The sequence below is a fragment of the Lutra lutra genome, chromosome 15 (assembly GCF_902655055.1).
Source record: "Lutra lutra chromosome 15, mLutLut1.2, whole genome shotgun sequence".
In the NCBI taxonomy this organism is placed as follows: Eukaryota; Metazoa; Chordata; class Mammalia; order Carnivora; family Mustelidae; genus Lutra; species Lutra lutra.
In genome coordinates, this window is record NC_062292.1 from 57,636,619 (window position 1) to 57,871,380 (window position 234,762).

Genomic DNA, 234,762 nt, shown 5'->3' on the forward strand with positions numbered 1-234,762 from the left:
GGTCTCACTGCCTTCCCAGCCTACAAGAGAGGGCTCCTATCCCATGAGGAAATGCAAACCAGTTGGAAGGTCTCAAGACAGGTTTCTGCCTCGTGTCCCATTTGCCCTCATGGGCCCCAGTCACCTTCTCCTGGGCTGTCGTGTCCATGGGCAGAAGGGAGAGGAAATCCAGGGAGGCTGGAGTCATTGGCCAGCTCTTGTTAACGGTCTGCTCAAGCTGATATGTGCAGTTTGTCATTTAGGCAAGACCCTCACGGAGTCTATCAGTTTGCTCAACAACCCATACATGCAGCAGGAGATGAGCCTGGGCACAGATTAGAAATGCCAACCTGTTACCCAGATTCGGGAGCTCCCCCACCCTGATCTGGGGGACAGGAAGTGGGCAATGGAAAGAAAAACCTTTATAACGTAATCTTGCACCCAAGAAGCTCATTACTCAGGGCAGGTGGGGATGAATCTTTGTTTCTCCCTCATCTCTCTCTCTCTTTTTAATTTATTAAACCATCTAGAAATTACTATAAGGTAGGGCCTCTCAAAAGTTGTATCACCAAATCCCACCAGCCTGAGATGTTGTACCTAATGTTGATGAGGGTCATGGACCTCAGGCAAGGGTTAAGGACACATCTCAACTTCCATCAGCCTGACCAGACCAGGGGCTCTTCCCAAGACACATGTTCCCATAAAGATCCCACCACTTAGTTTTGAAATCAAAACCACCACCTGAAGCTTCTCATGCAGGTGGATTATCCTGAGTTGTGGTTGCTTTGTTTTCCCATAGGTTTCATTATCTTGGATTATGCCAGCTCTACAAAAAATGAGAAACTTCTTCTCTTAAGAAATAAGAAGTTAGAGAAATTCAGCTGACATTGAAGTCACAGGTAGGAACAAAAACACTGCTTCCCGGGTCCTTCCTGCCTATAGTAATAAACACATCTCACACCTACCAGATGGTATGTGCCGCCCGAGTGGAAGCCCAGGAAGGACAGGACAGTTGTGAGCCTCAAAAATGGGCCCATTTTCAACTGTTCTGGGGCAATCAACCCTGTCGTCCAGCAGACCCTAAATCCAGGAGGCCCCCCAGACACCAGAGTGACTCACAGTTATGGGCAATGGGGAGGGCTTGCCCAAGACACTCAGTTGAAAGGCAACAATGTTGACTCATGATCCAGCTCCTACACAGATCCCTCCTCTCCTTTCCCATCTCCTCTGACATAAAATCTCCAGGTCAAGGCTGGAAGCCCTAATCCCACACTGCCCTCGAAGTCACCCGGGAAAGAGGATCTCATAACCCTAAATGAAGAGGAGTTACTTTTTATTTTTTTAATCTCCTTATAGCCTTTAAACAATTTCATTCACTTGTCTTGCCCTAATCTAACTTCCTCTCCTGGGATGTGTCTGCAAGTCTCATTACTGAGAACTGCTGGCATCGGCCACACCATAGGCTTAGTCTCCAGCACCTCTGCTTCCATGAGCAAACCTCAGCTCTTGCAGTATGAAGCCATATTTCACCTCCCCTGAGAGGCCAGATCTCAGCCCTAGCACAAACTCCAGAAGGATGGGCAGATGTGGGGCGTCTACGCCCCTAGTGAGGGTGTCTCCCTTCTTCACCTGCGGTTGCTAGGTCCCCTGACACCCCCAGGAGAGCCCGGCTAGCTTTGTTCTGCCATCCCAGCCTGGAGGAGCAGCGTGGTTCCTGTGTGCACCAAGTTCAGTGTGTGCTTTGGGTCAAGGACAGGAGTGGTGTGCTCACAGGAGCAGCCACTGAAGCCTGGGACCAGACTGAGCTCAGTGAGGCGAGGAGAGGGAGTTGAAGTTGAGCAGGACCCATTAATTCATCAGAGCATTGTCTTAGCTAGCTGGACTGGAAATGAATTTACAGCAGGGGGGGTCCCATGGCCTTGCTGCTATGATCTGGGGGGGGGGGGGCACAACGAGTTTTAATTGCTGGTACTACCAATGGAACAAAACTTTAAAATGCAATTTACTCCTGGTTATTTTCTCCCACCCTGTGTCATCTTTAATCGCACTCAGAAAGATATGAAGATCTTGGGTGTACCAAGAGTACAGAAGAGAAGGAAAATCCCGTGATAGGAAATATTCTTCAGCAAGAAAATCAATTGGAGAAGTGACTGTAAATCCACTTCAGCTGTTTGTTCTCTTCTCCTCTCTCTCTCTCTCTCTCTCTCCCCGATTCCCCCCAGTAAATAGTAAAAAAGATGATGGCTTTGGCATGCATGTTTTTACTGGAATTGGAAGGTGTTTTATCAAAAGAAGTCCAGAACACTCCCTTTTCACCTGGAGTAGGACAAGCCTCCCCCTCCCCCACCCATACGCCTATGGCAGCACTAGGTTGGAGGGGGAGGGGCAGCACTGCTGATAAGCTCTTAGCAATTCCCCTATTTGCAGACACTGGGGTTTTTTCCTTGAAAACTGATGAATAAGTTTTCTTTTGTGGCATAAGAATAGGTGACCTTTTCCCCCTGAATTCCCATCCTGGGGGCCGGGGAAGAGAACCCAGGATCCCTTCTCTCGGCCTTCACACCGTGGGAAAGAGTATCTAGAGTTTAAAAGCCTGATAAATGCCCTCGAACAGCTTTGAAAATCACTCAGTGTGAGCACTTGCCCCCTGAACAAACATCCACGTTGTATCACGACAGGCATGCCTTGGGTCTTTGACCCAGTCACAGACACCGAGCAGATTCCCTTTGTCCATAGATTCATGCCACTTGTCTGGCTCCTGAAAACAGTTTCTAAAGAAATCTCCGGTGAAGTCAGTTTCCTAGGAGAATCCATCACATCTGCCTAGCAAATATTTCCACCCTTGCAAACCATTAGATAAACTTAAAGAACAAATTAGTCCTCACCACTTAAAGTCCCCAGCCCTCCCCAGTTCACCACTTAAATCACTCTACATTCTCAGTGGATTTGAAGTAAGCTTTCAGATCAGAGCCCTCCAACCAAGAGCCTGAGTACATAACTCAGAAGAACAATCGCCCAACAACTGTTTCCGTAATTTCTCCCATCTGGTATCTGCTCCCTTATGAATGGGACAGCCACCAGTAGGAAGGGTTAGGGTGGGGATGAGTTAAGTCTCGAAAAGAAAGAGGTGATGGAAAAGCAGTGAGATCAGAACTATCCCAGGAGGCAAGTGTCCATTAGGGCTCTGAAACCCTTCACTTAGCTCTTTCTACTCTGCCTTGATTTTGTCCAAGTCTCCAATTTTATGTACTGACCACCCTAGAAACTATGAGCTCTGCCTAGCCAGTTACAAGCAACTGCCAGTTACTTGAGAGAAGAGTCTGTTCCTTGGCAGAATCAGAACAAACCTACATTGATTCAGTTGCTATCTCTAAACTAAATTAAGCATTGTAACAGTACAGTATGATTTAAAAAAAAAAAAAAGGCACAGACTTCGACGTTAGGGAAGCCAGAGTTGCGTATTTTGCCTCGGTGGCTTGTCAGGCAGTGTGGTTACTCAATGAGTCTCTGCTTTCTGCTCTGTAAAACTGAAATGATGACAACTCTTAATTTGCATGAGTCAAATAGGAATAAAATGGAAAAAAAATGAAATGACAGTAGGTTTTTAACACACTTGATACAGTATCATAATAAATAGTGTCTAGTTCCCTCTACCTTTAATGTACATACAATTATAACCAGGACCCCATCATTAAACTGGTTCTGACATTTTGATTTGTCTTGGTTTCCTTTATAAGAGTTAATGAACAATGCCAACAGCCAGCCTTGTTACCCATAATCATTGTAATATTGATGCACCAAAATAATAACATGGTAAATCATAAAGGCAAGTCATTTCACACAAAAGGGGGAAAGAAAAGGCTAGGAGGAGATAAGAAGTAAATTCACAACTTTAGCTGCACATTGTCTTAAAGAAAGAGGTTTTCCTATATTTTAATATGTCACTTTAACATAGAGTATAATATTATAGAAGAATATTTTATTAAATTATAGAATTTCAGGATTATTAAAGCCCAAATCCTTCACTGATACCTGAATACCATGTGAGATACTTTTTCCTTTTAATTTACTCTTTAGACTACTTGATTTAAAGGCTATTTGAGGATTCCCTGAGGTAAGCAAGATGGTCACAATCCAGGATAAGAGCCTTGAAGTCATGAAGGCAGGTAACTTGAGAAAATCCCCTCGGTTCCTATGTACTGAGCTGTAACTGGATATATGCCCTATAATTTCTCTTTGGAAGAGACAGAATGGAAGAAACTTACAAATCTAAACATGCTCCCTCTTGGGCACAAAAATTGCAGACTGTGGACTGACCATGCAGTGAAGGATGAAGTTCAGGGGTGCCTGGGTGGCTCAGTGGCTTAAGCCTCTGCCTTCAGCTCAGATCATGATCTCAGGGTCCTGGGATCAAGCCCCACATCAGGCTTTCTGCTCAGCGATGAGACTGCTTCCCCCTCTCTCTCTGCCTGCCTCTCTGCCTACTTGTGATCTCTCTTTCTATCAAATAAATAAATAAAATCTTTTTTTAAAAAGGGGGGGATGAAGTTCAGCTAGATTGTGTGACCCAGAGTCCCTGACATCTAAGTCCCCTGGGAAAGATGGGTTGGCAATGACAGATATTGAAAATGGGGCCCCAGCCTGAACTCCTGAATAGAATCTTTGAAGACAGTTCTGAAATTAGCATTTTGCACGAAAATTTGCATCTTTCATAAATTCTAAATGTGAAATTCTATTTGTAATGTTTAAAAAAAAGTGATAAGACAAAGCATTATACTCATCACTGAAAAGAGGCAAAGGAGCTTACGTATTAATGGAGAGAGAGGAAAAACAGAAAACCAGTCATCTTCTTAATGTGCAGATGTGTCATAATGTGTCATTTAAAAAGCACCCATGTAACTCATTCCCGACTCAACTGCCTTTGGGAGAATCCAATTAGAAATATTACCCTATGCTTCTAAAATGAGTCTCAAAGTTTAGTCACATTTAAAATAAAAGGGTAGAAGCAGAAAATATTCATTTGCTTCAATATATTACTCAAACACTCAATACTACCTATTTTTTCTTTTTTAAGGGTCTAAACATGAAGTTCTTTAGCAAAAGGAAAGCTTAAAGCTTACTGGGGAAATAATATTGTTCGGTTGGGTCTGAATGCATATTTCTAGAAAGCCAACTATGCTGCACTCAGCCACAGAAGGATAAATTCTTCAGAAAGATGGTCAGGAGATAATAGTAGCGAGTTGTTTAACTTAAAATTGCAAGCAGAAAAGTTTTTTAATTCCCAGGAAAAAGAATCAGCACCCTCTTCCAGTTCATTGAGAGATGTGGGAAGTGTGTGCCATATTTACTAAAGGGTAAGCACTTCCCATTCATTCTAACGAGAGTTCCTGAGAACTTAGTTTTCAACTTTATCACAAGCTACAATAAAAAGAGTAAAAACATACAGAAATCCAAATCCCATGAAATGAAGTTTGTAATTCCACCTTGCCACAAAACCCTTTCCTTATCAACAGTCTCTTCCATCTTCCTCATTCCTATGTCTTCATCACACCCTTAACAACGTGCCATCCACCTAAAACCAGAGTGAGGAGATTATTGTCCTAAGATACAGAGAAAGTGAAGATAGAAAGAGTACTACAGAATCCTTAGAAATTAGAGGTAATATCTACCTGGGGTGATCAAAAAAGAGTTCATAAAAACAATATTTTTAAAGAGTCCTGATAAGAAGCATGAAACTGAACATAGATGGCCAAGAAAGGACATTACAAAAAGAGAGACTGTAAGTCAAAACATGAAGGTCAAAGATGAGGGACAAGATTAAGGGAGGTCGTGGCACTCTTGCCACTTTCCCTCCACATATTTTATCAACCCTCTTATCTTCTAGTAGAGTCTTCAATATCTCTCCAATCTTTGCTTGACATTTAATTCTCTTTATCATTGTTTTAATTTATACCCTCAGTACTTTTCTCCACCTAGACTATTGGGACAACCTTTCAACCATTTCTTCATCTTTGGGTTAATCTATTTACTCCTTAGTTGAATACAGATTAAAAACAGGATTGGGTCCCCCAGTGCCTATAGTATAAACCCCTATGTCCTTATCCTAGCATTTAACGTCCCACTCTGTCATTCCCATTTTTGGTCTCAAAGTTTCCCTTAATACAGATATACAGAGGTCAGGGAACAAGTGAAGAAGTCAGGTAACAAGAGGACTGAATCTCAATTAAACAGCAACGGATGATGTTTGACAGGCCAGCCTCAAAAGAGTGGTGAGAGTGAGCCACAATGGATGTGGGGAAAAAAAAATGAGGCATAAAGATGAGCAAAAGAGGTGAAAATAGCTAGTACAGATAATTCTTTGGGGAAGTTGGACAATAAAAGTAATATGAATACTTGAATACTAGGATGCTAGGCTAGGGGAATTAGGAATGCCAAGGAATGACTCCTTGGTGGTGGTGGTAGTTGCAGGTGGCATTGGAAATAGTGGACGGAGGTGGGGGTGCTACTATTTGTGGTGGCTGGGATCAGGAGAGAAGAGACTGAGTCGCCAGATTTCCTATCCAAAATCTCAACAAAAACAAGAGGTGTTCACCCACAACCAGAGAAAAGTGAAGGACAAGTCAAAAGCCCTTACCAAGTCAACAATCTACAGAGAAATCTTAAAAACATTTACAAGAACCACAGCTGTGAGTAGAAAAATTATTTTCGGATATTTTGGGAGAGGAGGAGGCAATATCAATTAAATATAATCCTATTTATGTATTTGTTTATTCCCCAAACTTGTTCCAGAAAGAATCTAAGACAGCCACAAAGTGCTAGGTGCTGGATAAAAGCCACCACATCCTGGAATATGAGCTAAACTCCCTTGGCCACCAGTGCTATAAGACCCAAGCAAATAGATCGTAAACAAAGAGCTCAAAGCACCAAGCTCTTAAACAGAAGGAATAAAACTGAAGGACCATGATGAGAAGGGGCAGGTCCCCCAGGTGTACCTGAGTGCTGAACTCGTTCCCACCACATCAAAAGTCATGGCACAGCCCCTAATTCCAATTGCTGAAACATTTTAACAGCTGGGAATTAAAATAAGCTGTCAGCCAGCTCAAAAAGATTTTTTAATTCAAAATAAATCAGACTAACAACCTGCAGATGTTTGGAAAGAAAATGTTTGGGTGACTCATTTTCAAAACCCAATTCCCTAACTTTGCCATTTCAGGGTTTCTGAATGACTGCTACCTGCCCTTCGTGTCTAATCATGAGATGCACGGTTATGCTGCCATTGTCAGGCTTAACATTGGTCTGGTGTGTTGACGGTCATGGATCCCATTTGGTAAACTAGGCTGAAATCGGAACTCAAGGGCATGGAGTTGGTCAGATTACTGGACGTGTTACTAAGTCTCTGGATCTCCAGAAAACCTTCCATCTCTAACAGTAGATGGAGATACTCAAAAGTTCTGCCCGAAAGTCTTTGTGCTTAGGTTTGAGTTAACCTTTGTGCCACATTTCTTAGAAGAAAAACTGGATCATCGCAGTATGGGACTAACAACAGAATAGAAACCAGGAGAGAATAAAGAGAAGAAGAGGCTGCAGAAGCAGTGGAGATCACAGACTCTAGTTAAATGGCCAGAGAGAAATCAGCCCCTCAGAGCCCCATCTGAGGAGAACACAGAAGGTGCCCACGTCAGTGGGAGAAGAAGAGGAAAGCTTCAGCTTCAACTTCTCCACCTGAGAACCATCTGGGTCAATTCCATTCAGCCTTTTTCAGCTGGTAAATATGAAACAAACCATAATAATACAGTATTACATCTGGTTCTAAAATCTGGGAACTGCTGGTCATCAAAGCGATGAGGTAGAGATATGAGATTGCTGCCAGTCCTCACCCCTTCATATTCCGCCTGTGATTTTTGCCCCTTCCAGAAGGTCTTCCCTCTCCTTTACCTTCCCGGCAGTTCAGGCTGCTATAAGGCAGTCCCATTGGGTGGCTTATAAACAACAGAAATTTATTTCTCAAAGTTCTGGAAGTGGGGAAATCCAAAATCAGCGTGCTAGCATGGTCAAGTTCTGGTGAGGGCCCTTCTCTGGGTTGTAGACTGCTGGCTTCCTGTGTAATTCTCATGTGGGGGAAGGAGGAAAAGAGCCCTGTGGGGTGTCTTTTAGAAGGGCATTAATCCTGTTCATGAGGGCTCTGCCCTTATCAGAACCTACCCTCCTTACCAAAGTTCCCACTTCCTAATTCCATTACATTAGACGTTAGGACTTCAAAATACAAACTCTGGGGACAAATTCAGTCTGTAGCAGTCTCCTGGCCTCAAGTCGCCAATGATGGGAAGCTCTCTAGGGCCTCTTTTTCCAACTTTTCTGTATATCCATAGGCATTTGCGTGCTCCCCCACCAAGGGTCTCACACCCAGCAAGTGCAACAACGATCTGCCTCCAAGTCCATCTCCCACTTCATCCTGGAAAGCAAGAGTTGTGTCTTATCATCTTTGTATTCCCAGCACCTAACACAGGACCTATCATTTAGTAAACACTCAATAACTATTTGCTGAATTATTCAGTCCAGTTCATTAAGGAGAAAATTATTATTTTTAAAGAAAGTGAGCTGAAAAGTCTCAAAAAATATCCTTTAGATCTGCACATTTTCCCAAATTTTGGACAACCTGCCTCCATTAAAATGACTTCCAAGACCAGAAGCTGAAGAAATAATAGAATGTCTTTAACTAGAGGTTGTTTGATTAAAAATGAGAAGATTTCTTAGAAACACAATATGCTTATTTCTACTTTTGGAGCCTCCTACTCAGCCATCATAACTTAACATCTTAACTCAAGACCATCTAACCGAGGAGTCAACATCCTTGAGGAATGGAAACCAAATGACTATTGAGAGTGTATTCCTTTCCAGCAAGGGTCTGTGGCCAAAAAGACATATACGGAGCTGGATTTGCTTCCCACGTTGCAGAAAATAGACCTTCTCTAGCCATGATTATTTCCTATCTAAATTGTCAAAACCCGGTACTTCTATATTTGACTCCACTACTTACTAGTTTTACCACCCTGGACAAGTCATTTCATTTAGTTACTTAGCAAATACCACTTAAATTCCTGCTATGTGCCAGGCACCAGGCCAGAGGCTAAGGCTATAATGGACAGATGGATAGAAAGGTTCTTTGACCTCACAGAGCTTAAATCAGATTCTCCCTCATCTTAGCACCCCCTAGTGGTAAACTTGGGTTCCTGATACAAAAGGTTCTAACTGGGAATAAAGGAGGTAATAATGTCAGGGGCCAAATGCAGTACCTGGTAAATAATTTGGGCTCATTAAATGCAAGAAACTGTTCTTATGATTCACCAATACGTTGATGTCAAAGCTTTATAAACTGAAATATATAATACAATTATTGCCATTATCATTTCTATGAGAGGAAATTTTTAGAACAAATTGTTAAAATAAAGCCGGTATTATATTTCCAACGATTAAAGATGCAGCATTTTACTCACATTTAAGCTTCACACGTGGCTGTTCCAATAGCCTAGGCACACTGCAGACCTAGGAAATGTTTTCAGGTAGCCCCGTCTCCTACCACTCTCCAAAAGCCCTCCATGCACCAGCTACACCAAACTGCTTGCGAGTCCCAGCTGTAACGGGCAGGTCCACCCTCTTCTCCAAGGGGACCCCATGCACACTGCAGTTTTGTGGTTCGGTGCTTCTGTAAGAGTCTGCCTCCTCACTCAGAGCTCAGGTCTCTGAGGACAGGACTTGTGTTCTATCCTAGCTTTCTATCCCTCATAGCTTCTCGCTCAGTTCCTGTATGTAGTAAGGATTTGGTTCATAAATGTGCATTATTTTAAAAGTAATGATTAAATGAGGGGTGCCCCGGTGGCTCAGCTAAGATTCTGCCTTTGGCTCAGGTCGTGATTCCAGGGTCCTGGATCGAGTCCCACATCAGGCTCCTTGTTCAGTGGGAACCTTGTTTCTCCCTCTCCCTCTGCTGCCCCCAGCCCCCACTTGTGCACACTCTCTCTCTCTCTCTCTGTCCCTCAGATAACTAGATAAATAAAATCTTTAAAAGGAAAGATTAAATGATTCAACAAGAGGGAAAAAATAGAATGTATTATTTATGCCTTAATCATCTACTTATCTATAAAATAAATCACATTAAAAGAGTATACTTTCTATTCAGTTATAATTCAAAAAGCATTTAATAAACACACAATTAACTATTGTGTGCACAACCATAAAGACATTAGGAATGGCAGAAACGTTGCACACACAGTACACAAAGTCTCCGACTTCAGAGGCTACAAAAAACTTTGGAAGTCATAATATTCAAAGCTATCATTTTGTGGGTCATTAAACTGAAGTTCACAGTCTTTGACTTGTCCAAGATGAAAAAAAAAAAAAAATGACAGCTAACATATCTTGCATGCTTCCCAGATGCCAAACACTTCCCTGGTATTATTTCCCTTTAATTCTCAAAACCACATGATGAAACAAGGACTATTATTATCCCCATTTCACTGATGAGGAAACTTAGCGTTAAGGAGATTAAGTGACTTGCCCAAGACCAAGCCAAGTCTAAGAAGGAGGCTCTAGGACCCTCTGACCATTTCTCAAGCTGCCTCCCCACATTGACTGAAGAAACTGAAATTATCTAAAGGCCATACTTGAGCAGAATTCCCAGCAGGAGTGCAGATGACCCGGCACCTCTCAGCGTGGTGGAGAGGGACATCAGCAGTGACAGAGACCACGGGCTTATGCAGTTCTTCACACGCAGGCTGGGGACTTCTCATACGTCTTGTTATTTGTTAAATGAGATTCTCGTTACTTTCATAAAAGGAAAAAGGAAGGTGGCCTTCCTCTCTCCCTGCTCCCACTTCCCTCCTTCCTTCTCTCTCTCTCTCTTCTTCCCTCCCTCTTTCTCTCTCTCTCTCTCTGTCTCCCTTTCTCTCCAACCCTCCACCCCATCTCTTTCTCTGTCTCTCTCTGGCACAAAAATAGGAACAGAAAGCACATGTGTGGGGCCACAGGCTTAGAATAAGACCATCCCCTCCAAGCCACACACTCCCTCACTTCACCTGGCAGAGTCCACTGTAAAACCTGCCTCCCTGCCCCCCTCCCCCTTCCCCAGAGGCCATCAGAGTCCTTGCCTAGGGCATTAAGCTCCTTTATGAGCCACTTCTGCCACCTAGTGTGAAGAGAGCTAGAAAAAATAATTTGGGTGGCTAGCCGAAGAAACCCAATGTAATCTCCAGATTGCAAGACATTTTCACATTTTCAAGTAAATACCATCTACTTCCCCCAGACTCTTTCAGAAACTATACAAGTGAGCATGTATTGGTCAGATGCAGAAGGCTGAGGCCATGATTTGAAACCAGCCGAAAGGTTTTTGACAATGTATTGTGAAACCATGTGCCACGAGCCTAAGTTCCAGGATACGCCACAGTCACTTTGAGATCAAAGTCACGTGCATGAACTACTAAATAATTTCAACTCAGCAGGGACCAATCCAATGAGATTGTGTTTATATCTACCAAGAAATTGTTTCTGCTGAGGAACCACCGCTCAGGAGAAGCACGTTTTCCCTAATGCTGACACAGGAGAGAAGCTCTATACGCGTGTTTGTACTGTTGTCATTATCCTGATAAAACAGGCACTGTGTGGTGTAAGATAATGTTTCCAAAAAGTTCCTTACAATAAATATAATATGTTACACAGCTGTCCCTGTATCACCTGTCCACAGAGTCTGGAGACAACCTCGGGGTGAAATTCAGTGCAAGTTTCTATTGCAAGGGACCAAAACATATCCCAAGCCCATGGCCTTCTGGTAACATGGTTTTACTCAGAGGTAAGGTGAGGTGTGGAAAGCCTAATTCTCTCTTTCCAAAAATCTTCAATAAATACCTTCCCGGGGTGCCCAGGCGATTCAGGAGGTGAAGCGTCCCACTCAGGTCATCCTCTCTGGGTCATGACACCAGCCCCGCAGCCAGCTGTGCACCGAGCGTGATGGAACGAACATGCTGGGGATTCTCTCCCTACCCACCCCCGTCCTTCCCCCACCACTCTTGCTCTCTGTAAAAAAAAAAAAAAAAAAAATTAAAGAAACAAAAAACTGGTTCTCACAGCTGGCCATGGAAAAAGATTGGACAGAGTGAGTTCAGGTTTTAGAACTTCTGGAAAACCCTTGGAGTGCAGACAGTCTGTGATTCTGATTAATGCAATACTGATTTCCTTCAATAATCAACCAGGAAAAGAGTGTAGGGCTACTGTTCTCAACTGAAACTAAAGAGCCAAATAAGCCCCAAATAGGTCGTTGTGGAGAAACAATCCCCTCCAAACAAAAAGGAAGGGGTCAGTGCAGTCACTGTGAAATCAGAGTGAACCTGGCCAGCTGGAATTCACAGCACTTGAAGCCGCCTCAGCACCTGCCCCTTCAAATGCACAGGAACCCTCCCCATTCGGGTGGAATGCACTGCGATCTCCACCCCGCAGAGTCTCCAGTGCAGGAAATCTGGACCTCGGGGAGAATTGCTGGAAACCAGAGGGGCCGTCGGGTCGGGTTCACGGGCTGGCAAAGCACCAGTGACTAGTGCAGGCACAAGGGACTGTGAGAAACTGCCTCTTTGGGCCCAGCACCGGGGATCCCGTTACATCACAGAGGTCGAAACCACTTCAAAGCCCAGATATTGGCAGCCTGAAGCCCACGAAGGGTTGAAATGAAATCCTACCTATTTCACCAGACCCGGAGCGACGAATCAAACAACTTAATTCCTCCGCGGAGCCTCAGTTAATGATCAAGAGGCTTGTCTCCCCGCTGGCACACTTGGCATACAGGGTGTAGTTTGTCTTTATGTATGTGTTTCATTTTTTGGAAAGCTATCCAAGATGATGGGAAGACATAAATTAAAGAGGTATTTTATGGGTTGGGGCGGGAGGCATTTATTTTTTTATTTTTATTTTTATTTTTTTTAAGATTTTATTTATTTATTTGACAGAGAGAGATCACAAGCAGGCAGAGAGGCAGGTAGAGAGAGAGGAGGAAGCAGGCTCCCTGCTGAGCAGAGAGCCCGATGCGGGGCTCGATCCCAGGACCCCGAGAGCATGACCTGAGCCGAAGGCAGCGGCTTAACCCACTGAGCCACCCAGGCGCCCCTTATTTTTATTTTTATTTTATTTTTTGGGTCCTGCCACCTGCAAAGTCCTTTCAGGGTCACAACGGACAGAAGCTGAAATGCTAGAAAGGAAAGAAGCAAGATGAGAGAGTCTGCACCATTACAATAGGAAAGGCTGTAGGAATGTGGCCCTAGCCCCAGGAATCCAAACTGGTTATCTCAGACCATAATTCTTTAAAAATATTTTCCAAGAACAGAGACTCATATCCCAAAGACTGAGATTGTGCTGGGGAGCTCTTACACTCCAGTCCAGCATCTTGCCTTGGAAGGGTCTAGAAGTATCGAGGAAAGAGGAGTTTGAAAACATACAGAGGTCCTACAGGCCAGCTGCCCAGCAATCCTGCGACTTTTTCTTTACTTCACTCGCTGTAGTCTCCTGAGGCTGTTTTCACCACCACTCCCTCCCCGCAGCCCCCATGCCCAGCACTCCCATGCCCAGACTGCTAGTCCTATTTTCTGGCAAATGCTAGAAGTCCAATTTCGCACTCAACACCCACAAGAAAATTTCTCTGCAAATCACATAGATTTGTAAAGCTCTTTCCTGAGCCCTGCCAGGATTATAAGCCACCTATCACAGACCTTAGTTTCCTCATTGTTCAAGTGTTTGTTCTAGTTCCAAAATATGATTCATTATTGAAAAGTATTATGGCTGGTTATACTTCGGGATTCCCTAAGCACCGTTTTAGCCCAACAGCGCAGTAGCTACCCAACATGAGGGCTGACATCAAGCTCTAGGTGAACTATAAGATTGAGCGTGAATTGGACCTCAAAGCTCTAAGGTCTTGGGATGCAATGAGGGTGAGATGTGCATGGGCAAATGATTGTTTCCTCTGACACAGAATTGAGGGTGCGTGGTTGTTGCCATTTACTATGGCCTAATCTTCTTGTCTGGTGCTCAAAGACTACAAATGACATCTTACACCTTTAGAAGGCAAAGAACAGCTGCTTCAGGAAAGGGCACCAGAAATTTTAACAAAGAACTTCCCACCCCATTTTCATCAAGCCCTCAAAATTACAGGCACCAGCCAAGCTCGGTACAAAGAGCATGTATGTGAGAAGACCTGGCAGGATTGAGATGGTTTTAAGAAATCAGTGCCTAAGGAAAGAGAGAAGGCTCTTCAAGGCATGAGTCTGTGTCCCAGAGAGCCTTGGGATCTAAGACGACACTGCCTCTTGCTATGCGACAAAGAACCTTGCCGCAGAGGAGAATTTGCTCAGCAGAAAAACTGACATGACTGAGAAACCAGACTCAAATTGAGTCAGAGCCAGCGTGAGGTACGATTTGCAAGCAGGTGAAGTTGGGCAGAGGCACTCTTGTGATCCCCCTTTTTGCCCCTGTCTTTTCTCTTCCATCAACCATCCTCCAAGCCGGTCCTCAGGCAACCTGCTGGATTCCAGGAGTCTCAGCTCTGGGACCTCAGCCACCACTGCTTTTCATAACTATCACTCACACTCTGGGAGTCTCAGGAACCTGATTTGGAAGGTAATCTGATCAACTCCTAGAACTGCAAGATTTCTAAGCAAAAAACTTACTCAGGGATTATTTTGTCTGACCCCCTGACATCAATGTCAGGATGTCACAGATCTGAAGGGATTAACCCTGTCCCCCCACAGCTAACTGGTAGCAGAACAGCGACCACCCCAAAGCTTCCTGATTGGCAGTCCTTTGTCCCTCCTACCATACCAGTCAGTAACTCGTCCAATAAATACTCACTGAACACCGACCTTGTTCCAAACCCTGTGTTAAACTGCCACGCTGAGATCACCAAGTTACAGGCTAAAGCTCAGTATTATTCTTAAATCATTTATCCATTCAATAATAATTCACTGAAACTTCTAGAAGAAAACACAGATAGGAAGCTCCTTTACATCGGTCTTGGTGATGGTTTTTTGGATTTGACACAAAAAGTAAAGCCCACAAAAGAAAAAATAAGCAAGTGGGACCACAGCAAACTGAAAAGCTTCTACAGAGCAAAGGAAACCAAAAACAACATCAAAAGGCATCCTATGAAATGAATGAAAGGCAATGGGAGGAAATACTGGCAAGTCACATATTCGATGAGGGGCTAATATCCAACATATATAAAGACTCTATAAAGAACTCATACGATTCAATAGCAAAAAAAAAAAAATTTATTTTAAAATGGGCAGAGGATCTGAACGGACATTTTTTCCAAAGAAGGCATATAGTTGGCCAGCAGATACATGAACAGATAGGTACTCAGCATGAATTCCGACACCTATCTATATATACTGCTACATAGATATGCAGACATGTCACTAGATAATAGACATACAAACAATGGAATATTATTCAGTCATAAAAAGGAATGAAGCATTGCCATTGTGACAGCATGGGTGGGACTTGAAAGCATTATACTAAGTGAAATAAGTCAGACAGAGAAACAGAAATGCAATATGATCTCAGTATTTGTGGAATCTGGGGGGGGAAAGCTAAAAAATACAGAGAAGAGATTGGTGGTTGCCAGAGGTAGGGTTGGGGGGATGGCAAAATGGGTGAAGAGGGTCGAAAGTCACAAACTTCCAGGTACAAAATAAATAAGTCGTGGGAATGTAGTGTAGAGCACAGTGTAAGACGGCACTGCATGTTTGAAAGCCGCTAAGAGAGTAGATCTTAAAAGTTCTTATCATCAGAAAAAAATCCTACAACTATATGTGGTGATGAATATTAACTAGCTGTAATTGTTTTATAATATATACAAATACCCAACCGATACCAACATGATGTTGTGTGTCAATTATACCTCAATTCTAAAAATGATTTTAAAATAAGAATAATACTAATTTACTAAGTATACACCATGTGGTGGCTTCTGCTTATGCGTTGATGCCAAGCATATCTGAAACTTCGTTGTTGTGATGGCCATGCACTGTATCCACTTAGCTAGGGGGGAACTGAGATTCCCAGAATTCCCGCCTCTCCGTGGTGCAGGTTAGGGGTGACCTTTCAAGAGCAATTTGCCTGGCATTCAGAAGGCAGAAGTAAATTATTGGCCAGGACGTTCTGAAGGGTGGGGTGTGGCACAAATTACGGATGTCGCCAAGCTCTGCGCTCGTCCTGCTGGCCTGGGGCAGTGGACCATCTTCAGATCTTCCAGAATTCACATGTCCTATATGCAGTACGGGTGAAGAGTCCAGCTCTCTTCCATAGGTCACCCTTGTCTGTTCAAATTTGGAAGTGGTAGGAGATTGCCGTGGGTTCCAGATTTTCCTTGTGAGGTGCATTTGCCCTTTTCTACTGTGCTATTTCATGCCCAGCTGTCTTCCCTATATTCCAGGTCTGCAGAGCTACAGGCTGGCCAGGCACGGAGACAACAGCCTTCTATGGACTTCTTCACCAGCTCCCACAGGTGAAGGTCAAGTCCCTGGAAAAAAAAACTCCTTATTCCATTTCCCTCATGGTAGCTCTCCTTCCATACCTGAACCCTGATACAGAAAAGCATTCTTTTTTTTTTTTAAGAATTTATTTATTTATTTGACAGAGAGAGAGAGAGATCACAAGTAGACAGAGAGGCAGGCAGAGAGAGAGGGGGAAGCAGGCTCCGTGCTGAGCAGAGAGCCCGATGCGGGGCTTGATCCCAGGACCCTGGGATCATGACCCGAGCCGAAGACAGAGGCTTTAACCCACTGAGCCACCCAGGTGCCCCCAGAAAAGCATTCTTAAATCTCCTTTAATCCAGTATTTCTGAAACACGAGCATTGTATAAACTCTTAAAAAAATTTTGCAGTTCCCTATTGTTGACAAATTCTTTTTATTATGACCTAACCATATACAAATGCTGATCCAATGTGTATAAATCCTGATATATAACTCTAAACTAAAATAAACTTGGTTACATATAAATAAAACTAAAAAGCAATGAATTTGAAATCAGTTACATTAATGTAATGTGCCCAGTAATGTCATTTTGCTGAAAGAAATCACAGATGAATTTTCAGTCCTGGTTCTTTTCATATCTCAGAACTGTACCCCTTCTTCTATTCAGATTATTACAAAGCCTGCTTTTATACAGTTTTTTGAGATGTCATATGCCTGTCAGTTGGCACAAACACATCACCCGATGATAAATTTAAACTCAAGACTCAGGAGTAAATAGGAAGTTATCTTTGCTACTATCTGGGCCTCCCTTCTCCATCTCTCTCTCTCTCTCTCTCTCTCTCTCTTCTTCCTCCCCAGAAACATCATCCCGTAGAGACATCACCATAGCCGGATTCCTCATTCTGGCAGCTAAATCAGTCTTCCCCAAGAGACAAGGCTTTCAGCCTCTCCCAGACAAGACCTTCTGGCCAAGGAAGAGCTGGTTCTTTATTGAAGATGAAAGCAAAACCCAACTCCATATGTTGGAAAATTCCAGTGAGAGGGGCAAGGATATTTTCTCTGCTTCTTCAGAATAATCCAGAATAACTCCTGTCATTGCCAGGACTACTAAGCTTTCATCTGGAAATGTCCTCCTGGAAGGTCTCACCCTGGCATAGTCCACAACCACACAAAGAGTGAACACTTTGTGCAAATGGGCATGAAAACTTCAGCACCTGGCCCACGTCCCCTCCCCTGCCTGGAAAGCCCCCCCAACCCTAAGGGCCTATCAGCCACATGGAGGAGAGAGAGTCTAGAACTTGGAAGTTGTATTTAACCTCCAGGCACTCCTGGGTTCATATCATTCTAGTAGAGACTCTTGCAAATACATCCGTGATAATGGTTATGGCTAACGGCCAGCTTATTGGTTGCATTTCTGTCTGGGAAATGGGATTAAAACCTGTGCTTAAACCTGAAAATCATTGCTTCCTTTGTCTCCCGTGTTCCAACTGACCACTGTTGAACCAGCGAAACCGCTTAAGGGACTCCGCCACCTCCCAAGACCAAATTTTAAATAAGAGCTAATCTGCTCGGATAATGTAAAGAATGGCAGACTCATCGTGAATTTTTAACAAAAATTAGAATGTGAAGAGGACGGCACCCAATCCTGGTGGCAACCAGGCCACTCCCCTCCCCCACCACTGATCTTCTAGCTTCACTCTCAGACACAGGACGGCAATGGGCTAGGACTCCCAGAGCCGCATTGTCAGGGGCTCAAAACAAGCCTGCATCCCTGGGAAACGCACTGCCATTCCAGGGATGTCGGGCACCTATTCCAAGACTCGTCCTCCCCGTGGGAAGTCACTGGACTTGAACAAGATGAAATGAAACGCACAGAAAAAGGAGGATGATTATTCCCGGGGCCATCTTCTGGGCCAGATATGGACCCCACCGTCTCCTTCTAATATTCACAGAAACCTTTGTTTTTCAAATAGGAAGCCAGAGCTTAGGAAGGTGAAGTACGTTGCCGGCCCTCCAACACAGATAAATGAAGAAGCTGGCCCCGCCTGACCCCAAAACCCAGCCCTTGACCTCTCTCTGCTCTACCATCCTGCCCTTAGCAGGAGTTCAATTAGCACTGTTCCTCTCCTCTCGGGCCCCCTTCCTGACTTTCACTATAACTTTGAAAACTCTTTCATCTGCCCATTCCCAATTAAGTGACTAACCAACCTCCTCACACATATTCTCGATATGTCTTCCTAAATGCTGTCTTCGTGTCTACAGCCAAGAACTGTGGGACTCCCAGCATGTGCCAGATGAGATATGCCTTCCCTTGCCCCTTGGCGTCCGGCTGACATCTGCCTAGTTTGTTGGACCGGTGATGAATCGTGCGGCTCTCAGGCAGACCCTTTCGTTGCTAGTAATTTTACTGAAAACCTTATTTAATTTGTAAATCCATGTCTGCAGGGACCACATACTGCTGGGCTCGATAAACTCCTAAGTGAATGAGGAAAGGCAGGGAGGGGAAGGCGAGAAAGAGAGAGAGATGCTGAAAATCCCTCAGTGCCTTGAGTCCCCGGTGGAGAGATACACGTCAGCTGCCCTGTAATAGTTCTGGTCAAAGGAGAAAAACAGATTCAGAAATAAATAATTAGAACACAGCGTGAGAAAGACTATCAGGGAGACAGACACGAAGTAGTATGAGACCAGGATCAGGGAATCTGGAAGGCTTCTCAGAGGAGCGGTGTCTGGTGACAGACAAGGAACGAGGGGACCAGCTGCTGAGGAAGGCTGGAAGGAAGCCAGCGCAGGTGCTTTTCCGTGCTCTTTGATTTAAGTCCCACAGTGAGCCTGGTGATGGGCCATATCGGGCCTATTTTTACAGAGGAGAAAACCGAGACCTTTCAGGAGGGTTAACTGATTTGCCAAAGACAAAGCTTGTAAACCATGAGCCCCAAAGCCTTGCGCTTTCCCGCGGATGGTCTAGCTAGCAAGCTGGCCACTTGATGCATAACACCCCTCTGGCGTCCTTAAAATTTGCCAGGTTTTGCAGATGATTTGATGATTTGGCCTTTGTCTTCAGGGGCCTTTGCTTTTCATTCTTTAGCTTCTCCTGACCCCTGGTGGTTCTATGGCATTATAGCCACCTGGGTTTCCTCAAGGCAACCGGGGCTCTAATAAGGATGGGGAAGAGGGGAGTGGGGAGGAAGCAGGGGTATAGTAAATGATATTTATAGACAAAGAGGCAAAGAGGTGGTGCATGCCTATTTAGAAAGCCCAGCTCAAGCGGAACTGCATGTCAAGGTATCATGAAAACTCAGGAACGAAATAGTAGGGAGAGGATTGCTCTCCACAAAGCTATTATTTTGAGTTCTGGACCAGCACTGACTTGTCTACCTCACTACGATTTTGCCAGTTAGAAACAATGTCTTCGGTCAGTGTCGAAACAGTCAACAGCCTGACCCCGGGAGAGGGAACATCTGCACCAACCTCCCACTACCCCACCCCCTGCATGTGAGAAACAGACCTCATCCTTGGTCTTGAATATCTGAAAAATGCCTGCAAACAGCAGTAACTACTAGTTTTGCCTTTCATTCTTCAGAATTCTTGCTGATTTCAGATGAGCACCGCTGTGAGATGCGCATGGCCCCAGCCCAGCCGGGGAGAATAGGACACGTATCTAACAGGGAGCGTTCCATTATTCAAGACAAAAGACCTTTTATCACCAGGAAAAATGGCCAACCCTCACCGTTCCTAGAAAACATAGTAGGAAACCAGAATTGCAGCGGCACAGTGAACAATTTACATCAGAAGCAAGAAAGACATTTCCAAAGGGAATGCGAAAGGCAGTGTAGTACATTGCAAAGAAAACTGAACTCAAAATCTAGAGGGCTGGATGTTAGTTCCCACCTTGCCACAAATCAGCAGGGTGACCTTGGGAGAGTCCTGTTACTGGAGAACTCTTCTGCAAAGAGAGTGTCACACTCAGCAATCTCTAATTGTCCATTCAATCCTAAATGTTCATAAGCCTAACGCTTCCCTTTGGAGACTATCAAAAGAGGCAGGCAGTGGGGGCAGGGAGGAGAGAATATTTTAAACTGCTTCCATTGGTTTGGACAGAGATGTACTTGCCTCCAAGGGAATGACAACAATGACCTTTTCAGATGACCTTCTATTCCAAAATCAAAGGAATTTAGAGATCCTTCTCAAAATAGAAGCATTTTGCCTGGTGAATAAAATCCTAGCATCTCAAGATTTTAAACATTAATGGTCCTCTAATACAACCCCCTGACTGATGTTTGAATTCTAGCACTAGTACTCAGGCTCCTTCTTAAATACTTCTAATGCCAAGGAACTAGTTCTTTTCAAGACATTTCAAGCAGTCTTTGAAAAGCTGGTCTGTAGAGGGGACTTCTACATCTTTAGCTGAAGTCTGCCTCACTATAGCTGCTAATCATTGGTCCGAGCTTTGTCCTTGGAGTCAGAGAGAAAAAACGTAATTCTTCTTTATCTTAATAGTTATTCAAAGATTTGAAGGTATTTTAAAAAGTTATCATCTGTGCAACCTTAGGCAAGAACTTTCCTGTGTCTTCTTTTTTTCATCACAAAGTGTGGGTTAAATGAGTCAATATGTTAATATGGCTTCACAAAGGAGAATAAGTCATCACCTCCTTCATTGTAAACATTATTCCTTTATTAATAAGCCCTTAAAAATTCATTAGGGTTTTTAGTGTCCACCAGTACACTAAAGGAGGTACAATGAACTTTCTATCAATTAAATCAGCTCTCACCTAAAATCTCTAAACCACTTTTATACTCTTCCCATTTTATACTTGGTCAGAAGGGGTTTCTAAAAAAGATATTTTCAACAAGGTAAATATGAAAGAATACTTTATGTATTTCAACATAATGAGAGGTTTTGACAACTGGGGTAAATGGTTGGGATTGAATTGGTGATATGTAAATAGAAACCTAACAAAAAAATTTCATTAAGTCTAGGAAAAACAAAACATTGTGCAAGAAAGGAAAAATACTTGTATCTGCTATCAGTCGCTCTGTTTTGCATTTATTTTGTAACCAGTATATTGAGGAATTGGAATTTCAAATCAGTGGGAAATAAACAAAAACTTTTTTAATCCCTGTTTTTATTCGCACTCTGTCAAATCTTTCTTCCCTGCTTGATCATAAATCCTTTCACACCTTGGGCAGGCCCCAAATTCCCCAGTTATTTGCAGTCATTAAAACTCAGTCCCATCCTGTAACAAGTCTGGGCTCATATCTGATTCAAAACTTGCTCTCTCCCTCATTGCAAGTCAGACCGGCAGCTCAGACTAGAGTGGGAAAGAAGACATGTTTTTATGGTCACACCTCCTCCAGGCTCGGACTCCAGATCCTTTGGGGAAGGGAGATGGGCGGAGGGGGGGGGGGGGGGGGGGGGGGGGGGGGGACGGTGGTATCGGTGAAAGGCAAACGCTTCCTCATTTCACCAGAGTCACCAGTCCTCTCTCTGGCCGACCCTGACTGGCCAGTAGGACGAGGCGTGTGAGGCAAGAGCCCAAGTGGACTCTTCTATGGGGTTCATGAGTAAATAGGTTGGAGGATACCAGAGGCTTCTCCTCACTATATGGACTATAGCACATGGATCCCCTGATGTGGAGCCCTACTCTAGCTCCGTCTCTCCTATCTTCCCAAATCCTGCCAGTAGAGGTCCATCCAACAGCTTTGGCCCATGGGGTCACCACATCATTGGGTAGCCCACTTATGTGGAGTTTCAGCAAAAGGGCTCAGCTCCCACCGAGTACACTCAACCCACTAGGGACCCCAGGCCCCCTCCCAGAACCAGTGCTCGGTAGGCCGGGGCACTGCAGCGCCCCCCCCGCCCCCGTCTCCCTCCAATGCTTCCCCTTTTCTCAGGTGCTCAGGGGCCGATCAGCAAGTCTGATGACCAGGGAGGCCAATCTCCCTGCTTTGCAACACACACACCCCAGCCTTACAAATGATTGTCTGAGGTCTCCCTTCATTTGATGGGAGGGAAGGAAAAGTGCCCTTGTTCTCTCTCTGGAGAGGTAGCAATCCCCTTTGACCATAAACACTGTACTCCTCACAAGGCTAATGACTAAAAATTCCCTGTCTCTGAGCCCCTTTTATAAGCTGACAGTGTCCCCCTTGCTATCATCTCCTCCTGTGTGGATGGGGTAGCAGTGATGGTCGACACATTCTGCCACCTCCTAGGAGGCCCTGGAGGGAGGTGCCTCTTTGCTTCCCTCTCCTAACCTCTTCTTAAAAAGTAGGAGTCTTGGAGCCCCTTACTTTCAGACTGGGGTTTTAGTCGCAATTCTGGGACAGCAGCTGTTCCTGTATCTGTCTCCACTAATGAACTCTGTGCTCCTAAAAGACAGAGGCCATGTCTGATCCCTCAGTGTATCCCAGCCCTTAGCCTGGCACCGAGCATGTAACAGGTCCTCGGTAGATATGGACTGAATGAAGTGGGATCGAGAGATTAATTAATGGTTGGATGGACAAATAGACAAATGACGGATTGATAGATGATTGATAGATAATAGATGGAAGGATGGCTAGATAAATAGACAGACAGACAATAGTTCCTCTTTCCAGCTCGCACTGACATCCACAAGAATAAACCACCACTAGTCTGGCATGTTCATCTCAGCCTGAGATGGCACAGACATGACAGTGAGAGCTTCATTGAAGATCCCCCTGGAAATGATGGTTTTCATCCTCTCTCATCCTCTTATGTCCACTTTTTCCTCCTTCTCTCGGGCATTATTAACCTCAGATACAAGGATATTTACATTCTACTAGGAAGAAGAAAAAACAAAACACTCTCCTTTTTTTATCTAAAATGTCTGAATGAGAAATGTGGTAAATATCCCTGGTGTTTTTAAGAACTGAGACTTGTCCAAAAAGTTTCAAAAATGGCCAGCATGCTGCAATGGTATAAACTCAAACTACCGTCAGAATTCTACCTTAAAAATGCTTCCTAGGGGCACCTGGGTGGCTCAGTGGGTTAAAGCCTCTGCCTTCAGCTCAGGTCATGGTCCTAGGGTCCTGGGATCGAGCCCCACATCGGGCTCTCTGCTCCACAGGGAGCCTGCTTCCTCCTCTCTCTTTCTCTGCCTGCCTCTCTGCCTACTTGTGAACTCTGTCTGTCAAATAAATAAATAAAATCTTAAAAAAAAAAAAAATGCTTCCTAGAAGTCGGACTGGAAGAGGGAGGAAATAAAAAGCCTGGTTGGCCCCCCGCTAGGGCTTCTCATTTATTTCCTCCTAAAGACCCACCATCCCAGGAACATAATCTACGGCAAGCCACGAAGAAGGATCAGAAATCAAAAAACACGGGATGCACAACTGACCCTCCCACCAACCTCTATTTCATTTCCTCGCCTGTAAAATGAGGGACTTGAACCTTATAATCTTAAATTTTTATAAATTTTAAACTCTAGGTATTTAAAAGCCATTAAAAAACCTGACAATAGGGGCGCCTGGGTGGCTCAGTGGGTTAAGCCGCTGCCTTCGGCTCAGGTCATGATCTCGGGGTCCTGGGATCAAGTCCCACATCGGGCTCTCTGCTCAGCAAGAACCCTCTTCCCTCTCTCTCTCTCTCTGCCTTCCTCTCCATCTACTTGTGATCTCTCTCTGTCAAATAAATAAATAAAATCTTAAAAAAAAAAAAAACCTGACAATAGAAGCTCTTCTCGAAAGAGACAGTAATTTTCAAACCAAGTGTGGTAGGCTGAATAATAACACCACCTCCCACCACCCCCCGCCAAGATGTCCGTGCCCTACTCCCTGGATCCTGTAAATATGTTACATTCCATGATACAATAGACTTTGCAGAGATAATTTAGCTTAACAGACCTTAGATAGAGAGGTTATCTTGAATTATGCAGGTGTGCCCAATCTAATTACATGAGCCCTTAAAAGCAGAGAGATGTCCTCAGTTGAGAGGTGGCAGAAGGAAAAATCAGGGAGATTTTAAAAGGTGAGGGGGACTGGGCCACATGGAAAGACCCATGGCTGAGCCACACAGAAAGCACGAGAAGGCGTGTCGGCAGCCTCTAAGAGCTCAGGGAACAGCCCGCGAGGAAACAGGGAACTCAGTCCTACAACCACAAGGAACCGAATTGAGTCAGCAACCTGAATGAGTCTGGAGGCAGATTCGTTCTAAAAGTCTCCAAAAGAGGAACGCAGTGGGCCAACAAGTTAGCGCTTTTATCTTACTGGCAACCTTCACTCTACTCACTTTAAGAAATTTCAGTGTTTTATTACAACTTCCTCTTACCACAGAATGGGGCCTCGATTGCCCATCACATGACATCACCCCTTCCCAAGTACAAGTGCTTGTTCCTTCCAGGCCAAAGCCCGTGTGCCTGTCACTGTGCGAAGTCCTAGATCTGTGTTTTTCAAACTGTGGATCATGACCCACTGATGCACTGTGACATTAATTTAATGGGTCATGACCAGAAATTTTAAAAATATGAAATAGCATAGGACAGTAATTATCAGTGTATCACACACAGGAAGGAGAACCATCGCTTCATGAAGTGATGTGTCTTTCTCTCTGCATATATGTAGGTATGCCAACCAGTAAAACAAACAAACAAACAACAAAAGAATGTATTTCCTACAGCAGATTATAGTTGAAAAAATGGACAGTACTTTCAAATCATCCTATCACTTAATCCTGACAACTCTATATCAGGTAGGAACCAATTATCCTCGGTTTGAAGATAAGAAAATGGGCTGAAGGGGGGTAAAAAAAAAAAAGGGTTGAGCAACATGCTCAGGACCTAAGAGCCAAAAAAGCAGTAGATTGGGGATTCAAATCTAGATCTGTTGATTCAAGGGCATGCTCTCAACCATATGTTGTCTCCCTTTAACAGAACTAAGAAACAAAACAAGAGGTCTTGTTCAAAGCTATGGTCATACCTGTTGACAACAGACCCACTGTGAAAGGCATACACATAATTATCCTAGACTAAGCTACCACTTACATAGATCAGCCCTGTTTTCCACCCTTCAATCCATTCTGCAGAAATCAGATTTGGGATGAGGACTGGTTCATAATATTTAGAGAAATTGGATGCCCCCGTGTTCTAGCTGTGCATTCACAGATCCCCTGAACTCACCCACATGTGCCACAGTGGACATGGAAACATGCTTTCCGAAGCCTTCAAGGTGTCTTTTGTAAATCATACCCGTCCTTGGAAATAGCACCGAATTCCCTAACATCCCTGTCTCTGCCCCACACTTCCATGTCTGTCTCCCCAGTTTGCATCTGGAGATCTGACTTCAGGAGAACATCATGGAGCAAACCCAACATGCAAAGCCACCAAGTCGTACTTGGATTCTTCCTCAGCATGGCATTAGAATATAGGTAGAATATAATTAGAATTAGAATATAGATAGAAAACTATTTTAAGGAAATGTGATTTCTTTTTCCTGATATTATTTTCTCTTTCCTCCTCTTTTGTGGAGAGAAACATAACTACATCGGGATATCCTACAAAGAAATTTCTGAGCATCGTTTGAAATTATCCAGTCTCAACTGGCAAATGATACGGATTGCCATAGAAGTAAAACCAATTCCGGGTGCCTGGGTGGCTCAGTCGGTTAAGCATCTGTCTTTGGCTCAGGTCATGATCTCTGGGCTCTGGGTTCGAGCTCTGCATCGGGCTCCCTGCTCAGCAGAGGGTCTGCTTCTCCCTCTCCTTCTCCCCAAGGAATAAATCAGTCCAACCTGATGTTCTCAACGGATCGGTCAGTTAGACCAACTCAGCACGAGCCAACTGACAGCAAAGACACATACCTGGTGGGATTCGGGAGGATAACAAATTTCTCGGGTTTGGGGCAAAAACAGTTTCTGCTGCAAAACTAATGGAACGTCTCTGGTAGCCAGACAGCCCGAACCCACGGACCTCAAGACCAGCGGTCACTCTGGCTTCTGCTGCCCAGGGATCCCTTGGGTTCTGCGTTTCAGGAGCTGCCGTCCCTTCGTGTACTGACTGTCCTCTGAACTCACCCTCGGGCTGCCTAGACCACTTCCCTTGTTAAAAATACCCCCAGAATCATCCTCGTTTCAGAAAAAGCAGCACGGTGGTGGCCAGTGTCCATGTTGCCAAAGAAGCCAACAAATCCAGCCACATGAGTTTCCGGTGCAGCCATGCAAGGATCTGGGAGCTCCTTCTGCCCCTGGAAAGCCCCGGAAAGGCTTCTAAGTCCTAAGGGATATGGCAATATACCTCGGGGCCTTTGTGGGGGACCATCCAACCTCTTCGTAGCAACAAATCTCTTTGTAGTAACAAATCTCAAAAAAGGAGAAACGATGTAAATACATCTCAGGTCCAACCCGCTGACCCTCAACCTGTTTCTCTCCACCAGCTCTCTCCTACCGCTCGCAAATGAAAACAAGAAGCATGGACTTTCTTAAAGAAAGAGCAAAAGCTCCAGTCTTACCCATCACCTATCATCTTAACACTACCCTAATTCTTCCCGAAATGAAGCATGACAGTTGACTCTGCCAGCATCTTTGCTCTCCCCTGACCCTGGCAGTCTGTGGAAAGAGCATCACTTCCCCACTGATCCGAGGATCACTCTTTGAACAATTACTCTAGATAATCACCACAAATAAACTTTCTCTCTACAAGAGTAACTATTCCCTTTCTGGCTTTAATGTTATTCACCTTCTTCCAAATAAACATCATTTCCCAATGCCTGGAAAGTTCCAATCTTGTTCCAAATTTACATATTACTTTTCCATTATCTCAGGGCAGCAATAATAATAACGCTAACAGTTACAACATCTTCCTTCTCCTGGAAGAATCCTGGCCACTTCTTGCACTTTTCTGCTCTGGAATTCTCTTATGGGCTTATTTTTTCTTTCTCCTCCTCCTCCTTAGTGGAAAATGTTACTTCTAGCTGCTGGATTTAATTTAATTTAATTTAATTACAGCATTTTCCACACATGCCCACAGGCTCTTGGTAATAGTTGCATTTTTAATAAATCTAATATATAATAATGACTTTGTTTTTAATTTTCCACTGAGAGTTGGATTCTAGGTTGAATACAGAGCTCCAGACAGGGGCGTCTGGTTCACTCCATGTGATTGGGTTTCAGGGAACCAAGAGGCCCTAATTGGAAAATGGTGGCGCCTTCACCCTCGATCCCCACACACCTGTGTTTAATGTCCTCCGCAAACATCCCATAGGATGTGAAATGACCAGTCATTTCAGTCAAAATGATCAAATAGGTTGTGCAGGCATCCCTCAGGCTGGACAACGAAAGGCAAAGAGAGGTGTGTAGATGGTCCCAGGCCAAGACCATTATGCACAAAGAGTTTGTGAGCGGCACTCCTCGATGGAAGCCTTTACTGGAGGACCTGCTGCTCTCCACCTGTAGCCACATCACTGGGCCAATTCAGAGACGTCATTAAATACAATCCAACCAAAAGATGACTCCTGCGACCATTGATCTGCCTTTTGCAAAGACCGCTCTATAGCCATTATCAGTGTTCATTGACTGGCTGCTTTATGACCGTTGGTCCATGCTCAGTTAATCCAACTACATGGTAAATTAACAAATCTTAGGGCTTTTCTTTCCTTGTCTTCCTCCCCTATCCCAAGTGCTCGGTAGAGAGGGCAACACCACAATATGTTCTCGATAATTTGGGGATTACTTTTATTGGGTGCTTACCGTGCCTAGGATACCATTCTAAGCATGTTACCCGTACTACTTCATACAAGTGCTATTCTCGTGCTATTGTCCCCATTCTGTAGATGAGAAAATGGAGACCTACAGAGTCTAGACAGCGTGCTCAAGCTCACCCTGCAAGTCAATGGCAGAACCTTCAGCTGCAGCGTCTAAGCCGGTCACCACCAGGCTGTGCTTACCAACTAAACCTGAGTACAGCAAAATCTGTAGCAAAACATTCAGAAAGTCTTCTACTTGCTTAATAAATCGGGCGTCCTCTGGAGGTCAAGCATCAGAGACTGACACTACCCTAGCCAGTAAATGTAGGTCTGGCCACAGGAAACTTTGCGAAGGATTCCAACCAGCTTTGAGAAAACTGGGCAAGCAGGACAAGCCAGAGCTTCCGAATGAAACCCAAAACCCTGCTACCGTCCTTCTCACACTCTCACTGCAGGGGGCAGTTTTCCAAAAGGTGGTGTGGGGGCAAGTTCCACCATGGCGTCCCAGCAACCTTCCACGTGTCCCCTAGGCCATGAAGGCAAAGCGTGGAGCCCCCACCACCTGAGTCATCTCAAAACCTCTCCTGCTTCCCCCAGAGGGCAAGTGCATGGGAGGCCCAGCGGGAGCTGCTGTGAGACCTACACCCGCTCACGTCCCCCCCTCCCCTGGGAGGCTGTCATGAGACAGCTCAGCCTCGCCTCCCAGGTTCTGACGAGGTATGGAGTCCTCGCCGTGCCTCCCCCACGGCAGAAATGCAAACAGGAAATCCCTGCAGCTGCCATTTAGGATTGGCTCTTCGCAATGGGGAGTCCCTGCGTCGTGCGCAGGGATCCAACCCCTTTGTCTGTGTTGCCCCTTCCCGTGTGAGGGATAAGGACCCCAGGGAGCTGCACACCTGTTGTTCCTCCTGTCGGGCATGTAGGGAATAGATGGTCTGAATCTGAAGGTGGTTGTTTCCTCTTCACTAGCCTCATCGGCCCAGCCTTGGCCTGACAGCGTGTCTCCTGCGTGTCTGACCAACTGTCCCATCCAGTCGCTCCCCTACTCGGACAACGTAATGAAAGTGAACCAGAAAGAATTATGTTCAAATAAGAAAGCTCTCATTTCAATGGATGGTGTAAACTCATACCTCCCCAAATTTATAAGTATTTATCAAACACACACACGTTTCTGTACAAAACATCCCCGAGAGGAAAAACAAAGTTGTTCATCAAGAAGCATCTGCCACTATGTGCCTTTTGTTAGGCAAGCTAGCTGTGATTTGGGGAAATAAAATGCAAATGCATTCAATTTCACAAAATTAATACTTATTTTCTATAAACAAGCTCAGGAGAATTCTCAGTGGGCCCATATTTCCACATCAGACCTTAAAATTAATTACCAATTCTGAATTTCAGAATCTGTGTGACTCCAAATGCTGAGATGTGTCTGAGGATGGAGCCCATTTACTCATCGGGTCTCCTATGGGCCATAACAATAAAAAGAAGGCAGGGAACTCCCCGTTGTATGGGCGAGGATTTCAGAATGAACTGTTCTGGCTAATAAATAAATACAAAGATGGCCAGTTTTCAAATAGTTATGTTCAAAGGATGGTGTGGAAAAAAGATTAACATTAAAAATACCACGGACTTATTTTAAACCACTTTTGATGATTCAGGAGTCACTTACAAGACAAAGGAAATGAATAGTTATGAAGTGATCTAATTACCAAAGAATAGAGGGAAAACAAAAATATAAAAAAAAAAAAAATAGAGGCAGACGATCCTTGTCCTAAAGACCCAGACACTCTGTCGGAGACAAGATGTTCCTTAACCACACTAGAAAACAAGGCAACAGCCTTCAGAGCATCAGACTGCCCTCTGGGAAAATCGATTTTCCTACATTAGGTCGGCAAGGGGCAGTGGAAGTCACCTGCTGAAGGAGTGACAACTACATTTTTGCTTTTTAATTTCTTTCAAGTGCTTTCCCATTTCACTAAATGGATCAGCTGTTATAAATCCCAGGTATAATTGGCTTCATGGACAGCGTATACAAAGGCAAGTTAAATCACTCCCTTCTGCAAAATATAAACGTGTCCAGCACACCTAATCTCACTGGTACGCTCACACACGAGAAGTTACTACAAAGTCATCAACCTTTCCAGTTGGACTGCTTCACTCTGTTTTATTAAGAATGATGTCATGCCCTACTCCTTCCTTTCTTTAAAAAAAAAAAAAAATTCTACACTTATTTTCCCGTAAATGCATCTAGCCATAAAGATCGTCTTTAGGCTGCAGCGATCTCAAACTCACCCAGGGGTTTTCAGATACCCGAGGGACATGGCCAGAGAGGGGAGGAGGGACACAGAGGCTAATGACAGTAGCTCTCCTTGGGAAGTTTTTTGGTCTGAAGGCACTCTGGCCAACACCCAACAAACATCGCATGTCATCCCATTTCACAGCCAGTCCAAGGCACAGAGTTCAGGTCCGTCCAGGCTGGACGGTGGAGTAACTGACCGAGAGCACCGTGGACCATTCACAACGCGGCTGGGATCTCTTGCCCTGACTCGGGCCACCTGCGCATGGGTGCCCGGAGCCCAGCCAGCAGCTCACGGACTGCAGATGGTGCCAGGGTCTTCAAGCAGGCAGTCACCACCTCTGAGCTCCTAACCCTCCCAGCGGGACAAGGGGGACTGACGTGGGGAGAAACCAGTGACAGAGATACCTGTAAGAGGCAGGCAGCTACAAGGGACCTCCCTGTTTCTCCCTCCCGCTGAAACATTAACACTTCAGGACACCTGGGTGGCTCATTCTGTGAAGCGTCTGCCTTCGGCTCAGCTCATGATCTCGGGGCCCTGGGATGGAGCCCCGCGTCAGGCTCCCTGCTCAGCCTGGCGTCTGCTTCTCCCTCTCCTTCTGCCGCTCCCCCGACTCATGCATGTGCGCGCGCTCTCTCTCTCCCTCTCTCTCTCTATAATAAATAAATAAATAAATAATCTTTTTTTTTAAAATGCTGTTAACACTTTAAGGACAGATGTCCTGACTACTTAATTATCGTCCCCCACCCGGGATCTGTTCCACGGCACAGGGGGCTTGAAAAAAAAAAAAAAAAACTTTGTCAAACTGACCTTCATCCTTCTTTCTGCTCATAGGACAGGTGCATCAATGAGTTGGCAAACTCGGATGTAACCAAAGCATGGTTTTATCCTCTCACCCTATTGCCTCCACAAACCTGCCCTATACCCAAGCCCTTTCTCCGTCCCCAGATGACACCTCGGGGAGCTCCCGCAACTTTCCCAAGCAGCTCAAAATAAAACGTGTAACTGATAAGCAGCCAACACCAGTCCAGATTAAAATTACATCCACACTCCTAAGCAGTGGGAAACTTGTTCCCCTCCTCATGGCCCCCCAGCTCAGGCACAAATAATCACTGAGGCCATCCGGGAGGAGGTGGTGCTTCCCATTGTCGATCTACCTCTGCTCCAGTCTGGTCCCTGCTGTTCCTCTGCTATCGGGTGCAGGAAGAAGCCAGAAAAGAAATGGTACAAAACAGTCACTTTTGACAGGCACGGTTATATATTTGGCACTCAGCATACTCTTTTTCATAGATTTTTGTGGGTTCTTTATTTTTTAAAAAGATTTTGTTTATTTAATTGAGAGAGAGAGAAAAATTACGAGCAAGCACATGGGCAGGAACAGGGACAAAGGGAGAGGGGGAGAGAATCTTGAGCACACTTCACCTAGAGCACAGAGCCCAACGCAGGGCTTGATCTCATGACCCTCAGATCATGACCTGAGCAAAAACCAGATGCTTAACAGACTGAGCTACCCAGGTGCTCCTTTATGGGTTCTTTAAAGGTCTCTCCTTAGTAAGGGCAATGCTTCTCCTCCTGCTGTCCCCCTGTGACACATCCACAGGCATGCGGTTGCTAGCCCTCAACCCCTCTGTGCAGTTCCCATGCCCCTGCAGGAGGTTCTCCTGGGAGGGATACCTATAGGAAAAGTTCCTTGCATTGGCCGCACCCTGGGCCCCAGAAAACCTGCCCATTTTCCCAGTGTTTGTGCAAACAGAAGCTATTCCCATCACATCTCTGTCTCCCCGCAAACAGGTGTGGATCCAGCCCCAGCCTGCTGAATTCAGACGCCCCAGGAGGGGTATTAACCTTGCCTTTCATTTTCTGTTGTCTGATGCTTGGACATCCCAGTACTTCCTGACACTTGAGAGGTGCGCCTCCTAGGATGAGCCAGTTCCTAGAGATTGTAAACAATTCCCTGTGAGGGCACCTGTCACACGCGAACCAACACATCTAGAGCCCACACACCTCTATCGGGCCTCAGACCACTGCCCTAATCATTCCAGGGCCAGTACTAATTGAGGAGGGACAGCCCCTAGGCCCAGAGCCCACTAAAAACTATTCCTACTGGCTAATTCCCAATCTGCTGACTCTGCGTTCCCATTCCTGCGTGCAGAAACCAAAATAAAGCCTCTTACCCACGGTTTGTCCCTCTGCCCATTGACTGTCCTGGTGCTTCGCTGTGTGCACCCACCCCCATGGTGTGGCACGCCCCATCCCTCTTGCAAACTGTGAGGAACAGCTTACCTTTTTAATGACAGGAGTCTCCTGATCTGTTGGCCTTACCAGATCTCACATTTTCTATTAATACACTATATTTTACATGGGAGGACATCATACAGCAGAGCCTATATTTCCCAAGCTCCTGGGAACATTTACTCAACCCCGAGGCCGTCACAGGGACTCATGCTCCCACGCCCATGAGGAGGAATAAGAACAGGCAACAACCCTCATCAGAGGAATCCATACCCTCCAGTCTCTCTCTGAACAACCTCCAGCATCTTCCATAACCTTGAGGTAGGTGATGAGTGAAAGGTAACAAAATCATGTTAACAGTCCTTCACAAGTCCCATGGGAGTGGCATGCCATCTAAGAAACCATCACCAGCTCTGGGCATTGGCTAAGCTAGACGCAGAGTCCCGTTTTAATATCCCCTCCCACAGACTTCCTGGATCCGTGGGTCTCTCCATTTTGCAGCCTTTGGAGAGTCACGAAGTTGTGAAAGTTGTGTCTAGAAGGAACTTCATTCATCAGCTACAAACTCGCTCTCATTTCACACATGAAGAAACTGAAGCCTTCAATAAGTGAAGCTTTTTGTTCCAAAGCCTCATAGGACATTAGAGAGAAGAAAGCATAAGGAACAAAAAAGATAGGGGCCCCTGGGTGGCTCAGTCAGTTGAGCATCCAACTCTTGGTTTCGGCTGAGGTCATGATCTCAGAGTCAGGAGATCGAGTCCTACATCAGGCTCCACACTCAGCACAGAGTCTGCTTAAGAATCTCTCTCTTAAGACAACTATCACAGGATCTCCCTGATATGAGGAAGTGGAGATGCAACATGGGGGGTTAAGGGGGTAGGAGAAGAGTAAATGAAACAAGATGGGATTGGGAGGGAGACAAACCATAAGTGACTCTTAATCTCACAAAACAAACCGAGGGTTGCTGGAGGGAGGGGGGTCAGAAGAGGTGGGTGGGGTTATGGACATTGGGGAGGGTATGTGCTATGGTGAGTGCTGTGAAGTGTGTAAACCTGGCGATTCACAGACCTGTACCCCTGGGGATAAAAATACATTATATGTTTATTAAAAAAATAATAATAAATAAAAATTTTTAAAATAAAAAAAATAAAACAATAGCTTTGTTGAATTTTTTAAAAAAAAGAATCTTTCTCTTTCTCTCTCTATAAATAATAATAATAAATAAATAATAATAATAAATAAGAAAGAATCTTTCTCTTTCTCTCTCTCCCCCATAAATAACAAAATCTTTAAAAACAAAAAAGGAGAGGGGCGCCTGGGTGGCTCAGTGGGTTGAGCCGCTGCCTTCGGCTCAGGTCATGATCCCAGGTCCTGGGTTCGAGCCCCGCATCGGGCTCTCTGCTCAGCAGGGAGCCTGCTTCCTCCTCTCTCTCTGCCTGCCTCTCTGCCTACTTGTGATTTCATTCTGTCAAATAAATAAATAAAATCTTAAAAAAAAAAAAAGGAGAAAGATAAATAAAACCAAAGCAAAACAAAATAATCCAATGGCAGCAATAATAAAAATCTCACCTAAAATCTGGCCATATGCCAGCATATCAAGGTCAATGTAAGCTCCACTGAGGAGGGGCCCAGTTTCTGTTTCCAACACACCCTCGTCCACATGTCACTGTGACCCTGTGTTGTCATTGTTCCTTGCTGCTTGTCTCCTCCTAGACCCTGAGCCACTTGAGAACAAGATCCAACTTGGCTTCAAAAATCCATCAAAAATTACTTCCAGGGGCGCCTGGGTGGCTCAGTGGGTTAAGCCGCTGCCTTCGGCTCAGGTCATGATCTCAGGGTCCTGGGATCGAGCCCCGCATCTCTCTGCTCAGCAGGGAGCCTGCTTCCTCCTCTCTCTCTGCCTGCCTCTCTGCATACTTGTGATCTCTCTCTGTCAAATAAATAAATAAAATCTTTAAAAAAAAATTACTTCCATAGTCGAGATCCTGGAATAAAAAATATGAATAAGGTGTGGTTCCTGCCCTCAAAGAACTTACCATCTAATTTTAGCAGGTAGAGGATGAGGGGAGGTGACAATCAACAGATAATTTTGTTATAAAACAGTAAAAGTAATCATTCCCGGAGGCCCAAGATCATATAAAAGAATAAGAGGACAGCCGAAGAGGCAGGGTAGGTCTTCCTGCAGAATGACAGCTTTGTCTTGAAGGATGAAGGGGAATTGACATGTTAACACTTGGAAGGAAGGGATGACAGAAGGGTGCCTGCTGCAGGAGGCACGGCATGAGCCTGAGGTCATGCTATGTGCCCAGAAGCACCAATCATTGGTCTCCTGGAGAGTCAAGTTCAAGGCCAGGAGCAATGGGAACCAGGTTAAGAGGCAGCCTGGGTAGAGGAAGGGAGTGGTGGACCACATGAAAGGGCTTCACTTTACTTCAACTGAAGTCCATGGAGAGTCACTGAAAGGTCCGGATGTGATGGGGAGATTGGTAGGTGCTTGGGAGAGAGCAGCCGGAATAGGGATTTGAAAAGAGTGCTACAAATTGGAATGCACCTGCTCAAGGGTAGAATCCTTTCCAGTTATGCTTTTCCAAAGGTATCGAGACAAATTCCCATTCTCTGTCCCACTTCATTTAGCTCCGTGGATTCTAGAACCTGCAAAACCTACTTGATGTGTTGGGCTTAAATTAAGGCAATTTCTGACAAATCAGGCCAATTGGTTACCCTAGCAATGTTGCTTATGTTGAGAGTAATTTCCAACCAAGTGTTGTACGTGAACCTCCTGAAGGCACCAGAACATAACCAGGAAGGAGAACTATTTACTGAGTGGAGATCTTGGCAAATCCTTGCTGTGCTATTTTTAATGTGGTGAAAAATAAAATGTTTTTCGTTACTTGTTAACTATAGGATCTTCTCCTCTGAAATATTATGAAGGTTTAATCCAGGAGGTTCAAACTGGCCTACATTGATTTCATTACATTCCATAGGAGTGGATTTAGGGAATAATTGTACTCAGTGGTGGAAATGTAAAAAGTGTGCAGGCCTGAAATTTCAAACCCCATCGGCCAACAAGCGATTGGTTTACAGTACGCAAATGTCTTAGCAGATATCCCCATGGAAATCATTTTCCCTCCTCCACTCTGAATTAGTCCTTTGGAGCTTTAAAACTTAAAATCAGAAGTTTCCTTTCACCAAGGGTCAGCCCTGGAAAATTGCCCCCTACCCCACCAAACATCCTCCCTTTTGGGATTCCCAAGCTGAAGCTGATTTCCTGAATTTACCGAATGCTTATTCTCATTACTGTTTTATGTCCTCTTGCTGAAGAAATTCTCTCTTTCCAAAGGCGTAACTATTTCCGACAAGGTCCCACACTGCTCCTCTGTAAGAAGCAGGCCAGGGGAATTACCACTCTACATTTCAGTCCTTTCTTCCTTCTGCCAGCCAAAGGAAGGAACTTCACCAATAGCATCCCCTCCCTCGATCAAGATTTATTTCCACATCATCACAGGAACCAACAGAGAATAACCTGCTGATTCTCTTGGAGCAAGAGGCTTGCAGGCCAAAGTTTCAAATTGCTGTTATCTATTCACTTGGGGCCGAGGGTTAGGGATGGAGGGGTGGCCCAGGTGGGGTAAGCCATTGTAAAGGAATGCCAAATAACCAAAACCGTTATCTAAAGTGAGCAGATGTTTCTGGACTGGTGTCATAACCACAGCCATCATTATCTTATTAGATCTGTATAGAAAACACCATGCTTAAACAAAGAAAAGCTCAGCACTAAGAGGGCTTCCCCGTTATAGCTAAAAAGTAACAAATTATGGAGCTGCCAGCTCGCAGGCCTGAAGCTGCCGGACCACACCCACCGTTCGTTCCAGTGTGTCTGCCATACTAGAGAGGACATCTCCCAGGCTAAGATCTCATTGGAGCCATGGCTACATGACAACAATGAATGGCCTCCAAGAGTTAACAAATGCTGGCATAGTTGCAAGAGAAAAGGGAACCCTTGTGCACCATTGTAGGATTGTAAATTTCCACCGTGGAGGTTCCTCCATAAATTAAAAATAGAACTATTATATGATCCAGCGATTCCACTTCTGGAAATATTTCCAAAGCAAATCAAAACATGAACTCGAAAGCTATCTGCCTCCCCATGTGCATAGCGGCATGATTTACAATAGTTAAGACATGGAAATAACCTAAGTGTCCGTCGATAGGTGAATGGATAAAGAAGTAGTGGCATATACATACTAGAGGATATTATTTGGCTACAAAAAATGAGGGAACCCCACCATCTGCAACAACATGGAAGGACCTTGAAGGCACTATGCTAAGTGAAATCAGTCAGACAGAGAAAGACAGATACTGTATGATCTCACTTACATGTGGAATCTAAAAAAAATAAGACCAAACTCACAGAAAAAGAAATCAGCCTTGTGATTACCAGAGCATGGTGGGGAGCAGAACTGGAGGAAGGTGATCAAAAGGTACAGACTTCCAGTTATAAGATAAATAAGCACTAGGGAGGGAACATACAACACCATGTCTACAGCTGACACCGACGCATGGTCCATGAGAAGCTGTTGGAGTAAATCCTAAGAGTTCTCATCAAGAGGAGAATGAATTCTTTCAATTTCCTTCTTCTTTTCTTTGTATTGTACTAGGAGATGATGGATATCAACTCAAGCTATTGCAATAATCATGTCACAATATATGGAAATCAGCCTTCATGCTGTATGCCTTAAACTTACACCGTGATGCACGTCAATGATCTCTCAATACAACTAAAAAGATACAGTCCTTAATAATCAGTACTATTAAAATTATATAGACCCCAGACTTATAAAAACCATCCCAGCTGTTGCACCTTACTTCATTACTTACTAAATAATACTACTTCATTACTTACTAAATAAATCCTTCCTACACTGAAAGGTAAACCCCCACCATAGCACTACTTCTCTATTCAGATAATCTCACTGACATCCCATTTCCAAATGATAAAGTGAAGTGCAAATTCCTTGGTGGGTAGCAAAGCCCCTTGTTTTGAAACAGGGACTTTGGGCACTGAATCCCTATGGGTGCTTCTGGTTCACTAAGCTGGAGTGGATTGTGGTGGACCAGAGGGCAGATCAAAGCAACCTGCTCTATGGTAGTTGAAGCTGAATGATAGGTACCTTCTGGGTACTTCTAGTGTGTTGGGAATTTTACCATAATAAAAAGGTGTTGTCTTTTTTTTTTTTAATTACACTCTTAGCGTACAGTGTTTCCCAAACTTCAGGTTCCGTGGAACACCTTCACAGTTTTGGCCATCTCCTAGTTCTATTACCATATAATATCATATATGATTTTTTCTTTATATTGACTTTAAACTGATCCACGGTTTTAACAAAACTTGTATTAATAATAATATTCATGAAATCCTAGGTTTAATGATATCATTTTCTAATATACATTAAAATCCATGTATATCAAAATAAAAGCATTTCTACATATGCTATCAACATCACTCATACCAACAATAGTATACAAATCCTACTTTGGGAAATACCAATAGGAGAAAAGTATTGAGCGGTGGCCCTCCCTTATCAAGAACATCAAGTAGTTGGGGCATCTGGTTGGCTCAATTGGTAGAGCATGTGACTCTTGATCTCGGGGTTGTATGTTTGAGTCCCACATTGAATGTAGAGATTACTTCAAAATAAAATCTTTTTTAAAAAAAGAACATCAAGTAGTTGTATCACATTGAAACAAAAAGGGTGTGGAGGGGAAGAGTAAGTACTACCTTTGTAAAGACTGAATTTGTGGCTACTCTGAGAAGTTCTTGAATGCCTCTCCACTCTGCCAATTTCTCAGTTATTCCATGTTTTTCATGACCTCAGCAGTTTTGAGGAGTACTGGTCAGGTAATTTTTAGAATATACCTCAATAAGGGATCCTTGGATGTTTTAATCCTAGTTAGGCATGGGTTATGGGGTTTGGGGAATCCCCAGAAATGAAATCCCTTTGTCATTACACAGGGGTTATACGATGGCAATATGACCTCACCAGGGGTTTTCCCCTTGATCATTTTTTTTAAAGATTTTATTTATTTATTTGATAGACAGAGATCGCAAGTAGGCAGAGAGGCAGCCAGAGAGAGAGGAGGAAGCAGGCTCCCCACTGAGCAGAGAGCCTGATGTGGGGCTCGATCCCAGGACCCTGGGATCATGACTTGAGCCGAAGGCAGAGGCTTCAACCCACTGAGCCACCCAGGTGCCCCTCACCTTGATTATTTTGGTTAAGGTTTCTCTATGACAAAGTTACTATTTTTCCTTTTCTATATTCTCTGCATTGAAAATGAGTCAGTACGTCCAGCCCACACTTGATTGGAAGGTGCAAGGGAGTAAGAAGTTTAAGTTCCATTTCCCAGGGGATAGAAATACCACATATATTATGTGGTATTCTTCTGTAAGGAAGATTTATCTCCTCCACTGATTGATTGATTGATTTGTCCACTTGTGTCTAGCAGGATGCACTCATGCGTAGTTTTTCATACTTTGGGTTACAATTCAATACTCTATGCATTTATTATTTATTCAAGTTGTTCCAGCTTTGGCCATCTGGAGCTCTTTCGGGTTGGTGTTTATGTCCCTTTGACAAGCCTCCATCCTTTTACTTTTTGAGCACTTCTCTATCTCCTGCCACTACAAGATTCTCCAGGTAAATCTTATATTTTCCCTGCTCTACCCCCAGAATCAGCCATTTCTCCAAGAAAGTCTTACTCATTTTATTGGAGAACAGTACTTAGAAGACAAGATCTGGGTGCTCTCTGTGCTTCCACTCCTGGGGTGTCACTCCTTCTAGACCAAAAGGCTTTCCTCTAAAATATAAATAAAAGAGAGGAATGAGGGCAAGAGATGCGACCAACAGTCACCAGGTTTTTGTTGTGCTGATCCCAGTAATGGGCAGAGCAGTGACTTGCACTCTGGTTCCTCTTGGGAAACAAAATAAATCCCACAGATTAGTTAGCTGGGAGGGACAGTGAAGGCAGATGACCCAGATGATGGCAGAATCGGAGAGAAATGGAAGATGGAGCCATGGCAGGAGCCATGGATGACAATTCATCCCAGTTTGCTAAGGACAGGCCTGCCCTATGCCTATTTCTCCAGTGTCATCATTCACAGAACCCCTTTCACTTTCACAAGTGTCCCAAATTGAACAATAGCTAATCTGGTCACCCTGCCTTGAGGATAAGGTTGTGGTGGATAAATCACTGAGGAAAAATTGAGGGTGCTTTGCCATGTCAAACAATGTAACCCTTCCTTCTGTACCTCTTCTAGAAATTTCTGTGAAGATTTAAACCATTTTTTCAATATTCCTTGGATTTCAAACACATTTCTCTTCAACTATCTGGCACCCAACTGGCCACTTTGGACAATGAACTCCAAAGAGGTCAAGAGTGTCCATCCAAAAAGCCCATTGTTTTCTAAGTCAATGAACCCAGCAAGTTTGCTAGTTTTATCATCTCAGCTGCTTCCCTCTACGGCCCCTTTGGTGCCCTAAGGGCAAATACTACAAATGGGATGGAACACATTGACCTTCTACTAATTTTCTCTTACCCTTGAAGTCTTCCTTGACCCTCATTTATGGATTGCGTGTTCACCTTCCCGCCATGCCTTCCTCCACAGCGTGACCTTGCCGTTCCTCAAGGCGCCATAGTAAAGGATGCAGATGGAGGGGGGTGTCAGCTGAGCTCCATCCTCTATGATTCAGATTTTGAAATTTGGAACTGATGTTTATGCAGCAAAAAAATGTTTTCCCTTTACATAAGAAAGGCAGAGAAAATCATACAATGTAATTTAAAAACTCTACTTTCCACCCAACAAGGAAAACTTCCAGTATTTCCTGGCAGTCACAGAATGCAGGGAAAATGCAAAGTGCTAAATTTGGAGTCTAGATGAACACTCACTTTTAAGTAGGTTTTATAAAGCAATACTAGCTCCAGGAATTGTGGTCCTAGAAAATTTAATCAACTGCAAAAGAGCCATAATAGTTTGTGCGAGCTTGAGAATTAAATGGTTTGAAATATTTGGATTAGAAGGGTCTCCTGGTTTCTTTCAAACTAAGTTGCTCCAGCAAGGGTTACCTAAGTGCAAGCAGGCCCAGGTGACATTTTTATATTTCCAGGAAGCTCCTGTGCCAAGATTCAGCCCACAGAGAATGATCAGGTCTTCATTAAAGCTCCCAGAAGTAGGAATTGAGACCAGGAAACAAGACATGCTCGCTGCACCAAGGTGTTGAGCACCAGGGCTCAAATCAGAAGAGCTGCTCGGGAAGCAGGTCTCAGTCCTGGCAGAGGGAGTGTTATAAAACCCATAGCTCCCACAGCGGTTTCCCTACTTCCTGCAGTAAGGAGAGAGGGTCTGCCCGGAGGTCAGAAGGCAGGTGTGAAACAGCCTTGCTGGAGTGGCTCCCTCGGCCGGGAGTCCTGAGGGACTGAGAATGTGGGCCAGAGCCAACCCCAAGAATATGCGGGGAGTCGGCCTGAGGTTTCCAAGTGGTGCCTCCTCCTCTCCCCGCCTCTTTCTTCAGCCTCAAGGTCAGGCCCCGCCCGGGGCTGGTCTTGCTCTGGGCCCGTATCAGAATCACCTGCAAAGCATTTCAGGTTTCACCTGCCCGCTTTCGCAATGCAGAGCCGTGATTCCAACAGGAGTTTCATCAGCCACGTTCATCAGCGAGGCCATCGTTGCTGGGGTTTGGGCAGAGTGAGAGAGGAGCTAGGGTGCCCGTGCTGGGCTGTAGGATGGGAGGCTTGCTCTCCTGTCGGGATATGGCTCTTGACTCACCACGAGATTTGAGGCACACTGCTTAGCCTTGTTGCAACCCAGTTTTCTCAAGGGCAAAATGAGAGTTTGGAGTAGGTAAGTGTAGTATAATGGGACGTACCCTGGACCAGGAGCCATAAGTCCTGATTTTTTAAAGCCAAAGCACCTAATTTAACCTCCCTGTGCCTCAGTCTCCTTGTCTTTGAAGTGGAGGTGAGCGATGACAATGCCTTTATTTGAAGGTTATCTTGAGGGTCAAATAAGATCATGTGGGGGGTCTTGAAGAACTAGGAAGTGATGCATAAACACACAGCTGGACCCCATCGTCACTACTAGTCCCATCTAAGCTGTGTGTTCTAGAACCAGGATTTCAAAGATTTTCAAAATGAAATAATAGTTACTCTCCATGACATCTCCACGGCTCATCCATGGTCTTTTTTTTTTTTTTTTTTAAGATTTTATTTATTTATTTGACAGAGAGAGAGATCACAAGCAGGCAGAGAGGCAGGCAGAGAGAGAGGGGGAAGCAGACTCCCTGCTGAGCAGAGAGCCCGATGCGGGGCTCGATCCCAGGACCCTGGGATCATGACCCGAGCTGAAGGCAGAGGCTCTAACCCACTGAGCCACCCAGGCGACCTCATCCACGGTCTTATAGCTGTTTTTTGTCAGCCAAAATGGGTTCTTAGAGTAAATGAATAAACTAAAAGCTAGCTCCACCCTTGTTAAAAAAAAAAAAATGCTGATGTCTCAGGCATGGTCAGGGTGCAGGACAACCTCTTAAATTCCAACGGTCCACCAGCGGCTGGGTGTTTCAATATGACTTTCCTTATGCTAAACCCACGGAATGCAGAGTGCACAGAGAAAATACTTACACACTCGACCAACAAGTATGAGCAGTGGAATTTGGAATTGGAAATATTCTGCATGTCTTGTTCTTAAAAGCACTGAAAAACGGGTCAAATGTGTTCCATCCCCACAAAGCTAGAGGTCCCAAGCTGGTGCTCCTGTTTTAAATGTTGGGGGATGGGAGATATTCGTGTGGCGATGGTGTCACAGGTGTGGGCGTTTGTCAAAACCTATCAAATTGTGCATTTTAAATATGTGCTGTTTATTCTGTGCTAAGGACATCTCATTCAAGGTATTTTTGATAGAAGATGGGTTGGTGTTCAACACAGACAGAACATCTAAGAGATGCATTCCAACTGTTAACAGTGGCTGTGGGAATAGAGAGTTGGGTTGGGCATGAGGGAGCGGAAAAGAAAGGAGCTTTGCTTTTGATGTTCATACACTTCTGTCTTGATGGATTCTATTTTCATGAACATGTATTTCAAATTCTATAAATTAATTTCAAACTTTGTCATTTAAAATTGAGGAATTTTTTCAAACTGCTTATTTTAACATATTACTTTCCAACTGTACAGCTTTCTAAAAGGGAAGGCAACATGGAGAAAGCCATTTTGCTAAAGGGTAGAGAGGAAGGAGACATTGTACCACAAGGTGCTACATGGGTGGGGGGAGGCTCCAGAAGGAGGCTATGAACAGCCAGGAAAAGCCTGAAGAATGGCTTCAAAGCAACTTTAGGAAGAATTCTAATAGATTCTACGGCTAACTGCCGACTTGACTCCCAGGTGGGCCTGGGGTAGAGCCCAGGAATCTACATCAGGCTCTCAGAGTGATTCTGATGTGTGGCTGGGATGGGGAAACACTGCCTTACACAAGTATCTAATGATAGTTTAAGTCCCCCCAAATCTAGACCAGTTGATGCTCAGTTGTATTTAGAATAAAAATTGTCGGGGCCCCTGGATGGCTCAGTGGGTTGAGCGTCTGACTTCGGCTCAGGTCCTGGTCTCAGGGTCCTGGGATGGAGCCCTGCATCTGGCTCTCTGCTCAGCAGGGAGCCTGCTTCCTCCTCTCTCTGCCTGTCTCTGCCTACTTGAGATCTCTGTCTGTCAAATAAATAAGTAAAAATCTTAAAAAAAAAAAAAAAAAAAAAAGGAATAAAAACTGTCCAGTAGATGGCGCTGCTGTCCCTGACACTGAACTGAAAAACCACCCAAGTGATCACATCTTTCCTCTAAAAGGAAGGCTTGGAGCCTGTGAGGGTGGGTCAGGCTATGGAGAGCTTTATTGGCAATCAAAGAAATTTGGTTTATTGTCCATTCACTGTGAGGTCAGTCCATGCGGTGAGCAAGAGAAAGGAATGATGAAAGGCATTTACTGGAAACGTTAATGTGTTAGAAAACCAAAGGATGAGTTATAGAGGACAGTGATTTTTCAAGGGTGAAAAAAGAGGTGGACCTTCAGCTTCTAGAGTCTACAGACAAGTAGGCAAGGATTTGTCACTCTACATAATGGTAACTATGTAGTCCCCACAACAAAGCTGCGAAGTAGGACTTCTTAGTGTCCCAGCTTTACAGACGAATAAACTGAGGTTGAATAATTTGCCCAGAGTCTCCCAGCTGATCCAGGCAGTGGAACTGAGAATCAATCCCCCGGGGTCTTGGTCCACAAGACCAAGTGATCTGGTCACCTCCACACCACGGCCTTGTTTTCCAGCCTCAGCGGCAAATAACAACGATGACAACAATAATAATACCATGGCAGGATGAGGGTAATCATGAAAGCAGTGATGGGAGAGGAAGGTCCCATAGTGAGCCTGGCCTTCCTTTCACTGAATTGAAGGGGAGACCAAGGCACACAGCGTTCAAACGTGAGGTCATCGGGGCATTGCAAAGAGCGCAAGTCACTTCTTCTTAAAGGCTAGACTCTCTAGTTGACCATCAATTGGTAACGCACAGAGGTGCAGTGGATACCAGAAACTTGACAGCAAGCGAAAAGAGAGAGGAACCACCCATGGACTGTCACGAAGCTGCCCGAATAACGACATAGAAACAGGAAGTCCGTGCAACCGCCCAGCTCCCAAGAGCTGCTCCTTCAGTATCATCAAACGACAAGCAAATTCGTGGTAAGCTCCTAAACGGACTTCCCAATCTACTTACCTTGAGGATTTTCTGTTGAAAAACTACACACACACACACACACACACACACACACACTCATCATCTTCATCATCACCATCATCTTAGTGTGCATTTCATTCAAATCCTTGCTAGCTATACATTCTTGGGCAAGACACTTAAAGTTTCTTCTTCTTCCTCTTCTTTTTTTTTTTTTTTTTGATACTTAAAGTTTCTTTGCCTTACTTTCCATGTCTATAAAAAAGTATTTCCCACCTCCAAGGAGCGCTGACAAAAATAAATGAAGGAATACAGGCAAAGTAGTCAGAACCATGCCTGATGCGTAACCAGGGCTCCATACGTTTGAGCTCTTATGTTGACGTTACTTATCTCACTGGAGTCGTAACAGCCTTACGAGTTGAGATGCGCACACAGTATTATTTCAGTCACTCACAGCCAGATTTCACAAAGGTTATGAGGCTTTCCAGTCACACAGCTAGCAAGACCCTGAGAGAGAAAGAAAAACAATCAACGTTGGACAGACTGCAGTCAGTGTTGGCAGCTGTCCCTGTCACTGAACAGTGCTGGCTTCAGTCACAGATCTTCTGACTCTGATCCCAAATTGTTGTTCTTTCTTTCTTTCCTTTGTCTTTTTGTTTTGTTTGTTCTGTTGTTGCATTTTGGGCTTTTTTCCCTGCCCTCAAGTTCCTAGGGTGAACAGCAACATAGTTTAAATCTGGGAGTCCTAGCCAGGTCACGTGACTCCTTCCTTTCTAAAGGACTTCAAATGCTGGGATTATCCAAGTCTTAATAAAGCGAAGTAAAATTAATGCCCCCAATTAAAACGGAGGCTTAAAATTTTAGCTTACACTCACACCTTTGATCAACTTCATTTTTTACATTTTTTAATTTAGAGGCAATGTGGGGGTTTTTTTTCTCTAATTTCAGAAGCAGACCCAAAATGTTCATCCCATTTATCCTAACGCATAAATAATGCGTCATTGATTTTGAAATTATATTCTTTTAGGGCATTGATGGGATGGGAAACGATTCATACTGAGGGATAAGGAGAATGAGAAAGAAAGGAGCAATGGGAACAAAACTAAATAAATGAAAGTTGGGTTCAAGACATAATCACTCCTTTTCATAATTTGGGGAAGACACACTGAAGCCTCCGTCACACTGCACTCAAGGACTCTCATTTTATAACTCTCATGTCCATGTCTGAAAGCTAGATACTTTGGGTTTCTGTGAGAATCAAAGCGGAATGTGTATCTATATGAATTTTGATGTTTTTAACTTCAGATCAGTTGAAGAATAAAAAATTTCCTAAAACAAGACCTTTGCTAGGCTTCTTAAAAATAAATGCAATAGGGGCACCTGGGTGGCTCATTGGGTTGAGGCCTCTGCCTTCGGCTCAGGTTATGATCCCAAGGTCCTGGAATCGAGCCCTGCATCAGGCTCTCTGCTCAGCAGGGAGCCTGCTTCCCCCCCCTCTCTCTCTGCCTGCCTCTCTGCCTACTTGTGATCTCCGTCTGTCAAATAAATAAATTAAAAGAAAAAAAAAACCTTTATAAAAAAATAATAATAATAAATAAATGCAATAGAGGAGCGCCTGGGTGGCTCTGTTGGTTGAGCTTCCAACTCTTGATTTCAGCCCAGGTCTTGATCTCAGGGTTGTGAGTTCAAAACCCATGCTTAGCTCCAAGCAAATAATAATAATAATAAATAATACAGTATGAAGCCAATACTGCACTGTTTGTTAACGGATAGAATTTAAATAAAGTTTTTAAAAAATGACTAAAAGCAAACAAAAATATAAACACAGTAGTAACATCTAAATGGTATCATCTGGGTTAGGAATTCCATGTAACAGTGATAAATATTATAATTTACTAGGTACTCAGGAAATACAATTTGACTTGGATCTTTGAGTTTCTTTGTCATGACACTTCAATATATTTCTTAAGTCAATGGAGAATTTGGTCCTTTAAGCAAAGTACACATTGAATTTAGAATGAATCTTAAACAATATAGCTTTTTCCCTGGGGTGAAGATTCTTACAGAAAAACACATCCGCATCCTCCATTTTCTCTCATTTCTCATATTTTTTAATGCTAGATCATGAGCTTTAATCTGTGGGCAAGAACCCAGATACAGGATGGTGAGTCATCCGAGATATCCCAAGATAGACGGGCTCTGAGGACCAGGAGTGGGGAAGGTTCCGAGAAATTCACCTGCTTTCCAGGATGGTGATGAGGGTAGAGGAAATCAAGGTAAAGAGCTTAGAGTACACGATCTGGGAGGGTGGGTCCCAACTCCACCTTTAATGTGACAAAAACCGAAGCATGTTCTGTCTGCCCCTTGGCTACAATTTCCCCCATAAATCAGCAGAACGCGCTCAACTCTGACATAAATGTCTCTAACTAGCAAAACATAGACTCACTTCTTCCCCTTTTGTCAAGGGAAGAGAGATGTGTTTGTTTGGAATTTTCACAATTCAGCCGAGAAATGAACTTCGACATCCTACTGTAAGTAAAGCTAACAGAGTAGTCAATATTTGCATTCTCCTGTTCAGCAAAAATAAATGAGAATATTCTTCCCTTTGTTTCTAGTAAACTCAGAAGCTGCCCCTGTGAGCAGAGGAGGCCTTTGATCCTATAGGCCCAAACATTCTCTCCTGCCTGCCCACAGGAGGCCTCCGGGAACTCCTGAGCTTCCCTCAGCTGACCCGACTGACTCGACCCGGTGTCTCAAGGGGAAGGAGCCACAGAAACAGCGAGTTGTGTCAAGAAATCGGGGAACCGGAGGAGGAGTCAAGATGGCGGAGAAGTAGCAGGCTGAGACTACTTCGGGTAGCGGGAGATCAGCTAAATAGCTTATCTAAAGATTGCAAACACCTACAAATCCAACGGGAGATTGAAGAGAAGAAGAACAGCAATTCCAGAAACAGAAAATCAACCACTTTCTGCAAGGTAGGACTGGCGGAGAAGTGAATCCAAAGCGACAGGAAGATCGACCGCGGGGGGAGGGGCCGGCTCCCGGCGAGCGGCGGAGCAACGGAGCAAAATCAGGACTTTTAAAAGTTTGTTCCGCTGAGGGACATCGCTCCAGAGGCTTAACTGGGGTGAAGCCCAGGCGGGGTCAGCGCGGCCTCAGGTCCCGCAGGGTCGCAGAAGGATCGGGGGTGTCTCAGTGTCGCAGAGCTTACCGGTATTAGAACGGGGAAGCCGGCTGCAGAGACAGAGCCGAGGAGTGACTCTCAGCTCAGGGTTGCCTTGAACCGGTCGCAGGCTCGGTCAGCTCGGAGCGCGGCCGGAGGCCAGGGTGGCGGGAGTCATTGGGCGCTGTTCTCTGAGGGCGCACTGAGGAGTGGGGCCCCGGGCTCTCGGCTCCTCCGGGCTGGAGACCGGGAGGCCGCCATCTTCATTCCCGTCCTCCGGACTCTACGGAAAGCGCTCAGGGAACAAAAGCTCCCGAAAGCGAACCCGAGCGGATGACTCAGCGCGGCCCCGGGTAAGGGCGGTGCAACTCCGCCTGGGGCAAAGACGCTTGAGAATCACTACAACGGGCCCCTCCCCCAGAAGATCTACGGGAAACCCAGCCAGGACCAAGTTCACCTACCAAGGAGAACGGCGGAATTCCAGAGAAGAAAGCAAAGCACAGAACTCATGGCTTTCTCCCCATGATTTTTTAGCCTTGCAGTTAATTTAATTTTTTTTTCTTTTTCAATTTTTTTTCTTTTTCTCTTCTTCTGCTAAATTTTTTTTAACTTTTACCGTTTTCTTTTTTTTAACGTTTTTTAAATAGTTTATCTAATATATATATTTTTTTCCTCTTTTTATATTTTTTCTTTATCGGCTTTCTTTTTTTAATAGTTTTTTTTTTCTTTCTTTCTGAACCCCTTTTTATCCCCTTTCTCCCCCCTCACAATTCAGGATCTCTTCTGATTTGGCTAAAGCATATTTTCCTGCGGTTGTTGCCACCCTTTTAGTATTTTACTTGCTCCTTCATAAACTCTTATCTGGACAAAATGACAAGGCGGAAAAATTCACAACAAAAAAAAGAACAAGAGGCAATACCAAAGGCTAGGGACCTAATCAATACAGACATTGGTAATATGTCAGATATAGAGTTCAGAATGACGATTCTCAAGGTTCTAGCCCGGCTTGAAAAAGGCATGGAAGATATTAAAGCAACCCTCTCGGGAGATATAAAAGCCCTTTCTGGAGAAATAAAAGAACTAAAATCTAACCAAGTTGAAATCAAAAAAGCTATTAATGAGGTGCAATCAAAAATGGAGGCTCTCACTGCTAGGATAAATGAGGCAGAAGAAAGAATTAGCGATATAGAAGACCAAATGACAGAGAATAAAGAAGCTGAGCAAAAGAGGGACAAACAGCTACTGGACCACGAGGGGAGAATTCGAGAGATAAGTGACACCATAAGACGAAACAACATTAGAATAATTGGGATTCCAGAAGAAGAGGAAACAGAGAGGGGAGCAGAAGGTATATTGGAGAGAATTATTGGAGAGAATTTCCCCAATATGGCAAAGGGAACAAGCATCAAAATCCAGGAGGTTCAGAGAACCCCCCTCAAAATCAATAAGAATAGGTCTACACCCCGTCACCTAATAGTAAAATTGACAAGTCTTAGTGACAAAGAAAAGATCCTGAAAGCAGCCCGGGAAAAGAAGTCTGTAACGTACAATGGTAAAAATATTAGATTGGCAGCAGACTTATCCACAGAGACCTGGCAGGCCAGAAAGAGCTGGCATGATATATTCAGAGTACTAAATGAGAAAAACATGCAGCCAAGAATACTATATCCAGCTAGGCTATCATTGAAAATAGACGGAGAGATTAAAAGCTTCCAGGACAAACAAAAACTGAAAGAATTTGCAAATACCAAACCAGCTCTACAGGAAATATTGAAAGGGGTCCTCTAAGCAAAGAGAGACCCTCAAAGTAGTAGATCAGAAAGAAACAGAGACAATATACAATAACAGTCACCTTACAGGCAATACAATGGCACGAAATTCATATCTCTCAATACTTACCCTGAATGTTAATGGGCTAAATGCCCCAATCAAAAGACACAGGGTATCAGAATGGATAAAAAAACAAAAACCATCTATATGTTGCCTACAAGAAACTCATCTTACACCCGAAGACACCTCCAGGTTTAAAGTGAGGGGGTGGAAAAGAATTTACCATGCTAATGGACATCAGAAGAAAGCAGGAGTGGCAATCCTTATATCAGATCAATTAGATTTTAAGCCAAAGATTATAATAAGAGATGAGGACGGACACTATATCATACTCAAAGGAACTGTCCAACAAGAAGATCTAACAATCTTAAATATCTATGCCCCTAACGTGGGAGCAGCCAACTATATAAACCAATTAATAACAAAATCAAAGAAACACATCGACAAGAATACAATAATAGTAGGGGATTTTAACACTCCCCTCACTGAAATGGACAGATCATCCAAGCAAAAGATCAACAAGGAAATCAAGGCCTTAAATGACACACTGGACCAGATGGACATCACAGATATATTCAGAACATTTCATCCCAAAGCAACAGAATACACATTCTTCTCTAGTGCACATGGAACATTCTCCAGAAGAGATCACATTCTTGGTCCTAAATCAAGTCTCAACCGGTATCAAAAGATTGGGATCATTCCCTGCATATTTTCAGACCACAATGCTCTAAAGCTAGAACTCAATAACAAGAGGAAATTTGGAAAGAACCCAAATACATGGAGACTAAACAGCATCCTTCTAAAGAATGAATGGGTCAACCAGGAAATCAAAGAAGAATTGAAAAAATTTATGGAAACAAATGATAATGAAAACACAACAGTTCAGAATCTGTGGGACACAACAAAGGCAGTCCTGAGAGGAAAATATATAGCAGTACAAGCCTTTCTCAAGAAACAAGAAAGGTCTCAGGTACACAACCTAACCCTACACCTAAAGGAGCTGGAGAAAGAACAAGAAAGAAACCCTAAACCCAGCAGGAGAAGAGAAATCATAAAGATCAGAGCAGAAATCAATGAAATAGAAACCAAAAAAACAATAGAACAAATCAATGAAACTAGGAGCTGGTTCTTTGAAAGAATTAATAAGATTGATAAACCCCTGGCCAGACTTATCAAAAAGAAAAGAGAGAGGACCCAAATAAATAAAATCATGAATGAAAGAGGAGAGATCACAACGAACACCAAAGAAATACAGACAATTATAAGAACATACTATGAGCAACTCTACGCCAATAAATTTGACAATCTGGAAGAAATGGATGCATTCCTAGAGACATATAAACTACCACAACTGAACCAGGAAGAAATAGAAAGCCTGAACAGACCCATAACCAGTAAGGAGATTGAAACAGTCATCAAAAATCTCCAAACAAACAAAAGCCCAGGGCCAGACGGCTTCCCGGGGGAATTCTACCAAACATTTAAAGAAGAACTAATTCCTATTCTCCTGAAACTGTTCCAAAAAATAGCAATAGAAGGAAAACTTCCAAACTCATTTTATGAGGCCAGCATCACCTTGATCCCAAAACCAGACAAGGATCCCAACAAAAAAGAGAACTACAGACCAAGATCCTTGATGAACACAGATGCAAAAATTCTCGCCAAAATACTAGCCAATAGGATTCAACAGTACGTTAAAAGGATTATTCACCACGACCAAGTGGGATTTATTCCAGGGCTGCAAGGTTGGTTCAACATCCGCAAATCAATCAATGTGATACAACACATTAATAAAAGAAAGAACAAGAACCATATGATACTCTCCATAGATGCTGAAAAAGCATTTGACAAAGTACAGCATCCCTTCCTGATCAAAACTCTTCAAAGTGTAGGGATAGATGGCACATACCTCAATATTATCAAAGCTATCTATGAAAAACCCACCGCAAATATCATTCTCAATGGAGAAAAACTGAAAGCTTTTCCGCTAAGGTCAGGAACACGGCAGGGATGTCCGTTATCACCACTGCTATTCAACATAGTACTAGAAGTCCTAGCCTCAGCAATCAGACAACAAAAGGAAATTAAAGGCATCCAAATCGGCAAAGAAGAAGTCAAACTATCACTCTTCGCAGATGATATGATACTCTATGTGGAAAACCCAAAAGACTCCACTCCAAAACTGCTAGAACTTGTACAGGAATTCAGTAAAGTGTCAGGATATAAAATCAATGCACAGAAATCAGTTGCATTTCTCTACACCAACAACAAGACAGAAGAAAGAGAAATTAAGGAGTCCATCCCATTTACAATTGCACCCAAAACTATAAGATACCTAGGAATAAACCTAACCAAAGAGACTAAGAATCTATACTCAGAAAACTATAAAGTACTCATGAAAGAAATTGAGGAAGACACAAAGAAATGGAAAAATGTTCCATGCTCCTGGATTGGAAGAATAAATATTGTGAAAATGTCTATGCTACCTAAAGCAATCTACACATTTAATGCAATTCCTATCAAAGTACCATCCATTTTTTTCAAAGAAATGGAACAAATAATGCTAAAATTTATATGGAACCAGAAAAGACCTCAAATAGCCAAAGGAATATTGAAAAAGAAAGCCAAAGTAGGTGGCATCACAATTCCGGACTTCAAGCTCTATTACAAAGCTGTCATCATCAAGACAGCATGGTACTGGCACAAAAACAGACACATAGATCAATGGAACAGAATAGAGAGCCCAGAAATGGACCCTCAACTCTATGGTCAACTCATCTTCGACAAAGCAGGAAAGAATGTCCAATGGAACAAAGACAGCCTCTTCAATAAATGGTGTTGGGAAAATTGGACAGCCACATGCAGAAAAATGAAATTGGATCATTTCCTTACACCACACACGAAAATAGACTCAAAATGGATGAAGGATCTCAATGTGAGAAAGGAATCCATCAAAATCCTCGAGGAGAACACAGGCAGCAACCTCTTCGACGTCAGCCGCAGCAACATCTTCCTAGGAACATCACCAAAGGCAAGGGAAGCAAGGGCAAAAATGAACTTTTGGGATTTTATCAAGATCAAAAGCTTTTGCACAGCAAAGGAAACAGTTAAAAAAACCAAAAGACAACTGACGGAATGGGAGAAGATATTTGCAAATGACATATCAGATAAAGGGCTAGTGTCCAAAATCTATAAAGAACTTAGCAAACTCAACACCCAAAGAACAAATAATCCAATCAAGAAATGGGCAGAGGACATGAACAGACATTTCTGCAAAGAAGACATCCAGATGGCCAACAGACACATGAAAAAGTGCTCCATATCACTCGGCATCAGGGAAATACAAATCAAAACCACCATGAGATATCACCTCACACCAGTCAGAATGGCTAAAATTAACAAGTCAGGAAATGACAGATGCTGGCGAGGATGCGGAGAAAGGGGAACCCTCCTACACTGTTGGTGGGAATGCAAGCTGGTGCAACCACTCTGGAAAACAGCATGGAGGTTCCTCAAAATGTTGAAAATAGAACTACCCTATGACCCTGCAATTGCACTGCTGGGTATTTACCCTAAAGATACAAACGTAGTGATCCGAAGGGGCACGTGCACCCGAATGTTTATAGCAGCAATGTCTACAATAGCCAAACTATGGAAAGAACCTAGATGTCCATCTACAGACGAATGGATAAAGAAGATGTGGTATATATACACAATGGAATACTATGCAGCCATCAAAAGAAATGAAATCTTGCCATTTGCGACGACGTGGATGGAACTAGAGGGTATCATGCTTAGCGAAATAAGTAAATCGGAGAAAGACAACTATCATATGATCTCCCTGATATGAGGGAGAGGAGATGCAACATGGGGGGTTAAGGGGGTAGGAGAAGAGTAAATGAAACAAGATGTGATTGGGAGGGAGACAAACCATAAGTGACTCTTAATCTCACAAAACAAACTGAGGGTTGATGGGGGGAGCGTTGGGAGAGGGGGGGTGGGGTTATGGATATCGAGGAGGGTATGTGCTATGGTGAGTGCTGTGAAGTGTGTAAACCTGGCAATTCGCAGACCTGTACCCCTGGGGATAAAAATATATGTTTATAAAGCTGTAAAAAAAAAAAAAAAGAAAGAAAGGATGAATCCCCAAGTTTTGTAGCAACATGGACGGGACTGGAAGAGATTATGCTGAGTGAAATAAGTCAAGCAGAGAGAGTCAATTATCATATGGTTTCACTTATTTGTGGAGCATAACAAATAGCATGGAGGACAAGGGGAGATGGAGAGGAGAAGGGAGTTGAGGGAAATTGGAAGGGGAGGTGAACCATGAGAGACTATGGACTCTGAAAAACGATCTGAGAATTTTGAAGGGGTGGGGGGTGGGAGGTTGGGGGCACCAGGTGGTGGGTATTGTAGAGGGCACGGATTGCATGGAGCACTGGGTGTGGTGCAAAAAAATGAATACTGTTATGCTGAAAAAAATAAAAAAATTTAAAAAAAAAAAAAGAAAAAAAAAAAAAGAAATCGGGGAACCTGGGTGGCTCAGTCATTAAGTGTCTGCCTTCAGCTCAGGTCATGATCCCAGCATCCTGGGATCAAGCCCCGCCTGGGGCTCTCTGCTCAACGGGGAGCCTGCTTCTCCCGCTCACCTTCCCCCTGCCTGTGTTCCCTCTCTCACTGTGTCTCTCTGTCAAATAAATAATAAATAAAGTCTTTAAGAAAAAAAAAAAGGCACGGTGTGTAGACTGTGTTCCTCCAATTGCCAGCAAATAGGAGAGAAAAGCTTGGCCGCGTAAAATGACCCTCTTCAAATAGGCTCAGCAATCACACAGGCTTTTTTTTTTTTTATATCTTATTTATTTATTTAACAGACAGAGATCACAAGTAGACAGAGAGGCAGGCAGAGAGAAAGGAGGGAAGCAGGCTCCCCGCTCAGCAGAGAGCCCGATGTGGGGCTCGATCCCAGGACCCTTGGATCATGACCTGAGCCGAAGGCAGAGGCTTAACCCACTGAGCCACCCAGGCGCCCCCACACAGGCTTTTGAGTAGAGGCTGTTTTTAGGCTGCTCTTTGAGAATATTGGAGAGCCATCAAACAAAAGGAAAAGCACAAGAGTCGTCCTATTTATCTGTCCCTTCTACCTGAGAATCCCAGGCTATCTCCTCCTTCCCCAGAGAATTGCTTTCAGGAAACAACTTGAAGCTGAGTAAACTGACTGCCAGACTCTCTCTCACCTGGGGAACGCTAATTCAGCAACTTTTATGAGGCTGTTATCACACTGGGGTCTTGCACCTAAGGTCAGGGAGTTGATCTGCTCTTACTCCCAGTATTTGCTTTGGCAAACCTTGATTATGAGGGTAATCACAATGTAAGCTCTGTGTGTGTGTGTGTCTGTGTGTGTCTGTGTGTGTGTGTGTGTCTGTGTGTCTGTGTGTGGCAAGCAAAGCAGAATTCACTCTTTGCAAAGATCATAGTGATATTCCAGAAGGCAGGACCTAGGACTCACATACCCTTGTAACCCCCGCACACCACCATTGTCTCCAAGGCTCAGCATGGCATTTTTCACACACGTGGTCCTCAGTCAATGTGAGTGAGGTGGGAATGACAGAGTCTATATTTATAATTAAAAGAAAGGACTCGTTTTTGGTTTCCATTTTATTTGTTTGATAAACAGATGAAACTGCGGAGTAAACCACATTTTGTGGTGACGCACGCATGTTATGCATAATCTTGCCTTACAGTTTTTAGAAATCCATGTCCATAGTTGGAGAGGAAGGGACATGGTTGAGTTGCAGTAGTGTCCACAAGTCTAGGATGGCCAGGAGGAAGCATCGGGAGCTGCTGCTGAGTGAGGAGGAAGAAGATGAGCTCAAGATATGGGGAGGACAGACAACACATTGACTTTGGCATCAAACCAACCTAGAGCTGAATTCTGACTCCACCTGTTCCTCGGGAAGGGTAATCTCTCTGAGCCTTACTTTGTACATGGGTTAAATGGGGAGTCGTGATGTCTAATTTTCAGAGAGGTTGTGAGGATCCAGTGAGCAAACCTAGAAAAGATTGTGACATATTCCCTGACGAGCAAATCTTTGGAAAGTTTGGATTCCTTCATGGTGGAAAGCCTGTGAGAGGGACAGAGTGAAGTATGAAAACATAAAGGTAGATTTGCTTTAAAAATGTGTTGAAATTTAAAAGGAGCATATTTAGTTTTGACCTAAAATATTGAGTTTGGGCTACTTTCTACATCCAGTCCCAGAATTCAAAGACGTCCTCCAATCTGCAGTCTTGGCCATCTGCTGATACACTCCCTTTCCTTCCCTCCAGCACCCAGGAGCCTACCACCCAGGAGACAAATCTTCTGAGGCCACACCCCATACAGTGCCCCAAATATTAAATTCAGTGTGTTCTGTGCATGTTGGCTCACTTGAAGTTGACCTTCCAGAATTTTCCAGAGTTATTAGATTGCTTTGTCTTTCACACCATCACCCCCTGTCTTCTCCAAGGCAGCCTCATGAAGAGGTGTGGCCCACAGAGCCTTGGGACAGAAGGGAAGGATCAGGGTCCTAAGGCAAGGTGTCCTTTACTTCCTCTGGCCTCCAAGGAGTTTGTCCTCTGTGCAAGTGCCAGAAGGCCTAGTAGGCACAAGGCCACAGTTGGCAACTGGCCAACTCATAGTCATGGTCTTCGTTTGGAAAATCCAGCCCTGCTCCCAGAAGCCAGGACCACCTTCCTTTCATGATCCTATCTCAGCTCCATGTCCCGCTAGCACGACAGAACTCCTGGAGGTCCAGAGGGGACTTCTATTCAGCTCCAGCCTGAGCCACAGGCCCCGTAGGTATCCTACAGATCCATCTTGCACCTACCACACTGAAGCCCTCTAGCCAAATCCCCAACACCCCTGGGAGCCACTGGGCCCCATCCTTGCCCTACGTAGACCAAGGGAAGCTCGGGAAAGCTAAAGCTAAGGACGTTCCTCTGCCTCTCACTACAGTGATACTGAGCTGATAGGACCCTTCAAGGTTGGATGCCAGAGCAACCCCTGAGACTCCCCTTTCTCCGACAGCGAGGAAAGCACCCTTAGGTCACTGGCATTCTCTTCAATTTATCTAACACACCGAGGGCGAATAAAAACCCATGTATCTACCCACTTCCGTCACTCTCTCCCCTTCCTCCCTTCCATAATCCTCTGATCTTTGATGTCACCATTATCAGAGCAAAGCAAGACCAATGGCCATGCTGGGTCGTGTCTCTTCCTTAAACTGTGTAGTAACTCTGGGAGCCAGTCATAATTTTAAAAGAGATATAAAAGAATTTAGAAATCTAATTTTGATATCAGAAGGCAAATACTCCTTCTCCCCCAGACAGAAAGAAGCCCCAGGCTAATCAGGGAGGACAAGAATTCTGAACCACGTAGAAGGAAAGTACATAAATATATTCCAAGCTATGCTTTTGTCTTTTGTGTAGGTACAGTCTGAGAAGAAGGAGTACATACAAAGGTAAATAAAGGATGTCTCTTGTGAGGATTCTGATCACCAGCTACGATTCCAGTCACCAATGTCAACACTGTGGGGAGGGAGCTTGCCACCACCAAGAAGTAGCACCAGCAGCGTGTCCTATCTAACTCCATTCTGATACTATCTTAGTGTCCAATCCCACAGGTTAATGGTTCAGTCCTAGACGATCTCCCCCCTCCACTTCAGACATGCATCACAAGCTCAGGTGGTCACCTGTGGTCCTGACAGGAGGTTCCAATGACTCCCTCCTTGGGTTCAATTAATCTCCTAAAGCAGCTCACAGAACTCAGAGAAACATTTTACTCACTAGGTTACCAGTTTATTATAAAAGAATCTAACTCAGGAACAGCCAGTTGGAAGAGACGCATAGAAAAATGGCGCCCAGTTTCCACACCCTCAGAATATGCCACTCTCCCTGCCTCTCCACATGCTCACCAACCAGGAAGTGCTCCAACCCGGTCCTTTCAGGTTTTGTGGAGACTTCATCACATAGGCACAATTGATTCAATCATTGCCAGTTAGTGACTGAAGTTAATCTCCAACCCCTCTCCCCTCCCCTGATCAAGGGAATGGGACTGAATGTTCCAGCCCTTTAATCACACAGTTGGCTTCCCTGGCCACCAGCCCCCAAGCTTAGGTGTGAGCCAGAAGTCACCTCATTAACATAACAAAAAACACCTGCATCTCCCCGCTTAGAAAATTCCAAGGGTTTTTAATGCTCTGTGTCAGAACTGAGGACAAAGACCAAATATGCATTTCTTCTTATAAATCACAATCTCACACTTGCCCTCAAAAGTCTCCCGATAGTCACCAGCCTGATTCACAGCTGACCTCAGATGCTTGAACCCTGCTGACCCCAACTCGGAGCAGCAGAGCCAGCAGACCCACGGAGCAAGGAGCAACAAGAAATGTTCACTGAAGTATGTCACTGGGGTTTGATGCTTGCTTATCACGCAGTGCTGGTGCGGCCATAGATAACTGATTCAGAAATCCATCATGGAAGGAAGAGCTGCCATCACACAAACCTAAAATATGTGACATTGGCTTTGGAGACTGGAGAGCAGGAATAAGGTAGAAAAAGCAGTGGGGAATGGCCATAACAGCCTGGGAAAATGGAAATCCATGCTGTGTGGTGGAAAAGCAATGGGTAAAATGTTGTTTACAGCGATTTGGAAAATGGAAAAAACCTCTGGATTTGAGCAAGGTGATTCCCAGGGCAAAATGCTGCAAGCGTCAGTGGGTCGCTCCTAAGTGTGTTGCACAAAGTATTGCAAGAAAGAGATGAGCTAACGAAAAACTGGCCTGGTTGCAGGAACAATGTCAAGGAACTATGGAGAGGTCAGAACTCGCGGAGTTGCAAAATAAAGTAGGGGTCTCGTCTCTAGCCTCCCCAGCTTGTAAATATTCCCGCATTTTATTTAGTAAAACCATTGGAAGATACGCAACTGATGAATCACTAAATTCTGCCCTCCAAGTAATAGAAATAAAATCCAAAAAAAAAAAAAACAAAACTGGAAGAGTTAAGACAGTTCCTAGTAGACCCCCTCACCCAGAAGGAATGATTTGTACAAATCTTAATGATATTGTCCCATAGATGCTTAATCCCTAAATAACAATAAATACGCATTCAGAGACACATCTCAAAAATACTTATGACTATGGCTTTAACTAAATGGAGGATCTTGAATCATATTCATAAGAAGGCTACAAGATTTTTAAGGGAGTTGCATTGGGTAATGTGCCACGAGCCTGAACTAAAAGAGAAAGAGGTTGCTCAAAACGCAAAAAAGGTCTCTGGGACCTAACATTCTTAAATCACATTGAAAAATCACTTAATGGCATATTTTCCACTGACCTCCTTATAAATGGCAAGTAGGACAGAAAAGAAAGTATGTCTCAGAGGGCAGAACCAAGAGATATACAGGACCGTGTTCCCTGGGGAAGCCACCCCGAATGGCAGGGGCAGGGACTAATCAAGAAACAGTCCTCACTCCAAGAGAATCTGCAAAAGTCTTCCCAGAGAGATTTCAGAGCTGTCATGAGCCAGCAGCGGCTCTGAGCCTCCCCTTTGTGAATGAGAGTGTTGACTGTAATTATCCTTTCCCTATGTCATTGTTGAATTTGAGGTGGGGGTAGGGGGAAGCAGGGGGACAACATATCTTTCTGTCCAACACATCTTTCTGAAGGTCTTTCCAAAGACCTTCAGATCAAAAGGAGATACATCTAAGAAAACAATAAATGACTATAATGTAGACAGTCAATGACCCAAATCTATCTGACAGAGGGTCCAGTGAAACCATGGACTCGGCAGCTGGACAAACCTTCACACTGTTCCCCTATTTATGGAGTGAGGACCATGGTGGTCGGAAGAACAAAGTCAGAGTCTCTGAAACTGAAGGACAGTAAATTAGAAGTAATATCGATTTCCTTGGGGCATCAGAGATTATCACCACCACGGAAAACCTGAAGGATGCCAGCACATGGAACCTCATTGTATCCTCCTTCGATTCACCTCTGTGACCTCTAGAATAATGAGATGGACAGTGGCAGAGAAGGGTAAGCTGCCATACTCCTTCACTGGATGAGAGCCCAAAGCGGCTATGTTAACACTGTGTCTGAACAGGGACAATCAGCAGACTTTGACACTCAGTATGTGCCTCATAGTTTGGCGAATGCTTCATATCAACAGTAACCTGTAATAAGAGTGGAAAGTAGTTGACTGTAACATAGAAAGAGCAAATACACCCAGGGTAAAGAGAATTCTCCTGCTCTTTGTCGTAATACATTCTGCAGGAATCCTGATCATCTTGACATTGTACAGAACTTCGCCTTACTCTAGTACGTGTATAAATTTAGGCTCACGGAACCTGGTAGCAGGAGGTGGGTACCCCACCAGCACAGAGCTCTCTGTTAGAGGTTCTCCTAATACGGAGGTTCTCAAGTGTTTTTTATCTCAGAGCCCTCTCTACACTCTTAAAAAGGATCAAAGATGCCAAAGAGCTTATGTGGGTTGTAGCTTTCAATTGTTACCATATTAGATATTAGCATGTAAGATATTTTTAAAATATTTATTAATCGAGAGATAATAAACTCAATACATGTTAACATAAAACCATATTTTTATTAACAATAACCATGTTCTCCAAACAATAACCAAAAAAGTAAGAGTGGCATTGCTTTTGCAGGAATCTGGCTTGATAGAAAACAGTTGGATTTTCCTAGCTGCTTCTGCATTCAATATGTTGTTTTGGCTGAAGTCTGAAGTCTATGGAGCAAATCTTGCCCCACACAGATGTAGTTGGACAAAGGAGTATGATAGATGTTTCAGATAATCATGGATATTCTTCTTTTTAAAATTTTTTTAAAAGTAAACTCAATGCTCAACCTGGGTCTCGAACTCACTGCTCCAAGATCAAGAGTCATACCTTCTATGGACAAAGCCAGTCAGCCACCCCCGGATATCCTTCTTCCATACTACACAAAGACACAAGAAATGTTAATTTATTTCAAGTTAGTTGCAATGTAGAACCTGAAAACACATCAGTGAGCTTCTACTCTGTAACATTAAAAATCATTATCTCACACTTTAAACGAGTCTTTTACTTGTGCATGATTTTATATCACTGATCATTTGGAAAATATTGATTCTTTGAGTTATACAGATACTTCAAATATTGACACACGTTGTTATGCAACATCAATGAATTGAATTCATGAATATTACCACCACTCTAATCAGGAAAATATTGAAGTATTGGGAAATTTTCACCCCTGGGTAAAATGATCTTAAGCTGAGCTCATTTTGATATCTCACTAAGAAACCTGAACTATCATGCTTTCAACTGTTCTCTATAACAAACAGAGGCATTCTTTAGTCCAGATATTATGTTGCAAAGTTTCTTCTTTTTCCCATGGTAATGATATTTAAAATGGTGGCCAGTTTCCAAGGCTAAATCACAAGAATCCGCTTACTTGAACATAAGCCAAAAAAGAGGTGGGGAGGGAGGAGTGGGGAGGGATTTGCAATAAAAAGGATACAAAATTGTTATTATGATACTAGCATCTAAATGTATTGAGGAAGATAAATTTAATTCATAAATACTGTCTATTCATTTTAAGTGTCAAGGTTGAATAACAAAAAGTTTAATTATAGAAAAGTAAGACAAATGGGGGCTTTTCTGACCCTCTGGACACTTGCAACCAATCACAGGGGAAATGAAAGTTCTTTACTATGCATGTTAACTCTAGGAGTCTGACTTTGCTTTTCCTAGGTAGAGGTGTTGCCTAATAGAGATGTCGAATTGACACAATTTTAATGATACCTCTGATCATGCAACATTATTTATGACTCTCTTTGTGTGGCAGCAAATACTCTTTAAACCAAATTGTTCTCTCGACCTTAAAACACTAATTTGAAAGTCTTGTTAAATAAAGTACGGAGAATCTTAGCCGAGTTCCTATCCAGTTACAGTATCAATGATTCGAGCTTAGAGGGTCAAAATTAACTAAACCCATATTTAAAGTGTATGTATCCCCAAAAAACCCTTTGAAACACACAAGTGTTTCCGGGGAAAAGGATATCAAGAGAAGTAATATCTATTATAGGCTAGTATCTAACATGTTGTAATGCTTTTTCTAAAAACAACAGGAAGTCATTTCCTAATATAATGTTAAATGATTCCTTTTCTCTGACTCCTGTGGAAATAGAAAATAAAGAACGTGCCTGGCTGCCAACATTGTTGTTAATTAAGCCTGTGTCAACTACGAGACTGGTTTATTATTTATAGCTAGATTTCTTTCACAATGAGTTCAAGGCGTATTTTAAGTGAATTTATTAGAACCTGACCCTCGAGATTTTAATTCCCAATGAACGCAATGATGACGATGTCCCAGGCACATTGAAATGAAAGTCTAAATTAGGTAGAAATCTGTTTTCGGATGTGAAAGCCAAGACCTCGGTGAATTCAAACTCTTGCTTTTGACCAAGATTATCTTCTATCTAGCGTGTCTTCTTGCCCAGCTATAGTTAAATGTTTTCTGCTTTCCTTATTTTGTCAAAACCAGGAAAATCTGATCTATGGAAAACACAAACTCCACCAAAACCTACTATGCATTCAACTCAAACAGGACCACGTCTGGTATCCTACAGGTGCTGAAATGTAGTTCCCCCATCCTTCCCTGCCATAAACTTCCAAAGTGCTCATGGCGCTGCATTTCAGAAGTCTCAGATGCTGACCTTTGAAGGCCAACATCTGGTCACATTTCAGACATGGGAGCGCTGAGCTTGGATACCCACAGGCACCCGCCTTCTCAAGGAAGTTAATATTAAACCTTATGCTCTTTTCTAATCTGGTTACATCTATTTTATCCTACCAGAAAAAATCAGGGGCTTAAACGTTAAGAATAATGACTACTGAAAACTTGGCCACACAAAGCAAAAGATCATTCCAAGACCTTAGATAATATCGCATACGGCAGGTTCTTTATTTTTTTATTGGTGTAGCACAGATGTCATACAACTTTATTATTTTATGATCCTCTGAACCCAAGGACCTCCTCCTCCCTTGTTGCATGAACCCATTAAACCCTTCCAACATCGCTGGATTGGTGGCAAGTTTTCGGTTCGATTTGCTCACACTGTTCTTCTGGTAGACAGGGTGAAACTGCTTATTCACCGCGGTCATCGAGTTCAATGGGAAGGTGGAGTGGATAGCAACTTGGTAGTGTGATAGCTAGAATTCTAGAAATGGCAGGCACCAAACAAAGGCCACTCCCTACTGAGTTGTTCGTCTACTGAGGCGAACTATGCATTGTGGCGGGGGTAGGGGGAGGCAGGTAGGGAATGCAGAACTTAAGCCAAAAACTTAGTAATCAAGATAAATCATATTTTCATGAAATATTCTTTAAAACAACTATCAATGCAAAAAATCCATGATGAGCAAGTTGTCAAAATTTTAAATAAATACAGAAGGGGACACCATACCTGACTAATTTGGCTTCAATCACCTCACCCTAATCTTGGCCCTTCCATACTCATCCAGCGATCCCTGAAATCCCACACTTCAGAAACCCCCTTTTTTATAGCACTGTCTGACATTAAAATGCAAATCTCCCATGGGAGCAGCATAATCAATCTCAGCAAATTATATCCCCATGTCATCTACAAAATGCCTTCCCAAAAAACAGATTTGGGGAGGCTGGAAAGAGCACAGAAGGTTACTGGCCCTGGGTCTTCAGAGGACAGCAAGTGAGACACAGCAAGTTAAAGCCATTTCTGTCACTGACAGTCCAAGACTAAAGCCACAGGTTTGGGGCTTCTTACTGCAAGATTTAGATATCTTCTGTTGTATATTCTATACCCTGGACATAAGGGGGCGCTACCAGGCCAGCGTTGAAAGCTCAGAATTAATTTCTGCTTATAACTTCTAAAACGCACTAGAATCTGTTGCAACTGCGAGGAGAAAAGCACAGAACTGTTCTCAACAGGTGCACTCAGCATTTACAGACTCTTTGCGACTGCTGTGAATTTATCCAACTACAGAGGATTTGCAAAAACTCATCCAAAAAGAGGACCTATGGAAGCTTCCTTTGGGCCACAGGGTGAGTAATATACAAACCCAGAATAAAAACATATAGTAATAACAGTAAAAATAAGGTTGTCAGCTTTTTCCTTCCTAGCCATCAATTGCAAACAATATGATTTTTAAGATTGGTTGCAGTATCTTATATGAATCTGAGCTCCCTTAAAATTTTAAAGATGCTTATTTTCAGTTAGGTCCTCGATAGGTTACTTTCTCAAGCAATGGTAAACAGTATCTCAGGCCTCCAATGCCAAAAAAGTGTGAAACAAATAAGAATTGACTCAAAACATCTTTGCAGCTTCAGTGGGATTCCCTTCCTACCTCTAAATACATATTCTCTCTCCTCTAAACAAAAAGTGAGGGTTTACTTTGTTTTTAACTAAATCCAGTAAAACAAGTTTACATACTAAAATATCAAATGGTCTCTTCATTGCATCTGTGGGCATTTTTCTCTTTTTCAAAGTGTCTAGAGATGAAAGAACATGGTGGTCATTTCTCAACCTTTCCGGTTTTCACTGTTACTGGTCCTGCAAAAAATATGCAAATGTATAAAGAATATGTAAAATACATATCTGAAACCAAAAGCTGATTTTAAGGTTTGATGCTTAAATGAGAGGAAGTCATTTTCCTGGAAGAGAGAAAAATGGTTACATCAATGCCAGAAAACTCAGACTATCCCTAAAGTAAGTGAAATGAGCAAAATAATGTTGTGCCAATAGGAATACAACCAATGGCAGTAAATCAAGGAAGCAGAGAGCTCAGCCGATCAGTTATAATCTTACAAATCTAAACTTTGAGACACAATGTGATTTGTGTATAATATTAGTTTTAATAGCAGAAAGTTGCAGAATAATATAGAGCAAAATATGGATGTCAAGTCAGAAGGAAAGAGGCAAGAAAGATCAGTGTCTTATTGCATGTCTATATTACATGTCCATATTTTATCATAAGTTTTAAGGAAATTAGAGACAAAATATGTGCATGCTATACACATTCTTTACAATATGAATTGGGTAACATGCAGAGGATGTTTCAAGTTGATAAAGATGAGAACAGGTATTTAACAAATGTTAGTAACTATAATGCACTAGGAAGTAAACTTTTAAAATTGCAGGTTAGCAAACCTTGAGAAAATAATTTCTTAGAAAAGAATTAAATAGAGGTGGGGGAAGCATTACTAAGTTTAAAATTTGAGAAGATCTTGGATAATTTCTTGTTGATCTTGAAATCACCTCTTCTGTTTTCTTTATTCTAGAAACTTACCTGGTTTTATATTGCTGCATACAAAACTTATCCATGCCAAAAAGTTACTAAGATAATTGCTCATCAGTGATTTCAAATGTTTTCTTTCTTTGTTTTTATGCTATGCATTGATAAACATGAATTTATCAATTTTGGACAAATTTGAGCTCTATTTAGACTTGCATAAAACACAGCCTGTTCCATTGAGAGTCAACCTTGGAAGTCCTGATTTTGCATGGATCAATCTCTTGACAAACCTATAAAATAGAAAGCATGTACTTGGCTCACACACAGAACTGAATGCCAGGCTAGGTTTTGAAGTTCTACAATCCCTCTATGAGCAATTTAATTAAAGGATAAGCTCTTCAAAATTGTCTTCCCACTTTTTTTTCCCAGAAAATTTTCTCTGTAACTTAAGGAACCACAATGTTCTAAGTGCCATCAATAAAATAAAAATGTTTTATTTGCTAAAGGCGAATGTTTGAAAAGTTAGCATTTGATATTAAAGAGTCTTTTTTTTTCTTTACAACTTGAAGAGCATTAACTCTTTTTGAGTGGATGAATTAATACACTAAGGTATCATGTTATTAATATGTCTTCACTAACTGTTACAAACAAAACTATTCAGAAAGATCAGAAAGATTATTTCATATATCAAGTTATCAAATAGCTTCTTAGATTCTTTTTTCAAAGAAAATCAAAGGAAAAAAATTCAAGAGATAGAAATATCTCATTGCACTGTAACCAATGAGGTCAGCTGGTGAGTTGTTCAAGTTCAAAATGTCAAGCTGTTCAATCATGATCATTGTCAAGCCATTTCACTTCAACTAAGGCATTTTCAGAATAAAACCAAGTACAGCCCATTATTCCACTAAAAAAACATTGAATGAAAAAATGCAGAATATGCTAAAAAAAATTTATGGGGTTCCATCCAATTTTGTAGTGTGTATAAATTTAATACTTCAGGAATAAATAGAACTGAAATAGAGAATTACCCTGAAGAGGAAATGTTGATAACTTTGTTTCACCAAGCTTAGTACAACTGAGCATTCCTGAACCAAGGGAGAAGTGAGTCTAAAGTATTAAATATTTTTAGCTTTTAGTATAACACTTTTTTCTTCCAGATGACATGAGATTTTGAGTGGGAGGTGACAGATTCCTAGGAAAATAAGTAGGATTTCAGGAAGGAGATATTGATTTTTATAGTCTTCTATTTGTTTCTATTCCATGTTATACATACAGGAAAAACTATTGAACTCACAAATTCCATGTCATCTTCCTGAGAGTTTGATATCAAGTTATCATGGTACAAATATAAAAATTGATATTGAGAAAATAAATAAACATGCACAAATTAAATAATATTTAACCTGTAACCTTCTTATTGTATCCAAATCTATTATTGATTGTACAAGAGAAAATTAAATCACTGAGTAAGTATGTTGTAAGTTTGGCAATCAGATGAATGTTTCATTTTAAGAACAATTCAAGTTTAAAACTTATTAATGAGTGTCTCATTTATAACTACATATTGAAAATTACCTTCTTAAAATACTTAGCTTCCAGGTAACCCTGGATAATTGTAACAAGATTCTTGTCAGCAGGAAATTTGGAAGCAAAAAGCTTATTTGCCTAATATCATTCTTCTACAAACCTTTACTACTATTGGTGATTTATTTTCCCTTAACCACTGAATCAAAATGTTTGGTTAATACTCTTGGACACTTTGCAAATCAAAAGTATCTAAATAACATTTTACATTGATATCAATTCTCTTCCTGTGTAACCAATAACCATATATAATAAATCCTTATTTATTAGTGTTTTATAATAAGCACTTCCTCTAATATAATGAAATATCTGCCTTATTTATAATATGTGTTATTTGGGGATAATTTGTAATGGCATCTGCAGCTTTATCATTTTATGAGTGAATTAAATTATGTAACATTGAAAAAACATTAAATGTATCCAGGAACTAGTTAAAGAATAAAGCTGCATAGAGATAGTCTATGTTCTGAAACATTAGGAAATCAAATAACCAGGATTTCAATCTATCATTGGAGCATTTTTGTAGTCTTTTTGGAATAAAACTAACATAAAGTCATTTCTTTTGCCTCTGATAATTCTTCATAACCATTAATCTGGCTGATCTTTGACAGAAAAAAAAAGTGTACAGTGTAGCCTAATCAATAACGTAGCAAAAGGTACATGCCCCTGAACTTTGTGCCCTTTGTGTGGGTTTTTTTGGTGGGGAGAGGGGGTTGGTTTTCTCTCTGTCTGATGCCAGTTTTTTATTGGACTTATTTCATGCACCTTTCTGTCTGCATCTGTAGTGTATACCGGCTGCTAAAACTCATCGATAATCATTGTCTCTCTGTGTTTAAACTATAGAAAACTAAAAGTAGTTTCCTGACATTATCTCCTGAGTCCTTTCCACCTTCTAGGAATAATAAGACTCAGCAACGATGATACTGTACTAATTTTTTTTCAAAGCGTAGATGTGACAGCTGGGTCTTTGGTTGATATTTGAGGGATAAACAGCCTTTGATTCCCCCTGCCAAATAATATGCCAAAATAAGGTTTATTGGGAAAGAATCCATGGAATTGAAGGTTCATCCATTAACTTATTCAAAACCTATGTAGTGATAATCTCTTATCTGCTAGACTAAACCAGAATTCAAAGCAGGTCCTATAGGGGTGGTACAAATTTATGACAGTATCCAGGAGCAATTTAGTGAACTCATATTAAACCTTTTCTTTCTCACCAAGAAGTCAATCTAAAAGTCTATGACTGACATTCAGTTTGTATTCAACCCTCATAAAGTTGTCTGAGGGCTGTCATAACATCTGTAGCTTCCTGCACCATAAAGTCGGGCTCACACCCTTGCGAAGTAAACAGAGAATAGGAACAGATACATAAGGAGGAAATAAAAAGATTCCTGGGCAACCTCACGCTGTCTGTATCGTTTGACTGCCCGGTTTGTAAGGTGTTCTGCCATCTCCGTGAAACAGATCCCTGCGTCTACTCATCTTTCTCCTCTAAGGAAGTACACGTAGCAAAGGGATGGGTGTCTTGCAAATCCATAATTGTGAAGTGAAAATGCACCAACTTTAAGAATCACAGTGCATTCCCTGTCTTCCTGAATGAAATAAAACCTGCTTGGGAAGTGATTGAATACTGAGATTCTACTTCTGCATTTCTCAGTTACCCAGGCAGCTGGAGCTTTGTCAGCCAAGTCTCTGAGAGTCCCTCAGATGTGGTCTTTTTCACCAGGATGAGGAGAATTCTTTTGAGTCATGCTATTAACTGCTCTATACACGCAGAGGACTGGTTAATGCTCAAGGGGCTGAGGAGAGAAACAAAGATCCTCTTTCTTCCAGAAAAGAAAAAGAGGTTTAAAAAAAAAGACACCAATATGTTTATATTTAATAGACAATAAGAATATCTCAAGAAGAATTTCTGAAGAGGAGAGGAGAAGGAAAGGAAAGGGAAGTGGGAGGGGAGAAAGGGGAGGAGAGGAGAGGAAAGAAGGAAAGGAAGGGAGAAGAGAGGAAAGAAGAAAGAGAAGAGAGGGGAGAAGAGGGGAGGGGAAGGGAGTGGAGGGGAGGGGAAGGGAAGGGGGGTGGGGATGGGAGAGAGAGGGGAGGAGAGGAGAGGAGAGAAAGGAAAGGAAAGGAAAGGAAAGGAAAGGAAAGGAAAGGAAAGGAAAGGAAAGGAAAGGAAAGGAAAAGAAAAAAAAAGGAAAGGAAAAGAAAGGAAAGAAAAAGAAGATTGTCTTCAGAAATGTAGAGCCACAGCTGCTATCTCAACAGAAACAGCAAAACCCAGAAGAGAAAGGAAGAATATACTTAAATTCTTTAAAAAAAAAAAATGACTGCTGACCTAGAGTTCTGTATCTGATATAAAGAATTCTTATAAGGCAATAACAATTCAGACAGTGTGGGACCACTGCAAGGACAAATGAATAGACCAAATTACAAGGACAGAGCGATGAAACAAACCCACATGTACATGAACACTTGATCTATGTCAAAGGTGACCAGAGCAGAGCATCTGATTTCCAACGAACGGTGCAGAATCAATTGGATAGCCATACTAGAAAATAAATGAAACTGAACCCCAGCCTCACACCATATCCATACAGTAATTCCAGGAGAAGTGTATACAGACATGTGAATTATGAAGCTGTCTTTTGAAAATCCCATGGGAGAGTCTTTGTGATCTTGAGGTGGGAAAAGTTGACTTGAACAGCAACTGTATAAAAGGGGGGAACTGATCAATTGAATAACATTAAAATTAAGAACGTCTGTTTAGCAAAAGACATCACTGAAAGTGAAAAGGTAAGCCCCAAGTGGGGAAAGACGTTTTTAGCACATAGAATTAGAATAGCTGGTGTTTGTTGATTATAAAATGACCACATTTCTTTTCCCCCTTGCTCTGTTCCATTGCTTCTGCTTGCTAGCCAGCCAAAAGGAAGAGGGATGGGTTGCACACGCTACTTCTACATATATTACATTTTCAGAACAGGTCACAAGGCCACCTAGAACTGCAAGGGAGAATGGGAATATAGCATTTATTCTGAGTGTCTATGTGCCCAGCTAATACTCAGGGTTCTATTGATGAGGAAAGGAAGGAGAATGGATACTGACAGGTACCTGGCAATCTCTGCCATGTTCTTGATTGGAAAGATTCTTTCTGGTGAAATTTAATTAAACAGTAACAAGTTCTAGGCAACAGACTTGAATTTCCTAAGATACTGAAGAACTTACATTCTTATTTGCTTTCCCATTTTTTTTTTAATTTTATTTACTTATTTGACAGACAGAGATCACAAGCAGGCAGAGAGGCAGGCAGAGAGAGGGAGGGGGAAGCAGGCTCCCCAATGAGCAGAAAGCCCAATGCGGGGCTCGATCCCAGGACCCCGAGATCATGGCCTGAGCTTAAGGGAGAGGCTTTAACCCACTGAGCCACCCAGGCGCCCCCATAGAAATTTTTCTAAGAAACAAATGAAAGGCTACCATTCATGAGATTATAAAACCAGCATTCAAGACAAGTTCAAACATCTAGTAAAATATATAAAAACTTATATAAAATTTGGCTAACTTACTCCATGCTAAATTTCACTGTGCAATAAAAATGACAAGGGAAGTAATTCAGGCTATCTACATACCAAAAGACAAACAGGAAACGTATCCATTTTAAGAATGACACTGTTTTGATTTTTAAATATATATAATTTGTGTATATATGTTAGGAGTTAATCCAGGTTATACACTTAGGAGTAGGTTGTAGTACCCAAATTCCTGAGTCTATTTCCTGCTCTCCCATTTAACACTTCTTTTTGACAAATTCCCCGTTTCTCTGGTTTCTCGTCTTCTCAGCTAAAAGTAGGAGTGAAGGGGATAAGCAATGAGAACGTCAATTTCACGTGATCACTTGGAGAAGTCAATGACATTACTGTTCTTGTAAAGTGCTTGGAACAGTAACACTTGAGGAATACTAGCTACTGTTGTTATACACAAAGAGAGCAAACTCGGGCCCCACCTAAGACCAAATAAATCAGAATCTTCAACGATGAGGCCCAGACAGAGAAGTTTCCCAAGTGACTCCAATCTGAAGACTCAGTAGAGTTGGATTAACTGCCAATGAGGCCAGCCAAAAATGAGAGAAAAAATTTTCAATAGGTAAAGGAAGAAATCAAATTCCCATTGTGTTCCGGGGGTGGAGGGACCTAAGGCAACGTTTGACTAAGGGACTTTGCCAGGGTCTCCCCAGGACAGTTTCACAGGTGAGACTCCAGCCCGGCATGGAGGGAGGACCTCCTGAGTTCTTTCCACTGCCTCCTTTGCCTTCCGATGATTCCCCAGTCACATAAGTACCTGATCACAGACAACTTCTAACTTCTATGCAGGACCCCTTCTACAGAATAAGGGCACAATAAATGTATTTGCTGAGGGAATGGCTGAGAATGGGAACCCATGGAAAAAGTCCTTAGTTACACAGTGAGTTGACAGGGAGGAAAACAGACTGTCTGGTCCCCTCTGGTCCACCAATGTTATTTCTCCACCTTTACTTTTTTTTTTTTTTTTTTTTTTTTGCTTCCCCCAAATTATATAAGTTTGCTTGAACTTTACATTTTATTCAGGGAAGTTTCAATATGAAACTGAAGCCTGATTCTGGGGGTAAAGTGTGAAATTAGTAGGAGTTATGACTAATGTAATTTTCTTAAGCTTTCGCAACTAGAAAAATACTAGATGTTAGAACTTCTTACGCTAGTGGTTTGCTCTACTTCTTCAATTACTCTTATCTACCCAATAAGCAAACCCAGCAGAAACTTGTCTTCACTCAGGGCTTGACTCAATCAGTTCTTTTGAAAGAACTTTTCTAAGTCCACCACATAATGATCTCTGCGCTATGAATCTTTTACTTTGATCTGCAACTTAGCTGTGTTCTCGGACTCAGTCCGTAAGATTTGTTTATTTTTATCACAGTTCCTTTGATGCTCTCACGAAAGCTCTGGATCGTCCCTGCAGAAAGTTTACACATGCACGTACGTACAAGCCTTGACATATCATTTCAAGGACCCTCTGGCAACACAGGTATAGACCCCTTAAGAAGACCAGGTAAGAGTGCCTGTTCTAGCTTTCCCTAATCCTTTGGAGCATCACACACCCACACACACGTTAAACTAAATGTCCATCAGGGCACCTGGGTGGCTCAGTCAGTTAGGTGTTTGCCTTCAGCTCAGGTCATGTTCCCAGGGTCCTGGGATCGAGCCCCACATCAGGCTCTCTGCTCAGCGGGGAGGCTGCTTCTCCCTCTCCCTCTGCTGTTCCCTCCTGCTTGTGCTCTCTCTCAAACAAATGAAATCTTTTTTTTTTTTAAGATTTTATTTATTTATTTGACAGACAGAGATCACAAGTAGGCAGAGAGGCAGGCAGAGAGAGAGGAGGAAGCAGGCTCCCCGCTGAGCAGAGAGCCCGATGTGGGGCTCGATCCCAGGACACTGGGATCATGACCTGAGCCGAAGGCAGAGGCTTTAACCAACTGAGCCACCCAGGGGCCCCCAAATGAAATCTTTAGAAAAATTTTTTTAAAAACTGAATGTCCATCAAAATCTTCCTTTGTATCTTTTCTAACACCTAGGTAAGCACACGCAGAAGGCACTTAAAAATCCTTGCTTTAATGGAAAAACACAATAAAATAGTGTTAGTAGTTTTAATTACTCCTTGTTTAATCCCCATTTTCACTAGCTTTCCCCCAAATGAATGAGATCTCATTTTGTGTTTGCAAAACAAAACAAAAATGAGCAAACTAAGTACTTCTTCAGGAGACATCAAGGCTTAAAGTGGACCAGGCAGAGCCTCCCAGTTGCCACCCCTCTTCCATTTTGGAGTTAAGCTTTAGGGAGACCATAGAAGAGGCACATGGAACTTGGAAGGGGAAATTGACCTGGTGTCTATTAGAAGACAAGGGATGATAGACTTGCATGTTATGGCATTGCAGAGTTTTCAAAACACTTTCACATATATTATCTTAAACGATAACAGCCACCTTCACCCCGTAAGCCCAGCAGGGTAGATATCATTACCCTCCCTTTTTTGATAAGAAACCCAGATCTGACAGTTTTGTGAATTACCCAGGACCTTAACAGAGCAGGGACTTGAATGTAGACTCAAGACTGGCCCCAGACTCTGTTTATCCCTACGGTACAGAAAAAGAAAAGGAGAATGAAGTATTATTAAAGAAAAAAAAAGGCACATATATTCATGAGCAGGGGCTGGGCTTAAAAATCCCTTTCAAACCAAAATGCATGCAATTTCATTTTCAGTTATGATCTCAGGGCATCTGATTATTTTCTAAATGCTTAGCAAATCAATCTTTTTCCTTAAAATGCAATTGCCCTTGTATTAGTCACAGAAGTTTAATCATTTGTGAAGAAATAAAATGGCCCTATCTTTACCAAATGCCACTGTAATCGCTTGGGTAAATAGTCTGGAGCCATTAGTATTATTCCTTATGGGATAATGAGTTCAAAGTTGTAAAATCTGGAAATATTTGACCACAGGAATGCTGCTATATGCATTTTCCCAATTTGAACCAAAGCTGGCCCCACCCACAGTTACACCTCGCAGGTCCAGAATGTCACCTAATGAAAACAGAGAACAAACAGCTTCCAAACCTGGCCATGTAAGGACTCTCAGAACTGGGAAGGACCTTGAGAGGTTGCCTTCATCTCCCCGTCCCATCTCTTCTGATGGAGACGCAGCCACTTTCCTGTCAGCTTCCTGCCAGTCTGGGACTGCGCTCTCCTCCTGGCTCCCATCACCCTGTACTTTGTGCTCTTCCCAGGGAGGAGTTTGTCACCAGTGAAATTCATGCAACTGGCTGACCCTGTGTCTTGTGTTGTCACTGGGGGAGCAGGAAAGAGGGACTTTCCTTAAGGCACTAAGGGTCATAAAGGAGAGGCCAACACCACAGAATATGTGTATTTTTTACAGACACCTGCCATGCATTGAGAGCTGTTACTTTTTCTAATACTCTCAGTATTCACTGATCCTAGTGTTTTGCAAATGAGAGAACGGAGATTCACAGAGAGGAGACGTAATTAATACGTGTGAAAACTCGCCGTATGATGGACACTTTACATTTTTTCCATCGTTTTAGTGAAGGTTTAGCGATATGTCTAGAAATACATAATTGACCAATAACCAATATGGCATTTGAGATTTGTCTGACCCCAAAACCCATGTGCTTTCCATCACATGACTCCTTCCTAAACGTCAGTCATTCAAATACCACCGTCACGATTTTTGCCAACATTTTGCACCCATGGCCTCTATTCTTTTTTTTTTTTTCAAAGATTTTATTTATTTATTTGACAGAGAGAGATCACAAGTAGATGGAGAGGCAGGCAGAGAGAGAGAGAGAGGGAAGCAGGCTCCCTGCTGAGCAGAGAGCCCGACGCGGGACTCGATCCCAGGACCCTGAGATCATGACCTGAGCCGAAGGCAGCGGCTTAACCCACTGAGCCACCCAGGCGCCCAGCCCATGGCCTCTATTCTTTCGTGAGGGGCAGTATGGTTTAGTGATTGGAACATAATCCTGAAGTCAGTGTGCCTGTGCGCTCATCTGGGTGCTTCCTCTTACCGGCTTTGTGACTTTAGGCAACTGATATGACCTATATGTGTTTCCTCCTAATTAAAGTGGAGGTGAATAGGGGCGCCTGGGTGGCTCAGTGGGTTAAAGCCTCTGCCTTTGACTCGGGTCCTGATCCCAGGGTCCTGGGAACAAGCCCCGCATCGGGCTCTCTGCTCAGTGGGGAGCCTGCTTCCCCCTCTCTCTCTCTGCCTACCTCTCTGCCTACTTGTGATCTCTGTCTGTCAAATAAATAAATAAATAAAATCTTTTTAAAAAATAAAGTGGGGGCGTCTGGATGGTTCAGTGGGTTAAGCCTCTGCCTTCGGCTCAGGTCATGATCACAGGGTCCTGGGATCGAGCCCCGAATCAGGCTCTCTGCTCAGCCGGGAGCCTGCTTCCTCCTCTCTCTCTGCCTGCCTCTCTGCCTGCTTGTGATCTCTGTCAAATAAATAAATAAAATCTTTAAAAATAAATAAATAAATAAATAAAGTGGGGGTGAATAATAGCACCTACCTCGTAGGGTTGTTCCGAGGATTAAATGCATTAATATATGTTAATGGACTATAGTAAGTCTTTAAAGTTCACTAGTACTATTTCAGAATTTCTTTAAATCAGGCTTTTGCTACTTATGCAAATATATTAAAAGGAAAGATTTTATAAGTACAACTGTGAAATTACAAGTTTGCTGTGATAGTTATATTTCAATGAAATTAAAATAAATATATAGCATTCAAATAGAAGATGTTTGCTCATATGTCACCTAAAATTATTTCCCATACCTAGGTCCTGCTTTAGGAATATGGCTCTACCCAACACCATTTGTTATGTATATAAAACAAGAAAGAGGAAATAAAATCTTTAAAAAAAAAAAAAAAAGGGGGGCGCCTGGGTGGCTCAGTGGGTTAAGCCGCTGCCTTCGGCTCAGGTCATGATCTCGGAGTCCTGGGATCGAGTCCCGCATCGGGCTCTCTGCTCAGCAGGGAGCCTGCTTCCTCCTGTCTCTCTGCCTGCCTCTCTGCCTGCTTGTGATCTCTCTGTCAAATAAATAAATAAAATCTTTAAAAAAAAAAAAAAAGAAAGAAAGAGGGGCACCTGGGTGGCTCAGTGGGTTAAACCTCTGCCTTCAGCTCAGGTCATGATCTCAGGATCCTGGGATCGAGCCCTACATCAGGCTCTTTGCTCTGCAGGAAGCCTGCTTCCCTCTCTCTCTCTGCCTGCCTCTCTGCCTACTTGTGATCTCTGTCTGTCAAATAAATAAATAAAATCTTTAAAAAAAAAAAAACAAGAAAGAAAGAAGAGAAGGAAGGAAGGAGGGAAGGAAGGAAAGAAGGAAGGAAGAAGGGAGGGAGGAAGGAGAGAATACACAACTATATGTAAATGATGTATTAAATAGATTAAATATGTACATTTCTGTAAGAACCTACCCATCCACATCCCAGGGTATTTTAAAAACCCAGGTAAAATAAGTCTAGCATGCCTATTAAGAACTTAAAGGATTAAAGGGGCACCTGTGTGGCTCAGTCAGTTAAGCAGCTGCCCCAGCTCAGGTCATGATCTCAGGGTCCTGGCTTCGAGTGTCAAATGTGGCTCCCTGCTCAGTGGGGAGCCTGCTTCTCTCTCTGCCTGCTGCCCCCACCCACCCAGCCGCTTGTACTCGCTCGCTCTCTCTCTCTCAAATAAATAAAATCTTAAAAAAAAAAAAAGATTTTAAAATGTTTGAAGGTTTCTAATATAATACAAAATTCTACTACTCCCCAGAGTCTGATTTATTGTGAAATTTTACATAAGAGCTTTTATGATTTGAATCCATTAACATAAATTCTATGAACAGGCCACTATTGGTCAATGAGGAAATAGGGAATTTAGCATACTCTGAATCCTTTAAGAATGCTTTTCCCTTGAAGTAACAGGAAATTTACCAACACTATCTTGAAAAGATTACAGGATTATTCTTCTCATATAAAAAGCCTAGCGACTGGCTGCTATGACTTCGATTTGGTAGCCCAATGATATCAGGACCTGAATTTCTGTAAGATTCTATTTTTTTTTAAAGATTTTATCTATTTATTTGACAGACAGAGACCACAACTAGGCAGAGAGGCAGGCAGAGAGAGAGGGGGAAGCAGGATCCCCGCTGAGCAGAGAGCCCTATGAGGGGCTCCATCCCAGGACCCTGGGATCATGACTGGAACCGAAGGCAGAGGCTTTAACCCACTGAGCCACCCAGGCGCCCCTGTATGATTCTACTTTTGTTAGCGGTATGGCACGGGGGAAGGAAACTTGACTTTTTTTTGGTCATGACAAGGCTGTCACAGTTCACTGCATCGAATCTGTATTCAAGTGAAAAGAAGAGAGGAAGGGAAGTAACCGCTTCTCTTTTTTGTCAAGAGAAACAAAAGCCTTCTCAGAACTCTCCCGTGCCCCAACCTGAACTTCCATATACTGGTCCTCAGCCAAAGCTACCATATGGGGATCCTAGTGGCAAGCCAGGCTGGGTGAGGAAAGCCTCAGCATTTCCAGCCTCTGTGGGGAGGCGGGCAAGAGAGAAGGGAGCTGGGAATGAGCATTGGGGAAGCCCAAGAACAGATTTTGGGAGATGATTACGATGACTCTCTCTGCTCAGCCCTAACTACTTTTCATGGAAGTAAAGGCTGCCATTTTCAAAATGTGCGTCAGTGAAGTTAACATGACAATTCTGCACTGTGTTTATTCTTTTGTACCCATGCCTATCTTCTGCACTGTTTCCATTTGTTATCATTATTTTGATCTGATCAATCACTCATAAAACTGTATACTCTGCCCAAACATTGGGGCTGGATTTCTAAAACCTCTCAGAAGAATTTCCCGTTGAAAAAACTTAAAACCTGGGGCTCCTGGGTGGCTCAGTCAGTTAGGTGTCTGCCTTTGGCTCAGGTGATGACCTCGGGGTCCTAGGATCGAGCCCCATGTCGGGCTCCCTGAGTGGTGGGGAGCCTGTTTCTCTCTTTGCCCCTCCTCTCGCTGGCTCTCTTTCTCTCTGTCAAATAAATAAGTAAATAAGAAAAAAAAAAAGAAAAAGCTTAAAACCTTATTCATAAAAGTTGAAATGAGAGGCACCTGGGTAGTGTATTCAGTTAAGCATCTGACTTAGGGTTTTGGCTCAGGTCCTGATCCCAGGGTCATGAGATGGAGCCTCAGGTCGGGCTCTGCACTCAACGAGGAGTCTGCTTAAGACCTTCTCTCCCTCTCCCTCTGAGCCTCCCCTCTGTCTGTGCTCCCTCACTCTCTCTCGCTCTCGCTCTGGCTCTCCCTCTCTCAAATAAATAAATCTCTAAAAAAAAAAAAGTTGAAATGAGGGCAAAGATAAGATGGAAATCTCTAATAAACATTTATATACACCAAAATACACCTACAAAGAAAATACCTTTCCCCCAGCTGCCTCTTCTCCTTCCAGGTTGTGATATCTCAAGCCCAATAGGCTGGAGAGATTTCCAAGTCGATAAAGCCATAAAGAAAGGAATTAGTGGAGACAGGCGTGGTCAGGTTGTGTTGTATAGACTTGGCCTTTGAGAAGACGGGCTTGGGTACGCTGGGCCAGGTCTTCAGAGGAAGTCGTGTCCTCCGCCATGTTCAAGCCAGCAAGTTGTAATTACAGGCCCATGGTGTGTCCAGCCCTGCACCAAAGGCTGCAGTGCAGTCTGAAGCAGGAAGTCGCCTACGGGTGGTGACAAGGGCCGGGCACTGCAGTCAAAGGGACCTTGGTTCGAAACCCGCCCGCACCACAGCTGGACTGAGTGAATTATTTAAACTCTCTGAGCTTTATTTTCCTCGGGGCTAGAAGAGCGGAGTGACTTTGCAGGAGTTTTATGAGGGTCTCACGAGATCATATATACAAGTCAAGTACCTGACGCTTAGAAGTGTGAGTCAGTGTCGTTGTTATTAAGATGCAATCCAAGTTCTCAAGGAGCATACTGTTTGTTTGAAGAGATGAGACACAGAATCGAATCTTAGTAACAACAAACACTACTGGGATTCAGAACTGAGCAAAATATGTGCGAAAAGAACACCGTTTAACATAACTTTTTTCTGATATTATGTAAGTACCATATATTCATTATAAAAATTATGGGGCGACTGCCAAAAGCAGAAACATTTTAATGACGTTAATTCTAAATTCACCCACACATGCCATGCCCATAAAGCAGTTGAGTAATGCCCATGGAACTTAGGTGAAAGCCCGTATGATTTTCTAAAGGAAGTAAAATTTCTTTTTTTTTTAATTTTTATTTTATTTATTTATTTGACAGAGAGAGATCACAAGTAGGCAGAGAGGCAGGCAGAGAGAGAGGGGGAAGCAGGCTCCCCGCTGAGCAGAAAGCCTGATGTGGGGCTCGATCCCAGGACCCTGGGATCATGACCCGAGCTGAAGGCAGAGGATTAACCCACCGAGCCACCCAGGTGCCCCAAGGAAGTAAAATTTCTTAATAGGAGAATAGATATTGAAGTTGGTACAGTCATGATGGAATACTATATAGCAATCAATAAAAATAGAGTAGATCTTTATGTCCTGACTTGGAAAGACAGTTTGGATATATTACTAATTTTAAAAAACGACTGTAAGAACAAAACATACAGTATGAAGACTTATTGTATTAAGCATGCTTTCCTTGGAGGTTTAAAATGACCTCAAATCCTTTACACGTGTCTGTCTTTTTTTTTTTTTTCACTTCATTACAATTTAGTAATTTTTTTTTTACGTTCTAAAGCCAAAAGAGTAAGTTCGGTCTCCACAATGGAGAACTCTTGGCCCTCGGTTTGGGGGGAAGGGGGTAGAAGCCAGCTGTGGTCAAAGTTAACAGCAGATGAGGCCCCTCATCAGTGTCCTTTTGAAAAACACACACTGAGGTCCGATAAGATAGCAACTGTACACAATGGCTAAAATAGGTCTTAGAATCCTATAGTATGTGTCTCGGTTCATCTGCAAAATCAGACAGATCTTTGAGATGAAGGGAATTGAATTGAAACAGTTTTTAATCAAAGCTGGCTTTCTAGGAAGAGCACAATGTATGCACCACTGTTTTAAACCAATCGGTGTGAGTGTGTGTCTCTGTTTGTATGATTAAACCCATCATCAAAAATCTAAATTCATGAGGGCTGACATACCCATGCAGAGGAGCTAAATAGTATGTAGATGTGATCTCCATTGTAAATAGAAAAATCTAATTCCATAAACTCTGTATTACCCCTCAAAAAAAAGAAAAAAAAGAACAGAAAAAGGGAAATGAGGAAAGAGGAGAATAAGAGACATCAAGAACCCCAAAGTAGCAAAGGACACTATTTTATCAAATGAGCAACGGGTCTCAAAATGTCTGTTGCAGCTGTGATGCCTGCAGGGGATGTGGGTGGGGCAGCCCGGGCCCCAGGCACTGTCCAGAGGAGATAGGAGATCTGCTCCCCCAAACCCAGCTGACTCGGAGAAACCACGGATATCTTGCCTGTGCATTCTTTGCATGAGAGTCTTGAGCGGGAGTTGTAATCTGTACAATGGAGCCTCATGGGAATGGCGGTGTCAAAGGCAGAAAATACCTGCTTGATCAGCTGCAGGGTGAGAGGGGAACCCCATTTCACCATTTACATTCATTCATTCACTCCATCATTCATTCATTCATTCATTCAACATACATCTATTGACAGGCAGATACCGGAGTATTTGGATAATAATCTGGCCACTCCCAAGTTGTGTGATCACACACAGGTTAGCCAAACCCTTTAATCCTTCTTACGGGACACCTTCACAGCGGTGACAGTGCTGGTGAGGGCAGTGGCACGAAAGTATTTCCTATGAATGCCTGCAAATAACCTTAGGCATCTGCAGGTCTTCTAATCACCATATTTAAGAGGTTCTTTTTTTTTTTAATAGTCCTATGAGGCAAGGAAATAAAACAAGGCAAAATGAGAAAGTGCATTTGATTTGGGTCCTAAAATGAGCCAGTCATGGAGGCAGACAGATACAGAGGGACTCACCAAAAATAGCTCGATTTTAAGATCACAGACTCTTTGCCGGGAACTTGTATGATATCATTATTTCATTTTCGCAACATCCCAGCCATAGGTACCCTACCTCCTGCAGAAGACATGAGGGTTACGGATGTTCCACGAGATGAAGGAACTTGCTCCGGATCAAACAGCTTCTAAGGAGCCTTTTAATCAGGATGTAAACGTTCACAGCCTGCTTCATTAAAATGTACAAATATACTAAGTATCAAATATATAGGAAAGAGACAAAGACTGCTTGACATCTGGAAATTGACTCTTAGAGCTCAGCCCTGGTGTTGCTGGGACTGCCTTGCTACCCACAGCTCAGCCAGGGTGTCGTGCTGTGGGACACAGCCTCTCGGAAAACCAGCAGCAGACATACCACACCGGCTGTGATGAGCAGTGAGTAATGTCCAGGTTTGCCAAATTTCTACATTGTACACCAAAACGAATATGACACTGCAGGTCAATTACACTTCCATAATGAGAAAAAGAAAGAAAGGTGGGGGGGAATAGACAAGAGGTCACTCGGTGCTCTTGTCTAGGTACTTGTCTAAGTAAGATCAAACCAAAGAACACTCAGCTAAGCACAAAAATACCAGACCCCCCCCCCCCATCCTGCCTACTGTGAGTGACTGTGGCTTTTTTTAGCAACTAAAACGTGAGCCTTGTTTTCTTCCTTCCACTTCGTAGATAGGATTTGTTAAGATACCCACTCATATAGAGAACAGACTGGTGGTTGCCGGAGACAGGGGTTTGGGGTTGGACAAAACAGGTGGAAGGGGTCAAAAGGTACAAATGTCCAGTCATAAAATAAATGAGTCCTGGGGATCTAAGGTGCGGCACAGTGAGTGTAGTTAATAATACCATCGTGCATATTTGAAAGTCAGTAAGAGAGTAGATCTTCTAAGTTCTCATCACAAGAAAAAAAAATTTGTAATTATGTGTGGTGACTGATGATAACTAAATTTACGGTGATCATTTTGTAATATATACAAATATTGAATCTTTATGTCCTATACCTGAAGCTAATATAACATTGTATAGCAATTTTACTTCAATTTTTTTAATGAAAGCAGGGTTTTTTTTTTTTAAGATTTTATTTATTTGTCAGCAAGAGAGACAGAGAGCACAAGCAGGGGGAGTGGCAGGCAGAGGGAGAAGCAGGCTCCCTGCTGATCAGGGAGCCTGATGTGAGGCTTGAACCTAGGACTCTGGGATCATGACCTGAGCTGAAGGCATATGCTTAACCAACTGAGTCACCCAGATGCCCCTATTTCAATTTTTTTTTTTTTTTAAGACCCAGTCATGGAATTGTTCCCATTGGGATAATGCTGGCAGCATTCCACCCAGGACAAAACTCCATTTCCATGAATCTTCCCCCGAATCACCTAACACAAACCCAAAGTCTATCCTAAATCAAAGTCTATCTGGTGAACAGGCCCTTGCTGCACGGTTCCCCAGAGCCTGCAGTCTCCCGTCTGCACGGGACGTGAAGCCCCACTTGCTCAGCCACAGGCTTGACCCAAGTGGTCCCTGGCCGGAGATCAAGGACAGAAGTGCATGTTCAGCCAGATTCACTGGAAGCCCTCACTGCCTCTGACCGGAATCTGGGACCCACTGATCCCTCAGCAATCACATGCTGTTGAAGGTGTCACCTTGTCTGAGAGTTAAGGTCATTTGGTATTGAGCCCTGGTGTTATAATGAAGCCCTTCAGCATTGGATATATTTTATTTTTCCCCGGGAAGATGATGTCTGGGATCTTCGGTCATGTGATCAGGTCTGTACTGTTTCCTGGCGATGTCATACAATGTGACCTCTACTTTCAAGGCACTTTAAATCTAACTGGGTTGATCTACGCTCTACATTTTTGGCATTTCCATTGCGAGTTATGAGTTAAAATAAGAATAAATCTGCTTGGGGCACCTGGGTGGCTCAGTCTTTAAGCATCTGCCTTCAGCTCAGGTCATGAACATAGGGTCCTGGGATCGAGCCCTACATTGGGCTCCTGCTCGGGGAAGCCTGCTTCTCCCTTTCCCACTCCCCCTGCTTGTGGTCCCTCTCCCTGTGTGTCTCTCTGCCAAGTTCATAAATAAAAATCTTTAAAAGAAGAAAAAGAAGAAGAAATCTGCTTGACGGGATGCCTGGGTGGCTCAGTCTGTGAAGCACTTGCCTTTGGTTCAGGTCATGATCACAGCAACCTGTGTTCAAGTCAGCATCTGGCTCCTTGCTCCTGCTTCTCCTTCTGCATGCTGCTCCACTTGCTTGTGCTCTCTCCCTCTCTCCGGCAAATAAATAAATAAAAGCATTAAAGGGGGGAATAATTCTACTTGAAGTCTTACCTCTTAAAGTGGAGTTTTAAGATCTAGCATTCTCCCCCTGTGCTGAGACCCACAGGGGCGATCTCCTATCACCCCAAGAACAATGTCAAGAGGCAAGAATTCTAATTTTCTCCCATTTGACAGATGGAAAAATTGAAGCCTGGAGAACTTTTTTTATTCACAGACAATATTCTTCCTGAGGTCAAGCAGCTCATCGGATAAGGGCAGGCCAGTTTGGAAACCAGAATGCTCAAACTTGAAGTTCTACTCCATTATATATGTTAATTCATATAATAGAATCTCTCGGTAAAGCACTTTTCTGTAATGTAGGTTTGGTGGTACAATGGGCCAAATCATCTCTCCGCACTTAGGAAGTACTGTGCAGGGAAAGTTTAAACCACAGAAAGCAAGAGCTATAAAGCAAGCATCAAGCCTCGCTCTTTCCAAAGTGTCCTATTAGTTTTTTCTGAGTACCTCTAAACATCAGATTATAGCCACAAACTCACCGAAGTCTGCACGATTTGCTTTAGGTTCCAGCTTTCTGAAGCAGATAGGAGCCCTGGTGATTATCACACCCACTGCAAGCCGGTGTCCATGGGGCCACTCTGAGAATTTGTCCAGCTCTCTCCCTGCTCCCTCCCTTGAGAAGATGTAGGCAAAATACCCCCAGCCCTTGGTTGTAAATCCCGTGCCAATTTCTTCTCGAATCTCCAAGCCTGAAAGAATCAATGTGGATAAGCACGCCAAATGTTTGTGCTCTATATTGGTGCTCGATGTTATGATCACGGGGTGAAAATACGAGGTGACAAAGTCCGCCCTCTGCCCAGGAGGAGATCATGGCTCTGCATCTGGGCACAGGATACATCCCTTTCCGGTTGCGCTCCTGAATCAGGACACCAGGCATGTGAGGGCTGTAGTCTGTCATCCACAGGAATGGGGCCACGAGACACACTAACTTAGAAAAGGAAGAAAGTGGCCCAAAAAGAGAAACCAGAAAGGAAGTAACTAAGTGTATGTAATCCAGAACTGGAAAAAGTGAAAATGACTCCCGAATGTAAAAGGAACAGGTATGATATTCACTCTCCGACTCATGCAACACTCTATTTACCAGTCGTCCTCACCCCCTCTGCTCTTCTAACTTCCTGGGGATCTGCGTGCTTCTCATCTGCTGCAGAAGATAAGGCTGGGGGCCAGGTGAGAGAAGGAGCTTCTGGGACAGGCTGGCTTTGTCCTTCCCCCCCGGCCCAGAGCAGAGAGAAGCAGGAAGGCTGACCAAGAGTTTGGAGGTGGACAGGAGGCTGGTCGGGAGGCTTCTGCTATAGCACGGACGTGAGGTGATCAAGCTGAACTGGAGAGACGGGGACAAGATTCAGGAAGCAGGGACTGACATCGAGTCCTTGAAGAAAACAGTAATGGGGCTCAATGACTAGACAGACATAGGATGGGAGTAAAGGCAGCATTACACTCGGCAGCAAGGTTGGAGCAGAAATGCACTGAGGAAAGTTGATCTTAGAAGTGAGAGAAACTCTCTGGGAATTTGGAGGGGTGTGTGTAGACTGCTCGAGGACGTGCCCACTATGTGCTCAGCCACAGCTGGTGGAGCTCAGATTCTGGAAGGACAGGAGGTGAGATGGCAGAGGCCCCCAACACTGAGCAACAAGGCAGCACCGGGTGTACGGTGGGGAAGGCACCTGGAAAAAGCCGCCCCCCCACCGCCGCAGTGAATAGTCTAGCGCCTGCATTTCCCCAATCTGCAGCCCCCTCCCCACAAAAGCTTTGGAGCCAATTGCTTAAAGAATGAAGTCTAAGCTTTCAGGTTGGCTTGTCCTTCCCCCCTTTCTCCACACACTGAACTACGCCAAGGCCAATTTCAAATGCCAAGTTGTCCATGAAGCCTTTCCTCTTCACCTTCACGCATGTTGATTGTAGCATTATTTAATGCCAGTTCGCGTTAAATGGTATTTAATTGACAAAATGGAATTACAGAGAGGGGAGGAGGCAGGATAAGAACAGGATAAGAACAGGATAAGAAAATCGTGAGTGCCAAGTTGAACATGTAAGATAACAAAATCACTTGACATTTAACTCTGCTCTCCTGTCTCCTAGGACTCCTCCAACAACCCCGCAAGGAAGGGAACACAGGCCTTCATCACTGAAGAAAAAAAAGAGAGAGAGAAAACAAAAAACCCTGAAGCTCCATGAAGTTAAAGGATTTGTCCAAATCCTAGAGCTGGTAACACCAGAAGTTGAGCCTAGTCATTCATTCATGTGTTTAGTCATTCACTCATTCAGCATTTATTGGTGACAGGTCCTGCGACACTCTTCCAAGCACGGGAGGGGGGCTGAAGAACAGCCATGGGTCATCTGTAGCCTTACTCTAGGGGGAGACACAGGAAATAAATGAGGAAATGTATGATTTAATGTTACAAAGTGGCAATGCTATGAAGAAACATCAAGGCGGGGAGACAGAGGAGACAGGGCTCCCCACTAGATGGAGTCCTCAGGCATCCCGTACTCTGAGCCCTGAGCCCAGTCCTCTGTTCCATCCTGCAGACTCATTGTGGAAGGACGCTCATGGTGGTGAAGTGTGTAGCCCTCTTCTTTGGCAGGTACTGCCCAGGCTTGGGATGTGTACGTCTGAGGACCAAAACCCATTCAGCGCAAGATCCTCCACGCCCCGCCGCCCTGGCTATGAGTCGGTCTCCTTAAACTCCCACAAAGCTGGACTGTGTTACTTAGCTTCCAGGGTAGACTGTAATCTCCCTGGAGGCAAGAACCACTCGCACATTTTCCAGTAAGTGCCCCGCGGCTATCAGTCAATGGGTTGATCAGATTAAAAATAATTGGAAGCACCACGGACGGTTCCTCTTAAAATCTGTAGGACTTCTCAAAAATAAGCCTAGATTCTCCACCATTCCCTCCATCCCAGGAGCTCCCCTCTTGCACAAACCCCACTGGGCAGCCCTGCATCGCACGAGGCCCCCTAGGAAACCAGGTCAGTCCAGGCTATGGTAAGTAGTCTGCTGCGTCAATCTGGGACATTTTTGCTAAAACGGGCCCTGTGACATTGCAGGTGGTGGAGAGTGGCAGAGGGGTACGGAGAAGACAGCAGCAAAACACAGATGGGAGACTTAGTCCCACGTTAGCGTAAAACTGATCTGAAGGGTTCCTGAGTGATAACCGGACTAGAGTAAGCAGCAATGACAAAGTGAGTTCAACTACTTCAAGTTATCTGTCTGATTTCCGGAAACATCTCAATCAGGCGTGATGTGTGTGGTTCTTTTTTAATTTCTCTTACAGCACCATTGAACATCTTTCACTGTTACAGGTGTGCATGTTCATACATTACTGGGGGATTTCACATGAATTCTCAATGAGTTATTTAAACTTTGTATCTTCAAGTTTGAATAGTTCCCACAAATGTGACAATGACACTTTGGCAAAATCGCCTGTGAGGACAGCAGGAAGACTTGAAGCAACAAAACTCCGTAATACTGTAACATTAACTTCGGACCTCCTGGAAGGGGTCGCCCTCCCTCCAAATATCATCGTCCTTCCTGGATGATTCCCACTAGAATTCACAGCAGGTTCATTGTCTCTGGCCTGGCTTTGTACCAAGAACCGACAGTTGATCCATCTAGCAATATTCAAGAAAGTTCCATGTAAACGAAAAGGTCCAGAATAAAACACCTGAAAAGAGAAGCTCCAAACATGACAATCCACATTTGCTTATCTCCAAGGTCATAAGGGCATTTAGATCATGGTGAGGATTAGGGTCTGATGCAATTTCCACTGGAGCAGCCACTTTCCTGATTCAACACTTTCATTCCTACTTGCGGCGACTCATGTGCAAATACACTCAGAAGTACAAATGGGTAAAAACTTAGCAGGGCAAAGCTAGGCAATAGGCATGGGGCCATCATTCAGTCTAAATTCAAAACCCAAATCAGGTTGCGTTTCCTCGTGTTTCCCGCCCCACAACACAGTCCTTTTTTGCAGTCTTTAATTGCAAGAGTGTAAAGATATATTTAAAAGCAGGAAATGTATCTTGCCCTCCGGGGAAAAATGTGATATGTGTTGGCAAAGGATTAAGCAAACCACAGACAATACAGAATTTTTTTTAGGATCTAAACTTGTCCTTGGCACCAAGATGAGCTGCTTGTCTGGAACCAATAGAAGAAACCTCATCAAGTTTAAAACCAGTGATGAATTAAACAGCTTAGCCCCAACAATCAATCATACTGGTATTTTCTGGTCTCATTTTATAGGGAGTTCATCAAACTGAGGACGTTCATGAGTTGAAGAGGTCATGACAGAACAGTGAGAACAAATGTTTTTTCTTCATTTCATTCACTGTTACATCAACCGATCTGCCTAATTGGATTTGTAAGGCCTCCCCCCGCCGCCCCGCCAATTATATCTTTCCTTTAAATGTCCAAAGTTCCTATGTAGAGATGACTGTCATTTTTGCGAACAGTTTGATCTCTCCTGGAAAAATATTTTTTAAAGACTGAATTCTGCAGGACTGATCCCAATAAAATGATTACAGGGCTCTGGAGGGACTTTTATCAACAATAATTCTCAATTATCGTTAGGTTAACTCAGTGGGCTCAGGACTAGAGGAGACCAGTTTGCCCAGAGAGGACTGAGGTGATGTCCTGAGACATTTTTTGTTGTCACGATTCGTGGGTGTGGATCTGAGAGGGCAGGAGCCAGACATGCTGCGCGCCATCTTACAATGCAGAGGACTGCCCCACACAGCAAGGAATTATCCAGTTGAAAATGTCCCTAATGCTAAGACAGCATAGCAAAAATTCTTGCTTACAGGGCAGCTGCCTTTATTATAATCCCAAATCCACTCCTGTGATTTCTTTCATCTTGAGAGCACGCTTTCCTACAGAACTTGGTGTTCCTGATTTATCCCCCACTAAAGTTTGACCAGCTGGTGGCAAAAAGAGAAAAAAAAGTAACCGATATAAAGAATATTTTTAATTCTTCCTCAAACAATGTCTCCCTATTTTATTGATGCTTTATCAATCATTAGAGGGATCATACTTTTTTTTGTTGTTGTTGTTGTCCACAGTGGAGCCTGAGAGCTCTCGTGGATATTCATAATGACCAGGGGTCATGAAAACAATTCATCTCTCTCTTCCAAGCCAAAATTGAAATTGGGACGATAAAAGCAAACACAGGACTTCCCACAGCCAATGCTGCAATAGAGGAGGATGGACTCTTTCTATAGAGACAGAAGGACAGAGGGCAGAAGCAAGAACCATCCCTTGAGTGTTCTAGGTTAGCGTGCAGGATGGCTGTCCCTGACCAGACAATCAGAGGATGCCCTAGACTTTTCAAAAATTATTTTCATCTCCTTAAAAAAAGAGGAAGATCTCTGGAACTGCCCTAAGCACACAGGGATGCTAACATAAACGACCGTGCTTTTCTAATCTCAGAGGAAAACTGCATTGGTAAAGCCACTGTTCATCAGACCTACTGCCACCAGGCAAGGCTGCCTCAAAGAGGAACAGAAAAACCCCGCCTTTCCCTGAGAGAGCAAAACCCAAGTAGAGAGACCAGACTGCAGGCATCACAGTGCTGGAGAAGACGAAGGAAAGCACCGAGCCCCACACAAAAATATTGCATTGAATTAGCTTGCTCAAACACTTTAAATGTACTCGAACTGTCTTAAAAGGGATTATTTTACATTAACCCTTTGTGAGTAAGTGTCCATTAAGCTACTTTTCTGAGGTAAATTTAGTTCTATTCGAATTAAGTGACTCTTCTTTAGAGAACATTATCTGGGTATAAACCAGTATGCATTTCTTTAGCCGGCTGCAAAGAAACTGTAAAATTATAATCTTTTGATAAAAGCAGAATGAGGTGAAATCAAATTAGACCTTCAAATTTGGAAATGAGGGACACATTTCTTCTTTGGTTCCAGTCAAGACATCTCAACCAACACTTGTCTAGAATTTCATCCACTCACCGTGGTGAGCGTCAAAGAGAATCCCCTGTTTTGTGTGTGTGTGTGTGTGTGTGTGTGTGTGTGTGTGTGTGTGAGTACATGCTGTACCTTTAGTATCAAAAATAAAAACATTGTCCTTTTTTTTAACCCTTCTTTTGGCTATACAGACTAGTCCAATAAATAGCTAGGGATAAAAATGCATTTTCTTAATTCATGGCCAATTTAAACTCAGATCATAAATTTTCAAGGAAAGAGAAAAGATTCCTATCCTACTGATCACAGCTGCTTATTTATTTCAGGCTTAGAATGAACACTAAGGCACTTTTTTAAGATGGTATTAGTGCTGAAAAATGCGGGCGCTTTTTCTGTGACCAACCCAGCATTTCTGTTGACTACTGTGCAGATATGAAACAGGACTCAGTGCCTGGAGCCTAAGAGACGACCATTGCCAGTCAATTTTGTAACCCATCGGGTAAGAATCTAGTTCTCTATGAGGGTATCTTCCACTTTCTCAGACCTGTCTTGAAACTCTTCTGATTAAAATACTGCTGCCTCAACAATGTGTTCAGTACGGGACAGACACTTCTCCAATGCTAATGGAAGTCGATTGTAGATCCAAATTAGAGTCTAATAAATTTATTTGAAATTGGTAATAGGGGTCAGAGTCAGAAAAGGAAATAAGGGAAACTGTAAGCTCCCCAAGACACATTTAAAGGCAGCAGTTAAATTAATTCTCATGTTGCCCTACACATACACTTTTCCATCAAGTTGCTAGTTGGCAACTGTAATAAATACTTCAAAATATGCCTAGTGAAAGAAAAGTCACTCTAGCTTATTTATTTATTTTTGTGGGGGCAGGAATAGTGTCATATATTCTTCTACCTCAGGAATACCCATGTTCTCCTGGTAAATGCTATACTTATAAGTGTGAGCCTTAAAAAAAAAAAAAAAAACCCAAAGGAAATTTGGACAAATGAGCCATTATGCAATAAATAAGAACAGTCCCAGTGGACTGATCCCACAAGACAAGATACATGTATTGTGTTGTACCTTAGAAAGTGGAAATATTCCCACACTTCCAAGCGGAAAAAAAGGTATTTTATGCATTAAACATCTGAAGCACCCTACAGCTGCAATTCATTTCGCAGTGGAAAGTAAACATTAGTTCTCCCTCCACCTGACAAAATGAAGAGGTAGTCAACGGATTTTCTTCCTGTCTTCCCCCAATAAACTCCACTTCCTCTAATGTTCTGAGAATATTTTCTACTCTAATAGATGTTCACTTTTCATTTATTCGAAAATGAGCCAAAGAAAAAAATTTCCGCAGTGACAGGACTATCCAACTTTCCTTTTTTTGTGATCTTCTAGTGGAATGAAAAAAAAAAAATAGCTATCACGATTCTTAAGCTTTTTCGATGTACTTGGCTATGAGCTCACCTGAGAGTCCGCTACAAGTTCTTATCACTTTAAAACAGGAACTGCTTTGAATCCCGTGTCCACAGCCATGGAGTCCCAGCCTTCAACATCCCTGACACAGATACGAGCACAGTTTGCTTCTTAAAATAAATGTTCAAACTAAAACAGTGAATTTGTTGAAGAGCAGCCTGAGACACTGGGGACAACGTAAAGTTCTCAGTCACACAGAAATTAACAGATACATGCAATTAACATCCCAAACAACCAGCCCCTCTTTGAACACAGAGCAAGCACACCACAAATTTGATACAGCCCACACAGGTCTTTCCACCAGCCAGAATGCCTCGTCTATTCAGTCTGTTTATGTGGGGACCAGATTAAAAATGTGTGCTGTTGACATAATGTTGGTCCTCCTGAGTTTTGCTAAGAGCTTGTCCATGGTCACTCAGACAGTTGTCTGGAGATACTTCAATAACCACTTCTGTTGTTTCTTGTCTAGCGAAGCTATCACTCGGGGTTGTGTCTAGAGGGGTACAGCCATTGTGTTCCGCACAGCCGTTGACGTGCGCCAGGGGTAGGGCCCCGGGAGGGCAGCACAGCTTCTTCTCACAGCCCTTAGAGATGCAGGGGGAGCTGCAGAGCAACAGGAGGTCCTTCTGTTCCACGGGGTCCTTCAAGTCCACCTGCTCAAACTGGATGGTCACATTGTGGATTCCTGCACTGTGGAAGATCTCTCGAATTTTCCTACTGGTGTCCTGATAGCCCCTGTCCTTCTGATACTTGATGTGCAGTGTGGCAATGATCTTTCCACTTATAAGTTCCCAGATGTGCACTTCATGTATGCTGCTAATCCCCGGCACAGCTGAGAGCTGGCTCACTACAACAAGGAAGAGCAGACAGTTAGCGGGGGCTACTGGAAACAAGGTACCTCTACGGGAGAGACACGGTCCCTGAAGGCATTCTCACCAAAATGATGTATTTACAACAAGGGGAAGAAAAAGAGCTGTATCTACATGGGTACATTTTCCCATAATCTTCTCCGTCCTCTCTGAGTCCCTATACATCCATCATGAACCCATAAAAGGCAATTCAAGAAAGGAAGTTTAACAACATACCAAAAAATTCCCAGGATTGGTGAGTTTACAAGGGAACGGACACCCTGACGGGCTGTGCCTGGAGTATGAAATAGGGTGTCTTTTTGAAAGAGGAGAACTTGGCAATATGGATGGAAAACTTTTACCAGCATCTCTAGTACTCAGAATTTAACCTATAGGGAAATACCCAAACATTCATTTATAAAAATGGTTTGGGCAGTGTTTTTTGTATTAATGAAAAAAACAGAAATAAGGAAATAGTTAAATCAATTATATATAAAAGAATATGATTACAGCCATTAATAAGTAAGTTGCATATTTAAGGATATGAGGAGACGTATATAAGATATCTTTAAGTGAAAAATGAAATAGTTATACTGTATATACGGCACAATCTTTTTCTTTTTTTTTTTAAGCAAACATCAGTGTATATATACACACACAAATTTTATGCAGCTAAAAGCTTGTCTCACTGAATGACTGATTCAAAAATATTAAAAGAGGTAATTTCTGGGTGGCAAGATTACGAGAGACTTCTATTTTTTTATTTAAGTCTTCTATATTATCCATACTTTCTCAAATGAGCACGTCTTTAGAGAGATGATGTGGAATAGTGATTAGGAGCAAAGACCCTATAAGCTAGCCAGAGTCTGAATCCCAGTTTAGACACGGCCTTGGGTAATTTAGCTAGCCCCCAGGGCCTCAGTTTCCTTACCTGTAAGTCGGGAATAATAACAATAGTACCCCACAGGTTTACTTGCAGAATTAAAATGAGTGAATATAAGTAAAGCACTTAGAACATTGCCAGCATATAGTATAATAGTCCCATAGAAGGGTTGCTCCTGTTCTTACCATCTATTTTTTAAATGTTTTTAAATATAGATAACTTGGTTAAAAGGCAATATAAGCCATTATCTATCACAAATTGCTTTGATATGTTTATCTTGTTTCTTCAACTGGAAAACAAGTTCCTGGAAGGGAGAGACAATGCTGCGTGTCTGCTCCAAGGTATCTCCTTCCTCACCGCCCATCTCCTCTGCCTGCCGGACTGGGTAGATACCAGGTTGCAGGAAATGAAGGCCGGTTGTTGGGACACAGCACGGTAAAGCAGCTGGAGAGCTGACCACCTAAGTGGCCCTGAGACTATAAAGCAGTGCTGCCCAAGAGGAGGCGCCAAAAGGCAAAAAGAACATCCAGGTGGAAAGACTAGGAGAAACACAGGCTGTTGGCAATGGCCCAAGCAGCTGGTCCCAATGCGTGCTCCTAAACAGGGGGCTGGCCGGGCTCTGACCAACAGTGACCACCATAAATCACGCCCTCCCAGGGGAAGGCCTAGCCATGGCCATATGATGGATTAAGACCCATTCAAACCTCCTGTCGGGGATCTGTCATGAAGTTAAGGTCTTCCAACTTTGAGCCCCACAGTGGGCCAGGCTCTTACCTCACAGTAGAAACACTAGAAAATAAAGAAGCACATTCAGCTTCTCACCAGCATTTGGATAGTCCCCAGTTAGCAACTCGGACAAGTCTCTAATCTACATATGCTCAGACACACATAACTAAGGCGGGAGATTGACCTTTTCTTTGAGGCCAGCAAAGAGGTTTCATTACCAAAGGAGGCCATGAATGATCTGAATTTAAAACACAGTCCTGTTTTAAATTCATGTTTACATTTAAACAGGGTGTCACAAGAGACACGGTGACTTGCATGCCCATACAAAATCAGCTCCCTAGAAAGCAGGATCCCAAATGCAAATGAATGGTTCCTGTTTTCAGAATAAGGAGAATAAAAATCAAGTTCTTGGCAGGGTAACCTTACTGGAATTAAAATCAATCTCTGACGTGAAGGTAGGACCCAAGGAGCAGATTCTGCCCAACACTCTATTCTCAAAAATCTGCGGCCGAGTCAGAGAGTCATGGGTTGCAAAGGACCTTTGGTTCTTGGAGCTGTGAGTCATCTTACTAGGCTACCAAACATATGATAGATGTTTCTACGCCAGGTGATTTACAGTATTTCAAGATACATAAATCAAACACTGCTCTGAAATAACACCAGCCCTTTGACCCAGGGAGCATTAGGTGGGCATGGTTCTAGATAAGGACCACGTGACTCACTCAGCTCTTCCATGTTCAGGCCTTTGGGGACCATCTGCAGCAGAATGGCAGCAGTCTCCTTGATGAGAGGGAAGGCGGATGACAAAATGATAATGACCATGAAGATAGTCAGGCTGGGGTCGATGTAGCACTGCCAGTTACACGGGTCCTCAGGGGGCAGGGGACGCACATAGAATATGATGGCCGCGACCACTACGACCACTGACCCCAGGGCATCGCCCATCACGTGCAAAAGCACACCTGTTGGGAAGGAAGAAAGACCTCTCAAGCACAGATCCACATTTGGGAGCCATGGGACGCTCTGTGACCTGGGTTGCCAAGTCTAAGAAGACCAGTTGCTATTTGTTTTCTTTTTGGTTAGAAGAGTAGGATGGATTCAAACGGATAAAAAAAAAAAAAAAAAAAAAAAAAGTCAGCTACTTTGCAGAAAACAAAACCCTAGGCCAGCATCCCAGGACCCAGAGAACCCATAATAGCCTAGGAAGATTCTGAGCTGCAGACCCCAGTGGGGAAAGGGACTGTCTGTTCACGGCTCACCTGTCTCACCACGGCTGCCTACCACTTGTCAGAAGGCACCGAACTGGTAAACAGAGGTTGTGCAAATGGTTTCTTATTCTTTCAGACATGTGTCTGTGATTTAAATGGTTTTAAACATTTTGAAGAGGAGAAGGAATTAAGACTTATCAAGAGAGAGGTTCTTGGGGCATCCAGATGGCTCAGTCCATTAAGCATTTGACTTTGGCTCAGGTCATGATCCCAGAGTCCTGGGATTGAGCCCCACCTCGGGCTCCCTGCTCAGCGGGGTGCCTGCTTCTCCCTCTCCCTCTGTCTGCTGTTCCCCCTGCTTCTGCTCGCTCTCTGTCAAATAAATAAACACAATCTTAAAAAAAAAAATGAGAGAGAGAGAGTGGTTCTTGTTATTCCTTGTCTTCCCTCTTCCTTGATCCATTCCCCCCCTTTCCTACGTGCTTTTGCCTTTTCCTCACTTAGCCTCAGTCATTTAAACTGGATCTGGTTTGAAAGGTCCTTAAGAAGGGTCTCCAGGGGTGCCTGGGTGGCTCAGTCAGTTAAGCGTCTGCCTTCAGCTCAGGTCATGATCCTAGCATCCTCGGATCAAGCCCCACATCAGGCTCCCTGCTCAGCAGAGAGTCTGCTTCTCCCTCTCCCTCTGCCTGCTGCTCTGCTTACTTGTGCTCTCTATCAAATAAATAAATAAAAGTCTTAAAAAAAAAAAAGGGAGTCAATTAAAAAAAAAAAAAAGAAGGGTCTCCAGCAACACTGCCACTGAATAAAGAGCCATTTGTCAAAATAAAATAAAACTAAAATTTAAGAGATAATAACATCACGGTTGCCTTTAATTAAGGGAACCAACCTTCAATGTTTTGATTATGATACAAAAACTTTGCCATCCTAACACAGAAGATCTGGGTGTCCAGTTGTATGCGACACACAGACTAAACTGGGATTTAGGTGAAAACTTTGTCAGAAGAATTCTAAAAATACAAACACTAGGTTTTTTTGTCATGGTTTGGTTTTTTTGTTTTGGTTTTGTTTTTTTCTTTCTTTCTTTCTTTCTTTCTTTCTTTCTTTCTTTCTTTCTTTCTTTCTTTCTTTTTTTTTTTCCTGCAGAATACATCAGACTCTTGCTAGTCAGTCTGGTGTACGGACTGGCTGCATCAGCAACCCCCAGAAGCTGGTGAGAGATGCAGAATCTCGGGCCCCATGTTAGAGGCTATGGAATCCGATTCTGCATTTTTAACAAGATCACAGGGGCCCGAAACTCACATGAAAGTCCCAGAACAGTGCTCTAGAAGAAAGCATATAGATTAAGAAAGGCTCGTTTTGTCTCTCCAGGGATCCCCAGATCCACTGGGTTGAATTAATAAGAATCCCAACCCTCATAACTCACTTGTGGCTACAACCAAACAGTCTCACTTGGAAGATGGTTTAATTGGGCGAATGCTTCTTTTTGGCAATACTTTTAGGATTCTGCATAGCTGAGTAGCATCAGAGGTGAAACAGCATTCTGTAAACATACTAAATGCAATTTGTGGCAAACTTCCTCCCACCCCAAAATAATACAGAAATACAAAGTATCTTCACTTTCCCTTCTGGCAGAGTGTTTAGTTGTTAGAATAGGATCCTGATTCAATGAATAGGTTAAATAATTCCATTTTCTAATTCTGTGCCCCCTTGCACACACCCCACCTCTGGAAGAGCTTTTTACTCCCCAGTCCTTGTTCTGAGCCACAAAGAGAAATTCCCAAGAGCTGGTCTATATACCTTGTTCCTCCAGGGAAACCTGAAGATCGAAGCTTGGACCCTCTCCAGGGAAGTACACGGTAGGACTATAAAAATACAAAAACCAAGTATTTCCTATTTGCACTTGATAACAGTTTCACCGCCTAAGACCATTTTCATCCTCTGTTTCCTGCATGACAGCCTTGTTTCCTCCATTAGTCGCTAAGTGACATGAGGACGAGGGTCATGTTCTGCACTTCTTGTGTTTATATTTTAGCACCAGAAACACACAATGCAGGCACTCAACGAAACAGTATTTTCTGGTTGGCTGGTCATAACTCCCATGACATAGAGTGACTTCTGTCTTTTACTTAATAATAATTGTATTGCCAGTTAACAAACATGCATCAGACGTTGTTGTAAGTGTGTCCCATGTCCTTACATATTAAGACTCTCTGAAGCGGTTACCCTCTCCATTTTACAAATGAGGGAACTGAGGCATGGAGTAGCTGAATAACTTATCCAAGATCACAGAACCAGAAAGGGTTCGAGTGGGGATACAAGTCTGCGTAGAAAACCACTGTGCAAGGCACCTGGGTGGCTCAGTGGGTTAAAGCCTCTGCCTTTAGCTCAGGTTGTGATCCCAGGGTCCTGGGATCGAGCCCACATCGGGCTCTCTGCTCAGCCGGGACCCTGCTTCCTCCTCTCTCTCTCTGCATCTCTCTCTGCCTACTTGTGATCTCTGTCTATCAAATAAATAAATAAATCTTTAAAAAGACAAACAAACAAAAAAAAAACCACTGTGCACCCTACCTCATAGACAGCCTAGATTCCCATTTCATGTTTTCCTCCTAAGAAATCTCCCTGCCAGCCCCCCATAATTACATAAAATAGCTTTCAAACTTCTTCTTCCCATAATCCACAGTAAGAATCCTATTTTGCCTCCTAGCACACCCAGAGACACGCATTGAAACAAATGTGAAAAAACAAAGCCTATCCTAACCTATGACTTATTACTGTTTTCTATTCTATTTCATTCAATTCTGGTTAATTTTCTAAATGCTCATCATATTCTACTAAATTGATTTTATGAGTCAACCTATCATGGCCTTCAGTTTGAAAATCCTCTTAAAGCCTGATTCTTTCAAATTCCAGAGACTGGATATTATAGTGTGTTTTCTGGCCTCCCGTATAAGGACGAAGAAGGCCTGGTCATCATCCTCCAGGGACCAGAGTCCACACTGGCAGGATTCTCAGAAAAGGGCACCAGGAACCTCAGGATGGGGGGGTGGTGATTCCCTGTCATGGGCAATCTCAGGGACAGCATCTCGAGAGATGAAGCAATTGGGCAGGACTCTGAAGCAGGGACGGACCTCAATAGGCAGCGGAGTTCCAAGCAGAGAGAGCTCAGAGAGAAAGTGTTCCAGGCAGGAGGCTCAAGGGAGGCCGCAGGTGAGGACGTGCCCATCAGGCAGCATGTGAGACAGGCATACTCAGTGTGAAGTCATAGACCCTGAGAGTCTCTGTGCGCCATGGACCTTGTGGAAGTCAACCTCTCTGAACACCAGCATCGTCCTCTGTACAATGGGGATGAGAATAGCGTCTGTCTCACTTCTCTCGGAGGCTAGTTCTGAAGAATCTGTTGAAACAATGTCTGAAAGCCCACTGAGACGTAAGTGCATAGAAATGATTGCGACAATGATAATTTGCATGATTTGTGGACTGTGTCCTCTGCGCTCTTCCAACCCCTCATGCAACGCTCGCAACCCCACTGCGATGTGGTTATCTCCACTACGTCAGTAAGGAGACTGAAGCTCAAAAAAGTTAAGTTACTTGCCCAAGATCACCTAGCTGGTAAAAGGCAGAGGCTGACCTTGAACCAGATCTGCCTGGCTGAGCTCTTCTCACCTCACTGTAAGTGTGCATTAGATGGGGATGGGGACAGGAGAGATGGCTCGGGTCTAGGAGAGGAGGTGGGACAGCGAAGGGGTGAAGAACAGGGCAGAAACGTCTAGAAAGGAGTGCTGACATGGGAACAGCAAGCCCTTGACTGCCAGCAGTGTTAGGACCTTATTCCGGAAGCGGAAAAGATTTCTGAGTAGGTTCTGATGAGATCACATCTATGATTCAGAAAGGTAAGTCAGGCAGCATTATCTGAGAGACGAAGATCAGCCCTTGGTAGACAGCTCAATGATCTGATTAGTCATCATTCTCACAAGGTAGAATTGCAATGACAGGACACCTCAACGGTTGGACCTCACTTCCTGTCTTGAGATTTTTTCCAAAAACTCAGAAAAACTGGCAATTTGACATCAGCTAAAATTTGATGTGTCCCAGCCCTTGGAAAAGCCATCGGTGTTGTTGAATTTGCTGATAACCAGGAATACAGTACACCAGCCCTGGGCATTAACAAGTGGTTATGGAAGGAAGAGAGAGCTTTCTTACTGGAAAAAAAAATTAGAAACATCTCATCAAAGGAGACTTATTTTCAAATGATGTCCAGATTGTGGTCTATCTATTTACATTTATACTGAAATACAAAAAGTTAATTATCTTTCTGACCCTCTGTCGCAACATTTTTGGATGTATCGCATTTGATCCTATTAAATAAAATCAACCACCACAACTGGAGAGAATTTTTAAAGGATTGTGCTTTCACGGGGCTTTGCAGGAGATGGACTGTGTTTCTCAGAAGGCATTTGTTTTATTCCACTGAAATGAGAAACACCAATGTATATCCAGAAATGATTCTTATTCACAAGAATCCCTGCCAGTCATTTGTTCCCCTGCAGATCTGGGGGAATAGTCCTGCTTTCTCAAACAGTGGCTTAAAGGTCAAAAGTGTAACCACTCAGTGGACTGTCTACACTGGAGAAGCAAGCCATTCTGCATGGAGTGTACAGGCAGTGTGCAAGACTGGAAAGAGGTGGAAATGCGAAGGAGCCCAGGAGCCCAGCCCTGCTTCTGCGGTTGCCTGGGTGACTTGGGAAGTCACCAGACTCTCAAGACCCTGCTTCCTTATCTGCAAAATGAGGGGGCGTGGAGTTCATTCCCACTAAGTCCTTTTCTGCTGTAACATTGTGTGTACCTTCTCTGAATCATGGATCTAAGATGAGGACACAAGATCTAAGGGGAGGCCAGCCTCCCATTTGGCCTGAAAGATGGAGAGGCTCCTGGGAGCCACAGCAGGGCCCAGAGCACTCACACTCACTCACACAGTGGGGCTGAGCCCAGCAATTCCACTCACTACCTGAGAGACAACAGCTCCCACCTCGTGAGATTCTTACAAATGCAAGTGACTTGTGCCCGCAGGGTGCCTGGCACAAAAGCGCATTTTCCCTCTGCATTGCCCAAGAACTTGACATGCTTTATCTAACAGCCACCCCCTCAAGTAGATACTATTTAAAAGATGAGGGAATTGGAGGCTTAGAGAAGTCCAAAAACTTGCCCAAAGTCAGAGGCTTAAATGGTATAGCCAAGACCTCAAACCCAGGCATCTTGAGCACAAATCCCAATCTTTTAGCTGCTGCGTTATTCACCTCTGTTGGAAGCTACAGAACACACTGGTCAGCGGAGCTCAGGGCTGAGCCAGGTACAGCAAGGCTTTACCCAGGCATTGTTCCACCTAGGAGCTCCAACTTTAGACTAAAGATCGGCCAGATCGTACAAGTTTCATGATCATACTGCAGGTTCATATATCATGCTTCCCGAACAAGATCACACTATCTATTGGTCCCACTATTAAGTCCTCTTAGCACCTTTTCGCTTACCCGTTCTCTTTCTCTGCAGCATGAGAATGAATAACAGAATGTGCCTTGAAAAATTAAAGTACTGTGGAAAAATCTGTGATATATATAATATATAGTATGTATTTGATATCAAAATGTGTATAGTGGGGCACCTGGGTGGCTCAGTGGGTTAAGCCTCTGCCTTCGGCTCAGGTCATGATCTCAAGGTCCTGGGACTGAGCCCCGCATCGGGCTCTCTGCTCGGCGGGGAGCCTGCTTCCCGCCCCCCTCTGTCTGCCTCTCTGCCTCCTTGTGATCTGTCAAATAAATAAATAAAATCTTTTAAAAAAATGTGTATAGTATATATTATATATGCTTTTTTTTAACTGAACCCAAAGAAAGACAAAGGATAATGGTTTTTCAATACAGATTCTCTCTTTTCAAAAAAGATTCGCCAGCTAGCACTTCAGAAATTCTCCTATTGCAGTTCAATTTTTAAAAAGCGACTCACGTAGAAATTTTTAGGAGCTCATGCATGGTTGTTGTCACTGTTGTTTTTTTTTTCTTCTGACTTTCCCTGTAGATGCATACCAGGTATCACTTTGTAAAACAGATGGGAGACTCTCAAAAATGAAAATGTCTCCCAGATGATTACTTTTTCTTTATATTATTTCCATTTAAGCCCTATCACAGGCTTCCCCCAAATCATCTGAAAGTAAAGGGTTAAATAATCTTTGTTGAAATCCTCCAAGTTGAGATGGAGGACTGACCCTTCTGGAATCACTCCGAAGCAAAGTCTCTGCCCAAGAAGTTGGAAGAGAGAGGTGCTGGATGCAATGTTGGTATCTGGTGAGAAATTCACCTCTGAACTCCCTGGACTAACCTTTTCCCAGTGCTTGTGACCTTGAGCACATGGCAGGGAGAATGCTAGTAACGTGCCTTCCACGTGCCTCACCAGAACCCTCCGCTTTGGGCCCGGAAGTAGAGATTCAAGAGAGCCAAGAGACCCAACCCAGCTGCAGAGTCCTGGCAGAAATAAGTGAAGCGTGAGGGTCAATCAGCAGTGCCACGATGGACAGCCGCCAGCAACTCTCTTCTCACCTTCATCAAAATTACATTCAATTAAAATAGACCTCATTTGCATTAGACCTCATACCCTCATACCCACGAGTGGGGAAAATTGAGCAAAGTAATAACATGTTACTCCTGATCTGTGAGTGTCTGGAGCAGGCAGCATGAGCCCGGCTCTAAGCGGAGCAAGGATAAATCATTAGCAGCTAGTGTGTCACTCCAAATCAATGCAGCCATTAGGCAAGAGACTAGGGTCATAGTCTATTAGTGCAACTGGCCTACTTTCTAACACACCTTATTAAAAGGCAAACAGAAACGCAGAGTACAGCATAGTCCATATGCATTACAGACAAGGGTTTCAAATCCACCCGAAGTCAATCCTACCTCTGATATTCAGGGCTTCAGACTTTTTCTCCTTTTTCATAGTCTCTTCTGGTTCATTCTGGGTGTTCAGAGAATCACCTGCATTCAAAGAAGAAACCTTGTGTTGTGTATAAGTTCTACAAACAAAAAGAACCAATGAACTCAAAAAAAGGTTTTGTTATCTTAAACTCCTACTAGCTCATCAGAACCCCCCTACCTCTCCACACACACAACCCAGAATAGTACATTTTGGCCTTGACATAAGCCTTGTGACCCACCTCTGGATTTCATTCACACTTCCATTTAAGTTTGAAAAACAAAAAACAGTGGCAAGTGGAATCCCACCCCCATCTCCAAACCCATAACTCCCCAGAGGATAGAAGGGTGGGCGAGGCGGAAAGGAGAAAACAAAGTTCAGACCGTATCTCATGATCTGTTGCCCAATAATAACTATATTTAAGAAAATCAAGGCTCTGAAACAGAGAGAATAAGGGGAAGGGAAGAGGGGGGGAAGCCTGAAGATCCAGGAAAAAACCAGAGACACTGTGGGGAATACAATAAATGAGGAGCAGAGAATTAAAGCCAAGCTACAGAGGACATGGATTTTTTTTTTCTTTCTTTCTTTTCTTTTTTTTTTCTTTTCTTTTCTTTCTTTTTTTTTTTTTTTTTAAAACAAAATAGAAGCAGCCACAGCAGCCACAGCCCGGAAGAAAAAGAGGGCGTGGATGAGGAGGAAGGGACGGGCGGGAGGAGGGAAAGGCAGAGCGAGGTCCGGAGGATGCAACCGAAAGGCACCTGCTACGTTGGAGAACACCGTCGCCCCCTGCTCGTCCTGCCTTGAAGCGGCCGCCACGCCTCGGGCGGCGGCCGAGGGCCGGCGGGGACCCCCGATGGCGCTCGGGGCGCGGCCCCGGGCCGGCGGCTGGGGCTGCTCGCGCGGCGGCGGCGGCGGCGGCGGGCGGCGGCGGGGGCCCCAGCAGGCGAGCCAGGCGGCGCAGTCCTGGAAGATGAGCAGCCCCAGCACGTTGACTGCCAGCCCCAGCGCGCCCACGACCAGCACCAGCCCGGGGTCGTCGATGCGCTCGGGCCGCGCCAGGCGCAGCACGGCCTCCACGGCGATGGTGAAGCAGAGCGCCGCGAGGAAGACGGCGTTGCTCAGCGCGCCCAGCACCTCGGCGCGCGCGTAGCCGTAGGTGGCCCCCAGGCCCCCGCGGGGTCGCCGCGCCACGTAGCCGGCGCCCAGCCCCACGCACAGCGAGATCAGGTCCGACAGCATGTTGAAGGAGTCGGACAGCAGCGCGATGGAGTTGCCTACGTAGCCCGAGACCAGCTCGGCCACGAAGAAGGCGACGGTGAGCACCAGCATGAAGAGCAGCCGGCACGTCTTGCCCGAGTAGCGGCCCATGTCGCCGAGCCGCCGCCGGTGGGGGCGTCCCTGCGCGGCCCGAGCCCCGTGCCCGCCTCCGGCCTCGCCGCGGGCCCCGCGCCGGGCTTCTTATAAGGCGGAGGCAGAGCGCCCCCGGTCCCCGCACGGCCAGAGTCTAAGGGAGTGGCCGCGGCGGCAGGCTCTGAGGGCCCTCGGGCCGCCGCCGAGGCCCTTTCCCCCGGTCCCGGCTCCCGGCCCCACTTGGCAGGTGGCCACGGGCCAATGTCTGGCCTTCTAGGACAGCGCCGGGCAGAGTGGGAGCTGCTGGGGACAGGGGGCGTGTCTGGAGCGCCCTCCTCCCCGACACCCTGAGGCTTGGGCGGGGGGATTCACCCGCCCACCCCGACCCCGCTTCCCCAGCCTCTCCCCTCCCCGCGCCCTGTGGCCTCCTGGCGATCAGGACCTTGACTGCCGTGGGGCGTGTTCGCCGCGGTGGACGTGGACGCCTTCACGTACGTGCCGGGACGCTGCGGGCATCATAGACTCCGCATTAACCCCGGGAGGCCCCGGCCAACCCTGTCCAGCCTTCAGGGTGCTTCCTGCAATGCGTTTCGTGAAGCTGGAGCTGAGCCCTCGGCCTTCCCCCTCCGTGGGGGCCCGTGGTCTCACGGTTTATCCGCTCTCCTTGCGGGTAGCCTTTGCGCAAGGAGCGCATTGTCGTTTCCGTCACCCCGTCAGGGCATGATATCGTCCTTGTCCCCCATTCTCTTCTCCCAGCGTCTTCACACGCAAGACCTCCCTCCCCAGGCGAGCTGCAGACAGCCCTGGACGGGAGCACAGATCATACGCACTTTTCGGAAGCGTGGCCTTCCCACCCAACACTCAGAAATCAGTTTCCCGGGAGTGGACACAAGTCCCTTGACCACCAAAGACCTCGGGACAGGCCTCCTCTCTGTCCTTGTCTCATTTTTCCATGGCGGAGAATATTCTTTTCCACCCCCTGTGTCCCTCACAGCATGACCTGATACTCAAAGTTCAATCGACTGACCTCCATGAAGGTTTATCCCAAACAGAGCCTTTCCTGTTGACAACAGGCTCTGTTCCAAGTAAAAGTTATCCAGAAGAGAACTGTCCCCAGGACTCTGGGAGAGGCCGAGCCCTGGAATCCTTGAAAAATGAATGGTGTTTGCTGTTGTGTGTTCAGGGAAGGGGGTTGGGGGAACCCTTGCAATTTTCTTTCTTGGTTTGTTTTGTTTTATATTCTTTCCTTATTCCCAAAAAGCATCTGTGAAGTCTGGTGATCTCTATTCCCCACCTCCTGTCTCTAACCCTTGAACTTTAACCATTCCTGAAACACATGTGGATTGGACTTGGAAATAACTGCACCGATCAGTAGCATGCTGATTCTCCCCCCATTCATTGTCTTAGCCTTATAAATCATGACCTTGTCTTCTAGCACTAAGGGAGCCTAACAAGCATGCTAAAATGTCCTTGACCTGATGTTCCCACCTTCCACAAGATGAGTATCCAAACTCAAGAAGCCCATTAAACATTCCCTCCCCGCCTCCAGGAAAATATCCTGACACCGAGAACTTGAGAAAACTGATCATTGCAAGTATCTCTAAACACGAGTATTAAAATGGTCAATAACTTAAAAGAAATGAAGAGATATTGATAGGTGGATGAAAGCTTTGAGCTTTTTGGTCTTAGACAAGTTCCTTAGTGGTCTGGTCTGGCTTTCATGCCTCTATAAAGGGAATAGTAATAGTGTCTCCTCATATGTTTGTGAGGATTAAGTGGGCTAAAAAAAAAAAAGGAAGAAAAAGTAGGAATGGGATGAGGAGGAAGAGAGTGGGAGGGAGGAGGAGGGGAGGGCAAAGTGGGCCAGAGGGCCACCCGTTATCATCAGCATGCTTATATTAACATTAGCATGATGGCACATGTGTACCAGAATTACTCTTGAACCACAGATGTCACACTCAGTTGCAGAGAAAGCTACCCCAGTTCCTGGCTTATCCTGTCTTCAAACTACAAAGGCTCTGCGATGCGTAACGTAGGACAGCAGGCAAAGTAGTCGAGAAGAGACAGGGGCTGGTGGAAATCACTTGACAGAGCTCAGTCCCTGCTGACTGCCATTTCCGTGTCATTCACAACTGAAAGAAAAACTCCAGGTCAGCAGAAATCTATCACGTGTGCCTGTTACCCAGTCATCCTCCTAACGGAAGGCAGCTAACAAGAATTATGTCACTGCCCCGAAGGTAGTTGATGGAACTGGAAAGCTGGCCGGCTGCTGGGGAGGCAGAGGAGGGAGCTGTGTGTGAGGGGCCCTGCCCAGGGCCTGGTTCCTGACTTCAAGATAGGCAGAGAGTGTCAACAAAGTGTGCTCAAGAGAAATGCGTTGACTAGCTAACTATGATTAGAGGGAGAGAGAGCTGTATATAGTTTATATATAGAGAGAGAGGATCTTTATAATCTAAGTTCATTGACAAAAATTCAGACTGCCTCCTACACGTTCCTGTAGATGATGAGGGTTCAACAGCTTCTGTTTATTGGGCTTTGACGGCCCAGCCCTGTGCTGAGTACTTTATAGGTATCATCTCGTTTCATCCCCACAACTGACTCATAAAGGTGAAGACCTGGACCCCAGAGACTGTAAGGAACTCACCCAAGATCACACAATACGTAAGTGATACAATGAAGATCCGACCCAGTCGTCACAACCCAGAGCGGACCTTCTTCGCCCCCACGTTATACTAAGTCGATCACTCCTAATACTCCTTTGTTCTAAACTAATGAAAGGTTTTTTTAAGTTCACCTTTTATTGGCATAGAACTTGATGTGCTAAAGTTTATAAAGTAGAGATTATAGCCCTAGAAGTTCTTCCTACACTGGTATTGACCCAGAAACTAACCAACCTTTTTTTTTTTTAAGAAATTGAAAAAGTAGCTGGTTTTGTTTTCATTTTTTTGTTCTAGTTGACCAGAGATGATGTTCCCTTCAAGGAAGAGAGTGGACATCTCATCGAAGGCACCAAGCCATTATCGCAAAGAGGCTGTAGCTCTTTTTTCCCATAGCTCCTTCCTCCAGATTTTAAAGATTTTATTTATTTATTTGAGAGAGAGGGAGAGAGACAGCATGAGAGAGGAGAGGCCAGAGGGAAAAGCAGACTCCCTGCCAAGCAGGGAGCCCGATGTGGGACTCGATCCCGGGACTCCAGGATCATGACCTGAGCCGAAGGCAGTCGATTAACCAACTGAGCCACCCAGGCGCCCCTTTCTCCAGATTTTAAATACATCATCAGAAGCCGGATACTTCTCACCATTAGCCCAGCCCCAACCCGCAGCGCATGGTAATACGTGAGGACTTTCGAAAAGGAAAGTACTTCTCAAGAGGACTCTCCCTTACACGTCTGCTCCTTGTTGGTGAATTTATATAATGTGTATATTTGTAACACTTTGTAACACAGATCCTTTCTGTACCCCAAAAGTATGCATCTTGTCTTTGAAAGTTTTTAGAATACATTAAATTCAAGAGATCCTTTATAGGAGGTGACCACACTTTTTTTTAATGATAGAAGCAGGAGGTATAAAGAAGATAAGAAGTAGGTCCTGGTCAACTCCACTTTGAATGAGCTGTTCAGGGAGAAATTCTCAGCAATGATGTGAGTTGCAGCCCACTCAAAGGAGGCAGGTCCCACATGAATTTAGAGCTCCACCCATCATCCTGTCAAGTGGCCCCTCCATGGTTTCTCCAAAATGCCACTTTCTTATATAAAAGTGGTGTATCTGGTACTAGGCAGTGGTCAAATGGGAGCCTCATCACACCATCAACGAATACAACTTTCTTTTTGAGAAAATAAAAAAAATAGACTCTAGATCATTTTAATTTCGCACTCATTTAAGAAAACTTAAAAGGTTAAGGAGGGTAACAGTTAATAATTTGACCTTTGGGGTCAGACAGACTTAGAACCAAATCCCAGCTCTGCTACTTACTTGCATGACCTTGGGCAAGTTCCTTAAAACCTTTTTATTGGTGTGTGTGAACTAAGGATCATAATGGTATCTATCTCATGGGTTGTTGCGAGGCTTAAGTGAGAAAATGCATGTAAATTGCTTAGTGGAGTGCCCGGCTTCTAAGAAGGATTCAGTGAGTGTTAACCGATTTCTATTTTTTCTTAACTACCCAGGTTGTGGTATTTTGTTAGAGCTTAAACGGACTACGACAAAGTATCAGAAAGCAAGTTACCAACTGCAGAATGCCCAGGTATGAACAAATGGCCATGATTTGTATATCCCACCGGGGATGATGAGATTGGGCTATCTGATATATTTGGCAATAACAATGCCATGTTATTTGGGGCCGGCTTGTCTCTGTGGGCACGGCACCTCTGGTCTGTGTGCTTCTCACCGTCTGCAGACCTGAAGGGCATGCCAAGATACTCACGGGGAAGCGCTATGCGTGACATTTGGAGAGGGAGGGGAGGGTAAGTGAGAACAAGCAAGTGGAAAGGGACATGGCTGTTGGGAGGAAAGGGGAAAGGATCAGAGGCAGGACTGGGAATTCGAGAAAAACATCATCCAAAACTTGTCACTTCCTGACAACATTTGGGTGTGACTCCTCCTGCTTGGTGAATAGAAGGGGAAAAAAATCAGCTTTTGGACCATTTCCAATTCAAATGGAAGCAAAAAACCAAACCAAAAACAGTCAGAGGTGCCAGAAAGAGGGGAGAAACGCCCCCTCTCCAACACTGAGTCTAAAGCCAGTAGTAGTTTGAGCTATTTAGCTATAAATTAAGTCTCGTGTCACTTAATAATTTACAAAAAGCTTTTACAGGCGTTACTGAATGCCATCGGAAACATTCCCACGTAAACAGCAGATTTCTTCACTGCTAGATTCACCTTAATATTCAGACTGCATTAGTTCCCTCTAGCCCTCTTCTACAGTTGCACTTTCTGAAGTTTTAGTCCCCACAGTCAGCTGTGATCTGGAAGGTGAGCCCTCTCATATAACCGCAGAAGGTCAACAGGAGCCCAGCATGATGTCACGATGCCTACGTTATCCACAAGCCTCGTCTGTCTTATCATCTTGCATCATCACAAGAAGGGGAAGTACATACAGTCAGATATCTTGAGAGCGACCACATTCACATAATTTCTATTACAGTTCATTTTTATAATTATTCTATTTTATTATTGGTTATCCCTTACCGTGTCCAATTCATAAGTTGGACTTTCTCACAGATATGTATGTATAGGAAAAAACATGGTATATATAGGGTTTGGTACTCTCTGTGGTTTCAGACATTCATTGGGGGTCCTGGGATGTACCCCATGTGACTACTGTATATGAAAATGAGAGAGTCCTTTTGCCCAAGAAATTGTGGGAATAATTGTGCATGGGTTAAAATAAAACCCATAAATAAATACCTTTACCTTTATCTGCCAAATGCACTGATTCAACAGTCAAGGTGATGTAGTGGAGAGACATACGTTTTCGAGCCACTCAAATCTAGGATACGATCTTGGCTCTATCCATTATTAACAACTGGACGAATCCCTTAACTTCTCTGAGGTCTGTGTTTTCATTTATGATCTGGAGGTAGAGATGTCATCTTCTCACACAGTGGTTGTGAGAGTCAAAGGAGATAGCCTAGTGGAGAGCCTGCATCGTACTCTTATAATAAACAGCTGACAAAGGGCGGCTCCTTTCTTGACCTTCTGGCTGTCACCATTCCCAGAACCACTGTTGACTTCTGATAAGTAATAATGGGGCACTCACTTCTTTAGATTATCCTATTTTTTATAAGATCATCTATTTCCCCTTGGTTCAAATAATCTATTTTGCTTAGAACTAATTAGCTGTTGATTAATACAATGAATTATGAACCAAAATATTGATTAATGAGATATTTGAGGATATGAAAACATTTAAAATAACTATTTTACAAATCCAAAACTCCAAACTTCTCAGCTATCATTACTGTACTTCCTTGTCCATCATGAGTCTTCTGTGGCAGGAGAGCAGAGAGAATCAGGTGACAGGACTGAGAAACCTAATTTTATTGCTGTCACAAAATGAGAAGCTGTGTTAAGTATCAAAATGAGATCTGGAAAACGAAGATTCTCGACCTCTGGCGCTAAATTACTCACAACTTAGACCAGTCACTTCATTTCTGAGCCTTGGTTTCCTAATCTGTAGAATGCAAATAAGAATCTCATACTACTTAGTGCACGTCGATGTTTTCAACATCAAATAAGACAATGAAGGTACAAATACACAAATAAAAGGCATTGCTGTTGTTGCCATGAAGAAGCCGCAATTAACATGAACTATGGAAAGCGAGCACGGTTATTGGTAACCACCACTAATGTAAACGGGTCAGCCAAGGTTTTCAGCTGCCTAGAACCCTTCCCTGTTCCTTCTGGTAAGACGTCTTGTCCCGTTGGACACATACATGGGCGTATAGCCAAGATTGAGCCAAACATAGTTCCTCAGCCCCTGGCCACAGTGCTTGAGTCAAAGGATGGCCACCTGACCCAAGATGGGCCAGAATCCTTCTCTGGAAGTTTCCAAAATAGATCACAGAGAGAGAGAGGTTCCCTTTCTTGTTTGGTCACTTAAGCAGTGAGGAGGTGACCCAGAGCCCCTAATCATTACGTCTCCCCTTACTTTCTTCCCCAAACCCTTCATTCTGCAGTCAGGAAGGAAGCAGAAAGAGAAGAGAGACAGTGAAAGAGAACCTCTGATGGAGTTTCAGTCTCTGGTTCCAAGTTAATTATGTGAACCAATGTAAGTTCCCTTTTCGCTGAAGCAAGCGTAAGGAGGGTTTTTGTCACTTGTAGCCAGACACTCCTGGTCCATGGCTGACCGAGAAACCACACCTACTATCAGTTGCTAAGAGTGGTTTTCTCCTCTTCTCCACATTCATGACTCAGGAGAAATATAAATTTAATAATTAGAAAAATAAAACGGCTGACAAAATAGGACCTTTCCTTACTTCGATTCCTCACCAATGTGGAGAACTTATTCCTGCTCCATTTTTGTGCTCCCTCCAAAAGAAAAGCTCCAGAAAACACTGTCCCACGCAGCCTTTACTTCCTCAAATCCCAGTCTCTCTGTCACCCACCCAATGCCACCTCCATTTCCACCACACCATGGACAAGGCTTTGGGAAAGTTACTCACAACCTCCTCATGCTGGGATCTCCTGCTTTTCTACGCTCGTCTTGGCATTCTCAGCAACATTTGTTCCTGAAAACCTGGATTTCCTTTTTGAAGACTCTCTCCACTTGACCCCCAAATAATGTACCCTCCTGGTTTTCCATATATCTCATGGATAGTTCCTCCCCCTCCTCTTCATTTCTAAATGTCGGTGTGTCCCAAGACTCAGTCTTAGGCCCACTACTCCTCTCTATCCAAGCTCATCCCTCTGGTTATCTCTCACCCTGCCCATTCTCCAGGATGTGGCTTATGCTCTTCCCACCTCCTGGAACCTTCTCTACCCCCACTCAACTCCTCCTCCCCATGCCTTCGGTCTCAAAAGACAGTTTTTCAGGGAGACTTCCTTGACACTCACCCCTGTGTAGCCTGCAGGATGGCAGGAGATAAAAAAAAGGAACACACAAAAAATAAAAGAAAGAGGGTGGAAGGAAGAGACGGAAGGCGGGACGAAGGGAATGAACGAACATGGCTCACGTTGGAGCTCACAGTTTTGGTTGTGTTAAGGAGACTCTCCATTCCATTCTCCAAGCTTTGCATTTCCCCAGGGACACCTGGGGTGGGCGTGGGGGATGGGGAGACAACAACGCTCTCCACCTCTTTCTACAACACTCTCCACCTCTTTCTATGCTTCCGCTTCCGCTTCCGCAGCTTTTCTCAGAAGCAGGGTAACTACTTCAGTTGCTAGGTGTGGGGGAAAGCTTGGAGCATGCGCAGCTGACCTCTTCTCACCTTTCTTTTCCAGATTTGCCAGATGAATTCTTAACAAGCTCTCTGCTGTTCAACATCTAAGTCCTATCCCGGGCTATGTCATATCTACAGTAAAGTTGGCATTATGTTCAAATGCCATCTGTATCTTACCTAGCAGTTGTTTCCAAACCTAGGAGAGTAAGAGAGAGGTAGGATTTATTAGTCTCTAAGCCCTACCATCCTGGTGAGTTGCCAGGAGCCTGGAGAAGGATTAGGCTAAGACTCTACGGGCCAAAGTAGCACGTGGGGGCTGAGGTTCCTGGCGGGACCAGGGTGGGTGCTGTGAGGTGTGAAGGCTCCTGCGTGAACCTGGCCATATTTGGACCTCGACGAGTCACAGCAGCTTCCTGCCTCACAGAAAAAAAGTGGCTCTTGTCATCAAGGCAGGGCTGTTTTAATAGGCTCTCATGAGCATGAGTTTTTGTTTTTTTCTAAAACATATTTAGCTTTTTTAAAAAAAATGTTTAATTTATTTATTTGACAGACAGAGATCACAAGTAGGCAGAGGCAGCAGAGAGAGAGAGGAGGAAGCAGGCTCCGTGCCAGAAGAGAGCCCAATGTGGGGCTTGATCCTAGGACCCCGAGATCATGACCTGAGCTGAAGGCAGAGGCTTAACCCACTGAACCACCCAGGTGCCCCTTGTGAGCAAGAGTTTTAAAACTGGTTTTACTCCGTGCTCCAGTCTTACTGTGTAGAAAAGGAGCGGGAGAGAAATTTGCTCTCAGAAAGAAGAAGATTGCACCAGAGGAAGGGTGTTTTCCTGAAGCGAGACAGACACGAAAAAAAGAAAAGGAAATGCACCCATCTTTAAATGTTCTTAAGGAGGGGGTTAGATCAGATCAGACTAGGGACTGGGAACCAAAGACATCCTTCAGTTCAGAGGCAGAAAGTCGAGATTTCAGGGAGCCAACTGGGCTCTGGAATGCGTCCACCATCACCAGAGAGAATCAGGTCCAGGGAACTATTAAAAATCATCCTTCTAAAGCTGCCAATATTGTCTAAAGTAAAAGCAACTGCGGGACACGGCAGCTACGCGAAGTCTGTCCTACAAACCACGCCCCCCCACACACACAATTGTATGTTAGGTGTGCTGAGAGCAGGGCATTTGCATCTCTAGTTCACAGATCTTCAGACAGTGGGGGCGAGGGGGGAAACACTCATGGAACTGCACCTGAGGAGACTCATTCGGCCTGGCCCTGACTGAGATAACCAAGAGCCTGGGCCAAAAGCCAGTGGCCCATGAGAGGAGACTTCAGGAGTCCTGGGAAGTGGATTTTGTATGTGGAAGGGATGTGCACGGTTAGCCTGAGGGCAGGCTGTGCAGGTTGCTTCTTCCAAATATGGGCACAACTTATCTTCTATTCTATGTGTTTTTCCACAGGGTGACTGATGTTCCTTCCATCAGAAGTGGGTCCATAGGGGCACCTGGGTGCTCAGTCAGTTAGGGGTCTGCCTTCATTCAGCTCAGTCAGGATCTCGGGGTCCTGGGATGGAGTCCCACATTGGGCTCTCTGTTCTGTGGGGAGTCTGATACTTCCTCTCCCTCTGTCTCTCCCCTCACTCAGGCATGCTCTCTCTCTCTCTCTTTCTCTCATTCTCAAATAAATAAATAATAAATAAAATCTTAAAAAAAAAAAAAAAGAAGTGGGTCCATGGGCTTGACACTCCTTCTATGATGTCACTTGTTTGTAATCTATAGAATCTGAAGTTGGACCAAAAGAGGTATTGAGGTGTCTACCTTGTCTGGAGCACTCACGTTTGAGACCCAAGACAGCATGTACGATGTCCCAAGGCCACTCCAGTGTGAGGAAGCCAAGCTACACTGAGACATCCTGGCTCACAGTCCAGTCAGCAGTCCTAGACGTCGAGACCTTCCAGCTCAGGAATCAGATAGATGATGATGCTGCCACCTGCCATCAAGTCACCGTCGCATCCGCGGAGCCTTCCCAGCTGAGGCCCCACACCTCATGCGGCAGATGGGCTGTTCCTGCTGGTTCCTTTCCAAATCCCAGTGCACAGAATCCCAAGTATCATAAAATGCTGTTGTTTCATGCCATGAAATCTGCGGTGGTTCATTACACAGCAACCAGAACAAGGAACCACTGTGGAAAGATTGGCACGTCTATACAAAGCTTCCACAAAATCCAGAGCTATTTGAGAGGAGAAGCCTAGGAAGATTAGCATAGAATATTTAAAGCATTGTTAGATGGGCTTCAAATCAAAACAGTTATTGTGGATGTAGGGTTTGCCTGTGTCCTATGGGCACAGGTCCAGAAACGGACACTTAGGACTCCAGGACTGGCTCAGGGAGAATGAGACACACTGAAGGGGACTGAGGCAAGAATATGATAGCTTGAGTCCAGGCCTGCTTTAAATGTTTTATTTAAGTGGAAAATGCTTTTCACATGAGGTGATCCAACTCTAAGAGGTGAGAGTTGACAAGATTTGTTTGGACAACAGTTACTTTTGGCAGATCCTGAAAACACTGACTTCACTTTTCTCACGGTGATAAAAAAAAAAAATCCATGTGGGAAAGACAAATGTCCGACCCAAAAAACAATGACAAAGTGGAAAGAAAAAAGTCCAACAAAAAATGCCAGCCTCGTGCGTGTTAGAGAAGGAAAGGGAACAATTTTTAGAACTTGATTAAAACATTAAATCATCGACAACTCCACTGAGTGTTTCTGAGAAAAGAACACAAAGGAAGCAAAACACTAGAAGCGCCTCCCAAACTTCAGAACAAGAGATTCAGCAGGATGATATACTCCCCCCAAACCCCAAGGCCTGAAACATGCCAAAGCTGTGGAAAGCCGGGTGTCTGTGGGAGCATAAAGTAGGATCAGGAACAACGGGAGCCCCCGAACACAGTCAAAATGGCTTCAACTCAGACATCTGCTAAGCCCGACACTCAGCCTGAATCAAATGTGGAGTGCGGGAGACGCTTCTGCGGAGAGCGGGATTCCCGGGCCTAAGTGGTTCTGACACTAAGGGCAGGGGCAGCTGTCCTTGAGGTACAGGACTGAATAAAGCCCACCCACAGGAGAGTGACTGTCAACAGAGCCAGGAACAGGAGCTCAAGATGGAAATGGAACTTAAAATGTTCTTTCCTTCCTTCCTCCTTTTTTCCTCCCTCCTTCCCTCCTTCTCCTTTTTCTTCTATCTTCCCTCCTTCCTTCCTCCCTCCTCCCTTCCGCTTCTTCCTTTCTCTCTCTCTTATACACACACACACTCACACACATGCACACACATGCACTGATTGGGGAAGAAAAATGCCACAAATAAAATATGGAGCCAAGGACGTTGTTGCTGCAAATTCCTAAACTCTGTGAGCAGGCAGCAATATTTTAAATGTCACCCTTTGGGAAAGGACGCGGTGTGTTTACCGGATGTGGAAAACTTGGTACATAATTAACCTCTTGTTACCACTGGAGCTAAGGGTGCAGATCCAGGCCCTGGCCAGTCTGGGTCCATCTTGCTGGCATTACAGAGGCAGAAAACCAGAGGACGCCCTCTGTCTGCAGTCCTGTCCCCTTACAGCGTTGACTCTGTTAGTCCTGGCAAGTGGTGATGAGGGCCTGGCTTATTCTAAGTGCTGAGTTTTTTGTTTTTGTTTTTTTGGTTTGTTCTTTTGAATTTTATTTTTATTTTAAGGAGAGAGAGAGAGAGAGAGAGAGAGTGTGCATGCGTAGGGGAGGGGCAGAGGGAGAGAGACAATCTAAGACTCCCCGCTGTGTGTGGAGCCCGACTCGACCCTCAGATCATGACCTGAGCTGAAATCAAGAGTCAGACACTTAACCATGACTGAGCCGCCCAGGCTATCCTAGGTGCTGAGCTCTGAGAACCTAAGACTATCTATATTAAGGGCTCTAGCTCTGGGATACAATTATATGGTTCTGTCGCAGTTTTTGAACTCTTCAAAAAGTGTGACAGGAAATTAAGAAAACACTCAGGGACCAAAAATGAAGTGAAAGTCAAAAGCCAACAAGATGAGTTGAAACCAGGATCTGACTGAGGGCTATCTTTCCAATAAAGACAAATGTTCCAGTCTTGGATTTTAATAGCCATATAGACATGGACGGCATAAAGGACAAAACTTAGATCCATACAAAGGGGAGCGTTGGATCAGAGATCCCCTCAAAGAGAAATCCCTTGGTGAAAGTTTGAAGTGAAATGAAGCCATCAAACAAACACTCACTGCCACAAAGAAGACAGCAAAGAAAATGCATGTTTCAGCCTTGGTTATGGGTGAAGAGGAAAAACTCTCCCACAGGAAGCTGAAACTATACTATGGCCTTCATGTGGAAATACTGTCCAAATGTATGTTACTTATGTTGTAATAATAAGAGAAACAAAAACAACAGCTTTCGAGCAAAGAATTTTTTATGTGCTCACAAGCTGGTCATACCCTTAGGGACCTGACAGAAATAAATGCATATCTTGTGTGGAAGTATGTACTTAAATATTCCTCAAGAGAAATTTCCATTGAACTTTCCATTGAACATGAGTAAGTTCATGCTAAAAAATCATGAAACACATAAAACAGGAGAAAGGAAGCCACTTAAGAGAAGCAGCAAAAATAATTAAACAGCAGGGGCACCTGGGTGGCTCAGTGAGTTGAGTGTCTGACTCTTCACTTCAGTTCAGGTCATGATCTCCGGGTCGTGAGACTGAGCCCCTAGTCAGGCTCTGTGCTCACGCTGGAGTTTGCTTGAGGTTCTCTCTCCCCCTCTCCCTTTGTCCCTCTACCCTTTGCTCTCTCTCTCTCTCTCTCTAAAATAAATAAATCTTTAAAAAAATTTTTAGGGCGCCTGGGTGGCTCAGTGGGTTAAGCTGCTGCCTTCGGCTCGGGTCATGATCTCAGGGTCCTGGGATCGAGTCCCGCATCAGGCTCTCTGCTCAGCAGGGAGCCTGCTTCCCTCTCTCTCTCTCTCTCTCTCTCTGCCTGCCTCTCTGGCTACTTGTGATCTCTCTCTGTCAAATAAATAAATAAAATCTTTTAAAAAAATAAATAAAAATAAAAAATAAAAAAAATTTAAAGATAATAAACAGCAAGATCAGACGTGTAAAAGTTGCTGATGTTGAAACCACAACGCTAGGATATAAACTAAGTGTATTTAATATATAGGAATAAAGGAAAGTATGGACAGTGTGAGTGAAGATCAAAGCAACATAACTGAAAAATAGCTAATATTAAGAACTCAGTAGAAGGTGCCCCTGCTCCTCCTAGCCAGAATGTTATCAGTGAAGGCCCAACGGGGAGCCTGACCTCTCACACCTCCCGGGTGCCAACAGAGGCCAAGTGGGAAATGTGGACTTCTAATCCCATCTTACAATGACAAGTAGCACCCCTTCCCCCAGCACAGTGTCAGAGAAGGCCTGCTCAAACAGAAAATGTAAATAAGATCCACGGTCTCCTATAACCCCAAATGTCCAGGACTCAACCGAAAATATTTTGTTATATCAAAAACCAGGGAAACCAGGGAAATCTCTGCTTGAATGAAAAATAATGCCAATGCTTGGGTGACACAGATGTTAAGAGGCACTGACAGGATTTTAAAGTAGTTTTCATAAAAATACTCCAACAAGCAATTACAAATATACTTGAAATAAATGAAAAAATAGAGTCTCAACAAACAGAGAAGAACGAAATGGAGATTTTAAAACTGAAAAATACAATAAACAAACAAAAAAACCTCAGTTGATGGGCTTAACAGCAGAGTGGAAAAGACAAAGGAAAAAATCCACAAACCTGAAGACAGGATAATAGAAAGTATCCTATCTGAACAACAGAGAGAAAAAGGAGGGGGTTGTTGAACAAGAGCTTCTGGGTCAGACTGGGAAAATGGTGCGCCCAGTGAGGGCATGGAAGCTTGTCATGCATTCCTCCTACCTTGCCCAGGTATTTCTTCTATTTGGTTGTCCCTAAGTTGTATCCTTTATAATGAATGGGTAATTGACCAAGAAAACAAAAGACAAAGCACAACGACTCCAGTTCATTTGCATCTACTGAAAAGTATGGTCGCTGGCTCGATGAAAACGTGAGATCAAAGTTTGATGACACTGGTGTGAGGGCCAACGGCTCAAAGAGGTAACGCCAGGCTCTAACAGCTCAGATGAGGGGCTCTCTGTGAAGAGCCGCTACACCACAGAGATGTGAGAAGTACTAAGAAAAAGAAACACTTCAAAAAGAAGAAGCTGAAAGCCACTCAGAAAACTAAAAAAGCAAAGAAACTGAATGTTTCCAAAGCAAGTTAAGGATTAAAATTCTACTGGCTCCTAAAAAAAGGATGAGCAGGGTCTTAGGGACGAGTGTGACTGTAACAACTATAAATAGGGGAAGATACGGGAGCGTGGGTAGCTCAGTTGGTTAAGCTCAGGTGATGATCTCAGGGTCGTGAGATCAAGCCCTGTGTTGGGGTCTGTGCTGGGAGTGGAGCCTGTTTAAGATTCTCTCGATTCTCTCTTTCCCTCTCCCTCCGCCTCTCCTCCCTCCTCTAAAAATAATAATAATAAGTAAATGGGGGAAGATAATGGGACATAAAGGGAGGTAAGGCTTCTACACTTCAAACTGGTAAAATACTGACACCAGTACTGACACACTCTGGTAGATTAGTATGTGAAGTGCAATGATTAGAGCAACCACTCACAGAGATATGCCAAGATATACTCAAAAACTAAAGAAAATGGGACCATCAAAACTGAAACCTAAAAGATGTTCAAGGAAGACAGGAAAAGGAAAACAGAGAAATAAAAACAGAAGGAACAAACAGAAAATAAAAATGAAATGGTTAAGCCCTAACTCCATAATTGCATTGAATGTAGATGGTATAAATATAACAATATAACAAATATAATTAAAAGGCATACAATTGGCAGAATGGCTTTAAAACATCTGACTATATCCAAGCCATGGAATACTTCTCAGCAATATGAGGAAACCAACTACTGACACACACAACAACTTGGCTGATCTTAAGGGCATTATACCAAAAGAAAAAAGCCAATTTCAAAGGTCATATATGTATGATTCTATTTTTACATAACATTTTTGAAATTATAATAATGATGGAAACAGATGAGTGGCTTCAAGTTCATAGAGATAGGGAGTGAGGGGAGGGACGATGGGTATGATTATAAAAACATGGCAGGAGGGATAGCTTTGTGGTGAGGTAATAGTTCTGTATCTTGATTTTGGTGGGGATTACACAAATGTACACATGTGGCAAAATGGCAGAGAACTACACACGCCCATTGCAGCAGTATCAGTTTCTGAAAAAGTGAAGGCAAATCTGAAGATCTCCCCACACTACCTAGAGCGCAACACAGAACAACATAAAGTGGAAAAGATGAAAAATGGTGTACAAAATATGGAGGACCGAACGAGAAGATCTGATATTATCTAACTGGTGTTATGGGAGGCGAAACTAGAAGGAACAGGAGAGAGGCAAAGCTAGAAGAAACGGTATCTGAAAATCTTCTGGAATTTATAAAAGATACAAATGCTTAGATTTCAGAAGCACAATGATTCTCAGGTGGGATAAATAAAAAGAAATTCATGTAAGGAAATACTGTAGCAAAACTGAAGAGAACCAAAGATAAAGAGATTTTTTTTTTAAGATTTTAAGATTTTTTTTAAGATTTTAAGATTTTAAGATTTTTTTAAAGATTTTTAAGATTTTTTTAAGATTTAAGATTTTAAGATTTTTTTAAGATTTTTTAAGATTTTTTTAAGATTTAAGATTTTAAGATTTTTTTAAGATTTTTCTTTAAGATTTAAGATTTTAAGATTAAGATAAATCTTAAAAAAAGTATGTATGGGGAAAGAGTATGTGTGGGGATGGGGGAGGGCCAGAGGAGAAGTGGACTCCATGCTCAGCAGGGAGCTGGACACCCAACCGACTGAGCCACCCAAGCACCCCTCCAAAGACAAAGAGATCTTTGAAAGGTGGAGCACATCGAAGTCTTGGTGTCCAACTTATCCAACTTGGATGTCCTGAAGAACGACATCCATTCCAGTGGAAAACAATTCAGGCTAAAACTACTGGCTCCATCAGGCAGAGATGACACTCCAACTGAGATGGGGCTCCAAGTGAACGAGATTGGGGGTTCTGTGGTTTCATTGTGCTGCGCCTTTGGGCCGTCCTTCAAATTAATAATGAGAGGCTTTGATTTCTCTGGATGGGAACTCATCAGGTCAAACATATCTACTTTGGATTTTGATTTTTCTCTCCTAATTTGATATGGTGAAGGGATTCACATTTAAATTGGGGGCATTTTTATACTGCTCACATTGAATTATTAAAATATCTTGATGCTATCATTTCATGTCAGCACGTAATTTCTAGTGAGCAATACTGACCACCCATGGGTCCTCGGGGTCGATATCACTGATACACTTATTGTTCTCCTCCATTTCAGTTGCTAGGGGTTTTTAAATTGCCGAGCACTGGTTCCAAGAAGAATGTTGAAAGGAAACAGTGGTTGGCACTGGGAGCCCAAGCCTTCAGAAAGTGGGCACCCCTGTCCTGGTAACTTCTCCCAGTCCTTCAAGGAGAGCTAGGAGTGAATACATGAAGCAGCACAGGGTAAAGGGGCGATCTCCATTCTTCTTGTCTCGTGGGTCCATGAGGGGCCCATCAGGGTGGCCGATGTCTGACCCCCTTCATTCCCACTCCAACTTTCAGGTAAGAAGTCACTCCTGGAGTGGAAAGGTCTTCTCTCACTGGTGGGTTTAGGTGAAGGAATGGAAGAAGCCTGGCTCAGCGCCTCCGGAGCTTTGCCCTTCCAACGGCCTGCCCTCAGAGAACGCACACTGTCTCTGTTTTGGGGTCCACCTCTGCTCCCCCAGTTGTTGAGCTCTGCTTGTAAGAGGAAGGGTAAGTTTACTGCTGGGCCTATTGTGACATTCAAGGTACATTCTCCAGACGAGCTTTTATCAAGATCTAGACTTCTCTTTTTATTGCTGTCTATCTTTGATCCCTTAGTTCTCCCTTAGCTCTAGACTCAAGGTGGAAGTTGTTTATTGGTCCCATAATGTCCCAACAATGTCCTCAGTTGACTTTAGGCATCAGCTATCAAGCTGGTTGTTGGTTCCATTCCATTTGGTCCTACAAAATCTCAAGGCAGTTTCTTCATGTAAAGAATTCTACAGAAAACAGGCGGCTCATCCTGACAGTGTCTCCTTCAACCTGACTTCTCTGTGGCTCTCCTCTAAGGAACCAACCTTGAGTTTTCATCGGCCAGAGTTAAGGATCATCTTTGTCCTATGGCCTATTGGGCTGAAGTATTTTTAGTGTTGTCTCAGCAGATAAAGAACAAGAACACAGGGACATTGGGATGGCTCAGTCGGTTCAGCCTCTGCCTTTTTTCAGGGTCCTGGGATCCAGCCCCGTATCAGGCTCCTTGCTCAGCAGAAGCCTGCCTCCCCCTCTGCCTGCTGCTCCCCCTGCTTGTGCTCTCTCTGACAAATAAATAAATAAATAAATAAATAAATAAATAAATATCTTTAAAAAAAAAAAGAACAAGAGCGCAGATATACTTTATTAAAAATTACTTCCTTCAAAATCCTCTCAACACCTTAGACGTAGACAATAAATATCAGGACATGGACTTTGGAAGATAATTTCTAAGAAAATAGACTCAAAAACACTTCAAGTAAATTTAAAGGAAAAATAATTTAAAGGAAATATAATTTAAAAAAGTAATTTAAAGGAAAAATAAAAATAATTAATTATTTAATTAATTAAAAAGCGGCTATTTCCAATATAAATTTGCCATGTATATATTATATACATGGCAAGCCTAATGTAGCCCAGACAGAGCTGCACAAAATTGCTTCTGGTTTAAAATAAAGGCCAGTGTACAGGGGAGCCTGGGTGGCTCAGTCTGTTGAGCATCTGCCTTCAGCTGAGGTCATGATCCCAGGACCCCGGGATGGATGGAGCCCCACATCCAGCTCCCTGCTCAGCAGGGAATCTACCTCTTCTTCCCTTCACCCTGCTTGTGCCTCTTTCTCTCTCTCTCTCAAATAAGTAAATAAAATCTTAAAAAAAAAAAAGCCAGTATACATAAAGGTATCTATCTGTTCAAGTGTCAGGTAAGGGCATAGAGAGTTGTATTCATTTTATTCTAAAGAAAACTCAATCCTGAGAAATAATAAAAAATAAAATCCAGACCTAAAAGACAAAGTGAAAGTCAAGGAAAATTAAGTAAACAAAGAGTAGGAAGAAATGTAAACAAAGCACCGTTAGTCCCTAAGTCTAGAGAAAGAAAATCCTTGGTGTCCTCTATCTCCAGGGTTCCGAATCCACATGTCGTTTTAATCCCCCACCGCTTCTGCAAATACACATGTAGCCATCCACACTTCAAACCTTCCCTCTTGTTTGTTTTTTCTTTCATGCTTGAGATTTTTACTTTTCTCATTTTGCCTTTTACTTTAGCCAAAACCACCTGCCTCCCCTATCACTTTTCACGTCAAGGATGGACTCACGCCGGCAAAGGACTGACCCAGAGCTTCAAGGTTTCTTCATCTCAGCCAAATCTTCTACACGTTCCTTTTTTCCCAGAGCTTTTTTGGTTTTCCTCTGTTTGTCTGTTTGTTTGTTTAATTTCTGGCTCCATCTGTCTGATCCTCCAACTTCTCTCAGTCCATGAATCTCAGGGATGTTTTAAGTCTTAGCTGTACAGACAATCTAGTCTGTTCATATTTAATTTAAAGTGAGTGGTCTTATTTTTTACTTTCCTATAATGTCAAACAACAGATGTAACTGGTGTCAATTCCCACCTCAGACAGATCAAGCAGAACGAGTTAAAGATCCACGGAACTGGGAGACACTGAAGACTTGCTAACTAAGTAAACACTCTCTCTGGCCACAGATCCCACAGAAACGGTCGTGGATTATCTTGGCTTTGATCACTAACCCAGGAAGTACCACAGAGCTACAAGTCAGGGCTCTAGACATACAGAAATTCTTTATCCAAATAAATTAGGATATAATTATCTGTTAGGTCAAATCTTCTAAAGTCAAGAGTCATTTTCTTTCATATTGTACACTTCCTGGTATAAATTAATATGTATGGACTAATCACATTTCTTCTTGAAATGAAAGATAATTAAAATTGGGTTAATGTCAGTGTATGAGATTCATCCAAAAGTTTGCTTTAAACTTATTAAGGTGATGGGAAAGATATCAAAATGTATGTTTTAGAAAAAGTGCTAAATACCTAACTCAAGATATAATGTCAAGAAGCGAAATAGCTATGCTAAAATCACTTGGAGGGCTTAAACAGTCTGAAACTAATAATAGAATAATGCAATACGAAAAGCTACCAAAATAAAGTGAACATAGAACATGATTCTTAAAACATCAGCTGTAGGGGTGCCTGGGTGGCTCAGTCGGTTAAGCATCTGCCTTTGGCTCAGGTCATGATCCCAGGTTCCTGGGATTGAGCCCCGCATCGGGCTCTTTGCTCACCGGGGAGCCTGCTTCCTCCTCTCTCTCTGCCTGCCTCTCTGTCTACTTGTGATCTCTCTCTCTGTCGAATAAATAAATAAAATATTTTTTAAAAATAAATAAATAAATAAATAAAATTACAGTTGTCTATCAATTTTCACACTGGTCACAGAGTCACATCCTTTGCCTAAACAGCCTTTGCTATATGCAGATCTATATCACGTCTGAAACAATATGGCAAGTTCAGTGATGGCAACAGTTCCACGGCCAATACGAATCATTTGCTTGAAATCCACTTCCTTGCCTTAAAGTCATACCTAGCACTAAGAAATAAATATTAATATGTGAATTTTATAATCTGGAATCTCAAGTAATAATTTCTACCAAATGATTGATGGAAACAAAGTTTAGGGTCCCAAGTTAACTCATTATTGTCTTTTTTTTTAAGATTTTATTTATTTATTTGACAGAGAGAGAGAGAGAGATCACAAGCAAGCAGAGAGGCAGGCAGAGAGAGAGGGGGAAACAGGCTCCCCACTGAGCAGAGAGCCCGATGCGGGGCTTGATCCCAGGACCCCAGGATCATGACCTGGGCCGAAGGCAGAGGCTTTAACCCACTGAGCCACCCACGCGCCCCTCTCATTATTGTCTTTTAAAAGATGAGGCTTTAGTTGATTCATTAAATTGAATACAGATATAGGTTCTAGTTTCTTTGTTCCCTTTCATAGTTAATACATACTATAGGTGATCTATATCCTATTCTACCAATAGGAAATTTAGACAGAGATTGGATCAAGGACTGGACCCAGCTGACACAATTTACACTGGTAGCAAAGACAGGAGGAACACAATGAAAAACGCAAACTTAGAACTAAGGCTCCCGGGCTTCGTAGTAGAACACCCCGACTAGTGAGATGAAACTGATTAGCATCAAATAAGGAATACGCTGAACTTTCTTAGAATCCAGATGAGCAATTAGAATTCAATGCTACTGGATTATTACATAATTCAAAGTCCTGCCTTTTGGTGTTTTAAAAAACGAGAGTTACTCTTTACCAAGTGCCTCAAGGGCTGAACACGTAGGATCTCCCTTAGTCCTTCCTACCTCTGCATTACCTGTGGGCAGCCAGGCTAGGTGGGCTAACGCTAATGCTGCCCTCTGGTAGAGAACCGTGATTTGAACCTGGTCTGTTCATGTGATGGGGCTGGAAATCCCTCTCTCTTCTGCAAGAAGATTTTTATGTATATTTAATTCCTATTGTGGCAATAAAGAAACATGTTTCCATCTCCTACTTTATTATGAATGTATTGCATTAGATGTATTGTTCTCTTCCAAGATTCAACTCCCTCTTTGACAGATGACCCAGTACATTTGATACCCACCGTAAGTCCCATTTAAAGGTTCACATGACAATAGTTTTCCTTTTTCTCAAATAGGTTGGATGCATATAATCAATAAATACAAATATTTCCATCTAAAAAAAAGTAAGTACTCGATCATCTCCTTTATTTTTTCTGTTTTACATAAATTCTTCCAGTATCCATTCCTAAGAATTGATCAGCCTAGCCAGTTGTTTTCTAGCTGCTTGTTTGACAATTTCCTTGATACCTGCCGGCTAGGTAGTCTAGTATTTTTTGAACAAATCTTACGGGAACACTAAAATATTATTTTTAAATTCAAACACAGCCACGTTGCATCTGGCCCCGATAAAATGAGGCTATTTTCAGTGCCCCGTCTGCTTCCTTTCAAACGGCTCCCTTCGTGCCCTGCTCGGTCCCTTTACTCCCTCTCCACTTCTCTGAACACCTTCCACTCCTAGTGACTAAAAATTAAAGAAGGACCCCCCCCACCACCACCACCATACACACACTCCCACCACGGCTCACAAGGAACCTGGGACTGCAGGCAATTCCCTTGAGGAAGATCTTCGGGAAAGTCAGGGACACGAGCAGGACCGAATCTGCTAGGACAGCTGAGGACGGCTTACCTGTCTCGATGTCCCCCGGGGGCCCGTGTGCCGAGCAGTAGCAGCAGTCCAAGATGACATAGTTGAGGACGTTGAAGAACAGCCCGACGATTCCAGCACTGAGAACCAGCAGCGGCTCCTCCGTCTTCTGGGGACTAATAAACCTTTTGACAGCTTCCAGCAGGATGCCGAGCATCAGGGCCACGGCGAAGACGGAGTTGCCAAACGCTCCCACCACGTCCGCCCGCAGGAGGCCGAACGTGCTCTTCCTGTGCCGCTGTACGCTGCTGGCCCTCACGCCGAACACAGCGATGACCATGGACACCAAGTGGGAGAGGACGGCGAAGGCATCGGAGGCCAAGGAGAGGGAGTTGCCGATGTGGGCGATCACGAGCTCCGCCACAAAGAGCAGGACGCTCACCGCGCACATGAAGATCAATCGGAAGCTCCTGCCCGAGTATCGCCCCATGGCGCGGGGCTCCTCCAGGGCTCCTCCGAGGCTCCTCGCCCTCTCCCGGGAAGGCTGAGCTACAGGTTTAGCTGTTAGGACTCCTGGATAAGTCTCCCCTTCAGCCTTTCAGCACCTGTCATATTTGGAAATCACCTTTTATAGGCTGCTATAAAGCTATAAAACAGTTTAAAGGGCAATTAACCAAGAGATGTCACGTGAGCTGGCACTCAGGGAGATGGAAGACACCGGCTTCAGATGCAGACTTGAGGGGGTTTTGTTTGTTCGTTTGTTTGTTGTGTGCTTCGTTACAAAAGCCAAGGGTCTCTGTGTCTTTGAACCACGCAGAAGTCCATCCGTGGGGTCGGCCTTTCCCATCTTGTGTGCGGTAACTACTCAGGTGAGACGAGCCATTGGACGTGACCGTCATGTCTTGTCTGGGTGAATATTTTGAATTCGGTTAAGTGCATGGAACAGGGAACATGTCTAGGAGTCACTAATCCACAGGTCAGAGCGATGATAAGTAAAAGCTAAAGATGAAGCTCCAGTGATTTTTCTACCACCGTGTCTGTTATTTGGAACAAACGAGCACCCGACATCCAAACATTCTCCATAAAGAAGGTGAGAAAAACATTCCTCGTGTTCAGAAAAGATGAAGTGCCTTTAAGCTGAAGGCGCTACAGACATAACCCCATTGGTTTCAGGAAGAAAGCCGAATTATAATAAGTTGATTCAGCTGAGGCAAGGAAATTTTTTTGTTTTTAATCTTATCACCTGTCACTTATAAACCATAAAGATTGACCAGGTCCCGAATATGTAAAACAGCAGCGGCCTCTATTGTTTTGAGCAGATTGCCTGCAGTCAACCCTTCACAGAAATATAGACCGAAACGACTACACCCAATCTCTTCTGAATTTAAAGTGTGTGATGGTTCATTTTAGGTGTCAAGTTGACTGGGCGGCCAGGTGCTCAAGACATTTGGTCAGACATCATTCTGAGTGCTGCTGTGAGGGTGTCTTTTGGAGGAGACTGGTGCTTGAGTCCGTAGACCAGGTACGGCAGGCTGCCCTCCTTGATGTGGTTGAGCCTCACCTCTCCGCCGAAGGCCTGAACAGAACAAAATGGCTGACCCTCCTGCGAGGATGAGAGAATTCCTCCTGCTGACTGACTGATGGCCTGAATTCAAGTTAGGGCACTGGCTTTCTCCTGCCTTCAGGCTTAAACCGAAACATCAGTTCTTCCTGGGTTGTCACGCTGTGGTCTTTCTACACCATTGAGGCCCCCGGTTCTCCGGCTGGCTGAGTCCCTGCAGATCTTGGGACTTGTCAGCCTTCGTCATGGCATGAGCCAATTCCTTACGATAAAGCTCTCTATTTGTACAGACACCCTATTGGTTTTATTCATCTAGAGAACAGAACCTTGACTAGTATACTGACTTTGACTAAAACCTGACAACTTCCATGCGGCCTTTATAATTTTCTCAGCAGCTCAGAAATGATCTGCAACAAACGCTAAGTTCCTACATGTCAGACACGGTCTTAGACTCTGGGGAGATGGCGGTGAATAAAACCGAGCAAAGTCTCTGCCCTTGTGAAGCTTACTTACACTCTAATGGGGGAGAGAGACAATTAACAAATTAGTCACGAAATGTATGGACTGTCCAATGGTAGTAAGAATTATGGACACAAATGAAGCAGAGAGAGGGGGTACAGTGCTGACATAGGTGTTGGGGTGTTATTTTAAAGAAAGTAGTCAAGGGGTGCTTGGGTGGTTCAGTGGGTTAAGCCTCTGCCTTCGGCTCAGGTCATGATCTTAGGGTCCTGGGATCAAGCCCTGCATTGGGCTCTCTGCTCAGCAGGGAGCCTGCTTACCCTCCCCCTATGCCTGCCTCTCTGCCTACTTGTGATCTCTCTCTCTCTGTTAAATAAATAAATAAAATCTTAAAAAATAAACAAGTAAATAAAGTAGTCAATTGACTGAGGTGTTCTTGAGTACAGATCTGAAGGAGGTAAGAAAATGAGCCATGGAGACACCTGAAAGAAGTTTCTGGGCAGAGGAAGCAGTGAGCATGGGAAGTTCAAGGAGCATCAAAGGAGCTCAGTGTGGTTGCAGAGCAGTGACTGAGGAAGAGAAGCAGGTTATCAGGTCTGAGAGGAGATGGTGGGAGGGGGATGATCATGTGGGGTCCTGAGCCAGGAGAGGAATAGAATGACAAGCTCTAATTTAGATCTTAAAAGACTCTTTGACTCCTGTGTTGAGACTACAAGAGAGCAGGGGCACCATCTGGAGGCGATTGCACTGATCTAAACAAAGGCTGGTGACTTAGAGCAGGCGGGAAGAGGGAGCATCCAGACAGAACCTGCTGCGTAACGCACGGGGCTTCGGCAGGAAATGTGAGGACACTCTGCTAGGCTAAATAAGGGCACAAGAAGACAAGTACTACATATGATTCCACTTACATGAGCTACTAATCTAGTCAAATTCATAGAAGCAGAAAGACTGGTAGTTTGGGAGGGGACAGTGTTCAAAAATGAGTATAGTTTCAATGTGGCAAGATGAAAACGTTCTGTTAATTGGTTACCCCAAAATGCGAATATCCTTAATACTGAAGCATATACTTAAAAACAGTTAGTGTGATAAATTTTGTCATTGATAAATGACAAGTTAAAGATTTTTCTTCATTATTAAGAATTTCAAGACGGGGGCCTGGGTGGCTCAGGCGGCTAAGACTCTGACTCTTGATGTCAGCTCAGGTCATGATCTCAGGATTGTGAGACGGAACCCTGCCTCAGTGCTGCGCTCAGTGCAGAGTCGGCTTCTCCATCTCCTGTTCCTCCCCCCATGCTCTCTCTCTAAAATAAATAACATCTTAAAAAAAAAAAGAGTTTCAAGACAGCAACCACAGAGCATTCAACCAAGTACACGGCCCTGTGTGGCTATACGGGTGCACAGCCCGCCATGAGTATATCCAGAATTTGCTTTGAGGTTAGAATCAATAGCATTTGCTGGGCAACTGGATGGGAGATATGAAACAGAGCAGTCAAGGTGACATTAGGCACCGGACCTGATGTTGCAACTGAGATGAAGGTAAGACAAAGATGAGAGCTGTAGGGCCAGGGTGGGAGCAAGGAGTAGAAGTGACCTTGTTTGGTGTATCTATTAGACAGCCAGGTTGATTGAGTTTGGAGTTCACGGGTGATGGATAGGCTGGGAATATATGAACTTGAATGCTGACAAGAAACTGCAGGAGGCCACCAAGGAAACTTGAGAGGATTGGAAGGAGAAGAAAATACAAAGAGATGAGAGAAAAGGACCAGAGAGAGAGAGAAGGGAAACCAGGAGGCTGAGGAAGAATGTGTTTCAAAGAGGGGGTAGTGGGGAATCGGCCGGTCAAATATGGAGAGCAAGCAAAAGGAATGGAAAAGATGGCTCAACTTGCCACTATTGGAGGCCACTGGTAACCTTAGCAAGAGGGCAAATGAAGTGGGTTCAAGAGAATGGACGAGAGGAGTAGCAGCGGGCAAGTAGACAAAAGCTTCAAGGCTAAAGGGATATAGAATCAAGAAAGGGTTATTTTTAAAAATACTTTATTTATTTGAGAGAGAGAGAGAGAGAGTGAGCACACGGTGGGGCAGCGGGGTAGGGAGAAAGAATCTGAAACAGACTCCACACTGAGGACAGAGCCTGACATGGGCCTTGATCTCATGACCCTGAGATCATGACCCCGAGATCATGACCCGAGCTGAAACCAAGACTGAACACTTAGCCAACTGAGCCACCCAGGGAGTGCCAAAATTTGGTTCTGGTAACATACCTAAGATATATTTTGAAATAGCCCTATTACGTGAAACTTAATTAATAAAACATTTTTTGTTCATATTTTTAAATACTTTAAATCACTTCAGTACTATTGACATTCCAAACTCTTAAATCTTCCAGTGAAGTTGATCAAAGACTCTGGTTTCACGTCCCCTACTGAGCCACAGAAACGCGTCTGTATCTGTAATTTTAAGCCTGGTGGTGTGGCAAAACAGGGTTTTCCAGCTATTGTCATCACTAGGCAGGATAGCGGTCAGCACGCTGCTGTCGGCCGGGATCACCTCCCTGGGGCTTTGCCTCCTTCTAACAAGGCTCAGCCCCAGCTCATCGCTCCCCTCCCTGTCCACTCAGTTGCCTAGTTCTGCAGCTAAAACAGACAACATCAAGGAGGTAAAGCCAAGAGGAGGAAAAATCATGTTGACTCACTACTATGTGCTCTGGTACTTTGCACAGAGCAGGCACTCAAATTTGTTAAATAAATGGCTAGCATTTTCTAGACAAAGTGAAAGTGATAAGGGAATGGCCAAAAAGATAGGTTTGAAAAGAACAGAGTAGTGGCAGCTGCCTCCCCAGACTTCTGACACTGACAACCCCTAAAAACCAGAGTTTTGTGACAGATGACTTAGTATCTACAGACACAGTCAGATAGAAAGTCAGGTGCTACGTGCAGACTCTCCAGCCGAAATGCCTTCTCTCTGCTTGTTCTGCGGAGTGTTCTGCCGCTCATAGCTTCTGCAGCAGAGGGCCGGATGCGTTGCCGTTACTAATTCTAATATAAGGCTTCCTAGGATTTATCTGCATAATTAGGAACTATTTTCAACAGTCACAGGTGAACCTAGAAATAGCTTACAGGCAACCTACACCATGTGTCCCAGGGACCAGAGCCGGCAGTAAGTATCCCTTGACCTGTGTGTTTTCTTTTTGCTGCAACAAACACGAGGTTCACAATCACTTCTGTGACCATTGGTCATATATCCAGTTAATGGCCGTCATCTGCAGGTAAAATACTGATCATTTCTTAAAGGATGTCTTTTGGATTCAGTTTCTGCACCCTCTTGAAAAGCAACACCACTCTTAAGATGTCTGAGAAGGTTCTGGTATTTTAGCTGGACCTCAATTTAAGAAAGAAAGCAATTTATCACAAACAGATTTGGGGTGAAGGATTCCTTCCTTAACATAATTACTTACTAGAGAGTTCCTTTAATTGGTGAATACCTTTAAAAATTAACAAGTCAGGAAACAACAGATGTTGGCAAGGATGTGGAGAAAGGGGAACCCTCCTACACTGTTGGTGGGAATGCAAGCTGGTATAGCCACTCTGGAAAACAGTACGGAAGTTCCTCAAAAAGTTAAAAATAGAGCTACCCTACAACCCAGCAATTGCATTACTGGGTATTTACCCCAAAGATACAGATGTAGTGAAAAGAAGGGGCACATGAACCCCAATGTTCATAGCAGCAATGTCCATAATAGCTGAACTCTGGAAGGAGCCAAGATGCCCTTTAACACATGAATGGATAGAGAAGATGTGGGTCATACACACAATGGACTATTACTCAGCCATCAGAAAGAATGAATACCATTTGCACCCACATGGATGGAACTGGAGGGTACTATGCTGAGTGAAATAAGTCAAGCAGAGAAAGTCAATTATCCTATGGTTTCACTCATATGTGGAACATAAGGAATAGCATGGAGGACATTAGGGGAAGGAAGAGAAACCTGAAGGGGGCAGAAATCAGAGAGGGAGACAAACCATGAGAGACTATGGACTCCAGGAAACAAACTGAGGGTTTCAGAGGGGAGGGGGGGCTGGGGGATGGGGTTGCCGGGTGATGGGTATTAAGGACACATGTTGTAATGAGCCCTGGATGTTATACCCAACTAACGAGTCACTGAAAACTACACCAAAAATTAATGATGTACTGTATAGTGGCTAACTTAACATAATAAAAATAAAAAAAAAAATTTTAAATTACATAACCTTAAAAAAAATAGTGAATACCTTTAAAGCAGCAAACTCCAAGCTTTTCTGTGACTAGTTCTACTCATCTGAAACTTCCAAAAACAGTCTGGGGATTTGTCTTTGCACCAGTGATTGCCAACTCTTCCAAAATGGACAGGGGCTATGGACAAAATGTGGTTATTAGTCTCTGATCTACTTTTCAGCCTTTTGTCATGGACCCACTGAAAAAACCTTGTCCTTTAGAGCATGTATGATCACAGAAAAAAAAATAAATAAAATAGAAGCTAAAGTAACTATTGTTAATTAAAGCTAAAATTAGGAGGGACTGGACTCTGCATTGTCCTGACAACACTAGGTATTATTTAGTTAGTATGTGCTAGGCATTGTTCTAAGTCCTTTATAAGGGAGAGTAACTACGATACAGGTATTAGACTTCTCTCCATTTTACAACTGAATAAGCACTTTACACAGCTACTAAGGGTGGAAAGACAAGATAGAACATTCTGAACTGCCACAGTTCATTAAGATATCGAGTCCAGTACAGAAATGTGGCTCATGTATTTATCCCTTTAAGTTAGGTATACGAATATATACACTGAAAACATCAGTCTTGACGGCATGCTGTATTTTATCTGCTTTGACAATTTCCTAACCATTTAAGAACAGTTTTGTTGTGTTCTCACACACAGCATAATCTTTCATGGTTTTGCATATGCTGTTGCCTCTGCCTGGAATGTCCTTCCTCTTCTATTTATTAAAATTCCACTGGTCTTTGAAGCTGGACTCTAAATTCCAAGTCATTTCTGAAGCTTTTCCCCTTATTGGTATGTATTTATCACTACCAAGTGGGAAAGCGCTGTTAGGACAGGGCCCCAAATAAAGAGACTTAGCCAATAGACTAGGAATTAGTAAAAGGCATTCCAGGCAAAGGGACACACACAGAGTTGGGAAATGGTACATGGGAAATTGCACAAGAAACCCCAAATGGTTAGGTTGCAAAGGACTTTGCTGGATTGGTTGAAGAGGAGACTGGACAGGTAGGCTAAACCAGACTAGGCTAAAGGGTTCATATTTTCTCCCATTAATGATGGTGAGCCAAGAAAAGATTTTAAGGGGAAGATGAACATCTTAATACATAGTACATGAAGGAAAAAAAACCTATGAAAATGTGGGGACTGCTTCAGATGAATCTCTGGAGGCCATTATAGTAACTGACATCAGAGGCAGTCAAGTCATCTGTAAATTGGGAGACCCAGGACCCGTCAGCAGTAAGGGCGGGATGTCATGCTAGGCCATGAAGACAGTAGACCGTGTGCTGGAGGGGCTGACTAGCACGGCTCTCGGGTTCTGGTTTAGGTTACCGGTATATTTTGCTCATGCTAATCCTTCAGGCAGGAAGTACTGTAGGAAGACCAGGTCTGGGAGTGGGCAGTGAAATGTGGGCTTGGGGACTGAGGACCTGATACTCTGATGGAACGCTCGAGAGACCCGACTACGCAGCTGGAATGGAGGTCTAGAGGTGAAAATGTTGGATGCTCATCCCATTCGTGTTCTCTGAATCCAGCGGATTAGACAAGAAGAGCACCAAGTACTGAAGCTTGGGCTCGGGATGTCTGTGAAGGAAGCCGAGGAGGAATGCTGGTGAAAGACCCATAACTAAGAGAAAGAACCAGAAAGCAGGAGGGCGAGTCAGAGGAGTAATTTTAGTAAAAAGAGAAATGTTTTATAGCAACAGAAATGCAGCAGAGTGCCACGGTAAGACACGACACTCAGAAGTTAGCTTTGGTCAGAAGAGGCAGCAGTATATCAGGGAAATGGTGGTAGTGTGGGGGGCAGAGGTGGGGCGGGGGGTTGCTCCCTCCTTCAGAAATCATGACTTTTGTTTTTTAAGACCCCACAGTAACTAGTAGTAACGAGAGGGAGCGAGCTCCTCAAGGGAAAGTTGGGGGTTGTTTTGGCTTTTTGTCTATTTGTGGCTTTGTTTTTTAAACAGAGAGATCAAGGACCATTTTAGATTTGGCAGGAGTGAAGAAAGGGAAGTACTTCAACATACAGGAAACCGGATAGCTGCACGTTCAAAGTCTGAACCATGAGGGATGCTCAGACCAAGGGCAGTTACCTCAGGGTCCAGTTTTCTTCAGCTCTCTGTGAGAATGTCCCGTAGCACATGCTTCAGATATCCAGAAACAAATGAATACGTAAGACAGTATCAGTTCATGGTATTTATTACTGGGGTTCTTTACTGAAAAGTCTTCTTTCCCACCGTTAATTTAGGCATAAGAATAAGGTGTTTGTGTCTCATGTGACCTCCTATTTGAACTTTTATTTAAAAAAATCATAAAACTGTCTACATCTGGGAAGATATTAATATCAATTTTTTAAAAAGTGAGGTGGGTTGGAGATAGCAGTTTTGTTTCATCCCTTAGTAACTACGACCAAACAAGGTATAGTACTTGGCAGGGTTCCTGCCACAGATGCATTTCGCTCCCGGCTGCAGCTCACAGAGTGGTTGGAAGGGGATGCAAAGGCTTTTAGCTCCCATGGATGGAGCACCAGGTTCAAGATCTTGATCCCTGCAATTAAAAACAGGTAAGAATTCAACTTATTTATGCTGTATATTCCCATTCGTTGTTACTGTCACAAGTTCGGTCTGTTAACCATATTTACCTAGCAGTGGTCTTTTTGATCCAGTCTTCACAGTCAATTTCCCCACAGAACGGAATCTGAGCAATCTAACAGAAAAGGAAAAATATTCAGGATTTTTAACTCCTGTTCTATAAAAGGAACACCTGAATGGTCTATTAAACTGACAAGCAAAAAGGACAGGTCTCCCAGCCTTTTTCAGGCCCCAGGACCTTCAAGGAACACTGCTCAGAGCTGCAAGTTGTTCTTCCTGGATCCCAAACCCACATACCAGAAGACATCAAGACAAAACAAAAACATCTTTGTAGTATACTTCAGTGTCCAAACACACTAGCTACAACACAGTGCCTGAAGAGAAGGAAGGAAGAGTAAGTAGTCTGAGTCCAGACTCTAGCTGTGCCTCCCCCTCATTTCAAATCTGACCACCACCTGCTCTGCCTAGGTAAACGGTTATGAGGAGGACAGAGAGGAGACGACAAATAGTAACAGTGACGACAAATAGTAACAGTTTACAGTTGATTTTTTACAGTTGTTAACAATAACCATTAACAAAAGGTCAGCCTCACTTTACGCCACACTGTTATAGGTAAGTGAATCATTTTTAAAGTCCACACAGTGTGTGAAAGTCAAATATCATTTTGTATTAGAAAAAACCACTTCTCAAATTTTCTTTCATGGGCCATATACAATAACGGGCAAAATCAAGATAGCTGGGACTTTACCTCAATTTTGAAATTCACTGCCTGTTTGAAAATCCCTAGTTTCAAGTTTTCTTTTGTAAAATGTGTGTTGGACAAGACAAGAATTAAGATTTCTTTCAGTTGTAAATCCTAAACTTTCATATCATGTCTACTTCAAAATGAGATTTGGATGCAATAACAATTATGTTAATAGTCCTACAGAAAACTCCTGGAAATCAAGGTTAGCAGTGGGGAGATCAAAAGCGTGGATAACGTGGATAATCCCACCCATGCGTTAGAAATGCCAGTTTAGGGGCGCCTGGGTGGCTCAGTGGGTTAAGCCGCTGCCTTCGGCTCAGGTCATGATCCCAGGTCCTGGGTTCGAGCCCCACATCGGGCTTTCTGCTCAGCAGGGAGCCTGCTTCCTCCTCTCTCTCTGCCTGCCTCTCTGCTTACTTGTGATTTCTCTCTGTCAAATAAATAAATAAAATCTTTAAAAAAAAAAAATGCCAGTTTAAAAACAGTTAAGAGGCTATCCAGCTTCCTCATCAACTTCTGATCAATCATTCCGGGCCACACATTCCGTATTCAAACTGAGACCCTCCTGCAAACACTAAGGCACTCAGAATTTGGCTAAATATACTTCAAAAGTCTTCACTAAGAAGTAAGGTGCAAGTACACTGACATTAGGAAATTACAAAAAGAACAAGTAATTGATCAAGTGAACATTCTTCCGGGCGAGGAAGAGTTAGTTATCTGTCTCTTACGTTCATTCGGTAAAATGTGTCAGCCAAACTCCCAAAATTGATAAACTGTAATTTTGATAATCTGCCTTAAGACAATAAAGAAGTAATAAATTGGCAAGAAAATCCCCGGGGGATGGGAGTGGTGGATGAGAGAAGGTGGAAGGTTTGTTAGTAATATGTATCTTGAAAAATTTTAATAAAAACTGTAAGGAAAACAGAAGCAAAAATAAACCCAAAGATACAAGAGCTGAAATAACCCAAAGTTACCCCCGTGTATTGAAACTTGGTAAATCATTAGCATCGGTACAAACAGAAAGCATGGAAAGAATGTACATTCATAAAAGTATTGTTTAAAATTCGTTACAAAAGGATGGGAGGAAAACTTTAAGCACGGTCACTGTGAAATAATAAAAATATTAAGACTTAATTACAAAGACTGTCTTTGGGTAATAAATTTAAATTTGGTTTCTTAGAAAATTTTACTTTTATTTTTAACCCATACACAGCTTTACTTTCCTAACTTTAACAAATTTTACAGTAAATGGTTTTATTTTTCCCTAAGAAAAAAACTACTGAGACTTGAGAAGGTATTTATAAAATAGTAATTTTTATTTTTTAAATTTTTTACAGTATTTTGATATATTTGAGAGAGAGACAGAGCATGGGTGGGAGCAAGGGCAGAAGGAGAAACAGGATGCCTGCTGAGCAGGGAGCCTGATGTGGGGTTCAATACCAGGACCCTGAGATCATGACCTGAGCTGAAGGTAGATACTTCACTGACTGAGCCACCCAGGCATCCCTAAAATAATTTTTAAAACTTAAAATGGAATAGTGTGAAAAAGTTCAACTGAAGTTATTTAGACTCATAAATAACAATTTTGTAAAACCCATGTTTTAATTCCTTGTAGCTTCAAAGTAAAGTGTAGGTGATAAGACCTAAAATGTCTGACTAGTTACGCATGTAATTTATTAATATGAAAAAATAACACATAGTTTTAGGCTGTTTGCTCAACCATGGAAAGGTCTTTAACTTTTATTTTTTATTATCTCTATATATATGCTACAAAGAGATAAAACTTTTTGCAATATATAGTATTTTGAATTCTGTAGCAGAAAATGCTAATGATGACAAATACCAATAATCCTATCAACCAAAAATAGTGCTTAATAGGTTAGTAATATAGGTCAACAGTAAAAAAAAAAAAATTATATATAAGTAACATCTATTTTTCATTTAATTAACATCGTCCCTTTGGAAAAATTTACTCAAGTTCTGTGAATCTGATACAGTTTTTTTTTTTTAATTTTACCAACAAAGAGGAGTAGAAAACCAAACTTTCACCTACATTCAAGTTCCAAAGATCCCTTTCTCCTTCTCCCCACCTAGTAAACACAGTTTTGTTTACAAGAGCCTCAAAGGTTGCTTGCTGGTCAGTCACCACACTGAAGTGAGACGGGGGTGGAGCTGGCGCTGGCTCCGGGATCCAAGAGACACAACCTCCTCTAATCTCCACGCGCTCTTTGGACATACAGCGAATATACTACCTACTGGCTGCTCTAGAATAGATGTTGAAATCTCTGACCTAATATCAGAAAAAAAGATGCGACTCTACTGAGACCTGCTGAGGTTCATTTCTTTGAAAGCAATGGATTAACTCGTAGTTACTCTATTGATTTATTAACTCTTATGTAAATATCTTTACCAGTCTGTACTGCAAAAGTGACTACCATACTTCTGTAATGAATGAAATTTAAAAATTCAGTAATAGAAAAATAATCATAAATTACAGTGAAAGGAAAAAAAAAAAAAACACTGCACCAGATAGAGGCTATCCACTTCTCTAGACTTCTACTGGAAGTACGTATGGAAATTATGGAAAAATTATGACAAATTATGGAAACCAGAAAGATGGAAGATGACAAAGGCAATACACCAAGAATAGAAAGCTAAATACTGAAGAATTATGGATCTGAAGGGGATTTTAAGATTATCTTGTACTCATTTTACACATTAGTAAACTGAGAGCCAAAAAGATTAACACTGTCCCAGCTGATGCAGTAAGAGACATATTAAGAGGTTATGACCCTAACCAATTAAAATTTTGCCTTACACTCTCAGCATGGATTAAAAATAAAGAGGGGCGGGCGCCTGGGTGGCTCAGTGGGTTAAGCCGCTGCCTTCGGCTCAGGTCATGATCTCAGGGTCCTGGGATCGAGTCCCGCATCGGGCTCTCTGCTCAGCAAGAAGCCTGCTTCCCTCTCTCTCTCTCTCTCTGCCTGCCTCTCCGTCTACTTGTGATCTCTCTCTCTGTCAAATAAATAAATAAAAAATCTTTAAAAAAAATAAATAAATAAAGAGGGGTGCCTGCAGGCTCCATCACTGAAGCATGCAACTCTTAATCTTGGTGGTGTGAGTTTGAGCCCCACACTAGGTGTAGAGATTACTTAAAAATAAAATCTTTTAAAGAAATAAAATTAAAAAATTAAAGCAAGCGAACAAAAAAGGAAAGTGCATTAAAATGAGTCAGGAGAGAGATCTGAATTCTAGGACCAAGTCCGCCCCTGTAGAGGTCAGGGTAATTCATTTAGACTCTGGCCTGTGGTTTCCTCATTTATAATCTGAGAACACAGAACTGGTTGTATAATCAAGCACGGATACCAGAATACTAAAGTTCTTAAGTGATTCATTCCAGTAATTAATAATTTTGCAAATCAGGACCTCTTCACTATGAAAATTAAAAGTTTCGGCTAGAACATCTGCATACTCACAACACATAAAACTGATAAAAATCTTAAAGAACCACTAAAGTACCTAATTAGAAAGACCTGGGTCTTTTAAAGGCGAGTGAAGTACCCACTCATTCAAAAAAACAGGCTTAGACACAAGCAGTACTCTCTCCCTCTTATTATTCAGAAAAGTTCAGTCAATTAAGATCAGGGGAAATAGACACACACACACACACACACACAGGTCAGAGAACTGAAATTTCTGACATGGACTTTTAACCTTATCTTAGGAATATACACATTACATTACAACAATGCTTACTTTAGGAATCTAATTCAAGCTGAAAAACAAAATGAAAAATTTCAGTAATTAAAACAGAATTAATGTTGTTTAGTCTGCACTTCAAGCATGAGAAAAAACTTTTACAATCAGTTCACAGTGTAATCTAAAAATGATAAAATGCTGTAATGCTTTAGGAAAGCCAGTGGAAAACAGAGCATAGAATGTGGAGTAATATATAATCCTGTCACATGACTGGCCTTAAAAAAGGGATTAATATCATGCATGAGTCTTAAAATACCACTGAAACATTTTTATATTCAAAACTTTTCAGAAGTCTCTTACCTTCCCAGAATCTAGCATCTTCTGAAAGTCTTCCATTGTATTAGCCACAACCATATGAGTCTTAAGGTCTTCGGAAGCCCTATCACAATATAATTGCAAAAGAATACATATTTTTTCTTACTAATATGACAAAGTTTTTTTGTTTTTGTTTTTGTTTTAAAGAAAATAAGCAAAATTTAACAAAAGAGCAATAACCTGGAAGTGAGAACATCTCAGTTTGAACCTCCACTGTGTAGCAATCTCAGCACAGCACTGGATTAACACTAGATGAAGGGGAATTTGCCGAGCACACAATAGGCAATAATTACTTTTGTTATTGCCATTAAAACTCTCCAGAACATTCTATACCTGGCTATACCATTCAGCACCTATGAGAGTCTGCATTATTTTTAAAACCTCTTTGGTCCTAGTTTTCCTTTCTACAAAACTGGAAAAATACTCAAGTAAGTCTAACTGCCATACAGATTGTTGTGTGAATCAAACAGAAAGGCATGGAAATGTTATAAAAAAGGAAAAACCACAAATACACATTATTCGAGCTATTTTCATATACTACATAATTCTTTTCTAAGAACTTCGGGTTTTAGAAATGGAAGTAAGTATCACTCCCTTTTACATTCAAAGTCACACATTACATATAGGATGGTTCATGGGTGGTAACCAAGAAAGAGAAGGCATATTTTTCTTTTCTGAATCTGAGGACTAAGACCATGTGACTTCTCTGCCAGTAACTGCTAGCTCTCCACCAAACCCCTCTTCTGACCTTTTCATAGTCTGACAGGCCCATGTGAGTAAGTCACAGCCAGTGATATCCAGGAAAATATGTAAGGGTTAAGCCTAAGGATGGGGCAAAAAATGCACCTTTATGAAACCGACATTATTAACACATTTACTAAATAAAAATGTCAATGATAAAACTGCTTTTTAGCCACAAAAGCAGTGGTTTTCCAATCAGAGGATGCATGTGAATCACACACCGAACAGTTTTACACCACAGATGACCGGAACCAATCTTAAAACCAACGGATCAGAAACTCCAGGTGTGATGCTCCGGTATGCTTCTTTCCCAAACCTCCCAGGTGACTCTGAAGAGAAACCCCCAGAAAGAACCCCTGTACTAAACGCACTATTTAAACGGCAGCAGTAAGGACAAGCAGCTTTCTAACCTTTCACCTCTGACAATATGACCTGCTCTCAGCTCAGATGGACTTCAAATGCACTACTCATTAGTAGGCTAAGCAAATCCTTGAAGTAAAGTGACTCGTTCTCATTCTCATTTTAGGGCAAGCAAGCCAAGACAAGCAAAATCACTTGCCCAAAACCATGTAATGCCAAGACGAAAATTAGTTCATTCCTTAAATGCAAGATTTACTCAGGCCTAATATGAGCAGGGCACAAGGTCCTAGAAGACATATGAATACATAAGAAGATGCAGGCACCACCTTCCCCCAAACAGGCAGTGGACCTTCCTCTTTTGTCTCAGGTGGACAGGAAAGTAAGTAAGGTGCCACACATACGCATCAATCATTTAGTGCCTCTGCCCTGAGAACTTGGATTCTACAACACTCTCCACAGATCAGGGCTGTCCTGAAGCTTCCTTTCACCCCAGATCTCCAATCCCAGTCAAACCGTTCTTTGCCTTGGCTACACATCATAATCACATGGGGAGCTTTTAATACTACAGCTGCCACACTCGCCCTAGACTAACTAAATTAACATCTCTGGGGAGGCGTCTAGGTGCTGCTATTTTTAAAGCTTCCTAGGTACTACTCATGTGTACTCACAGGTGAGAATCAATGCCTTCATCCCTCAAATTTACACATCTTTAAGGCCTCAATTTAAAGTCAACCCAAATTAGTCCATGGGACAGCCCCAGGCCAGCACTGCAAACCTAGCAGGATGGAGAAAGCCCTCGGAAAAATCATTATGATACAGGTCAAAAACACAAGAGAGGCAAATTAAGAACTATGGGAGCTCAGAGGGAAAGATGACTTCCAGTCGGGACACTCACAAAATTCCTGAGTACAGCTCTCAAAAGCAGAACAGGGTGTCAAGATCAGAGACAAAAGCAATCCTAAGGAACTAACCTTGTAAAAAGGTTCACGTGGATGTCTTCCAAAAGAGCGTGAAGTTTAGTCTCAGCCTCATTATCAGCCACTGTCAGCTTTTCTCCAGTATCTCGTCTGACAGCTACAAACTGGCCGCTCTTCATGTCACGTGGCCCAACTTCAAGTCTGATGGGAACTCCCTAGAAAACAAAAAAGGCAGTTAAAATGATACATGCCTGTCTCTTCTTGAAGACACAGAATATTTCATGGCTTTATCTCCTACAAATCATAAAACCCCCCAAATCAAAGGCATACGCAAACAATAAAAACAGCAGGCAATATTCCTGAGACACTACAGAAATCTCTTCCGATAAGAATGTATAAACCTAAGGAAAAAAATGTACTCCCCAACCAGTTTTGAGCTAAGAGTTGAGAAACATGAAGGTAGTGCTGTCTAGATCAATATTCCTACCTCTTCTCCCATAAAAGCACGCACAGAAAGTTGCATCTGTAGGGCACACAAAGTGGTAAGTAGAGAGGACTTCTTTAAATTAAGGCTGCCCCAAGTCGCTGATCAGTACACCTGGCACATCTGTGATTCACTCAAGGCACAACGGTGTGGTTACATCTTAGCTCCGGATACTCCAGCACGCAGCCTGAGGGGCTTGTTAAAGCAAGGACTGCTGGGCTCCACCCCCTGAATTTCTTATTACAGGAGGTCCAGGAATGGGGCCTAAAGATTCATATTTCTAACAAGTTCTCAAGGGAGGCTGGGACTGCACTCTGGGAACCATTCCCCTATTCCCTATGGATCTCACACGGAGCTTAAGGACCATATGCAAGTTTAAGCCTGTGAATGTTCAACCCTTATGAATGCTCCAGGAGGGGAATTAAGACCCAGAGAGACCTTATTTTTAGGATGAACAGTAAATTTTCTAAACATTAAAACCGTAGGTCTTTTAAACATTTTCTTTCTGAGCAAACGATCCTCTAAAACTAATCCGGGGTTTCGAATTTAAGTTAGTTTAGCCGATGGCAGTCTCCTAAATCAAAGTCAAAGGAAAATTTTAAATGTTATTCTTTAAAAAAAATTAAAAAAAAAAAAAAAAAAAAAGATTTATCTTTAAAGACTTATTTTAGGGGCACCTGGGTGGCTCAGTGGGTTAAAGCCTCTGCCTTCAGCTCAGGTCATGATCTCAGGTTTGTGGGATCGAGCCCTGAGTTGGGCTCTCTGCTCGGTGGGGAGTCTGATTCCCCCTCTCTCTCTGCCTGCCTCTCTGCTTACTTGTGATCTCTGTCTGTCAAATAAATAAAAAAAACTTTAAAAAAAAAAAAAAGACTTATTTTATAAAATAATGAATACCAGAGAACAAATTATTGTATGCTAAGTATTGTTTTATTGTCTCCCTTTATTCACCTAATGTATGCATGGGTAAAAGGGTTAAGTGCAATGAGATTTACAGAGGAATAAGAAGAAACAGATCCTGTCCTCAAGGAGCTTCATATTCTGCCAGGTAAATATGGCATGCACACAAATAATCAGTACAGAAAATCACAAGTGGGAGACTATCCTCAGCTGAAAGAGAAGGAAAGTTACTAGAAGGTAAAAATTAATGAGTAATTTCATCAAAACTGAGGAACATTCTATAAAATAATTAACCTCTATCCACAAAAATGCCCATGTCGTGAATGACAGAGAAAGGCTAAGGAACTTCTCCTCAGTAACGGAAACGAAACTGACATGACAACTAACAGGACTAGGTCCTGTGCTGGATGAGAAGAGTAGCTCAGAGCAGGGCGTCAAAGCCTGAGTCTGGCGAGAGGGCATCTTGGCGTGAGAATAACCTGGCACAGAGTGACAGAGGCCATGGGGAATAAGCAGGGCACTCACACAGGGGAGTGGGAGGCAATGGCCAGAAAGATCATCTGAGGCCAAATCACAGAGGAGGCATATATTCTGCTGACCATTTTTTCTAAGTAAAATGTTATGAATTTACTCACAATGGATTGTTTTGGTTTGCTTCTTTTTCTTTTCAATAGCAACACAAAATTATCTTAGTCATCCAACACAGTAAAAAGAAAAGTAGTTAATTCACTCATTCTTTTCCCCTTTCAACTTTCATAATATGGGAAGAGGTATGAAGAAGTTGTGGCAGTCGCTGGGTTCTAGTCTGGTAACTACACCATATATCCCAGTAATGAAACGGAGTCTCCCAATACATACACATCTCATCCCACCCCCAAACTGCCTCGTTGTACAAAGTTCATCACTATCAAATGAATACAAATCTAGATCTTCCAAAACTATTTTCTTTTCTCAGGAATTCTTGGACTGAATGGAGAGAAATGCCCTGAGTACTTTTCACTAACTAGTGACCCCTCTCACTGTTCTTTAGTCTTGGGCATCAAGTTTAGAATTTAGATGTTCTGTACTCTTTCCTGAGAACTGCAGACAAGGAAGCTGTAGCAAAGCCTACTTACACCCAGAATCTCCTTCACAGTATAGGCTCATCATGGTACTAAAAAGAAGAGTGACAGTGACAAAGTCAAGTCAGTCCTAGAGGGAGAAGTGAAAAGGAAGAGGAGGAAGACAGAAGGGAGAAGTGTATATGGATGCCTTTTTCTCTTTCAATCCAGCCGGTAACAAAGAATATGTTTCTCCTTTAACATCTGGAACCTCAGGCAAGGACACAGTGGCTCAGACAAGCTGCTGCTGGCATCACACACTCCTCTTTCTAAGTAAGCACAAAGTACTGTAATTGGAAGGCAAGTATGTAAGAAAACATTTATCTTTAAAGTCTTCATTAAAGGTAGGTGAGTAAGTAAAGGAAAAATGTATTATACAGAAGAGAAACAAAATCAGTACAACTAATTTTTAGCACCGAAGATTTACCTTAGGGGCCAATTAAAACAAACAGTTGTATAAATACCAGCAACTGTGGGAAGCCTGTATGTGTTCACACTGAATAATCCCAATGCTGCTGAGCCTCCACACTTGGAATCAGCTTGGAGCTGGAGTAACACAACATCTTCTCTGCTATCTCCGATAATGTGAGTTTAGAAACTCTGCTACTCTAGTAAGATTCCCTTGGTAAAGCTTATGAAAAAAATTAAATTCCAAAAGTTTGAAAAGTGTTATTAAAAATATAGATCATCTACTAATGATGATATGCAATAAATGAAATTTATATTAAAAACATTAAGGGGCGCCTGGATGGCTCAGTGGGTTAAAGCCTCTGCCTTCAGCTCAGGTCATGATCTCAGGGTCCTGGGATCAAGCCCCGCATCAGGCTCTCTGCTCAGCGGGGAGCCTGCTTCCCCCACCCCTCTCTGCCTGCCACTCTGCCTACTTGTGATCTCTGCCTGTCAAATAAATAAATGAATAATATTTACAAAATCTTAAAAAAAAAACATTAAATCAGAATTTAGCCTTGAATATATGAAATAAAGATCAACAAATGGGTGTGAGACAGAGTGGTGTAAAAAACCAAATATGGTATTACTTTCTGATGTTTTACTGATCAGCTGTTAACAATGACAGTTAGGTGATGACCATGCACCATTGCTCTTATAGTCTTACTGTTTAAACAGCTTACTTATTATATGAATTCCTGGTATAAACATTTAGTGTAACAACCCTATGAGGTTTATTAATCATATACAAGGTCTTCAAGATCATTTTAATTTTAACATAATAAAAATAAGCTTCCGGAAAAAAGATTTTAAATTTAGCAAATATATAAACTTTATATATTTATTATATATATATATATGTATTATATATATTTATATATATATAATATTTATATAACACTATTATAAAGATCTGGACTTTATGAAAATTAAGTGAAAAAGAAAAAAATTCACAATTACCCAAGTAGAGAAAAGTAATGAGAAAACCTTACATTTCATAGAAACATATGTTAAAAAAAAAATCTAATCCCAAATTGGGAGTATGGAAGTAAAAGATGTAACGGAAGAATTTACCTTGAGCTCCCAGTGATTGAATTTCCAACCTGGAGAGTAGTTATCTCGCAAGTCAACTCTGACTCTAATATTAACACTGAGTAACCGCCTTCGATAATCATTGCATTTTGCAATCAGAGCCTCTCTGTCTTCTTCAGAAAGCGCATTTGTAATGCCACAAGGAATAACCATCACCTAGAACCAGAGCAAGAGCACAAATTTATACAAAGAAACAGCATACGAAGTAATGTGGTCAGGCTGCTGCATGATACCCAGGAATCAAAATCTACTGGGGACTATGTAATTTTTAACACAGATCAACTTGTGTGATTTTTAATCTCCATGGAATGTCTACCAACCAGTGCACATTACTTGTCTATGCTAAATGCATCTTATTTGACCTACTATATCTCATTAAGCTTATGAATCATTTCAAACAGAAGATTTCTAAGAAAGTTTTGTATAAAAAGCAGCTAAAAATTAAAAAAGCAAAAAAACAGTAACAGAAATGATACACACAGTTACACAATACTAAGGTCCAGACTGTATTTTATAGAAAGAGTGATAAACAGAAATACTTTCCTTACCTGAACAGAAGCTACACGGGGTGGTAATACTAAGCCCATGTTGTCTCCATGAACCATGGTCATAACACCAATAGTTCGAGTGGTCAGGCCCCAGGAGTTCTGATAAGCAAACTGCTTCTCTCCTGGTGTCTTTGGATCTTCAAAAACAATTTCAAACATTCTGGAAAAATTCTGCCCTAAATGATGTGATGTTGCCCCCTAAAACAGAGAAATAGAAGCATCAATGTTAGTAACTAATTATGCCTCTGAAAATGATTTCTGTAAGATCATACACCTTAAAATGTCACTAGACATGTTTTACGTTCCTTGACTTTTTTTTATATTAAGCTTTTACAGCATAAATCATACAAAAAAAGACCAGAATTAGTCAAAAAGGAAAAAAAAGTACAGAAGTGTACTGCTGTAAGCAGCCCCTTTTGTAGGAATAACTTCAACTACAAACGTTAAAAAAAGAATCCATGCTTTGGTAATTCAGAATATAAGCCTTCAATTAATTGACCTTAGAGATTTTAAGAATGGAATAGATAAGCCTGAAATTTTAACATGGTCTGGAAAGCACACAAAATACACGGGTTTTTTTTTTTTTTGGAAAGAGTCTCCTTCTCTGGTGACAGAAGTCTATTGGATTGCCCACAGGCTATGCTTACAGTCACCCATGAACCCCATGCAGCATTTTGCTGGTACCTGGATGGCTCTTCCACTAGCAGATATAAACACTTCTAAGGTAGTTGTATAATCTCCTCCTGCAAATTTCTCCTTTTCAGTCTTTCTGCCTTTTACAACAGGAATTGCCAGGAGTTCTTCGTATACCTGAGCATATAAGTCAAGTATCTGCAAGACCTGTAACAACATTTTAAACATGAAAGTGTTCCAATTTATGGTGTATTTGTTTCTTACAGATCTATAAAGCTATACTGTTTAAAACTAACTGTGGTGAGGGACGCCTGGGTGGCTCAGTTGGTTAAGCCGCTGCCTTCGGCTCAGATCATGATCCCAGCGTCCTGGGATCGAGTCCCCCATCGGGCTCCTTGTTCTGTGGGGAGCCTGCTTCTCCCTCTGCCTCTGCCTGCCACTCTGTCTGCCTGTGCTCGCTCTCTCTCTCTCTGACAAATAAATAAATAAAATCTTTAAAAAAAAAAAAACAAAAAACTAATTGTGGTGGAAAAACACATAAAACAATGAAAACCTTTTCTTATGGAAAGGTTAAAGCAGCCAGTGTGTATTTACTAAGGAAGACATTCAACAAAGTAACGTGGAAGAAGTTTAGTAACTTTTTAAAAATGTTCATAAATTTAGATCATTAAAAAAATGTTTATGAAAGATACAAATATATGTGTGTGTAACCAGGTTATAGTGTGTGTGTGTATGAGAGGGAGAGAGAGAGAGAGAACCAGGATGAAAGTCTTCTGAAGAATAATTAATTTCACCCCGGGATTATAATTTCCTCCATACAGGGAAGTCCAAAAATATTTTCATCTGAAAATTTAAAACAGCACATTTTCTAATAAAATTTCATTAAAGCAGTTTCTAAGTCTGTGTACATCTGTATTAACTTGTGTCTTTTTCTTTTAACAGGTGGTACACAAATTTTAAGTAACAAAATAATTATATCAGGAAATTATCTTTTAAAGTTATTTTCAGATCAGATTAAATTTCAATTTAGAATTATTTATTAAATGATTATTATGTAAGCAGTAACACTGTATTACTTAGAGTTGGGGGAATAAAGCACAGCTTGGAGAAAGAAATGGAACATAATAATATGAAAGACAACTTTTTATACCTCTTCTGCTGCTTCTTCAAAGGTAGCAAATGCACTGTGCCCTTCCTGCCAAAGGAATTCACGAGTGCGTAGGAAAGGCTGAGGATGTTTGAATTCCCAACGCTGGAAGAGGCAAGAACACAATTTGATCATTATGGAAAGCTTTTCCATTTTTATTAACAATTTAATGTGGCAAGTAACCAGAAATCATAATTGTAATCCATAACTGTGATTAAAAACTGCTTCCATTCTCCCAATCCTTTGAATATAAAAATAAGGAAAAATAAAATGTGCTTAAAAAACAAAACAAAACAAAACTGAGTACAAAGAATAATGAAAGAATGTAAGAAAGAGTATGTACCTACCACCACATTACACCACTGATTGAGTCTGATGGGCAGGTCTCTGTGTGACTGCACCCACTTTGCATATGCAGGATACATGACTGAAAAGATACAAGAAAATACAGGTGGTTAGTCATTGAAGGCTTTTTTTCTCTTTGAAGGCTGGTAAGAGCTACACGAGTAACACAGTGAATAGAAGTTAAAATGCTCTGTTTGTGTAAATGCGTTTCCAATGTTTGTAATGGTAAGTGAACAGTTAACGTTATTTCATCAAGTGGATTAGTCAAGGAAATAAATCTACCTAAACCTGACCTTATTTTATGTTTTTCAGATTGAAATTTCCACTTCACATTTAATTTCACTGCTTTTCAGCGGTTTTATTTTCAAAAACACTAAGAGAAGCTTACAGCACACATCATGCTGTCTGTGAAGTTCTTCGCACCTATGACGCTGTTCAGTTCCCGTGCTCAATCCACAAAGTCGGTATCATGACCTTAGTACCCAAGATGCGGAATCTGAGCACAGAGAGGTTACATAGCTTGCTGAATCCAGCAAAATTATCTATTAGAATTAGAATTCAGATTAAATCTATCCAATGCATCTATCCAGAGTATGAAAGTCTTGCCAAGAACTGTTAGTTTAAGTGACGGTGTCCTGTCTTATCAGGGCCTGCTCATGGCTAGAATTACTAAACACTCTGCCAACCAGAAAACAGCTGGTGTCATTATTTCAATAATGCATCCTTACAATATTATACAAGAGTCTCACCAGAGGTATGAAGTAAAGAGCAAAGAATCCTTCATTCTAAAGGTGGATAATTACTTTGGAAAACAATGATAAACCCAAAAACCTTGCTGAGACCTTTTTTTTAACCTGCAAAATGGAGATTATAATCGCTACCTCAACTTTTTTCACTCACTAAGAATATATAAATGAAATCACTTAGTAACATATAAAAACCCTATACAAATATAAATGTCATATTAAAATGACTAACAAAATCTGTAAGAAAATATGGCATAAAACATCAGGGTTGGCAAACTTATTATCAATTCCAAGAATTAAAATTATTCCAAGAATAAGTCCTGTAAAGTTCTGAAAAATTACAGCATCAAATAAAAAAAATGATCAAAGTGTCTTTAAAACAACAACAAACTTTATTCTAGTAAAGAGCTCTGCAATGTTTACTGCACTGAGAATAAAATTCTACGCAACTGCGGTATATACTCATCTTTATCAACATTTGTTAAACTGTGTTACTGTCAAGGAGGATCATATATATCACAAAATCAACACTGAGGCAACTCTAGGAGCCATCTCAGGTGTCCCAGTGAGCACTCTCCTATGCCCCAAGGCCCATCCTCACCTGTTTCACTAGTGGGACGAACAGCAATTGGTTCTGCCAACTCCGTTTTGCCAGATCTTGTAACCCATGCAACCTAGTAAGATAAAATCATTTTCCATACATTTTTTTCAACAGCACTTCAGAGGAACACAACAAATACAGGCAAATCTATTTCAATTTTTGCTACAGTAAGTTAAGGCAAGTTAAGTAATTGCTACTGTTCCTGGTAAGAAAAGTAGATACATACTGTCTTTATAAATATTTAGCCAAAAGAGCGAGCCAGTTAGTTAATGTAACAAACAGAATCATAACTTGCCGAAGGTACAAATATATACATATTTTTAATGGCTTTATAGTTCTCTAAATTGGTCTTGCCATCTAAATTCCTGTTCAAGTGTGAACTGAAAATACACTTTTCTAGTTTATGAGAGAAAACTGCAAAAATAAAGCAAATGAACTTACCTCAGGGGCAAAGTCAGCAATATGAGTCTTCTCTTTCTCTAATGCACCTTGAGACACAAACATGGGGAAATAGCAGTTTTCAACACCAAGTTTCTTGATCTCAGCATCAAAAAAGTCCTTGATGGATTCCCAAATGGAATACGCCCAGGGACGAAGAATATAGCAGCCACTTACATCATAGTATTCAATCAGTTCTGACTTTGTGATGACCTTTTTAAAAGAAAAATATAGTCTTTGAAGCCTAAATTAAACCAAAATCATAATAAAAGTGTCAAGTGAATGATAACCAAGCTTCAAATCTGGAGGCTTCAACTGCTGGTAGATTCCCTTAATGTGCACGTAAAATGGCCTTTTCTATAGTGAGAAACACCAACCCTAAAGCCCTTAAGACTTGAATTCTAATCTTGCTTCTGCAGTTTACTATCTTTGTGACTTCGGATTAACCCCTTCCCCTCGCCATTTAAGGAAAAAAAATAGAATAATGATTATCTCAAAGGGCTACTTCTTAATTCATTGCTTTATGTGAACATGATCTAAAAACTTGACAGGTTAAATGGCTATACTATATATATATATATATTATTCATGACTTCGTACATTACTTTGTGTCTGGACTTCAAGAATCTAAATACAAAGTAGTCTTTGAGAAATTTAAAATATGAAAACAAACTGAATGCATACTCACTTGAGAATACCAATCTGCAAGGTTTTCTTCTTTTTTTGCCTCTAGACCCAACCTGCAGATACGAAAAATAATGTAACAATCTCTTCATTCATCAATTGCTTTTAGGCTGAATGGAAACAAACTTCTGAAGTTCAAAACAGAAAACGTTTTCTTCAATATGAGTTATTTCCATATTTATCTCTCTTGTATATTCATTCCCAAGATAACATTTTTAACCTCTTAAAGAGGTGGTTAAGATACTGCCCACAAAGAACTAGGAAAGTTAAGCTAGCAAAAGCTATGATTTTAATGCAGACATCTCTTTCCACAAAGTTCTTTGTAAGGTAATGTATTTGTAATAAAAATAGTATTCACATAGAATTCTCTCACTAAAAAAACTCTTTTGCCAAAATCAATCCAGAAAACATTGTAATTAGCATGATCAATGCCCACTGAGAGTAACACGTAAAAAGTAATGAAAACGGCTGTGTGTGTATGTGTGCAGACATAGGCAGACATAATCCTTACAGAGTCTACAAATTTTTCTTTTAATTGCAGTAAGGAAAATCTGCAGAGATAGATGCAAAATAAGTCAGATCTGCAATAAAAAAACTATTCTAGGCGATGATCCTTTTCTTGAAACCAATAATTATTCAAGCACTGTGGTCTTATGATCCACATAGAAAAAAATCACCCATTAGTCCTGTTTTAGAGTTAACAAACAACGCTTTATTGGCTTAAAATTTTAATGTATTTAAAGCTGACTTCTCCACTGTTTCACTTTGACATGGCTCAACAATATGCCCGAAACCTGGTCTTTTCACAAACAGAGGTAAAAAGTGAGAAGTTCGTGTTCTGTCCTCTATTATTCTAGGATCTATAAGTCTGATCACTCAGTCAAATGCATGAAAAACAACTGTTATATTCTCTTTTTTAAGGAGACGTTGCATGTATGACATGAGGGTTAAGAGGCAGAATTTTAAAATCAGCTCAACAATCTAAAACCAAAAGATCTCACAAAAAAAAAAAAAAATCTGGGGCGCCTGCGTGGCTCAGTAGGTTAAAGCCTCTGCCTCTGGCTCAGATCATGATCCCAGGGTCCTGGAATTGAGCCCCGCATTGGGCTCTCTGCTCAGCAGGGAGCCTGCTTCCCTTCCTCTCTCTCTGCCTGCCTCTCTACCTGTGATCTCTGTCAAATAAATAAATCAAATCTTTAAAAAAAAAAATCTCACAACAGCAGTTGCTAATGATAGCTTTTTCTTTTTACTAAGCCACTGAAGGAAGCTAGAATGAAGTCCACTCTAATTCTGTCCTGGGGATTATGGACAGAGGCATCAAGTTATTCATACAAACTGGAACACACTAAAACATCATCTATTCCAATGTTTTGTCTTTTAAACAGCTTTGTTCCATACCTACCCTACCAAACTCAAAATCCTATCAAGAATGAAGGTGTCACTTAGTCACCATAAAAGATTTTCATCTGAAAAATTTGCTTAAGGTGTAAGACAATGAGTATTGTCAGGCTACCAACTGTGTTAAATGGGAGGAAAGAGGGAACATTTATACATATTTGTTCTCACTTGTGTAGCCAAATGAAGATCTCTCAGTGGTTACGGAAGAAACTAGCTGCGGTTACCAATTCAAGATGGCGCTAGGAGAAACTGGGAAGATGGGATATAAGCATAGGAGTGAGACTTCACCTAACTTCTGATATTCTGAGAGTCCTGAACTAAGCAGATGAACTTGTTACCTAAATAAACAGCATCCTCCAACTTCACATGACAAGCAAACGAACCAAAACCTGTTTTTTAAAAAAATAATTCTGGGGTTGAATTCCTTCACAACGGCTTCACCTGGAATGCAGCTTCCACGTTCCATTACCTGGTCTGTTTCTTAGGCCCCTGCCCTTCTCCCGCTCCACTGGACGACAGTCCACTTCCTTGGCTTTTAAAGGAGTCTTTCTTTTGGCCATCACTTTGCTTCTGAGGCTTATTCTGCTTTTCAGACTTATTTTCTTTTTCTTTCTTTTTCTTATCTTTGTCCTCAGCCCCAGTGGCAGAGACAGGCTTATACTCGACTCCTGTCAGAGATCTGTATTGTGCTTTCAGCTGAAGGAGTTCTTGTACAGCTGAATCTACCTGATCCTTCAGTTTAACAAAAAAGGAAAAGAGAAGACAATATTTAATTCAAATCATTGTCTAAGCGTCAATGACCAAAGCTTCCTAAGCAGATTTGAAAACATAAGTGAAGGCAGAAGGCAAAGTGGTAAAAATAAAGAACATTAAATATACTAACAACTGGAAACAAAAAAAGTACAAGAAACAGGGACAGAATTATACAAAAGAGGGACTGAAAAAAAACAGTACTATAACTGCACTGTCTGAACGGGAGCCACCGGCCACATTTGGCTACTTAAATTCAAGAAAATAAGAGACTCTTAATCTCACAAAACAAACTGAGGGTTGCTGGGGTGTGGGGGGTTAGGGATACAGTGGTTGGGGTACGGACATTGGGGAGGGTATGTGCTACGGTGAGTGCTGTGAAGTGTGTAAGCCTGACGATTCACAGACCTGTACCCTTGGGGCAAATAATACATTATATGTTTATAAAAATAATATAAAAAAAATAAAATTAAATAAAATTAAAAACTCAGTTACTCGGTCACAACATTTCAAGTCTTCAGTGGTGAAGACTGCGGGACGGGACAGAACTGCTACAGAACACTTCCACTGTCACAGGAAGCTCTAGTATAACATGTATCCCACTGCAATTTAAGTTAGGAGCCATTATGCTACATTCGTTCAACATTTCATAATCACAAAGATGACAGCAACCAAGTTTCTACATTACTGGTTAAACTTTAAAATCTGTAATGACATACTGTTTTCCATTCACAAATCTGTACCCAAAAAATCCTACTCTTCTGAAGAAAATATAATTAGCACAGACTACACCAGAGCTCAAAATAACACTTGCATTTGAAACTGACTCAGCTCCAGAATGAGTAAAACAAAGAGCATGCACCAAGGGCCTACAGTGAGCCAGGCACTGTTGGAGTCTAAGTCCCTATTCTCTAGGGTCTCACAGAAGAGAAAGAAGCAGACTATTTAACCAACAGCTAAAACATGGTGTTTAAGTACAATGTCAGAGAAGGCAGAGTCTTATGAGAACGTCTGGTCAAACACAGACGGGGAGAAAAGCAATCAGTGAAGGCTTCTCTAATCCCCAAGACTAAGGCTGAGAACTGAAACATAAGAGCAGAACTTAGATTCGATTGGCCAGAAAGTGTTCCAGGAAAAGAAAGTAGCCTGTAATGTGAAAAACAAAAATACAAACAAAATACCACACTAACCTTAGAGGCCTTTTCAGCTTTAAGTTTTCGAACAACTTCTCCTTGAGAAGCTACTTTGTCAAAAAGTACTTTGGCTTCTGGTGTTTCTGAACTGCTATGCTCAGAGCTGTTGGTTGAGTCTGAACTTTGAGATAATGGAGGCTGACCGGGAATGTACTCCTTTCCAGTTTTCTCTTTATACTGAGCTTTCAGGGAGAGTAAGCATTCTACGGCTTCGTTTATTTTAGCCTGAGATAAAAGACAAAACACAATTATTTAAAACTTCAAAATTTCTGAAAATTTCAATGATTATCAAAAATCAGTAATTACCACCAAGGTATTTCTATAAATAATCATCATGGAGAAACCCAAGCAACAAAGGAGTTCAATTATAAAATAACAGATCAAAGTTAAAAAAAGGCGCCCGGGTGGCTCAGTGGGTTAAGCCGCTGCCTTCGGCTCAGGTCATGATCTCAGGGTCCTGGGATCGAGTCCCGCATTGGGCTCTCTGCTCAGCAGGGAGCCTGCTTCCCTTCCTCTCTCTCTGCCTGCCTCTCTGCCTACTTGTGATCTCTGTCTGTCAAATAAATAAATAAAATCTTTAAAAAAAAAAAAAAGTTAAAAATATAAACCACATTATAATCCTATATACAAACCATAAAAATAAACATAAACACATATACATATAGTACTGTAACTTCGCATTTTACGTATGTAAACAGACAAATAAATCATAGGATATCCAAGCAAAGTGGCATTGTCCAAGCCCTGTGTCTATAAATAGGAGAGTCAGAAATTACAAAATCAGAATAAAGATCAGCTCAATGGCTTTGCTATACAAACCTTATTTTCATTAGCCTACTAAACAAACACTAAACACAGTACAAAATAAACCACAGTTTGGGCCTAACTAAAGAATAGTTACATTATTCTTTTAAAAATTTAAAATAAAACGAAAAGGTATATTGAGTTTGTGTGTGTGTGTGTGTATGTGTTTTTAAAGATTTATTTAGTTGAGAGAGAGAGAGAGAGTGCGTGAGCAGGGGGAGGGGCAGGAGAGAGGGCAGTAGAGAAGCAGACTCTCTGCTCAGCGCGGTGCCCAAAAAGGGATGGATCTCATGACCCTAAGATCCTGACCCGAGCTGAAACCAAGTGTCATACGCTTAACCAACTGAGCTACCCAGGTGCTCCAGTATGCTGTGGTTTTAATTAGACATTAATGTATACACATTAATGTATACACATCATCCTCTGACACTTCAATGTAATCATAATGAAAAATAAGGAAATGAGATGCTTATGATTCTAGCAGAGAAGGACAACAATGCAAGCAAAGGACACAGGTTTGACACTTTACCTGAATGGTAGTACTATCTTCACCACTGAAAAGCCATCTCACCAATCAGAGAGAGAAAAAGTACCTCTCAATTGCCCTAGTTTCCAAGTTTCATCACTACATTATAACTGCGCTCCAAACATCTACGAGCAAGCAACAGAGGCCAGGAAGAATACTACAGTGGGGGTCAGAGGAGTGCAGAAGCACTGGTTGACCTTCTAAGAACTCGAACTCGCATCTATGGATCAACAAGTAACATCTCCTTGTTCCGATAATTTATGATACAATGTGTTTTGTTGCCTACAGAAGTAGAGTCTGTCACCCCAGGTACCACACAGGAATAAATAGAAGAGGAGAAATCACACAAAGAGAAGCAGGAAGCTTGTACCCCTGATCTGTCTCTTGTTTACACTGCCTTTAGAATTAAAAGCATTTTCACAACAACATATTCCTTTCAACTCCTAAGGAATAAGACACAATTAATCAGAATTCTAAGAATCAAGGAAAAATAAACTTCCATCAGCTAAAAGAAAGAAAATGGGAAGAAAGTTAAGGGACTTTCCTGGAACTATTTCTACAGAAAGAGGCCTTTAAAAGGAGTTCCAGTTTAACCTATAAGCAAGTGTTGACCAGAGTCTGAAGTCAGGTGACACACAATTCAGGAAGATAAAAACCTTTGGCAAGATTACAATTCAAGATATTATAAAGAAGAAAATTAAAATGGACAAATCACTTTACTACTAAATTATCATTTAAAATTATATATATTTGGGGCACCTGGGTGGCTCAGTGGGTTAAGCCTCTGCCTTTGGCTCAGGTCATGATCTCAGGGTCCTGGGATCGAGCCCCACATCCGGCTCTCTGCTCAGCAGGGAGCCTGCTTCCCTTTCTCTCTCTCTCTGCCTGCCTCTCTGCCTACTTGTGATCTCTGTCTGTCAAATAAATAAATAAAATCTTTAAAAATAAATAAATAAATAAATAAATAAAATTATATATACTTATATTTTCTCCAACTGAGAAATGGAACAGTGTGATAACTGAGTTATCTATTCAGTTAGTTTTCAAAATAGTGAAACAATACTGCTCTCTACGTGGTCTTCTCTGATGATTTAGAGGTATCTAAAGAGTCTTGAATTTCTAGAATTAGCATTATCGATACAAAAAAACCTATCACTATTATCTTATAGCCCATTTATTTACTCTGTGCTGGACACTATGCTAAGTGCTTTATGTGGATCATTTTATTTTTCAAAACCACCCTGACTCACTGTATAGAAGATGTATAGCTTGGACATAAGATGAAGCACATTACCCGAAGCTACACGGTAAGCGGTAGGAGAGCCAGGATTTAATCTAGGGTTTATTCTAGAGCCTGTGATCGACTCCTGCTAACATGCCACGAAAACTGCTTTTTTTTTTTTTTTTTTTAAGACTTTATTTATTATTTGACAGAGAGAGATACAGTGAGCAAGAGAGGGAACACAAGCAGGGGGGAGTGGGAGAGGGAGAAGCAGGCTTCCCACTGAGCAGAGAGCCCGATGTGGGGCTTGATCCCAGGACCCTGGGATCATGACCTGAGCTGAAGGCAGACGCTTAACAAGTGAGCCACCCAGGTGCCCCGAAAACTGCATTTTTAAAAGAGGTCTTTGATTCTTACTTAACAACGTCTTGTTGAACGAGGAAAAAATAATCACTTTTAATACTCTAGTTTTCTGGAATAAAAGACATTCACAAAGAAAAATTGGATGGTAGTAATAGATAAAAGATTAAACAGCAGAAGCCTACAAGCAGGTGCTGACAAATCTCAAGTTCTTTTTTTTTTTTTTAAGATTTTATTTATTTGACAGATCACAACTAGGCAGAGCAGCAGGCAGAGGGGGAGGAGGAAGCAGGCTCCCTACTGAGGAGGGAGCCCGATGTGGGGCTTGATTCCAGGACCCTGAGATCATGACCCGAGCCGAAGGCAGAGGCTTAACCCACTGAGCCACCCAGGCACTGGCACCCCAAATCTTAAGTTCTTAATAGACAAAACGGTTTTAAGCGTATCTAACATAGCCAATACAACATGAAAAGATTTCAATAAATAATTGTTGATGCAGTTGAATGAGGAAGGAAACAGCCTATCAAAAAACCACTTTGGTGAGAGTTTAAGATGGGAATTTGACAAAGTACACGTGACCCAGGAACGGGACAGAGGATGGCAGAGAACTCACCTGGTTACACCTAGAACAAGTGCCCAACTGCTATTTATGCAGCACACACTAGATGGAAACATTTCTCTGTGGGGAAGGAAAAAACTTTAAGAAGAAAAACCTAAACAATACCATTTTAAGTGTAAGAACAGAAAGGCGTGAGCACCTCAATTATCAACGAAAACAGCTTTTTAAAAAAATCTGTGTTTCCGACTTTCATCTATTTTTCCCAACTCTATGGATGTTCTCCCACCTTTTGCTCCTTCTTAACCTATCCCAGAGAGGGCCGCCTGCACACACGAGCGATGACCATGCCCCATGAGCTTCTCACTCAGTGGGGATGGGAGAGGAGTAACAACCCAAAGAGGGAATTCTCCCAAGTTGGGGACAGAGAGTAATGAAGCTCTTATCATATAAAAAAGCCGGCTAAGAGATTTAGTAAACTAAAAAGTTCACGGGTTTTCAAAACAAGGTGTTTGGGGGTTTTACTAAGTCAACTGGTCAGAAATCTTTATTCAGCTTAAACACCTAATCCTGTATGGCACAGCCCAATCCTGAACCTCAGTCCCAGGAGCCAGTCCAGCACACGAGCACCCGGACTCTGGAGTCATTCTGAGTTGGAACATCTGCTCTTCCATTTCTCAGTTCAGCTACGGGTTCATTTACCTAGATCACAATGTATCCGCGACTTTTCCCCGACACCAATCAATATGAACTCCTCAGATTTTCCTAGAAGATCCCAAAGCTGTAGTCAGTCTTGTGAAATAGCTTGTCTTACAAGATGGATGGATTTATACCTTCTCAGAGCAAAAGCAAGCTTGTGTTAAACACCAAATACAGATATAGCAGAAACTCGTTACACACAAATTCCAAACAAGAAGCTCAAAATCTGTTAAGGGAAAGGATCGGTTTGTGTCTTCTGATTTTCTACCCCCTGCAATCTTTATTTTTTGGCCTTAGAATCAAGGGTACTTGGGGTGGGGGTGAGAGGCAGTGGTTTTCTAGAACAGCCTATTTACCAAAGAGATGTAACGTGTTTCCTCTCCCGATAAGCTGTGATTTGGATTTTCAAAATCAAAAACACTGGTGTAAAATATAAAAGGGCAAAGACTGGCAGAATATTTAAGCTGAATTACTGAGGGCATAAAACACAACATGCCACAAATCAAATGCTCCAACTGCAGAAGTACGGTGACCAGCACCCAGCCACACAGATGCGCTCTGACACAGAGAGGCTGCTAATGCCAGGACTGAACAACTGTGAATTACTGTTTCTGTTTAACATAATAATCATTTGATTTTGCTGCTATTTATTACTTCAATTAAAAAAGTCATTACTGGGGCACCCGGGTGGCTCAGTGGGTTAAAGCCTCTGCTTTCGGTTCAAGTCATGATCCCAGGGTCCTGGGATCAAGCCCCGCATCGCATCGGGCTCTCTGCTCAGCAGGGAACCTGCTTTCTTCCTCTCTCTCTGCCTGCCTCTCTGCCTACTTGTGAGCTCTGTCAAATAAATTAAAAAAAAAAAAAAAAAAAAAAAGTCATTACTACAGAGGTCTTTGTCTCTGTCCTATAGGGGATGGGTCAGCTGACTTCTCCAATAAAGGGCCAGGGCCACGTAAAAAATATTGTAGGCTTTGTGACTCTAATTACTCAACTCAGCAGTTACAGCACAAAAAGAGCCTTAGATAATACGCAAACTATGAAGTGTGGTTGTATCCCAATAAAATTTCACTTATATAACACAGGGGCAGACCAGAGTTTGCCAAACCTGGTCCCAGAATTTGAAGTGTTATATTCCATAAAATCCTTAATTTACCATTTTTTGACTCCCATTTCAAGAAAGCAATACTAAGATTTCAAGTTAAACTGTACTCACTTAGATTTCAAATCAGAGAAATGTGTTCAAAATCAAAGTTTTGTTTTTTGAAGCTGTAACTTTTGAACTTAATATTAAGTTAATATTTCAAATCTGAAAAGTGACTTCAATTTTTAAAGTAACTCAGCATTCAGAATTATTTTATCTTTGGTGTATTCTCAGATAAGCAACTCCCAACTCTATCTGCCTGATCCACTGTTTTGCAACAACCTACTGAGCAAGAGTAAAAGGAAAGAGAAGAAGAAGAAGGTGGACTTGAAGGAGAAACTGAAGGCAGACCTCCAAGTTCTCCTTCCTTGCCCGTCTTTGCTTATACTCTGCCTTTATGTTCAGAAGTTCTACACAGAGTTACCATCTGATCCGGAAGCAGGAGGGAGGCAGGGAGAAGGGCAGAAGAATGGACAAATAGAGAAGGAAAAATTCTAATCGAAGCCTGTAACTATAAATTGTCAGCTGATCACCTTCTTTACAACTGAATATGACGTAAGAGAACTACTTTTGCAGGAAATACAACGGTTAAGAGGTTTAGATAAATTATTAATATAAAATAAGCATGGACTTGTTTAGTAAGTTAATAAACTAGTAAAAACATAACCCTCTGGTGTTCATAATGCAATGCCCCACTGCCATCATCTCCAATGAGAAATAGCTTGGGAATCTGACTGCAAAATTGGAATTGAGGCTTTGTAAACTTCAGAAAATTACTTTCATATTCAGTTTCTCACCGGTTACTAACACCAACAAATATAAAAAGAACTACTGAGCGCCTGGGTGGCTTAATCAGATAAGCATCTGCCTTCAGCTTGGGTCATGACCTCAGGGTCTTGGGATCAAACCCCACTTTGGGCTCCATGCTCAGCGGGGAGTCAGCTTCGTCCTCTCACTCTCCCTCTGTGCTCTCTAATAAATAAATAAAATCTTTAAAAAAGTATTATTTGAACATTATTGAACATGGCTATTGTGAGGATTAAATGCAAAAATAGTAACAGTGTATGGTACACGGTGCCAGATGTAGTTTAAAAATTACTTCTGTTCCTAGTCACTGGGTTGATTCTCCAGAACAGGAGAGAGCACTATTTACTACTCTTCGCATTCAGAGAGGAAACAAAAGGTAAACAGTATTCTGAAACACAGCTATGGTACACTGGAAGCATTCAGGGAATGTAGGTTGAAGTCAGAGTCACTTCAGTACCACATCTATCACGATCAAACAACCTAATGAAAGCAGCTGCCTAATGACCAAAGAAATGTAGATTTTTTAACCCACGGGCTGACTTTTCATAAGCTTGACCATGCTATTCCAGAGAAGTAGGGTATAATCCATTCACCCAATGAGAAGGGAGGTGTAGTTGGCTGCCGCTGTGAGTGTAACGGCCGCTGCTGTTAGTGCCCCACACGTAATTTTTGACCAAGAATCAGCACAGAATCTCAATGTACCCTACTCAGAATGAAGGAATTTAAAGACCAAAGCCCTTCCCCTCAAAAAGGGTCCATAGCTTGTGTCTGATCTACAGAGTGAAAAATACTCTTAACCTTGCCAAAGGACAGGAAGTATCAAGGATCTACATCCCAAGCTGCAGGCTTTATTCCTAGAAGCAGAGCTATTTGAAGATCATAATAGCTCTGCAGGACTTCCAACAGGCTCACAAAAGAGAAAAAAGATTTCTCCACACCTCACAAGGGAGAGAAAAATATTAACTTCTGGAATAAAACCCCAAAACCCCCCCAAAGCATGTTCTCTCTTCAACAGAGGTCAAATGTCCATGAAATAAAGAATCTTGGGGGCACAGTTCCCAGTCAGATGCCTAGCAACTTGTTAATGAGATGAGGAAATTGTAACCTCTTACTCCATTCTTCTCCAACCAAAGCCCAGGATGCTGAAGGGACAGAAGATCCCCTGAAAAGAACAAATCTCCCCTAGTTACTGAAGTCAAGTCCAAGGGTTCACCATACCTCTCTGTGTTCACGTCACAGTCCAGAGTCTGTAATTTTTGGAAGCTCTTGAGTGACTGAATTATATCCAATTATAGCATTATCCATTTGTTCACGTTTTAGAACTATACTACTGTTTGAACAGTACTGTACATCTTGATTATTAAATATGACCATTCTCAGGAAGCCTGGGTGGCTCAGTTGGTAAAGGTCTGACTCTTGGTTCTAGGCTCAGGTCATGATTTCAGGGTTATGGGGTTGAGCCCCACACTAGGCTCCGAGTTCAGCGGGAATCTGCTTGTCCCTCTCCCTGCCCCATGCCTCTGTCCCACCATGCATGCTCTTTCTCTAAAATAAATAAATAAAAATTTTAAAAATTCAAAAAAAAAATATATATATATATGACCTTTATCACAGATACTATTTCTCTCGTCTCTTACAACAAACAATCCTGTTCCACACTCTGTGCTACCACCCACGTGGCTAAATGTTTGGCATAAAGACATAATTAAAACAAGAATGAAATGTATACTTTAGTTAAAAATTCATATCACTTGAGGGTTCCCCTACAAAGAGCTGGGAATGGTCACTGGTCAAAAATGTCCTTTTTTTTTTTTTAAAGATTTTATTTATTTATTTGACAGACAGAGATCATAAGTAGGAAGAAAGGCAGGGGGAGAGAAAGGAAGGGAAGCAGGCTCCCCGCTGAGCAGAGTGCCCTGATGCAATGCGGGGCTCCATCCCAGGACCTTGAGATCATGACCTGGGCTGAAGGCAGAGGCTTTAACCTACTGAGCCACCCAGGCGCACCTGACAAACTATTATTCTTTGAATATACCTTGAACCTTCATACCTCTCTGCCCCTGCCGCTGCTTGTCTTCCTTACCAGGCCCCAGGCCAGCAGCACCAGCATCTCCTAGACAACTTTTTACAAATGCATATTCTCTCCATATTCCAGACCTACTGAAGAAGTTGTTCAAGAGGTAGGACCCTGAAATCTGTGTTTTAGCAAGCTCTCTAGTAATCCTGATGTAAAATGAAGCTGAGAACCAATGGATCTCCACTTACACTTTCTCTGAATTTTGTTCACGCATAAAGGGCTTCCTCTATCTCAGGACTACTTTAAATATCCTTTATGAACAGTTTCCTCCTTCCCTGCCACTTACAACCACAAGTGCTTCTGAGAACAATTGACACATCACACAGGACAGGATTACAGTCCACCACGTGGATCACAGTGTGCATATTTCCTCCCTGACACCCACTCCCACACTAGACGGTGAGCTGCTTGTTAGTATTTTCAGAGCTTGGCACATAGCAGGTATCAGTAATGATGGACTGCTCTGCCAAAATATTCAAGCAGTCTATAAACAGTATGTCTTAAAAGATGAGACTACAGCCACCCTAAACAGGCTGAATTCACGAGCTCCCTCCCAGCGTTGTCTCGCCCTGTTCCAAAACACTGACCTTGGGGGCTTTTTCAGCTTTCAGTTTCCGAACCACCTCCCCTTGTGCAGCGACTTCATCGTAGAGAGATTTACTTTCCACAACACTTGCTGATGATCCAGAGGAAACATTCTGTACCACTGCAGGAGGGTTTCCAGGTTTATATTCCTGACCAGTTTTCTCCTTATATTCAGCTTTCAAAGCCAAAAGCTGTTTTACAGCTGCATCTATATCTTCCTTAGCTGCCTTCTTGGCTTTTAATTCACGAACCACATCCCCTTGAGCAGCCACTCTATTGTAAAGGACCAAGGAATCCTCAGATGGAGCACAGGTATTATCCAAAGGACCTGGTCTTTCCTTAAGAGGAGTAGTTGGCTACAGAAGCAGAAAACCAAAAGCGAAAAAATTAATTCATGTTAAATGTCCTCTCACAAAACTGTATCAAACTGTTTGTCATACAACATTTCACGCCAAAAAAATTAAATTTTGATCCCTTAAAAAGTTTAAGTAAATAATCTCATTCCTAAAAATTTATCCTAATGAAAAATGACAGAAGTAAACAAACATAGAGGTACATGGTTATGTACTAAAGCATTTTTATGAGAATAAAAAACTGAAAATCAGCTAAATCCTTACTATTAGTGGATTAAAGAAATTATGACACATCCAAAAGATCTGAGAATAAATCATTGTTTCACCACATACTAGCTGTGCGACCTTAAATTAGTTCCATAAGCTGTTTCTGGTTTTAACTATAAAAGAAAAGTAACTATATTGAACCCATCAGTGTGATGGGAAAATAAAAGGTAATAAATCTGCTTAAAGCTTTTAGTTACAAATGCTGGGAAAAAGTATCAATAAGTTTCAGGAATTATTAATTTTTTAAGAGATAATATCTACATTGATGACAAAGCAAGACCTCCATAAAATACTGTGATACAATTTTAACTCCTTACTATGGAACAGTTCCATAGTATAAAATTATGTATTTTGTGTAAAATTATTTATTTCCAGGCATATGATTATATATAGATATATGCAATAGACCTAGAGATACGTAAACTAAAATGATCTCTGGGTAGTGAGTAACTATGCTATTTTTTATTCTCAATGTTACGCTTTCTTTCTGCCTAGAAAGCTTTCCACCCTACTGAAATGCTTCCAAATTTAAAACTCAGCTCACATCATACCTTCCCCATGATTTTTTTCTTTAATGGTCTTCTGTTTAATCCATATTCATGACTCCTTTATATTATCTCCAGAATGTTTTATCTCTACTTGAACTGTCCCGATCCCAGACCCAGCACTCTGAATTGTCTTTCAGATATCTTTACCTGGATAGCTAAGGAGCACGTCAAGCTACATCAGAGTTGCATTTTCCATCGGGGTTAGGTTCTAAAGGAAACATGTAAGTCAAAAACCACATAGGGGGTACCTGGGTGACAGCTGGTTAAGCCTCTGCCTTTGGCTCAGGTCATGATCTCAGAGTCCTGGGATTGGGCCTGCATAGGGCTCTCTGCTCAGCAGGGAGCCTGTTTCCCCCTCTCTCTCTATACCTACCTGCCTCTCTACCTACTTGTGATCTCTGTCAAATAAATAAATAAAATAAAAAAAAAATCACAAACCACATAGGTTTGCTAGCTCACGTGGTAGAGCATGTGACCCTTAGTCTCAGAATTGTGAGTTTAAACCCCATATTGAGTGTAGAGATTATTAAAAAATAAGTAAAGGGGCGCCTGGGTGGCTCAGTGGGTTAAAGCCTCTGCCTTCAGCTTAGGTCATGATCCCAGGTCCTGGGATCGAACCCTGCATCGGGCTCTCTGCTTGGCGGGGAGCCTGCCTCCCCCTCTCTCTGTGCCTGCCTCTCTGCCTACTTGTGATTTCTGTCTGTCAAATAAATAAAATCTTTAAAGAAAAAAATTAAAATTTAAATTTAAAAATTTAAAAAAAATAAGTAAATAAAATCTTAAAAAAAACACATATACTCGAAATTACTCCCTTAAAATATACAACCATAAATGTTAATATGCACATATAAATGCAAAATATTATACAGTAAAGCAAGAATACAATAGAGTCATTCTGTATCAAAAATATATACATTCTGTTCTGCTATACTTATTTTTGATAACTGAATGGACTCATTCATGCCTAGTAAACAGGGAAACACTATTAAAGGTATTAGGGTAACACTGAAAAATCACACTACCTTGTGGTGGTTTCTGCCAGTATGTTAATGTTTGATGTCAAAGAAGCATACAGGAAAAAACTTTCTCACAACTAAAAGAGAAAGCTTTAGAAGTGTCTTCTTTGGGGCACCCAGGTGGCTCAGTCAGTTAAGCAGCTGCGTTCAGCTCAGGTCATGATCCCAGGATTCAGGGATCAAGGCCCATGCCAGGCTTCATTATCTGAGCCCCCACCCCCGAGGAGCAGCTTCCTTGAGTGAAGGTGGGACTTTAAAAACACTGTTTACCATAACATTAAGCCATCTAATGAAGGTACAAGTGCAGATGAAGGAATTTCAAAGAGCTAGCCTCCTGGGTTTTAAAAAAAAAGATGAGGCGGGATCCACGCTGAGTCAGACTCTAGTTCTGATGGTACTGCTCTCCATTAGAGGAAACCACCCTCAAAGACCTACATACCAAAGGAGACAGCTTTCTGCTAAGGCTCAAGGCTGCCAGGCGGTGTTGGATTCCAATGCTAGTCAAGTGCAGTTGAACTTCTCTTAGGATTTGTGCAGGTTCCAAAACATGTCCACAAACTTTCTGACACTCCGTCCATCAAGAGGTGGGGTGTATACCCCCCACTTGAATCTGGGCAAGATTATGAGTGCTTGGACCAAGAGCACGGTATAAATGACACTATGTGAGATTTTTAAGGTTAAAACATAAAAGGCAATGCTGCCTCCACCATGTCTACCAGCCACTCACTTCCGGAGCCCTGAGTTGTCCTACAAAGTTTCACTACCCTGACACTATCAGGCTAAGAGGTCACTTGTAGCTACTTTGTGTGACATTTCCCCTTTCCTAGCCAACAGTCAGCATCAACTGCCACCCATGAGAGTGAGCCACCATGGATGTCCAGCGAGGCCTCTGATGACTGCCAACCAGCCAACAGTTGACTGAAGCTAGAGAAGACCCACAGGTTCTTAGTGTTTTGCCCCAAGCCTATTTTTCCTAATGAACCAGCCCTGTCATTCTCAGTATGCTGCTTTACAGAACAAAGTTTCTCAAGAATACACAAATTTCTGAAACCAGTATTACACTATATGTTAACTAACTAGAATTTAAATAAAAATTTGAAAATAAATACAGAAACTTACAGCGTTAACACTAGCATCTTTACAGCATATGCAAAATTTTACTGAGGGACACTGGGACCAACAAGAGCCTAGGTAGCCACATTCCCCACGTCAATCTTATTTCATCATATGTACTGGCAGTTCTCAAGGTGTGGCATACAGAGCCCAGAGGATTTCTGAGATCCTTTCAAAGGAGATCTGTAAGGCCACAGCTATTTTCTAATACACTAAGACGTAATCTGTCATTTTGAGTCAGTCTTTTCATGAGTATACAGTGCAATTTTTTGGAGGCTACTAAGTCAGATCTTAAAGAGATATTTAAAAGTGCAAAAACCACAGCATTCTTCTAATTCAAACTTTTAAAAAATAGTTATTTTTCATAAAAAATATTTATATAAATATAATTGGGTTCATTATTGCCATTTTTAAAAAAATTGATAAGGGTGCGGGGGTGGTTTAAGTTTTAAGTCTAAGTTGTTTAACTCTTGATTTTGGCTCAGGTTATGATCTCAGGGTTGTGAGATCAAGTCCTGCATCGGGCTCCATGCCTGGTATGGAGCCTGCTGAAGACACTCTCCCTCTCTTGCCCCTGGCTTGTGTACACCAATCTCTTTCTCTCTCACCCTCTCTCTTAAAAAGTAGAAAGATAAGTAAAATAAAACAAATTAATTAATTTAAAAACTTGTCAGTTTCAACTCTTAGTATACCAAATACTGATAAATATAACCCACATAAACAAAAAGGGTCCTCTATCATTTTTAAGAGGATACAGGCTCTCGAGGCGCCTGGGTGGTTCAATGTCTGTCTTCGGCTCGGATCCTGAGATAGAGCCCCAGGTCTGGCTCTCTGCTCAGTGGGGAGCCTGCTTCCCCCCGCACCCCCACCAACCCCACCTGCCTCTCTGCCTACTTGTGATCTCTGTCAAATAAATAAATAAAATCTTAAAAAAAAAAGTATACAAAAAAAAAAGTATACAGGGTCTTGAGACTAAAAAATTTAAGAACTGCTCTATTTAAATTCTTCCTTTAATTTTCTTTTGTCTGAGATCACACAGTATTTAATGTGTGTAAATTAAAAGCTCAAGTTATGACATTCCCATTGTAAAGAGTTCTAAACTCATATCTAATAAACTTATGTGTTTCTATCTTCCCTAGCTCAGGTTATTTTTTATTTACCTATTCAATCACACAAAATTAGAACTTACTGTATTACTTATTCTACTTCCTGAATTCATGTCCTACTTTGTTATCTTCCCTTCCCTCATCCTCTGGCTTCCTAACCACTTAACACATCTTCTAATCCTACTTCCCATCCACCTGCCAAGATGTCAATGCGGACCCAATACCCATGGATCCCAAACCATTCATCAAGGTGCTCCAGGGTGCCACAGGAAATTCATAGGGGCGCCACAAAATATTTTAAGTATTTGAGGTAAACAGAGCAACATGTACATCTATCAAATACTACATGTACTACAAGCTCAAGATGGCTCAATGTTAACATCAGAGCATGTCACATTCCTTTCAATGATGTCCTACCTTTGCAAAACTAAAATTTCCACAGCTGCTATGTTAAAATCAAACACCACAGGAAAATCACTATGGAACAGGAAGTTAGCACTGTAGTATCCAAGGCAAGTATAAGATTCAGGAAAAAAAGTATTATTTTTTCTTTTAATCAGTGTATCACTTTTAGAATGAAATAATTAAAATACTTAAATTTGAGAACACAATCTTGTAACAATAAAATTTCTCTTTTATTCCACTTACATCTATTATTTCTTCAAGTAACTACTGGCGTAAGAAACATTTATCTCTTTGAACTTAACAAAGAGAACTATTAGAATTTCACTTAGCCCGTGGGTACCGTGAAGAAAGATTCTAAATCCTGGGGTAAAAAGATGGTTGATTAGAGACATATCCATAGAAGTCAACGTTTACCTCATTTTTTGTTATTTCTACCTTGGTCTTTTCCCTTGACCCAGATGTTGGCATTTCCTTTGTATGTCCATCAGGAATATATATCAAAACACATGGGGCTTCTTTGCAGCTATATGGGCTAAAGAGAAAACGGAGGGCCAAAAAGGTTTAGAACAAAATTATGTGACACTAATTCAAATTAAATTCCTAGATTAAGTCACTGGCATCATGTTAATGCTTCTTGAAGTATAAACAGTCCATTCTCTTATTATTCAAATCAGAAGCTCTTCAGAGTAGTTTAAAAACAATGGATGCATAAATAAAAATTCATAGTGCTAATTATAACCTTCCAGTTTAAGATCTTTTATAGATATAAACAGGCTAACTCCAGGACAGAAGTTCAGCTCCTCTGCCTGCCACCAGAAATAGCACTAGTGGGTGCTCATTCTTGACCGAAACACAAATGCATCTCCATACAACACCTAATATGCTTGTGAACAGAAAAATTTCTGTAAAACACTTATAAGAATTTTTTTTTTTTAAAGATTTTATTTATTTATTTGACAGAGAGAGATCACAAGCAGGCAGAGAGGCAGGCAGAGAGAGAGGAGGAAGCAGGCTCCCTATTGAGCAGAGAGCCCGATGCGGGGCTCGATCCCAGGACCCTGAGATCATGACCTGAGCCGAAGGCAGCGGCTTAACCCACTGAGCCACCCAGGCGCCCCTTATAAGAATGTCTTAATTTTTAAAAGTAATCAGCAAAATCCACTGCCACCAAGACTATTCATAAGCAAATGACTTCTTCAAATTTTGTAGTAAAAGCTCAAGTGAAAGTATAAAGAGAAGAATTCAGTACATCTCTTCAATATTTTTGAATAATAGGGACGCCTGGGTGGCTCAGTTGGTTAAGCGGCTGCCTTCGGCTCAGGTCATGATCCCAGTGTCCTGGGATCGAGTCCCACATCGGGCTCCTTGCTTGGCGGGGAGCCTGCTTCTCCCTCTGCCTCTGCCTGCCATTCTGTCTGTCTGTGCTTGCTCTCTCTCCCTCTCTCTCTGACAAATAAATAAAAAAAAAATCTTTAAAAAAAAAAAAAAATTTTTGAATAATAGCTTTACTGAGATAAGATTACTATTTTCCTCTAAATGTACCTGCTGCGTTATTTATATTCTATAATGCATCTAATGAAAATACACTATAAAAAGGTAATAGTAATAATTTTTACCCAACGATATATTGAAATTTTCTCTTTATACTTGGACTACATGAAGATGAATTGTAAGATGGTTTAATTTTAGAAATCAATAATTTGTTATTATTATGCTGTTTCAAAGTTAGTGCTTATTACCTTAAGGTTGAAATATTAAATATAAAAGGCAAATATCAAACTGAATAGAGAATTATCAGGTAGAGTATTTTAGTAGAAATTCGATATTTAAAATCTTATTTACTATAAGAATGTTAAGCATTTTCATTTAAATGCTCAATGACATTTACTTACCTAACAGGTTCATATGGCTGATCACATATGAAGAATCCTCTTCTCTGGAGTTGTATAATGTCTCCTTTTTTCAAATCCTTAAGGCAGGGATCCCCCAGCATTAGTTCTTCATGCTATAAAGATGACAGAAAACCAAAATACAACTTCTTAGAAATCAGAGCACTGAAAACAACTCTAAAATAGATGTTGTTTTTCCAGAAAGTGGAATATCCTTAATTTAAACAGATATGTTAAAAACTTTACTACTTAAGCAGATACAATGAAACAGTGAAGAAGTAAACAATTACATACATTGTATTTTTTTAAAACTTAAAATTGATGAACTGATGAATTAACTTCAGGAAACCTTTTAACTAACTTGATACCAATCAAGTATCCCTGAATAGTTAAGTAAGTTTCCCACCATAAATTCCACCATGAGCAGCAGTGCGAAAAGCAGAGAGAGACCAGCTGTAGGGCACAGCAGCACGGCACTTAAGCATAAGCAAGTTCCTTAACCCCACTGTGCTTCAACTCTTACCTTCTGTAAAACAGAAACATCACTCTTTTACATCTTTCCATTTTAACAAAATTTTACAGATCTTTTCTATTTTACTTGAAAACCAAATACTCAAAAGTAATTTTAAAAATTCTAAAAAAAGTTGATATAACAAGGAAAAAAGAAACTGGTGTCTTTCAGGAGGCTACCTTACTGTTCTTGTTGACATACTGCTTAAAGTCCTCATCTTTCCCCAGCACCGGCTTGGTGATCAAGTGCTCATAGGTGACACAGACTGCAGGAATAGGAAGGGCACGTGCAGTCTCTGCAAGCCACGTGATCTTCGTGGTTTTCTTGTAGTCTTTGTTCTCCAAATTCAACTTTGCATCAAGAGATACAATTTTTCCATCTGCACTTCTAGATATAAGATTGAAAAGTGTTAAAAGAAAACCATAACTGTCAAAAATGCATTATTTTGTCCTGTACCTATAATAAATGGCTAGGAATTTTCTTTGGAAAAATGCCAAAGCAAACATCTATTTGAGCTTCTAATATGTTCCAGACATATAGTGGTTAAGAGACGAATAAAATATAATCTACTAGAGAACAGATGCACACTCATCTGATAAAAAACATGAACATATCTACAAATTTTAAAGTCATCTGCATTAAACATTAAAAAATGTAAAGTACCGTATTTTTAAACATTTAACAATTACTTGAAATCATACGTAATGACTGGACAATTCAGATTTCAGAGTTTATATAAATTTTATTAGCATACTATGTTCCATTTATATAATCTTAAGAACAAGTGTAGCACACTATATTAACTAGAAAGCTCGTATTCATCACAAAATAATTTTAAAACAGATTTTAGGGTAAAGAATGTTATGTATATAAATTCTGTCCAAAGGATCCCTTGCCCAGCAACTGTACAAAGAGAATTAGATGACAAGAAGAGACCTGTAAGCATGAGAACTATTTTTCTTAACATCTAGACACAGTAATTTTAAGTATCACAAGCAAAACAACCCAATACCCAATTAGTAAACTGGACACATATGGAAAAGAAACGTGTTGTGCGTCCAGAATTAGCAGTTTCTATCCCTGAGCAGATTTACCGGCGGGAAAGTGAATGAGACTAAATTTGGTAATTTTTAATAAGTGAATAAACTAAGAATTGCCTTCCATATTTATTTAAAAACAGACAAAAAGTTCTTACTTATTTATTTTAGTAATGTTGATGTTGCCCCAATTTATAAAGGTAACCATCTCCCCCTCCGACAAGGTCTCTGCATCAGCACCTTCAATGAAAACTTTAGGACTGTACCACACTGGCTTCAAGCCAACATCAGGATTCTGATTGATTAAAAAAAACAGAAGAAGAAAAAGAGTGTTGATTGAAACAACTTATTGAACCCAGCATGCAAATTTAATATTCATTCATTTAATTCTTTTATCAAACATGCTGAATCCCAGCCACGTGGCAGTAATGCTAATGGGAGTCAGACGAAGTGACCTGTCCCTACAATTACTTCCAGCCTAAAATTCTTTGTTTTCAGAGCTAAGACAGTATCATTTGTTTTTGCTGTCCCTCCAACCAGAATCTACTTTGCAATCCTCAGAATGTCACTAGTGCCTGGCAGCAAAGGAGAAAATGAAGTCACTCCTGATCAGTGGCTACAGAACATTACAGGACAGCAGATGTCACCACAGCAAGAAAATTTGTGGACCTTTCATATTTTAGATGACAAATTAAAGAGTATCATATTTGTATAGATAGATAAATTTTCTGTCTTTTCAGTAGGTATTATAAAAGAAGGAAAAAGATTTGGAGAATAAAAAGAATGGTGTGTTAACTCTCCGTTTTTAAGAGACTTCAAAAGAAGAAAAGTCTAAGATTTTTTTGAAATAAATATTACACAGCATGTGTTTAGTAATTACTCAATAAATGTACCAATGTATTTGAGAAAAATCAGTATGCTGTATTGACTTACATTCTGCTGGGCTCAGAGAAGAATGGTAACAGGCTAAGATTTAGTGAGGAAAATGATACCTAAGATTCCACAGATTGCACTGAGCACTCCGAAAGTCATCATTTAAAGAGTGTCTCCAAATGAGTAATAAACTTATCCTTTATTATGTGTAACTATTAACTATGTTATCTGAACACAACTACCATTTTAACAAATAAGCGCTGTAGGACATTTTATCTCACCACTCAAATCTCAAAGCATTCAGTAAGCTTCACAATTAAGCTAACTGTAGTCAGTGACATGATACACAGATAGCACATCGCCTGGTTGAACCAATCAGATGTAAGATAAAGGCAAAGTCAAATCTATCACAGACATATACTCTTTCCAAATCTTATTAGATTAGGAGTCGCCCTAAAATAACTCAAATCTTTAAAGTTAAAAATAGCCGGGCGCCTGGGTGGCTCAGTGGGTTAAGCCGCTGCCTTCGGCTCAGGTCATGATCTCAGGGTCCTGGGATGGAGTCCCGCATCGGGCTCTCTGCTCGGCAGGGAGCCTGCTTCCCTCCCTCTCTCTGCCTGCCTCTCTGTCTACTTGTGATCTCTGTCAAATAAATAAATAAAATCTTAAAAAAAAAAAAAATAGCCACTGCCATGTAGAAAGACAATCATATAAGGCTACAGCTCAGATGCTTATTATTTTATATGTGAGTTAGCTTGTGTACATAACACAGTTATGAGTAAGGTTATGAGCATATTAGGCTATTGTATGAGTGAGTTAGTCTATGCATCTCCATTATACAATGAAGGTATTTATAGACAACCCACAAAGCTTGAGTAAAAGGATCTATTTTTGCTTCAAGGCTGTCAACCAAGCAGTCATAACGAAGACAACCACCATGGTTTAACTAAGAGGAATTCCCTACTACTTGTATCTAAGATTTATATTCTCAATTTAGATGGACAGAGTTCATTCTCACTTCACTGATATTCTCTAAAACAGACTAAATGCCAGTGTGATAGATTGTGAACGAAAACTGTGACTCAAAGGGCACCTGGCTGGCTCAATCGGTAGTGCACACGACTCTTGATCTCAGGGTCATGAGTCTGAGCCCCACACTGGGCGTGGAGCCTACTTTAAAAAAAAGAAAAATTGTGATTCAATATTACTAGGTCTAATGTTTGGGCTTAAAGACAAAGGTACCAATGAATAACTAGTTAACAGAGAACACACCTCGGCTTTCCTATAAAGACAACAGCCTGAATTATGGTATCATCTTTCAGAAGGACTCCAAGAAAAGGTGAACTTTTATCATATACGTATATACTATCTCTACAGAACAACAACAACAACAAAGGCACAGAGTGTAAAAGTTCTGAGATGCGTTTTGGATTATTACTAGAATAAATTTCCTCAGCAAAAAACCCACAAAAACATTTACTTCAATTAGTATCAAATACTGACAAATAATACTGAACAGAAAATGATCTCAAAACCATGCTACAGCTGCCCCCAAGCCAAATTTTCCCTTTTCTTATCCTGCTCCTTCTGAGAATAACACTGGTGACAGTGCAGGGTGACCTTTGGGTGTTTGGCTACTTCTTTCATTTCCTCCTGAGCCTCAGGGACATTCACAGGAACCACTTCTTTCTTCAGTAATGCAACATATCGTGGCGCCACCGGGTCAATAACCTGCAACAAATGCAACCTCGTGTTAAAACATCCAGATATTTTTAAAACTTCATAAATAAAATAAATGATAACACAGGAATACTAACTGGCTTTCTTTGTTACTGCATTTACTAATTTTTTGTTTTACCTGCTAAGTCTCCTTTAATATTTAACTGTCCAGTAGAAAAAAAGAAAACAATCATAATCGAAAGCTACATGAAATTCAGAATTCCTTCTCAAGAATAAGTCCTGACAGGCGAAAAGAAACCAATTAGTTAAAGCAAAATATTACCTTTGAAAATAACTTATAACTCTGTTATTAGAAGATGAGGTAAAAATCATCCTGCGGGGTCATCTATCAATCCTATGGGTAAGTGTGACATGTCCTTTTGTATTGTTGGAAAAGTCCGTTTTCAAAGAATATAGGTAATGTATCTTTGTATCAGTTTTAATCAGTGTTAGGCAACACATCATAATCAAAAGCAAAACATTATTAGGTCACTATAATAAGGCAATTCTATAAACTCAATAGTATAAACAAGACATTTCTGCTGGTCTGCAAGCTACATATATAGGGACCACTGTGCTCCCAGTACTGAGCCAGGGCCTGGCACACACAGGTAATCAACAGACATGTGCGGATTCACTGGATGAATGGTTCTACTCGCTGTGCTCTTACCTAACTCCACCTCCAAAACAGCAGTAGCATGCCCTTCTGGATCAGATGTATTTTCCTCACTTCACTGTTCAATTTACAATTATCCATGGTGATCACACAAAACAGCAGTGTTTAGACACTAAATAAAGCATATGGAAGAAAAACGTAGATAGATAGAGGCATATGTACAGAGTGAGGTGCTAAGGAGGATGTAGGAAACAGTGTATGGCTAACTGAACTTGGCTGTGTTTGTTTTATATTATTCTGTTGTTGTTATCACTGCTGGGTTATTTTTTTGTATGTTCGCTTTTAGAGTATTTTCCAGCTTCTGAAAAGAATAATATGAAAATTCTCAGTGACTAAGAGGGTCACTCATAAAAGCCTGAAAAGCTCTTTAACTCCCTGTGTCTGCTACTCCTCCTGGCTTCTATTTCATGTTGGTAGTAAATCAGGACCAGCCTCTCTCTATATCGTCATTCCATTCCTTCCTTTCTTGAGTTAGCTTAAAGATCATCCTTACTAGTTAAAGATTCCTCCTTTCAGCTTCAACTGGGCTAAAATGATCTAAGACTTAATCTGCGATTCCTCAGTTCAAGCCAGGAAGATAAAATTTCTTTAAAGAAAGCTACAACTAGACAAGCCGGCCTGGGAAACCTCTTCCAGGTCACTGCAGCTCAGCCTCCAGACCTGACGAGAGCCGGATAAGATGGTTTCTCACACCCGATTATTTACAATCCTCACTTACAGGGCGGCCAGCTCAGATTCTCAGGCCACTTAACCCTACAGAACAATAAATGTGATAGTCTGAAGTAAAGGCTAAAGAAATCTATTTTTAACAAGCATTCCATAGGATAGTCAGGGACAGTGAAGTCTGAGAAATCTTGGATTAAAAGATTTTAAGTTTTTCAGCTCTAAATTATACAATTCTAAAAATTCTGGATCAAATTACTCTGAAGTGTCCCAGGGATTTCAAGGAGTTCCCCTGGCAGACACCACCCAGTGGGGGAAAGACAGGCCTGGGACTGTGGAGAAGACTCCAGAACCCTTAACACACTTCCACCAGAAAAGCTACCCTTTTATTTACTGGGGTTTACTTGAAAAGTTTTCATTTGAAGACTTTCCTTTTGGGGGGTCAAAGAGAGAAGTCTCTACCTACTTTAAATTTACTAGGTAGGGGCAGAGGCAAGGGAGTTGGGATGCGATTTGGGGACGGGGACGGGGGACTATGATATTATCATAGTACTGAATACTAAAATAGCTTTAAAAATTATAGCAATAAAGGAAGGTTGATGTAAGCAAGTATTGCTGTAAAATGAACACCTTAAAGCCATGACTCTCCTGCCTTGGCTAACGAGTTCAGATCCTAATACTTACACTTACATACAACCAAGAAGAAAATTACGTTAATACAGAGTAAGCTAGTGAAATGTCTCCTATCAGTATTACGGTAGATTATATGTAATGGAACTCGGTAACTTTAATTATGATTCAGAAAAATTATGTATTAATTTCTAAGCAATATGAAAAGCCAGGTTACAAAAATATGGATTACAGAATTTTCAGGAGGATATTGAGATTATTACTCACTACATCTCACTGTCCCCTTCATCCATTTTTCCCCTTTTCTCGGCCATATACACTATGCTCTGCAAATAAAGCTCTTTCTCCAAAGGAACATGTACTCAAAGAGTTCCAGCTAATCCAGTTACCCCTCTAGTCCTTTAGCAGAAGAGGCTTTAACAAAAATGCTAAGTTACGAAGAGCGGGAGAGTGTCCAGAGAATGACATTTTATCTCTGTCCTTAATGACTGCCTCACCGAGCCATGGTGTTAAATTTAGTTCAGTGATGTCTCACTTACATTTTATTCACAGAGCTTGGAAAGAAAGAGTGAGCTACAAAATAACAAAGCAGTAATCAGACTGAATGGGACATGAACCCTAAATATGAGATCTGTACTTCAAGGGGCAGAAAGGGTGGCAAAGTGAAGGAAGTGTAGGAGGAGGTGAGGAAAGCCAGCAACAGAAACGAAAAGGTACGTCACCAGAATAACGTCATCTTTACTACCCATCAAAATGTTTTATTTATTTTTAAAGATTTTATTTATTTATTTGACAGAGAGAAATCACAAGTAGGCAGAGAGGCAGGCAGAGAGAGAGGAGGAAGCAGGCTCCCTGCTGAGCAGAAAGCCCAATGTGGGGCTTGAACCCAGGACCTGGGATCATGACCTGAGCCGAAGGCAGCGGCTTAACCCACTGAGCCACCCAGGCGCCCCCCCATCAAAATGTTTTAACTGTGCTGTTTTCAACATGGTGCTTACTGATTAGAGGTCCCACAGATGTATGGATAAACAAAGTAGCCTGACGAATACTCACCTACTTTCATTCCCTCCTGTATCCCCACTAAAAAAACATAAAGGATTGGGGCACCTGGGTGGCTCAGTCAGTTAAGCATCCACCTTTAGCTCAGATCATGATCCCGGGGTCCTGGGATCGAGCCCTGCATTGGGCTCCTTGCTTGAAGGGAACCTGCTTCTCCCTCTCCTCCCCGCTCAGTGCTTGCTCTCTCTCTCTCTCAAATAAATAAAATCTTAAAAAAAAGGAAAAGATTTAAAGAAAAGGATTTTTTGTTGTTGTTCTTTAAAAGTACAAACCCCGAAAACTAGTGTAATCAAAGAGGAGATAACAACAAAATTCTGTGATCTGAAAACCATACAGAAACATCCCCTCTCTGTTCCATAAATGAGGTACTGCCACTTCCCAATCCCCACTACAGAAAGAAGTTTTCTCTGCAAGGAGGAGGGTGCCTAGATCCTGGCAAGTACCAGGAGGAGCTGAAGTAGAGGGTACTGCACAAAATTAAGTGAATGCATGATACTACGTAGAAAGGCCCTCGGTCCTCTTCTGTTCAGCTCCAAAGCTCTGACAGCTAAGCCTTCACACTTCAGGCAGGTAATTAAAAGAAACTTCCTTGGAAAAACTGCCAATTCCAAGAGATAAGAGATAAAGTTACTGACACAGAGGTTCTCCAACTACTGACTCAGCTAGGTCATCCTACAGTGAGGCTCAGCTGACAAGTCCAACTCTTTGTTTTGGGCCTGCTGACTGCTCCTTTAGTCCTCCACGTTAAACATGAGCAGATAACCAAGATTATCCAGACCTCTGAGGTGTCTTTAACATGCTTTTAGTATGAAACAGAAAGCCAAAATAATCTGCAGGAAAGAGATCACAAGAAGAATTCCTATTGATGTTAGTATTCTAAGCCTGAAACAGGAACAAGAACAAGAACTTTTTTTTAAAATCAGAGAACAGAAACAAAACCTTGGAAACATGATATATAAATGAAAAACTCAACAGGAGGTCGGGAAGATACAGCTGAGTCAATCCAGCACATAGCAAAGCCAAAAGATGAGATAGAAAAAAAGAGAGAAGATAAACCTGGAGGACCAGTCCAGGAGGCCCAACATCTGCTCATGAGATCCAGGGAGAAGAACACAAGGCAGAGAAAAAAGAAAGAAAGGATTCAAGACAATTTCCCAGAACTGAAGGAACGAGTTTCCAGACTGAAAGCCACCTGTTTTTCTGATGGATAAAGATGAAAACAGAGCCCCGCCACAACACCTCCTCATGAAATTTCAGAATGAAAAAGGTCATATACAAGGTCTTAAAAATCTTCATCCCTTGCCCCCTTCTCAGGGAGCTACCAAAGGACAGAGCAGAGCAAAGCAAGAGGAACATAAAAAGAGACGAGAGCTCCAAGAACCAGGTGATCAATCCATCACAGAACAAAAGCACACGAAACCCCGGAACGATGGCCGAGCACGGAAGACTGCTGAGCCTCCGAAGCAGCGTGGAGCAGGGCAGAAGGCTCTAGCAGAGCGGTCTCCACGACGGAAATGAAAGAACACTGAGGCACAAGAACACCTTGGTAGGGAATTCAGACAATTCCAAGAGGACAGAAGTAGAAAACGAAACAAATGAGGGAAAACAATAATTAACTACAAGAAAACCAAGAGGGTCTGAGAAAAAGTAAGAGACTCATGTCCCCTCTTTTCATGGTGTGAGTCAAAGGAGGATGCCTAAAACTTAAGCAAAAAATAAGAAATAGCAACACACATATTATTTAGAGATACCGACAATAAAAATACCAAAACAATGATCTAAAAGAGCTGAAAGTATTTCTCTGAGGGGCGGGGAATGGAAGGAAAGAAGAGCGGGAAATATGCTCCTCACCTTAACAGACCCTACAGAACTGACCGTGGTGAAATATAATTCATGTACTTGAACTAAGTGCACATGTATAACTTTATTAAAACTTAAAACCTTTAAAATTTGGGTTATTAATGAAAAGTACACCAAATTAAACTTGCCTGTAAATTCTACTTGTATTTATTATTAGTAACTGCAGCAACAGAAAGAGCCAATTAATTCCTTTATGTATCAAAAACACACGACACTAAATAAAACAAATTCAAGACACATGCGAGACAAGCAAGTCTTTCTTGAAGCAAGGCATCAGCACAATCAAGCAGCAGTAAGAAGAAAGTACAGAACACAATCACAGAAACTATAGTTTAAAACATGGCATTTTAATGATTTGCCTTATTATAGTGTCTAAGCATCTGCTTCCAATCGACAATTAACAATGTCAATATGCAGTATTCCTTATTTGATTTCATTTAAGAACAGTTAAAAAAAAAAACTAGATTCAATAAGACACAGGAATTACAATTAGTGAACCTTCAATACAACGCAGTGAAACATACAACTTAAAAACTCCGTCCTCTCAGCACACAAGGGAACAGTGGAATAAAGTTAGCCAGATCTTCCCTTTGCCACTAAGAAAACCAGAGGACATGATTTTTAAAACTAGGAATAATGCATTTTCAGTGGATTTGTATAAGCAAGTCTTTTATATAAATGTGATTGTGCTTCAAAGCTGTATAACATCTCAGGTTATAACATGTAATATGCTAAAAGCTATGTGCTAGGTAAGGCAAATAAAAGCGTTAAGTGATACCTTCTTACAGAGAGCTCGCAGCTTGAAAGCAGAAAAATGAAATGCAGTGTTCATAAGATATTTAAGGAAAAAACTGTTACCACTCCCCACTAACTCCAAGTTTGTTTTAATCACTGTGACTTGTTTGGTACAGAAAATAGGCTTAATACTCCTTATAGGTTTAAGAAAGGAAAACATTCCATTTTCCTGACGGTCTGCAAAATGGTAACATTCTTCACAAAGTTTTCTCTATGATGAACACACTAATGAATTCTACACATATCATATTATTCAGGACTTAGGCACAAGAAAGGAGGACCAAAAGTAAAAAATGTGTACCTTTTTATTAAATGCCCAAATTTTGTCCCATTCCATGTTCACAACTGAACGTGAAGAGCCCTAGAAAAGCAATAATAAAATGACTTAAAAGGCAAAAAGTATTCATTGGAGTACGTAAGCTAAGCATGTTAGAAAAAAAAATAAACCCCCAAAATACTTGCAAGTTTACTTCCATTGGAATATAAAACCCAGTATGCACAAACTAATTTGGTTACCCTGAGCGGCCAGACTCAAGAGCTGTATATTTCACTATATCAAAGTACTACAGGCCATCTCTGTCCCGCTCCAGCTTACTAGAGTAGGATGTTCTCAATTTTCCACCATCCTAAACATACTCTTTGAAAAAAAAATTCTGCCTTTGCATTTTAAGGAACAAGGAACAAAATGAACAGAAATTAATAGAGAATAAAGGGATATTAATAAGACACTTGAAAACTCGAACAGAGAAGGCGGAAGACAAGTGTAGGTCACCTGAGCAGCAATGAACTGTTTCAACCCTGCGACAGTCATCCCTCTCCTGAGCACACCACGGACCGTAGGAAACCTTGGGTCATCCCTGGGAAATTGGGAAATTTGTAAGTACCAAGGAGATCTTTTTAATGTACAAACACAAGCAGTACAAAATACCTTAATGAGTAATAATTATAGTTAGCTTATGAAATAGTTGGACTGAGTTGTTTAAATAATAAGTGAGTAGCTTAAAATACCAATGAGCTCACATACATGGAAGAGGAAAACTGCTTACTAGTCAAATACTGCTCAGTAAAATAAATGCACTACTAGGAATAGTAAAAACACATTTCAAAAAAGACACAGGTGACATCTTCAAATAGGGAAAACCCATGTATTAAAACATTCTTATTTGCTTTTTATTTAACAAATATTCAAGCTCCCTATTCTACATATGACCGTGAGAATCAGATAAGAAATGATATCATGTCACCCATATATGAATATACTTTACAAAGCCCCTTGGGTTGTAAAAAATATATACACTGGTTATTAACATTCTGCAGAAATTTTATTTTATTTTCAATAAAAACTTTTGCCTGGAGACCAAGATAAACTTGCCTTTTATTAAATTCAGCTCTAAAACCAGTATAAAATACATATTAACTATTACGCGATGCTAACAGAAACTGATACATACATTCCTGTTAATTCACATAAAGAACACACTCATCAGCATGGTAACTCATTTGAACAGGTTTCCTTTACACAGATCTATGGCTACAAGATGACTTGAATTTTTATATTCCTCTTTCTCGTAGAAATCCTATATAGGTTAACATGCTACAGAGATTTGTTAACTGTTCCTAGAAGCTGAGTACTCTGGGCAACCAATGGCTCCGCAAGGTGGGTCTTCACCACCAAGGCAGAAACCATTTATGTCTTCGCCTCAACTCAGTATTTTTGGCCTTCCTAGGACCTAGCTGAAAAGCCTCAGAGCCTCAGCAGAGTTCGGAAAATGGTAACCAGATATACAAAGGACAAGAGTCACAACTACTTTTCTACAAAATGGTAAGATCAGCAGAGAATGTGCCCTTGTGTGTTTTGCATTCCCATGCACCAGGGTCCAAATGGGCACTCCATATTTGTAGCATTAAAATAAAGGGGAGCGGTAGAGGGACTTGATGTACTGGATGAAATAAAGATAAGGACCAGAAACACTAGAGGCCCACCCACTCTACCTCTTCCCATTCACCCTCCCACCCGCCCCTCAAAACAGTTTTAAAATCACTGATAGACCATGTTCTTACTACTTCCTCTAAATTCTAGGTCACAGTAAACATACCATCCATCTACCAATCCTTCGTTGACAAACCATGTGAGTTTTCTTTTTGAGAGCACTGTGTTGTTGAGATTTAGTCGACTATATTCCCAAATATATGGTTTTCTTATGCCTAAGGCTTCAATAATCCAATAAAACTGTTCATCTCTGTCATGGTATTCTGTTGTTCTCAGGGCATGTGTAACGCCTTCAATACTGTCAACTATGGGACAGGCAAAATCGTATGTTGGATAAACACTGGAAAAAAAGGGAATATGTTCAAAAGTAAACTGAAGCATTTTACCCTTTCCATCTTAGATTATTGCATTATAAGAAGAGTAATTTGAAATATAATTCCTTACAAATTAGGAATTTCTTAAAAATCAACAGGTTTCATGACCCATAATCTTCAAAGTATATCAAAATATTATCAGTCTTTGAGACTAACAAATCAGTTAACCCACTCAATATTCAAACAAAAAAGCAAATTTGCAACTTAACCGACAACTGGGTATTGGCACAGCAAATTCTACAATCTACACTTCATGTACAGCATAGGAGAAAGCAAAAAGCAAAATACTGCTGACCCTTGAACACCACAAATTAGAACTACATGTGTCCACTTATCCATGGACTTTTATAAACACGGTACAGTACTGTAAATATATTCTTATGATATTCTTAGTATTTTATTTTCTCTGGTTTAGTTTATGAATACAGTATATAATACATATAACATAAAAATGTGTTAATTGACTCTGTTATCAGTAAGGCTTCTGTCAATAGGAGGCTACTAGTAGCTAAGTTCTTGGGGAATCAGAAGTCATATACAGATTTTTGACTGCACAGGGGGTCAGCACCCTAACTCCCTGCACTGCTCAAGAGTCAACTGTACATAATAATCCAAAGGAATTTTTAGCTTTTCAATATCTTCATAAATCCCACACTTGAATAAATACCTAAGCTTAATCTCCAGTAATTAAATGAATTTAAGAATAAAGCATTTCCTTCTCTGACAAGAGAAGAAAAGTAGGTTAATTAAAATTCCATTCAAGATGAATTGGCCTTAGGAACAATTCCTGATTAAAATAATGTACACAATGTGAAAGCACTCTGAGTTTTAAGAAATATATTATTGCATTATGCCTTCTAATTTTTTGGATACGACTTCATTAAAATGCTACTGCATTATGCTTGGCAACTATTTGATACTGAAAATGTGTATCCAAATTCACTTTTCCAAAGGTAGTCGAAGTATTTGCTTAGTAAAATAAGGAGAAAGCACCCTATTAAAAATGACTTATGTAGATACCTGTAACCACATGTGTAAGGTTTTGTCTACATATGGACACCATATCTACACCTACACATTTAAAGAAAGTTACATTAGCTAAAGAGGTTAGCATTTACATTCACTAATCTCAGAAGTGCAGATTCAGCAATTATATGCAGTAGGCTTCTTCAAATTATTAAAAAAAAAATTCTATAGTTACTTTATAAAAGTAAATTAATAGGGGAGGGGAACCCATTTGAAGAAAAAAGTCATTAACTGAAAACCCACACAGAAAGCTAATTAAAACTAGAAAAAAGATGCATGATACTTTCTTATATTGTTCCTATTTCTGTAAATTTTCAATTCCATCACTTTTGTGAATCAATTTATGCCCAGCAGAATCCAAGTTTATAAGAGGAAGAAAACTATCTTCATCTAAAGATACACACCGGGGCACCTGGGTGGCTCAGTGGGTTAAGCCTCTGCCTTCAGCTCAGGTCATGATCCCAGGGTCCTGGGATCGAGCCCCGCATCAGACTCTCTGCTCAGTGGGGAGCCTGCTTCTCTCTCTGCCTGCCTCTCTGCCTACCTGTGATCTCTCTCTCTCTCTGCCAAATAAATAAATAAAATCTTTAAAAAAGTAAAATAAAATAAAAAATAAAGATACACACCACAGTAAACCTAGTCAATACAAAAAGCAATTTTCGGGAGAGTACAGGACTTTTATAAATGGAAATAATCTTAGAAATAACCTAACATAACCTTAATCAATAGGTGAGTAAACCCCCAAGAGATTAGGTTACACACTCTACCAACAGCAGTTACTAACCTGTGGATGAACAAAGAACCAAGTCTCTTGACTATTCTGAATGTACTCCATATTTACAGAGATCAACAAAAATCATACTAGGCTACAGAGCATAATGAAAGAGAGACACTCACTTGTATTTATTTCCAGTTCTTGGATGTGGCTGAATTTTACAGCGATAAAGCGTTGGGTCTCTCATACATCCATTGTTACTACTCATGTCAATTTTTGCTCTCAGACAACAGGACTGGCCAAGCTGGCTCCCTTTTTTCATTTCTTCCCACATCTGCAGATTCTTCTCAACAGCTATAAGATGATAATTCTATTAGGTTATCTCATGTATACTAATCTAGTTGAATTCAAATTATTTTTTTTTAAAGATTTATTTATTTATTTATTTATTTGACAGACAGAGATCACAAGCAGGCAGAGAGGCAGGCAGAGAGAGAGGAGGAAGCAGGCTCCCTGCTGAGCAGAGAGCCCAATGCGGGGCTTGATCCCAGGACCCTGAGATCATGACCTGAGCCACCCAGGCGCCCCGAATTCAAATTATTTTAATAGTCCCATAATCTGATACAAATTTCCACATTCTACTTGTATAATAAAAGCACACTCCACAGTTTAAAAGTATGATAATAATTCTAATATTTGGTATGAAGAGTAAATGCATCATTTTTTATGAAGTCTCACAAAACGCTTAAAAAATACACTCTATAAATATATTTTTAAAGGCAGTCAAATCAATACATTTCACTGATGTAATACTGATTTAAGAGTAAGAGTGAAAGAGGCCAGGTTTTTCTCATCCTGCATTTCCTCTTTTCCCATCATAGCACAACTGGTCAGCCCGACCCCCTCGAATTTAACACTGCCTTTGAAGCAGAAGCATTCTGTCCCTTTGCCACCTCACGCCCAGGGGACAGACCAGATTGGCCTGATCCACAGGGCCCATAGGGATCAGTGCTACTGCCCGTGCCCAGGTAAAGAACACAGCTCGGGCTGTAAGCCTGAGCCTGTGGGGTCCCTGAAAGCCCTGTCAGTCATTCCAGTGGAAAGCAGGAGACTCTTATACTGAAAAACATGAGAGAGCACAGAAAACAATGACACAAGTTTAATCCCAGAAAAAAAAAAAGAATTCTATGTCCTAAGTGGTTATGGTTCTATTTATGTGAGAACACTGAAAACCTGTCCCATGTAGGAAAGAAAGAACTATGACACAGTGATTGTCTGCGGAAACTCCTGAAGGGAATGCACACATCTCCCCTGCCCTCAAAAAAAAAATCAATTGAGGTCTACAAGTAAAGTTGTTAACAATCTCTGAAAATGCAGGGAAACTTAAAAAAGAGAGAGAAAAAAGAAAGACTTCTGTAACAATCTAAATTCACTAGTCACTTCCCAAGATTTAAATACAGTATACTGTGGAAATTACAGCAACATAATTACAGACTGAAAATAGCCCTATTCAGTAACTCAGGGGACAAGTAATGAGTAAGAAAGGTTATTTCATCAAGTGGTATTTCTGAGGTACAGAGCAGTACACCGAGCTTCAATATTATATTCAGTATTATATTCACATCTACCCACATGTTAAGAAGATTTGGGTACTAATAACATGATCATTTTATAGAAAGACTCAGTATTTAAATTGGGAAAACTATAAAAAGTTGCAGAAATAACCATTCAAACGGAATGAATATAATGCCAAAGACGGCATTTAGTAAGCGAGATACACATCACATGCAGTTGTGATGGCAACAAAGTAAAAACAACTGAAGATGATAAAGAAAGAAAAAGAATTATGATGAATTAACATATGAATCATATTCCCAAATGTGTCTCAAACGAGCATCTTTCACAGAAATCTTGTTGTACTAGAGAAACAGAACAGAAGCCCATCAATTAAAATACAATACACTAAATGTGCCTTACAGTTTTTTCTGTGCTTGGATTCGATCCTCTGTTCACGTTCTGCTTTCATCTGCTCTGCAGGAGTATCATCCACATAAGCCTTCCCTTCCTGAATTAGCTTCTCTGCATATTTCATTATAGTCTCAAAATGATCCGAGGTATAAGTAAATTGATCTGGTTTGATATGCAACATTGCAACATCTTCCAAGATAACCTACAAAAAGAATCCAAAATAACCATCACTTTATCTTTTGCATTTTCTTGTGTATTTTCAATCCTTGATACTGCATTTGGGCAAATGTAATTATACACCATCAGTCAAAAAAAAAAAAAAAAAAAAAAAAAAAAAGGCCTGAAAATGTTTGTGCAAGTTGTATATTAGGTAAGAAAAGAAAAAAAGATATTCATTATATTAGTCTCCAAATTTTCAGCTAGAAAGCTGATCTCATGAAAGAGCTTTCCATTTACTCTGGAAAACTAGTTATTATTGGTCATACTGACAATCATTTGCCCTCTCTTTGAATAAATTGAAATGCTTCTGAATAAAGAGGATAAAAGAGGCTAGGAAACCTTCCCAATTTTCCAATACCTACTTAAGTGTCTGTTTCATTCATACACTTAAAATTATATGACAAAAAGGAAACCTGCCTCTAGTGACCAATTCATGTAAGAAATTGGTACTTAAAGGAAAATATAGCACACTTTGGTAAATTGTACAATTGAGGAAGCAAAAAATAAATTGAAGTTTTTTTGGTATGGAAGCTCAGTATTGCTTGGCTTAGGTCTCAGACACAGAATATACAGATGAGGGATAAAAGTGGCTATGAGAACAAACTTATTTTCATACCATGAAGGTATCAGGTCACCCTCTAATTTTCATTAACTTTTCTGACAAAGGGTCATCACTACACCTTTAATTACCTTCTCAAAATCTTCCTTTTCTTTTTCAGGATTTGTGTCATCAAATCTCATGATCAGTTTCCCTTTAAAGTTAACCTGGTAGTGCTGGTTCAGAAGAGCAGCTTTTGCATGCCCAATGTGTAAGTAACTAAAACAAAAACATTTCACAAAGAAACTCATTAACATGTTTTAACTAAATACTTAAACTTAACCTTTTTGAGGAGATGAGAACTAAACAAAAATCCTTCTAGTTGGTACTCCAGTCATATTTTATTTTCTAATAAAAAAGTACTGTGATAGAAAATCTGACCCTCACAGGAAGAAAAAGGCTATAACATTTATAAAATAATCACAAGAAACAATTTCATATGTAAAATCTCATAAAGGGACAAGTTATTTGTTAACATTACAACCTTCAGGAGAAAAAACAAAGAACAAAATAAACAAAAAACCAACCTCAAGGAAAATCCTTTTTTTTTTTTCCTTACAGAGGAAACAAGTGGTCATTTAGTTAGAGGAAAACGGCTTCCAAAACAGCTTTTAGTGCTACGCGGTAGTGTATCTTCTTCACTAAGACCTGATGCTACTGAGAACCGAGTGCCCACCTCATGCAGGCCAGCGAGAGGCACCTCTGAGATCACCACTGCCACAGGAGGATCCCATGAAAGGGCACATGGGGATCAGGAGGCTGCAGGAGAGCTACTTCTCAAGGTGTCAGTTTTGTCAGAAGCCAAAACAAGAGGATTTGAACTAAAGGACCTTCCAGTACCAACGCTCTGTGAATCACAATCTATGAAAACACTACTGTGTTCTACGGGCAACTAGCAATTACAAGGAATAAAGTATGTCACAGGCACTGTCGGTAATATTCTATATCAATGCTCTCTTCTATCAGCAATGTGGGTAAAAAGCAGTATCCTATACCACTACTGTTGAAAATACCCTTTCCCAGGCAGCAAGCATGGCATGAAGCAAGGACATTTGATCATTTCTACTAGTTTCCACTAATGGTAGCCATGGTCCCACTGCACTAGTTTCCTGGTTTCATGCCAACACGATCTCAGCTGGTGTCAAGAGGGAAGGGGAAAATACAACTCCTTGCAAGTCTTCATATCAGTTTTTAAATCAATCCATGTTTTAGAAATTCAGGCAGCATTCTAGATCAATGATTAAGTGTTAAGAAGAATTTAGGTTAATGCAGACAAATACAAAGCAATGCATTTAGGGTTATTCAAAACTTTCTGCGTAACATAAAAAGCTGTCACTGGTATCCCAGATGAGATTCTAAAACAGAAAAAGGACATTAGGAAAAAATTAATGAAATCCAAAAAAAGTATAGAGTTTAGGTGATGAAAATAATATTGATAATGATTCACCAGTTGTGATAAAGGTACAAGAGTAATGTAAGATGGTAAACATTACAGATAACTGGGGGCAGTGTATGTCGGAACATTTTGTACTATCCTTGCTATGCTTCTGAAAATTACAACTACTCTAAAAGGTTAACCAAAAATAAAATAAAACAAAGGACAGTGAGTTCCAAGAAAGAAACAGAAACACTGTCTATAGTCTTTGTTGAAAGTGTTATACCTATAACATCCTATACTCATCATTAGGAAGAAAAAAAACCAAACAAACTAATAATCACTAACTACCCACACTATCTGATAGTTAATGTGTTGGGCTTTACATAAAGGAATTAATTTAAGAGAGGTGAGGAAATCAAACCATTATCTCACAGATGATGTTTCTGAATCTGAAATAATGTATATGGTTCTAACAATTCTAAATATCAAGAAAGTTAAAAGGACTATAAAATATTCACAAGATAACTAAAATAGCCAGCTCAAGAGACATCTAGCTAGCTAAAGAAAGTAAGATTCACGCTTTTCAGTTAGTACTAATACCGAGTTGAGCTTCTGCCACACGTAACAGCATAGGCTGCAGAATTTTAAGTCAAATGGACTCTAGAGCCAGATAGCACAAGTTTGGCAAACTACCAAAATGTTGTAGGAATCAGTTTCTGAAACCATTTGTAAAATGCAGCTATTAAAAGTGCTTTCCTCCCAGGGCTATTAGGATTAAAACACTAAATGTACAATGCTTGGTAGTACCTGCACATATGTTAGCTAAGAGTAAGAAAAAGGGCAAACGTCAAGCCTTCGGGGCACCTGGGTAGCTCAGTTGATTAAGCATCTGCCTTCACCTCAGGTCATGATCCCAGGGTCCTGGGATCAAGCCCTGATGTGAGGGCTCCCAGCTCAGTGGGAAGTCTGCTTCTCCCACTTCCTCTGCCTGCCACTCACCCTGCTTTTGTGCTCTCTCTCTGTCAAATAAATTAATAAAATCTTAAACAAACAAAAAAGTCATGCCTTCTGGCATTTCATGAAAGACACAGAAAAATAAAATGACTAATAAGAAAAATTACAGGGGGACCCTAGCTGGCTCAGTTGGTAGACATGCAACTCTTGATCTCAAGGTTGTAATTTAAGGCCCCATGCTGGGTGTACAGATTACTTAAAAATAAAATCTTAAAAAAAAAAAAGAAAGAAAAGAAAAAGAAAAATTAAAAATTCTTTAGCAGTATAAAGGGGTATGATAAAATTATGAATAGTAAAACAAAAAACAAAAAAGACCAAAAAAACACCTGAATACTGATTTATATTCCAAATCCTCAAGCTGTATTTGGCAAAGAGCATGTCTCTGAAATTGATATAATTTATGGCAGACGAATGTACTTCATAAATTATAAACATGAGGTACTCATTATTCTAAGAAATGACAGTGACACAAAATATAAAAAGACTGTAAAAGAACTAATGTCCAAATGCCAGAGCTATAAACAGCCACTGTTAAGAAAGTGGCTTTAGGAAAACACTGAAGTCACTACCAATGGGAAAGCAGTTGTGATGAAGCACACAGGAGCAGAACACTGGGCCACAAGGACCCGAGATGTCTGTGGGAATTAAGGCACATACGGTAAGTCTGATTTATGAGATTCCACCCAATCAACTACCAAGCGATCATTTAGTCTATGAATTTTCCAAATTCATTATTTCTCTTTCATCTCCTTCTATCTATCCTTTATTTTACCACCTTCATCAGCAAACTTAGAAAAGCAGAGAGAAAATGTGGAATTCTACAACAAATTTTCCTGTCAGTGGTGCTTATGAGAAGTCTGTGGAGAACTATTAAGAACAGCTAAAATAAAACGGTTTTTTGTTTACTCTGCTACTTTCTACTGTCTATACATTCCACTTACCACAAATGGGTAAGAATTTAGCTACAGAATACACAATCTGAAATTAAACAAATTTGGGGGGGAAAAATCATCTCATTTACCAAATGTGGCACAATTCTTTCCTAATGGCTAAGTTCCTGAGGCTAATGGCTTTAATAAGACACATTTTACATTATCCTCACTGGAAGGGCGCTATTACAAAGCTTGTCCAGGTCAAAGAGGCCAACGCATGCGCAAAGGTGGACTCCCCACAGCCCTGGGCAATGCTGCGCAAGGCCTGGGAAGGTGGCCGCCAGCCAAAACAAGACTTTTTCTCCAAAGAGCTATTCAAATGTTATTTTCTTTTGCTACCAAAAGGAAAGGGGTTGGGAAGTCTGCTGACAATAGAAAGAACTGAAAAGGAATAGGAATTTTTCAGGATGCCCCTTTATTTCAGAAAAAAAGGAACCTAAAAATAATTCTACCATAACTTCTACTGCTAACCGAAAGGACCGCGCAGGGTACAACTACAAATCCTTATTAAATGAGAGCTGAAGATTCTCAAAATGTAAATAAAACTTAAGGCTATTTATGGATATTTTTTCTATTTATAATTAAAATTCTGTGTGGGGCAAAATAACAATATTGTCTGATTAATAAGCTAAAACTATAGGGCTCCTGGGTGGCTCAGTGGGTTAAGCCGCTGCCTTCGGCTCAGGTCATGATCCCAGAGTCCTGGGATCGAGTCCCGCATCGGGCTCGCTGCTCAGCAGGAAGCCTGCTTCCCTTCCTCTCTCTCTGCCTGCCTCTCTGCCTACTTGTGATCTCTCTCTGTCAAATAAATAAATAAAATCTTTAAAAAAAAAAAAAGCTAAAACTATAAATTTGATACATTAACATTACTTGTCAATAATAAATAGACTATTAAGATGTTTAGAATTTTGATTCCCACAACTAAAATCTTACTTATTTTCTTCTATATTAGTAATCTAGTAATATCATAAGTACTCAACTATCCTAAAGCTTTTCCACTAAATATATTCCACTGTAATTACAAGTTACATTTCCTTACCCACTAGCCTCTGGAGGAAATCTGACAGTAACCTTTCCCATCTCAGCACCTGGAAGCTCAACAAATTTCCCAACATCTTGTTTTTTCTCAGGTATCTGAAAAGCAGAACAAAAACAACAAATACAGTTACATCATTAAATGTTAAAGAACACATTCATTCAACAAATACTTAACTCAGTGCCCACTATGTACCAGGCATGATTACAAGACACATGAGGAATAGAACGTTGTCCTTGCACTTGAGCACCCAAAATCTTATGAAGTATGTAAATAAAACCAACCACTGGGAACAGAGATATTCATATGTATTTATAGAGTGCTGTCGGAGTAGTCAGTTGACATTAACCAACAGCTTCTAGGGTCATCAGGAAAAGCTTAAAAGGAGATTAAGAACCAAAGCTGGACCTTATAAGTGGAAATACATTAGATGCAGAATGTATAAGTGCCTTCATTCTAAGAAAAGGAACAACAGCACTCGTAAGACACAAAGACAGTGCAACATCCACGAAAAGTTAAAAAATGCACGTGGGATGGGTGGACAAGGAAGGTGAAACTGTTGATGAGGTCCAGAATATGAAGCTCCTCATACACATGCTTTTCGATTTTAGGCAACAAGGAAATCCCAGGAGTAACAGGACCATTTATTCGTATTTTCTAAAATGATACCGTGGACAATGCAGAGACTAAAGTAGAAAAGAGAGAGACCTTGGGTGAGATTATGTTATTAAATCAACCAAGAGGTAATGAAGCTCCAATAAAACTAAGTAACAGTGGAGACAGAAAACATATCAACAAATATAAGAACAGAACTTAGTAACTGATTTCATGGGAAAAATGGTGAAGGACGAGTGACGATTTTTAGCCAAAACAACTGAGTAGACTGTTGTGTCTTTACTCAAGCAGGCAGTAGTTTTCTAATTTTACTACAGTGGAAAGAAAACCTTTAAGTTGAGACATTACTACACATGCCTAATGTGTGAAACAGATCGAAGTAGAGAGGCTCTGGCTGGGGAAGACAATCTTTCCTACTGGACTCTGCATCACATCCTCCTAGAGGACCAAGAAAAAGGCTCCGCAGAAGCTCAGGACTCAATGGTCAAAAATGAGCAAACAGGAGAGTTGGGAGGAAGGAAAACTCATATAGCTATAAATAATGAGATTTTAATTACTTGGATTTTGGATTTTCTAAGAGACATACACTGCATGATCATAATATTTTAGACAGATAATTAAGGCTTTATGGAGTTAAACAGTTAAAGGCAAGCCCATACTTAATAGACTCAGCAGATTTTTCCAAGAAGATCCTTTTTCACATATGAAAAGAAAAACTCCAAGTAAGAATAATTTTCTTTTCAGATCTACGGTCTCAAACAGACTAAGGTATCAGCATTAAAAAATGCTTACCGCTTTAGCTTTGGCCGCTGAAACATCCCACTTGGTACCTACAGACTGGAAGGCCTGCTGGGCTTCGAGAAAGCCAAACCAGCGTTTTACGTGCACTGGAGCTTTGTTCTGTTTCAACTGTTCCTGCCACGCAGCACTGCCTATTAGCAAAAATATTTTTTTTTAAAACATTTTATTTATTTCACAGAGATGGAGAGGGAGGGGGAGGAAAAGAGCAGAAGCAGGGGGAGCAGCAGGCAGAGGGAGAAGCAGGCTACCCTGCTGAGCAGAGAGCCTTACGCGGGGCTCAATCCCACAACCCCAGGATCATGACCTGAGCTGAAGGCAACCACTTAACTGACTGAGCCACCCAAATGCCCCTAGCAAAAATTATTTTAAAACCATTCGATAAATCCACAACTTTAAAAGCAAAGTTCTAGTTGTGGTTAATTTAAGTAAATGAGATAGCTTAAAGTTGTGCTTCTATAGGTATCCCTGGCTGGCTCAGGCCATAGAGCATGTGACTCTTAATCCCAGGGTCTTGAGTTCAAGCCCCATGTTGGGCGTGAAGCCTACTTTAAAAAAAAAAAAAAAAAAAAAGTGCTTCTATAATGAAAAATTTACATCTAGGTTAATGCATTGTAACATTTTCTAATGTTTTAGTACACTTTACAGAAGTCACAGAAGTTAAAAATATTTTTGCAGTTCAACTCACTGAAGTAAATACTAAATCCTGCCCTTAACACCACCACACCCCCGTTATAAGGCCAATGTCCTATTTCATAATTAAGGAAGTGCTTTAAGTAGATCAACTAGAAAACAAAATAGGAAACTAAGATCAAGAAGTAGCTCATTTCTTCAAATGTAGTATCAAAAGGAGGCAGTGAAGGAAAATTTAATTCTGTAATATCACAAAGCTACATCCTCAAGATAGTATCCTCCTTCCATGAATATTAAGTCAAAAATCGAAAAAGATGAAAAATGTCAAAACTACACATGAAAACATCTAATTAGAAAAGGCCTTCATTTTATATTGGTTATTATTATGACAATTTGGAGAAAAGTTTTAGCCACAAAAATAGTAAACAATATAAAAAACCCCACATGATGCAATACTAAAGAATGATAAAACTTTCTGGCATATTTGGTTTTTTTTTTCCCCCAAGAAAATAAGCTAAGAAAATTCAAGTCCTCTTTACACCTCTCATCAATCCTATAATCCTACTCTGTTGCCAACTAGTCAGAGAGTCTATGACCTCCAAAAGGAACAACTCCAGATCACCCCCTCAAACACACATACACCCCTACTACGTAATCAGAGACAATAATGCCTGGAGTAAAGGAATGGCTGAGACAGGAGAGGTGCTGACATAAATGGGATGAGAGCTTCTTCAGCAGGACCAAGGTCAGCCTTACAAGCAGAAGGGAGCTAGGTTAGTGAGAGACAGAAGACCTCTCGGGACAGCAAACTATTAGGAATTCCTACATGTGGATAGGAATGAAACAGCCAAGGCAGTCATTCCCTTGCAAGGAAGTCCTAAGTGACTCTCGTTCTACACAAACACACACTCACATATCTGAGTTTATTCGTAAATAAATGTGTGTGTGTGTGTGTGTGTGTGTGTGTGTGTGTGTGTGTAGAGACCTATATAGAGAGAGACATGCACACTTCTTACCCAGCAAAATATCAAGCAATAAAGATACAGCATTCTTCAGGAAGAATAAATGGTACCTTTTAGGGTGGCCCAAACACATAAATCCGCTAAGCTCAAGGAATTTCCAACTAAATATGTTCTCAGAGACAGGCAATGATTGAGCTCGTTGATTGCAGAAGTAAACAAACTACATGAAGACAATTTTGTAGCACTAAACTCCAACCAGTGATCAATCTGTGGACATAAAAGATCGAAAAGAAATGTACCTCGGCGTTTAGACTTAAACAAACAAATGAACTCAGAACCATGCCTATCTTATCTCAAATTACTGAATTTGCCACTGTGTGGATTTAATTCTGGTTGCCTGAGATCTAAAGTGGCATCCAAATAAACAAACTTCATTGTTATATTTCTGTGCTTCCCTCACTCCTGCAGAAGTGCAGAGGAGCACTTCGGAGAAGAAAAAGATTGGAGAACTGGTAGCAGGAAGGAATAACCCACTTGATCAAAACTAACAGGTGATACCTAGCCAAACAGATTCATCCACCTGCAAAATTTAAAAGTAAATACCGAGGAAACTATCCTTTGTATGCTGACTTTTCTAAAACGGAGGAGAACTGGAGCTGAATACAAACAAAAAGCATCTAAACAGCAGTACTGGAAGTTAATCTACAGTTGCTGTAATTAATTAAAGTATCACCATGCTCGCTTTGGCAGCACATACGATAATTAAAGTATATACCGAGAAAGGAGAAAGGGATCCAAACTGTGTGTTTGACCCTGGGAAAATCTCTTAACTTTTCTAGGCCCGCTGCCTCATCTGTAAAGTTAAGGGATTTGTATGAGATGATCTATACAGTCACATCCAGCCTGAAATTCTAGGAATCTAGGAAGACGACAGCACTCATGGGCCCAACAGGACAGCTGATATGGGATTAAAAGTTCAAACTTAGGAAATAGGAGGTGTTTTTTTGTTTTCCTAAAAATAAAAACAGGACGAGAATTCCTTAACTAGGTCTATCACTAAACTCCATTACTATCCTTACATAGAATAATAGTATATAAGCCAACAATAAAATGAAGTGCTCAAAAGAACAAGCATAAATCAAAATAAGCCCAAGGAAATGTTCATCCCTTACCTCAGTATGTTCCAGCAAGTCAGAGCCATAGAGCCCAGCTGTAGTTGCAACTCGAGCCAAGTAGCGAAGTATGGAATTTATGTCCGTGAACACCACATCTCTAGAATATAAGCATGTGATAAAGTATTACCACAGCTCTAGCAAATCAGTAGGAGTCATGAGACTTACAAAGGAGTATAAAAAATATAAAGCTTTTATTTACCATGTATTTTTAACTACAGTTTAAAAAAATCTGCCTAATTTATTCCTTACTGTTTCTATCAAACTCCAATTTGTTCTGAATGTTTGGCTAAATCCAACAATTCAGTTCAGAGTAAACTATAATGCTTTGTCCTTCTAACTATTGTCTATTTGCGGTGTAAATACGAAAATGTAACTGGGACGGCAAGAATAACAGTGATTTAAAATAAATCAAGGCAGAGAAGTCAAGGATACACAATCAGGAAGAGGCTAGTTTTATCTACTTCCAAGTAAAAGAGGACAGCTCAAACCCCACCAAAATTGTTCTGTAGAAATTATTTTTTTAAGAGACACACACCCATAAGGAAAGAGACTAAGGAGAAGAAACAGTCACAATAAAGTTTACGAAGCCAGACAGCAGATGGATTCAGCAGGTCTGAAGAAACTGAATTTTAAGTGGGTAGTGGACAAAGTTGTAAACCAACCCAACCTAAATTTTAGAATCCACAAAAGAGTAATGACTCGATGGAAGCAAAAGTGAACTGGGGCTAAAATAAGTAGGGGTGATAGAAAGTCTGTTTACTAATTGGTGGGAAATAGACACCATCGAGCCCTGTTGTGCTCAGCGGAACCACTGCTTTTACTCAATTGTGGCAAAAACTGAAGCCTTTTCTCTAAAGAGTAAAACGAAGGCTCTCTCAACTGGGGGCAATCTGGCACAGCAGTGAACTGGGTTACGCAGGTAACTGGGAGAATACACACATACACACTAGATGCTAAGATCCTCAGCCTTCTTCCCTCCCTCAGCTTCCAAAATATTCTGGCATCAACTCTTTACCTTCCAAACGGGAGGCTGAAAGTCTTCACCAAATAATCTGACCAGCCTAAGAAGAAATAACTAAGGATACTAACATCAGAAATTCCCCCTAAATGAACCGTTCAATCAGACCATCCCAAAGTATGCTCAAAACTAACAAGCCTACCCTAGAGTTCAGAACTAATAAACAGCTTTAAACTCCAGCTTAAATCTGAGAAGGTCCTCAGGAGTTACCAAATATCTGAAGAAAGCTTTTAACCTGAAAGATAGTAACCAAAATAAACACATGGAAAAATGCAACTTGGACAAATTAGGGAAAAGAAAATTTAAAAAGTAAACAAATAAATTTCCTTTAGGCAATGAAACAATATATTGCAGTCATAAAACAAGAACAGGATATTATAAAAGAAAATAAAAAAACCAAGCTCTTAGATACCAAAGATATAATAGCAGAAATAGAAAACTCAATAGAAAATTAGGGTGGTAAAGTCAAAGAACTCTCCAGAAAGTAAAGAAAAAAGAAAAATTAGATGAAAAATGAAGGTAATACTTAATCTCAACATCCATAAGAACAAAAAAGGGAGGAGAAAATCATCAAAGAAAAAAATTATTCAAATTTTCTAAAACAGAAGGATTCCAAGTTTTCACATTGAAAGGAGACCAAGCACCTAGTAAGAGATTAAAAATAGACCCACAGAGGGCACCAGCTTGGCTTAGTCAATATAACATGTGACTCTTGATCTTGGGGTTGGTAGTTCAAGCCCCACGTTGGTGTATAGATCACTTAAAAATAAAATCTTAAAAAAAAAAAAAAAAATGACCCACATCAGAGCATATTACTGTGAAATTTCAGAATACTGAATCAAAAGAAAATATTCCTACAAACCCCTGAAGTCACACAGAAAAGATCAGGAATCAGAGAGGCTTCAGAAGAAAGAGAACAAAACAAACAATTATTCCATGGAAAAGTAAGAGTCGTACACAAAAAATAATCATAATATGTGGCTTAGCAGTGAATAAAACTTGCTGGGTCATTACAGTGTAAACACGGAATGGAAACCTAACCAAAATTATGATACAACTATACTGGGAGGAAGGAGGAGATGGGGAGTAGAAGAGTGTGTGTGAGTATGTGTTTTTATGTATCTTGCCCTTTTCCCAATACAAGTCTCTCTGTCAGTTCATTATGGACCTTTGAAACACATTTCAAATCTGTATCCTGCTTGAGAATACCCTGGAAAATTTCTTTCAGTTTGGTCCAGATTTTATTAAGTGGTGAAGTATTTTTAAAAGAATCTAAAACCAGATTATATCTATTCCTCAGTTTCATTAAACTAAAATTAAGGATAATAATATCTCCCTTTCAGTTCTTTTTATTCTTCTCAGTGGGTTCCGGAAAAAGAAGTTTAATCTTCCATATATCCTGGGATGCAAATGGTTCACTTTAATCAGGAACATACAATATATGCTCATTGTAGAAAGCCACGAAAGTAAAAGAAGTAAAGAGAAGTAAAAAGAAAAAAAGAATCTTTCAGTATGTTTCTAGTTTCTTTTAGATTGTAAGTGGGATCAGAGAGCTTGCTGACAAATGTAAGTCTCTGGATATACTTCTTTTAAGAATGAGGAAGAAAAGCACAATTCTTTCTAATCTACCAATGAGCAAATAAAACAAGCACAGAACACTGAATTCTGAATATCTAAAAAATGCTGTTCAGTACTGAAAACAGATACAAAAGTACTTACTCAGACACATGAAGTATATTCTCTTTCCCTTCTTCAACAGAAATGCTGACATTGTCTTTCACATGTTCTACGGCCAGCAAAGCTCCTAGGTGGAAGGAGATGAAAAGATGTTTCTTTATTAACAATGTAGTATTTAAAACCTGAATCATAAAGCAGTAAGAATGACTCAACAAGCCAATACTGAGTCCTGCGAGGAGTAAACTTCTTTCCCAGTAGTCTATAAAAAAAAAGAATCCTCTTCCAGTCTTGGGAAAATAACATATCAGAAACTATGCACTGGCATAGTCCAACTGCTTTTGCGTATGTTCAGCTTCCAGTTAAGGGCATCGGAATACATCTACTCCTCCCTCAGGAGACAAGAAATGAGAGCAGTGCCTTGTATAAAAACTACTGTTAATAGCAGCTGAGTAATTACTATGTGGTAGGCACTGTGCTAAAATGCCTTACAGTCATCAAAAATTTTTTTAAAGATTTTATGTATTTATTTGACAGAGAGAGAGAGAGAGAGATCACAAGTAGGCAGCGAGGCAGGCAGAGAGAGAGAGGGGGAAGCAGGCTCCCTGCTGAGCAGAGAGCCCGATGTGGGGCTCGATCCCAGGACCCTGAGATCATGACCTAAGCCAAAGGCAGAGGCTTAACCCAATGAGCCACTCAGGTGCCCCTCATCAAAATTTTTAATCTTTGTAGTGATCTTAAGAGGGAGACATCTTTATCTTCCTTTTACAGAAGAGGGAATTGAGGCTTGAAAAGATTAAATACTGAACCCAAAGTCCTTAACTAAATATGTGGCTCTCAGGAATTGAATGCAGGCCTAAGGCAATCCAGAAGTTAAACTCTGAAACACAGTGTAATCTGCCTTGCAACACCTATTAAATATCCTAAGTTGATTCATTAATCTTTTGTCCTTGAAATTTGGCTAACATGAACCACCAGCACCCAGATATTGATTTCTAAATACCAAGCTCCACTGAAAACAGGGCTGTGGCAAGGAAGGTACAAGAAAGACCTGGAAAATCTTGTGCTAGAAAGCAAGAAGTAATCAAACAGATAAACCAAAAGGACACATAGGCCAGCTTGGAGGGGCTCCCACTGGCGAACAGCAGCAATGTAACCACTAACGTAAATGATAAAAGTTTTAGTGTATCCATACAACAAAATCCTACACGGCAAATAAAACCATGAAGTGCTGTCACAGGCAATAAGACAGATGAATCCCAAAGCATTATCCTAGGTATGATATGATATGATTCAGTGTATATGAAATTCTAGAAAAAAAAAAAAAGAACAATAATGACAGAAAGCAGTGTGGCTATCAGGGACCAGAGATGGGGAAAGGGAACTGACTGCAAAGGAACATAAGGAAACCTTGTGAAATGAGAGAAATATTCTCTATCATTATTGCGGTGGTTACTGTACATATTAGTCAATTTTAAATTGGTGAAGTTTAGTAAATGCACATTATAGCTTAATAAAACTAATTTTAAAAAATAAAAGTTTTAAATTAAAAGAATAAAAGTAAATAATACAGATTATAACCTGAGTACATTTTGTTATGAAATTTTTTTAATGGAAAAGAAAAAAGATCCTCTGACAGAAAAATGCCAACTAATACATGTAGAAGGAACAGAACTGGAAGGTGACCTTTTGGCATCTTAATAATAATAAAGTTGGGCAGGAAGCATCGGTGGATGCTGAAACCAGTAAACGAAGGTTTGAGTGGCATGTTTACATGGTCCTAAAGCATCTCCCCACAAAATGCCTGTCAAATGCAAAGAGAAGGGGCACCTGGGTGGCTCAGTGGGTTAAGCCTCTGCCTTTGGCTTAGGTCATGATCCCAGGGTCCTGGGATGGAGCCCCGTATCGGGCTCTCTGCTCAGCAGGGAGCCTGCTTCCTCCTCTCTCTCTCTGCCTGCCTCTCTGCCTACTTGTGATCTCTAATAAATAAATAAATAAATCTTAAAAAAAAAATAGCCCATCCCTCCCTTAAAAAAAAAAAAAGGAGTGTTGCTGAAACAATTAGTGTTGGAATATGAATAGGGGCTTCGCATTAAATGGAAGAATAGTATCAATGTGTACTTCCTGATTTTGATGGTCCTGTCAGGTCATGTGAAGACCTTCCTTGCTTGAGAGAGCTGTATGTTGGCGTATTCCTGATGCTGAAGCATCATGATCTGCAGTACGCTCTCCAGTGGTACAGGGGGAAAAAAGTACTTGATTCTATTCTTGTACCTTAAGTTTGAAATTATTTTAACATTAAAAAAAAAAATTTTCACGTGCTGAATGCATGTCAAACAGGGAAATTCCAGCAATGCAATCTGTTTTTCTAAATGTTTCATTCAATCTTTAGAGATGTGCTTTAATCAAACAGTGGGAAGAATTAAAAAACAAAAAAGGAGGGGAGAAGAAAACATACATACACTCTATCACTGGTCTACAGTTCAAAATGACAATAAATTTCTTGAAGATCCTCTGTTCTTCCAGAACAGTCAGAATGTGGTAACCAAGGAAACAGGGTGATTTACTAGGTAACATTAGTAAAAACTATAGCTATGGAGTATCTCAAATGTGTCAGGAATTTTACCTTCGTCTCATTTAATTCTGGCAACCAACCCTATGTAGAAAATACTATTCCTCCTTTCTTAACCGAAGAAACTGTGGGAGAAGCCAAACATGCAACCTGCCAAGGTTCCACAACTGGTAAATGGCAGCCAGGATTAGACCCAAGTCTCCAGTCACCAAATGTTTCTGCTCTTAACCATGAGACCACACCGTCTAGTACTTTCCAGCCCAAAGAGCAAACCCATTTTTTTTTTTTTAGAGTTTATTGATTTGTGTGAGGTTAGCCCATAATTACTAGAACCAATATGCTAAAACATCAGCATTTTTAAAATACGTAAAATGGCTATTAAGTTGTGGGTTTTATGCCAAAAGACTGGCTGGCTTAGTCTGTAGAGCGGGTGACCTCACTGTTGGTTCCAGCCCCATGTTTGGTGTAGAGATTACCTAAAAATAAAACCTTAAAAAAAAAAAAACTACTTATGAGTCTATACTATGCATACACGTTAACAAATAGGAGATTAATAAACTACTCAAATTCTTTTGTGAAATTTCCCAACGTAATAAAAAAGCAGAAATTCTAAGCGATCTATCGACAACAACCTCGGCCCCACAGAAAAAGCAAATCTAAATAGAACTTAACACGTACTAGCAAGGGAACAGGTCCGACGTTTACTCTGGCGTTGACCACATCCACAAGGGTGTGCAGGAAAGGAACCCTATCAGTCCGCAGTGTACTCGAGTGTTCTAGCAATTACCGTGCCACCATTAATTAAAAATAAATGCAACCTCGGTTGTAATGCAACCTCAGCTACTACATTGTCTGCCTTGCACCCCTTGAACCCAACGAAACATAAGGTAGTCTAGGGTATTAAAGATCTTTTCTGAGAAGAGGGAGGAAGGGAGATGTAAGTAAAGGGGGGTATGCGGAAAGAAGGGGACGCGAAGACGGTGGATTTTAACTTTCAAAACGACATTTCTACCGGCAGCTCGAGGTCTCCAGGGAAAGTCATTTCAAAAAAAGGGAGAGGGGAGCTGGCTGAGAATCATCCCTGTTAGAGAAAAGGTCCGAAGCCGAGCGATGTGTCGCCCTGCCTGGGCTCACACCACGCCTCCCTCCACGTCCGAGAAAACTGTCTTCAGGAGCAGATCCACATGCCAGGAGGGCGCAGAGCTTACTCCGTGCACAGTTTCGAGGAGCCGGCAGGCCTTATCTCCCAGACCGTGACCGCCACTGCGCAACGCCGGGCGCGGCGACCTTCCCTGCCCCGCACCCTCCACGGCTGATGCAACCCACGCAGGTCGGCGGCCTCGGCCCCTTACCCAGCGGAGGGTCTCCAGCATTCACGGTCAGACAGAGCGTCGCCATCTCCGCCGGTCTGCAGCTACCTATCAGTGCGCCTGCCTGGCCGTCAGAACCTCTCGGTACCCCGCCGAAAGCAAGAAGCTGCAACGTGTGCGCGCGCCGGACGCTGCCGCAGCCTTCGCCCCTCCCCTGCGTCGTGGCTGCCGTCGTCTTCGCGCACACCGCGGTGCGTCATCGCCGTGCGCCGTCTCGGCCCGGTCACGGGAGTCCGCGGCTTCCGACCCCGCCCCTCCGCATCTGGGAACAGGAGGGCCTACGTGGCGACTCGCGCTGAGGGGGTAGAAGCTGAAGCGAACGAGACTTTACGACACTTCGTAAAGCGAGAACAAGTTAGACGGTTTCTACAGTGTGCGGGCCGTACACGTGAGTCCCGGAACAGAACACGCAAGTGGAGCAGAGTGTTGTTGATGGCACTGCGTGTTTGTAAACACAGAGAAGTCGTGGAAGCGTGCACACCACGCCGACAGCCCCGGTTCCGCTGGGGATGGGGGAGCTTTTCTAATGTTTCGTATTTTTCAAAAGAAGAATGTAATTCCAAGAGTTATTTTCGTACGTGAAAATAGTGCTTAAAAAGGATGGATTTATTTATAAAAGGCATTACTAAAAGCCGGTGCCCGAATTTGCCCGAATTTGTGTTAGCTTTGCCTGGACTCTGCAAGCGTGCCTTTCACAGGGTCATCGGATTTCTTTTCCGGTGTGTCTGTGTGTGTGTTCCAAAGGGTCGAGGGGCAAAGGATTAATTACAGAACAGCTCAACCTCATCACTCCACTACCACCATCAGATGCCCCATGGCATTAGGTGGGGTCGCTTGGTGTTACTTAACTGGAAGCTAGGGTGGAGGAAGGTGTAGAAGGCTTCACTCACCTGATGACTGCGGTGGGAAGTCTGGAAGCCTAGACTCAGCTGGACCCCACTCCCTGTCCATAGTTTCTTAGATCCGCTCCGTGTGAAGCCTCCAACAGGGTAGTAAGACTTCTTACAGGGTGTCTGGGTACGGTGAGAGTGAAGGTTCCAAAAGACCCAAGTTGGAAAGCTTCCACGTTCCTTCCGATCTAGCTTTGGAAATCACACAGCATCACTTTTTCGACACTTGACCCACCCAGATACAAAAGAGGGGACTGCACAAAGGCATGAATACCAGGCGGTTTGGTTCACTGGGGTAAATAGTAGATTTAATTGTGTCTCCCGAGAGAAGATATGTCCCAAGTCCGAGCCCTCAGTCCCTGTAACGTGACTATTGGGAAATAGAGTTTTTGCATATGTAGTGAAGTTAAAGATCTAGAGATTACATCATCCTAGAAGGAGAGGGGAATTTGACACACTTTAATGAAGTCACAGAGACACAAAAGGAAGGACTTACAACAAGTCAGGTTGAAAGTCAGGATGTCTGCATCATCCATTTCGAAAGTTTCTTACTGAATTAAACCCACTGATGCACGTGAACTGAACATCACGGCCAACAGGCTCTAGGGAAAAATGATGCATCGGTTTCTTCAGGACTTGGGTAATGTTAACAAACTTAACCTAGCCAATGTGGAATCTGTTGATTATGTAAACACTGCAGAAAGTAACCAGGGTTAATTCCTGGGTGGAAAGCCAAGCAGGAGGAACAGTAAGGATTACTTCCCAGTCGCGCTCCTAGCAGCTCTGTTGTACTGGTTCCGATGAACACAGTCTATTTCAAAGGGCAGTGGGAGCAGGAATTTGATAAAGAACATACTGAAGAAGGAGAATTTTGGCTGAACAAAAATATGAGCAAATCTAAGCAGATGATGAAACAAAGCAAGGTCTTTAGTTTTGCCTTCCTGAAGGATGCACAAGCCAAGATCCTGGATACCGTAAAAAGGCAAGCATGACTGTGCTGATCTAAGCAGGGCCAACCTTGCAGATCTGAGCAGGATTTTGCTGCTGCCAAATGAAGTACGTGATCTGCAGAAGCTTAAAGATAAACTCACCACTAAAAACTTGATAACCTGGGCAACTCGTAGAATACGAGCAAGAAGGATGTAGATTTGTACTTCTCTCTGTTCAAAGTGGAAGAGAGCTCTGATGTCAAGGCCATGCTGGGAGCCATGGGAATAGTGGCTGCCTTCAGTCAATAGGGCATGGCCAGGAGCCAGGGGTCTGAAGCATCTAAAATCCTAAAACAAGTCCCTTGTGGAGGTGACTGAGCAGGGCACAGAATCTGCAGCTGACACTGGCATGGAAACTTCCAACATCATTGCCAATTCATGAAAATTTCCACTGTGATCACCCTTCTGTTCTTCAATCACATTCAAACCAATGGTACTTTTTTCTTTGGCAAAGCCTCTTCTCCCTAGATGCTATCAGCCAGTCACTACTTTTGGTAAAAGCCCACAGAGTTGTTCCAGAAAATTGATTGCTAGAAATGATTTTGATTTGTTTTTCCTTTCTAATACCATGTATAACCAAGAATTTAATAGTTGAAATAGCATGTCCACCTATTTCTCCACACACATGTAAACCTACACCCTCTCTAGAAAAAAAAAATCCCTTTGGACAAAACATGCAGCTTCAAGATTGGACAAAGGGATATTTCAATACTGCATCTTCTGAAGTTGAAATATCGTTTTGTGAACTGTTTTATATTAAACCAAATTACAACTGATCCTCAAACTTATTAATCCAGACTCCTCCATTTCTTTGAATTCAGGTGATATCTGGGACCTTTATGTATCTATTTTCCTTTATTTTATAAAACATTATCAGTAAACCAATGACTTACTCAAATTAAAAAAGAATACTAGTCCATCTTTTATCTGTTTGCACCACTTTCCTTTTGCCTGAAATTATTTCCCCCCAGATTTTTATATGACAGACTTCTTACTCAAATCTCAGACCTGAATAAACCTGCATATATCCCTTTTGCTTTCTTTAAGCATTTAATTATTGCTAATCTTGCATTTCTTATCTATAGCCTTTCAGACATAATATTTATAGATTCATGTCTTTTAAACACAATAGTGAGAAATGGACCCGTTACCTGTTTGGCCTTGTTAAGATGGTCCCATAACCTGTTTAACCTCATATTCTCCATTGATGGTCTGTCTCTACTAGTAAATTAGATAAAGCGCTCTACTTGAAATCAGAGTAGTTTTGGGTCTTTTGTTACTTTTCCTGTTTTAAATTTCTCCTAAAATCACTTGGCAGAGACCTCCTTACACTGCTGCCACTTCAGTTCCTATGTTCTGGCCATTTTATTACATATTAGTTTTATTTATGATTAGAGACTCATAATTTCATTTGAACATACAACAACGAAAGAGCCTTTTATTTTTCCTGGCCATAGTATCATAAATGGCCACGGGATACTTTTTCTAAATGTATGGAAACACTTGAATAAAGTTAAATGAGGTAATGGTTAGAGGGGTGGGGAAAGAGATTTATAAAGTGCTATATGATCCCATTAAGACGAGAAAACTTGTATTATGATGCTCAGCATTATTTTATGACTATTAGGAACTCTAAGGTGAAAGTCACATTCTTCCCTGGCTGTGGCCCTTCCACTCATCAACTTACACCTCATGTAATTCTTTCAGATTTGGTCACAGCTTCCATGTAGGTAGTAAGCAATGTGTTTATGCAGTGCTAATACTAAGATAGATTATACTGATAGCTGCCGTCTCCCAAACATACTCCTCTTGGTCAATATGACTTTTAAGATTTATTTGATGTTATTAAGTTTCACAAGGGTCCAACAGAGTTTCCAGCACATCAAAGATGCACAGTCACTAAATATTATGAAGTGATTGAATCACATATGATATATAGGGATATATAGTGTTTATTTGCTGAGAAATCCTTGGGTCTCTTTTCAAAATTCTTTTCATATTGAGTGTCTTTTACCATATGATGCACCAGGTAATGCATAAAGAACACTGAAATCATTTATTCAACAAACAAGGAGTGCCTGGGTGGCTCAGTCAGTTAAGCGTCTGACTCTTGATTTCGGCTCAGGTCACGATCTCAGGGTCATGGGATTGAGCCTTGTGTCAGGCCCTGCGCTCGATGGGGAGTCTGCTTGGGATTTTCTTACTCTCTCCTCTCTTCCCCACCTCTAAAATAAATAAATCTTTTTAAAAAATGAATGACCAAATAAACTTTGTGAACACCTTCAGTGATGAGGAACTTACTACCACCCAAGACAACCCCCTCTGTTTCTAAACACCTATTAATTACAATTAGATACACCTGAATCCTCAGAGGGTCTGCAGAATAGTTCTGGGGTCCTCCACATGACAACTTTTCATACATTGAAGGCTGTCATGTTATCTCCCCATCTTTGTTCTCTAGGCCAGAAGTCTCCAATTGTTTCAGTAATCCTTCAAATGATAGTTTTAATTGATCCCAGCTGCTCTCTTCCAAACATGCTCCAGTTACTCAATGTGCCTTTTAAAATGTGATCAAAATGGAACAAAATGTTCTGGGTGTGGTGTGATCAGGGCAGAGTGCAGGCAGAAGCAGTCTCTTTTATCCTGTCCATCACAATGCTATTAATGGATACCGCATTAACTCTTTACAGTCACAGTAAACTGTTGACTCCTATTAAGACTGTAAACAATTCCAAGATAGAGAGCTCAGAAATAAAACCATATTTATAAGGTCAATTAATCTACAAGAAAGAAGGCAAGAATATGCAATTCTTGTATATACAAGAATATACAAGCCTTTTTAATGAATGGTGTTGGTAAAACTGGACAGCTACATGTAAAAGAATGAAATCGGATCCCTTTCTCACACCATATACAAAAATAAACTCAAAATGGATCAAAATGGATCAAACTCAAAATGGATCAAATAGAAGATCTGAAACCATAAAAGTCCTAGTGAGAACACAGGCAATAATTTCTCTAACATCAGCCATAGCAACATTTTTCTAGATATGTCTCCTGAGGCAAGGGAAATAAAAGCACAAACAAACTATTGGGACTACATCGAAATAAAAGGTTTTTCTGCTTAGCAAAAGAAAAAAAATCAACGAAACAAAAGGCAAATGAATAAATGAAAGTTTGCACAAAGTACAAAAGTAGCTCAAAGGATGGAAAATGATTATCCACGGTGAGTTGGAGAAGGAGGAAAAAATAGCAAAGGAAAGCTCCCAATAAGAGATGGCATATCTAGGGGATGGAAAAAAGAGTTTAAAGGAAGAACATGAGCTAGAGCCTGGAGTCATGAAGCCGTGCGTATTTAGAAAACTGGCCAGTTCATTACTGTCAGAATGTAAACTATTTTGCAATGAGAGATTACAAGGCTAGATGATAGGCAGATACTAAATTATAAAGAGTTCTGAGGAGCCAGATTTTATCCTGTGATAGGATAGGGAATCAGTGTTTTAAGTGACACTGAAAGAGACGATTAGGATTGCATTTTACAAGGACAACTGCAGTGACAATATGGCAGATGGATTGGAGTGTGCAGAAATGGTGGCAGAGAGACCAGTTAAGATGTGATTACCACAGTTTATGTGAGAGAAGATAAAAGATGAAGGCCTAAACCAAGGCAGTGAAAATCAGAACTGACAACAGAGAGCAAGTTCCAGACATAGTGACTGGATGAGATCCTGGGGAGGGATTAGTGGCAGGGAAGCAGGTGTGTCCACGTTTATCACCAGACTTCAGGTTGGATAACTGGTTGGACAGTGATGTCATCATCTAAGAAGGGAAGACAGGAAGGAAAAGAGGTCTGGCAAAGTATTTGACTCCAGACTGGTTTTTTTAGATGCTTATAATATATCTAGATGAAAATATCCCATAGCGTGTGCATATTCTAATTCTGAGGCTTAGTTGAAACGTCTTGCTGGAGTTGAGTGGTTATTGAAATTGTTGGAATAAACCAGGAAGTGGATATGGAGCTGTGCTATGTAATATGATGGGATCTAGCCACATGGGGCTATTTAATTTTTTTCTAACAGGTTCATTAAAATATAGTTTATATACCATATAATTCACCAATTTAAAGTACGCAATTCAATGATTTTTGAGTATATTCAGAATTGTCCAATCATTAAGACAATTTTAAACCATCACTCCAAAAAGAAACCCTGTACCTTTTGCTTTAGATATGACTGACGTCTTTTCATCCAGTTTTCAGTACAGACATCACCTCCCAGAAAGGATAGCCGCTTTATGCAAAGGAGACCCTCGGGTCACCGGGATGGCTCAGCCCCTTAAGTGTCTGCCTTCAGCTCAGGTCATGATCCCACCATCCTGGGATCAAGCCCCCAGATCAGGCTCTGGGAGCCTGCTTCTCGCTCTTCCTCTGCCCCTCCCCCACTCCCTATGTTCACCTCCCCCCACCCCACTAGTCCTCTCTGCCTCTCTCTCTCAAATAAAATCTTTAAAAAATAAATTAAAAATAAAGGAGATCCTCCTCCAGCCACTCCCATCCTGCCCCTGTTGCTTTCTAGCTAATCTTCTTAATTGATTTCCTCTGCAGCTTTACCACAAGCTAAATGATATCATTTACTTGTTCCTTATCTGATTTGCTTCACAAGCATATGAGCTCAACAGAAGAACAGACTCACACCAGTGTTATATGCACCAGTAAATGCTGAGTACCTAGAGCAGTGACCAATATATAGCACGTGTTCAAAACATTATTTGTTGAATGAATTAATGGAAGCCACAGTGAGAGAAAGTATGGTATTTGGGGGGGAACTTTAAATGGTTGAGCATGGATATAAGTTAGTGATCAGAGTTGACGCGGGAGAAGGAAGAAGCCATGACATCAGAGGTTCACATGCTGTGACAAGAAACTTGTATATTATCCTGAAGGCAAAAAGAAGCCCTAAAAGATTTTGAGAGTGGCACTACCAGATTTGATTTTGGGAAAAATCACCCCTGAGGATATGATAAGTAGAACAGAGAGAAAGTACAGGGCGGAAAGTACAGGGCGGGCAGGCAGATTAGTCAGGAAGGCACGACAGTGATCTGTGGAAGAAATAAAGGAGCATGAGGGTATGAATTAATGAATAGGCAACGTGAATGAAGGGAGAATGTGGACGTGCCAATATGTCTCTCGGATAATTCACTTTTAAATAGGAACATGTAGAAAATGCCTTCAAAGTTTTTCTCACATTGCACTTGGGTTGTTGTTTTTTTTTTTTTTTAATTAAGTTTAGTCTCTTCTTTATAGATAAGGAATTGTGTTCTTAGAGGGAAGAAAATGGATTTCAGAAGTGATTTCCAAATTTGGCCAGTTATTAGGATCACCTTAAGGATTTGTAAAATAATTTAAGGACGGATGGGAAAGAATGAAGAGCTTTGTAGACATAATAATTCACAGACACCTGCGAGACATCAAAGCAGGCTCTTGGGCATAACCTAGAACTTGAGAAGTTTTTTGCTTTGTTTAAGTAAGCTCTACGCCCAAGGTACAGAGGGGATTGAACTCACAACTCCTAGGTGAAGGGTCACATGCTTTACTGACTGGGCCAGCCAGGCGCCCCATGAGCTCTAAATGAGATAAAGATTCTGGAATTAAGGACAAACAACCCAAATGAAGCCATACGTGTGGATTAGATCATCTTTTGAGAAAGTAGAGGGAACCTAGAGAATCCTGGTGAATGTTGACATTTAAGGGAAGGGAAACAAAGAGAAACCAAGAAAGGAGACCAAGTAGGAGTGGCTAGAAGAGGGAATAAGAAAGTCACTGAGAAGAGAGTCACAAGAGACTGGAGTCATCGAAGGTGTCAAAGCCACAAAGACCTCTTCAGGCTAGGTTACGGATGTTCTGAGGATATTATCTAAACTTCAGTGATTATCAAACTCCCTGGAGTAGACTTCTTAAAATATACAGAATCAAAACTGCTGGGATGAGCCTATGAGTCTGTATTTCTGAAAAGCCTCCTGGGTGATTCTGATATATGGTTGGGTCTAAGAACCATTAATTTAGACGACTCACCTAATCCAGTAACAGAGACATTTATTTAAAAGCACTGGAAAGAGACCCAAAAATGTCAGAATAATTTTGATAGCTTATGTTATAATCTCCCCTTGTAAAGAACTAAGTAATTACCCAACTGGCCAGAGCTAGGCATTACAATGGCACCATAAGAATTAAGTAATGTCTGGGGCGCCTGGGTGGCTCAGTGGGTTAAGCTGCTGCCTTCGGCTCAGGTCATGATCCCAGGTCCTGGGTTCAGCCCCACATCGGGCTTTCCGCTCGGCGGGGAGCCTGCTTCCTCCTCTCTCTCTGCTTGCCTCTCTGCCTACTTGTGATTTCTCTCTGTCAAATAAATAAATAAAATCTTAAAAAAAAAAAAAAAAAAAAAAAGAATTAAGTAATGTCCACTGTAGAGACTATGTCATTTTCAAATACTACTTAAAATTTTTAAAAGGTGGTAAAGAACATTAAAAACTAGAATTAAATAATTTATTACAAAGAAGTTTTTCCATAAATCTGTTTCATCAACATACATGACATTTCAGTATATCCTTAACTGGAGTAAGGAAAACTTAAAATTATTGTGAAAAACAAGAATGAGATTCAGGTAACAACTTGTGATTCTGTGCCCTAAAGAAACTGTTCACAATGACAGGAATGTTGATTAAACAATCGACCAGAATAGCGAGTTGAAACTAACCCTTCCTTTCACAAGGAGGAAAAGAACCGTAACACACTTACTTTATAAATCCTTCTGATCTCACAATTGGCCTGGGTCAATAATTAATCAAGAAATTCTTTCCTTTTTTACTGCTAAGTAACTAAATATAAATCACTGATCAACAATGAATTAAGTGAAAGGGGAACTCTAGTAATTTCATCCAATTCGTTTTAAAGTATATTATTCTGAGAATCAAGTGTCCTTCTCCTAGTTAAGTAAATGAGGTTTTCCTTTAAGGCACAAGTGCGTTTTTCACAGACTCTGGAACCCGACTTGCATAGTAGTCGTAATTGCGCAGCGTGGCGAGGACGCCTGCGGAGTTCATGTGTTTCACCTCCTTGTTATACTGAAGGGCATTTCCATGGATATCGGTTAACTTGCCTACAGAAGAAACATCAATACAACATCAGTGGCTGGCCGGATCGTTACGTTTCTAGTTATTTTTAAGTGCCTCTTACTTCCCTATGGGATAGTATCAATTTATTCTGGATAAGATAGGAAAAATAATGAGTGACTATAAAGGCTTAAGTTTTAATTCACTTAAATTTAAAACTATAGAACAATTTTGACTAACTGAAAGATAAAAAATTATTTTTCTCCCTGGTTAAAATTAATTTCATTTAGCATTTTTAACTCCTATTTCTCGGTATCAGTTAATTTCTCTTTTCCTGAGATGATTACTTTTTCTGCTGGTTCTACCCTATTGCTACTATTCCCATTTTCAAAAGTGTTTTCTTCATTCTACCACCAAGTATTAACAATTTATTAAGGTTTAAATGAAGTATGCTCATCAAATTTAATTGTGTCACATTATAGTTTCATTTAGCATCCTAATGAAATGGAATTGTGATGAATTTAACTCCCTTGTCATGTAATATGCTGATGAGATATGAAATTGGATAATATATTAGGAGAAAGGATAGAACAAAAATCAAATGTTTCGCTTAAGAGTAGAAGTCAACTTATGTCTAATGGAAATTGAAAATCCTCTTACTATGCATATATATATTGTCAGATTTAAAAAAAATTCTAACTCTGTGATCTTAAGCACTAGTACTGAAACATTTACCAGTATTGGCTTAAATGAAACTAAGTGAGGTGAAGACAATGGTGATGACCATTTTACTTTTCAAGAAAAGAGAAACCCTAGAAGCATTAAATCCACAAATCAATAAGGGTTTAATTAAGTCAACTATATGTAGATTGAAGTCCAAAAGATAAACAATAACTAAAGAAAATGAATTTGCTGAAAAATTGACATCCTCACTTCTGAAATGCAGGGGTTGGGCTGGCTAATCTCTAGGATTCCTCTGAGCTTTTCTGGCCTCAGAATGTAGGTAAATATACTGAAAGATTCTGTCGTAGCGTAATAAAAAAGCTGTAACACCTGTAATTCCCCAAAATAAAAGGGACTGACCTCCCACAGCATGTAAAATGACTTCTGGAGCACAAGTATCCCACTTCTTACATCCAGGACTCGCAAATACATACGCAGAGGCTTTGCCTTCAATCAGCTGAATGATCTGTAGGGTTGGAGATAATAATTATCCCCTGGCCATGAAATGATTAAAGAATAAGAGAAAATGCTTGTTTCTACCAAGTGTATTTCATCCATGCCTCTGTCAGACTCAACTTAGGTGAAAGCTATTAGCAGGTTGAAAGGAACATGAGTATTATGGAGAAATATACAGAATACAATAAAATATAGAATCATACAGTGACCTGGGGTGGGGAGAAAGTGCTTAAATAAGCTATAAGGAAGAGATCAGAACAGTCTTCATAGTCCTACTTAGATAAATAAAGTTTTCTTTTTATTGTGTTGGTTTTTTTCCTGCTGTAGAAACAATGTACTGTATATTATAGAAAAATTGAAGATTTTTAATCCTGTAGATTAAAGGCTAGAGGAACATCAACATTTTACAAGATAAAATGCAGTAAGTCCTAATACAAAAAGTCCTAATACAAACTAACAAGTAGTTTCTTAAGTCTTTGGAGTCCTACTACATATTACCGTTTCTTCTACCAAAATATGAATTTTTAAATTGTCATCTTAATAACTCCTATAATTCTCTAACAAAACTGAGGGTATTTGATAAAATTGACATGACTCTAAAGAGTAACCTGCTATCAGGCTTTCATGAATCATTTACTCATTTTTGGGTTATACCATAAAATAATCAGTACTGTAAAATTCAGGCCTCAAATATTCAGAGGAAGAGAGCAGACTGAGAGGAGGAAGAAAATCTCAATGAATGCAATGTAACCAATTACTCTTCTTAGAACTCTTCAAGAACACCATAAACGATTAACCTTGCTGTAGACCTCTATGTAAAACGCTTTTCTTTCATTCAACAAATATGTGTCAAGTCTTATTATGTGCCAGGAACTATTTTGGGTCTGTTTTCTTAAGGGAAGAAGGGCTGTAGCCTTCATTAGACTCTTAAAGAAGTCCTTGACATGAAAAAGTTAATAACTGCCCAACAAGTTAGTAACATGCCCAAAAAAGTTAATAATTGCCCCAACTTTTATAGGAGAAAAGGTGGGGGATGTACAGGGTGGGGACTTTGTTCCTAAAGAGAATGGTGCCCCTTGGGAATAAAACACATAATGGGATCTTTGCAGTTATAAAAGTAAGGGCAAAGAGGGGCACCTGGGTGGCTCAGTGGGTTAAAGCCTCTGCCTTCGGCTCAGGTCATGATCCCAGGGTCCTGGGATCGAGCCCTGCATCGGGCTCTCTGCTCAGCAGGGAGCCTGCTTCCCCCTCTCTCTCTGTCTGCCTCTCTGCCTACTTGTGATCTCTGTCTGTCAAATAAAAAAAAATTTAAAAAAATTATAAAAAAAAAAAAAAAAGTAAGGGCAAAGAGAAATTACACCTGCCACTATATTTAGTGAATACATTTTTACTTGGAAATGTTTTAGAATTTTTTTCCCCAAAATACTATTATTTTTAAACTCCCATTTTCATCCTCTCACCAGTAAATGCTTTTGGAAAATCTAAATATAGTTGATTATTGCTTCCAAAGGGTAGGTAAAGAAAAATGAATTCCACTCAGTTCAGTAAGTATTTACGATTTGCCTTCCCCGTGCCAGGGACACAAGTGTGAGAAGACTTACATCGGGAACTCAAGCCAGTCTGGTATCCCCAGGGTCTGAGTTGGGGGATGGCATGAGATAAGCCTGGGGTGTGTTCAAGGGCCAAAACATAAGGGAATTAACATTCCATTCTTACAGGCTTGGGTTTTAAACTGTTGTGCAGAGAGTTATCCAAGAATTTGGGGCAAGGAAGTGATATACAGTAAGTTTTGCATTTTTAACTGCTTTATGGTACTGTGAGGCCTAAGACTGAATAGACAGACCAGTTGGAAACTACTGGAAAGTCTGGGTGAGAGATGATGATAAGTTTTAACTAGGGTGGAGGCAGCTGAGATGGACAAAGGAGACGTTAGGGAGGAATTAAGAAGATACAGATGGGATATGAGGAAGGAAGGAGTCTAGGGTGACTTTCAGGGGGCTGGCTGGAGCGATTAGGCAAATGGTGGTACCATTAAGCAGACAGGAAATGGAGGAATGCGTGTAGGGGCAGGAAGGAAAAGGAAGAGATCCAATTGAGCATGCTGAATTTGAGATATCTGAAGTATGTCATCATGGTGCTATCCAGGGGGCAATCAGATGAGAAGAGATCAGGGCTAGGGACGCAGACCCAACTGGGTTCTGTTTCACAACTTTCTCGGCAGAATGGAAGCCTACGTGAAAGAATGGGGGAAGTGTCCAGGAACGGGGGGCAGGCCCATCCTTTGGGTCCACAGAAGAAAGGTCTAGGAAGTAACCCAAGAGGGTCCTCAAGAATACGAGGGCTGGCAAGAGGCACAAGATGTCCTCCTAATGACTTGCATTAGCACAGAACTCTCTTAGATAAAAAGACTCGAACGATAACATTTTAAAAGAATTCAAATGTTGCTGAAATGTGCTTTTAAGGGTCAATTACAACCTCTAACTCCTTCTCCCAGCTCTTATTTCACATTTCGGGATTTCTTTCCATAATTCAATTGCATTTCAGCGGAATGGCAGACGTGTTCGTACCTTATTTCCTGCTCCTCCCACGCGCAGCACGTCATCAGGGTTCATGGCGGTGACACAGTCAGTCACCAACTTGTTGTTATGCGAGCGGGTCGTCGTAATGATGTGTTTCCCGGCAGGAGCCTCTTTCAGCTGGAACCCAAAGGCACCTAAACCTAAAACTCCCCAGATTGTCCTCCCCAAGGTGGCATCGGGTCCTGCCTATGCAAGCGAGTGAAATAACAGCAATGTTTGTAATCATCTGGAGAAAAATGTCAGCCATACAGAGACTATCGCTTTAGGTTTGCATCCTGATTTTTTTAAAAAATAAGAACATGACAACGTAATCTAATAAAGAACCAGAACAACATCATCCACCCTGAGATTTTCCCGAGATAATCAATGGAGCCTTCTCTTGTTGTTTTGGTTAAAAACTGGGTTTGAGAGCTACTGGAGGGAACTTACAGTTATTCCTCCAAGTCCTCAGAAAAGGAAACATCATATACTGATTCCCATGTCTCTCTGAGTCAGCCAGTGATCTCATTATTGTATTTGAAAATAGCTATTTGCAAAAGGTACTCAAGTCCCCAGGAAATGAAACATGATGTATTGATTACTACTTTTCATTATCCAGGGAACAAGGATCTTGTTACTGTGGGAATAGGTAATGGCAGTTATGTATTTTGCTGCGATAGAGACAGGGCAACTGAACAGGCTGATACTGAGGGGCAGCCACAGACAATGGGGTCAGGGTTAAAAATTGTGCTGACAATTGTGCTGGTAAAAAGGGCAATGACAATGCAATCTCAGCATCTGTATTTCCTTTGCAAAGCTCAAAGAATTTTCAAACACATGGTTATAACTATACACTTCATGCAGAAAAACGTAACCCGATGCATAAAATGATTAACACAGAGTCATCGTAACACCATTATGTTAATACAGTAAACATATATTGTAGACATACAGATATTTTACTGAATACTAAGTAATACTATTTAGTATAGCAGGTGCTATTCTAAATGCCTTACATGTATTATCTCATTTAATCCCCCAAAACTCCATGAAGTAGGGATTATCATCCTTGTTCTTCAGATGAGAAAAATGAGATTTGGAATCCCTGAAGTAACCCGCCCAAGGACTCCAGGAAGATCATAACCAAACTCAGGCTCATCTGTATTCCAAGCCAGTAGTCTTCATCACTAAACTATACTGCCCCATTTTCCTTACTAAAATCCTTCCAAACAGGGGTGCCTGGGTGGCTCAGTGGGTTAAGCAACTGCCTACGGCTCAGATTATGATCCTAGAGTCCTGGATCGAGCCCTACATTAAGCTCCCTGCTCAGTGGGGGGTCTGCTTCTCCCACAGCCTCTCCCTGCTGGTCATGCACATGTGCTCTCATTCTCTCTCTCTCTCTCGCAAAAATAAATAAAATCTTTTAAAAAATAAAATGCTTTCAAACACATCTTAGTCGCCCACTAACAGTACCCTGGCTGCCGTTACAGTGAAATACACCTATGTTGCAGGTTGGATTTCCTGGGAAGCAGATTCTGGGACAGACAGCATCTTTATCATGGAGTATCCCTGGGATTAACCCCTGTGGATGGGAGGGAAGGAAGCACGAGCCGGCAAAGGGAGACCCAGAGCTGTCATGCAGATCCAACAACAGTCTCAGCCAGCCCTGTGGGGAGCTCTGAAGCTAGAATGGCCCTTCAGGGTTATAAAAATTGGAAGGAGAGGGGCACCTGGGTGGCTCAGTGGGTTAAAGCCTCTGCCTTCGGCTCAGGTCATGATCCCAGGGTCCTGGGATCGAGCCCCACATCGGGCTCTCTGCTCAGCAGGGAGCCTGCTTCCCCCTCTCTCTCTCTGCCTGCCTCTCTGCCTACTTGTGATCGCTGTCTGTCAAATAAACAAATGAATCTTTAAAAAAAAAAAAAATCAGAAGGAGGTACCAGGCACTTATACTCAGGCAATAACCAGTCACTGGAAATGGACCGCCTTGAGAAAGGGCACCTCACGGGGCCATGCAGCTCTTTACAAGTGAGGCGATCCTTGAAGAGGCAGCCAGCAGGAGGCTGTCTGCTCACAGCTCGCCCTGCAAATGCGGCAACAAAGGAACCAAAGAACAAGCACTGGGAGCTCAGCATATGTTCACGTGCTTCCTGTGCTCGCCATCGAGTCTACACTACAGGAGTCTTAGAACCTGAGAAGTACGGATGGGCTCTGGTGCCCACTGGGCTTTCGCTTAATTGCTGAGATACAAGTCATGCTTTCAAGGAGCCTTTTTATTAATTCAGCTCTCCAATTATTCTGAAAAAGAAAGGAAAGCATATTGGAGAGTGGACATGGGTATTCTGTTCCCTAAGATGTCATATTCCCTCTGTAAGTGAGTATGGCGGCAAAGAGGATGTGCCCAGGGGATCTGGCACCCTGGGGAGGTAAATGCGACCCCAAGAGGCTACCAGCCAGCCTTCCGCTGTGCTCCTCGTCTCTGTCTCTCTCCTTCAGAGCCCCACCACAACTTTCTGGCAGGTGGTAAAGGCTAACATTGTCATCTTACTTCATAATGGTTAATTATGATTCAGAGTGTTTAAGAAGCTACCTCCAGGGGTGCCTGGGTGGCTCAGTGGGTTAAAGCCTCTGCCTTCAGCTCAGGTCATGATCTCCGGGTCCTGGGATTAAGCCCCGCATCGGGCTCTCTGCTCAGCAGGGAGCCTGCTTCCCCCACTCTTTCTGCCTGCTTCTCTGCCTACTTGTGATCTCTGTCTGTCAAATAAATAAATAAAATCTTAAAAAAAAAAAAAAGCTATCTCCAACATAAAGACAGATTAGGTCTCTTTGCACTAAGCTGTTTCAAGTGCCTACCAGCTTCAGCATCTGTTAGAATACTAAAGTTTGCATTGTTAGAAGTCTTTATCTCAAGAAAGCACTATAGAGTATTTGCTAAGGGTCTGGACCTGGGTTTGTTTCCTTCTTTCTTCTTCCTTTTTTTTTTTTTTAAAGATTTTATTTATTCATTTATTTAGAGAGAGAGAAAGCGAGCAAGTGCAGGGGAGAGTGGCAGAGGGAGAGAGAGAGAGAGAATGAGAATCCCAAGTGGACTCCGCATTGACTGTGGAGTCTGACTTGGGGCTCAATCTCATGACCCTGAGATCATGACCTGAACTGATAGCCAGAGTCAGACACTTAACCCATAGAGCCACCCAGGCACCCCTGGACCTGGGTTTCAATCTACAGATCTGTCAATGACAACTGGGAGGTCTGGGGGCAAGTTACTTGCCTCAGTTTCCTCTTCTTTAAAACAGGAACAAAGTTTCCTTAAAGGACTGTGGTGTGTATTAAATGAGATAATGCATGTGAATCCCTTCAGTCTGGCAGCACACAGTAAACTCATAATGAATTTTAGCTATCGTTATTATATTGATGGTTACTAAAAATGGAATGTCCAGCCCTGAATACCATCAACAGAACTAAGCAACTTTTCCACTTTTCGCAACAAATTTTAAGGCATAAGCAGGAGTGGATGGTGGACGAGAGGAACAAGAGAGTGCAGAGGAACTGTGGTAAAGGGAAAGGCAGCAACAGGAGAAGCAGAATAGGAGGAAGTGAACTGGGACAGGGGATGGACAATGGCCACCTGGGTACCACAAGTCACCTGCCTCTTTTCTACCTACTAGTGGGGTCAAAACCCTAGCTATTTTTCTCACCTTTGCTTCATTCTTGTGTTCCCTTAACTTCTGCTTTTCATTGTTCTGTGGAAAACGAATACAATGTTTCTAATCTCAGAAAGAAGTGATAGAAAGTATTGATAACCTCTAAGCACTGTGATCTTCTTCTGATGAAACGTGCCATGCATTACAACATTATCTATGAACTATATGCCCCTCTTTTAAGTAATAGCGTTAACTTACTTGAAAGTCTACACAAAAACCACAAGCTTGTGTCTTTCTATAACGCTGTATAAACGTTAAAGTCATATTAAAAGAATTCATGGACACTTAAGCAATTCAATATGGGAGACTTTCCCAATAATCCACTATTTTTGCTAAATAAATTTAAGCAGCACAGGATTATAAATAAAAAAGTTATAATCATACACATGAGAAACAAATTTATCTTAGAAGCAGAGATTAATCCTGCTCTAAACTCAAATTAGAAATTCAGTAGTAATAGTCCCCACTCTGGTTACTTTGCTTCTCCGAAGTTCAATCAAGATCACACTAATGTGAATACCTCAAATATTTTACTGCAACAATTTCCTTTAACATTTAATGCAATTTCATGGTATATTTCTGCTTTGGAATTACATTAGTCTCTGGCTTGTAAGAAAGACAGTTTCTTTGGAGTAGAAAGAGCAGATTAGAGAGATAAAGTAAGACAAATGAGCGCAAGAGCGTATCTAGTTCTGTTACTAATGCTGACTGCAATTTAGGTGCTATGCAGTATTACCTGGCAAACAACATGGCTAGCATCTTTCCTTGGTTGAAATGGTTCATTTCTTCAATTGCTTCAAGAACCACCTGCAAATCAGGTGTCTCAATGACCAAGCTAATCAAGAACCATGTCAGTAATTCCCAAACTTCTACATTTGAATCAAGAGGCATCCATAAAATACATACATATATGAATACATACGGTGTGTCTGCCTAGACACAGATACATACATATACATTCCTGAGAGAAATACCTATGCCCTGAGAGGCTCTGATTCAACAGGTCTGGGGTATGATCTGGGAAGCTGTATTTTGTAGACCTTCCCAGTAATTGTACGGGAAACAAAGCTAGAAACCACTGGTTTAGATAACATCAGGAAATCACAGAACACTCTACTTATGTATCTAATAAAGTATTTCTGTATCATTTATAGTAATACCTGGTAGTTGTAATATGGCTGGTTAATAACTCCTGCTATGGCTTTTCCTTCATAAGCAATTCCAATAAGGACAGTCACGTTGTCGAGAAGACCTGTGAAGAAGAAATGAGTATCAAGCTCAATTATATAATTTTCTGACTTATCATCAGCGCATCAATTGCTCCAAGTTATTTTTAGAATAAAGGTAAGAAATCTGTGATGATTCAGCCACAATCAATCCTACTTCTGACAAAATGCACAAATTATAAGAGATAGCTGGCCAGAGACAGAAGCAGGCTTCGACTTCTTTGGCCACTTAACTGAGTCGGTAGACACGGTCTCATTAGTACAGTTTGTATATCAACTGAATAAACCAGCCATGACTCTGCAGCCATTACTGTTAGATTCCTGTCCCCCTCTGCCACCACCCATGCCAGTCCTGCCTGTTGGTTCACTCTCTACTCCAGGATTACTGTCTAGACCTGCATTTCAAGTCTCCAGGGTAAGGGTTCTCCAAGTAGAGTCCGCAGATTATCAAGAAGCATCAGAACTAATTGGCATAATTTTTTTTTTAAGTAGACTCCACAGCCATAATGGGGCTCAAACTCACAACCCTGAGATCAAGAGTTGCATGCTCTACTGACTGAGCCAGCCAGGGGCCCCTTAATTGGCATAATTTTTAATACTGATTTTCTGGGTCCTTCCCAGAGCCTGTGAATCAATCTCCAGAGGTGGGTGTCAGCATCTAAGCAATCTACCTGGGTGTTCTCACACACACTAAGCTGTCTAGAGCTTCCCTTAGAGTGACATTTCACTGTGCACACATACACATACATACACGTGCACATATACTGTGTGACTGACTCAGACGTATAGGTATGTCTCACCCAAGGACACAGAGAGTTTTTTCTAATGATTATGAGAAATCTTTTTTTTTTTTTTTTTAAGTCATGAAGCTGAGAACCAATATACGAAAACTTATATAGATCTTGGTTTCAAAAATAAAACTCTAAGCTTATATATGCTCTGCTCCTAAAACCTAAAACTCTGGCTCTGAGCCTGGTCTTTTTACTTTAACGCTGCCAATTTTATTTTAATGTGCTGCTTTCTAATTTTTCTCATCTCAGACAATTTCAGAAAGGAGAAATATTGTACCGCATTCCCAAACTCAACTCTAAAGGTGAAGCTATGAGTGGGAAAACAGCTCATAGTTGGGGGGGCATGAGGGGGCAGGGGGTGTGGTTGGAGGGGAGGTATTTGGTGGCAGGGGAAGGGGTGGCTGGGGAGGGAGGGGGCGGGAGGTGACTGCAGAGCACAGCTGTTTGTTTTCTGCCTCAACAGAGCACAGTCCCTCTGGTAACCCTAGCTTTCTGTTAGTTATTCCCACCTGGGGGACATTAGAATCATGGCACTGGTAGAGATCACGGGGTGGTATCTGAAGGGACTGAATTTTCTCTTTCCCTGTCTTGACAATCGCTGATATACAATAATAACAAGGATGAGCAGAAATGCAGCTTTAGGGCATAAACATAAAATATGATACTGGGTTGTTACGCAGCAGATGAAATATTGTTTTTAACTAAATATCATTTACTAGACCCACTGCTATCAAAAACAAATATTGAAGAGATACCAACCTTCAGTATATTCCTTGGTACCATCCAGAGGATCAACCCAGACCACAAGCTGAAAAAAGGGAAATATCTAAATTAAACATACAACATTTAAAAAATAGGTTTAAGTAGATTAAAAATACCTCTTTCTTCATTTTTAAAGTTATATTTTGAATTGCTTAAGCTAATGTCATCAGTTTTACAATAGTAAAACACCTTATTGTTTCATAATCATGGAAAAAGTCCATTTAAATTAGAGAAAAGTCCCATCTAAGAATTTTGAATAGGACATGCTTCACTCATCCATTTACTGTCACATGAACACTCAACAAAATGCTATGAACACACTGAGGTCTGGGGGGTGGTACAGGGAAAGCTTTAAAGTGGCACCAAAAATGTTTTAAACAGTGTGTGGCTGCTACTCACTCTAACATATAAAGGCTGATTTAAAAAAAAAATTAAGACAGTCTAATTTTATTTTATTTATTTATTTATTTTTTTAAAGATTTTATTTATTTATTTGAGAGCGAGACAGTGAGAGAGAGCATGAGGGAGGAGAAGGTCAGAGGGAGAAGCAGACTCCCCATGGAGCTGGGAGCCCGATGTAGGACTCGATCCCGGAACCCCGGGATCATGACCCGAGCCGAAGGCAGTTGTCCAACCAACTGAGCCACCCAGGCGTCCCAAGACAGTCTAATTTTAACTTAAGGACACCACATATGTCCAGCAAAGAAAAATGAACAGTTTATAAACTGAGAGTATAAGTTTAATCCCTTCTCCTTAGAAGGAGGAGGGAGAAGAAGAAGAAATCCCTTCTCCTTAGAACTTCAGGATGACTCAGGCTATGTAGCCATGACCCACCAGAATTACAATGCTTGGCATGAATCTGTGAATGAAGCCCCCTTCTCCCAGAAGACACCACGTCTCACTGTCCTTGTGCCCTCCCTCCCTCAAAGCAAAGCACCTTACTCACAGTAGGTATTCAATGAATGTGCGTTAAATAAATCAAAACTCAACAACTAAAGAATTAGCATAATTATCTGAAGCCAGAGATTTAATTTAAACGGCTCTAGAAAGGAGGCGAGGTGAGTTTTACGGCCTTCCAAACATAAAACAACGACCTATTTCACCTCCTTCCAGCCTCAATTACCAACAAAAGTTTCTACTACCAAATCTACTAACAAATTAGATGTTCTCCCTAGAAGTATTTTTAGAAACAGTTTTAGAGAAGAAACTGATGGGATGAGGAATCAAGCCCTAAACCAACAGGTCACACATTCCCTATGGTCGCCTAACACTTCTTTGCTCTCCCTTAAAGATTTCAAGTTCCTGGAGGCCCCTATTTTATGCCTGCCAGCTTTTAACCTTACAGGCAAATTTTATTTACTAGAGCACAAACAGAGGGTCAACAAAGACTTAAGAAATCATATGGATCATACATCTTCTTCTTTAATAGCACTGTACTGGGATGGGCACGGCTGCTGCAGTATCTCCTCCCACTGACCATCTTCAATGAGCTCTTGGTCCACTTCTTCAAAAGGCAGATCCTAAAGCAGATAATGAGGATGGTTACTGAAGCTGTTTGGTACTCACAGAGCACCCATTGTCTTAGTGACAGAAGAAATGCAGCACCAGAGTTCACCAGACCTTCCTGTTTCCCATTTATGTCTACAGCTTAACTGAGTCAAAAAATAAAGCACACTGAATAAAACTGCAAAAATGACCACATATGGCTGATCAAAGTTGAGTACGAAAAAATCCCATCTTCATTATCCTGAACAGTTAAAAAAAAAATCTAAGTGTTAAAAGCTTATTTAAGGGGCGCCTGGGTGGCTCAGTGGGTTAAGCCGCTGCCTTCGGCTCAGGTCATGATCTCAGGGTCCTGGGATCGAGCCTCACATCGGGTCCTCTGCTCAGCAGGGAGCCTGCTTCCTCCTCTCTCTCTGCCTGCCTCTCTGCCTGCTTGTGATCTCTCTGTCAAATAAATAAATAAAATCTTTAAAAAAAATAAATAAAAGCTTATTTAAGTAAGTGCCTCTACAATGTCCACTGACAGATGAATGAAGATGTAGTCTATACACACAATGGAATCCTACTCAGCCAAGAAAAATAATGAAATCTCGCCATTTGCAACGACGTGGACAGAACTAGAGGGTATTATACTAAGCAAAATAAGTCAATCAGAGAAAAACAACTATCATATGCTCTCACTCATATGTGGAATTTAAGAAACAAAACAGGAGGGTGCCTGGGTGGCTCAGTGGGTTAAGCCGCTGCCTTCAGCTCAGGTCATGATCTCGGGGTCCTGGGATCGAGTCCCGCATCGGGCTCTCTGCTCAGCAGGGAGCCTGCTTTGCTTCCCTTCCTCTCTCTCTGCCTGCCTCTCTGCCTACTTGTGATCTCTCTCTGTCAAATAAATAAAATCTTAAAAAAAAAAAAAAGAAACAAAACAGGATCATAGGGGAACGGAGGGAAAAATAAAGTAAGACAAAATCAGAGAGGGAGACAAACCATAAGAGACTCTGAATTGTAGGAAACCAACTGAGGGTTGCTGGAGGGGTATGGGGTAAATGGATGTTGGCACGTGATGAAATGAACACTGATTATTAATAAGACTGATGAAGTCACTGAACTCCACCTCTGAAATTAATAATGCATTACATGTTAATTGAATGTAAATCAAAAACTAATCAAAAACAAAAAAAATTAAAAGAGTTCTGACTTCACTCTAGTTACCATGGGAACACTTAAATGGCTTCAAATGCCTAACCTGCCCTCAACAGGATTCAGTAGTTAATAATTCATCATGAATTAATCATTATAAACCTATGTGTAAGCATAAGATTCCTGCCCTTTATCATCCTAAGCCCTTATTAAACACATTCTTAAAAATGAAAATAAAGGGGCACCTGGGTGGCTCAGTGGGTTAAAGCCTATGTCTTCGGCTCAGGTCATGATCCCAGGGTCCTGGGATCGAGCCCCGCATGGGGCTCTCTGCTCAGCAGGGAGCCTGTTTCCTCCTCTCTCTCTCTCTGCCTGCCTCTCTGCCTACCTGTGATCTCTATCTGTCAAATAAATAAATAAAATCTTTAAAAAAAAAAGAAAAAAAAATCAAAATAAATAGGGGCGCCTGGGTAGCTCAGCCATTAAGTGTCTGCCTTCAGCTCAGGTCATGATCCAATGACGCCCTGTGTCAGGCTCCCTGCCTGGCAGGAGGCCGGCTTCTCCCTCTCCCACTCCGTGTGCTTGTGTTCCCTCTCTCTGTGTCTCTCTCTGTCAAATAAATAAAATCTTAAAAAAAAAAAACCCAAACTAAATAAATAAGTAAGTGGTTCTGACATGAGATACTTCTCTCTCAATTACATAAAATGTGAATTCCTTCACTTTCAGTGTTACAGTCACTGGACAAGTGTGCAATAAAAAAAAAAAAAAAAAAAAAACACAGAAACAACAAAATCCCTTTTATTCCAAAGGTCTAGAACTCTGTCCATCTCTTAGTTTGCATCTAAATATTCCAACAGGAACCCTATCTTCTGCAGTCAAGAATTGAGACATCTGCCTAGAAATGGACTAAAATATTTTATAATCGGATGTTTCCTTCAAGTCCAAGGGAACAGGCTAATTATTTTGGTGTTAAAACACCAGATGTAATGCTTGAAATAATGACAGTGGTACAGAAGTCATTAAAAAGTGGCAATTGTAAATCCATATGATGAACAGTCATTAAAAAAAGAGATCATTCCTTACAAGTCTTACCTCTTCCCCTATTATTGTTAGTTTGGGGAATTTCCGTGCCAGCGAAGAGCAGATACTCATTTGTGCCAATCGGTCAGCTTTGGTCTGCAGGTCTGTTGCACAGGTCTGCAACAAAGAATGTAAATTTTAGCAGAACTAATCTGAAATAAGTTGTCCTCTGATTCCTAATGCATGAGTGTTTATGTCATTTAAGTTGCACTTGTTTTTAGATTCATGGAACTTAACACCCAATGAGTTCAACTAGTTTCCTGGCTTGGTTTTTCTCACGGGATTTATAGTGGTTAAAGTTTGGAAAGGAGCTTTTAGATTATAAGAACACTTTCTCCCCCAGTTGATAAATTCCCTACATTAGATCTCTAGATCAGGGGCACCTGGGTGGCTCAGTGGGTTAAGCCTCTGCCTTTGGCTCAGGTCATTGTCCCAGGGTCCTGGGATCGAGCCCCACATCGGGCTCTCTGCTCAGTGGGGACCCTGGTTCCCCCTCTCTCTCTGCCTGCCTCTCTGCCTACTTGTGATCTCTGTTTGTCAAATAAATAAAATCTTCAAAAAAAAAAAAAAGATCTCTAGATCAATCTTCTGCTTCAAAAGATTAAGAGACAGGAGATTCATAACTTTTCACGGCAGTCAAAGCTAAAAACTATCTTTAGCTGTTTGAAAGATATTCCCAACTTGAATCTTTCTATAACTTCTACTCACTAATCTTCTAATCTACTAAGCATCTACTTTCCTAATAATTCAACAGGTCCTCATGATGATAGAAAGAATTCCTGTTTCCAAAATATAAAAACTATGAAAATGAACAGCAATTACATTTGATATATTTAGCTCACCCACAGCATTCTTACTCAATCCCTACCGTCAGATAGTCATTCTAGTAGAAGACTGTGGAAAATCTTGCAAATGACAGCCACAATGTCTTCTATAGTCTGCTTTCACAGAATTATGACATGTTGCAATTTATACATGCCTGATTAGGTAGAGTTACAAAATTATTACTTTAAATAGTAAAAATTTTACAATACTTTTTAATGAAACAAGGAATGATCATGAAAACCAAAGACTTGTATGCCATGCTTAAGTCTTCTGGTTACCTACATGCAAAATACTAGTCTGCTGGAATACAGGGCCACAAAGACCGAGATCTTTGTTTTATTTCCTAAAGAATTGTGTCTGGCACACCAGAGGTATTCTAGAAATATCTGTGGAAACTTCTTAAAAGAATTGTTAAATTTGAAGATGACTTCTGCATCAATCATGTCTGGACACTACTCTCTAAAGGAAAGCAGACACATTGCCAGCCATTAAGTATATGAGGAAAGCTATCCCAATTCTTTTCTTGTCCAGGATAATATTTCCTGCTTTTTCTACTGACATAATGCCAGACCTCATCATTCTGAATCTTTTGTGTGACAAATTTAATTCTGTTCTGTCTCTTTTAAAATGAGGTATCAACAAAGTGCCTGACCAGTAGAGAGGACAGGGCGATTGTTACCTTTTTTTTTTTTTTTTTTAAAGATTTTATTTATTTATTTGACAGAGAGAAATCACAAGTAAGCAGAGAGGCAGGCAGAGAGAGAGGAGGAAGCAGGCTCCCTGCTGAGCAGAAAGCCCAATGTGGGGCTCGAACCCAGGACCTGGGATCATGACCTGAGCCGAAGGCAGCGGCTTAACCCACTGAGCCACCCAGGCGCCCCGATTGTTACCTTTTTTACCATCTATTACCTAGAAGTGCCTGACCATACAGAGGACAGGGCGACTATTACTTTTTTTTTTTTAATCTATTACCTAGAAGTATGTGACCAATACAGAGGGAGATTATTACCAGTACAAAGGACAGGGAGAGTAGTACTAGACATATCTGACAGGTACAGATGATAGGGAGGTTATTACTAATACAGAGGACCAGGAGATTATTACTGTTTTTCCATTACTCCTTAGCTATAGGCTACAATGTGGCACATCTAATATAATCAGAGCATAAAATCAATTTAAAAATAAGTGATGCTAAGGAAACTATCTGAAATGATTGATGGTATTGGTAGTGGTGGTATGACGGATAATTTTTGTTCACTTTTGCTACTTTTCTGCATTTCCTATTTTTTATAATAGAAAAAAAAACTTTTAAAAAGGCTGTAAAATTAATAGCCTTCTGAAGTCACTGAATTACATTACTGGCTTATCACTGAGCATATATGCTGTCAACCAAAACCTCTTTTTTAAACAAATGTAAATCAGATTTACTTTTTATCACTTGAACATGAATATTTTGGGAACTTATTAATTATTCCTGATATAATATCCTGTTGGACTTGGCCCTCTTTTCTCAGTGTTTGTAACTTTTTGAATACTTATTCTGTGATCAAATATGCTAACTACCCTTCCCAGGTTCATTTTATTGATAAATTTGGTAAGTATGCTCTCTATATCCCCCTGTTCCACAACATTTTTGAGAAGATACATTCAATGATTCTTAAAAACTGTATTTAAGTTAATGGTTAAAGAGAAAAGGACAGAATTGGAAGCGGAGTCCTCTGATGTGTCACCAATGATCTTTTCTTGGTTGATGTGAATCATGAATTAAAACGGAATGTTTGGGTAAAATTGATCACCCACTTATGAATATACCTAACAGTGGTTCAAGATGGGGGGATGGGACATGTCATGTCCATATTTATCAATGGCTTGAATCTTTTTTGACAATGGAGAATGAAAGATTTTTTTAAAAATCAAGATATCTTATATCTACTTCCTATACTAGTAAATCCATAAAGCTATCAAAATTAGAAGTGAGATTTCTTTAACTTGTTCTTGTGATTTTCATTCTTTTTTTTTTTAAGTTATTTTATTTATGTAATCTCTACACCCAATGTGGGGCTTGAACTTACGACCCTTAGATCAAGGGTCAAGTGATCTTCTGAGTCAGCCAGGCACACGTCTTGATTTTTATTCTTAATTTTTTTTTTTCTAGTTGGGGGTGTTGGGGAGAGGGGGGAAAGAGGGAGAGAATCATAAGCAGGCTCCACATCCAGCACAGAGCCTGATGCGGGACTTGATCTCATGACCCTGAGATCATGACCTAAGCTGAAATCAAGAGTCAGACACTTAGGGTGCTTGGGTGGCTCAGCTGGTTAAGTGACTGCCTTCAGCTCAGGTCATGATCCCAGGGTCCTGGGGTTGAGCCCCATGTTGGGCTCCTTGCTCAGCAGGGAGCCTGCTTCCTCCCTCTCTCTCTGCCTCCTACTCCACCTGCTTGTGTTCTCTCTCTCTCTGTCAAATAAATAAATAAATAAATAGATAAATAGATAAATAAATGAATGAATGAATAAATAAATAATAAATAGAGTCAGACACTTAACTGACTGAACCACCCAGGCACCCCATTCTTAATTTTTAAAAGCACTTATGTTAAATGTCCTATAATTAGCTCATCTGAGTTTATTACTAAGTTGTTTTTACTCATATTTTTGGTCCTCATTCTTTTTCTGCTAACAGCCTTAGATAGATGTCTGATTTATCATAAAGGAGTGACTTAACTACAACTCTATTTATAAATCATTTTAATGTTAATGGTTAATTCTACCCTGTAATTTTCTCATTTGGGCAAAATTACAATACCATCTTCTTTAAAAGTTATGATAAAAAGTGAATATATGGAAACTTACATTTAAAAATTATAATGTGAAATGATAACTAAATCATGTAGAAGAAATTACATTTTAAACTAGAGGGGCACCTGGGTCAACAGATGGTTAAATGTCTGCCTTCAGCTCAGGTCACAGTCTCCAGGTCCTGGGATAGAGCCCCACGTCAGGCCCCCAGCTCAGCGGGGAGTCTGCTTCTTACTCTCCCTCTGCCTCTACCCCTGCTTGTGCTCTCTCTGTGTCTCTCTCTAATAAATAAATAAACTGTCTAAAATTTTTTTAAGAAAATAAACGAGAACACATACATGGTAGGATTTTCTTTTAAGAACCGTCACTAGGGGTGCCTGGCTGGCTCAGTTGATAGGGCCTGCGACCCCTGATCTGACCATTGTGAGACCAAGCCCAAGGCTGGGTATAGAGTTTACCTAAAAAACAAAAACAAAAAGAATCAACTCTCTTGATAAACTATCTTTCTGATAATTTACCTAAGTGTTTTTTTTTTAAATTTACCTGTTTTTAATTATCACACTGGGGGAAAATAAAACCACAACCTTGTCTCGTGTTTCTTTTCCATGAAGAAAAAAATGTAAAGCTCTGACCATAAGGAATACTTATTTTTATGCCAGATTTTACCAACATGGCAAGTTCACTAAGGACTAAGTGTCCTGTAAGAGATTTCTTTAGGATATGAAGCTTGGTTACAGTGCTCTGGGGCTAGACAGCAGTCAGAAGGCTTAACCATACAAATAAAAGTTTGGGATGCAGGAAGTCTGGAGTCATTTTCAAAGCAGAAATAGAGCTCATATGAACTAAGGATCTAGCGATCTCCATAGAGGAGACATTATTTCAACTATTGAAGTCTGTCCAGATTATTACATCCTTTACTAAAATGTGAAGGAACAAAAACAAAGTTGGTATGAAATGAGACAAGACTTTCAGTACCTTCTCCACGATACCCAGGTCTCCTTCAGCAATAACACGTCTGACTATGGTTCCTGCTTTTTGAGCGATTGAATAAGCTGAGGCTACAAGCCGCATCAACACCGTGTGACTGGAAGCCATGATCAGTCCTAAGGGGAAATTAAGAGAAACACCGTTACTTTCAAAGCCAACTACTGGTTTCAGTCCCTTGAATTCAATTCAACACATATTTACTGAGTACCTCACTGTACAGATCCTTTAATAAATACTTGCTAAGAGACTTGGAAAAACTTCTATGTCAGCATTAGCTCTCTCAATAAATTTTATAGTATTCTTTCTTTCTGCAGATGGGACATTTTGAAGCATGGGGAAAACTGTCCCAGGCCCATGAGCATGTGACAAAGTTTTATGTCTGAGGGGTATGTGTGTATGTGTAAAGGCCGTGGAAAGTGCGTCAGGGGCTAAAAATACAAGATACAACATCTGCCATAAATGAACTAATCTTTTGGTGGATTGGGAGTAAAATAATGTAACCTAAAATCTGTAACATAAAACTGGTAAGAGCCAAGAGAGGTACGAAGAGCATAAGGGATGTGGGTGTATGTACGGGGTAATGTAAAAAAAAAGGAGGGGTTGCATGGGATTACAGTTAGTTTTTAAAAATCAATGAATATTCCATTAGGCATTAAATAAAATTTAATCTACTGGCTATTTACTACCGTCCTCAGTTGCCAAATAAAGAGAACGTGCAACACACCTAATTGGGGTGAAGACTAATCATCTGGAAAAGTAAAGAGTGTCAGAATAGCCCCTGGCCTATGGAAAATATGGGAAAAACAGCCTTCAGGACAAAGTGTATACTCCTCTTTGAAAATACAAATTCAAACCCTGCAATTTTAGTGACTGTTCTGAGGCTGGAATGTACCACCCAGACCCTCTTCAGGCTGAAGGACATTTCCCCAGCTGCTGAGAGTGCCACCAACAGATGGCTTTTAGCTGCCATCTTTCTTTGGGAATTTATGTGCTAAGTCACTGCACCTGCAACAGAGGGGATGGGTTTGAAGGCCAGTCCACACTCCAACTGCGCTGCCACCCCAACTCTACTGGGTCATCCTGGCTTCTGAATGCCCAGCTCCGTTGGCTGACTGAGGCCTTTGCTGAGACTGCATTGTGGCCCAACTCCCCACTCCCCAAGGCATCACTATCTTCTTCACACTTCCCATAAGTGATCCCAAGAACACTCTCTAACAAACCTCTTGGACTTTTTCTCAGAGTCCTCACAGGGAGCCAAATGATGACAAAAACTCTCGGCCCTCTAACTGAATCAGGTCAATATTATTTCAGTGCAACAAAGGAACACAATACAGAACAGAAGAGACACTATGAGCCTCAATTCAGCAAGTCATTATTCTACTGCCAATTTCTGACTACACATTTGACCTGATGTGCCTTTTAAGCTCTTTACATCTTTTTTCTCTCATTAACATTCTAGTCACAATGATTATGAACATCAAGACAATAAACAAGGGACGGGTTTGAAACCCTTCAGAAGAACAGAACTGAATTTGATGTAAGGTAATGAATCCCTCTGTGGCCAGGAGCTGTCTAGAATTAATAGGAAAATAAAGTGAATTCCTATGTATTTAAATTCTCTTTATCTTATTACATCATAATCAGGCTAGATTCATTTTATTGGCAGGCTGGGTGGAAAAACGGCTTATGAAAATTACTAACACTTAGGGACGCCTGGGTGGCTCAGTTGGTTGGGCAGCTGCCTTCGGCTCAGGTCATGATCCCGGCGTCCTGGGATCGAGTCCCGCATCGGGCTCCTTGCTCGGCAGGGAGCCTGCTTCTCCCTCTGCCTCTGCCTGCCATTCTGTCTGCCTGTGTTCACTCTCTCTCCCTCTCTCTCTGACAAATAAATAAAATCTTTAAAAAAAAAAAAAAGAAAAAAGAAAATTACTAACACTCAAATAGAAAATGGGAGAAATAATTCGGCAAACACTTTGTTGACCTCACCTCCACTTCCTTATTATCCATGACCAGCCACATATCTGATTTATTCTGCACTGGAAACGGGAGTCTTCAGGCAACTAATCACGTGCTACCCAAATGTCTTAACTACTGAGCATATTATAATATGTGCTGGCATGTTCATACAGTCCCCATGTTATATAAAATGCCATTGGTGAAAGGCAGATCATTTTCCCTCACTGTATGGTAGTGTTGTACCTTTTCACAGATATCACTTACATTTGAGCGAAGTAAGCAGTCATTCCAGCCTTGTCAGGCTTCATATATGACTAAACTACTTCCTTTTATGTTTGCCACATCCACAGTGTTTTCTTATAAAGAAAACTGTTAGGCTTGTTCTACTACATTCCTCATAAAGTACATACTATATGAACTGCCGTTCAAAGCTAACACCAGTCGCATAAGAATGTAATAGGTTTGATGTAAAGCAGAACAGTGATTTTTACAGAGATCCCGCAAATCACTTTTAGTTGGCAAATAAAATAATTCTACCAATTTCTCTGAAATACTTCTTCAGTCCAAACCTAATTAGTAATGAAATATTATTATCCCCTGGTCTAATATTTTTCTTACCTATTTTTTAAACAAAAGAATACACTTTTGGACCTTAATAAAGAAAATGAATCTAATCATATTATCAAAACACATCTGGAAAAGAGGTTCCTGTTAGCCTTTTAATTGTGCCCCCTCCCAGAACCCAAATGAGAATCACCTTGTTGATACTGATGGAGAACACACAACGCTGTCGCTGCCGCTAGAAAGCTACGGGCAAGTTGTGAACTTCCTTAGAGCGGATCAGGTTATATACACGGTACTTCCTTCTCCACCAGTTTTACGCCTTCTGCGTCCTAAAGCCCCACCCTTTGTGAACACACCCTTTGTGAAGACAGCTTTCCAATGGCTTACTCAAAAACAGGATTAGATAGCTAAAGGCACAGGCACTGGAGTGAACCACCAGTGTTCAAATCCTGGCTCTGGCATTTGTTAGCTGTGCGGTCTTAGGAAAGCCACTTAAATTCTCTGTGCCTCAATCTCTAAAATGGAGCTAATAATAGTATCTATAGGATAGAATTTAATTATTAAATGAGTAATGCAGGTAAAGCACTTGTAACGGTCCCTGGTACAAGGCAGCACTAAATCATACTGGCTAACCATTATTGTGATGATTGTCCTCATTACTGGCTATCCTGCGGAGACATCACGGTAGTATTCAGAGCAAAAAAATTCCTATATCTTCTGCAACATCATTTTGACCCTGGGGATGTAATCTGATAACCAATACAACCCACAATCATGTTGCAGATTCTTTTTCATAACATTCAGGGCTTGAGGCTTGAAATACATATGTAAAAAGGTTGTATGCTACTTAAGGGTATCAACCTAACACCTCATCCTTTAAAAAATCTTTACAGTAGCCAACAGGGCTAGTTCTGAAGGATTAAAAACAGGAATCAAATGATCCATTTCCTTTGATAGCCTGGGAAAGGTATCTTGAATTGAATATAAAGGTGGTAAACAAATGAGGATTAGGATCTAAAATTGAATGATAGGGGTCCCTGGGGGGCTCAGCCAGTTAGCTGTCTGTCTTGGGCTCAGTTCATGATCCCAGGATCCTGGGACTGAGCCCCACATTGGGCTCCCTGCTCAGCTGGGAGCCTGCTTCTCCCTCTTCCTCTCCCCTAACCCTGCTCATTGTCTGTCTCTCTTTCTCTGACTCTCTCTCAAATGAATAAGTAAAATCTTTAAGAAATGAATGACTGAGGGGCACCTGGGTGGCTCATTGGGTTGAGCCTCTGCCTTAGGCTCAGGTTGTGGTCTTGGGGTCCCAAGATAGAGCTCGGCATGTGGCTCTCTGCTCAGCGGGGAGCCTGCTTCCCCCCTCTCTCTGCCTGCCTCTCTGCCTACTAGTGATCTCTCTCTGTCAAATAAATAAATAAAATCTTTTAAAAAAATGCAAAGATAATATCTTTTGAAACCTGATCAAGTGATGATAAGGTTCAAGGTCATCTGGAAAAATAAAAATATGAGCATAACAGAGCAAATTCTGAAAAAAGAACAGTGAGCCAAGATACTCTCCTTACCAGTTACCAAAATATGATACAAAACAGTAATAATTAAACAGTTTAGTTCCGGGCAGAATGAAATTCCAGAACTAGGTCCAAACACACTAAAGGTGGTATTTCAAATCACAAGGCAAACTGTGCAAAAATGGTGGGAACACTTACTTATCTTTTAAAAACAATGTTGGAACTTTCTTTTGTATTCTTTGTATCAACATACATACATTCCAGATCAATGCATGATTTTAGAAGTAAAGAATAAAACCATAAAAGCATGAGAATAAAACTGTGTGAAATATTTTGCAAATTTGGTAAAGGACTTTTAAACATGAGAAAAACTAAGAATCTATAAAAGAATATATTGACAAATTTGACTGAATAAAAATTAAGATATCTATGTAATCAAATTACCACAAGCAAAGCAGATGACTGATAAAATGAGAAAAAAAATTGTATCATGTACTAGACATCTAGTTAATTTTGATTATGGAAAAGGCTTTTACATTAATATGTTAAAGACTAATAATCTAGTAGAAAAATGAGCAAAGGACACAAATAGGCTATTCCTATTAAAAGAAAGACAATGGCCCTTAATTACATGAAATGCTCAACTTCATTAGTTATGAAAGAAATGCAAATTAAAACAGCAAAAGATGATTGTTCATGTGTAAGAATGGCATAGATGAAAACGCCCAGTGTTGGCTAGCCTGTGAGGGAACATCCTTCTGAGCACTGTGAGCAAGGATGCACAGTGGTTAAAACCTCTTAGGATGATTTTGAAAAGTTAACTGAAAGTAAAAGGTACATATCTTTTGGAACTAGCAATTATATTTTCAGGGATACCTGAATAAATCAAGCAAGCCTACAAGTATGTAGGATAGATAGTACGAAGAAGGTGTGCTATCTGAATGAAATTTAATTTCAGACGAAAGGCAGTCTCTAATTTGAGTGCACTAACGAGCCCACTGTCTAGGTCTGCCTCGTTAATTCTACAGCAAACAGCCATGAAAAGACCCTGGAGCACGAAAATAAACGCACCGATCAATAATTAAATCGCTGACACTCAAGAATTTAGGTCCGAAATCGGAATATCTGGAGAGGCAACCTGACTCGTGCAAACTTTTTTCTTTTTAAAACATAAATCCCTGTAATCTCCTTGTATCTGTGCAAAGGGGTGGAATTAGGGGACCAATAAATGAGTCAGATCGGACCAAGGCCCTTGTCCTGACTCGCAAGGGAGAAACTTACAGTGACAAGCCTGGAACAAAGCTAGACGAAAAACACTTGAAGGGTAACAACAGCAACAACACAAAGCTACCAAGCAACAGGTCCCTCTAGTCCAGTACCTGGCCGCCTTCCTGTCAATAGGTCGTACGTTGGGGGATGTAGGACAAACCTACAGCAGCTACTGAGCATGCGGGAAATTCGGCGCAGGCGCAGAGCAGCTACTCCCACGGCCGCCGGGGACTCCCGACCCGCCAGAAAACTCCATTTCTCCGTGTTTTCCCCTGAACTCTCCGGGGCCTGTGTCGCCTACGGTCACAGCGAGAGGTGTGCCCGCTTTTAAGATTCATTCTGGTTTCTGGCGTCTTCCGGTCCATTTTGTACACTCTTAAAATGTTCAGGGGTTTAGTAATACCGCACTGCGGTGATCGGCGACGGCCTACGCCCAAACTGCAGGTGTCCGTGGACTGGCTTCGTGTCCACGGTCCACCTCTGCCTCCGCTCCCAATAGCAAAACAGCTTTAGGCAGAATGGTCGCTAGTGCTTCCTTTTTCCTTTTTGTTTGTTTGTTTGTTTGTTTTACCACTTACGAGATTCTTAAAAAGGGCCTGTGACCTTTTTGTATGCTTGCCATTAAGTCCAGGGAGACCCTATTTTCCTGACCAGATAATGATTTGTTACGTTCATGATCTGGGGGTTGGTTGGTTGTTGTTTGTTTTTTTTGCTTTTTGCAGGACAGAAGAAAATCTACTTATGATTGTTATTGCACTAACAAAAGTAAACACAAACAGGCAAAAGCAAAAATTGCCTCTTTATTCACTTAGACTTTCACCATATACTTAAGGAGCACAGTTTTTGTGCCTCCCTGTGTTTATGTTTGTGTGTGGAGGTAGGCGATGAAAACAGCAAAGGGAACGGCAATGCTTTTTTTTTTCCAGTATTAAAAAGAGCACGGTGATTCTAACATCACAAATCACATAAGATGGCAGAGTTAATAGCAAACGTATCAGTTACAACAATAAATGTAAATTGCTTAAAACCATCCATTCAAAGACAGAAATTCTCCAGTTGATTAGGAAACAAAACCCACTATATTATTAGAGTAGAATTCAGAGCAAGAAAAACTATCGAAGAGAATAGTCATTTTGTATTGTTAAAGGTAGAATCCTTTATATATATTCTCTCTATATATAGTATAAAGATACTACTTTGCTTTTAAGTTAGATAAGTAGCTCATGATCACACTCTCATTGCTTAAACGAAATGAAAAATGCAAACGATACTCTGTACCAGGCCCTTCCTTAGAGCATGTGTCCTAGGACTGGAATTTCGGGTTTTTTGTTTTTGTTTTTGTTTTGTTTTTTTTTTTAAAGATTTTATTTATTTGTCAGAGAGAGAGAGGAGAGCGAGCGAGCACAGGCAGACAGAAAGGCAGGCAGAGGCAGAGGGAGAAGCAGGCTCCCCGCCAAGCAAGGAGCCCGATGTGGGACTCAATCCCAGGACGCTGGGATCATGACCCGAGCCGAAGGCAGCTGCTTAACCAACTGAGCCACCCAGGCATCCCTGGAATTTCGTTTTATCTCTCCTGATACTGTGGAGCCATAATGCACCATTTAGTTTTCTGGCTTAGACACTTAGCCACATTCCAGCTGCAGAATACTTTTAATTTTTTATGGTATTTTCCCCAGTACTGTACACTTATTTTAGCTTCATCTAACTCAACAGCAGTTTGTTGTTTTGGAGACTTTACTGGACTCTTCAGGGAATTCCCCTTAGTTTTCATAAAAGCAATTACCTTGCATTAGAAGAAAAAAAAAAACCATTGGTTTGAGAAGAGAGTAGTCAGTGAACCATTTTTGATTCTGCATGCTCTTCTATAGCTCCCACACTTTTTTTTTTTTTTTAAAGATTTCATCCATTTATTTGACAGAGAGAGAGATCACAAGTAGGCAGAGAGTCAGGCAGAGAGAGAGGGGGAAGCAGGCTCCCCACTCAGCAGGGATGCTGAGGCAGATGCGGGGCTCAGCTCCATCCCAGGCCCCTGAGACCATGACCTGAGCCGAAGGCAGCGGCTTAATCCACTGAGCCACCCAGGAGCCCCTCCCACACTTTTAGAGCTAGAAACAAACAATTAATTTCCACTAAGGGAAAACTCATCAGAGAGCGATATCAACAAATGGCTACCATAACGTGGGATTCTTGGGAAGGCTTTTACCTATACAATAGCATTTGATTTTCATAATAACTCTGAGACTTAAGACAGACCATTTATTGCGGTAAAAATATATATAATAGGGGTGCCTGGGTGGCTCATTGGGTTAAAGCCTCTGCCTTCGGCTCAGGTCATGATCTCAGGGTCCTGGGATCAAGCCCCACATTGGGCTCTCTGCTCCGAAAGGAGTCGACTTCCTCCTCTCTCTATGCCTGCCTCTCGGCATACCTGTGATCTCTGTCAGTCAAATAAATAAAATATTTTAAAAATGTATATATATATATATATACGTATATATATATATATATAAAACAACATTTACCATTTTAAGCATGCATTCGTTTTTATCATTAAATTAAGTAATTACATAACAAGTACAACTGGCTTGAATAAGACTAAGGATAGACGTAACTGACCATAAGATCAACAGGAGAAAATTGTGCAGGTGCATAGAGAGTAGCCTTCTGCGCTGAGGGCTGAGTGTACCCTCAGGACAGAATTTATAGGGAGACAGAGAGCACAGTTGAATTCAGCAATGTGTTATGTAGGGGTTGGTTAGAAGAGCTCCTCTATGCACTCCTTATTGTGCTCCTTGAGACTAAAGTTCACAGGATACATTCCCAGATGCAGAAGTTCAGGTCCAAAGTGAAATACCTTTGAAATGGTGACAGATATTGCCAAACTGCCATTCAAAAAGGCAGTACAAATTATACATTACTACCAACACTGTGAGAGAGGCCACTTTCATACACGCTCCCAGTCCTGTTACCAAACCTCTTGATTTTTGCTTTCATCTATTGGATGGAAATGATATCTTGTTTTAACTGCCTGTCCTTGATGACTCCTAAAGTTGAGTATCTTTGTTTGAGTATATTTGAGTATGTATATTGGCTTTTTCCATTTTTCTATGAATTGCCTATTCTTATCCTATGAGTTTTTTTCCATTAGGTTGTTTATATTTTTTTTCCTGATTTGTAGCAACTCCTTATACATTTTGGATATGAATTTTTTTAATAGGCTCCATGCCCAGGGTGGAGCCCATCACAGGGCTTGAACTCATGACCTTGGATCAAAACTGGGCTGAGATCAAGAGTTGAATGCTTAACCAGTTGAACCACCCAGACACCCCTGGATATTAATTTTTAAAATGTGTTTGCAAATGTTCTCTCC

At 41.5% G+C, this 234,762-nt stretch overlaps 3 protein-coding genes across 9 annotated transcripts; all 3 read right to left on the bottom strand.

The window, feature by feature from the left end:
- Positions 1-85,523: 85,523 nt before the first annotated feature.
- Positions 85,524-123,515, bottom strand: LOC125086194 (zinc transporter 10-like). 3 transcript variants are annotated; one of them, XR_007123118.1, is made up of 5 exons: positions 101,060-102,052; positions 100,286-100,363; positions 92,862-93,101; positions 89,674-90,529; positions 85,524-85,964 (listed from the first exon to the last, which is right to left on the bottom strand). XR_007123118.1 is itself a non-coding variant. In XM_047705387.1 (4 exons), the coding sequence occupies exons 1-4, from the start codon at positions 123,484-123,486 to the stop codon at positions 90,030-90,032; spliced, it is 1,266 nt and encodes a 421-aa protein (XP_047561343.1). In that variant the 5' UTR covers positions 123,487-123,515; the 3' UTR covers positions 86,254-90,029. The 3 variants fall into 3 exon arrangements, 2 of the variants coding, with proteins under 2 accessions (XP_047561343.1, XP_047561342.1); XM_047705387.1 differs by lacking the exons at positions 85,524-85,964; positions 101,060-102,052 and adding an exon at positions 123,039-123,515 and having other exon boundaries at positions 86,254-90,529; XM_047705386.1 differs by lacking the exon at positions 85,524-85,964 and having other exon boundaries at positions 86,254-90,529.
- A 7,944-nt stretch (positions 123,516-131,459) lies between these two features.
- On the bottom strand, positions 131,460-198,731 carry EPRS1 (glutamyl-prolyl-tRNA synthetase 1). The gene is made up of 32 exons (XM_047703891.1): positions 198,554-198,731; positions 194,675-194,759; positions 191,935-192,034; positions 190,873-191,029; positions 189,162-189,301; positions 187,758-187,852; positions 183,487-183,613; positions 182,587-182,779; positions 180,792-180,963; positions 178,601-178,834; positions 177,277-177,361; positions 176,806-176,865; positions 170,723-170,833; positions 168,388-168,524; positions 167,372-167,579; positions 166,685-166,797; positions 165,207-165,324; positions 159,987-160,340; positions 151,205-151,432; positions 149,734-149,996; positions 147,871-147,922; positions 147,186-147,395; positions 146,745-146,817; positions 145,400-145,479; positions 145,056-145,157; positions 143,957-144,112; positions 143,273-143,470; positions 142,707-142,880; positions 138,759-138,919; positions 136,672-136,750; positions 131,918-131,982; positions 131,460-131,823 (listed from the first exon to the last, which is right to left on the bottom strand). The coding sequence occupies exons 1-32, from the start codon at positions 198,597-198,599 to the stop codon at positions 131,673-131,675; spliced, it is 4,527 nt and encodes a 1,508-aa protein (XP_047559847.1). The 5' UTR covers positions 198,600-198,731; the 3' UTR covers positions 131,460-131,672.
- An 8,246-nt stretch (positions 198,732-206,977) lies between these two features.
- Positions 206,978-231,641, bottom strand: BPNT1 (3'(2'), 5'-bisphosphate nucleotidase 1). Of its 5 annotated transcripts, XM_047703894.1 has the most exons (11): positions 231,405-231,423; positions 228,809-228,858; positions 226,084-226,211; positions 221,501-221,605; positions 219,184-219,291; positions 217,769-217,817; positions 216,153-216,244; positions 214,987-215,031; positions 211,304-211,501; positions 208,641-208,746; positions 206,978-207,604 (listed from the first exon to the last, which is right to left on the bottom strand). In XM_047703894.1, exons 3-11 carry the CDS (start codon positions 226,201-226,203, stop codon positions 207,456-207,458), a joined length of 972 nt encoding a protein of 323 aa, XP_047559850.1. In that variant the 5' UTR covers positions 226,204-226,211; positions 228,809-228,858; positions 231,405-231,423; the 3' UTR covers positions 206,978-207,455. The 5 variants fall into 5 exon arrangements, with proteins under 5 accessions (XP_047559850.1, XP_047559848.1, XP_047559851.1 ...); XM_047703892.1 differs by lacking the exons at positions 228,809-228,858; positions 231,405-231,423 and adding an exon at positions 231,503-231,641; XM_047703895.1 differs by lacking the exon at positions 228,809-228,858 and having other exon boundaries at positions 231,405-231,542.
- Between the last annotated feature and the right edge of the window lie 3,121 nt (positions 231,642-234,762).

Bases quoted from the DNA above. Each gene is read 5' to 3' on its own strand.
- LOC125086194 (XM_047705386.1), bottom strand. From the start codon at position 101,669: ATGGGCCGCTACTCGGGCAAGACGTGCCGGCTGCTCTTCATGCTGGTG. The intron at 93,102-100,285 runs GTAGGATTGACT...CCTTCCCAACAG, and splicing joins TGAAGCCCTGAATATCAGAG to GTGTGCTTTTGCACGTGATG. The intron at 90,530-92,861 runs GTGAGTCACGTG...TCCTTGTTGTAG, and splicing joins CCTGAACATGGAAGAGCTGA to TGAGCCAGCTCTCAGCTGTG.
- BPNT1 (XM_047703892.1), bottom strand. From the start codon at position 231,572: ATGCTCAGTAGCTGCTGTAGGTTTGTCCTACATCCCCCAACGTACGAC. The intron at 221,606-226,083 runs GTACTGAAAGTC...TCTTTGTTGCAG, and splicing joins ACCTGGGTATCGTGGAGAAG to ACCTGTGCAACAGACCTGCA. The intron at 217,818-219,183 runs GTATGATCCATA...CCCTTTTTTCAG, and splicing joins GTGCTATTAAAGAAGAAGAT to CTTGTGGTCTGGGTTGATCC.
- EPRS1 (XM_047703891.1), bottom strand. From the start codon at position 198,599: ATGGCGACGCTCTGTCTGACCGTGAATGCTGGAGACCCTCCGCTGG. The intron at 192,035-194,674 runs GTAAGTACTTTT...CTTATATTCTAG, and splicing joins AATATACTTCATGTGTCTGA to AGATGTGGTGTTCACGGACA. The intron at 187,853-189,161 runs GTAAGCATTTTT...TCTGCTTTTCAG, and splicing joins CAGCGGCCAAAGCTAAAGCG to ATACCTGAGAAAAAACAAGA.